The sequence below is a fragment of the Dromaius novaehollandiae genome, chromosome 10, assembly GCF_036370855.1.
Source record: "Dromaius novaehollandiae isolate bDroNov1 chromosome 10, bDroNov1.hap1, whole genome shotgun sequence".
Classification (NCBI taxonomy): domain Eukaryota; kingdom Metazoa; phylum Chordata; class Aves; order Casuariiformes; family Dromaiidae; genus Dromaius; species Dromaius novaehollandiae.
Genome location: NC_088107.1, coordinates 16594176 through 16819853, shown reverse-complemented (window position 1 = coordinate 16819853; position 225678 = coordinate 16594176). Strand labels below are relative to the sequence as shown.

At 41.0% G+C, this 225678-nt stretch overlaps 2 protein-coding genes and 1 long non-coding RNA gene across 4 annotated transcripts; 2 read left to right on the top strand and 1 right to left on the bottom strand.

Annotated features, from left to right (window-relative positions):
* Nucleotides 1-13043: 13043 nt before the first annotated feature.
* Nucleotides 13044-81581, top strand: LOC112991114 (uncharacterized). Its single transcript, XR_010390783.1, has 7 exons — nt 13044-22698; nt 30265-30377; nt 30642-30761; nt 36334-36504; nt 56106-56225; nt 57862-57980; nt 80046-81581. It is a non-coding gene; the product is annotated as an uncharacterized LOC112991114 (long non-coding RNA).
* Nucleotides 42268-71235, bottom strand: AQP9 (aquaporin 9). 2 transcript variants are annotated; one of them, XM_026113386.2, is made up of 7 exons: nt 71097-71235; nt 70684-70812; nt 57341-57467; nt 53825-53962; nt 50669-50787; nt 48807-49024; nt 42268-43187 (listed from the first exon to the last, which is right to left on the bottom strand). In XM_026113386.2, the coding sequence occupies exons 2-7, from the start codon at nt 70783-70785 to the stop codon at nt 43025-43027; spliced, it is 867 nt and encodes a 288-aa protein (XP_025969171.1). In that variant the 5' UTR covers nt 70786-70812; nt 71097-71235; the 3' UTR covers nt 42268-43024. The 2 variants fall into 2 exon arrangements, with proteins under 2 accessions (XP_025969171.1, XP_064373504.1); XM_064517434.1 differs by lacking the exons at nt 42268-43187; nt 71097-71235 and adding an exon at nt 45282-47207 and having other exon boundaries at nt 70684-71089.
* Nucleotides 81582-82261: 680 nt separating the features above from the next.
* Nucleotides 82262-141519, top strand: ALDH1A2 (aldehyde dehydrogenase 1 family member A2). The gene is made up of 14 exons (XM_064517432.1): nt 82262-82328; nt 82956-83286; nt 107784-107888; nt 108094-108234; nt 109802-109931; nt 115759-115820; nt 118581-118709; nt 118842-118955; nt 129310-129412; nt 132272-132456; nt 133172-133336; nt 133772-133929; nt 134758-134832; nt 139088-141519. The coding sequence occupies exons 2-14, from the start codon at nt 83170-83172 to the stop codon at nt 139158-139160; spliced, it is 1557 nt and encodes a 518-aa protein (XP_064373502.1). The 5' UTR covers nt 82262-82328; nt 82956-83169; the 3' UTR covers nt 139161-141519.
* The last annotated feature ends 84159 nt before the right edge of the window (nt 141520-225678 follow it).

The window sequence follows — 225678 nt, the reverse complement described above, 5'->3', positions numbered from 1 at the left end:
TGTGTACGTGTTTTGTTCCAACAAGCCTCTTGGTGCTTGCAGCCTGGAAGAGGCCAAGGCTGGTCCTGAGGCAACCTGGTCCCGGGCGCGGGAGGATCCGGAAGCCCTGCTTCCCCGGAGGAAACAGCTGCCATGCTGGCTTGTCCCGCAGTGCAGTGGAAACCACAGCCAGTGCCCTGGGATGTGCGAGGCAGTGTCTCCCCTAGACTCCTGCATCCTGTCCAAATGCAACCCTCTCCCCTCTTCTACTTGTTCATGGGAACGGTTTAAGGAGTGAAGCTCTACACAGAAAGAGAGAGGTATGTAGAAACACCTTGTCTAGCGTTAAGGTTAAATTGTTGCTATCTGCCATGGGGGCTGGGTAAGCCTGGCCTGGGCTACGGCACTGGAGTGCACTGCAGAATTAACTGTGCTGGTTCAGGTGTGCACTGTGTGGTGTAACCACACCAGCTGGCTCCAGGGAGATGTTCTCCAGACAGGTCAGATGCCTCGAGAGAGGCAGCCTGAGCACTGAGTGTGTGGGGCCCACTCTGAAGGATTCAGCCAAACTCCGGGTAAATCTCACCTCCTTCAGTGCCCAGGTTAAAAGCACAGAGCAGCACAGAAGTACTGGAACACCATGAGCTGATGGAGTATGCCAGTGCCTTCGTGGCACCTCCCACTGCGCATGCAGCCTGAGGAGAGAGGCTTTGGGAATTGGAAGGGAATACACAGAGTTGGGTCACGTTTACTCAGTGCTGTGAATTTTTTGGCAATGTTGTTGCTCATTGTTTAATTCAGGAAGCCAGCTGTGATAGTCCTGCAGTGTTGGCAGTTTTATGTCAGAACCTGTGCCCAGATCAGACTAGACCTGAAAAGGTGACTAAGTGTTTTACATCCTGAGCTGCTCTTTCATGGTGACCCTCTAAAGACAGAGTTCAGAAGCTTGCCTTATAGACAGCTTGTAACTGAAAACACTTTGGACAAAAGCTATGTTTTCACAGTGTGTTTGTGCAGTGCCTGGTGTGATGGATCACACCCTCCAGGAAACACCAGTACATGAGCAGTGGTTAATTGACAATATCAATTCCCCTGTTGTTTTGCATGAAACAGGCTGGATAAACCAGTAGGATTTTGCATTTTTTGTCAGTTCTGTCAGCCAAGGACTGTTCTTGTTTTCCTCTTTCTTGCTTATTTAATTTATATTCTTAGTTCTGGGACACAGTGAAGGATTCAGCCCCTGTCCTCCTCAGAAATGTGAGGAAGAGTATTTTTCAACTGTAATGTATGTTTCAGAAGAGGTCCCTAAATTTAGATGTAACCTATATCATAAATGTGTATATAAAGTCAGAAATGTTTGTTTTGCTGAAGCACACTAACACAGTGCTTCCCAACCTACCCCAGGGGCTTAGAACAATTTACTAAGAGGTTGCAAAAGGTGACTAAGAAAAGCAAGCCTGTTCACAGTCTAGGCCTACATTTGCTATTCATGGGCTTTCACCTCCTCTAGAAAATGAGAAAGGGGAGTAGAAATCAAAAGACTGAAAAACATTGCACTAAACAAAACACTTTCAAAACCTAGCAATGCATTGGATAAATGCTTTACATTATACATTGTTAGGTAAGACACTGCGCTTTATTTGGTTACTTTCTTGATAAGCCATCTTACTTTAATGTATTATATCTAAAATATCACTGTATTACATATTAATATATTTTGATATATATATTTTTTGTGCTGTACTCTCAGAAATCTCATCATGGAAAGAGCTATATGAATGCAAAATATGTTGTCTTTTTGAGCTGAGTTGTACATTATACAATTGCATACTTTGTTATAATTGCAGTAATTACATGGCACGTTGATTAAAAAAAAAGTGTCCTCCAGTCTGTCTGCTCCAGATAGTGAAATTACTATGTGAAATCTTTCAAAAGTTATACTTCAGATACATCAGTTTTTGTTAGTGCAAAAAAGGTAAAAACTAAATTCCATTTTCTCTGAAATGGCAGTCTCCAAATGGCAGAAAACAAATTCCTCAAAATGCTACTGCTATTTTTGCCTGTTCATTTTGTATAATATTTGTGAAGAGGTAAGTTAACATAGAGATTCAAATGAGCCACTTTCCATAATTATTAAAACTCAGGCTTTCAGGCTGAGCATTGAGCAGAACATTTAATTTCACATTTTCCCACCCTTTTTGTTGCAGATATAGGGAAGTCAAATCAAGAAAACAGAATTCCATTATTTTTTTCTATATCACATATCAGTGTACATTTTGAGATGGATTCAGAAATTTTCTGTAATTCCTTTTAGTTAAAAAAAAAAAAAAAACCCTCTGGGTAAAAGCTATTACAAGTGCCCCGAGGGATTCCAGTGAGGTGGTGATAATTTTTTTTCTGAACTAATCTTAGAAAATTTCACAGTAGCAAACATCCTGAACATTTAAAGAGATATTAGAACTTTAAGAATAGTTCTTAAATATTCAGACTAGCATACCCAACACATCTGGCTTTCAAAGGTGCGAGTTCCCAATTTTAATTAGTTAAAATTAATTAAAAGTATTCCCAATTTTAATTGAGTTCTAGTTCATTTTCTTGGAAATTAACCAATTTCAAAATAAGTGGGAGTTAGGCAATAGGGTAATTTCCAGAAGAGTCGCTTTTTGAAGAGCGTTTAAGGTCATGTTTAAGCATACGTCTTTACGTATAGTTCTGTTTTTCTGTTTAGAGTTAAGCAGAGTTAGTCCACCTCTAAGAAGTGGCATAGTTTTCAGATTCTTTTTGATTTAGCTATGGTTTCTTGATATCCTTTTTCCTGTTTCAAGGCTTCGATTGTGCATTCTAATACTTGTTCCCTTGGAGAGGAAAAAAATACATAATGAAAATAAGTCTTTGGAATGACAGGATATATGTATATGGCATTTTAGATTTCATGGCAAAGAGTATCTAGGCTATCGCTGGCAGATCACTACAGCTGTAACATTTAGAGAGCCATTAGTGCTGATATGGAGCATGTCACATATAGCCAGGTATGTATTTGCCAGCTTCAACAGAAATTTCAACTGGGAAGTTTGGACATACCATATTTTGCTTGCACTGGCTTACATTTTGAGCCATGTGTCCCTGTATTTTCCCAATAAATTCTCAGGGGAGCTATTATTCTGGATTCTAGGGGGACAGTTTAATTATAGAAAACAAAGAAATAAAAAGCAGATGAGATGCTGGGAGATGCTGATCCCATTACTTAGAAGAAAAAATTAGCTGGTGTTAAATTAGTCACCTATCAGAATGGATACAAAAATATGAAAACAAAGAATTTAGAAAATAACTTGAAAATAAGGATTTAGACAATATTTTCTTATTCATTCAGTGCATGTGAACTGCTGAGTAAAAGCTGCATAAGCCATTTTACATTAAACCCTTTCCTTAACACTTGCCTTCCTAGTGATAGCTACTAGAAATGAATTACATGGCCCAATTACTATCGACATGATAACAGCTGACTTTGTATAATGTTTCCAGTTTCCTGAAGTACCAAATAAGCAAAATTCAAGTGTAGAATGTCCATGTATACTACCACTTCTAACAGAAAGTGCTTCCCAACAAGGCTGTTTATTCACTGGTGCCTGTGAATAGGAGTGGTGCTTTTCTGTCAAGAAAGCTGTTTCTGGATTTTTGCTCAGGCAAAGTGGATGCATTTAGACTAGTGGGTGCAGAGAAGCAAACCCACTGAAAATCTCACTTTTAATGAGCTGAGCTTGTATCCCAAGGAGCAGTCCCAGCCTGCCCCAGGAGGATGGCACTATAATGCCGTGGGGCGAGATGCAGCAGTGCCCCACTGCATGCTCCTCCTGGGCCGGTGAGCTGGCACCTCTGGGGTGGGCTCACGACGCAGCCTATCCAGACGTTCCAGCTCAGTCGGTGATAGGGAGCTCCAGTCACCTCCTTTTCAAGCAACAATAAAATGCCATTTTGATCCTTTTCTGGAGCAGAGAGATTCATGAGAAGACTAATTTTCAGTCCCAGAAGAAAGTGAATAAAATTCCTTAAAAATATGAGCTGCAGTGGATAGTATGATGTCTTCTGGGAAATAAGTTTCATTTTTCCATTTCTTTCAAGGTTTGTTGTACTGTTTTGAGTGACAGAAACTCAGATCTATAGAAAATTGAACAATTTCAGAAGTGAGTATATTCTTTTCTCTGGGCAGGCACTGTGGTGACTTGAAGGAATACTGATCCTCTTCCTTTGGTGATGGCAAATCAAATGGCCTTTTGAAAGTACCCCAAATAATATCTCTTATTGCATAAGTATTAGGGAATTTTTATGGTTAGCTTTATGGATTATAATTGTATAACAATATTAAGTATAGCCAGTATAAACATTGCATCTTTTAAGCCACTAACTTTAAACCAAAAAAAGCACCCTTTGACACTTCTTGGACTTCGTTCAGTCGGCCTTTGAAGAAACAGAATGTGCTTTCTATATAAATCAGGACCAGACTTAAACACATGGGGCAATTTGCATGCTGAATTTGAAGTTAAGATTAGACATACAAAGGAAATTACAAGAAACTATGGTGAGGTTTTAAAAAAATCAGTACAAAGCTAAAGTTTATTGCCAGTACTGTTCTTGCAGATCAAAGCTATGTTAATGTGGTCTAGGGTTACTTTAATATTTTGCAGCCTCTCACTCCCTTGGTGCGTGTTTTAAGCATGCATATCACTCACTCACTTTTATAATAAAGTAACTTGAAAAAGCCTTCTGCTTTGTATTGGCCTCCTGAGGTAGAAAGTCACAGAGATGTTAAGTCTCAGATTGCTTGCTCCAGCTTCATTATGTTTGATGAAAGAAATATCTTGGTCATATCTCATAATATGGAGTACTTCCTCAATAACCAGATTGCTGTAAGGAAAGACATTTTTTTACCTGGATAATGAAATTTTATCCCAGTTATTTCCCTCGTCTTCTCTGTATGATTCATATAGGAGGTTGGCTAAATACTAATAACTACCGCACGGCATGATGGAAAGCTTTGAAAAGGGATTTTGTCTTTAGGGATGGATGTGTAGAATCTTTACCGTCTTCCTGAAAGATGTACTGCAGGGGTTTTTTACCCTCTGTGCAGGAAGAGGTGTGTGTATATTCTAAATATAATTATGGGTTAGGGTGTAAATGTTAGACTCAGTGAACTTGGTAACTAAGACCAGACCTATCAATTATATCAGTGGGAGGTTATTGCCAAGATCAAACGTAGATTATAGGCCCCAACTAAGTCTGCAGTCATGCAGCTTTGCTGGTGCAGCAGTCTTGATGTGCCACCCTAACAAAGAGCATATTACTAATGTGGATGCAGCACATTCTAGTTTGCTGTGAGTGAAGGATGCGCCTTCACAAAAAAAAATGTTGTCCATATAACTGTCTCTGCACTAGTGCTTTTGTTTATGCAGCTAGTACAGATAGAACGTTTACCAGCTCCAAACCAGAAGCTGCTTAAACACGTAAGATCACAGCTGACCACCAAAGCTATGCTATTAGAAGCTGACCATATAGGCCTGGCCTTCAGTAAATGGACTAATAGGGCTAAGCTGAGCCCTTGCCCTGTACCCTGGTTAAGGGGTTGAGCAGTGACAGGAGGAGCCTCAGGATTTCATATTGCCTGTATGACTGAGAGGGGAGGAATATTTGGCAAAGACCTGTTACCTGCTGTGGAGAGCTACCATCTCTATGTATTTGATCGCCAGAATGTCATTCTGTATTATTCTGTATCCAAAACCAGGTGCAGCCCTGTGCATGGATGTAGGCAACACCAGTAAGGACCCTTAAATAAGAGACCTGGCCTACTTGATCCACTGCTCTCTTTCCTTTTCCAAGGCTCAGGGTCCCCCAATCCTTGTGCATATCTTTCCAGCTATATACCCACAGCTCAAAGTCAGCAGTATCCCTGAAACTCAAGGCTGTATCTTTACTGCATCTTTTATTTTTGTGAGCTAGTTCTTGCCATTCTGAACGAACTTGTTTGGGCTCATATTGTCTTTAAATTGCTATGAGGTATATGTGACCTTTCCCCATGATCTATGCTACAAAATGCTACGAAGAAGGCAAAACATTTGCTCCTCCCATGAAAATTCCTGCTTGATCTCTACAAACACAAGTGACTTAGTGTCTCTCAATGGCATGAACTCCTTGCTAACTATATTGCATACCTGTGGGTTGGTGGGTGAACACCTGCTTCTGTTAGTCGTAAAGGCAAGACAGTAAATGCTTGTATGATCCCTTTGCTTTCCTTCTATTGGCTCTTAATGGACTTTTCCGTAAGACTTTCCATCCCACGTGGGACAGGCGTAGAAACAATGACTCACCTGGGACAAGCCCAGCTCATCCTGGGGAAACCAAAACCCTAGTCAGTTGTCAGGTTGAAACTGCAAAGGACACTTCTTTCTGATCTTTGTTTTGGGAGGCAGGGAGAGAATATAAAAAGAAGCCCCTAGCAGAAGCCTAGCTTGCCCCGAAGCTATTGGAAGGAAAGTTCTTGTTCTTCCTCTTGGGTACAAGACAAGATTATTAGTTTAAAACAAATTAATGCTTTTCAATATATACAGTAAAATACAACTACTCCAGTTTCTTCATTTTTGAAGCACTAGAGCATAGGTTTTATAACAGTGGGGTTGCAAGGCATTGACTGTTGAAGAATTGAGAGATATTGAGTGCAGAATCTTTGTTAGACAAAGAAATAGAAAGTATTGATCAAAAAAGGCTCTGAGGCAAACCAATTAGAGACCCATTGACAGCAAAATGACCTGCTCATCCATCTTTCAAATGAAATGTAAAACTTAGGTGCACATCATTTGTGGCCATTTTAAACGTGAACATTTTTTCTGAAGTCAGAAAGCTTTTAATTTTGGCCAAATTCCGAACTGGATAATCACATTCTGCCTGCTCCTTTCCTAAATTCCAACAGCAGTTTCTTTGGGAAGAAATGCATCCATAGTTTGCTGACCTAAACTGCACTTACACTGCTGTACGCTATTAACTATTGCTGCATTTCAACCCATGGCTGGCTGCATTTCTGTGGTGGAGGAAATGACCTCTGGACAAGCATGTATAGCTTTTCTTTGTTTAAAGTGCTCTGGGAAAAAAGGCACTGTACAGATGAATTCTGTCATAAAAATCATTTGAGCCCCAGAACATGCAGGAGCATATTCAGGAGTTTTAGAGTCACCGAATAGGGGAAACTGTGGGCATTCAGTGATGCAGATCGATGAAGGGAAGAGACTATTTGGGGACAGAAAGTGTTGGCTTATGGCTTTGGAAGCTGGTGACCACTGATTATCATTAAAGGGTATTTTCACCAAGAAGCATTGCAAAATCAGAGAGAAAACTGGGAAGCAAAGGAAGAATGGAGATTTACTGGAAACAAGATGCTCAGTGCTTTGTGAATACCTGTTTCTGTAATGTGAGGCTAGCTAGCAGGTACTGATGAGTTTTATTCATTTTTAGAAGTAAAGGAGAAAGTATTGTGAAGAAGTCTGATAAACTATTCCAGAAATTCAGTACATGGTTTCTTACCATTCTAGATGTTGGACTAAATTATGCTGAAGCTTCTTTTAAAGAGATTTAGACTCTGCCTGAAAGGTGAGGGAAGGCTGAATCATCATAACATATGAGTAAGAGGCTTTTACAGGGTATATCTTCTTACTATACCGTTTACCTAAAGCATCATGCTTGGTTTCCCATGCTCTGGTCATTGTGTAGCACCTGAGCTTCTTGCCTGGTGTGATTTTAAGTTTAGATTCTCAACTGCACAGCCATTCCTAAAAAAGAGAACAGTCTAAACACAAACAGTGAAATGAGTAAGTGATTTCTGTGAAGCTGTTCTAATTGTGGCATGGCCACATGGCGAAAGAGCACTCTGCCTAATCCACAGGATGGTTACACTGGCAACAAGAAACAGTTTTCGAGCCAAAGGCCTCCGCTTTCATTAACCTTCATCTCTGTGTTGTCAGTGGAAGCACTGCCTGATTTTAGCATATAGCCTGAAAGCAGAGACTATGCTGCTGAGCTTGAGAGTTTTGTTTTTGTAGATAACTTGAGTTTAGCAAATACAAAGCAAGGCTGCGCTCAGCTCCCTTCTCCTTCGCTGGGTAGCCACGTTAAGGTCAGGAAAAATCAGGAAACTATTTCCAGCCCCAAAGCTATTGCTGAAATATGTTTTAAAGTGCCTAGAAGTCAGTTTTGTACTTAGCAAAATGGAGATAAGATATGACCTCCAGGGAGTGGTGAGGTCTTGACTCCGTGTTGCAGTTCGGTGGCACGGACAATCCAGGGGGCCTGTGCAGCTCCCTGCTGACTCTGGGTGAGCGGCTCTATCATGCCTGGCCCTGGGAGTTCCACTGATTCGGCCAGGACACAGAAGGGAGACTGTCTGGCTACAAATGTTTAACAGCAGTAATTTTGCGGGGGTTTGAGCTGCCCAGATTCTTTCTACCTCAGTGAATGAGTCTGCCATCTCCAAACTGCAGCTAATGGTTTGAGCAGTAGCTTTTTGACTGTGGATTTGTAAAGCACTGCATAAACCTGTTGGGGAAGTGCAGTATACAGAAAAAAACAAACATGTACAGAGTTTTAAAAATAATACATGCTTTGGTGCTATGATCAGTGTGCTGTTCATGGAGAGCCTGGATAAGACTATTCAGTATTTGCTGTGTGATTGGTACCAGAACTCTAAATCCCAGTAATTTTGCTTTCCTACCATTGAAGCATTTATACTAGAAGTGCTCAGTTCATTAGTTGTCATCTGAAATTATTACTGTGCTTCTATCTGTATATCTGTATAGTGCTACAATATGTTCTTAGTGCTATTAGGAGGTATAGATGCTTTTTGCTTCTCCTTTTTTCTTTTTTATGTAACTGTTGGAAGTACAGTGTTCTTTGCAAATAGGAAAGCATATACTGTCTTTAAAATGTCAAAGTTTGTCATCAAGGCAAAGAACCAAAAATCTGTATCATGCACCTTAATGGTCAAAGGGACTGCTAACCACTGTGGATATGTGACTGGTCTCCTAATCCCTACCAGACCAAAAAATGCATTTGGAGAAATTAGAGTCAGCTCCGAACACTCTGTTATGAGTAAAATGGGTTCATTTTGTAACAGATTTTGTTTGCTATGAATAATTTGACTAGCTTTATTTAATTGGCAGCCACAACATTAACCAATCATATCACATTTCCCACAGGCTCTGAATCATGTTAGAGCCCTTTTGCACTGTTAAATGATTACTAGTTTTCTCATTTTAACATCTGTTTTAGTCAATCTTGCCAAGTATCCATCCATTGATATTAGAACATAATGTTAAATATTTAAAATTACAAAACTGCCTCAGCGTTTCATTCTCTCTCATTTTGGACTTCTTAGTTTGTGTATCATAGAAGGAACTTTGAAAGAAAACACAGAAATCTATTCGTATAAGGAAAATGTAAACACAGTAAGGGCATTATTAAAAAATGTCGACAAAATTACAGATTCCCAAGTTGATTTTCAGTGGCATATAGGCATCTAAATCAGTTAGAAAATTAGCAGTTTTTTACCCAACCAGAAATAAAGAACAGCTTTTTCCTTATTTTCAATAATAGTCCAAGTCATTGATGATAAAGGACATTGGAAATCCTATTAAAATGTGTAAAATTTACATGTCAGAAAACCTCACTCTGAGGTGGTAGATAAGGGGAACTAAACCCTGCAATATTAGAGTCTAAGGATAAGTTTTCAAGTCTTTGACTTGAAGGAGTAGCCCTAGAAATTGAGAGTAGTAGCAGATTTCTAAATCTCTCATATGAATCAAGAATTCTTTTCACAATTTTTCTCGTTCCTAAGTGATAAGGAATCTTATGCCAGATTTTAAGGCCTCATTCTAATCTCTCTGTAACAAAGAAACTCCATAAAGCAACCTCAGTCTGGTCTGACCAGAACTTTGACTACTATCTATTTTTTATTGTATATATAAAAAGTCTGCTTACTCCCCCATGATGATATGTTCCAGCTTGACAGAAGCCTTTTTTTATAAAAATGAAACTTGAAAATAAATATTAATGAAGATTCACTCCTTAGAAGCAGTGAATAGATATCACAAGCTAACATTTCTCAATTTTATGTCCTCTTCAAAAACATTGCTAAATAAGATCATTGTGTAATACGTTCAGTGTGCCAAAATACACATCTACTGTATAAATGACACATATATACACTCCAGCATCCAGGACTGGATGTCAGAATTAGCTTTTTTAACTGTAAAAACAGGGGCCTCTATTGTATGAGCTAAATGCTATTCTCTCTATGAGACAACCATAACATTTTTCTATCCAAATCAAGCAGAACTGGTTCTCTCAAATTATAGCAAACAATCAGAGACACAAGAGAAAGAAAAGATTTAGGACCAAATCCTGGCCATTTTTAAGTCAATGGCTGATCTGTCATTCTCCTAAGAGACCAGTATTTTGCCTATAATGAACAGTTATTTTGGAGCTGGCTTTATAGCAGAGTGAAAGAATACAGAGTCGTGTATGAGGGAGATCAGATTTCCTGTTATGACCAAGAATACATTAGCTGGTGTGCGGATAAAAATGCTTACAGTAGTCTTCTACAAACTGGAGCAGGAAAACAGGTCCATGTAACAAGATTTAAAATTTGAAGGAAATGGAAATAAAAATGAAGTCCTAGCATGTATTTGCTCCTGTACCCGATCAGTTAAATCCCAAAACCACTGCTCAGGGGAAGGTTTGCATGATATAGAGAAGCAATTAGAGTGGGCTGGTTATGTAACATTGGTTGTAACTGGGAATATCTTAAATCTATTTTGCAGGATTTCATGAAGGAATACCCTGAAAAGCATGATTTTGAGGAAATCAATCAACCTAGGTTTAAAACAGAAGGGTTTTACATCATTAATTTTCTTGCTTTCTTCAAGGATACAGTGTCACAGCTGTGGCTGGCATAGATGATACAGGGGATACAACACAGTGCCTGTGGAAACAGAAGAAGAATATTTTGTGCTTTAGTGAGAATAGCACAGTAGGAGAGAAAGCATGTAATGGATAAAAATCTGTCTTTGAACAGGATCCTGAGTGTGATCATTCGAAATGGTACGTTACCTCCAGAATCTGTGTGAGACCTCTTTTGTTTATCACTGTATTTAACTGTATGTGATGGCAATATCAATTTTTAAATAATCAATTGCTTATGAAAGCAAAATCGAAGATAAAGAAATTGCAGAATAGTGCAGCTATCTCCTAGGAGATTTATCTCTTTAAGATGACAGTGGAGCTAAATGATCAATGAAGTTCATTGTAGACAAATTTAAATTAATACTCTGGAGTTTGTATAAATACGTATTGCATGTATTAAGAACATGTTTGCAGTTAAAACTGAACTAGTGGATTTAAAGGATTCCAGCTGCTTCCATCTTGAAAAAACACTTGAACAGCTGTCCCAGGGAATTAGGGAAATTAACCCTGCTGAAGGTTTGAGGGGAAAAAGGTCTTAGCTGAGAGCTATCACAGAGTGAGTTTCCCAGTCCAGGGAAATATTCTGAATATGGTGCTTGGCTAAGACAAGTATCACTGGTCATGTTTGTTTTTCCAGGGAAATTTGCCTTTTGGTTTATGCGAGGGAATCAGTGGGCTTTTAATTGCCGTTCTGGAGTTTCTGCTCTAGCACCGAATGTTCAGCCCTCCAGGCTGCAGGCCTGGCGTACAGCTTTCCCTGCCTCTTACGGTTTCCCTCATACTGAGGATCCAGTCCATGTAAGTCTGCAGAGCAAAGTGCGCTGAAGTCTCAGTCTCTGAAGCACTTCAGAACCACAGCTCTCTGGCAAAGAAAATGTTCACAGCAGGTGAGAAGGAAATAAAATGGGAGGAGGAAGAAAAGACAGAGGAAAAGAAAAGGAGGCTGAAGTGTTACTCTTTCATCTGTAGTTTGTGGGATGAAGGCAGGCCACTGTACTAGTAGACACAGCTCTACCTCTTCCGACTTCATAGAGAGGCAGGAAACTCAGATTTATGTTTTAATTCACATCCCTGGATTTTACTCCCCCCCTGCGCTGCCCCCGTGTGGTCCTAGTTCCAGATCAGAAGCGTAAAAAAGTAGGCTGATGCCAGTTGCATCCAATTTTTGACCGCGGCAGTTGGAGTCTGATTCAGATGCTTAATTCAGGATATTTTCACCAATCCTACCATTTTGGGCGAAAATCTCACACTGAAGAACAGAATCTGGTGGTGTCTGATCAGAACAGTAATTCTTAATTACAGTAATTCACCTCAGCCGCTTGTGCTCTGAGAGCAGGCCTTACTGTGACCCACATATCTGTTTCTTGCCCTATCTTAGCCAATGGCTCTGTGTCTCCTGGTTGCTCCTGTGTGGCTTGTGTGAAGTGAGTTGGTGGTTCCCGCCCTATACACAGGACGTGGGTGTTTGTATCACCGAAATCACTATCTCCAAGCAAATGGCATCATGAGCATAAGGAGGTCTCCGTGAAAGAGAGAGCAGAGAGGTGGAGACTTTGTGGGTGTTTTGCGGGTATTGTGACTGCACCACTTTTTCTCAGATGTGACTCCTACATCTGAATCATCGTGGTGAAGTTAAAAATCCCCTGACTACAGACAGTGCTGAATATGTTTCACTGGCATAGAGAGGAATTTTGGTTTCTAATGCTCGACTCCTCTCACAGCTCTAAACTTACTCGGAGTGTAGTGAAAATTCCCTGAGACTGGCAGGAGCCAACTGTTTATTTTAGCATTTCCTGTTAGTCGCTATAGGGTGTTTTTTGTTTTGTTCCGCCCCGCCCCCCAAACTATGCTTTTGAACAAGGTCTTACTAGAACAAGTTGGAGCCAACTGTGTAGCTGTGTGCAGTGTTAGAAGCTATTTTCCTCTTTTAAAAAGACAGGATTGTCTGACTCACGCCACCCTCTCTTCTTCTTGCCTCATGCTCTTTCCAGTACTGCACCGGATCAGTGCTGAAGGGGGGACCATGCTTCGCAAGGATCCAGGGCTAGCAGTGTCTGCGGTATGTAACTCCAATTACAATGCAACTCTAGTGCATTGCCGCTGGCTTATCCTGAATTTTGCCCTATAAATGTTTCTGCATCAGTGATCTTGCTGGACAGTGTTTTATTTTACCTGCTGCGTTAACTAATAGTAAAATGCAGCATGGAAAGGGCACTTGGCCAGAACTCTGGGTTCTCTTCGCAGCTCAGCTACGGTCATGCTCTGTGTGTTTTGCTGTCTGTCACATGGGAACAGTAACTGAAATTTCCTTGGAAAGTGCTCATAGAGCTACAATGCATTATATAAGAATTAACTGTTATTACTATAGAATTTGGGAGCCAAATTTTGACCTTTCCCTGCATTCATATGTCAGCAAATTGCCATAAGCCTATCTGGAAAAATACTTTAACCAGCTGCCTCTGGCAGAGTGAGAACTGCAGAAAACCTGTCACATCACAGATCTAGGTCTGTTCTTCTACCAGCAAAACATGACAGGAGAGAGCAGACCTAAACAGCAGCAGGGCTTAGCAACCACTTCACACCAGCCCTTCCTAGGAGAGGTGACCTCACGGAAGTTCATTTGTGTGTGATCTGAAGAAAAATCTCAAGAGAAACAATGGATAAAAGAAGCAAGTGTTGTGAGAAACTGAAATATGATGAGGCCTCTTGGGCCATGTGACCTTGCGGGGCTCCTTGAATCCTTCTGTGCTTGTTAGAGTTATGCCCCTTTCCTGCAGTTCAGACACTTCTGTTTGGGCAAACACAAATAGCAACCATGTACTTCTAGTCTGAGGTAGACAACAAAGAAAGCAGCAAGAACAAATGTAACTTTTCCAGAGGAACCACAGTCTGATCCTTAGCAGGCTGTAGCAGGCCTGAGAACAAAATGGCTAATGCCTCTGCTGACAGGCAGGCTTCTTGCAGCTTTACTGGAGGGAGAAAGGCAGGATAATTTTGTGGCAACATACCCAAAGGATAACTTCCTGGTTATTTTTAAGAAAAGGCGAAAGGTGCTGGTGGAATATACAAGAATAATATCCACAGAAATTAGTAATGGAATGTTAAAAAAAAAACAAAAAACCACCCTTTGAGCTGTGAGTCATGATTTCTCGACAGTGCATACATTATAAAATAAAATGCTACCGAACATACCCTGCCTATCAGTATGTAGGGCCTAATTAAACAGTGAATAAATATTTTAACAGTCATAAAAATGAAACTACAATTATTTGAAGATGATCTGATAACAACTGGTTTGTGGAAAGCAGGTTGGATTTTGGCAGCTCCCTCCCAGAAGAATTCCAACCTGGAAAGAATATGATTTGCAAATAGCGATAACCTGTACTTTCTAAATGTATCAGAAAAGAAGGCATCTGAAATACATGTCTGTAAAAAAAAATTTTTTTTCAGCTTTTCTGATTTTCCAGCTCTCCTCCTATTTGTTCTCTCCAATTTTCTGCAAATTTCCTATATCCTGTGCTCAAAACAGTGCTCCCATTGTTGGCCCCCTCTTATACTTGTGCTCCTCACTGTTCCTTATTGTCTGCTCCTTTGCTGAATTATATTCAGATTGCCTTAGGTTGTTCTAACATCCTTGGTCACAGTGATTATCAGCAAACATGAAAGTAGATTAGCAAAGGTTAACAATTAACTGGACACAGAAACATATGGAGAGAGCTGGTAGCTGGATATCTGCCCTGCTCAGCCAAAGAAGGTATTTGGACAGATTCACGAGATTGCCCAGGGCTAAACTATGTAATGAGTAAGAAGTTGTCATTGTAGAAGGTATGATTCATTCATCACTTCTGTACAATAATCTGGTGGCAGGAAGATGAAGATTTTGCCATACGTTTTGGTGTTATCTAGAATTTGCAGATATTTGTGGATTCTTTTTGTTTCTGTTGTAGTTCTTAGCATATGTGCGTAAATGTGTATGTACCTTTATTCCTTATAGACGGCCTTTGTTTTTGCTCCTCTCCTCCCTCCCACAAGCCCTCATCAATGAAAATGATCAGTTCAAATGAAAGAAGTCAATACCAAATATTCATTTTAGACTACTTCTTAGATATACTGGCAAGTTAGATTCCAGTAGATTCACTGTGCATATTAAAATTGTGCTAAAGCCCATCTTCAGTGTATCTGGTTTTGTGCTATAAGGACTTTGCCAGCAAAACTTTTGATTAAACCCACAACAACTGAGCTCTGTTTAACTCTCAGCAATCTGATTTCCATTGTACCGGACTGTTCCTTGGGGTTGTGCCTGGAAATTTTATCATCATTTGGGCCTAAATCAGACACCAGAGTGGAAATAAGAATTCTAAAAGGAGAGAAGAGCGAAGAAAGATTATTATTTTTATGTACAACAGAAGGCATTTAATTTAACTGTGTGCTCAGAGAGGAGAGGGAGCAATTTTAAATCCAACCTTTCAGGATATAGTTTTCGATGTTATTTTAAATTTGGATCATGCTTCAGTGTATTTCTAAGGCAGTCTGTCCCTGGTTCTAAGTGGATGGTAAGTTGCTGGGTCACGTTCTGGTTATGCAGCAGGGAAAGCTCTTCTGATTCTCTGCCCCAGACCTGCAGCAGATTAGCAAGCTGAGGGATGACCTGACTTTCAGCCACTGACTTGTTACAGCCCCTTTTCCTCCTCCCAAAGCCGACTCTGTTGTAGTGTGGGAGATAAGCATCTTACTAACCCATTCTCCACCAGCTAGCTGATCGATTCACAGGACAGAAAATGTCCCAAAACATTTTACGTTTTGTACTATGGGCCAAATTTTGCTCAATTTCCCTGGTGTGAGCCAGAAATGGCTCAGTTACAACAGCATAAATTGGATATGCCCTATTGGTCTCAATGGGATGACTGAATTTGGCCCGATGCTTTAGATCTGTGTTATTAAAACAGTCAGTCTTCTGGCTGCAAGGAGTAATATAAAAAAATTAAAATTCACATATGCTGGGATGCACTCTGGATAACGTTGTAACAGGATAGAGTATGAGGCTTAAACTTGCTTTGTACTACGGTGCTGACAACGTATGTATGGCAGTACTGGAGAAAAAGCAGTTTCCTCATTCTCAGTGTGTTTTGCAACACACTGAGGCATCTGGGCAAGTAGACTCTCAGAACCATGACAGGGCTGAAAAATTTGCCTGAAATGAGGTGTAAAGATGAGTAAAGAATGATTTCCTTGTTTTAGCTTGAAGAAGAAAATATTTTTTTTCAAAAAGCAGGAAGATAGATTAGAAAGGTTTGCATTTAAAGTGAACACTTCCATGTATTTCCAGTTAACAGACAAAAATACATCAAAATTTATGATGAATGATGCATTTGCCTGGTCCTGTTCTCATTATACATACATCTGAAGCGGAACCAATGCCATTTATGAATAATTTAATTAAAATAATGACAAGTATTTTCTAGCATACAAAACTGTAAACATTAATTTAATAAGGCTGAGAATCATGAAATGCAATCTTAATTACTAGAAACCAGAATAATCAGCTGAACTGAGGCAGACAAGACAATTAACTCTTTAGAAATGAGTTTACAGCTGCTAGGGTGGAACTAACACACTAAGGGAGTTGGCACAGTTATTACTTTGAAGTGCACAATGTTTTGGAATAGACCTTAAAAGCAAACTGTGTTCTCTTCGTTCTGCATGTCTTTTAAATATTCTATAGCCCTAGGAATTTGTCCCAGGATTTTTGTCTGTGTTGTCTGCCAGCCCTGAGGCGCAGTAATAATCTCTGAGCCAGCTCTCCTTCCTAATGGCTGAGCTGCGAAGGCTGGAGGAGCCACCGGGTCAGGGCAAGCAGGCATGCCACATGCCTCCCTCCCTAGCTGATAATCAAGGTCTGCCCTATAACAAGGTAGATTTCGTGCATCTTACCCTCTCCTGGGAGGCTGATGCAGAACTTCATTGGTGGTTAGAAACCTTCTCCACATTTCCAGTTATTTTTACTTGGGGACACTTCATACCTTTCTATCTGTTCAGGCTTTTACCTCTCACCCCAGTGTATTTGAAGGCAACATGCATACCTTTTGTATTGTCAGGATAGCAAGGAAATTGCTGGTGCCTCCTCGTGTAAGGTGGACTAACCCTGCCACTGGTAATAAGTTGCAATTTCACTTCAGCTTTCTTTAATATTGGTACCAAAATTGTGCAAAGCTTTCTGTTTGGCAGTAAAGGAGAACCATTTTGAAACTGGGTCATGCCCAGCAAGGGTAAACTTTCAGTTCAGATTCAAAGTCAGAAGTATCAGAAAGCTGAGAATTATCACCTTGTGAATAAAATATATGGAGCTTTTAAACTGTAAATGCTGTGCCTGGCAGCACCTTTGTTACTTTGGAGTAGGCCAAAATGACACAGCCTGCTCTGCAGGTGCCACTGCTTTTTTCACAGTGTGTTCATGTCTCTGCATTTCATGCTCTGGTGCCTCATTTCTGACTCATCATATGAATCGCACAAAAGAAGAACAGGAACTGGTAGCTGAGGCTTCGTGTTTTCCTTTCAGGGTCGCCACATGCTCCCAAGCATTCGCGGTGCTTCTGGTGCGCGCCAAGGGCCCCCTCTCTCCCAGCTCTGTAACTTCAGATGTAGGCAACAGAATTATGAAAACAGCAAAAGTATGATTTTGTGGAGCTCTAACTCTGGTCACCGATGGCAAATGCAGTAGCCAAATTTAGGTGACATTTACACTTTCTAAGTATAGAGTGTGATTTAACTTTTGGGTTTTTTTCTCAATTTGCCACCGTGTTTTGAGATCTCATATTTTGGAATATGGAACAGTTGTCATTATTAAATTCGACAGAAGATTCATCAGCATCCACCAGTTTAGTTTAAAATTTACGATTTAAAATGAGAATGAAATGAAGAGGTCACCACCTGTTGTGGACTAACACTAATAAAACCCGGAGACTAGAAAAATAACCTTAATAAAGCGACATCTAGTGGCCACGGCAAGGCAGGAGTGAAAACCTGAGATTAGTTTGCCCAAGAGCAAAAGACTGGACAGCGTTTGAAGCAAACCTAGATTCACAGAGGGAATATCCACAAGATACAACGAAGAGAAGTTGATCTTTTTTATTCTAGTCTCCTGATTGCTTTGGATGAGCTTTCCGATACATGATTGATTAACTCATACAATGAGCTTTTAGTCTAGGCCTCTTGCCGTACAGATTTACTGCTGCATTAAAACACTGGTGCTTCTTGCTCTCCTCTTCACCATGACAGTGATTTGTTATGTGAACATTCAAGTAGCCAAAATAACTGTGGGGCAAGCTATGGCGATTCGTGTGTTCAGTCACGCTACAACTGAATGTACAGATGAGATATGGTTGCACATAGCTTTTCTTAAACAGGCTCTGTACATCTTTAGCATTTTGTGCTCTGCTTTTGTCTTGGCTGTGCGCTCTCCTTTGGTCCTGGATCATCTTGAACCAGCTAGGTAGATGTCTACCAGAAAAAAAGACTTTGGCCATAACATCTGTTCTTTGCGTCTAAGCCAGTATGGGAGTGAGGAGCTGGAGTGATTTTACTGTGTTGCTTGCTAGGTACCAACTTGTGAGTATACTTTATAGAAAGGACCTCGGGTCACTGGTTCTTGTGATATTTGATGTTGTTGTTATTTGTCAGTTCAAGCCAGTACAGGTGCAGCAGTAAAAACAAATGCTATGTATTTTTTGAGGGGAAAAAAACCTGACCTGGCTTTTTATAAACTCTGCTGTTAGCTGGTGCTTGTCTCTTAGGAAACAGTGTGTCCCTGTAGCACGGGGCAGATCATGTTTTAACATGAGAGGTGGATCCCGTTGTCAGTCAGTGAAATATTAAAATTGTCTTCAGTGGGCAAAGATTTTTGCCCCTAAATTTTTATTCCAGGTTAAAGGCTGACCAGCTCTGTGAATCTAATTTCTCTTAGCACGAGTTTCTCTACCTGCAAACTAGGGACAACACAGGGATAGTTTTTGTTTCAGCATGTCTTTCCAGCAGTGGATCATTAGATCAGTTTTTCAAAAATCATTGTCATCTTCAGATGGAAAATGCTACAAAAGAGCTTGATATTGTCATGCTTTTTAAAAAGGCTCTTGTACTGTCAGGTAAACGAATTGTCCATGCATGGGAGATAGAGAAGCTTGCGTGCTGCTCAGACTTAAGGGAAAGAAAATAAAAACAGGTATCGTTACAGCAGAGTTTAATTTCTTCTTTTTCTCTCAGAAGTGGTGTGTTTGGAAAACTTCGGAAAGGAGATTCCTAATTTCACCAAATCCTGCGTGCACGTACGGTGTTTATTAGCCAACATGTTTCACTTCTTAAAAGTTGACGTACTCGCACTGTGCAGCCTTTTTTCTAAATCGGCATAACCAGAAAGAGCTGTCTTTCTCTGTAACTTCACTAGGACACACTTTGCTGGGAATGGCAGCATGCAGGGGTGAAAGCCTTTAGCGTACTGTGTGCCAGTACCACAGAGCTAGCCTGTGCTTCAGACAGCAACTGTTGCCCAGTGCCAGTTTACGTGAGTTCTCTGGTGATGTATGTTCAGGGCATCGACCAGCAGCAGCAGTCGGGATCGCCCCGTAGCGCTGTCGATTGCCCTCGCTATTGTGGCAGCAGTCTGTAATGACAGTGCTGTTCCCCCACCCAACTGCAGAACGAGAGGGTGCTGCCAGCAGTGGCAAGGCCTTCCATCCTTGTATTCTGCGGAAAACTTTCTCTCCTAGGTTTATTAAAAATTGATATATATTTTTTCATTTTTAATTGCTGGCATAATTTTGCTACTCCTGGCATTTCCTGTGTGTATAAGTTCCCTTACTTTTTTATTTATTTTGTGTTTTAGATTTTCCCAAAAACTAATAGTTTTTTTTACTAAAATTTCAACTTGAGGGAATATAAGTGAGAGTAGAATTTGGGTGGTATGAAGTGATGAATAGTACAGATTTCAACTGTATCAGTAATGTCTGTTGCTGCTTAGTATGGATGTATAGTGTCTTCATTGGAATTTATTGCACTCTGTGTGCATCCCTCAGTCCTGAGTCTCTTAAACAATGGCAACTTAATATTAACAAGTCACATTTGCCAAGGGCACTGAAGTTCATGTGTTGCCAGAAGCAGTTTTATAGAGAAGATGGATATTCCGAGGCGCTTAAATATAATCAACTAGAAATATGACTATAACTTACTAAATTTGCTGTTCATATGTAACAGAACCGTGCTTGTCTCTGGAAATTTTTGGAGATAGTTTCTGTAAGAAAGCAAATGTATTTTTTCATAGAAAGCACAGTATTATTAAACAAGCTGAGGATTGGATCAGGATTTCTAGTGGTTTGCATGGTACCATTTTAAAGAATCAATATTTCTATAATAATCACTAAGCTTTAATACTAATCAGTAAGTTTGAAAATCAGTAAGTTTTAATGTTAGAAAACAGAATTACATTTTTATATATACAGGCAACTGATTTCCTAGTATATCTGATGACACTTCAGAACTGACAGAAGGGACTATGTTTATACAGAATTAATCTATTCTGAACTGCATTATTAAATTCAGACTTTGATCTTAGGCTGAAGTGTTTTGTGCAGCTGTGAATCAATGGGGTTTTGGAGAGAAGACTGTAAGAATCAGGAAGTTTAGGAGGAGGGCAGGAAATGCCCACTTCACAGAAATGGGAACCCAAGCTGCTTTGAGTTTTGTCTTCAATTGTGAGTCCAAAACATACATTGCTTTTCATCTCACCCCGCCTGCCCCAGCTCCTCCTCCTCCCTCTCTCCCTTCATCCAGGATCAGATTATGAACAGAAACAAAGGCTTTGTGTTGGGCCTTCGCGGATGCACCGGTTCCAGTTCTTTAAGAAGTTTTGGCCAGAATTATGCTCCTTGGATTTGGCCTATTGCTTGATACGTTGGAGTGACAATCGTGTCATTTGCTTTTAACTAATGTTACAAAAAATAGGGCAGGGGAACCAGGTTGTAAAGATTACCTACAGAATATGCTGTAGTGGTGGCCTGAGAATAGCCTAAAGCTGGAAAACATAGAGAGAAGTGCCTAGGTTAGTACAGGTGCTTTAAATATCTTTATAAGCCAGAGAGCCAATGAGCACTGTTTTAAGGAGTCTAAGCAGACCTGCAAATTGCCGGCTCTGGAAAACAAAGGCATCTCACTGTCCGCCCTTCACAAGCCTTCACAAACAAGAGGGAGAAGCAATTTATTGCATTCTCTCATTAGACAGATACTCAGTTCCTGGATATAACAGTACTGGGAGTTTTATTGAATCTTGTAGACACCAGCCTGCACTCCCCGTATGTTCAGAATTTTACAGGCTGTTTCCATTAGGAGAAGAAATTGATACTGAAGCCAGATATTTAATTGGTTAAATCCTTTTTTATTTACCAAAAAAATGTAGGCAAAACACTGTTCTCCTGAACACAGCAGGCAGATTCCTTGTTCATGTTTCCAAACCTGCTTTTCCAGACAACACACTGCTGTATAAAGCTTTCTCTGGGATGTTGGTACAAATGATTCTTTTATTCTCTCTCTAATTTTCTGGTTATCTTTAGTTGCATCTCACTCATTAGGGCAAGCAGAGTCTTTTTAGCTGTATAGGACTGCTGACTCCAATTCTTTAAAAGGCCAGTTCATTTCTGCTGTCTTCTGGGACACTGAATTTTCTAGGTGGTGTATATTTTGCACGGGATACTAGTTATTGGTACTAATCATGGGTCTGAAGTACAGCATAATCTCTGCTGCTTGTATAATTAATGCAAGTGTTGTAAAGTTGCTATAAACAGAAAAATGTGCTCATGTTTTTTTTCTTCAGGATGAGTAGGACTGCACATAACAAGTATCCATCCCCTGGCCAAATGGTAAGGTAGAGCATGCTTTACAAAGGGATGAAATAACATCCAGTGGGTTTTAAGGAGGGAGAAGCTGTCTGTAAGAAAAGTTTCAAGACAGTAGTTGTCCCAGCTGTGATTACTCAGCAGGCACAGATTGTTCCATGAATTATTCAGGTTGTTGAGTCAGTCATAAGTCCACTGAAAGACATTAGATTTTAGGTATGCAAATAAGCTGCACACATTTGAATTTATGTTAACTGATACTAAGAGTCAATGTTCAAGTTATTTTCTTAATTTTTGGTGGCATCAGTTCACTCATATGAAAGTTGAACCAGTGGAAGAGAGCAGGGATCCTCTGCAGCCTCTCGCTTTGCACTGTGATGAAGATGGTGTGCACTACAGATGATATACCGCAGACAGGAGCTATGGCTGCAGTACACACAAGTTTCTGTCTAGCAAACTCACGAAGCATGAGTATTTAGCACAGATTAGACCTTTGAGTCTCCAGGCTTCCCAAAAGGCTTACATGGCCCATGCCACTGCTGCTATTGGTATCTGAGCTTGCTGATTGAAAAGCTAGACTGCACCTGCCACAGTCGCAGAGGTATCCAGACGGAGCGGCTGCTGTCGTCTGCCCTTCCTGGACACCCCAGTTTGCCTCACGGAGTGCTTAGCAGTGATGCCGAGAGAGGCACAGGAGGCCCAGCAAATTCACAGTTATCTTAACAGTGTGTTCTCCTCTCCAGGTTATGTCTGTCTTGTAATTCTTTCCCCTGCCCCAGACTTGGAGCAGCGCTGTGTATGAAAAGCCGTCTTCGCGGGGAACAGATTGATGGGCTTCACATCAGTAAGTATTGCTTACTTTCCCTAAAATCATTTCTTGAGGGAGGTCAGATGTTTCCTGTTTAAAAAAAAGAAAGAAACGAGAAATTCTAAATGGTTGAATATTTCTTGTGAGGCAAAATGCAAACAGTACACCTTATTAATGATCACAGTGGCATCATTACTGTGGTGGAAAAGTTAATTTTAGAAATTTTTTTGTTTGAGTTTTCATGACTTTCTAACCAGTGCTGTCTCGGGTGCATTTCAGAGGGGTCATTTTTTTTGCTTGTACTTGCGTTCTCTGAACTGCAGATCAGAGCCCACTTTATAATATGGAATATGCTAACACCACACTACCTGCTGTGTTCTTGTCCAAACCTCTTCTTCTAAAGTGTTCTTTGAACACCTTTTTATTTCATCTTTGCAGCATACACGGTACACTATTTCCCTGAAATAGTGGGCATGCATTTCCCGTTCTGGTGAACATTCTTGCTTCTTTTTCAGACCACCTCTGAAGAGGGGCTCCGTGAGCTATGTAGCCTTGCAAAATTTGAGAAAATCATTACTATGGTGGTCTTATCCCTTCTGGCATCAGGTTTTTATGTTTTGTTTTATTTTTTAAAGCAATACCTGCTGTTCACGATAATCTAGGTTCTACATAAGATGCTTTTCGCTAATTAATTATGGACTGTGAGATTCCCTAGTTAGCTGTTATGAAATGCATTCATCAGGAGTAAAATGGTTACATAATCATCTTAAAGTTTAAGAACAGCAGAATGCATTTCAGTAAGCAGCATTTCAAATAACTGATTCTTTAAAATAAAAATAAAGGCAAGCTGGAGGGTATAGTCATTCCTTTAAAGTAACCTCTCCTGGCAAGTTCTTTTCATCACCATTCAGCTGATTGATACTGTGTGGGAGGAAGGGTTTTATTTAGAAAGGTGCAGCTGAAGGCTCAGTTCACTCACTGTTAGGTGCGTGGATCTCTTACTGAAGTGAACAGAGAGCTGTGCAGGGAGCAGGCTCTCCGAGAAGTGCAGCTGACGTTATTTTCCAGTGCCTACAGAAAACCCTCCGTCTTCCCTCCTCTGTGTGCGTTACAGAACAAACAGGGAGAGCAAACACAAAATACCTTTGACTCTCCAAATAGAGTCAGTACTTGTTTGCCACAGGAGATGGCCTGCTCCAAGTCACCTAGGCAGAAATAAGTAGCACCCAGTCCTTCACAGACCTGCCATCAGCTGCGCTGATTGTCTGTAAAAGGCCATACAATAGCAGATTTTCTTACTCCGTCTGTGTAATTCAAATGAAAAACAAAGACTGGGCAAAGAAAGATGTGAAGGACCAAAACATGGATGATTCAGGGCACTATCTGGACAAAGTGAATGAATAAACTGATTTAGTGTGTGCATGTGCTAATACGCATGGATGCGGGGGGCAAGCTCTCTTTAGTTAAGTTTTAATTTTACGTTGGGAAATCTGTTTCAGGAATCGTAAGCAGTTCCATGTTAGGGACAACTGCTATTCATCTGAAGTATCATGGGAGGCTCACGTATCTTTGCATGGTGTTTTTTTTCATCTCTCACTTTGCTTAATGCAGTGTGCTTTGTAATGAATATGAGTGTTTCCATTGATTTCAGTGGTCTTTAAATCAGGAGCTTGTTGTGTTATCAGACAGGGAGTGAGGATGAGAAGATACATGTTAATATATAACACAAAGTCTGAATTATATGAAAAAGCAAATTGGGTTGGCAGTTATGTAAAACTGTTTTATGATTTTGTTTCTGACTGGGGAAGGGAGAAGAGCCTGGAAAGGAAATGTTTCTTTCTGTGTCCTGGCAATCATGTTCATACACCAAAAATGCTGAACTCTGTAGACATCAGAAAATACCAAGACGTGAACATTCATTCTGTTGTGAGATTATAGATTCGTCAAGTAGATATAAAATCAGAGAATTAAAAAAATTAGGTATCACAGATAATTCAGACACATACATGTTGAAAACTTAAAGCTTTCTCAATATATATTCTGAAGAGAAAAATACCCCGTGCACAAGTGGAGATATTGCCTTGATACTCCATTGACTTATACCACTTTTACACTGGTACAGCTTTAATGCCTTCAGTGGGCTTACTCCTGATTTACCATGTTGTAAACAAGAACAGAATCAGGTCTATATGCTTTTACAGACTTTCACTGATTTTTGATAGGCCTGTGTCTTAGTTGGAGAGCCATAATCTCAGGAAAGTATTAATCAAATGATCTCTATCAAAAGCCCTTCAATTTTTTGAAGATATTTTTCAAAAATCATTTGACGCCTGAGCTGATTTGTGCACTAGGCTTCAGTCTGCTATAGACTAATAGAACTGATCAATAAAGAGCTGAAAATAAAGTTTTATTAGAAATAAAATTGTATTTATTGAAGGCAGTTTTCTTACCTAACTCTGCAAATGCATCAAGAGCCTGTTGATAGTAAAACTTTGCCATGCCATAGTTTTCCAGATGGCTGTCAGCATATGCTAAATTGCAGGGATTTTGTCTCTGGGCTTTTTATCCCTGAGCACCTGAAACAAAGATTAGTGTGAATAACTCTCATGAGTCATATTTACTTAAACAGATTTAAACACCTTCTCATACACTGTATGAACAACTGGCTCCAAGTACATGGCATTAAAAGTATTAGAGCAAGTATTTCTAAAGTATCAGTATTTTATACTTTTATCACATTTTCATTTTTATGTTCTTCATGTATGATATACCCTGAAGGGAAGCTCCAAATGCATATTATATTAGTGGTTGAAAGCAATAACTTACAGTTACTTTAAAATCCGTGCAAAACGTCAGAAGAAAGACTTCTTTGTTAGAATGTGCATGGTGTCACATCTGAATGTTGTTCAGGGGTGGCTGTAGCTGTAGGTTTGATAGCTCATAGGATCTGCAATCTAAAGAAGCTGGCAGGTATCCTTTTAAGATGGATTTAGTGCATAACATGTCTCAACTAACCTAGCTGAGGGGGACAGCAAACTTATGGAGTTGCTGTTTCCACTCCACCATTTGAGCTGCAAGAGCATTTGCAGTATATTCCATAGCAAGGGGCAATGAATACCTCTGTCCTCAGTAGTAAGATTCTGCCTCTACCTTACTTGATTTTGGAGTGTGGAAAATCCAACCTTCAGTTTCCAGCACAGAGCATTGAAAATGATATGCGTGAGTGTTTCAACAGCTTGTGTAGCAGCTGGCAAATGATGTGTAGGAAGGTTTGTTCTCTTTTCCATGTATTTGCTAAATACTTACTGCTCCCCACCTTTTAAATATGAAATACTGAACAATGAAATTTAAAGTAGTAAAAGCTGTTAGGAAAAGTGTGCTTTTATATAATACGTCTCATTTCATTATGCAATGGATACACCTAAAATGCCGAGACAGGACTTCACATTTAATCTTCATTCCCACACTAAACAGTAACTTGGATTGTGTGGGAATCCAAGTGCATTCACTGAAACCAATCACCAGGTATATTTTGAAAAACGTTGGCTGGCCAGCTGTCTATAATTAGCAAAGGAGAATGCATCAGTAGTAATGAAAAAAATAACAAAGATTTGTACAAATCACCTTTAAACCTCTGCAAGTCTACAAAAAATTGTAAGAATTCTGTAGTTGGAACTTTTAACAATTATTTCCTACCATGTGCACTAAACTGGAATGATGAAAACCAGTTGTAGTGTATGGTTTAAATATTTTAGGGCCAGTAAGATATGCAGGTAATGTACTAAAAAGAGGAAAGTACAATCAGAGAAACCACACCTATAAATTAAGTTTATGATTAATTCATTCTATATGGAAATAACTTCCTGAATTTTTCCAGAGGGGAGAGGAAACAATTTCCCTCAATCCCATCATTAAATATATCCTTTAATGGATTATAAATGGATAAAACAGTTGTTTTCATTTCAGAATCTCTCTTGTTAAAAATCTATAGAAATCCATCATTCGTTTAGGAATGCAGTGATTCTAATTAGGGTTATTTTACAAGACATTGAATTTTGAAATTATTCAGTGAAGGTGCTTTCCAATCCTAGAAATCCTAGGTGCTGTCAAGGCCCTGAGTGCACCGATAGCCCTACTAGCCCTGGCGCAGCCTTTCCTGGGCCCTCCCTGCACCCTACCCGGGGGCCTGGAAGCCTGCTTCGGCCCAGCCTGGGGCTGTCAGTCCTGCTAGAACGCAGGAAATGAATTCCTGGAAAGCAGCAGGTGAATTTTTAGAAAGCAATGGGAAAATTCCTGGAAGGCATCAGGGAAACTGGTGGAAAGCAGCAGTGTAATACCTAGAAAGCAGCAGGGGAACTCCTAGAAAGCACTGGGAGAAATCCTTGAAAGCTTTGTGAGAATACCTGGAGAGCTCCTGAAAATTTCCTAGAAAATTTCCAGAGCCTGAAATTCCCAGTAAGGTGCAGAAAAAGTCCTTGGAAGTGTCAGAAAATATCTGGAGTGGCTCAAGATCCAGTCTATAAATCTCCAGAAAATATCTGGATAATATTTTATAGCAATAATATTTTTAAGCATGGTATCTTATGTGTTTGGAAATTTTCTGCTTCTTTCTGGCCTTAGACAGAAATTGTTTTTGTTGTATTGCAAATGTTGCCTCATTCATCATGAGGAACTGTGATTTCACAGTCAGCAGCTTGTGATTTCAGGTGAACTGGAACGGATGAAGTTCTAAGCAAAAAACTTGTCTTGCAAATGTTCTAAATAAATGAAAACCAAGGAAGCAGGTAAAAAGAATACGGGCTCTAAGTGGACTCAGTGAGATCATTTTCCATTCGTACCTATATGTCCAAAAACTCTGCAAGACCTCTGCCCTCCAAAGTCTTGCTGACTGAAATATTTTTTCCTTCTCTCTCATGTGACAGCCTGATCCAGCCGACCAGGCCCCCAACAGCATCCCTGCCAGGCTCTGCTCTTGCTTTTGCTCTTCTGAGTGTGAATTTCAGCAACTTGGTTTCCTTCTGTGTCTGCTTTCCCATTTACTTGGAGCTCACCACCACTGTGGAGCACTGTGAGATATGTCTGTGAAAAGCACCATTTAAATAGTGTCGTTAACTAAATAGAAGGAGACCTTATTCAGGAAGAATTCTATTCACTCTCACAGACTTCATGCCTGCACAGGCCCTGCAGAGCATGGTAATGTGAATGTTTAATAAATACATATTCCTTAGGGAACCTAATAACCAGATTTTCATACCAATGACTGATGAATGCGCCATAGGGCTTGACCTGGCTAAGGGCATTTAAAATATTGGCCATGCTGAATTGTTACAAGCCAACATACAAATCTCTTGGGGCATATTCCATCTACATAGGAAGTTTTCCATTGTAAATTATTTCCCTGCTTTAAGGCACCACACTTTTAATTCAGCCTTTATTGCAAATGCATCTGGTTAGTGTTAAATTAAAACACCCCAGGAAATCTGTACTTTTCAATGTATTTGTTATTTATGTAAATCTTTGGACAGCATCCATTGCTTCAAAATCAAGTTAATTAGAAACATAGAGCACTCCACTGGGATTGTGTTCACGCCAGTTGCTCTGTCTGAGGTCAAGATATTTAAAGCCTGACACTGAGCTGTAAATCTTTATTATTCTTCTAAGACCTTCTCCAGATTTCCACCCTGTGAAATCATCAGATGATAGGTTGAGGGCACAATCTTTTTTGCTGAATCTAGTTCTCTTTCTGAAGATTATTCCTATTGAGCAGCAAAAAATAATTCCTATTATTTGAGGTAGGTGTTTTAAGTCAAACTGACATAAAGTTATGTCTGTGCTTGGTTGGCTTGGGGCTTTGGCCTGCTTTTGACGGGTAGATTTGGAGGTCAGGATCTCTGTGTAATGCTGCGGACACATCTATGCTGATGAGCTCATCTCGGGCCTGGGGGATGTGATGTGCTGAGTGAATGGTAATTCACCGTACAGACCTGCTTCTCTGTGATAGTTCAGTAGCATTTGACACAAGGCTTTGTAGACTGCTCCCATGTTTTGTAATAGGAGAGCTCTCTTTTTCATGGTAATGTTTTCCCTGCTGCAGATTTGTGTAGTTTTGAGAAAGCATTTCTCTGCTTTGCTGAAACACTTAATCTTGACATAATGCAGCCCAACATGTTTGCTGGAAAACAGCACAGCAGCAGCATCAGTAAGTAACCAGGGCTGCAGATGGAGAGAATTTAGGAACTAACACTTAGCTGTGTTTTTTATACTTGGGACGAGTCTATTTAGGTGAAGTAGTTTATCCTACATTTAAATGTTTTCGCCAGCATAGTTGTATTAATTTTAAGCGTAACATTAGCTCCCAACATAGTCAGAAGCTCTAATGTATGTGCATTTTAACCAAAAATAAGAAAAAATATTTTATTTAAAATTTGTGTAAACTCAGTCTTTTGTCATAAAATGGCTTAAGCTCTCCTGGCAAAAGATGTCTCATCGCTTCAGTTGTGTCTCCCCTAGGGGATCTGCCAATATAATTACCGTAGCAGACTGTGTGAGTGAGTACAGGCATTGTGTAATTAATCTCTGTTGAGACTATGGTAGTTACCATGAGATTTTGATCAAATGAAATTCAGATAGAAGAACAAGCCACTGCAAACCCTGGGGGCCAGAGCTGTCCCACTTGTAATGTGCCACTCAACTGGCAGAATTGCTCGAGGATCACAAGATTCTCAAAGACAACCAACACCAAGATCCAAAGTTGGTGTTCATTTCACAAGGTTTCTCCTCAGTGCGCCATGGTGATAACAGTAAGGGTTCTTTGATCGCAGTCATTGCCGTGGCAGTTTGCGGCTGTTAGTTTTCAGGGAAAGGAGCTTTAATGGAAATGGGATATGTTTGCAGAGAAGGGCTTTAGTTCTGTTATGCCGGTTTTGAAATTGATGCATAACTGAGAAGCGCCACTTTCTGGGGTAAGGTAACTAGGATTTGGCCCATAGTTAGTTAATCAAGAATTAAAAATAGCAACAACAAGTAAAAACATGTTTTTGCTGTGTGAACTGAACACAAAAGTTATCTTAGGACAGCCCAGCCCCCAAACTGGGTGCAAAATAGTAGTGTCAATGGGGTGTTCTACCTTGGCCAAGTTATTTCAATAACAGGTGAGGCTAATTAACCCTCTGTCTATATGACTTTGGGACTCCACCAATACCTTTAGCCAGGGGTACATAAAGTGTGGAACTGCCTTCAGAGAACTGGGGAATTCTTAGATAACAAATCCTGACCAGCCATCCCAGGACACAGGCATGCATGTTCAATCACAGTCTCTCACTGTGAGTCTTGAGACTTTTTGCTCTGAATCATGTAGTTATCTCCCTCCCTTTTGACTGTAGCTGCATCTTCAGTTTTCTTTGCTTTTGGATATGCGTGGCTGGCCACCCTAAAAGAGCAGAGGGGAGGTCTCCCGTGTTCACAAAACAACTGCCATATTTGATGAGGGCATCTGTGGTGCCTTGTGTTTCACTGGCTCCCTATGCTCTAACAGCTCTTCCAAAATATTTGACAGCTTTTGAGCTTCGCTTCATCATAAGCAATCAATGTTTTTCTTCACAGATCCCTTCGAGGTGCTCTAGTCCTTGTTGTGGCTTGCCTATCGTGATATGGGCAGCCTCAAGACTGAAGAGATGCATCTGTGTTTTCTTCTCAGACACACTCTCAGACAGAAGGTATGCTTTTTAAAAAATACCCTGTGCCAGGACTGCTTCATTGTTATTTAAAGACTTAGTTCTAGCTTTCGATAAATTTTTTATTTTGCCTCGAACAGACAGTGGTTGTTTGGTGGCCTAGACTTCAGAGGAATTTGTGAGTAGACTAGAGGCCTTCTTTAAAAAAATGAATTCAAACTGTGAAAGGAAATAAATATTTGTATCACCTGTATTTCAAAACTGAATTGCTTAGATTTCCATTACCTAATGTTTGTGCATCTTTAGGTTGAACTAAACTGAAAACTATCATCAGATGATAATCCTGAGGATACTGGGGTTAGATGAATATGGATATTTGAAAGTGACTTGGAAGAGGTTAAATACGGTTTACATATATAATAGGGGGTAAGTAAACTGTCAAGATGTTTTGCAACATTTCTCTGAGAATAAATACACAATATCCTCAGGTCTTTATGAGTTAATGTTTATAGAAAAGATACATTCCATTCAGAATGAATGCTATCTGCCAAGAGGTAGCTGATACACAATGTTTGCCTCTCTGTTTATCATCTCCTAAATCTGAGATTGTTAACAGAAGCGCAGGCAACTCCTTTAAATAAGGAGTTTAGTCAAATAGTTTGACCCAAGTGCTCTAATCTAATGGAGTTTAGTGCTCACAATACTGGCTATTATTGTCAAGTAAACAGGTTAAATATTGGCTGTATAATTTTAGTTGCTATGATTGTAAGTGGGCAACTATTACAGCATGCAAAACAATCTAGTATGAAAGGAATTATAAATAATGTATTAATGTGTGAATCCCTCAGAAAAATTAGTTTTGTTGCAGTAAGTATTGAGCAATGGAGATAAATATTTTTAGGTGTGGCCGCAGAAGATCTGATTCAGAACTCACTGAAACTGGTGGTCTCACTTTCAGTGGGAATAGAGTCCTAAATAAATACACAGCATTAATTTCTATAGCAAATATGAAACTATTCAATGAATCATGACCACAGCTCAAAACTACAACTATCCAGCAGGTTCCAAATAGACATGGAGATTTTTCAGAAACCTAAAAATTCTAATGTGCTCTTCAGATTTGAAGATATCCTCAGTCCATTTGGTATGACTCAATTTTTAGAGCATTTCAAAGTATGTTTTCATTCTCATATATGTACCTCAAACTGCAGATATGTTTAATTTTAATCACAGATATTAGAACTGAGGCAAATTTGTAAGAATATGATTTGTTTTGAATTTTAAGTCTTTTTCTAAAGAGTATACAAAAAATACTTCTGGAACACAAATATGCAGATTGTATTGTAATATTGTTTTCGGCCATCCTGGGAACTCATTAGTTTCTCATTATATCTTTGGTCTAAAAATAATTTTATATGAAGTAATTAAGCAATGAACTTGCTATCTAGTGTCTCATAATAATGTGCTTAAGTATACATAATTCTGTATGGGTAAATAGCACTGTGCAAACATTGCTCTGATTAAAAATCAAAAGTTACAAGAAATTGTGGTCCCACAAGATGAAATGTTATTTTGTAGCGACACAAGGCCATGTACTAACACTGTACATTTTACATAGCTTTCAGAATTACTCTATCCAATTAGCTTATCTCTTCTCATAGTATAATTGACTTGATAAGGTTTCGTTTCATAATGCTTCTAATATGTCAAGTTAGAGAACATACAACCCAAGACATCTCTTCATGTTACCTATGTTTACATAATCTTTCTTTTATTTGGTCTTTGGAAGATGTTTTTTGGCCATGCATTACTGTCTAATCCAGTGATTTTTGTTTGGACTAGATTTTCAACTCTTTGAATTTGCATATGGAAACACCAATGTATATACTGCCTGGAAACAGACAAATTCAATACATTTAGTTCTGTCGAACTTTTTGTCCTGGCTGATGTAGTGTTCATGTTTTCTACCCTACCTCTTCCACACTTAGAAGATTTACCAGAGGTGGCGGGTGGGTGTGTGTGTGTGTGTGTGTGTGTGTGTGTGTGTGTGTGTTAAAAATCTCAAATGATGTATGCCTTTAAATCTGTTATTTTTGAGGCAGAAAAGAGGAAAAGTCATATTTATTATGCTTAAAAATATTTTCTCTTTTAAAAAAATTAACAGGAAAATAATTTATTTTAATTTTGGAGTTTTCTAACAAAAAATTAGAGAATATAATTTTGGATGAAGACCTGGTTTTAAAGCACATTTTGTAGGTCCAAAAATTTTAGCCTAACTGGCATTTCAACAGAGTTATGCTTCCATATGCTTCATTCATGCCAGCATTGAACTACGCAGCCTGTTTGGTACCCTGCAAAGCTGTATTACAGTTTTATATATACACTACTCTAAATTTCGGCACACAGGTGAACATTACACAGAGTTAATAGGAAAATGTTTTTTTTTCAGTGCAAATCTTGAGTAGAGAGTTGTATATAGGACCTAGGTAGCACCTGTAACTTGGGTGCAAAATTCAGAATGTCTTTGCTGTTTGTCCATACTCAGTGCTGATGGTGAAATCTTCCTTGGCATAGCTATGGCTCTTAGCTCTTCTCCACCCTTTTGTGGAGAGCTTGCTTTTGTAGTGTCCAGCACACTGAAGTCACTTTTAGGAGCGATTCTCTTTTTTTGGGGGCAAATTCCTTTCTTTAAATTTTTGGCCCTCCAACACAGCTATAGAGGAAAGAGTTATCCTGTATGAAAATCTGAGATATTGACTAAGGAGTAAATTGTTAGGTCAGATCTTTCCTGACATGAGATATTCCAACCAGCTATTTCAGTAATGGGCACTTTCTTTGCTTTAAAGATTTTTATTAAGGTTCCCAGGAGGCCAAAACTACCGATCAACTTAATGATTAGCTCTCCAGATCACTCTGGAGCATTTAGCTTATGTTACTGTATGGGTCACTTGACTGCAGCCTGGCCCCTTCCCTGCAGCTCAATTAGCTGGCAGCTCTAAGTGTAATGGAAGCTCCTCATTCCCCCACCAACTGTTTGCATACAAAGGTAGCTATTCTTTCCTTCCTTAAAAAACCCTTCAAAACTCATGACACTATTTTTTTTTTTAAGTACAACAAATAACCTAAAAATGGAACTGTAGCTGGAATGTGAGCTACTTAGGATGGATTAGTATGTTTATTAAAAATCTAGTTTTTTTGGATATTCTCGTGAGATACACATGTCCTTTTCGTGATACTCCCCAGAGGTACTAGTCATACTGTCTGACAGCAGCATAGTAATTCAGTCTCATATAAACAATATAATTAAGGGTACTTGGATCCCAGTAATGGGATATACACGTATTAGTCCTGCGCAGATCATCTTTTTCCTCCTCCAGCTATACCACAATTGTTGCATATTGCAATGTGCAAGCGTCTTCTCAGTCTACATGTACGTAAGTTTTGTGCTTTCATTGTTAGATATAAAGAACCACTTTCTGCTTTTATTAACCTGAGCCTAAATGTTGCTCTGTGTAAAAAGGAACCAAAATCTGCCTCTGAAACTCTGTGCGTGAAGTTTGGTGGTCTCAGTTTACTGGAAATGTATTCAGTCATTAAAAAGAAAAAAAAAAAAAAAAAGCCACTGCTCTCAGCACTCATTAGAAGCTATATTATTAGAAGTCTCATCAGAGAGGTACAGGACAGCACAAATGGTGTTGACAAACGTACAATAAAAGTCTATGAGTTCAGGGGTGGGATCACAGCAGGGCAGCCCAGAGAAGCTGCATACTCTATTATCATCTGCAGTGCCCTGGGGTCTCATCAGTGTGCTTGGTGTTGTGCAAACATGTAATGAAAAATGTCTGCCCTCAGCCTTATAGCCTAATCATTGTCCTCCTTTTCTGGGCACAGAAGACATGAGTGATCCAAGTCTGGCACCTTCTGTCTGCGTTACGTTTGCAATATTCAGAAAGAGCCAGCTCCGTTTCATACGCTGCAGCTGACTACAGAAGCCACCTCTGTAAAAACAGTGGGATCATTCGATCTTGGACTTATAAATTAATTTTTAACATGCTTTTAACATTGGAAAAATGTTCTAATTAAGATATTCAAATAAGCAAACAGCTTAATAGAAAAGGTATAGACATGCCTCTGTATCTCAAGACAGATGAGGCTGCTAAATAGTTTTAACCATTAATCTGATCTTGCCACATTCATCACATTTACTGTGTGTAGTTTACATTGAGATATTATATTTCTGTAGCATTTAGGTCACTGTATGTCACAGTCTTCAAAAAATAATATAAATAGTAATGGTAAGAAACAACATCCTTTAAAAATCAGGGTTTTTTAAAAAAACAAGCTTTGTAAGAAAATCCACCAGAGAGTATGAGAATAATTGTTATAACTTACAAGAGCTGTGGCTTTTGATACATAACTACCCAAGAGTATTCCTGGTGGTGTTACTGCGCTGAGGTTCTAAGGAAAACCGGTCTCTTCAAAGTGCTGCCTTCCTCCAGGCACTGCTCTTCGCCAGGGAAATGCCTCCGGCAGCAGCCTTAGCAACTTTTCTTCACCTCTTCTGTATGTAATTGTAACACCCCACGGTCAAAGGTGTTCGGCAGAGGAATCACATGCCTACGGTACCTCCTTAAGCTTCACTGCTGACATCCACAGTGCTATATTTGCTATAAAAGAATGACATTTTTTCTGTGTAGGCTTTTACCTGACCCTGACTACATAAATCATCTTTCGCCACCACTATGCCCCCCATAAGTAGGCAGGCCATCCCCTTCCTCTCCTATCAGTGCCGCTGGGGTATTACCATGGCCCATGTGCTATACTTGGCTGCTGCTAAAGCTGTCCTAGCAAATGAAGGCCCGCTCTGGCAATGAAAACCTTCCCAAAAGCTGCTGAAGCAGGAGGCAGGTTTGTGGGACAAAGCCCCCTAGGATTGAACAGCAGCAGCCCGGGTGCATAAGGGGTTGGTTGCTCCTCCATAGTCAGACACCACTGCAGGGAGTGGGGGCAGCTTCGCTGTAGATACCGAAGCTGAGGAGTAAGCTGATCACCAGAGAGGCTCTGTTTATTACCAGACCAAATAAATGTACATAAGAGAGGACTTCATTTGCATTTATTACAAAAAATATATATAGAAATGTAAAAAAAATCAAACTAGTTGGAACAGAGCTGAACACCTCCAGGAGCATCAACAAAAATGATGACAGATGCAGATGTGCAGATGTTTTTAGCCAGATGCTGAGATGTTACAAATCTATTAGGGAAAATACATTTTTAAAGTAAAGCAAGCTAAATATTTTCAAGCATGGCTGTGTCAGTCATGATACCATTGAAAACACAGGAAAAAAACCCAGAAAGGCTTAGATCACTGGATTCTTTTACAACTCTTGATTTGTTTTTAACTGTACATATTTTCTATTTGGGAATGTAGTAAAATTTCTACATCTGGAAAGATATTTTTCCATGCTCTAAAATTTATTTAATATTTTCAGCGGCATGTATTTGTTTTTACCTTTCAGATTTCCAAAGAAATTATCTACAACCAGATGTGAAAATAAGAATTTTTATGCTAACCTTAAACAACTTCAAAACAGAATCTGGAAGTAAAGCTGATTACTCATTTTTACATCATATCCCATAACACAGAAACTGCAATCAGAGTGTAGTTAACAATTCCGTTTCTCAGAGTTGATCTTGTTTAACAAATACAATCCATGAGGGCCTGAGTGATGTCTCTTGTTCTAGACAAGATTGGGGGAAATCCAAATTGTACGTACTACGTACTGGAAATGCCCCTTAGTGAGATAATTACTATGCTGTCAGATTGCTGGAAGCAACATGTATGATCGAAAGAAAGGGAAAAGAGTGTAATTGCCAGATGAGTTGCTGGAAGCCCAGTTTACTAGTAGTATACGTTTGGAAATTGCATGAAATTGTATGCATTTGGAAATACAAATTGAAATGACCTTGTTTTTTTTTCCTTTGGCTCCTTGAAAAGGGAACGTTGTGGATGGGGCTTGGTGCTCAAAGGCCTGAAAGACCAGTGGCACTCAGTCAAGACAGGAGCTGTCGGGAGAGAGAGCGAACAAGAGGCCTGCTGCCAGTTTTACTAGAAAATTGGATAAAAGATGTGGAAGAAGAAAAGGCTACAGATCTGTTTGCTGGCAGGGTAAGTATTTTTGGTAGATTTTTTTCCTTTGTTTTAAAGCTGTACTGTTCATTATTGTGCTGCTCCGATTTCAAAGAGCCAACTGTGATAGAAAGTGGGATTTCTAATGGCTTTATACTGTAGCTTTTAGCATTTTGTCTTTTTGTGACGGAGCAGATTGAAATGTGTGTGTTCGTATTCATATTTTGTTCAGCCATAATATTTTTAGTTTCTTGGCTCAGAAGCCTTCAAAGTGCCAGCAGTGTTTGCATATACATTACATGTGCAAATGACCTATGTCTTTGGAGCACCTCTCTGTGAGGAGTCTGTAGGTGTCAGGACTGCGTGTTAAGGCTTGGGTCTGCCGTAGCTTTGCTCCCCCAAGGCTCGCTGGAGCAGCCTTTGAGCTTCTTGGTCCCCTGGGACTCCATGGCAGTCTGGCAGCTGGATTGATGCCTCTTGTGTGCTGGTCTTCAGTGCCAGTATCTTCAAAAACATGTGTTGTTTCTATACCCTGAAAAGTATAAGACCACTGGGGATTTACATGTGTATGAAAGAAATTCTTGCTGCACTGAAGCCAAATATGCATTCTTCCTCAGATGCTTTCTTCCTTAGAAGTCAGAATAGGTATGTAAAAGAAGTTTACTGTTGTGCATAGCCATCACTTATCAATGTTCTGAAGATCTGAGACAGCGACACCCGAAATGCTGTCAACTACGGGATGCAGATGAAGGTACAATAATTCTGGTTTTGGTGTTGTGCAGTTTTAATGGAAAGGCCTTTACTGTCTCTTGTGAAGGGTAGGAGCAGGGTTCATAGGCCTGGAAATTCATTCAGGAAAGTTGCCATTGTGCTTTTTTCCCCCTCTCCCACTGAGATTTGCATTCCTTTTTTTCTTACTTTGTTTCATTAATCTGAAAATGTTAAAATATGCAGATTTTGTTCCTTTGCTATGGAAAACAACACTGCAATTTAGTCTTTTGTTGTTAAAAATAATTTATTTTTTCAATCTATTTAAAAGGCATTGACAAAACACCCAACTGTTTAAATTAGCAATGTTTGCTGCTAAGCATGTGCTGCCTCTTCGGCTTCATGTTTGTTATCTGATGCCTTGGTCACACTGCAGAAAGCGTTAGATCTGTTGAATCCCGGGTGCGATTGTTCCTTTTCTTCTGTTTGGATGCCCTGTTAGCAACTGGAAGGCAGGCAAGGTTTCACGAGGAAAAGAGTTGTGCAGTGGAACACAGTACTACTGTTTCTGACAGTGATGAAAGTATCCTTCACCTGTTGCACTACTGTGTGCCTACAGCTGAGGCAGTGTCCTTATTAATGAGTCCAAACTGGTGCTCTTGGGGATATTGAGAATGTTTGAATTTGCATCTAAGACACATGCAAGTTTCCTGATGGGCTAGCGAAAAGATGACCCTCCGGTGGTGTTACTTCATCCTGTTGTCTGTTTATGTCAGTGTTCCCCGGTACAATGCATGCTATTTTCTGAAGTGACCGAACATTTATACCTGCATTTTGGCTGACCTTGGGCCACAAGGGCTTGCTTTGTTTTGCCAGCTTTTGAAGTTTTCTCTCTTCTCTGTCATCCCTTTATTTGCAAGTGCAGCATGTTGCTGCATCCTTAATCCTGATTTCTGGATGGTTGCAGCAATGTTTGGAGTGTGAAAGAAAGCTTGATTCCTAGTAATTTAAAGCTGGGTCCTCACCCCCTAGGCAGGTCTGCCAGGTGACCAGAGAGGGTCCATGCTAGTCTGTCCTCCCCGGGCACGGGGAAGGAGCTACCTGGCTCATCTGACCAGAAAGCTTGATTACCACTGATTTCTTCCCCCTTAGTAACATCCTTTGAAAGAAGTCAAGGGTCAGGAAAGGGGGAAAACCTACATATAACTGTTTACTGTCTAGCTTCCTACTATATAGATTTCTTTAATATTTGATTCAAATATATGAAGAAACACCAATGGCTAAAAATACTTACCTCCTATTTTCCCCTCTGGTGCTGTGCCATTAGATTGTGCATATAAGCAGAAACACATTAACAGTCATAGTACAAGAAGTATAAATGCTTTTTTTAACAAGCTGTAGGTACAGAAAAGTAGATAAAAAAATCTAAACTACTAATGAATATGCATAGAATATTTTTTCCTGGATGATCTTGTGTTATATTTTAATAACGAGGAAAAAAGAAAGAAAAAGGAAGGCTTTAAAAATTGTGCATATTTGAAACAAGTAATCTGTTGTGCAATAACAATTGTACCAAACAAAAAGAGAGCAGCTGTTACTGGAAGTTACAGTTAATTGTTGTATTTTCCAGTGCAAGGTTGTTTGGTGGGAACAGTGTGGAAAAAATGCAAGCAACTGCCAAAAAACAAGCGTGTGAGGTGAAACTTGTATTTGCTCTCATGAGAACTTTCTCACATTCATAAGTAACTGAAAAAAACATGCTGAATTTAAATCTCTGGAGATGTACTGTACTGTATAGAGACAGAGCGCAGAACATGGCGTTGGCTGGAGAAAGAGAGCAGAACATACAAAATCAGACAGACTGCTAGGAAGGTGACGGCCATCAGGGTGGAGGGAGGGTCAAATGTCTACCCCCACTTCAAACTGTTTTTTTTTCTTTTTCAGTTTCCAGAGTATATTTGAGGCTCCTAATCTTCCTCTCTCCCTCCCGCCTCCTTAGAACAGGTTTCCATGCGTCTTTTAAACCAAGTGAGCTAAGCATGTTCCTGATGCAAATCTGTTATCCTCAATGGAGCAGAAGCCAGATAAATTAGCTGGGGGCATTTTGTAAGCACCGTAGGGCAAATTCTGATGTGATATATGCATGCCGTAAAAGCCATTGCTGAAGCAGGACTTGAGTAAAAGGTCCCAGCCAGGTTGCGGCTGTGGTTAGACCTGTGGGAAAGCCGTGGCAGGAGGCTGCCCCAGGCAGGCTGCAGATGGGAACGTGCCGAGGTCGGGGGCGAGGGCTGTCCTGCTCACCGTGGCACGGGCGCCTGGCAGCCCCGCCGCGGCCATCGCCCGCCTGGGCACGGTTCTGTGCTTGGGCGCTGCCCCTGCCCTGCGTCACCTGCCGCAGAGGCTGCCCTCGGGAACTCAGCTTGTTAGTGTGTTCTTGCAGCACGAGGCTATAAAATACTGTAGGTCATAACAGGCAGCTATTTATTTCTTAGTACATTTTTAGGTGCCAGAGGGGAGGGTTTTTTATAAGAATAAAAAGAGGTACTGGAATGCATTTATTAGGGATTGAATGTATTTATTTTGAACTACAAATCATCCAAATCCACAGTGGAAACTACAAGCACAGTTTCTGCTCTATTCAGCCCTTGCTTCTCCAAACACCCCTGCCTAGATTCCCTCCTGTTGTGAATAATTGCACTGGCTTCTGTGAAGCAACACGCAGTAGCCAACCTTTAACCCAGTACTGGTTGCCGTGTCACTGTCCAAATTACTACACTGCTAAGTTTAGCTTTAGGAAACAAACACATTTTCCAAAAAGAGGAAAATAAAAGAAAAAAAGAAAAACAAACCCAACTGAAAGTTGAGCAATGCTCTAAAAAAAGATTCCTTCTCACATTAATATGATCAAGCCCGATTACTATTAATTCATTAACCAGAACATCTTACAACTGGAAAAGCTTTCTCTTGTTGCCAACTGTATTATATTAATTCAATATGAATGCGACCACTGAATATCAGTTGACATTAAAAAAATTTAGTTTATGCAAATTAAAAATACCCTTTTGTTTTGCACAAAACAGATCTTTATGTCTGCTGAACCTTAAGGCAGGAGATTATTATTATTGTTCCCATTGTATTAAAGAGATACTGGTCATGGCCCTGTAGTGAAGACTCAGCTGAGTTTTGTCCCTAAAACAGGAATTCGTTCTTACTGCTATAAATGAAAATTATGTCATATCTGAGGCTGAACTCTGTAACACCTTCTCCCTGAATGAAATTCTGGCTTCAGGGAAGTCAGTATGAACTGCGGTATTAGTACCATGCGCTTTCTAAGAATTTACAAACATATTCAATGATTAATTGAAGTTTAAAAATAAGTTCTTTAAGCAAATACAGAATTGACACAACTTGTTGAGAGCATATATTTTAAATATGGCTGAGATATCACACCAGTGTGTCACTGCTTATGATTTTTATGTTGATAACTTCAGACAAGTAGATAGGATTTATACAGTAACCTAGTGAATAGGAATGGTAGGAGAAGCGAGATTTCATGCTGATTTACAGACAGAACCTGTTCCTATCTGAAGGCTTTTGAGAAAATGTAGCAGAAGCACTTTATACACCTCAGCCAACGCACAAAGACCCACAGCAAGCGTGGACTCGTCACTCAGTGCGCTGTATGAACAAACCGTCCCTTTCTCGTCCCTGACCTGTATTCTGTTTTTCCCAGGCTTTCCATGTTATATTAAAAGAAACGATAGTGAGGTCTATAAAGCCCGCTGGCTATGCTAAGTTCTAGCACAGTAAATGATAACCTGCTTCCACCATTTTGGATAAAACCAGTTACTTCTGGTTAACTGGCTATCTGTCTATTTTTATTTTCTGCACAGACATTTCATGCTAAATGTTGGCTTCAGCGGAAGTGCAAGTGCCTGTCAGAGCAGAGGGCCGCACTCTGGCCGTTCCTATCTGGCTAATGCCCCATCAGGCACACATGGCTGGCAGTCACCTCACAGAGTGATGTAATGCAGCCAGATGTGGATGGGTACAGCTCTATCGCTTTTTAACCTACAGCAGAGAAACAATGAATCAAATTGACATTTTGCACAGGGTTTACATGAACGCTGGGTAACCTACAGTTCTGTAAGTTTCTTCAAAAATGTAATTAAAATCAGAATTATACTTGTCGAGTGTACAGCATCATCTGACCACAACTGCAGCGAGCAAAGCTTTGTCTGACCTGTGAGTCCATCCCTTTTGCTGCCCTGCGTTTGGTGTGGTGTACGTGGGAAGGCGACGAAGGCTTGTGGAGACGGGGACCTGATCTACATAAATGCTGAGGCAGATTCTGTCCATACTATTTTCAAAACCACTTCTGATGAGGTCAAAGCCTCATTGAAGTGCACAGGTCATGACTGGCAACATGAAGAGTTCCTCCCTTCAGGGGAAGATTAGAAAATAGTGTGGAATTCAAGGAAGCAGGACTGTAGGAATCCAAAGGGAATAGGACCCTAAAATGAGTGCATTGAACTGGTGCCTTGAGGTTTTGCCATGAAAATAGCTTGAGAGTGTCACTGAATATGATCTCTGTTTATTTATGATTGCCACCAACAGCCACATACATGTATGTGTGTGTATATATATATATGTATGTGTTTGTATATAGATATAAAGATTACTTGGAATTAACTGCATACATTCAATTTACAGTGATTAAGCAGAAGTAATATCATTTTTCCAAGTTGAAACTTGATCATAATCCTGAAATAGCATCAGTTGAATGTTGAGGAAGTGGCATGTATCCAGCCACTTCTGCCTAGTGCCAGAAGAGCTGTGCTTCAGACTTCTGATGTGGAGCTGGCCTTCCTCGGGGAATTCAGATCTGGGACTAGGTCTGAGACCTGCTTCTAATTTTAATTAGTGCTACCAAAATAAAAATTGCTCCCACAAAGCAGATGAAATTCTCCCTTGTGTAGATCAGCAGCACAAGGCCTCTTAAAAGCTTATACAGCCATAGGCCTTTTGCTGACCTCGGCACAGCATAAGCCTCTGTTGCTGGCCCATCTCCACAGGAATGAATTTTATCCAGACAGCACAGCAGGAGAGGTTTGGGTTAATATTCTGGGTTAGGTTTTTAATATTAGGTTACATAAAGGTCAAGTAGATAGTTTAAAAATAATTGAACATCATTGCTATAAAGAACCAGTGAAGTACAGCTTTGTCTTTTTGGTGTTGATCTCATAACACAGAGGTTACCTTTTGCGATCATACTCTGAACTACTAAATCTCATCACTGATGAGTTGTTTCCTCACTGTTCAGCCAGTGGCTAGATAAATAGCTAGTAAGTTAGTTAAAACTACTTCAGTTGACATTTTGGCAATTCAGGTATTTTTCTTTTAAGCACAAGCCATTTTTAAGTAATGGTTATAAAGAGTGAGAGGTGCTCTTACGCATTAATTCAGCAGTGAACTAATTAACTACCTGTGTATGCAGTTCAGTAACAATATCTCATCCATTTTTAGTTAATTAGGCAACATGATTTAGATCATCTGTGTTGAATTGACAGGTCAGTGTACCATCTCGCTACAGTTTCATCTAGGTGACAACCTAATGTGAAAGCCATATGATAGAACAATTTATCCCCCCGGAAACAGTAACTTAATTCCAGTTTTGAATGTGATCAGCCTATTGTTTCCTGAGAGAGGTCAGTTTTGAACTTGTTTTCTGTGTAGATTTTCTGCTATGAAATGTGCTAATTGAGGCGTACAGTTTTTATAAAATGGTCCAAACAATCATTTGAATAAAAAGAGTAAGACAAACAGAGAAAGAACCAAATTCTTCACTTCTCTACTCCATATTAGTAAGTTCATATTTACCATGTATGTCATTTTCTTCTCCTGGCTGAGTGTCTGGATGATGAATTTCAATAAAAACTATATACATAACAGCTCCAAGTACTCCCCCCAGCATAGGTGCAACTATAGGGACCCACCACCAATTATTTCCAGCCCTGTAAGAAAAAAACAAGAATTATCATTATTTGCTACTCAGGTTAACACCTTACCTTTTATTTGCCAGCTAACAAACACTGGGATGTGGCACTCGCTATACTGTGGACCTTTCTGTTTTTCTCACATTTCTGTAAGTGTGTGATGCCCCTGTCTGTGCTGGCGATACTGTGATTGAAATGCTTCAAAGTAATAACCACCAGGCACGCTCATCTAAGCGCTGTACCTGCCTCTTAGAAAACAAGGCACCTTTACTGCATTTCTGTTTGGGAGCAGGGAATGATTTCTCCCTGGTGAAAAACAGGCTTCATTGACTTACAATGAAATGAACTGGGACATATTTATTGGACAGCAATCTTGAATGATGCTATTGCCAGATGCTCATGAATGGGTTTTCAAGAGTGATTAATGCAAATGTATGTTGCAAGAGTTGGTTATCTCATCTGCATGGATATTTGCAGGTTCAGGACTGCAATAGTATATACTGCATTCCTCTTGACAAGTTTAATAGATTATACTTGATTTGTCTATATTTGCCTTGAGGAATGTAATAAAACACACTCAACTGTTAAGTGGGTTATACTTGGCTAGAGTGGTCAAGATTCAAATTTGATGATGTAGTGTCCTGTATCTGTACTTAAAATGTGGGATCTTTCAGTAAGAGGTAAGTGAACATCACAAGTTTTATACACCTAAAACTTGATCTTTCTTATAATTGTTGTGTTCAGTTAAAAAGCCCACAAGAAGAATATTGGCTCCACTGAAATGTTTACATTCACTTTGCACAATTACTAGAATTTCATTTTAAATCAGTAGACTTATGCAGATTTTTTAAGAAACAAGTCCACTGTTAGAAATTATAAAACCAATATATAACAGCCTCTTTATGCAGGAGGTGTGAGCTTGTAGCAGTGCTCTCCCTTTCCTGGAGGTCCGTATTCAGCTATGCCAGTAAACTGCTGAGCATTGATTTCAGAGCACAGACTCTCTTAACTGTGTTGGTGCATGCAGGTGTTTTGATTTGGTAACATGCTGTATCAATCGAATATGTGAGTCTCCAGTAAAAACCCAGCCGCCTCAATTTCATGCATATTGAAAATGGAGAAGTAACATCATTTTTTCTTCCACAAATACAAAGGACAAATTCATCTGAGAGAGGAACTTAACAGGAAGCTGCTGGGGGGTGGGGGTGGGGGTTACAAAACAATAGCAGAGTAGTTTTTAAACTATATAAATAATTACTCAGCACTCAGTCATATAGATTTATGCAGAAGTGAACTTCTGTTTAAGTCACAGCACGATAGAAGAGTGCTAATTTCACAGTGCCCTATTGATGATTATTTTATTCCTTTGTTCAAAAATGCCATGGGTTTTCTTTTTTTGGGGGGGGTGTGTCTTTGAAATTGTTTAGATTTTGCCAGGAGGATATAAAATAGCTCTTGATATCTTCTACTGAATTTATAGATCCATATGTTGTTCAGTCATGAATGTCTGTTGGGCCCCTGGACTTCTGGAACAAGCATGGACTAGGTTTTATTCTGTTAATCTGCACCGTAAAATCTACACTGGCTATGTGCATGCCTTCCCCGGTGTGTGTGGGCACATGCTGAAGGTGTTTCTTGGCAGGTTTCTGTCTCAGCTTGTTCTCTGAACTGACGTGGGCCTTGCTGGCTCCTGCCTGACCTTCTCCAATCGCGGCCCCTGTGCTTGCCGCAGCTGCTGCCAGCCACGCTTTGCACATTCTCTGCTGAGGCGAGCGGCCTAAAGCCATTGCAGAGGGTGATGCTAAAGCTGCAATGAGATCAGGACAGGGCTGAGTTATGAGCTTCCCCGACTCTCAGTCCTCCTGCACTGAAACAGGAGCGAGCACGCTTTGTGACAAGCTCAGACAGCTTCGTCGCAGTACGCTGACTTCTCTTGCACCCTGGCTTGCAACTCTGTTGCCGAGGAGCAGGAAAGGGCCTGGGGCGCTGGCTTTGTCACCATCAGGTGTTTTTCCTGGCCCTACCACTGAGGCCCTTGGTTCTGCTCGCTGGATTCAGCCAGCCAAAGCTGTGGGGCAAAGGGATGGCAGCCGCCTCTCTTGGGTTGAATTGCACATGGCAGCACAGCCGGGCGAGGGAGCAGGTTGGGGGGCGAAGGCACAGCGGCCGGGCCAGCAGCGCTCTGAGAACTCCAAAAACTTCCAGGAAAATTCAGCTCTGACTATGGCATATAAGCTATATGGGCTGGAAACTTTGGCCCATTACAGACTTTCAAATTCATTTCCCACCTTGCCAACAGCTGCGGGATAGTGAGATTACAACATAATTCAGGCATTTGGAAACATAGACAGTGTCCAGCTGCTGCTTTACCCTTTGGAAAGAATGCAAAACCTTTCAGAAGCTACCTGGCTATACAAATGCCTGTGCAGACGAGACGTGCGTCTCCTGACCGTTTCCAAAGCTCCGCTTACCTTAGCCCCGCTGCCGGCAAGGGGCCCACGGCAGCGGCCACGAGGTGTCAGCGTTACTGCACGGCCGCAGCAGCCGAGGAGGCGCCGGCCGGTGTGGTAACCAGTGCCTTACACCTGGCCTTGCCCCACAGACCTCGTGCCAGCAAAAAAGTGAAAAAGGGACGTACCACAGCCAGAGGGGTGAGCTCTTCGATGGCTAGTCTCAAATCCCAATGTACAGTGTGAATGCGTAGAGCTTTCTCACCTCTGCGCTGCTTTTTCTCATGCTTTGCGATGTTGCTTGCTTGTCAAATCCCCACTTGGGTGTTTGTACCCGACGCTCTGGCTGTTCTCTCGCTACAGCCAAAATTGTGTAAGCCCAAATTTTTCTTAAGCGTATTAAGATATTAAGCATATACTTAAAGAGAGACTTCCGGTTATCTCCATGGTTATAGGACAAAACACTGGAAACCTTTAAAGTCTCAAAAGGCTGCAACTATCTCTAGTGACGGGGAGAGTTGACTTCAGTGACACCTACTCCCCACTCCCTGAGGAGCAGTTTGCAGGAGCTGGCCACAATTGACTAAATATATTATGTGCAGAATGGTGATATCTAGAGGGTGCTACAGAGACAACTTTCCTTTTTCAATTATAATAGGTTAGAACAACTTCAAACAGGAGCCTTAACCAAAATATATCTGATTCCAGTGGCTCAGGAAATCATGCTATCATCTGTCTATACCTAGGCTAGATTCCCAGGGAGACCACTCCTTCAGGTGTCCTTGTGCAACACATAACAACGTCAGCATTGAGAAAACCTCTGCTCAGTTCCCTCCCAGTCCTCGGGGTGACTCCATGGGCCAGTGGTAAAACTTCCCTCCAGCCTGCTGGCAGCTCCCTACCTGAGAACACAGTAAAATCAGATCTTGCAGGGCCTGCAAGCACAAAGAAGAGGTAGAGAAGGGGATTTTCCCACTCTGAACTGATTATCTCTGTGGTTAAAGCATTTGCTTGGGATGAGGGAGTTAAAGAGTCTCATCCTTCTATATCTAATCTGAAGCCAGATCTTGCATCTTTTGGGTGCACAGAGAATATTCTGAAGCGAAGCTTTCCTGGGTCCCTGCCCACGCTGTACACAGCGCTCACATGGGCACAGTGACTTGGAAGCCCTCTGAGATGCTTCCCATCCTCACTCCGATGCTTAATGTCTCTTCAGTATTTCCTACTGCTTGGCCTGGGCAGCGCTGCCCCTGTGTCGCTGAGGAGAGTTCACACTTAGGTCCCAATTCCTGGCTATGCCTTTTACTAGAGAGCTTAAGCAGATGAAACACCCAAAGCTTAGCTGTTCCTCCTGCTGCATCACTTCAGTCTGCCATGCGCACTTAACCCCAGCACCGGCTGCTTCCCAGCGAGGGCCGGGAGGTGCGGTACCCAGCTGCAGTCGTGCAGCCTTTACCCTGGCCTGTAACTGGTCCAAAGCTTCCAGCTGTCTAACAAAGCTCAGGTTTCCTCCTGAAGCCCTACCTGGGTCTGCGCTGGAGGGTGCGGGAGTATTCCTGTCATATCAGTCCCTTGAACTTGGCTGTAGCTGTGGCATAATAAACGAGGGGAGAGAAGAAAATTTCTTCTTCAATTTTTACATTCCTGAGACTGTTTATTCTGGCAATGATCAGAGATCTCATATCTTACTTTTTATGTTCTCACATTTAAATGGCTTAGCATGGTCTTTACAGTGGAGATGTATTTCCCCTCTGTGTATAAATCCCAAAACTAAATTAGGAAGGGCCCATATTGGTACAGACGTAGAGTTTTCTTGTAATTTTTAAAGGGTAGATAAGTATGACATTGTGTTCGGAGAGGAGGGGAGTTCACAACTATTCTGTGACTAGACCATGGTAGTAGAGTCAGGCTTCCAAACTTTTTGGCAACATTATAGCCAACCTTGTAATATATGTGACATTATAACGCATAGCGTTATAATTAACGGTATAGCAAAGAATTATTGATAATTAAGTAGGTATGAGGGAGGAGAATCCTAAGCATGGGTTCTCACTCTGTGCGCTGCTGTTTAAGAAACAGTGTGATCCAACAGTGTAGTGGTCAGAGCTGAGGAGGAGGAAGAGCTGAGAGATAATGGGGCCAGAGGCTGGACCTGCGGACCGAGGCTCATGAAAGCGCTGTTGTAGCCCCAGCTTCCTATCTGGCCTACAGCCTGACTTTGGACTCATTTCCTCTACTCTCTGTGCCTAGTTTCTTAGTTTGAACAAGACAAGCTTTGCTACTGTTCTCCTCTGCAAAGGCACCTGATTTGGTAGATGGAAGACATACTAAATAAATACAGATTATTTGTACTTAGCAAAGTAGTTAAAATGAAATCTATTAACTGGAGCTGTCTAGCAGTCTGTAGTACTTCTGGGGATTCCTACTTGTAAATAACTGGAAAAACAGTTTATATAAAATTAAACCAGAAGATCCACCTCCTGATGACGCATTAGTGTTACTTAGATATCCCAAAGTGGCTCTTACACTGGATATGTGTAAGCTGTGGATTTGATGTGCAACTAATGAGCTGTGCATTAGGCCCGCCAAGAGAGAGAGGTGTGTGCGCCTGTGTGCGTGTGCACACATACGTATGTGCAAGGATTAGAAAGGGTGCTTTGAAATGTGGGAGAATAAAGGAAACTTTCTCTCATTCCCCCGTTCTCTCCCAGGCAGGAAGTCAGGCTTTAGATTGTTGTGTATTTCTGCAATAACTCAGTAGTAGTAATAGGCTGAATGAATCTGATGTGTCTGTGTTTTTTAGAGCAGCCAATAAATATTCCCACCTAACTCTCTCACAATTTCTTTTCTTTTCTTTTTGTTTTTGAAAGCTGCAGTACAAGAGAAGAAAGCACTTTTATATCTTCAGTGACTTCTAAGAACCTCTAATACTTTGGGAAGGGTCTGCTTGAAACAATGATTGATACTAGAGATAATGTGTGTTTGATTTGCCCTAGGAGCAGGAAATCCTTTTTAAAGCCTGGTTCCTAGGGCACATCTGACTTAAAGTGCACAAATAGCTTTTCCTGGTTTGTAAAGAATTATCTATATGTATATTAAGTATGACTTGGTACCATGTTGAATCAGGATCTTACTTTCCTACAAAGCAATTTTAGGCAAGAGCATTTCACTTCATATCCAGACTTACGTGAATACTTCCATTCCCCATCCTGCAACCGCTGTGAAGAGCCTTGGGCCTAGGTCCCTGGCTGGGTTCATGGCACAGCCGCTGTTCATTCCCAAGGAGCAGGTAAGTACAATTATAAGAAGTCCTACTGCAATTGGCTCCAGGCCCTTTGGTACTCCATTATTTTTCGTGTCAAAAATAGCAAATACAGCCAGAAGAAGAACAGCTGTTGACATCACCTGGCCAATGCAAAGAAAAGAAAGTTGAATAAATATGTGCAGATTCCTTCTAATAATGAAAAGAGAGGCCACGACATCTCTGTGAACTGTGGTGGCTTACGGTTGGTATTTAGATTTATCTCACTATACAGAGGAACAAAATTTGGATCCCAGTGTCTCTCTAGTTCACAGTAATGAGAAGTTTTGAGAAAAGGACAAGAAATGTGCTAAGGATATAGCAAAAAAATTCTGCAACAGTCTGGTGTGGAAGAGTGGAGGATTTCAAAGTTAACTCCTGTGTGAGGTCTGATGCTTCCTTTCCACACTTTTTCCTATCAATTTAACAATTTAATTTATTTGATCTTTGGTAGTTCTGCTATGACAATACAATCAGTTACATTGATATAAAGGTGTTTTATGTGACTGTAACTTACTCTGATAGATTATCAGAATAAATATTCATATCTTTATCCAGGTATTGCATAACACAGGACAAGCAGTAAAGTCTGTACATTCAAAACTGAGCAACTAAAAAATTAGGAATTACCTAAACTGAGTTTGCATGTGTAACTGTAATTTGACCTCTGCAAACAGAGCTGATGAGGGAAATTTTCTTGGAATATTTTTCTGATAGAAGTGCTGCTCTGCTTAAATCAAATGCTTTGCAAATGTTATCAATCTTGTTAATAATTAACTAAGGAGAAAAAATAGAAAAAAATTCAGCAATGTCAAAACATTCCATTTTCACATTGATTTTAAAGAAACTGTATATTTACATGTATATGTATATTGGTTTATTTGAAATGACTTTTTTAACTGTTTTTAATTCTGTTTTAAAATACACATGGACAAAATGATCTTATGGAAGGAAAAGTCTTTTGATTGATCCAAAACAAAATTCAGAACTGTCTCTCATACAAAATTTCAAAATACAATTTTTTTTAAGCCAGATTTCACAGTTTTCAAATCCTTTACATAAGGAATTCCTGTGCTTCAGCAAGCCCTAGTTTTTCATAGCTCACTTATGCACTATGTATTTCATGTGTGCCTGAAGAAGGCAGGTAACTGGTTAGAAGTAGACAGGAGATATGAAACTTCATTTTTCACTGTTGGATAAGCACAAGTGCAGAATAAAGATGGGAAATAAGATGGAGTTTTTTTCAGGTTCTCTCAGTCATTGTAAAAATAACAAACACCACAAATTCATTTGCAAAGACAAGATTGGAAAGGAGGCCCATGATAGTAGGAAACTCAGTTGTGTAGTGTGTTAAACTGGCTGCTTAAGCACTATTTAAGGAATAATAGGTCCACAAAATGGGCTGGATTTTGATGTAAATGGATGTAGCTCTGCTGAAGTTAATGGAGAAGCACTGCTTTATGCTGGGAAAAGTCTCACACACATACAGCATTAAAAGTATGTGAAGAGTGCAACAATTAATATGATGAATGTGGAGAGAAAAACTTGAAATTATCTTGCTTGTAAAATATGACTAAAATGTAATCCCTGCATACAGCATTGCATTTTCATTGCTGTTGTACATAGTGATATATGACCAAAATGGTAAGATTCATCATAGCTGTTAAACATCTATGTGTTTTTTATAGCCTGGTTTTATAGTTTTCAGTATATTTTATTTGTGCAATCTAGATAGCAAGTGTACTTACCTGATCTGCAAATCCATTTATGAGGGACAGATACGGAGCTGGGTATGTTGCAAAGATATGTGCTGTTGCGTTAGGTCCTGTGACTTCAAGTGTTCCATTGCTATAATCCATAAAGGCATCTGCAGAAAACAGCCATTACCTGGTTGTGCTCTCTATAAACATTGCATCTTCTAGGACTAGAATATAGTTGATGGTGCGTGCACTCCGCATTCTCCACTGAAAATCATTGTTTTATCTGGGAGCACAGTTAAAAGCTTTGAGGTGATGAGCTAATTCATGCCCTTCTGTCTCATCTCTCCTGCTGTGCACTGAAGTACTTGTTTTATGTATTACAGCTTTCAAAATCGGGCTCCCCCCCCCCCCCAAACATTGGTCCAAAACCAGTGCAAGGGAACGTTATCTGATCTTGAACACATTTGCATTATTCTGTAAGAGGTGCTGTGTTTGGCATGATGCCCTGAGAAATCCACAGCATCCTGACTGTACTGCTGTAAACTTGCGGAATTCCCAGCCACCAGGAATTACTGCTATTTTGTTCGACAGTTGTGCAATGACTTGTTCTGGGAGCGAGCTCTCCTGAGAAAACTCCTCTTCTAAAGGAGTTTGAATTTCTAACTCTGTGTGGGCTTTATATCCAACTGTTATGCCAGTTGTCAAAGATGGGAGGGGAGGCACTAGCCCCCAAAATTGGGTTCTTTTTTAGTATATTCAGAATATATTATAAATAGTATTATAAAACTTCTGTCTCGGAACAATTTGCTACCTTGACAGTCCCTGAAATGTTGGAAACAGGAAGACTCTAAGACCAAGCACTTAAGAATCTGCATGAAGAGAGAAGAAACCTACACCTTTATTTCACTAGTGAATCCAGTGATCAGGTGGTTCATGTGAGTAAAGAAACAGCTCCGTGCCTCCCCTGGAAGTCGTGGTGAGGATGGTTAGCTTCTCCTGAAGGCAAGAGGTAGTGAAGAGGTCATATTTGCCCCCAGTTTTTCTAGTTTCACTTAAGGTCATGACACGGGCTCAGAGAATTTTCTGTAGTTCCCTTTGGTCAGGCTCTCTTGTGTGCAGTGTCACATTATTTTGTTGCATTTAACCATTACAAAAAAAGGATAAGGAAAAGGAAATTTCTCAGTGGTGAATTACTGTATATGCCTTTAAAAAGGCCTCATGTTCAGAAGCCTAAAGTGTACGTTCCCTCACCCTTTCAGGGACATCATTGAAAATGAAAGCACCTAGCTCAAATACGTCTGTATGGGGAGGAGGGGAGTGTTGAGTTCCTGTGTCTGTTTGACTGTCAGTGACTTTTCAGTGGAGTACAGGACATTTTGGAATTGCAAGTAGTAGGAAGGAAAAGTAGAGGAGAAATTTGGGAATTAATAAGAACAAGAGGAGAGCAAAGATAAAGGATATGAGAAAACATGAAAAATGAAAATTCTGCAATCCTGAATTACAGGAGGAAGTAACTGGAGATTAAGACAAGTTCATTGTGGAAACATGCACACAGAAGCACCTGTGGAGCTTCTAAGAGTGTGCCTCCTAGCATATCTCTGTGCCAAGCACCAGTGAATGGCATACACCAGCTCCTTGGAGACCTTTGAGAATGGCAGATGCCATAGGTGGTCATGGGCTTGAAATGCCCTTATTGATCCATTTTTGACACCTCAACACTCATGCACTTCTCCTTTCTCGTCTTCATTCCACATGCCCTGGACGAAAAGATGAAAAAAGAAAGGAAGCCCCTCACAGTTCCAAATGTGAGTTCCGATACAGCACCATCCTCACCCCTGACTTCATCCCAGCTGTCCTGGTAGAACAGAATTCTGGTACAACTCCAAGTGGGAAGGCCCTCTGTTCCCCAGTCCGAACCCTAATTCTGACCTTAACCCTAGCCATAGCCATAGCCGTGTGTGCAGCAGAGGACGGGACTCCTAGCTCCCACTGTGTGATGGGACACAGCCCTGTGCTGGCACTGACCCTCACCCCTGCCTGGCAGGATTCTTGTAAAATTTCAGTTCAGAAGACCCAACCTCTAACTGCAACCCTGCGTTCCCTAACTCTGCTCACAGCCCTGCTTCTACCTTTCACAGAACATAGTGAATCCAACCCCAAACTCCATGTGTGTGTTGACCTGCTGCTGCATGTTGACCACAGCCCTAACCCTAGCTGTCTGGCTTGAGATTCAGGTGGAAACCCTGTTCTGGAAGCTCACAGTTCCCAAACTCTAACCCTAACACTAAGAAAGCCACGAAAACATACCAGAAATGGTTGCCACGCTTCCTAAAGCTTTTTTATAGTCTTGATTACTACTGGTACCAAGCAGCTACCTGGTTTACAGTAGGCATTTTCATTCCAACTTTTTCTATGTGGCCATGAATCCCAGCAGCAATTGTACTGGAGACAAAATCTGGGCTGTCAGTAGCGAGAAGCTTTAGATAAGATAGACTGGGACAACAGAAGCAGAAGTTTGGAGTAAGTGACTGAAGGAACTGATCCAGCTGAGTGGATTCATCAAGACAGGGAGACTTGTGTATGTAAAGTCTGATTTACTAAGTTTTTTCTCCTTGTGGCACACCATATAATAGAAACATGTCTCAGGATAAGAGTAATCTTTTTTTCCCCCTTTTAACATGTGACCCCTCTGCCACTTACCCGAAGTGCATTGCCTCTGAGAGCTATCTCTATAGGGTGGTCTGCAGCTTAGTCAGGAGGGACTTGATCTCATATCCTGTAACCTCGATGAACTACATTGGTGATACTTGCCTACAGGCACTTGGATCAGGTCTTTTTAATGTTTCTAATTTGCTTGGAAGATGAATAGCCCTATATCCTGCCTATTAAGTAATTTAAAATCCTTACTGAGAAATACGTGATCTCAGAGTATCTAATTTCCCATGAATAATTTTTCAGAATTTCAGAACATTTCCTGGAGTATTAGCATTTCAGAAAACTTTTAGGATATTTGGAATGCTTGAGCCTTTTTCCCTTCAAAATCTTTATGTTCCTTCCTTTCTTCTTTATGGCTTTAGCTTCAGTCCTGCCATTAGCTGTGTGTGAACGGAGCCCTCTGCTTGCTTGGCATTCATTGAAAAATTGGGGCCTTAGAGACTGTCTGACCTCTAGTTTGTCCTGTGAGCATGTCTAAGGTGTACTCACCATAATAAATCCCAAAGACAGCCGCTGCTCCAACAAATGCTCCCAGGAATTGTGCTAATATGTAAATTGGTAATTTGGTCCATTTTAATCTTCCAGTCACGCACATGGCTAATGAAACTGCTGGGTTTATGTGACCACCTGAAAGATAAATCACAAAATAACAGTCATATGGATGGCTTGCATACATGGGAATAGGTGAAGTATTTGTAAAAATGTGGGCACTTTTGAGCATGAGACTATGTGCATGGTTTCCTGGAGCTTATTTTGCAACTAAATGCTGAATGCAATTAAATTGAAACAAATTGGATTAAATAAGAAAAAAGAAAAAAGAAAGACAGACAATATCCACCAAGAGCCATCCTGGTGTTTGCAGACTGTGCTATATATCAGATTGCTGTCTTACAGATCATAGATCTATGGATAACTTCACTAGAAAAAGCCTAAAACTGACCTATCAGTTGTGGTGGGAGAGTCCATCATTCTGCAAGAATTCTCTCTCTTCAAGGGCTTTGGCTTTTTATTTGCTTTTAAGGGATGAGTGGGGCACCAGGATACTCATTCAGCTTAGCAAGCATGTAGTAAGATTAAGAACTATCACTGACTTGAGCAAAATCTGGACTGCCCTCAGGGAAAGATGGATTTAAGTCATGTTTATATTCCCCTCTTCAATTTTCAGACTACATAGAAACTCAGTTTTTGTGAACATAAAATAAAATAATGTTAGGGCTGCCCAGCTTCGTGCTGATTGCTGGTGATCTATGCCCAGATGAAATCCAGGAGACAGCAGTGCATAGATCCTAATTACATTTTTTCATCAAGCTCTTAGACCCTCCAGGAAGGTCCTTGATAAGGAAGCTGATGAAGTAGCTGTACCTAATCAGAGAGTTCTATTTCCTGTGTCATTTCCTTCCTTAGTATTTAGGAGTCGTTACACCTAAACTCTGACAAGGAAGAGATTGAAGACGATTCCAGCAGCACTGGAATACATTGTGACAATTTCATTATCAGAATCTAAAATGTATTTATTATTATGGCACATGCTAGTGATTTGACCCAACATCTTTTATTAACATAGAAAAAAGTGTTGAATGCTTTTGGAAAACTTTTTTCTCACAAATATGTAGATAATGCCTAAGAAATACATATTTCTTGTCAAATTAATAGACAGATGAAACAGTACTCCACAGTGAAAATACAGTAAACTTAAGTTTTGCAAGGACATAGCAGATCCATTGCTCAGCTTCCAAGTGAAGTCACATTTCAGCCTGCATGGTTATTAGAGAAAATGATGGCCTTTGTCTTTAATAAAATAACTAAAAGAGGGTGACCTTTGTCTGTCAAAGGATAGTGATGGAGAAAGGGCCTCTATGTACAGTTTCAGTGTTTGCTTGCACTTCAGGTCACTGAGTCATCATCTTATGAAATCCAGGCACCTTTGATACCTAATGAACTGACAAACACAGATAACAAGCTGGATAAAACCTCCTTTGTATCATTTCAAAAACACTGACCTAGTAGCATCAGTCCTGAATTAATTTTGAATTCCTCTCTGTGTTTCAAATTCTTCAGCACAGAGCAAATAGATGGATGGCACCTTATTTAACAGCCCTTCATGGGAATTTTGATAAATTGTTGTCCTGTCTTTTGTTCTTTACTCTGGCTGAAATGAATCATTTTCCTTTCTTTCAACACCTGTTATAGTTTCCCACCTGTATATAATATTGGGTGATTATGATGGCCAAGACAAGTCATAATAATACTAGAAATGTCTGATTAACATCATATCTGGAAAGGGAAAATCTAGTTGAAGGCCATCATCTTGATGCAGGGGAGTTAAAACATTCTTGGTTCTTGTGCCATTAGCAGTGTTCTGATGAAAAATGGGCAGCTTTGGAAAATGTGTTCCCCATTCATCTGTAGTTACAGCAATCACAATCATGACTTTCTCGGAAAGGTTAAGTTTGAAAAAGTGGTTGGAAATTACCTAGGTGTTGAAGAAAATGAGATGGAGGAAAAGTGAGAAAGGGAAATTTCCTAGATAAAAGAACTCAAATTCACCAGCTGTCCAGCCCATATATTTTATGCTACTGTGAGTTTAGAATTTCGTACAGAGCTGATGCAAAATATTTTAGCAGTACTTAACCATGAGACTTCGGGATGCCAAAGAGCCATAGAATTTGCTAGCAAGGCTATATAAGAAGTGGTGTTCTAAAACGTCCACCAGTAATCAAATGTTGGATTGTTACAACCTACTGAAATATCTGTTTCTGTTCTTTCACAGGGAAAATGCTCTGCATGCAGAATTCGTTGTCATGGGAAAAAGCACAGGAAGCACAATACTGCAACCTCTGCAACCACTGTGCCCTGCTGGAATTGAACTCTAATCTTCTATATAATAAAGGTGGATATCCCTTAAAGATCCAAATGTAGGAAACATTAGTGTCTTTCCAGGTTATTTTCATGATACTGCTTTAGAAGATTTTAACTGCCTATGTATAAACGAAGAGTTGCAGTTGAAGGTTGCTCAGATAATAAGAATATACTGCCAAATTAACTTTGCATGGTATTAATGAGCTATTCTAATAAGTTTCAATGGCATTAATAAGACTGCCTCTTTCACAGTACCTTGAGCATTTTCTAAAGTGAACTTAGAAACATCCTCATGTACGCTGTCTTCGTAAAAGGATTTGTACTCTTTGTAAAGGAGAAGACAAATAGCCGCAGTAATTTCTGCTAGAGCAACTAATTATAATGGCCCAGTTATACCTGGAGCTACATACCCAGATGAACTTTACTCTTTTTATGAATGGTCAGAAATTGCTATATGAGAACTGGAGTACAAGTGAACAAACAAAGGGGCAATGACAGTATATTGACAGTGTATCGCAGAATGCATCTCCAGTACTGAATCTTCTTGATTTTTTTGCTGTCTGTAATCTGCTGCTTCTGAGAATAAGCCAGCTGAATTTCTTCTAAAATTTGAGGCAGGGAGCAGACTTGGTATTTTACTGCCTGTCATAGGACAGGGAGAGATGTGACTGTACTCTGTAAGCCTGAACTCTGCTGGTTATACCCATCATTGGGTCTTTCTACCTTCTGTCTAGCTGGCAACCATTTTGGCTGGTGATTGCTGGGTTCTGTAAGCTTTTCCTGGTCACTTTCTTAAATGTGGTTCCTATGCTGTCCAGAATCATTTCTATTGACAGAAATTTTGAAGGCAGCGCCAAGCAGATATCTGGTTTACAAAGACTGATTATCATAAAGGTCAGAGGTCTGCCAAGGGTTACATGCTGTAATTCAGATCAGAATTTGATGGAAGAATTTATTAAACACCAAAAATAGAAGGAAACAAGAAGAACACAAGACTTAGTAGAGGAACTCTGATACAGATACTGCTGTAATGGTGCTGGCTATTACTAGACAGAGAATTGCTTATACCATGAAATGGAAGTAATTTAATGAGGTTTCTTCAAAACTGTGGCAATGAATGCTATACAAGAAAAAAAGGTTGCTTACCAGAAACCCCCCCAGACACATACAGTGCTAGGACGACTGCCACTGCAAATCCAACAGATACTGTCATGGGCCCACCATAGGTTCCTCGGCTGAGGACAGCCTGCCCCACGCACCCACATCCGAGTGCCTGTATTTTAAAAGAAAAAAGTAAAACCATGAGCATATATGTGAAATGTTATTAGTTAGTTTGTAACTCTTGTTGCTGTCCAGATATAGCTGAAAATGTTGTTTAAATGTTGAAAAAATGCTGAGATTTGAAATTGGGGGCATGTGTGCTATTATTGCCTTTACTGCAATGAACATTTGCTCTTCATTTCCCGTGCTCCGTGACCAGGAAGAATGTCTGCTAATGAGGACCTGCAGTATTAATAATCATGTGGTAAATGGGAATCACACTCTCTAAACAGCAAGAAAGTGTTTATGACACTTTCTTTTCTTGCTTTAGAAGTCAGTGAAACATATGCTGCTCCTCATCTCTGCTTGTATTTGATGTACATGGTTCTTGTTTGCTCTCTCCCCAGAAAACACTTTTCAACTACAGTGGTGATACACAGCTCAGAACATGGAGCCCACACAAAATCTCACAGCCTCTGCAACAAATTTCCGCATCTGAAAGTGGAGGTGGAGTTAATACTGTGCGGTAAGTTTCAAATTCCAGATTATTGTTATTATAGTCAATGAAAATATTATTTAAAAAGTCACGAAAGATAGATCAAAAAGCTTTTAATGTCTAATGCTGAAATCTTGGAAAGAGAAAACTCTCTGGAGATTATAGTATGTGTTACTGTTATGCTGTCTTGATATCATATACTGTTCTATCAAAATACGAACTGCTAGACCTTAATATCATTTATTTAAAATGGAGACAACAAAGGAGAAAGAAAGTCGGAACAGCTAGAATGATTCCGAGTAATGCAGCAAGAATCAAGACTTAGGGCAACAGAAGTGAAAATCTAAGAGTTATTATGGACCAAGGGAGAGAGAAGACAAGACAGGGCAAATCCTGGAGAAGTCAGGCAAATAATGTTTGTAGCTTCATAGTTCAAACAGATTAAAAAATAAGTGGTTGCTTATGCTCCTGAGGAATTTATTTTCCCCTTGCTGCCCTCAGCTAGCTTTCTGCCAATGCTGAGAGCAGGGCAGGTTCTAGGAAGAAGAAGAGCTGCTCTGGCAGTGGGGCATGACTGAAGGTCAGGCTCGGACTAGCCTAGCGCTGTTCTAGGGTGAGCCGATAATTGAGAAGTCTCTGGGTGCTTTATTGGCTCTGCAGCTTGAACAATTAACTAAAGTGGGAATATCTGAACAGTTCACATTGGAGTATTCCTAGTGGATTTAAAGTAACTTCCATTTTATGCTGATTCTCTTCAGAGTAAGATTCAGCAAAGCATTTAAATGTGTGCTTAAGATCACCTTTATTCAGCTTTAAAGCTTGTGCTTAGCTTCAAGTATGTGTTTAAGTCCTATTGAAGTCAGTAGGAAAGATTTTCAAAGGCATGAAGGGCCTTTAGTTTAAGATAGGCTAGCTGGTCCATTTCTGCTGGAAATCAATTTCTGTCTTTGAAAAATCTTCTCTTTAAATCTGTGCCTAAGAGTTTTGCTGAGTAAGGATCCAACACTCTATGGAAGATTCCAAACAGTAACTGTAGTCTGAAATTTTTTTTCTTCTTTGCAAGTATAGGTGTATCTAACATGATCTGAATCATAATATTCCTGGGATGTGATTAGGTTTATCTTGAGCGACTTTAGTTTCTTTGATGTTAATACGGATATTTTTTGTCCTCCTCTTCATGGTACACGGCAATCTGATTTTTCTTCTTTCCATAAAATCATTCCATCTTAGCCAATGCAGTTGCTTTTGTCAAGCTCTTTGCTTCACTTCACTATTTTCCCATTACTGTGTGTCACCAGTGACTGTATTGCAGACCTTATTAACTTTGCTTATTTGAATACTTAAAATTTAGTTCTTGTTGAAATACTTAGTTGCAAGGCAGTTCTGTTCAGAGACTATGCAGTGTAACAGGAAAGCCTCTTCTGCCTTAAAAATAGACTGTACCAAAAAGATTTGACAATAGAGGTTTAACAAGTAAATCCTGCTAGAATAGGTGCAATTTAAACAGGCAAAATCATACTTTTGGTTCCATTATTTCCCCAAGGGTTTTAACTAATACAGAAATGTGATTTAAAAACTCTCAGCAAAATTACACTCCTAACCAGCTTGGCAATGCAGGCAAAGTTTCTGGTATAAAAGTACCCTGAGACTGTGTGTCATATACCCAGGTGCAGTTCTTGCCTTGAGGTTCTAGTCATGCAAGGAAACAAAACACTGTACAGTGCCAAAGTATTACAGCTGTCAGGATACGTTACGGGTAGAGTTGTGTTAGCTGTAGTTTAGTGGACTGTATAATTGGAAGCTGCAAGGCGGATGTTCCAAGCAGCAGTCAGCTGCTGTGCAGTGGACGACATATACGTATGCTGTGCGTTTTCTCATTTCTACTAGTATCACATACCTAATAATTAGAATGGTAAGCACAAATGCACATACAGATATTATAAACACGTAACAAAATACATTTTAATTGTTCACAGATGCAATTAGTTGTTTTTTAAACTTCACATGGAGCAATTCTAGTCATCATATATTTATATGTTTAATTAATTTGGGAAGAATGGGTATCCTGGAATTTATAAAGTTTAAGGTTAGAGCACAAGACTAGAGGAGGTGTAAGTAGTGTGCTCTAACCTTCATTTTCCAGACTTCTCAAAGGTGGTAGTAGTCCAGAAATTGCACGAGGCAAGATAGAAAGCTGGTATGGGGCCCTGCACGCACTGGGGCAAGTGCAGTTTGCATTCACAGTTTGCATTTGGGCATGTTGTTAGATCTACAGGTATGCACATGTGTTCCGAAATGGCATAGACAAAATTTAGCAGATTCAAAAAAGAGGCCATTCTTTTGAAAATATTACCCTTTTCTGTAAGGATGGTGAAAAAAGAGAATGGGAATGGGGGAGATGGGTATAGAAGAGGATAAGGGACAGTAACCACATAAAAATTCATGGGAAGAGGGAAGGAATTAACAGAGGGGGGCTGTAGCCTTGCTCCCCTCACCTAAGGAATATCATACAGTAACAACCATGTAGTTCTCTTGCATAATAGCTGCTGCTCTGCCTGTCATAAGGAAACATGCAATTCCAGCTGATGTGTTTTTGTGTTAACCAGTCTTAGAAACTGAATCTGCAAAGAGAAGGCATACAAGAAGGCTTGCACACCGCTGCACTGGCTGCCTGCGTAGTGGATGTTGCTAAATGACTGGCTGCTTATGCACAGTGAATGAGCACTGACTATCTCAGGCACAGTCAGCGCGTGCCCGTTGTGGGGTGAGGGAACTGGGAACTAAACATGAAAATTTGGACCATGCCATGGTAATATTTTCTCCACCTACATTTTAAGAGAGAAAGAATTTTTTTGCTCATACATACTGTAGCTAGCTTGACATAACTGGGATCTACCACCTAATGGAATTACATGAGCAGCAGTTTAAAAACTTGTGATTCTCTGCTTGGCTGAGTTGAGACCAACTACATCATCAAGTTGTAACTGTATGTTCTAAGTTTCTAGGCCAAGCTCAGCCATCAGCTACACCCACACAAGCTCATTGACTGAAGCACGCAGATTCGATGGGAGTTTAATTTAGAGTAGAATATAGTCAAATATCCTTATCTTATGTTTCCAGCTTTTCATCGTCTTAGCAGTTGTCTATAACCTGATCTGCTTACTGAAGTAGTTCCAGTGCTGACTTTTTGTTCACAAAGTAATAAGATTGCTGTCATAAATAACATGTAGTTCATCTGGGTGTAGAATAGCTGTCTGCGCATTCTCTGCCAGAAAAACTTGCTTCATGGACATTAGATCCTTTTCTTTGTTTTGGGTAATAAGGCTAATGTTAGGAAAGGGAAACAACTGGCCTCCTATGAGCATAATGTGCTGTTATTCCCTGACAGCTTGCATGACTTTATCTCTGTCCCACTCATCCGAGAGACTAAAGATTACTGTGCCTCCATCTGTGCTATTTTCAGGATTTTTGTCGATGCACGCAATAGCATTTTTCAATATAAATAGGATTTCCTGCAAGATCCAGATCTAAAATTTTAGAGAATCTATTTTCCTACATAGCCTTGAAAGCCTTAGGAATCTTGAGACACAATGCTTATATAAAAAAGGCCCCTTCTTATCAAACAGATCTAGTGGTAGTGTGTATTCATAGCCATACCCTCTTACTATGACAGTAAAGCCAAATATCCTGCTTTTTAGCAATGTGGAGATAATGATGAGAGTTTTGGTACAGCTTGTACCTCATCAGCTGCCAAGTGGTGTACCACAGATGTCCCTGGGGGCAGAGGATGGCCTCTGTGGTCACACAACTGATGATGCCCTACTAGAAGAAAATAATTAAGCACGAGTTATTTTCTGGAATGAAATCCAGAGCTAGAAATTACAAAAAAATCATATTTTAATTGTAAACTGAACACTTTCAGTCCAGAAACTTTAGAAAAATAGTCTCAAGACTTCTGTTTTAGTCAGTTTTCCGGTCAGTTATTAGTCTGCTCGTCTATTTCAGTCAGTTAAACCCCCACAGTTGATTATGAAAAATCTCCAAGGATCACTCCACCGCTTCAGTGTTGTGCAAGGATGCCTTTGTTGGGGGAAGACGGCAGCCCTGCCCCTTGCCACGCAAGCTCCCACCTGTGTCCTCCCGCTCTTCCCCGACAGGCATTTCCTGCTAGCGAGCGGCTTGTCTGCTCCCCTTTTCAGGCTGGCCGGACCTGCGGTGTTGGCCTGGAGTCTGCGCACGTGCGTACGGTCCGGCGCAGAGCTGCGACGGGGATGCGCTCTGAGGGCAATGCAGTGTGTTAGGCTACAGCTGCTTACTGTGAGAGTCCTTCTGCTGTCCTAAAGTCTCCCCCTCTGCGGGTGCGGAAGCAGAAGGGTATTGCAGGGACACCCCAGGACACACGGGAAAGCCGTGCTGTGCCACCGCTAAGGGAAACCTCTGTGACTTTTCCAAACAGCAGCCAGACTCAGCACAGCTGGTTTAGCCCTGACAAGCAGCGACACTGGAGGAAAGAGTCAGAGTTCTTTGGGGCTTGGGAGAAGTGGCTGCACTTGCCCTTCACTGCAGGTGGGGTCTCTCCAACCAAAAATGCCTGTGAAAACATAGAGGGTTGTTTGTGTTCTTCTTCAGTCTCGCGGGTCGTCCCCCACCTCCCCCTGTTAACGTTTCCAAATACAGTCAGTTTGGGTGTTGCTTATAAAAGTTTTCAGATAAAAGGTTGATTACTAAATTGATGGTGTCCTTCTAAAAGTGTATTAATTTGGGTGTATTTTAGAACACACTTTCATTTCTAATCCCATTATTTGCAAAGCAACTCTGCTTAGAAATTTATCCATTGCATTTTATAATAAGGAATTATATAATGGATTAGAAACTCTTTACATACAGAGCTATATTTTCGCTGTGTTTGTGTATTATCTGTGGCAATGGTCCAGACTGGGCTCCTTAAGCATTCCTGCAACAGGGATAGTAACATATTTGTCATCTTTAGTCAAATCAGATAGTACTTACAATTTTTAACGTGAAATAAAAATATAGCCTAGCAGTCAAGTAATTTTTAAATACTTTAAAACCACATGGCTCTTATTTTATCATTAATTACATATTGGGGGTGGGGTGGGGGTCTGTACATTACAATTTAATCAAAGCTGGAATAATAAAAAATTGCTATATCCGTTCTCCTGATGATCCCCTGGGACTCAAATAATATCCTCTTGGGTTCAAATGGATTTCCCTTTGTTTTTTTTTCAGACTTACTATCTAATAAAATAAGGGTTTGGAATAGAAACTTATCACTTAGGTAATTAAATAGTATAGACATAAGCCCTAAAATGATTGCCATTTTGAAACTGTTTTTTTTTAATGACAGAAAGCATTACTACTTGGAGACATGAATGTAAATTTAATAAGGCTTTGGATGAAATGTGTATATTAAGGCTTTAAAACACATAAAGATGTGGTTCAGATTGCTCTGTGGGAAAAAATACAGTGAAAATATTGAGGTACAGACTATGCTGCGTTATATAAACTGATATATTTTTCTTTGCTTTTGCACATGCAACAGGAGACAAATAAAAGCTTGGAGTCACCTAGTGAGAATGCAAAGGCCTGCATTGTCTCATATTTTATTATGATTAGTATTGCACTCTTCATCCTGAAATGCTAAATATGCTTTTCTGTCCTAAATTATGTAGGACCACTGGCTTGAGCCAATTTCTCAGTGCTATTTGTTTTTATTTCCTTACTGAGTTTCAGAAATTCAGGAGAGAAAAGAAATGAAACATTTCAGATTGAGATGCAAACTTTCAGGAATGAAACATGGCCCGCTACAAAGGGCCTAGGAGGCAAAGACTAGGCAAGGGAAGCAAAGCTTACCTAGTAGCTTCTTGAGGAGAAAAAGAATATATTTAGGTGCTGCTCCCCTCCAAGGTTACTCATTTACTCTTGAGCTGAGACGTGCTTCTGCACTTTGCTTCCTACACCAACTGCAAAGACTAATATCTTTCTAAGCTGTTAAAATATGTTTAATCTCTGTAATGGTGCTTGGGGAATTGTACCATTCAGAGATAGGGCAGGAGCAGGCATTGCAGTTTCTGAGAGGTCTTCTATCTTCTCTTAGGAATATAAGGATAAGTGTGTCTTTTCTCTCCTTTGGGTGCAGGAATTGGAGTGGTTGGATCTTTGCCATGCCATCATGTTGGGAGTGCAGGGTCCCGAGCAGTTAATGAATGCTTCACTGTGTTCTCTTTATAAGCTGGTTTTATTGAAAAATAAGCTATGTTTCTGAGCTGAAAGTTTGCAGGTTTTAGTAAGTTTAGGAATGGATTAGAAGTAACTGAGTCAAGTTTGCGACTACACTAGACCGTGGACTGGAGAGCTCACTACAATTCACTTTCATGCTGTGTGGTTCATCATCTTGAACCGTTGAGATCACAGAGATATAAGCTTACTGTATGGCATGAAGTTCATTTATTATCTTTCATTCTGCACTCCAACTGTTTATGACAGTTTCAAAAAGTTATGTTTTATTACTATTTTTTCAATTTGACCAAACTTTTGAAAGACCAGCCTGTAAATTTGTGTCTGTAAAACTTAAACTCATATTTTGCACTCACAGTTGAATCTCGGAAGGATGCAAGCCTTCTGTGAGGCTAATGGAGAGTGCCAACACTTCAGTTCTACAGATGCAAACTTTCTGGGAAAAAAAAAAAGCATCTACAAAAAAGGTCTTGAAAAATTAAGTTCAGCTTACTTACTGGAACCACTTCATTAAACTGAGAGAGCTGTGTTGGGGCTGATGTTGCAAAGATGAAGATAATTCTCTTTTAAAACCTTCATACGATACAGAACATTTGAGTCACCTAAAAGTTTAAAATGTCATATACTGGAAAAAACAATAACCACAATTTTTGCACTTTGTTTTGTATTGAAGAAAAAAAAGGATTTCCTGTGACTTTTCAGAATTATTTGCAGTAATAAACATTTCAGAGTAAAAGAACATTAGGTAACCTTCCTTTCAGTTCTTTCATACTGCTAACTATTCAGCTGAATTAGCAAGAAAGAATTCAGTGAGATGTAAGTGTTGTCTGGAACAAAAATGTAATTGATTTTGATAATGGTAAAATTATGGAAAGAACAGCAGTGTGTAAGAACACCTCTTTCCACACAGCACAACTGAGGACCTTTGCTACCACTTTGACTTCTGTTTGCAATACTGATTTAAATACAGCTGCAAGAAAGAGGAAGAGCTTGATTCTTACTTGGTTTGCACATCATCAACAGAATCATTAGCAGAATTTCATTTCTTCAAAATACACACGACTGGTATATTTGCAGAAACAGGAAGGACTCTGAGTTTGTGATGACAGTGAAAAAATGAATCTTATTCTCATAAATTAAGCAGTTTTGCTGTAGAAGTGCAAGATTAGATTCTATGACATTACAGTCATAAGCGACTGTTACTATTTACTGTTTGTACTATAGTATTACTGCTACAAACCCCAATATATGGAACACTATGAGATAAGAGCCACTTTTCAGAGTATGGCCATTGCTGAGGCCCATGGTATTTGTTTGTAGCTTTATATAGTATTAAAAAAGGTATTGAATGGCATATCAAAATGTCAGTTATATATTTTAATAACCATTTTATGTAGTTTTGACAAACTTAATTGTCTAACAGCTAATTATACAAGATATTGTACTCCACAAAAGTCAGCTGCTAATGGCAAACCAGGTAGCTGTTAGAGGCTACAGCTGTCTATTTTCTTTTTTATTTTAAACAAAAGTTGCTGAAAGCAATTTCATCCAATACAGAGAAAGAGTCTTCTTTTCACATAGTCAATATTTAGAATAAAATAATTTAAGTCTTCTTTATTTTAAAATTTCTAAGTAGTAATTTTGTATTAAAAGCTAAAGGCTTTTCTCATTTAAGAAGTAAATGATCAAAAGCTGCATCTGCTTTCATGCAATAATTTCATGTAATAAAGATTCCAATGCATGTTTGGGATAATGGATATATATTACTGTACATATTGTAATTAATGTGCACTGAAATGTAAGGCCACAAAAAAGAAAATATGGAAAAGTTGCTTAAATTTTAATCATCCCCTTGACGGAGCAAATCCATGGCATGTCATACTTAAAGATTTTTCAGGCAGGAATAAACTCCCCCAAAAAACAGGAGTGATAACTTCCATAATGAAGTGGTCAGAATACAAAAGCAAGACAAAAAGATTTTGATGAGCACAGGATAAATAGCATTCCTTCTCATTAGTCAGAGTGTTTGCAGTGTGGGATGTCATGCACACAACTCATGCACATGCTCTTTGCTGACTGCAGTATCTATGCATGCACAAATATACTAACATTTGCTTCAATGCGAATTTTGCAAGAGGCTCCCTCTCTCCAGTTGGAGACTAACCTTTGGGACAGGAAAGGTGTCCTCATCGCTAGCTGGCTTTTGTGAAGCTGTTTTATTTGGGTGGGACCATTCATACAGACATGTTCTGTTCTCTGCATGCTGCAACAGTAACAACTGAGGATCATAATGTCTTCATTTGTTCAGACTCAGTCTTAGGCACTTATTTGACTATGCTCTTAGACAGGCTGTTGAATGGAGAAATTTGCGTACATGCTACCTGCTTTTCCTTATATCCTAAATGGTAGTCTGTGCTCTGTTTCAGCAAGGAAATGTACACTGCTCTGGACCCAGGAGATGCTGGCTCCTGTGCAGCTTCTTTCTGGGAAACTGTGTTTAGTAAGAGGTTCTTGAAAGTGAAAATAAAATACAAACTACGTTATGTGAGTGGTAGCTGGTAAAGGAAGCCACATGGCCCATTTGGCTTCTCCTTTGGAACTGTTCCAATTCAGATATACTTAATAGTGTAAGCCAGAGTAAATCCCATTTTGCAGGAGAGCAATGCAGCCAAGTCCCAAAGGGGAAATAGAGAGAGCAACATGATTGAAAGCAGAGGGGCAGTTGGATGGGCGAGTTGCAGACAGACTCACTGAAAAATCACATAAAACATCTATCTGATCCAGCAGGGCTTCTTGGCTCTTTTGTGCTGATACCCAGAGGTTGTCCCCCCCACTCACCCCTAAAAGCCCCAGGAGAAAAGATACTAAACCAGGAGTCATGCCAGAGATCAAAAAGCTCCCTGAGTGCTCTTTCTCACTGGAGGCCTCAGGGCAGCCCCAGCTACCGGAGGCTGAGGCTGTGTCAGGGGCTGGGAGCTGTGTCTGTGCACGGTGTCTCCACCTGCCCTGGTATGAACCTGCTGGCCTTCTCCCACAGGAACCTATTGCACAGGTGTAGGATGGGGGACCAGTCCCAGCAGTTGATTCCAAAAACTCCATGTAAAAATTACATTACCTTGCATCCATTTCAAAGAAAACAAATGTCTCCCTTTTCAACTGTTTGTTGAAAACTTTATAGGTATATATTTTTCTTGTAGATACGTATTCTAAATTCCAAATGGCACAATGAAACTTTGGAGGTTGGGTATTTATCATGTGACAGTACCAAGGCAAATGCAAAAAATGGTGGCAGGAGTTTACAAATGATCTACAAACATAAATATCCAGCATAATGCATGCTCCTCGTTGCCCATGCTGCAAGTATAATTTAGTTGCATTAAAAAGGTATCAGTCCAAGTTTGTTTTATAGAAATCACATAAGAGGTTAAGTGTGACATATTCTAAGCTTGATGGAACTTTATAAAGTGAGTATCATATGTTCAAGACAGTAATCAGAGGCTCAAGGTAACCAAAACCACATGCAATTTGCATATGGTAATGGACTGAAAAATGTGGGTTTTCTGCTGCCCCAGTTCTTGTTCCAGAGTGTAATTAGAGAAGCTGTGCTATGCCTTGGGAAACAATTCAAGGCCTGATACTGAAAAAAATGCTGCTTCCCTGGGAGAATAGGTCTAAGAGTAGCCCAAACGGCAGCTGCCCCAGTGTTCTCCATACAGGTAATAAGAGCAGCTCATCTGTACACCATAGGACCCACTTACACAGCCCGGCACTTCTAGGTTCCTGCAGGTTAGTGTCGCCCACTGAATCCTGAAAGAGCCTGAAACCAGGTGCTTTGACAAGCAGGGAGAATGATGCTGGGTCGGAGGACCAGACTGTGGATGTCAGGGGATTTCTTAGGAGTATCTCTAGTCTGATCCAATAGACGGAATATCCATTAATGGTCAGCTCATTTGGTGTGCTTCTCGAGCTCACCTGCTGCTGTGGTTTCATCTGAAAATAATTAAGTTTGCATGCTCTGAGAGCACACTGCAAGGCAAACCACAGCATAAGTAGGTTTGACCAGGAGATGTTATCTAAACTGCATAGTGAGTGATCTGGTCTCTCAAATCTTTTCAACTTGGCAGGCAGAGCCCTTCACACCCCGAGCTGAAGGCTTGGTTTTTGACTTATGAATGATTAATCTTATGATTTTTACATTTCATTTTCAAAGCTTCCAGTTTGGAAAATAATATTGCAAGACTTGAGGGAACCATCCAAAGATGGTAACTTTAGTACTTAATAGTATGTGGTCCATGATGTTGTTCTCCAGAGAAATAGAAATAAGCGATTTGTGGAATAGGATTACACCTGGCTACCTTCCAGAGGTGCTAGGTTGGTCACAGATTTAGATACCATCAGTTAACTGCTAGAGAGAGAATGTATTGACCAATTTCATTGTTACAGTTATTAGCTGATAACAACTATTACAAAATTTGTGACGCTGAGAAGACACAAATGAGGCTATGGGAAATAAATGGGTTCACATCTGCCCTGCTCCTAGTGCAGGTGCTATCCATAGGTGGTAAAGCCCATCCCAGTGGCATGGAATGGCTTTCAGAGGAGATGGGAATCAGCTGTGCTGTAGGCATGAACTCTTGCCTTGCTTTTACTTTGTAACAGGATTAAGACATAGCGATGGGATGGTGTAAGAAAGCTGTCACTCTTGCATTCATGGTGTCTGTTTTTCAAGGATTTCTGCCTCCAGACTTATAAGCGGGCCCCTTTCATTAGTTCCAATTTAAGTTAAGGGTTTAATATTTATCTGTTCTTAAAAAGAAACTCATTAATAGCTGACAGCCTAAAAGTAATAGCAATAAGTAACAGCAGCAAAGTCCGCTTCTTTACAATTAACTTTGTACTGCAGCTAACATGCAAAGTCTAAATATAAATCGAGGTACCCAAGCAGTTGAAAAGCTGCAGTTTAATCAATGTATGACTCTTTTTAGCTTTAGCCAAGAGAAATTCAGTCAGATTATGAACCACGATTTTGTCGCTTCATTTTCCACTATATTCATACAGGGAATATACAAGAAAATGGACTCTGGGTTTGCATTTCCTTCTAGTCTTGTGCAGCAGCATATTAAGTAATAGCATTTGCTGGTCTAGTCTGCACTTTAATACGTTTTCTTCACTTGCTTAATTGTATTAATGGAAAGAGGAGGAGGATTTTGTGGCTAGGGCAGAGGACTGGAAGTCAGGTGATCTGGGTTATATTCAGAGTTCTGCCACAGGCTTCCTGTGCAGCCTGCTCTAATCAGGTTTGCTAATACATAAAATGAAGGTAATGACATTTCCCCTTCTTACCAGGGTGTTGTGACACTTAATTCATTAATGTTTGTAAAGTGCTGTGTGCTCCTTGCTTCTAAATGTGCTCCTTACTGTAATGTCTTATGGATGATATTAAAGTTGAGAATAATATTACTTTAGTGCCTGTGCTAAAAGTTGGCTGAAGTGTAATAAAGGCCATTATTTTCATGTATTTTATGAGCTACTGGAATCTTTTAGATGACTTACTTGAAATTTAGCTAATAGAGGTATAAAATATACTATGTCAGTACTATGCCTGATTTTTACTTTTTGTGTCCTTTCACTATGATGAAATATTTAGCAATAAGCAAGGCTATCTTATTCAGACTAAGAGGAGGAAGAAAGAGTTTGGCATAAATACTCCAGCTGTTTCACTTCCAGCCCTGTTACAGAGCCAGCTCTCTACCCTGGTAGATCCCCAAACTGTTCTGTGTCCCAGGGCAAAATGCACGGAAAACTTGAGCAAGAAATGAAGTAAAAAATATTTTTAGATAGGAAAATGAGGAGTTGTAGTATTTACCTAAATTGCAACAATGCTGCAGGACTCAGCAAGTGTATAATTTATGTAGTACAGTTAAAAACAAAACAAAAAATACTTCTAAAATCTCTGAAGATTCAGCAATGCAACACCCAGTAAATTCACTAATAGTCACATGCTTAAATCTCGATGTAGCACAGGAAAATAACTCTGCTAAAGTTTACTCTTTCTTAAATGTGGAATACAATATATTGTTTAGAGCAAATGGAAGTTGTGCATAGAAGTGAAAGAAGAATAAAATGCTGAGTTCTTAAAATTAAAAGCAAGAATATTATTAATGTTCATTGTGCACATGTGGATTTTTTAGAATGTGGTAATTCACTAAAATTCTACTCCTCTATAAAATCTAATGTTTATCAGATAATTGTAATATGTAAACCTATCTCTTTTTAATAGCCAGTGATAATTACATCAGGTGAAAAGAAGAATTACAGACTTACCATAAATAGAAGCAATTCATTCCAGGCTATGCAATGTTTGTCAGAGAGTAACCACGCTGCTGATATAGCAAAAGAAAAAGCGTACATGTCCCCTTACAAGCACTGTCCCACATTAAATTAGTAGGAAGGAAGGAAAGCAGCTGACACTTACTATCAATATAAAAGTTCCCAGGAATTCTGAGAGGGCTTCTTTGACCAAGCTGTTCTTCAAGGCAAATTTCTCCTTTAAACTCCTCTTGTTTTTCCGGCTCATTTTTGCTTCCTCTATTGCTCTGGAGCCCTAGTTACAAATACACACAAAATTTGCTCTGTAATCGTCCCTGCTTCAGCTGAACTTTGGCACTTTTACTTATACATTGAAATATGAGATTTCATCCTGTACAGCCAGTGAAATCATCTGACTGCAGGCATTGACAGAACCAATTCAACGTGCCCTAACGATTCATCATGAGTTTTCCATCCTGTGCCTTCTCTGGGTATGCTTCTATTTATACTGGCTAGACAATACCAGTAAGTTCACAATCAGAACTTTTCTTTTTTCCTGCAGAATGGATTAATCATTACCTTTCGTGCTACATTACTTTTTTTTTCTGGAAAAAATGGATAAGATGTCGCCTGTCACCCTGATCAAAAAAGACAAAGAGAGATATTACAAAATAAGGAACAAAAATATGGAACAAAATTTCGCTCTGACCTAACTGGGATTTAAGCCATGCTACTATTGGCTGTTTGAAAACTTTTCAAGGCGAGGTTATGAAAGAGAGGGAATGCTTGTGAGGACACTGTGCTCTAGTCCTGTAAACAAAAGCTCCTATTTTGTCAGTTCGGAGGGATTTCAGTAGCTAAAGAGGAATCATACTTTGGAAGTGTGTTGAATTTGTATATTCATACACAATACTCTTTTTGGACTAAATGTCTTTCTCTCTAGTGACCCGCCCTGTTTACAAAAGAGCAATGAGGCAGAATAAATTAGGAACATTTAATGAAATCTGCTTCGGTCCAGTGGCTGTCTATCGTGCAGTATTGGCAAGTGAGGCACTGAGAATGTGTCTTCAATACGTTTAGCTTTAAAGTGCATAGGTGCTACAAGATGAAGCAGTATAATATTATTTTCCACAGTTCTGAGTAAAAACTGGTGATGCTGAATATGTCCAAGAACTGGGCCTCCTGGAGAAAAATATTACACTCTTAATCTCTTCAGCATCTTGAATGTTTTTAGCAGATGTAATACTGACTTGACTAACATGTTGTCTGGTTCATTTACAAATATTTTCTTTATTTGGCTTGACAGTAAAACCTTGGCTCAGTTCTGGTAGGTTATTTTGTCATGTGTTGTAGATGCTCAGTGACTTGGTTTGTATCTGTCCTAAACCTTTTTCCCCTCAGTGGTAAATACATTTAGGCCTGTAAGTAATGTTGCCTGCTTTGAATGAGATAGAGCCTTACAGGATTGGGCATATGGGCTTCTTCCCTGCTGTCCCATCAGTGCTTGTACTTCCCTCAAGCTAGGGCTCAGTGCAGCTGTAGCCATCTTACCACCACCAATTTCATCCCTTAACCACCCAGTCTCTCCAAACCATCCAGTTTCATCCCTTAATCACTTTTCTGTGTCCTTTTACCCACCTGTCTCTACCTCTGCATTCAAATACACTCCACCATCAGCCTGTGGGGAGCCACAGAGGTGATGACTTATGTGCTAACTGCATCTGTAGCAGTGCTGCATGGAGCCAGGGGAGCAGCTGGGCAGCAGCAGCTACAGACAGTCCTTTGCAGGGATTTAAGCCACAGTGCAGGTCAGCACTTGCACAGAGACAGCCGTGAGCAGCCTCTGGGAAGCCCCTGGAAATAGCTTGTGTATTGCAGTTTGAAAACCTTTACCCTACACACTGCAAAACAAAGATATTATTCAGGACCCAACATATTAAAGTATATGTTTATTATATCTATAAGAGAAGAAGTCTTTCAGAATTGTGTGTACAGTAGAACTGAAGGAGAATCCCGAGGAGACCATTCATTACAGTAAGAATGAGATAAACCACTTCCTCTCTTCCAGGAAAATGAGAAATAAATAAATACATTTATGAAAACAGTTTTTTAGTTCTCTCTCCACAGCAGCTCTTTCTCTTACGCAGATGCAGGCCTTCCTCACAAAGTATTATGCCGATGCCTCTCAGTTTAGTCTCATAACAGGTGTGAAAGTGTTGTCTTCATTTCTCAACTAACAATAGTGCGGTAGCGTCTGTGACACAGTCAGAAACCCCTACTCATTTGTCCAGACTGTGTTGCCTTCCCCATAATGATTTTCTGTTTTTCGGGGTGGATAACCAGGTTCCTGATGCAAGTATGTGCACCTTACATTTGCTTTCTTCAGGTTTTCTTTAATACTCCATAGAACTCACATAATTTAACTCCATTACAACTTAAGAACTGTGATGTTAAGTTAGACTGAAGCTCCTTCATGTGGCTTGACAACCAGATTCCAGCAGAGGCTGGTACAGATGCTCCAAGAAAGAGCAGAAGAACACGGCATACAGGGAATAACTACTCCCTTGGTATATCCTCCCTGCTTTTGGCAACCAGCAGTTTATAGTCAATGCTGCACCTTGAAAAAGGGGGCAATAGAAAAATTGAACTCAGTATATCCTTTCATTGTATTCAGAAAGAAGTTTTAAAGAAATTTCCCAATTCTAACAAATATGTACACGGCATTACAAGAAAGTCAAGTGAAATGTAAAGATAAAAGAAATGTCATGATCGTTTCGACCTTAATTGCTAACCCTTATGATCCATGTTCCCTGTTACTGGCATTTTGTCACATACAATAATTGGACCACCTGGTTGAGCAATGGAAAGAAAATACACTGTGATTACTGTTCTCTACTGGTCTCCTTCCTCTGGTCCCTGCTCCCAGTGTCGTAATGGTAACAATACTGGCAGTGTCACCCATGTAATATCAACTGCTGTGGAGTCTGAGGGAAGTTAAACAGAAGTGCAAGGGAGAATATTAAAAATAAAAAGATATCCTTCAAAAATGGAAGTCATGTATAAGCAAGGAGCGTAAAAGTATATAAACTCTTTCAAATTAAATGTAGAACCACAACAGAGCTGACCAAAGGTTTTAAGGAGCACCTTGCCAAGAATGTAGAAGTAATAATATAAACTTTTTCAAATTCCATCACCAGAGGAGTCCTGCAGGAGAGTAAGTGAAACTATAGAGGATGAAAACATAGAAGAAGCAGTCAAGGTGGGTAATTCCATAGCAGAGAAGCTAAAGCTTTCTTTGCATTGCTAAAGAGTCAAACTTAGGTGGGTTGAGTGTGAGGAACCATCCTAAATGACTTTTCAGTAGGAGACACTTTAAGAGAAATTGGTAAGTTAAACAGTAACTAATTGCTGGAGCCGTGCGGTGTTTCCCCTAAGGGAGTCTAACCTTCAGTTACTGAAGTGCCAGTGGGTCATCTTTTGCTGTACTCAATCCCAACGTCAGCAAAAAGGAACGTAGCAAATGTACCGCTGGTCTCTCAAATAAGGCTCCAAGGGTGACCATGGGAATTACAATGCTGTCAGTGTGACTTCTATGCCAGGAAAATTAATTGCATTGTAGTAAAGGATAAGATCAATAGACACACAGATGAAGCTGGTTTTCTGTAGAACAATCAAAATGGTTTCTGTTACGGGAGGTTATGCCTCACAAATCTGTTGACATTCTTTAAAGACGTCAACAAACATGCTGATATTATTGTTCATGCTTGAATGTGTGATCAGTGTAACCTTAGAACTGAGATCACAAAACCGAGACCCTTGGGACCCTTACCCCAAGGCAGTCTGCACTGAACTATTCCTTCTCTTCACCTGGATTCAAGCAGAGCAAGAATTCATACACTATGTATAACCTAAACCATTTTTTATGAGTAATCTTCATTCCTACAGAAATAGCCAAGTAGAGAATAATACACATAGCTCCCACAGTTTAATTCTCATGGGTAACAGTATATACTGTACTGAATTTTTAATAGTACATTATTCAGAGTATCACATAAATTGTTATTACTGATGTAATAAAACCTAAACCAACACAGCTGGAGAGACCAAGGCTATAAATATATCATATATTTTTTTGTGTTGTAATAATATGGGCCAAATTATTTTCAAGTCTAAATCTGCTGATTTTAATTGAATTAGACAAGGTCTGAATATGTATATTTGCTATAATTCATGTCCCTGTACAAATGCCCTTGTCTAATTTATATTTGTACAGAAAAAATGCTGCATGGTCCTCCTTAAAGGACATTCTCTGTTTTGTGGATTGATTATACTGCTGGGCAACTCAAAAAACATCAGGGAAGATCTGAACACATGGGCAACTCAAAAAATATCAGGGAAGATCTGAACACATTGCAGTGTGTTCAGAATTCTGAGGTATTTGAGTACCTAAAAGAACCCATTTATTTAGTTCTTGTGCTTGCTGATCATCCCTCCATCTCTGCTGTGGTCCCTGGTGGATCAGTGCTATTATATGTCTCACAGGGGCAAACATTTGCAGTGTCAGGGTACTGCACATACAGTGACCTCTTGAGAATGTCTTTGTTCTTTTTTCTCTGTTTCTGTCATCTCAGTGTTTAGATGAAACACTACAGTTCAGATCGTGCATATGAGATCAAAAAGGCATGACATATTTACATCTCAAACTTTTTGCCAGTATCTTTAAGGCCTGATTAAAAGCTCACTGAAGCCCACTACTGCTGACACTGATTTCAGTGAAAATGAAATTGGTCTGTCTCTGGAGCAGGACCCAAAACTTTTCTTCGTTGTTGATTAGCTAGCTGGGCACACCATCAGGGCTCAGTGCATAACTAATACATACATCGTTATATAATTGATGATCGTAAAGTTTATAATTTGTTGTACTGACCTGTCAGTGTAGAATATAGGCTCTGTTGGTTTCTGAGTTGGCTTAATCTCTACAACAGCAGTGCAGCGCTGCGCTGGAACGCGTGCTCTCCCCGGCGCGGTTTGGCACAGATAACTTTCCTCCCTGAAGGGGCTCTGGGACAGGGCTGTCCGTGCTAGCGAAAAGTGAAGGTGTTAGGGTGTGCAGATCTTTTTGTATGCCAGTGTTATCTGCTGCACTAGGCAGGGCTTCCTTTTAAAGGTGCTGGGTGTGGTTCTAGTAGAAGCTTATGGGGTAGGTTACGGTATGGGCAGGTCTGACTTTCTGAATGCCTCTGGAAAAAGACTATTTAAGAATTTTGCTTTTAGAGAACAGATCAGTTTAGTACAGACAAGCACTCTGTTGCAGCCAATTCCCTGTCCTTTTTTTTGTGCGCTTTCCCATTTTGGGAGCAGTTAATGTCCATGAGCAGTAAATGCGAGGGAAGATGTTTGTCAGCGTGGTCTTTTTTTTTAAAAAAAAACCTTTCTCTGTTTCAGAATTCTTTATAAAAATGCCCACAAAATGGAGATCAAAGTTTTAAATTCAGCTCTGCTATTAAAAACAAAAGATTTCTTGGTAAATGTATCCATGCAGCATGAAGAAAACCTCAAAGTGGGCCTTGCAATGATATAAGCCCTATATTTTCTTAATCAGAATGGGATATGTTATCAAAACCTTTTACCTTTCTACAGGGTACCCATGCAAGAGTCACACTGTGACTTATTTCGGCTACTAATATAGCTACAGGGTTCTGAAGAGCAGGAGATCGGAGCTTATCTAGTTAGTAAAAAACATTTAACATGAACACCAAAGATAATGACAGACTTGACTCCATTAACACTTAAAAAAAAAGGCAAAATAGTGCATTTGGCAAACAAACAGATGTAGCTAAACAAGAGAGCAGATTTGTGGTCCTGAACCATTACTACTCTCAGGAAAGCGTCAGTTTTCTGCATCTGACTTGCCAACCTACTTACCTTCAGCTGTCTCCACTCCAGGCAGCCTCCAAGTATGTATTGTTGTCTAGCTACATTTTCACTCTCTGTTACAGAAATATTTGCTACAAGAGATGCTGTTTGTGGTGCTCTGTCCCCTCTCTCCTGATCCATTTGTTTTGAATCTGTGCTCTAAACACTCATCCCTCATCTTCTAGTAGGTGAGGTGCTACTCTGCCTGTTTTTCACTCTTTTAATTCCCTTTCATTCAGAATGGTTCACATTTGAATGTTTAAATCCTCTGTCTTTCCAGAAACATAAGTTTTGCTTCTGGAATTCTTTTTAGATATGAGATACTAACAGTACGGATGAGAAAAATATCTTGGACTTCTGTATAATAATGTTGGATTGTCAGGCCCAATTCCTTTGGCACTTCACGATCAAGACTTTTTAATCGAAAAAGATTCCTCTGAGGTTAGCAGCATATTCTTCATAGGATATACATAGGAGCACACCCAAGCAGCAATCTTTTGTTACTTCCATGCTGTATCCATATTCATTACGGTAATGAATCTATTAATTGAATATGTAAGTTCAGGTAATTAAATATAAGACTTATTTCTTTAGTTTAAAGGGTAATAATAAAAAATTTAAACTTGCAAACTAGATCACACATTTAGTGATGATAAATGTGAACTGGAAAGTGCAATATTCCAATATGAATTAGTTAATTGCATCCGTTCATTAGGTGATACACATTAGCAGAAGGTCAATTCATTTGAGGCTTGATGTGTTTTACAAATAATAAATTCAAACAGGTAAATTGAAGAGAAATTCAAAATAGAAAGGTGAGTTATATATTTAAACTCAGCATAGAGTTCCTACAACCAAGAGCACACTAGCTATAGCTTTGCAGTTAAGAGCCTGCATGCCTTAGAGCAGCGTCGTAGGCGCCGCATGTCGCCATCACACGTGCTGTGCTTTAAAATCTGGGTGCTCTGCTGCGGCGACTGGGGCAAGCAGTCCCCCTGGCTGCATGCAGCGCGGGGACAAACTGACCCGCGTGAGCTGGGACATCTCCAGAGCTGAGGAGCGGCCCCTCGGTCTGGCTCCCCAGCCAGCGCACCCGGCCTCCTGCGCCGCACGTGGTGACAGATTACGTTTAACCCTGCTCTGCACCGGTAAGATCCACCTGGGAAACCGACCCGTTTCTAAAGTGAGCCAAGCGTTAACAGTCTTCCAAACATGTCCTGCTTATCGCTGTCACTGCAACTGAACTATCTGTGGCTTGGTTAAATTCTTCAATCCGAGTTTAAATTTAGGACTGATTTTACTGTAGCAACAATTTACAGTTCTACTGGGTGTAAAATGGCCAGTATCACAGATTAGAAAGCTGACCCATTATACTCCTTTTTGTAAAAAATTTTTCAAGTGAGGTTTCTTCATTGGTCATTTCTGGATTTTCAGTAATAAAAAACCTCTTGATATCAGTATTTATTTTAGAGTTTATGTTAAAAGTAATGTAAAATAAAAGTATATTTTTTCTTATTTCTGTAGAACTTAAAATGTATCCAGAGTCATTCACAAACAATTATTATAAAGATTTGTAGTATTAAGACAATGAATTCATTGGGATATTTGAAGATTTCTGTAATTTTTATAGGATCATCACAGTATTGTGGGTATGGCTTTACAAAAAATACTGCTTATGCATATAGCTATTTTTATCTTACATGTATAAAATATCTTTATCTAGAGTAAGGACCAATACCATTCTGCATGCAGTCCAAGGGCCATAATTCTTAAAAGATTTCGAACAATGAACTGCTTTCAGATGATCAGGCTTAGAGACATTTAGAGAATTGATTCAATTAACCCAGAGGAAAAAAGTGCTACAATGTGTGATTTATATTTGCAGATAAATTAAAATACAAGTATCTCCTGAAGAACATTTGCTGCCATCATGGTCAGTAATGAAAATAGCAGGCAATTAACATGGAACACCTAAGGCTGAAGCTTTTACTCTACATAGCAGAACATCAGGTTCAGATTTCATAAGTGCAAATCTGAGTTTAAAAAGTAACTTAGTGGAAGTTTCTTTTTGGTCCCTATTTTCCCTCCATAAGTGATTTCTAAAGCATGTAAGAAATGGGATGGACATTTATTGAGGCAGAAGGCAAAAGGAGCAGAGGAGTAGGTTCTCTCAATCAATACTGAATTTGTATGAGGAGCCAGAGATATCAGTGTTAAATGGTAGAGGGATAGCTGAGCGAACTATATATAAAAGAGAACTTATGGGTCAGATGGAAATCAATTCAGGGGAGGGTTTTGAAGTTGATCTTGAAATGAATCACTGCAAGTGTCTGGCAGAATGATGTGATTTTGTTCCTTTGTGTGTGTGACAAAGCGCTTAGAAAACGTCTAGAGCTCACCAAAGAGCATGGTGCAAAGGATTTGAAGTTGTAAGAAGATCTTTGCGATTTTGGAGTTAGTGTAGCCCCTGTGCATTTCAGGGGTGTATCAGCATGTGCCCTGCTATGACTGCTCTGTCCAAAATAGGTATTTGGGATACAAATGGTTTTATCCGAGCCTCTAGTTTATGGTGTTCAGGCAATGGGAGCGTAGTAATAATGGGCAGAAAATCACCAGTACTCTGAGCAACCTGTGAATGCCTTAATCACAACTGCACTGTCTTCAACACCAGAGCTCTGTCACTTGCGCCCTCTAAAACTACCAAATGTCCTGTTTCCATCAGATGGTATTTGTGTAAGTGACATCTATGTGCTTGTCTACAAATAATACTAGGCGCTGGCAGTAGGCAGAGAAATTAAAACTTGTAAAGAAAACAAGGATGTTTCTTCAAATGTTATTTTCCATTTGGGTTAATCTAAATATAAAATGAAAACTCTTCAGGAACGAGTTTGATCTTGGCTGTATACCAGCCTAAATTCTAACACTAAAGCAAGAAACAGACTCACTTGGTGGTTCTTCATTTTCCTGACAATCCTTTCTTCACAAAGTGTGAAGACAGTAATATCTTTGTCATTACAACCTGAAACAGGACATACTTGTTTCCTGATTGGAAGTTGCTGTCTAAATAGGAGTTTAATTAAAACCCATTCATGTGAGAAAAAATAAGCCAGTCTGACTTAACTGTCAGTTTATTTAGTATTGTGACTCACCTCACTGCAGGACTGCAATAAGAATAATGGTTTTGCTGCCATACCCAGGTGTTTGGGGACTGCAGAACTCAAGTTGAGTCCTGGATAGTGTTTCTGTTCTTTTTGTTCTCAGTAAATGTTGGACTCACTTTCTTTTGCCAGAAATTAGATCGCTTTACTTCTGTATTCATTGTTATCACCGAGTTACTGTTCTCATGCCCAGAGCAATAGGTGTAGCAATCCCTCCCACAAAGAAATTGCATTAACTATTAAATATTCACCTGTGTGATTTGAAGCCATGACCTTTGCTATCACAAAGTAGCCTGTGTAGTGCTGACTCACTGAACCACCTCATGGAGCTGGGCTCCGTCTGTGCAGAGGAGCATTGTGGACCTGGCTCCTAATTCTGTTTGGCGAAGCTGTTGTACGTGATGAAAACCCACTTGTGATCTGGGCACTGAGGCCTACATCTCTGTCTTTCCAGATGGAGGAGGAGGCAGTGCTGTTGGTGGCTGGCGAGAAGGAGCGAAGGCAGACGTCCCCCAGACGCCCTCTGAGGCCAGCCGTCAACCGGAGAGCCTGCGGCGGGGCAGTGGGCGCGCGTGCTGCCGTTCGCCGCCTGGGGAACGTGCGCGAGGCATAGTTAGCAATTAGTCTAAAGGTGAGTCGGCTCCGACTTCTTTTGCAATTGAAATTGTTTTTAGCTGTAAAAGGAACATAATCCATATGACAAGTAATTGGTGGAGGCTGAAGAAGCCAAGAAATAATTAGAGGCACAGGAGCTTGGTGACAGTATCACAGCTTAAAGCAGCTGCAGATTATGTGGATTTGAACTGTATCTTCAGATGCACTGCAACCTCTTCTCTCCAAAGCCTCCTGAAAACTTTACTGACTCTATTTGAGAATGAACAGTTTCCTCATTCCTCAAGCATGTGTAAATGCAGTCGCTTTTTGAAGGAGCACATCCCCACTCTGATTTATTTTAAGTCAGCTTTTAGAATGTGTCATCCTTGTGATGAAGTGTTAGGTCTGTATTGCCAGTGTGCCATTAAAAAATGAATTTCTGACATTTAAAAGTCTCACTCATCCCAAGTGTCACAATCTGACAGCTCTGCATGTCATATTACAGCACAGTATTATGGATCCATTTCCTCTGTCATGAAAAAAGAAAAGAAATATGAAAAATGAGAGCAAAATCTGCAACCTCCTTTTTCATTATTCATCTGGAAATTCACAGAAATATGCATGTTAGCCCTGAAATGACTTAAACGGCCCTGTACATCTTGTGATGCCTGTCTGTGCAGAAGCAAACTTTGTCCCATGCTCTCGTACAAATCTTAAGAACGTGCCATGTCCATATTGTCAATTGTCTGTGAACTTGTAAAACAAGGAGGAAGGAACATCTATGGAATCAACAAATGGGTATTGTCACAGAATCAAAACATGACCAGATCCTGTTGTTTATTCTTAACTAGGTCAATAAAAAGGTCATGTGAGATATTTCTTCCTACTTTGTTTTTGCCAACTCCGGACAGCCATTCACTTTCCTGCCCTTTCTCTGTTTATCTATCTGCAATGTGATAACTTCAAAACATGACATCTGATCAGCCTCAAAATGCTGGGGTGTTCGCACACCAGTAACAAAAATGGTCTGAGCTTCAGATATATTTTCTGCCTAGAACTTTTGTCCACGCAGAACATGAGGACTTTGGCCAGAAGTGTCTGGTGTCCATCAGCCCAGTCAGAGCACAAGCTGAAGCCATCTGCCGTTTCATCCAGCGAGCTGGGACAGATGTCCAGTGCACATGCGCTGCTTCGTGCATGTTGATGAATTTGACACAGTGAGTAATGGCACCAGGCTGTAGTTGGCTGCTGCCTTTCCCAGGGACCCAGCCACCCCCTGCCCGTTACATGTCATGCCCACCGTTTTCCATGATGTGGCCTCCCAACTATGAAGGTCCTCCGAAAAATAATAGCTGGGAACAGGTGGCTGTTGCCTGAATAAATAGTCTGGCCTTCAGTCCTTGTCCTTTTGCAGAGAACTTTCAAGAAGAGAGAAAGCCCCGGCGGGGCTGCAGAAGCCACACTGGCAGCGAGCGCCTGCTCCTTCTGGTTGCTGCAGCGCTCGTCGCAAAAGGGGAAATAGGTCATGGCGGCAAGGGAGCCCCCGGGGTGGTTGTGGGACCTTGTGAATGGGAGGAGAGGAATGGAGTATCGATCCTTTCCGTGAAGGGAGAAGGGGAAACCCCGGAAACGGAACAGAGGCAAGAACCTCCCTTTCGGGGAGAGACCCTCACACAGGCGGAGGGGACGGGGCGCTCCGAGCCCTGCGGCAGCGCAGGCGCCGAGGGAAGCAAGGCGAGCGACGCGCCCGGCACCGCCGGCCTGCAGGACACGGCGAGCCTTCGCGCCAGGCGGGACCGGCAGCGCCAGTGCTGCTGCGGCGGGGGGAGGCCGCGCCCCTCCGGGCAGCTTCGTGGGGCGCGGCCTGCGCGCGCCGCGGCGGGGCGCTGCGGGGCCGGGGGCGAGGGCGCGAGGCCAGGGCGGCGCGCGGCCCCGCCACGGCGTTGGCCCCCTGCCGGCGGCGCCCGGCGGGGCGGGCGCGGGGCCCGGCCGTGGCAGCGGCGGGCGGCGGCCGGCAGGGGGCAGCAGCCCGACGGGGATGGCGCCGGCGGGGCGGCAGGTAGGGTGGCTGCGGGCCGCGGCGGTGGGAGAGTGTTTTCCCTGCATCCATCACTGTCACCCGCCGAAGCGCAGCCACTTTGATGTAAGTCGCTGCGAAAATAGGAGCGGGGCGGTGTGGGGAGCGGCGGGGCACGGCGAGGATAACCCGGCGGGGCGGGCGGCGCCCCGGGGCAGCGCCTCGCTTGCCCGTGCGCGGGGCGGCTGCAGGGCGGCGGGGCGCGGGGGGCGGCTGCCCCGGGGGACGCGGACGGGGCCGCGGACGCGTGCGGGGCTCCGCGCAGCCCCTGCGGCCTCGCCGCTCGGGGCAGGAGAGCGCGGCGGCGCGTCCCCGGCCGGGGGGTGTGCGGGGGGCCGCGCCGGGCCCCGGCCCCGCGTCGCCGCGGCTCCGCGCCGAGCTCCGCTGCCGCCGCGGCCGGGGAGCTGCCGTGGGCAGCTGCGTCCCCCGGCGGGGCTGGGGCGAGCCCGCCCGGGGTCCCCGCGCCTCCCCTCGGGGCTGCGCGGCCGCTCCGGCGCCCTCCGGTCGGTTCCCGGTCCCCCCCGCGGGCGGGCGGCTGCGGGAGGGCGCCGGGAGCCACCCGGGCGGGGGCTCCGCCGGCTGCCGCGGGGGCCGGGCCGGGCCGGGCCGGGCCGGGGGGGCGCCGCCGCCCGGCCGAGAGGCCGTCGGGGCGCGGCGGCGGCGTGTGAGCGGGCTGTGCTGCTCTCGCCCTAGGTAGGACGGACCTGCCCCCCTGCCTCTGCCCCCATGTCCAATAAGAAGAGACCCGGCGTGACACCTGCCTATATACAGAGGACGGGAGCAGCATCCTCAGCGCCGGCCTTTGGAGGGGGGGGAGGGAAAAAAAAAAGCCCCAAGCACAACACAGCCCCCTCAGGTCAGAGCGGGGGGCTCGCTTGCACTATAAACCCCCCCGGCCCCCCAGACTATGACTTCCAGTAAAATTGAGATGCCAGGGGAGGTGAAGGCAGATCCCGCAGCTCTGATGGCATCTCTGCATCTGCTGCCTTCTCCCGCTCTCAACCTGGAAATCAAATACACCAAGGTAAGTTGTGCTCGTTTGTTCTGGCAGGGGATTCATGGCTTTCCCTCCCGAGGAGGGATTTCGCTTAAAATCAGGTCCAATCTGCCCTAACCAACTGGAGTGCAGAGATAAAAAACTGAATCTGTAATAAAGAAAACAGATTGTTTTAGCCTTGTAATCATCTGAAAAAAACACCGGATAATGGAAAAGCAAATGGGATTTGTTGAGACTAGCTTTGTCGCTTTCCTGCTTTTTAAATGTGTTATTTTCTACAGAGCTGTTGGAGTTTATTTTCGGTGCAAAATCAGTAGTTCCCTAATATGCTTCAATCACTTTTGATATAAATCAGAGGAAGTTACTGTACATACCTGTATTTCTCAATCAGAAAATAAAAATGTTTTCTTTCTTGAATTGCCCTGAGTTCCCAAGGGACTCTTTTACAATTCCTAGAGGACTCTTAATACTACCAGGTTGTTGTTACAGCTCTGGAACAGGTCTCTTTACTAACTTCCTTGATATTTGAATATACCCTTGAACGACATTGTAAGAGGGCATATGTTTTCCGACTAACCTTTAAGACTTATTTTCTTAAAGGGAGGGTTAAGGATCGTCCCATCGGGTCTATGTAGAAAAATCTGCTGGATTTCTGTGGTATATTACAGGACTGAATTGTTTCTGTAGACTAAAATGGTCTTGAAGAACAGTTATTTCTTTGTGAATGCAATTTGAATTTTTAAATTCGTTTTTATGTTTTGAGTCTTTGCATCCTTAGTATCTGTAACTAAGGAATGTTTTCATTTCTGTTGGAGAAGTTTCAAATGTATTGTATGAACAGATTACAACGTGTCAGACTTTGTTTCTAATTACTGAGTAACTTAATAGGAAAATAAAGCACATCAGCACTGGAAAAAGGTGATAACATTTTTATCTACTGGAAATACAACTTCAGGAGCTGTAGAGCTGATAGGAAACTCATTTTGGCCAATGCAGTATAATATTTTCCTCCATATCATCACTTCAAAAGCTTTTCATCTTTTCTCTTTTTTAAGCGGATGCCAAAACTAATTTGTCCTCTAATTTGTTACAGCTATTCCATGTTCTAGAAGATTGTTTCGGAGGAAACTCAACTATTTCAGATTTCATTACATTTTAATGAGAACTGTGATATGCAAATTAAAAGATGCATATGATTTCTTGCATATAATTTATTTGAAGCTAGCTTAAATAAATAAAGTAGGTGGTTATTTGATGTTGTGTGGTATTACACTTTGGGAGCAATGATACTGTGCAAATAGCGCTTGGCATGAATTTTGTTTGGTGCTGTTTTCATTGTAAAATATGTTTCAGGGGTGTTCAGGGGATTGTATTTGCTAGTATCACAGTCAGTTTGCATAGTAAGTGTACCTGTATTTCTCAGTTTTAAAAGTAGAGAAATGATTCTAAAACCTTTAAAAATGTAACACAGTCATTAGCAATCATATTTCCCTATTTGTTAGAATGTAAGCTGGATAGTAACCTTTAATATATCAGAATATATAGTGCCATCATCTCAGAAATGTGAGTTGTCACACATTTGGTACTAATGAAACAAGTAAAAGAAAGTTATTTTATTTCAATATTAAACCAGTAACAACAACAAAATGTTTCTTCTAGACTTGGTTTCGAGATATCAGGTAACTCCTGGCTGCTCTTGAGAGAAATTGGGTTTAGGACAGGTATCGAATATTTTATTTGGCATATCCTCTGTCTCTGTTTTTCTGTCTGTCTCTCTCCTCCCTCCCTTTTCTCTTTCTCTGCAGGAAATACAAGTGATTTATAGATAATTGGAGTCTTCAGTTTGGAGTCTTGTCTTGGGCAGGACTTTTATCCAGGATCTACTTTCCCACCTATTACAAAGAAAAACAATCAAAAATGAAATAATGGATTGTAACTTGATTCTTTCATTTGGGGGAGTGGTCGCTTCATGTCTTAAATGACAAACAACTTCCGTAAACAATAAATAACATCAGATTAAAGCACTTTACCCCCAAAATCCCCCCCCCAAACCTTGTAAAATCAGACATCTGTAAGCATTCCTAGCAGCCTCTCTCCTGCTTGTTAGATGAGAATTTTAAATACACAACCAGGACTCAGAATTCTTGAACTCTTTATTACAGCTGTCTCTCTGAAAGTAAAATCTTAACCATTTGGGAGTTAATTCTTTATGAAAAATAAAGGTTTAATTCTTTATGAAAAATAAAGGTATCTATGGACATTTTTTAAACTAAGTGAAGTAATTTAAAAATATGTTTTGCCAATTAAATTTCATTTCTGGAATTCTAAAATTGGGAAATAGTTAAGATGATTTTGTTAAGATAAAACATACTAAAAGTTCCTGGAATCCCTAAATGAGATTTAGTAAAGATTTTTCATATGTACTGGAAAAAAGTAAATTTATTACTCATTAATCTTTAAAACACCACATTATCCTTGGAAATACTAATTCAAGTAATTCAAGAACATAATTAAAACAAATACTGCCCATGTATTTGTAGTATTTGTGTATTTTGTTATTTAGCAGATTTCATGAAACTTGCATATGAAATATTAAAATATTTACCTGTTCCTCTGGTAAACTTACTAAAATGATCAGAAAATTGTGTATTAAGTCAGTCTAATGTGTACAGCAAATATAGAACAGAGACAATGTAGTTCTTCATTGGTCAGGAAAAAATGTATGTGATTAGTGATGAAAATTTCATCTGTAGTTTTTATTTGAGATGTTCAGCAGTATCTGTCGTGACTTCGCTATTGGGAGTCAGCCTGTGCTTCTTCAAAACCAAGTCATTAGAAATATTTTCCTCATCTTTTTAATACCTCAACATGGCCTCTGTGAAAAATAACTACTTTCAGATGAGCATAAAACATGGTGGATGGGATGTAAAAAAACATATTCTATCCAAACATGAAGATCAGAGTTCAAGCACACTTGCAGAGTTAAGTACTTCTGTGTGGGTGGCAAGTACTAAAACTGCTACACGCAGGATTATATCTCTCTTTTCATTGTGATGATCCTTTAATTCTTTATTTCTTAGCATTAACATTTTGAGAGGAATCGCTTCCACAGAGCAGGGGATCTGCCCGTGTGGAGTCACGTTATTCTGCAGCCCGGTGGCACAGTCCCCCAGACCTGTCGCGAGTGTGCTGGCAGTGCTGTGCCCCCTGCACAAGGGAGCGTGTCAGCAGCAGGGCGTGCGAGGGGGATCGGCCCTCTCCCTGGCAGCAAGTGATGCTTCCAGGAGAGTCAGCCCCGTGCCAGAAGCTCTCCCAGGATGGGCTGCTCAGAAGCGTGCAGTCGGGGAGATAAGCCACGGTAAGAAGCCCAGTAAGGACACGCTCTTCGCCTGTTGTGCAGGGCAAGCACGCTTCAGAGCAGATGGCTGGGAGAACCTGGCAGCTCCTCCGGGAGATCCGTGGGTCCCAGGCTCTACCAGTGCCTCCTTTCTCTCACCCTTATGGGACTCCACTCTCCCCCCAGGACTTGAGGGTCTCCCAGTGTCTGCCAGCAGGCATGGAGGCAATCCAGTGGAACTAACCCTGGGCAGCGTTTTTCTCCCTTAAACTCTAGCTGCCTCCATTCGAGGAGGGAAGGGTGTTTCTGCAGGATGTGGCTATCCTTTCCTTGCTCTGGTGTCATCAAATCTGCTCTATGGAGTATTTTCATAGTGGTTTTAGTAAGTCGCATTGACTTCAAAGGACAGCTTGGGGTACAGAGCAAGCACCCTGGGGTCTGTTCTGTTCCTAGCTTCTGCCAGTGCTTTGTGTTACTGCAAGTGAGCAAACTTGTCCTCAGTTTGCATCATGGTGGGGACACTAATTCAGCTGGATGTTGTAACGTTTCTTTTCTGCTTGCCAATTGATTTTAGTCTGATCGTGAGCATGAGGAAGAGTTAAAGAATTGTGCTCTTTGAGAGCTTTTCATAAGAGGTGCTGTAAAGGGGGAAAGTCACAGTGCTGTGGCAGTGAAGATGTACAGAAATGTTTCTACAGTAATAGCCTGTGAATTGCCTGTGTGAAAAGGTTCACCTCTAGTCTTAAATCGTAGACCAAAACCAGTTCAGTTCCCAAACACAGATCAGGTAAATAGTCAAACTGTCAGCCTGCCCAGCAATGAAACAGAAAATCATATACATCAGTTTGAGTCAAGTGTGGGCAAACTGCTTCTGGGTAAATAAGAACTAACAAAAACATTTGAAACATTTGAAATGCTATTCCCACCTGCCTTTCCCTAATCGGGCTCACTGTTTTAATGTCTTACTTTTGAAGTCAAATTCAGTGACTGATACTTGAGTTGAAGAAATTAGCTAGCCTTTTGGATCAGCTCACTGAGCGCTGTCCAGATGCAAAAGATGGGGCAGAGAAAATTAGAGAGATGGTTGCATGAAAAGAGGGCAAATAGGATAGCTGCTTTTTTTCCTGTGTGGAACATTTCCGCATCTGATGTTGACACTTGATATGTCCCTCTGTATCATCATATATGAAGTTTTAGGGTATATATTGTACTTAGATTTACTTTAGTTTGAATCTGCAGTTTAAACTCTTCTAGTGTGTGCATACGTTGTGGTTAGTATTACAATCCATCAATCCATATAGCAGTAGCAAACTACTTGGGCATTTCTTTCTGATGAATAGCCTGAATATAGGATTCTTTTTGTCCTCCCCAAACCTTTAAGGTCTTCTGCACAAGCCAGATTTACCCAGGTTTTGCATGAGGGATCAAGAAAAAATTGTACTCTTATCCATAACCCAGTCTTCTGCCTTTGCCTATTTCAGTATATCTGCTATAACCATATTTATTTTGAGAGTCTTAGAAATGCAGAAAACTACCATGCTGAAACTGGTACCTACTAGAGAACTGCTGTAGATAACTACTAGATAACAGAGTAGGTAACTACTGTAGTAGTGACTTCCTACCGTGCCCTGGACTGAATACTTTGAGGAGGATGCAAGCTGTTTTAATGCATCAGGCCATACAATACTATATTGCTGGCTAGGGGAAATTTCCTTCTCATTGTCCAGTGCATAAGGTCAGATGATATATTGAAAGATAGAGCTGTGCAACAGATGTTCTTCTCATACTGCAAAAAATGTCAGTGATTCCAATTTCCCAATATAAAAGATGTATATATTTATTTGCGTACCAGTATAGCCAGGAGCTCAGTAGTGATCAGAGCACTTGCTTAAGCTGGAGAAGAGACAAATTCATATCCCTGCTCTGAAGCAAACGGAGTGGGAACTTGAATAAGGGTCTTTACTTTCTGATGGTGGAAGCATCCCAATCTTGAATGCTGTCCAGCAGTGTCTTTGGCCATCCTTCAAGAGAGTCTCTGTCTCCTGTTGGATAATCCACTCACTGTAAATATTTATTATTATTTGAGAGAGAGATCAACTTGATAGCCCGGTGGTTGGGACACGTGGGAAAAGTAGGATCCAGGTCTCTGCTCCAAGAGTACTGAAGGTGCCAGACCAGGCAAGGATTTGATCCAAGATATATAGCTGCCTATATTGACCTTAACTATTGGAGTGTTGAGTTGGGATATGTCTTGAACACACACGTTCCTTCTGACAAAAGTACTCTCTTCTGTTTTCTTCTCCATTCCGTCCCATCCTTCCGAAACTTTTCCCATAGAAGTTAATCAGACCTGGTACATTTCCATATTAAATTTCTGTCTTGATTAATCCATATTTTCTGATTAAAAATTCCCAACAGTTAGTCCAAAAATTCTTGGCAATCTCTAGTCAGGTAGCCGATCTCCCTGGCCATGCAAAGTTGTTCCCCACAGACCTTAATGGGCTCTGCCAGTTTGAAGTTATTTGCTACCATGAACTGCTTTGTTCCTGGGAGCCCCACACAGCAGAGCCATTCTGTCCGGTTCTTTTCTCTTCTTCGCAGTGCGTATTCACAGGTGCCTTCAGTAAGCTGTCTGCAGAAACCACAGCTCATTTGGATCATGCCGGTATCTGTAAGTTAAACCCTTCCTTCCAAACACATTTCTTTGCACTTACTATCTCTGGCGAATATCGTCTACCCTTGAGTTGCCCAAACACCCTTTAACTTCAATCCTAATGAATATTTTTATCTGCAAGCTATGTATCTTACTATTAATGATCTGCAAAAGCAGGTGAACCAAGGTATCGATTGCTAGTCAGAGTAATGAAGGGGCACCTTGCTATTAACCTCTTTCCAGGGAGAATTATCCATTTATTTCCAGTCTTTTTATCTTATCTCTTAACCACTTTTTAATCCATGGCAGGACTTTATCTTTCGCCATATGGTTACTAACTTTCCTTAATAGCCTCTTGCTAAGGACTTTATCATCAAAAACCTTTTTAAAGTCTAAATAAATTATATCCACTGATTCATCTCAGCCCCTCATTTGGCTAACTATCTCCCAAGAAATCTCACAGGTTTACAGAGATAAATGACAAAGATGAGTTCGTTGGTCCATATCATAAATTCCTAATCAGGTCCTGCATAAAGTCACATTTTTTCTTTTATAGTTTTGCAGATATTTTTCTTAAGAATGAACTGTAACATTTTGCCATTTCATTCTGTCCTCTTTTAAACAACAGAACTTTTTATCTGTTTTTTGAAGAGTAGAAGTCAGTCTCTGAAATAAGTAACAAAAAAGTTAAGTATTTTTTTCAGAAAAAAGAATGATTATGTAGGCCAAGGCAACAAATCCACTATTGGAAGCTAAGAAATACGTATCAAACTGTAGTTAAACTGAAAGAAATGAGAGACAAATAATACATTTCTATGGAGACAGCATTACAAGGAAGCTGTGTGAATATAAGATAAACATAAAATGTGTAAAGATTAAAAAATAATCTTCAGAGAATTGCAGTTCTGTGAACTTCTCTGGTAAGGAATCCTCAGACAAGTGCAGGCCTCCCTACTGAAACACAAAAAAAGTAGCATAAATAGATATGCAAAGACTTACGTAGAGAAAGACGAAGTTAGAAAATGATTGTCATCGAAGGACCCAATCATTAATTACTTTTGTGCTTATTAAAATGAACAGAGGAATTCCTGTTCTGACTGTATTCACTTAATTGATTTTTCCCAAAACACAAGTTCCGTATTTCAGAATTAGTCAAAGAATACAAACTTCTACTGACCAATATCTTCTGTTGCTTTTAATAGCAATCTACCTTTGTGACATGAGCGTGACACATCAATTTTAAGTAATGCAGTGTAACTAAGCTTTAAATATAGGAGAATTTCATTACTAAAAATATGATACATGAAGCCACATCAAAGTGTGCTGAAATAGCGTTGCTGAAACAGTCTCCAACTGGCAGAGAAAAGAAAGAAAGGACTTCATTCTTGTTCACATGAAGTCAGTTCCTTTCCCAGAGAGCATAGTGAACTAGACTTTTACCTTATGGCTTGAAACGTAATACATTCCAGCTTTGCTGGACTGAAGTGGGAAAATATTTCAGAGCAGAGAACCATCCACATCAAATTCTGTGACCCAAGTGAAAATGTTGAAGGTCAGTTCAATCTCAGTTGACCTCAGCTGGAGGTTAAAACACAGGGACCGCAGTGACCGCTAGAGTGTATAAAACTGAAACCCGTGAGGGATTCGTAGGCAATCAACTCTAAATTGTATTCAGAACCCAAACGGAAGCTGTGGGGACAGCCGCGGAGAGGCATATGGCAGGTGTTGCACTTACAGAAAGGATGTACTTTGCTAATTTCTGTGTGGATTTCAGATATGCAAAATAAGCTACTTATAAAAATCCATTTGGAAGGTAACAAAGGCATGGAAAGTGTTGCCTGCAAGACCAGGCTGCAGCCCCTTTGCTGAGCTTGGATGAAGAGAGGATGCCAGGCCGCCACTGTCCTCGCGGTCTCTGCTCAGCTAGCAATGATTAAACAAAACCCCTCAGTTCTGACTCTAGTTATCAGTGCTTTTCCTTATGGAAGTTCTCTAAGCACACATATTTACATGCCAAGAGCTTCACTCTAAAGTGAAACTAATTTAGTTCCAAAACAGTGCTATTTACCAGTATTTCAGTACTATGCAGAAGTTGTCAACAGGGAGTGAAGTGTGCCGGCTTCTTTGGAGCTTGGGGCAGATTTTAGGAAGATGGGATGCCATTATCCAAAGCGTTATTTGACTGTCATATAAAAGCTATTATTATCCTCTTGTGAATATATCAGTAAATCTTAAATGCGGCCTTAAGTGAGTACAGCTAGTCAGAACTTCAGGTCTACGTTTCATCTAAAATATGATCTCTCCACCTGGAGGGTCCTTGGAGATCTGTGCTGTGCCTTTATTCCCTCATGGTTCAGCGGGAAAAACACCGCTTAATACATCATCAGCACCACCCTGCCGTACCCTGGCGTTTTTTTTATGCAATTATTGCTGATGCCTCAGCTCGCCTCAGCTTTGAGAGTTGAGAAGAACTGAGGTGCATTGGCATTTGGGATTTTGTGCAGGAGTTTCATTTCTTGCAGGAGCTTCATTTCAGTTTCACATTTGCAGCGTAGCTGGGACTGAAGCACCCTTGTCTTTGATGTGGTTTTGGTGTATAATTGGTATTAGAGCTTTAGTAAAGATGAGTCCCCAGAACAAGTATTTTACCCATCACCTTCCAGAGTACAGACTAGTGGCCCTGCTTTTCTTCCCTTGACCTTACAACTCACATTAATTTTGGCCAGAAATGTCATCTACTTTTGGTATAGCCAAATTAACACTCCCCAAATGAGCAGCCCTTCTGGAAATATCTTCAGTCTCCTTATTTATGTTTTTTGTAGCCAGGTTGTTATGGGAAGCCTGTATGTGTTTATTTACTTAAACTTAGGCTTCTTTTGGTAGTTTTATTTGACTTATCTTTTTGGTAATTTTTTTCTTCAGAATATTTAGTAGCAACTTTTAATTTTCATTTTGTATTTTGCAGCCTTTTAAGATTAGCTCCCTATGTTTTCTCTTGTACCTTCCTGCTTAGCCACCCCGTTTATTGTCTTGCTTCTGCTTCCCATGTTTAGCCTTGGGAATGCAAATCTTCTTTGACTCTTTCACATTCTTAAGCCTCCATGCTGATTCTATGGACTTTAATTTCCTAACTTCAAGCAGGGAGTTTCTAAGTTACTTCCTCTTTAAAAAAAAAAATCCCCTTCTTGAAGTTTAGTATCCTAGAGAGTAGGGCTTCTTCATGTATTTCTCTCCTGCAATGAAGCTGAAATTATTTATGTGATAACCATTTCTCAGGGGTTCAGACACAATTTTTAGTCCTTGACAGGACTAAGTCAAACGTTGTTTAGATTAGGATAGAGAACTGCATGTTCTCTGGACACTATTGCAGTGCAGCTCTCATTGAACTAATAGGAGGTTACTACTGCACCAGTCTTTCTGTTGCCTTCCTGTTGTTTTTCCACTCCAACTTCACCACCACTGTGCTGATCCAGAAATCAGTATTTTGCTCCTGCTATTGTATGTGTACTTCAGGATCTACGCTGGCTCTACACGCATGAGTCTGCCTCTCCCTCCCAAATGTTTCTTTTCGACAGACTATCCATGGGATTCCTCAGACAGACAGACAGACACACACACACACACACACAGAGCTACTCCCCCATCCTTACAGCCTGACTTGTCCTCCCTATGTAGTTTATAGCTAGAGCTTGTGGTATGTCACTGATACTTCTCACCCCCTTATGTTCAAAAATGCTAGGTTTTTTTCTGCCCATGATACAGTCCAGATCACCCATCTTTTACGCTTAGGTTTCTTATGCTGGTTTGTAGGCACTTGTGCTTTTATTTCTTAACCATAAGATGACCTAGATGAAAATTGTGATCTCGTTAGTTGAAAAGACCTATAAAGGCTTTTCAGCTAAATCACTAAAGCACTTCCCAAGGCATGGCGCCTCATTCTCATTTTCCACTCTGCCAGTGTAAAAAGTTCTTGAAATAGAAATCGGATTTAAACTGAATTTAATACTTCTTTACTCTGTCAAAGTGATGTGAAGAGGCATTTAACTGAAAGTTGGATGCATAGGATTTTTTTAAGCAATGACTTCAGTCTGCAATTTGAAATTTAATTGGAGTTTATTCTAAATGTTCTTACATCTGGGCATAAAAGCACTGCCCCGATTCCACTGGGTATTTTCAAAACTTACTAGTATACCGTAACATAACATTTTCTATTTCCTCGTGTGCTTTTTCAATTGTAATAGAAATGGCTTGAGTTTATTTTTGAGTAGTTAGAAGCTAACCAAGAAATTACCACCTGCTGTTCCAGATCAAGGGAGTTATCTTATTTTCTCCTACTTCTTCAGCTGCAACATATGGTTGCAGCAGTCCTGTACTGGTATGCCCTGCGCAAGCCTCAGCAAACACGCACAAGCTTTTTTTCAGTAGATCTGGCTAAGCTTTCACTCCCTTTTCCAACAATGGTGATGCTTTGTTGGTCTTTCTCTTCTTCTCTTAATCACACTTTCCTTACCACAGGTACTTAACAGTCTCTTCTGCCTTTGTGACTTCCGCCAGATGCTGTTGTCCTGAGAGGTGAAGATCAGCCTCTGGTTTCTCACTGGTCCATCTAAAACTGAGATTGGAGGCTGCAACACTACATGCCTTAATTGTGCTGATGATGACCTAGCCTTGGTGGTCCAGCCCTCTGACAGTGATTTTAAAATCCATTTGTTACATTGCTAAAGATGTTTTTAGCTAGCATCACTCCACTGCAAGTGATAATATTCTGCTCCTTCCATCAAAGCTTTTAGAAAGCATTAATTGATTCAGCCTCACTGTAAAGCTGGTGACAAGGCTGCTTCACAGATGGGGAAGTTCAGAGCTGTGGGAGTGTAACCATGACTAACTCAAAGGCAGACAGTAGGTCAGTGTCAGAGTCAGGACCTCTTGCTAAACTAGCCAGACTACTAGAAGAGGAAACCTGTTTTTCTGTACTATTCTGGGAAATGGAAATAGGGATGAATTGCAGAGCCAGTGTTTCTATGTGGATGCATGTGAACAATTATATATGGTACTAATTACACACTTTTCTGTGAACTCAACTGTGTGTGTGTGCACAGTCTGGATGAAAAGAGCCCTTTCTTCATGCGCTTTGCTCTCTTTCCATATCGTTCGGAGCACAGGCTCTGTCTGGTGTTGCCTCTGTTGTTAGTCCCTCGAGTGCTGTCTCAGAGGTGATGTCCTCCTTGCTGCGAGATCAGTCTGCGCAATGAGCTCCAGCGAAGCTGCTCCCCTCTGCGCTTTTCTGTTAGGATGAGGAATGTTTCCGTTGGTGCAATGTGGAGACGACACTGTCAGTCCAGGTTGTTGCCTCTAGTATTGTTTCTGTTCAGACTTTTCGAAGGTTTTGTTTTAGGAAGGCACTTCAACAAAGGCAGAGGGAGAAGGAGGGCCCTGCTCTACAGGTGACAACCATGAGCCTGCTGCAGAACGTGCCCAGCAACCGATGCAGCACCGGGCAGTGTCCCCTTGGGGAAAGGGCCTCGTTAGGTCTCTTCATTAGGCCCCGGGTAGCTCTTCCATGTGGCCCTAACAGAATTGCTGAGTCTCTCATGTCTTTTCTTCTTTCCTTTTAGTGTACGTATTTTGCAAGTTATACTTAGAAATGGATGGAAATGTTAGTCTTTGCTCTGGTTTTATATCAGCCAAGACGGTTGTTTTTAACATTTGAATTCTTCCAGCTGAAACACAAATGTGCTCAGGCTCTTGCTGTCTCACTTCATCCCTCTCCTAGAGGGAGCCTTGGGACAAATCCTCGATAACTGATTTCCTGGTTAGAAGCCTTTACCTGCTTTCCTGGAGTGGTTCCCTGTGACTGGGAACCTTTGTAGTCAGCTCTTCCAGCTGTTTGCCTAAATGGTCTTCGGGGAGACTAAGAGCAGTGAACCTGGAATAACAACGTTTGACTTCAGCTAGGTCCCATGAGAATTTAGTTATTACTTAATGGATTGAATTGGCGACATATCTTATACCAGATAACAGCCAAAGGTTGCATCAAATTAACCTTCACAAATGGCTAGTTATTGATATAGTCCTTAAAGAAAGCTGGGCATTGGACAACATGTGTTAGCTGTAATTAATATTGCTTTTCATGCCTTTACATGCTGATAGTATTTGTACTGTCTGGGTGAAAAATTTCTCAGATTAAAGTCTTGATGGTGGTTTTAGCCATTTAGTGATCATGTGTCACTGTGTTCGCTACACTGAGCATAAATCCTGTCCTGTAAACAGCAGGGAGACTGACGAGGTTTGCCGACATTCTGCTATCATTGCAAGGGGATCCAGCAGTGAAAAACGGGAGTCAGGTAGAAAGAGGAAGAGAAACATGAATTTTAAAGGAAGTGGAAGAAGTCTCAGAATTACATGTATAAACATTTGTTTTTAAGGAAGGCTTTTTATTGACAGGACTTATAGCCTGCTTGGCTTATTTAAGGAAATTTCTGCATAGTTAGGTTTTGTTTTTGCCTTAGTCCATGTTTTTAATGCTGCATGTTTGGCAAAAGATGAGGGTCATGTTTTTAATTTACACACTCAAAGTTATTGGTCTGCTTCTATTTAAAGGTAAATAGAAGAGCTCATTTTTCATGCAGGCCTATGTTTCTATAAGGAAAAGCTCACCAATCATATATAAAAATGTTAAACTCTATTAAATATTGGCGTTATTTTGCTATACCCCAAAGTGTTTTATTTGCTTGGGGCTGTAATCAGCTCTTGCAACAACACTTCACATCCAGTTTTAGTCTTAGCACCACAGTGTACTTTGGGGTGTAAATTTGCTAGGTGTCCAGGCACAGCAGGATACTCGGACAGCTTAAGCCCAGTTCCCGCCAGTCTGTCTTTCAGATAATAGAAAGTCGAATGGCCTGTTCCAATTTTGTATATGCAAAATCAATGGCTAATCAACAGAAAGAACTAGAGGAGAGAGCAGAACTGAACCCCGAGGCAAAGGGGTTTAGCTAGAAGTTTATTTTTTCCAGAATTAAATAAATGAAGATTTCTCAAGCCTCCTGATTGAAAAGAATAGTTCCCACTTCCAACCTGAGGTAGGGATTTTGCTGTGGTAGTGAATAAGAGGAGGGATGTCGTGCTCCTTAGCATCTTCTTGAAGAGCAAAAAGGTTTGTAAATTAGACTTCTGGGAATTGTTATCTCACAGCTTCTTCCAGCAAACACAACAATTTGTTTTAAAGGCTTTCATCAAAGATGTCATAAGTGGTAATCCTGATGTTGTAAGTGGGTACTTCATGTGTTTTAACTTAATGCTGATGATGCAAAGCTATTCTCCCCCAAAGCCCATTAAGAACATCCAATTTTCTGGTAGACTAACACTCCTGCTTACTATCGTAGAGATAAGTGACTGTTTAACCAGGATAATACGGAATAGTTTTGTGGCCAAGGCTGCAAAACTGAGCACCATCTGGTCTTTGTGAAAGTTTAGACTTTAAGTGCAAACTTTACAAGATGGATCTTTCTTTCCTAGGAGTAGTGTGAAACTATATGTACACAGGTACCTATGGTCACTTGCGATCACTTTAATGAATGTACTAGTGAATATCATTATTTGTGATACGTATTAATAATCATGGTTTAGGTAGAAGGGACAGTGCAAACCTTTTATGCAACCTAAATAAACAAACTGATAAACATTCAGTTTGATTTCACACAGCCCCGAAGTGTAGACAGTTAGAACAGTTTATCCAAGGTAATGCTGCTCAGGCTGTTGGCTTTTTTATATATGACTTTATTTTACTTTTTGTAGAATCTGTATGTGTGAAATGACATGAAAGCAAATGTCACTGGGCAACATTTAGCAAAATGTTCTAACAGAAATATTTGAAAATATTCAGATGCTAGCAAAGTAGAAGTGAAGGCAAACTTCCCAGGAGCTTGGGGCTGCTCACTTGGGTCTAATACAGAGTTAGCACTTTGCAGGTCAGTGGCTCTGCTATTTGTCTCTGACCTAACAGATCTGGAGTTCTTCACATCAAAACCAAGTCTTGCTGAGCTGAGATCAAACGTGTTAAGGTAAGGATCTCGCCAGTGATTTATCGTGCTAGGGAGGGTGATCAGGCCATAAGGGGCCACTGCAAATGAAGTTGACATTCCAGCAATTTCTCATGTGTAGTTATAAAGTAACTTTCTCAGATGGAGTTTTTAAACTTGTCCACTGTATTTTTCTGTGTCGCCTATAGTAGTTGTGATCCAGTAGGAGTATGTATTTATGCAGCACAGCTAATTTGTAAGTGACAACTTGTTCTTTAGTGAGCACAATATTTTAAATGGCAAATAGTTATCTAAAAGTGACCTGCTACAATCTTTTAAATGGCAGAACACGTCTCCCATGTAGAAATAAATAAATCACCCTTTTTTGGTTATACATAATGAATACACATGACCTGCAATGCACAAACTAGGCACAACACAGGAAAACTACACAGATTAATATTAGACTTGTTTGTACAAACCCCTCCTCATTCCCACAGCCTTAAATGAGAGCTTGTCGCAGGGTTTCCAGGATCAAGTTCTTAATAGCCACAACTTCATTAAAGCCCAGTGACAGCTCAGAATTGATTCTGTAAACAAATACTCCCTCCCCTCCACTCCTGACTTAATGGATTTTTAGAAATCTTTCATTATTCCATTTCTAAGTTGCAGCAAATGCAATCCAGCAGATGGTCGTGCTCCGTAAAGACGCTGCCACCCTTACCCAGACCGTTCCACGACGGCATTTCATCGTTACCGGTGGAAATCCAGAGCACGCTTCATTTTTAGCACCCTGGCTTCAGCAGCAATGGACTCTGATGCAGTGCAGAGCAAGGCGGCGAATGTTTTTCTCCGGCAATTAATGAGCCCCACAAGTGAAAGGATGACTGACGTTTAGGAACTTAGTTTCTTAGGAATACATGAAATATTACTTGGGCTATGGGAAAGTGTTATTGCTCCTGTATTGTGCTACTAACAGCAGAGAAATTTCATTAATTGAAAAAGTAGAAATTACTTTGGGGAAAGCCTCTGTGTGCTGTAAATAAAGGTTTTTTTTCCACAGATTGTAATAAGATAGCCAAAACAAATGAAATGTTTGTGATGGGTACGGTGTAGCAAATAACACCATCTGAATTTTTTCTCTTTGGATTAATTTTCTTGAAGAACCAGCAGCAAAATAATCCCTTTAATGAGACTAAATTGAAATAACGGATGCTACATCAGCATGTGGCACAGTGAGAAACTAAAATAGAAAAGGGTATAATCACCGCTTGGCAGCCTGAGTTTTGTGCAGGAAATACTCGTGGAAAAAAAAACCCAAGTAAAGTAAGCATGCTACTGCATGTTGTTAAGACTTATTTAATCTCCTCAACTAATTACTCAAACCTCCTAAAACTCAAAATCATACAAACAAAAACGTTTAGATAAGCTGGGAGTTTTTTCAAATGGGTGCCCCCTGCAGCTTAGAAAATAAACATGACAGGTTTCCCCGTCTGATGTGCTGCCATTTGCAAGAGAACAGACCTGACTCCCAGAAAGGCCGAAGACTAATTAAGACAGGAAGATAGGCAGGTCAAACATTTGGTGTGAGGGATTTGGGACAGAGGGGAGAAAAATCATGTTGCATTCCACTTTCACAGCCGCCTGACAGGAGGCTTCGAGCCCTTCCTCTGATGCTCACAGGAGCCGGATCCCCCCCGGTCTCCCCTCCGGCCGTTCCCCAGCGCGTCCGGGCTGCGAGCTGCCCCGGCAGGGGCTGGGCCGGGGGCGGCGCGGGGGGCTCGGCGGCGCTCCCCGGGACACGGCCGCTCCGGGGCGATGCAGCTCCCCCGCGCGGGTCTTGCCCTGCGGGAGTGCGTCTCTCTCCAGTGACCCATGGGGACCGCAGAGACCCGCTTCCCCTTCGCACACCTCCCTCAGCTGCTGGATGGTGCGAATCCTCCTCCAGCTTTACGTCTGCCACGCCGCAGCGTGGTTGCATTTGCACAAGCCGAGATGTCACCAGGAGCTTGATGTAGTCACCTCTTTTAAATACTTGGCTTCTGATCCAAACTCTGCTGATGTCAGGGCTGGTTTTGATTTCGGTAGGCTTGGCTCAGGCCTCGCTGCTTGGAAGTTATGTCCTGAAAAGCTAAATACTCCAGTCTTCTCATCCAGACACGCACCCTTGGCACATGACCCAGGCTGCGTAAGCATCATTCGACCAGGTTTCAAGGTACTGCTGCACTGACGGGGAAACCGGACTCGCTGCTTTCACTTCTTGTGCACTTCCGGACCATTGCTGCTTTTTTGATCCTCCTGCCGTAGTATGTTTGTAAATGTTTAAAGTTCGCCAGCCCTTTCAGTACACTCTGAATTTTAGGCTCTAGATTTTTTTAAAGTGAAACTTCAACCTTGAGTTTTTGAAGGAAACCCCCTTTTATGGCAGAGCTTGTCTGAAGGCCGGGACGTTACCCTCCCTGCTCTTTGGTCCAAATGAGAGTTGAAAAAATCATCTCACGCAGCTTTAGAAAAGACGTCTTCTTCCTTTCCAAATCTTTTTTTTTTTTGGGGGGGGGGGAGAAGGGGGCAGGGAGAGGGAAGGAGCCAGAATGAACTAAAATGTTAACAAAACAGCCAAAGAAGAAGAAGAAAAAGCAACATGTTCTGGTTTTGTTTGACCCTCATAGATGCTGGAGCTGGTGTCAGTCCCCAGTGAAGGAAGTTTATCTCCCAGTGCAGCCATCCCCCTGGCTCTGGCTTCTGCCACAGCCACCTCTCCATCCCCTGGGGCCCAGTCCAGCTCCCACTGAAACCAGTTGGTTTCCTACCAACTTTGTGGAGATGGGATTGGACCTCTAGCAGCTGAAAAGCCGCTCTGTCCACAGGTGCTTGCTTGCTGGGATTAAACTGAGCGCACACTTTACTGCCAGTCTTCTTACGCCAGCTCCAGCCCTGCCGCGTTTGAAGGGGATCTCCCCGCAAGAGCCAGAGCCTGGGAACTCTGCCGCGGCGACGCTGCGCTCTGGTGACCAGGCTGGACACGATGCCCGCGTGTGTTCGGGTGCGCGAGCCGGACAGCCGGCTGCCACTGACGTAGCTGTGGTGCCGGCAAGCGAGGCGGGGGGCGGCGCTGGCCGAGGAGGGCTCAGGCGCTGCCTGCCGCCAGGCGCGGGCCGTGCGCTGCGCACGTTTGGGGCGGCCGGGGGAAAGGCCCGTTGCTCGCGGTTCGTGGAGCGCCGGCAAAGAGCGCTGCGCTCTTACTGCTCACCTGACCAATCCCCCGTCTAAATGTAAGATCAAATGGTGTCGCTGATCAGTCACTGACCAGTCAGTCTGCTGGCGGTGGCTTTTGCTTTCATAACGCCTGCTTATAAACCGGGGTCCGCTGAGTCCGGAGCCAGCTGTCGGTTCCCGGTCAGTCCCAGGAGCGCCCCACACCACTCAGGCGCGCATGTGAGAGAGCTGTTGTATCAGGGCAGCCATAAAAGTGAAGGAAAACAAAGCCTGAGAAAATAAACAAGCTGCACCTCTGATTGGCAATCCCTTCTACTTCATTGCCTTGCAATTGTACTAATCATTAGGACTCTTGAAATGTTTCCAAAGCAGAGGAAATGAAGTTGCTGAGATGGGAAAGGATATGAAATTTCCTGACCAGACTAAGGCACAGGTGCCCGGTATCTGTGATGTTATGAAATATTTACCAAGGGAAATGATGCTGCCGGATTTTTTGCGTGCCTCTAAAATTGTTGTCCCCCACCACAAAAAAAGTGTCATTATGTGTTTCTTAATGCCTCCAGCTATGAGAAGATGCAGAGGGCTGAACAGCTGTGAATCTTGTATAAAGTACTTTGGCATCTGATGCCCCCTCCCCCATCCTCGCAGATTTAACGTCAAAGGCTCTCTAAGGAGAAAGCCACATATGAAAAAAGGATCACTTTGATGGAATGAAACTGTAACCAGCTACTAAATCAATTGAGTTAGGAAATTCCCATTCTTTCCTCCATTCATCCAGAACCATGTCTCCTGTGGGAAGCCATTATTATTTGGATGTTAAAATCCTCTTCCTGTACCAAAAAAACATTTCTGGAGCTGCAAAAGTACAAAACCACTGTTTATTAAATCCATGGGAAAATAATTCCACCTCCAAAGAGCTGAAGGCGAGGCCGCTGCCTGGCCGCCGGCTGAGGCGCTGCCCCGTGCAGCTGGGGCGGCTGCAGAAGCCGCCGGTGACATCACCGCGAAGCCAGCGCGGCTGAGGACTGCAGCCCAGCATTTCACTCGCACATCATTTCAGAGCAGTTTCAAGAAAGGAAATGAAAAGTTACATTGTTGCCACCTGTGTTGATTGCTCTTCTGAATTAAAACAACCCAATTCTTCTTTCGGTATATTTTTAGAGAAGACATTAAAAAAAAAGAGGCGGTGAGCGTGCACGAATCCCCAGTGAATTTAAAAATCGGTTCTGCTTTCCAAATCCAGGGCTCGCCCCTGGGTAGATATCAGAGGGAATTCGTGGTGCAACAAAACCAAATCTCACTTGACCGAGAGCTGCAAAGGAGGTAGTAGTTCTGTGCTGCATTTTAATTAATTACTTTTATGTTTATTTATACACACAAGCACAAAGATGGTTGTTTCATACTTCCTCAGTAGTAAATAGTTCTGAAAACAGAACATCCTGTCTGTTTTCTCTCTGCTCTAAATTTTGTTATTATTGCATTGCACATTAGATTGTTCAGCTTGGTTTTGTAGACATCCCTTTCTGTCTGAATCACTCATATTTTAGAAATTAATTACCTGTATGGTTTGAAATGAACATTAAGCTGCTAATTATTAGCAAGCCAACTGGGACAGATGGCTACATAAGCAAGATATTGTAATTGTTTATTTGCCAAGCTTAATTTGCTTTGCTTTAAGTGAAAAACATTTACTCTTGGCTCGATTTCAAAACTGATAAGCATCCAAAAATGCTATTGAACTGTGTTTTTCTGAATTCAGGTCTTATGTAAAATGTAATATATGATTTCCTTCCAACTGCACAGCGGCAGAGTCTCAAAGTAATTTGAATTTTTACAAGATAACTTTGGAATGTTTTTTGTCCTCTTCATACTGCTCAGTACACGATAGTATCCCAAAGGGGCTGAACAGCCATGTGCCCTATATGATGGGCCAAATTGCTTCCTTCATTAGTCATGGGGAACACTCAAGGAGGTCAACAGTGGCTGTACTTATTTAACCAAGGGCAGAAACTGAACCTGGAGATTAAGTGATTGCTCACGCCAAAATGGGGGAGCCGTTATCTTGCAAAACTAGATGTCGGAAGGTCTGTGACGAGCGCAAGAGGTTGTTGGCAGTACCATGGGGGCAGTGCCTGTAGTTTTAGGAAAATGGCATGCCTTTACCATCTTTCATTTGGAAAGGAAGAGAAATTCTCGCCGGACCCTCTGGATGCGGTCTCAGGAGGCTGGAGGCAGTGCCTGGGCGTACTCCCACGGGCAGCCAGGAGCCGCAGCTGCACCTCTGGCCCCGCGAGGCGCCTGCCCGCTGGACACGGCCCGGCCCAGCCCCAGCCCCCGTCGGCGCCTCCGCTGCTGCCCTGCGCTGCCTGTGGCCCTGGGCTGCGTCGCGCTGAGCAAATGGTGCTGGGTGCCCTCCTCAAACCACTGCACACCAGCTGAGAGCAGAGTCCTCGCTTACGTTGATTGTTTTTCCAGTTGGGTTTGTTGCTGGCCAAGTTACTGTACTGACAGGGACCACAGTAAAACAGGAAGGTTCACGTTTTCTCTTACTGGTCTGACATTACTGCAGTTATCGACCCCACTGGGAGTAAATGGCAAACTAAATGTGCACGGTGTTCCAAAATTTTTCAAGTGTTCCCTTCTTCCCTTTCCATTTTGGCACAGTTTTGTTGATAGCACCCAACAGGCCAGATTATTTAACTACTCACAATACCGCATAGCAAATACATGACATACTATATACTTTTTCTTTTCCCTATTGCAAACCACAAAAGGTAACGCTAGGACTCAAACAAAAACAAATTACCTCAGAAACTCCTGGAAAACTCAAGTGGTTAATCAGTTACCTTTTATTTACATATATATGCTTAATGCTGAATTAAGTTGTAAAAACCAAAGGCTGATTTATAGCCTCAGTCAGCCTTAATTAACATTGATTCCAGGGGAATAGTAAATGTGAATAGCCTTCACAATTGAGGTTGAACAATGAACTCACTGGGTGTTGTCCAATTTGTAGCATGATTTACATGGAAGCGAGCCCTTCTTTTTTCTAGGGTTATCCTTTTTTCATCTGGTGTTTAGGATGGGTTATATATAATCCATAGATAGGAACACTTGCTGTCAAATATTCTCCCTGATTTAGAGTTAGCCTTTACAATGGTCACTATAAATAAGGGAGGAAAAAAACCCAATTTGAGGCTTTGCAGGGATTCCTTGTTCTTGCAATGTGTCATCGCTTGTCCATTTCATGGCATTTTTACGAAGTGGCCATAATGAAAGTCAGATTAAATGTACAGGATATATACATTTAATCAACAGCCATTGGAGTCAGTAGTGCTGGAAGAGTTATAAAAGCCCCTGTGAATGCAAATTTATTGCAAAAGAATCTGAGTCTTGGTGGTAGGAATATCTGCTGAATGGTACTACCTGACACAGAACACCTAAAACTTTCAAAAGTGAGTTATTTAAGTGTAAGGTTTTGCTTGTAAAGCCGCCAGCTGCTAGATTTCAAGACTTGAAACTGTTCCAAAACATGGGACTAGGTACTTTATATGTGCACTAGAGTAAATACTCTGATTTTACTGCCAATTTAAATGTGCTCAGTTTACAGTAATGAGCTTGTATAGGCAATACCTTGTTTATAGAAAGTGGAACAGGAAGAAACTAACATTAACCATTAACAGTAGCAATTTCTCTTGCCTTCAGCTCCAACTTTATGCCAAATAGATCTTTCCCATGTCCTATCTGAAATATTTGCTATTACTGTTCTTTTTCTAAACACTGTGGGATAAACGGAGCACTCAATAAAATCATACACCTTATAGTTCTAGTCAACTTGCACTGCAACCCTCTTTTGTAATTCCAGGGCACTACTTCTTATGCCTGTGCTGAAATGTATTTTAAGAACATGCACGTGTCCTGGCAAATTTGATGATAATTGTTCATCCCAGCATAATGTAGTTAACATTTTTTTAAATCTCTTTAACAACAACAACAGAAAATGCTGTTGCCTCCACTTCTCAGGTTCTTTTATTCAACCAAAATGTTTTATTCTTTCAAGACAGAGATCACACAGGGAACCTATGTGTTTATGTACATACTGTAACCTTAAACAAACATCCTTACATCTCCTTTGGCCATCTGCTCTTGAACAGGCAAGCTCTTCTCCCTGCCCTCCCGCCCTCCCCGGTGCAGCCCCACACTGTGAGCACGGAGCGCGCTCCACTGCAGTCAATGGAAAGGACACCAGAAAATCCTTATACCCAGGCCAGAGACCTCAGGGTTTCTTTGTTTCAGCTGCAGACAGTCCAAAAAGTGACAGACACCAGAAGATTTCTGCTTATGTTAGTCACTAGAGATGATGCTGATGATTCTTTGCTTTTATTATTTTTTGCTGGTTAGCTCCAGAATGTCCTAACGGGGACCACTACCTCATTTTATGAAGCAGCGTAAGCAGAGCACAGGCAGACACAGCCCATGGTCTGAGAAGTTTACAGTCCAAGTACACAGACAGGTTCAAGCTAAATACAGCATGCAAAGAAAGCGACGGATAGGAAATGATGTGTTGAGTTTGGTTACTTTAGAAAGCTAAAACAAAAAAACAAAAAAAAGTAAGGAAAAGATGGACACCGAAAGGGGCGGAAGGGCACAGCCCAGCAAAGGCTGAGGCCAGAGGCGGGGGTGACGAGGGCCCGCGCCGAGGCGCTGCAGCGGGCAGGCCAGCAGCAGGGAGGAAGCGCCACCAAAGCAGCCGTGGGCAGTGCCCGGCTCCTTGGCCAGCCTGCTGCCCTGCGCAGAGCTGCGCGGGTGCCAGGCCACGGACCAGCTCTGCCCGCGGGAGCAGCCTGTAACTCTCCAGCTCCCTGCCCCCGAGCAGGAGGCTGCGGCTTGGGATGCCATCCCTTGCTGAGCCCAGGGGAGGGCCAGAGACTGAGCCGGGGCTCAAGTGCCCTCTGCTTTGCGACCCTGCCGCCAGGACACATCCCCCACCTCGGTGCGATTCCTGCGTCACCGTTCACAGGTACTTAGTTATTATCTCAGCCCAGTTCCTGGAGCCCTGAAAGCTGAGGTCCAAACACAGCCGTAAAAGCAAAAGCCCACGTAGCCCTGTGTTGGTTTCTGTGCACGGTTCAGTATGTCTTTAGGGTCTTTTTCAGACAGACACAGGCTCGTCCTGCCCATGTCCTGAGCCAGCCGGACCTGAGTCAGCTCTGAGCCAGCACCCAGGGCACTGCAGGTAGTGTGGCACTGAGCCCGAGCTAATAAGCCCTGTTGAGATGAACACAGCTATGTGGTTTCCAGTCGGCATAGAAAATAGGTTGAGTGAGCTAATGCCTGGCAACAGCAAACTCTATGGACACATCTTCACCTTAAAGTGCAAATATCAGTGTGCAATCTCTTTAATTTCTTTAAAACGCATGGCCATCCCAGTGCCCTCACCATGTTCTTTTCTTTTACAGAAGTTGAAGTTTTGGTGATCCTCTTTACTTACACACAAGCTTTTGAGGGTGATGCTTTTTTTGTCTTCAGACAAGTTATAAATGTTTAAGTTATAATATTCAAGTTATAAATTATTTAGTTAGCGGGCTGGTGCTGCTGGCCTCATTGTACTGATCCAACCCTAGAAAAAGCAGCAACAGATCTATAATCATACATACTATTCTTTGAATAGAAAAGACAGCTATTAAATTCCGTTCATTTCCACATGAAAAGCAAGTAATTTTTGGCTACGTCTGTCCTGGTTTTGCCACATCATGTTTTTCTCTAAAGAAAATGAATTAAAAAAAGAACCAACAATCTGACACCATCTCAGCGTAGTCCTCACGTGCAAACTCTCTTCCATTGTCTCCCTGTGTTCTCATGGCTGACCTGAGCCGCGTATCAGTGTAAAGGTAACAACTTCTGTATTGCCTGGCAGCAAGCGACTAGAGAGTGCAAGATTAGAGAGGCGACAGAGTGCATTTTTGGACAAGGGTGTGATGTTTAGGCTGCCTAATCAGTGGGACAGACTTTCGTCCCAGCAGATACGGTGGTTCTCTGAGTAAACCGGGCCAGTATTAAATATGTCATTGATTCCCGTTATGTAGTCCTGATCTAAAAAGACTGGCTAATTCCCGCTACCTGAGTGTCTTTGAGGGGAACTGAGACCCCTTACCCCTTCAAAGGGTCGCTCGGCATTCTGCTCAGCCACAGCTGTAGGGCCTGTGTGGGGTATGGGGCTTTCTTTGCTTTAAGCAGAGAAAGGTCCCTGTCTCTATAAAAACAACTTAACCCATCTTGCAAAAAGGCCAGTAAACTTTCCTTCTATCTAGGGGTGAACTCCTGGCCCCAATCAAGTCAGTGGTAAAATTCCCATTGATTTCAGTGAGGCCAGGATTTCCCCCTAAGCATTTAAAGTTGTATTTCACGGAATACAATAAAAGAACATTGATACATGAACTCCAAGGAACCCATATGGTGTCTGCCCTTTTTGAATGCTTTCATCCTTTGTCTTAAAAAGATTTCAAGGACAGAAAGAGTCTGAATACCAGAAAAACCTTTCACTCAGTTGTTTTCCTAGAATGACTTATTTCTTATATTTGCTAATAAATAACTGCATCCCGTTCTTGAGAGTCACTCAGTAGAAAATTTAACTTACATGTGTGTAGCTACCAGGAAAAATCTACTTTAAATAAACTCATTTGTCATTACCTCTCTCAAGACAGCTGCTGTCAACACCATTAAAATTCAAATTTGATTTGCCCATGACAATTAAAAGGATGTCAACACTGAGAGAATTTAACAATTTCCATTGTTCCAAGCAGATAAGCAAGCTAATTCTGTTCTGCAAGCCTCCAGTGTATCCATAATCAACTGACTGTGTATTGAAAAACTGTGATGTTAGAGATTATTCAGCCTTGACTGGGCTATATCAGTGACCAAATGTTTACTTACTGAGATGGGTATTGAATGATTAGTCCAAACCCTTGTCTTGACTCCAGCAGTTTCAAGGTTTTTGCTCTGGTATCGTTATTTCTTTCTTTAGTTTGTTACAGTGCTTGAATCAAATTTGACTGTTAACCAAATTATTGAGAGTCTAATGCTGCTCCTATAGTGACACTGCCACAGAACACAGAAAGACATCAGGGGCTGACCCTGAACTCCTGAAGTCTGTAATTTTCAGTCACACATAAATTAGTTTCACCTTTTTTTGTATTAGAATCTGCAACCTTTCCCAGGAGTTTGTTGCTATATACATTACTGTGTGTTTCTGCAGAAGGATTGAGAAGTTTTACAATGTTTTTTCTTCCTTTTCTAGATTTTTATCAATAATGAGTGGCAAAATTCTGAAAGTGGGAGAATATTCCCAGTATATAACCCAGCAACAGGAGAGCAGATCTGTGAGATCCAGGAAGCTGACAAGGTAACGCATCCTGTGAATGGTTAGAAATGTACAAATAGATCAAAAGCAACAATTCCAGAATACTACTGTTGGACAATTCTTGTATTAATTCCAGTTCCAATACCCATCCTGTGACTAAGAGGTTGTACAACAAGCAATTTCATAAGCCTGGTAATGTTTTATTATTATTTACCTCAATGCTTTGTTTTTTCTTTCTCCTTGACAGGTTGATACAGATAAAGCAGTGAGAGCCGCTCGCCTTGCTTTTTCTCTAGGTTCAGTCTGGAGGAGAATGGATGCATCAGAAAGAGGCCATCTTTTGGACAAGTTAGCAGACTTAGTCGAAAGAGACAGGGCAATTCTTGCTGTAAGTAGCGCATGAAAATCAATGTCAGTTTTACATTTTGAGAGCAAATGAGTTTGTAAATGTTGTAACATGAACAATATTTGAAAACTAAACTAGGTTGATGGCTAAGATGGCTGACTGTCTGTTCAAGAACTGACCCAAAGCTCATCAAAGTCAACAACAATTCCAATTGACTCAAATGAAGCTTACCTTGGACATGAGACAAGTAAAGAGGTGTGCATTGGTGTGCACATGTGTATGCCCCTTATGAGCACTTGTAACTTTTCTGAAATAAAAAATGGAAGAGTCTATGAAGTAACTGGTGCAGATACTAATGAAATGACAGGTGAAATGCTTACTGATACTCAACTGGTAACATAAATTCTGGGTATTATGCTATTTGGCTCAAGTATGAAGCATCTAAGCGGTGGCATTGTTAATGTTGTTTTCCGCATGTCAAGTGCTTTGGACTAAGCTGGTGAACATCTTAATTCTAGCTTTGTCAACACTTAAATCATCTTAGCACCAGTGTATACTGTAAAATCGCCACAGGGAGAAGGAAGTGCACAGCAAATCAAGTTTACTCTGCCTGTCATTAGATTTGTATTTCTAGAGCCAAGTTCTTTACTGAATTGCACCGCAGGCAATGCCGTTAATTGCTCCTGGGGATGTAAGTCAGTGCAGAATTAGGCCTCCATTCTTCTCTGTAGCAATTCATTCGATGGTTAGCATATATTCCTGTGTTACACATTGGTGTACTTTGCCCATTCTTAATGATTTCTATTAGACAGCTATTGAGAGTTAAGCCACTCAGCATCTTAGGACGCTTTATTGGATTCTTTTCACTAAATGATCTTAGGAATTCTTAAGAGAATAGCTTATAAGGTACTTTAAAAATAGGAATATTAACTTAAAAATAAGGACATTAGCTTGTTAATTTATGAGCTTCCCTAGAGGAAAGTTTGTTTATTTGATGGCAATAAATAAACTGGCTGTACATTATAGATATCTCAGACCTCAGCAGGAGTCTTGGCAGCCATATAGAGAAATTTTTATATTCACATCAATTATATGAAGAGGGATATGTCCATTCTTCTCTTTATGGATTCAGATCATTAATATGGGGTTACAAGGAGCCCCTTCTCAGCTGTTATCATTAACATAACAGAACCTACTTTGACAGGCATTTTTATCTTGGCTCCTGATTAAAGCAATTTCGCATTTATATATCTGGACCAAACACAGTGGCTATTAGGTCCAAAATACACACATGCGCGTGCGCGCGTGCACAAACACCCCCCCCCACACACACACACACTCTTAAAATCATAGTCATTCCAGAAGGTTCAAAGGAACTAGATTTTTTTTGAGGAAAAGCCTCTGTGGTCACAATTACAAAAAGAAGTAACAAAGAGGATCAGACAGTTGTTCTGAACCTTCTGGATTAAGACTGTGCCAAGAAGTATATGGTTTGGTCTTCATTAAAAGTCTGTCATGACTGCAGAGCTGTTGTACTGTGAATACTGAAATGCAATAGTCTAAAAATGTTACTTTGCTTATATGTCTCAATTTTTTTCTTGTCCTCTAGACTATGGAATCATTGAACAGTGGCAAACCTTTCCTGCAAGCCTTCTATGTAGATCTTCAAGGAGTAATAAAAACCTTGAGATATTATGCTGGTTGGGCAGACAAAATCCATGGAATGACTATTCCTGTAGGTAAGAGAAATTAAAGAACATGTGTGCACACAAACCTTCTGATGGCCAATTGGATTAACAGATTACAGAGTAATTTTTTCTTGTCAAAGTGGAACTCAAAGTGGACTTACCGGTGTATAATATGCTGCTGAAGACAATGTTTAAAGGTCAGCAAGGGCTGGATTAGATGATCTGCCATTGTTCTTGGGGACCCTATCTGCATCCAAAGAGTGTTTTGGTTCTTCTCCATGTGTCCATTTGAGAGGGAGTTAGCTCAATATCTGTAATGAAATGGATGTGGTATAAGCCTGACAAAGACTTCAGAACACATGACAACAGAGTGCTGCCTTTTTAAGAAAATAGTGTGCTTCTTACAAATACATCTATCTCGTTTATATGTATCTTCTTACTGCCCATCCAAATCATTTCACTTGGGAGTCACACTGGATCCAAATTCACTTATGCCTCAATAGAGTTTGTAATGTTATTATAGAGAGCTGTATGTAGATATCAGATATATTTTATGTTATAATTGCTTCTTCAAACCATTCAGTGGGATCAGTTTTGTTATATGTATGAGAGAAAGAAATCTATATGAGTGCCAGGAAATAAGTTATTCTGCTCTTATATTTTGGTAAAGAGATTAGAAAAGAAAATATCTCTACCACCATTTTTATTCAACAAGTCTCTTCCTCCTGCCCCTCCCTCACAGCTGTTTAACAAATGCAGGCAGCATTTTTGATTGTTAACATCTTCATTTGCAATCTGGACTAAATGTACCAACTGCTATAATTATGCAAAATGGCACAACATAGCAAAGAATCATTTTACACAGGTGCAGTCACTAAGATAAATGTACTCATCTTTTACCTACATAATATTAAATCTTTTGAAAGACGGTAAGGAAGAACAACATTTACTCCATACTTTTCAGCTTCATGGTTGCACAAGCATGTTTATCACACATTACTGACGGAGACCAGGAAGGCACACTCACAAGTAAATGCATTTTGCTGTTGTCCTTGTACAGTAGGTACTTTCACAGTGGCCACATATTTCCATAAAATTACCTAATGTATCATCTCTATCTGCAGTACACTAGTTTTCCTCTGCAGTAAGTACTGCAAAGCACAAGACTATCAAAGTTAGGTAAGCTGACAAGTTGAAAATGTGGCTCCCTATTTTCAAGAGGAAAAACAGATCATTAACTCTTACCTCAGCATTATTTATCATGGTGTTTCAGCCTGTTAAAAGTGCAGTGTGTAACGGACTGATGTTTATCATCACTAGTGTATTTTCACCAAAGAAATGACAATATTAATATATCAGCTGTACACTCTCTTGTAAGGACTTACGAAGATTTCCACAGCCATTTAGGCTGAGATTCATAAATCCTCCTTTTGCTGCTTGCACTTCACATTTAAACAAGCAAAAGTGCAGAGCACACCATAAATTCATATATTCAGCAAATTTCCTGTTCCCTAATCCCTTTCTCCCTGGTCAGTGAATGCCTCCTTCTCACGCCGCAGGAACACAGAAGTTACATCGGTCACCAAAAGGCAATGCCAGCTTAAGGAGAATAAACATTCTCTGCTTTTTCTTGTCCTCAAAAAGAGTGATGCAGATGAGAACCCCGAATTTTTCAGTGAAGTGGGCTATGCTGGGGGAGAGGAAGCCACATTTCCAGTAGGTCTTCTTAAATATGAACTTCAATGCTGACACAGTTATCAGTACTGTACAATCTTAAGTCTATTCACAGGTTTTTAGGGTATGAATTAGTTCTTCCTCTTGGTTTAATACATCACTTTTTTCCTCTAGTTTCACACCGTAAATCTGTCATTCTCATAGAGCTATCTTAGAGCAAAGCCAGTGTTAAACAGTGGTTCTCTTTACATTCACTTACCATCAGCTTGGCAAAGGAAACCAAACAAGACAACAAAAACAAAATAAAAAACTATTAAATCTCTTTTTCTGGTCAGTGTGCTAATAAATCTGAAACATCTCAATCTTTCATCTACTTCTGCTGAGGGTTTCTTTTCCTCTAAAATAACAGTGGGCAAGTGATAGACACATGGAGGACAGAAGAAGAACAGTGTTTTTCAGTCACATTCCTTTTGGTCCCAGAGCTGCTAGGACCTTCAGACTGTCCTTTGCTTGCTCCCATTTATAAAGCCTTTATGATTTAAATTAAAACAGAATGAGGCTACAATGGAAGCCATTAAACTAACAAATTAAATGCAGGCAGAAATGTATCTCTAAATTCAATATATGATATGACACAACTTAAAGAACGAACACTGCTATACTCACCCACTTGTTTGTTGTGTGCTTCTGTATGAGACATTTGACTATCTTATGATTTTTATGCAAATTAAATATCTGGGCCATAGATTCCTGATGGAAATCTGAGCAAACACATCTGTGGAAGGTATTGCTGTCCCAAAGTGAGATCCCTGGATAAACAGGGCTTTCTTTCTAATTAAGAAATAAAAATCTTTGGGCCAGGTGCTAAGCAGCTGCAAATTGACCCAGCTCTATTAATATCAGTGAGTGCAGAAGAATGCCAATTTACATCAGCTGAGGATATTAAAAAAAAAAAAACTTTTAAAATAAATTTTTAGCTTGCATGTGGGATCAGACTGACAGAGTCATCTCAGTCTCCTGCTGGCTGCCAGCTACTAGAAGGATAAGAGTAACAAACGTCAGCAATAACATCTTAGAATAACAGTGTTATTATCATGAGTTGTATGCACTAAACTTAAAACTCTAAGAAGTTAACAAGTTGCCTAATTAATTTCTGAGCACAGGGAGCTTTCTATGCTCATTGTTCAATAAAAGTGATTAACTTTATCAAACTTCAGTTATTTTGCCATGGTTACAACGTGTTTTACAGTATGGACAAGATGGCTCTTACATGTACCTTTGGCTTGTCCAGAGTCATCTGAAGCATCTGAATAACTTGAAGTCATGTGTGTTCCCAAAGATGTTATTAGAAAGCAACCTCAAAAGTCCCATCTTAATAAGGTCTGTGGATGATGAACTTTGGAAGTAGATGTTAAAAGAGGCAACTGTCTAGGGTCTAATAGAAGAAAGCGGGACAAGCTGAACGAGAGGGATTGCTCTGAGGAAAGAACGCTGCCTCAATGCAGCAGAATAAACCACCAGTTCTCTGACTTGGCAACCATGTTCAGGTTATCTGTAACTTCACGTTAGGAAGCACAGAGACATGTGGTAATGATTATAGAGTGACAATCTAAAGTCAGATGGTGCTAACATAACTGTGTTACTGTTATGTTGTCACCATCTTTCTGGCTGAGCATCCACCTCTCACAGTAATACCAAGTACAAGCTGGTATTTTTAGCTGACTCTTCTGTGTGCTTCTTGAGTATTTGTACAGTTTTTTCCATATATACTTCTCCATAGTTTTACTTCTACTTTACTTCTCTCTGGTCTGATGACTCGTAGTATTGTCTGTGAACCACTGCTAGCATCTGTGAAAGATAACCTAGAAAAGCTGATCATTTGAATTGTGGAACAAATATTCTCACCTCCACTGGGAAGCTGTTAAGAATCCACATATTGAAAAGATGCAAAAACATTTTGCCAGTGCAGAACAAACTGACAGATCAACCATTTTCTTCCCCCTTTTCCTGATGTGAAACTGTCTCCCCCCTCCCCTTTATTTTCTCTGTTCTGTCCCTTTCCTTGGCTACAGCCTATTGTTACCTTTCTCATAATTATTCTATTTCTGGCACCCAGCTGATGTATTAGCTGCTCTAGCTCAAGTTTCTCCTGAACAAAGCCTGTGAAATAGATGTACAGAAATAGGTAGACCTGAAAATAAGTTATTTCTAATCAAATCCAAGTTGAAGCCTTTACTTAAACCCAGGAAACTTTATGGATTAACCCATTTATTGTTACCAGATGTATGGTACAGTACATTGCTGCAGGTTCCCAAAATGTACTCTCTGTTGTGATGTTAGGACTTTCCCTAAAATTGAACAAGGCTGGCTGCAGCTCCAGACTGAACGGGGTAGAGGCCCCACGGCTGCTTGGGTGCTCTCACACCACGTGAGGGAAAAGCACATGCCCTGCATTAGACAGTGAGAAGGGGAGCAAGAAACCTGTGATCTCTTCTCCTCTTATTCCCTGCCTCCCTCTGACCATTTTCTATCCTGGTGAAGGCTCTCCTGTGATTGATCCCAGGTAACCTTCTCACCATCTCACGCATACTTAGTTGAAATGATTTTCTAAATAAAGAGATTCACATTTGTCTACATGACCAGCACTACAGGCCCAGGTGCACATCGAGCTTATGCCTTTACTATAACCATTCCCTCCTTTTTAGCCACACTAAAAACCATCTGATCTGAATTCAGAGATTGTTTGAGCCTAGGCTAGCTTAGACAACTAAAAACCTCAGCTTAGGTACAAAAGTGCTTTAACTCTACTTTGACAGAAGATGCAGGCCAAGCATACTAACAACGCTTAGCAGACAAATAGCCATTGCCACAGCCAGTGCCCGCACAGAACACAGCCTTTTCCTGCTCCTTACCGACGGGGAAGAAACCTGCCTCACAGCACAGCACCTATAACCTCAGCCTGCCGCCAGGGCCCAGCAAGTGCTGCGGGAGCGACACTCCTGCCACTTCGGGGGAAGAGCAGGAATTTGGTCAGCCCTGTGCCAGTCGCTTCCAGCCGCGGTGCAAAGCGCGCCAGCGCAGAGCCCACCGCTCTGAGCAGGCCAGGCCACGTGAAAGGTTTCCGCAGACCACAGGCCTGACCCCGACTCACGGAGCTCTTTATTTCATGGCCTGACTCTGGCTGCCCTGGGCTCAACAGTGCTTTAGTTAAGGAATCCAGATGTGGCATAGAACTCACTATAAAAAAATGACACCTTTCACCTCTGGGTTTTTTTTTTTTTTTTTTTTTGCCATTTTGATTCTTCAAGATCTTAAAATTAACTACCAGATCAGAGAGTTAATTAATTCCCTCAAGCCTTGTACCATCCTCAGCTCCTGTTCGTGGGTGTATGATCTGCTTTTCCTGTATCTGTATTGTTAGGATCTTTATTAGCCCATATTCCTATGCCTCTCTGTCAAAAGCCTAGTGAGAATATTCCATATTTTCCAAGTGTCCAGTTACTCTGTCCCTTCATTTATTTCTCCAACCTCTACCTGCCCAATATGTTCTTGAAAACTTCTCTTATCCTCTGTTGTCTTGTTTTCCAGCAGCATCCAGCTTTTTTCTGTCAGCTTAAACTGACTGCCTATTTAGCTTGAGGCTATTTCTGATATAGGCCTTGTTTTACAAGTCAGGTATCAGAGCAGTGCGAGGTGATGGCCCTGTATTCTCCTTTGCACATCAGTGACAGGCTTCCCATCTTCATTCCGCACCTACAGATTTGTACATATTATTCCATCATAATATACCTATATTACTCTGTTTCCCCAATTCTGCTTGTATATATACTTTCCTCTTGCTGTGTTCTAGGCATTCCTTTCAGGAAATTGCTTTTGTGGAAGGAAATTGCTCTTCCCTCAGCCTGCAATCAGCTTCCTTGCTACTGTCCTTTTTTGTGCCATACAGCTTGTCCTCTTTCCCAAGGAACAAAGCAGGTTGCTTTCTGACGGGATGCCTGTTTCCTTTGTTCTACTGAAAGAACAATTAGGTTGCTCGTGAACCTAGGTTTCCCATGCTGGCTCATGAAAAAACATTTCCATGAGTTCTTTATTTCTTTTACTGCCATCAAAGGCTGATCCTTAGAGCTTTTTCCTCCCCTCTATTTTTTTTTTTGTTCTGCCAAGTCAAACTGCACTTGAGAGTAACCATGCTCATCTGTTTCAGATGGAGATTATTTTACGTTTACAAGACATGAACCCATCGGAGTGTGTGGACAGATCATCCCTGTGAGTATCTCTACTAGCGCCTTCTATTTATTTTCATTTGAACCAGCTCTCTTTAAAGACACATAAAACATGGTCCTCAGCTATGTGTGTTTTCCATTACGAAAAAAGCTGAGCTCATATTGTTGACATATCTTTAACAGCCTCCCTGCAAATGCTTATTTGAACATGCTAATAGGGTTTAGGCTCTGTTATTAGGAGTTAAATTCTCAAGTCATAGAATTCTCATGATTAAAACAAGCAAAGCAAAACACAGTGTTAATATGCTGTCACTGGTTATGGATGTTCACACAACTTATGGAAAATTGATGCTTTGCTGTGGCAGTCTTTTTATTTATTTAGTTTTTACTGTGATTTAACAGGCTCCTCAGTTTCTGGGAGAATGTGATGCATTTTAATTCTATTCTTTCCTGCTATTTCTTCAACAAGGCTGGAGGAAAAGAAGAAACTCCAGGAGACATATCATTACAATTAACATTGTGTAGCTAATGAAAGACATGAAATGTTTGTTTTATTTGTTGTGAGAGAGAAACACAACATTTCATCAAATCTAATACTCCCCTACACCCCAATATACACCCTTAAGACACTCTTGCTGAGCACTGCATGGGAATTACACTGAAAAAGCTGACTTTTTGAGAAGTCCTAGTTAACTAGTTTGGGCAGAAATTTCAATGGGAAGCTCACATATAGCTATTAAAATATTGTGTGGAAGCTTTTTTCCTTGACAAAACACTGGGGAACTAATCAAGACATTCTCTGAAATTTTTGTTGATGTTATTGTTTATTTTGCTCATGCTAACCACAAAACCACTGAAGAGCAACACACAGCAATTCCAGTAAAGGAGAAGCAGCCAGACAAGATTACTTTAACAATGTTAAGCCCTTTTTTCCCTATTTATATTTATTATTATTTCATTTCTTTGCTAAGGGGTGGCTATTATGTTTGGCACTCTGCAGAGACTCGGAGAACCATGCATAGGAACTCATAGTCTGTGGTTACACTCGTCCTGCAAACACCTACACACTCGTCTAACTTCACTCATGAGTGATCCTTATGAATGAATGATTTCACACATCTTTCCCTTTTGTTCAGTAAAGCACATGGATGAGCATTTGCAAAATGACAGCCTCGACATCTAACCCCAGAGTTGCTGGGTGTCTCTCAGGATTGTCTTGTTGATCTTGCCTGATAGATCTAGTGAAGGAACTTTGCCAAGGGCTCAAGATCATGGCAAAAGCAGAATTTATTTAATTCAGATTTGTAAAATAAGATCATTATCTGGTGTACCCTGCCTCTACCATAGCTGTTCATTCTTCCCTCAAGTTTGTCCTCTAAAATTTCACCATGGCTGTCACACACATCTATTCTAACACTCCTGATAATCTGTTGTACATTTCCTCCGCAGCTACCACAGTACAGCCCCAGGGCCACTGCGCGCACTTAGCCATTACACTAGCAAATATGTTACTACAAAGAAAAAGAAAAGTAAACAGTCAGCCTAACTCTAAAGTGTTCATCCTCTTTCACATCCTAGCTCCCACCAAAACTGACTCTCTGTAGCAGCTTTGTAGCATAAACGGGGCCACATACTGCCCTATAAAACTCTTCAGAGCTCTCCTTGCAATAGGCATTATAAGTGGAGGCTGTCAGCACACTGTTGGCCCAATAGCTCCCCTCCCAGGTTTATATATTGGAGATGGAATTAAAACATCACTTTGTCTCCAGAGTTTATAAACAACTGAGAGAGTAAAAAATTGGGTGTTCAGTGAAGGAAAGACAGTTGTGTATTTTTTCAAGCTAGCCAGGGGCTAGAGAGATGTCCATGAGAGTGGCAGCTGATATGCATCAGGCAGTAACATGTTTTGGCCAGTGGCTGACTCTTTGTGACTGATATTTTTTCTTTTCTTTCCAAACAAGATTATTATATGCATTTATGAGACTGACTCTGCAAACACAGTTATTTTATTCCTCTGGCATTTCCAGTGAAATCAGTGGTACTATCCACTTAAGCTATTAGGATCAGGCCTTGGTGCAGAAAGCCAAATGCTTGCTATGGTTACTGTTATCTTGACCAACGACTTTGTACATCAAATTAATATAATTCACCACATTTTCTGCTGTAGTTAAGTTGAAATTAATGGTGATGCACAATTTTACATCAGCAGAGTTTATCTCAACTTGTTTTTACTGTTCTTTTAATCTTACATATAAATTGCATGGCTAGAAGTTTTTGAGAAAATAAAAGATATTAATGAAATGTCTTGACCTAGCATAGACATTTAGGGAAGGGTATTTTATTGTAATCCCATCAATTAGTGATGATATAATTTGTGTATAGATCTTATGCGTTATTCAATGATTGGAAATTTATATCTAAAACTGCTTTAGCATGAGCAAACAGTTCTTTTCAAATGTACCAAAAGCAAGAACTATTTGTCAAGTGGGGAATAAAGTGCCAATTGCAAAACAGTAAATGAAATTAAAAGTTGCAACTAAAAAAATTAACGGATAACATAAGATTCTTTTATGAAGGCTGCGGGCGGGGGTTGTAGTTCTTTAAACAGAAAAGAAAGAACTAAAAGGTCACCATTGTCGCTTTCTTAATGGGGGTAATTAAAAAAAAAAATCCTTGCTTTGTGCTGGGAAAGATTTATGTTGAGGATCAGCCTGAGAAATAAGTGAAGTAGCAGCTTGACATCTTGAAAACAAAACACCACTGCAATATTTTTCCATCTATCAACTTTTATTTTTTCCTACAGTGGAACTTCCCCCTGCTGATGTTTGCATGGAAGATTGCTCCAGCTCTGTGCTGTGGCAATACAGTAGTTATTAAACCAGCAGAACAAACACCACTCAGCGCTCTCTATATGGGAGCCCTCATCAAGGAGGTAAGAATAATTGACAGGAATAATGTCTCTGTCTCTCCTTGTGGGGAAGGAACTACCAGCACATGTCTGGTTTAACAAGCTCAGTCAGTTTTCATAAATCATGCCTCCCTTCATTCATTCCTATTTTGACAGGCTGGCTTTCCACCAGGAGTTGTCAATATTTTGCCAGGATTTGGTCCAATTGTTGGTACAGCAATAGCATCTCATGTTGGCATTGATAAAATTGCTTTCACTGGATCCACTGAGGTAAGAGCATTCTCAGATATGTTACTGTAAAATGTGAATAAATACTTAGTGAGCTAGAGTTAAGCTCTTGTGTTACATTCCTTACTGTCACTGAGTAAAAGAGCTACATCTAAATAACAGTGGCCTGTCCTTCCCAGCTAAGCTTATGTACTGCAGTACTTCCAAAGCAGAAATGGCCCTTTTCCTCCAGCCCCTGCTGTGCCCGGCACCTCAGCACAGGAGATAGGCTTGGAAAAATATTGCTGGGATTTCCTGTGGGCTCATGAGGATATGAATCACATACAAGAAGGCAGAACATCCAGTGTATATGACAGCATATATAAATTCTGCTTTAGCATCCATTATTTGTGTATCCTGGCATACTTGGGGGAAAAGGGAAGAGGAGAGGGGCAAATATACTTAAGCTTTGCTGCTGTACGGAAATATATTGAGGAGAAGGAGGTCTAAAAAGGAAGAAGGAGTGTAGGGGAGGAAGGGGGTTGTCCAAGGTGTCTGTTCCCAAAATGAAGGAAAGATGCTGGCCAGAAGAGGACGGGAACCAGTTGTCTCCTGGATGCCAAAAATGTCTTGCTATGACTCCGTGACACAAATGCTACAGAAGAGGTTAAGCTTGAAGAGAAAGGCAGTAATCTACAGAAAGAGAGCCAAATCTCTCAGAACTCAGACCATGCCTTGCTCTCAAATACATGCAAAGCTGGCTGTTATCAGGGTTGGGGTGGGGATGATAGAGGGACTACAGACTGATGTCACAGGAGAAGGGGCCTTATCTCATCGTCTGAAGGCAGACAGAAAGGAATCTCAGTGGGAGTTTCAGGGCTGGTTATATTTAGAGAGTGCTAAAAACAGGCGCTTTTCGATTCAAAATCTGACAAGCTATTGTATGGAGGGAGCTAAACTCCAGGGATCCGGTTTCTCTTTGATATGTGTGACTCCCACTCATGGCAGTGGGAGACTGTATGCATCCCAGGCATACTGCACTTCACAGTGAGTCAGTCAAATTTGCTCTTCGTGTGAGTTGCTAAATTCACTGAGCAAGCAGCTCTACTAGATATGTGTGGGTAACTCCCTTGTGTGCCCAGGGATTGCAGGGACCAGCTAAATTATTTCAAATAAATGATTTTTTTGGAATTATACCTGTAATGAAGTTTGGCTATCACAATACATGCACCTAAATCATCAGTAAAATGTAGCTGCAGTTATATGCCTAATCTGCACATGCAGATATCTTCACACCCAGTTATCCTGCAGTTACTATATGCAACTGCATATGAATTTTCATGGCAATTTTTGATTATATACACAGGTTATATACTAAGTAATGGCAACAATTTCAGATTACTCTAAGGAATTACATCTAGTCATTATATCTCCTGTAATGAATTTATATTAGGATCCTGGAATACTGAAAATCTTAATATGAGCTGATAACCCCCCATAAATTAAGTTGAAACAATTGTTTTCATAAAGATATGTGGTCTCTGTTTAAGATAAATATTCTATTATACAGGATGTTGCATTGTTTGGAGGAGGAAAAATACAGATGGGTTAGGTTTCAAAGTTGTCTTTTGTAGCCAAAATAAATTTTTATTGTAGTTCCAGACAGCTTTAGTTTTAATAGGCGTTTAAACTCAAAAGCTGTGGGTTTTATACTAACTCAGTGCCTACCTTTAAAAGCCTTACTAATAGGAAGTGAAAAGCATTACAGAGATGAAAAAGCTCTTCTCTAAGAACCTAAAGCAAGAACAGATGGAACATTTTAATGCAGAGTTAGTGTAAACTATTCCATATTGTTTCTGATTTCCTGTAACACTGAATTTTTGTAACAGCAAGTCAACATTGTAACATTTTAAACACAATGCTGTGGTATCAGCTGTACTATAGAGTGTTTGACTTCTCAGAAACAGTTTTCAATTTTTAATGAAATAATAATAGAAATATTTTGTCTCTCTGGTCTTGTCTGCATGTCAACTGTACACTCCAGTGATGTGGATTTCCAACAGCCATCAGCTATAACTTCCATTCCCCCATTTCTTCCAGGTGCTGGTTAAGGCAGTTAGTATTTTTAGCCTGAGCAAGTTATCAGTACAAAAGCAGAGATCTTCAAGTTTAAGTGCCTGTAGCATAGGTGTTTCTTAAGTTTCCACCATTAAAAGTTCTTTTGGAAAAAATATAAATTGTTTACCTTACAAGTATATATATACTTAGCCCTTATGAAACTCCCCATCTGCCTGTAAAAATCACAACTGGTTATTATTGTCTCTTTCCTGCACAGTTTTTTAGAGGTAGAAAACAAGTTGCTCTTCCTACAAATAATTTCAATTATAATGTTTTACAAAATTTGTAGAATCCAGTCCACAGACAAAAGAAAGGAGAACAAGAAGGCCAAGTTCATGACCTTGACTCCATAGAGCGTGACAGTCAGGCCAAAGATCCATCTAGCCTAGTACCTTATCTTCAACAATGACCAGTAACAGATGCTTATAGAAGAACAGAGCATGTGTAGAGTGATCCTTTCCCTGCTATAGCGTCACAGCTTCTGGTAATCGGCAATTTAAAGACTTCCTGAGCCTGAAGTTGCATGTGGACAACTGTATTTAATAGCCACCAATGGCCCTGTCATCCATGATTTTGCCTAATCCGTCTTGAAGCCACTGATTGCTGTGAGGCCTCAAGCCCATGCCTATACAAGGACAACAAATAAATAACTCCTAATTTATGATACTGACATCTAATTTATTCAAGCTCCAATTCAGGAAAATGCTGGTTCACAACTATGCCTGTTCCAGACAATACTTACGCAATACTGAGCTTTAAATATATCCTTAAATTTTCCTCTGGAGAGGGGTTTTACCTGAACTGAGAGTATAAATTCCACATTCTATTTTCCAGTGATAAGCTGAGTAAGCTAACGTCATCCCAACTGAAAGAGCAGTAAAAGAAAAGAAAAACTTTGCCTCAGTAAATAACTGTAGCTGTCACTGACAAAAAAATCAACAGAAGATACACTAACTCCAGTGGAGCTAAAACACTTAGAAACCCCTGCTGATTACCAAATTTGCCTGGCAACCCCCCTCCCCCCCAGCTGACAACTTGCTTTCTTCTGCAAAGCAGGAAAAAGAAGAATATATGCATATTAATGACACAAAAAAGGCATCGAAGCAGACCCACTTAAGGGAGAGTTACATCTTCTCCCACTGACAGGCCATCAGCACATCCCTTCCCTCACACCCATAATGCTCTGTGCAAGTTGAGGGAGAGGCCTGACTCATCGGGAGAGACTAGAACTGCACAGAACTGTGCATGACATAAAACTGCTGTTCTCCATCCCTGCTGTCAGTGGATTGAGTAATGCACAGAGTGGAAGAAACAGGCTAACCAGCTGCACAGCACATCAGTTACTGGCCTGTGCATTCTCCTCATCTGCTCCCTTGCTAGGTATGTCTTCACATTATTGAGCAAGGAACCAAAAGTCTCATAGATTTGGAACTGTCTGTGCAATACAGTTTTTATTTCCACCATGGACGGGAGCCATTTGCTTCTAAGGGGATCAACAAGCCTAACAAGTGGGAAGAAGAAAAGCCATGCAGAATTTGCATATGACATCATATGTCCTACGGCTCAGACAGCTTGTGAACCAGCCAATTACAGATAGGGTGGTGGCTCAGTTTGCGCTATTTCTTTTCTGTTTCTCGCGTTTTCTAACACTCTCAAAATTGTTTTAAGTACCACGTATTTGCTAGATTGCCTCCAAGTAATGTGTGGCATATCATAATCTAGATAGACCTCTTCTTTTGTGGTACCATCACTGATCGATTTCACTTCTCTCTTTCCTTCTGACCCCCTCTGTTTATGGTCAGCTCATGCACATTAAAACAGTAGCCTTCTAACTCTTTCATACCTTAGACCACTTCTTATGAAATGCCTTTCCATGGATCAGCTTCTCTCCCGGTCTCCTAGTGCATGGCTGTCATGGCTGACTCCTCCCTCTGCGGCTCCTTTGGGAAGCTTCTGCAGACACCCGTGGGCTGTGAATTTCACTTTGAAAACTGTCGCACTTTAAGAGAGAAAATCATACAGAGTACATGAGCAAGCCATAAAATATTGTGTCTCCACAGATTTCAACAGCTTTCTTGGCTTCTGTGCTTGCTTTGGTTCATACTCCTCAGCAGCTCGTTTAGTATGGGATTTTTAACAAAAGTGTTTATTTTTACTGTATTGCTTTTAGTGAACCAGAGCTAATCCATGATCCTCCTTAATTGGGGCAATCTTCTCTCGGGCCTTTTTCTCACATCTTCCACAATCAGATGAAACTGAAACTGCCAAAAATAATCTTTTTGCAGCAAATCTGACCACATCAGCACTTGTTCCTATCCGTCCTACTTTCCCTTTAAAAATCATAATCAATTTAAAATCTCATTACTTCTTTCTGTATTTCTCCATGGTCCTTCTGGTCCCTAGTTGCAGGGTGAAACTTGTTCACCAAGGACTCAGGAAGTGCTTCTGTAAAACTCAGCTCTCTCTCTCTCTCTCTCTCTCATACTCTCCTAGTTGCTCCTTATAACCTTTCTCCATTTTTCTGTACCTCTCTTTGCCCCAGCTTCCTCACTGTTCCAGGTATTCCTCTCTATTTGAATTCCCTTTAAAAACGTGGTTCTTTCCTAGGACTTACAAGCAACAATGTAATTAAAACAGAATTCAGTTATTTATATTTCTTAGCTTAAGAAAAGATCAAAAATCTGGATGTCTGGTTTACCCAAGTGGCTGCTGTTGGTCTACAGAGTTCAGCAGTACAGGAGATGCTATACAAGTCTCTTCTCTTCCCCTACAGTTAAATGAACAGTGGACATAATTTATTTCCAAGAGAAGGTCTGATAACGGGACAATTATTTACACATATCAGAAAGGCAGAGAGGTTCTTCTTCATCTTCCTGTTACCTTCTTATTTTCTGAAAGAACTACTCCTATGTAGCCTCCAAATAGCAGAGAAAAACAGCAAGTAGAAACGGCTTTACTCTTCCTATGCCTTTATTTCCACACAAGACTGTGGTCTCAGTGGCACAACCGCTCTGAGCTGTCTGGTTGTGCTCCACTTGAACTGGAAGTGGGTACCCATAGGGTACAGGTGTATGTGGAATAGTTGGGTACACTCTGTTTTGGGCTTCAAATTAGAGATGATGATAGAGAGCAACAAGCTGTGGATTTAAAAATGTGTGCATTTAAAACACTTTCTGAATTAAAAATTGCTTTTGCTTATTGCAAAAGTTTAATGAATTCTATTAACTTCCATTCAAAAACAAATGTGTTACCTCCAAATCAGAGTGGCTTACAACTCTTTCCGGTTGTTAAATGTTCTCAAGATGAGAATCATAGATAGCACACAAAACGTTTGAAGCACTAGCCAACACGAAATGTATCCTAAGTGACTGGTTTCCATTTTGTTCAAACTAAGACCCATTAAACGCCAGACATAAAAGATAGGATTCAGGTCTATGTTCATGCAGTTCTGTATAGTAAACCAACTAAATATTCAATAAATTGTTTTGGATGCCTGTGTAAACAAAAGGTCTATAAACAACTTCAATAAAACCCAACAAAGCAGCCTGCATTTTGCTTGGCAGAATGTTTTCTTTATGCACTTAGATTAACAAACCATGATCTCATCGTTAGTCAACAAGATACTAGAGAGACCATCAAAGCAAACTACAGGAGAGTCAAGATTGATTCATGCCAAACAAATGTTTGTAGCTAACAGCTGTATTACCACTGATTCTAATTTACTCAGCAGGATTCTCCTTTCATTTCCGAAATGTCACAAGGCATGATGTAGACAGCATGTCTACCTACTGCACAAGTAATGAGTTGTGTCAGCTCTCTTGGACCATGCAATCTTGGGCTGATTTTGGACATCATGAAGAATTACGTACTGGCATTTTGACTTTTAACAACAGTCCTAAAGGTGATCTGTTCTGCTTTAAGTCTGTTAGCTAACCATGATACAGAAATGCTCTGTTCAAAATAGGATTTAGGGAGGCTACATTATCATTCATTCTTGCTTCTGCTGAACTTTTTTGATCACGTCTTAGACAATTTGTGCTCTCGGAATGAAAAGTCATTCTTTTCCTTTTCCTTCATAGTGTTTTTGGTAGAATTTAGGGAGTTGTCCTTGGACAACTGTTTTTCTTCTTTGCCAACAAAAGCTACATGTCACAGGGATTCCTGAAACTAAAAACAAATGGTGTGGTGTATCAGCCTGTCAGAGCTAACAAGAGTTTAGCCATGGACTTCCATGGTGCCAGGATTTTAACCAGCATACAGATAAGCCATTTATAGCTAAGGATTCTCGCCATCATTTCTGTTTGGGATTTCCATTTTATTTACGCAACACTATTCACAGTGCTCTTTTCAGGGCTTCTCCTCACTCAGGGCACTGCACAGCCAAAGAAAGCTGGATCACGCAATGCCCTTCTTTACGACAATATTTCAATATTCATTAATCTTTGCTGGATCTGGGGAAACACCCTGAACATGCCACATGGTCCTGAAATGTTTCTCAGAAAGATTGTGCATACAACCTGAAATTACCAAAAAAAAAAAAAAAAAAATCACACGGACTAAGCAGCAGAATGGGCTTGAAGGTTTTGCCAAAACACTGACATTTTATACCTCAAGAGCTAGGGAGATAAAATTGTGTAATTCCAGGAATCATTGCATTTTGTATCTGATCATACCATCTGCCCAAAACTTTATCCATCTCTTGTAACGTAATACACTTACTGTTCTTCAGATACTCTCCTAATATCCCAAGCAAGGTGTAATAGTGAAGATGGACAGTCCAGTTACTCAGAACACCTAAATAACCGAAGATGAATCTCTCCTCTGTCAGTTTTTGCACTGTTCATAGAAGCTTTTAATCTACATAGCTTTTCTGTGCACTCAGTCTTATCTCTGCAGTCTTGTCTATGGCAGTGTGCAAGGAGAATCATCTGCTCTCCAGCTAAACTGCTGTTCCCCTTGATTCTGGTGTTCCCTAGTGGCTTGCTCTGTATCTGTGATTAAAGGAGGCTCAGGGCAGAGGAGAACCTGGACACCCTGATGGAGCCAAAGAGGAAGTAGCACAGTTTGCAGGTTTGCTTTTGACTTCTGAGTTTTCCAGTGCTTTAACAATAAAAGACAAAACCACTTGTACTTTTTGAAACACACATTTCCATCTGAAATCAGGAAATGAAGAGAGTACGAAAGGCAATAGACTTTCTTGAATTTCTGCACAGATATATTTAAAAAAAGACTGCATGAACCTCCTCTCGAGAAAGACATTGAACTTTCAAACACAGAAGGCACAAACAAATAGCAATCAAATGTTGTATATCATGATACGCTCTCAGTTCCTAACATCATACAGCTCACAGTCCAGGAACAGACCCTTCCAGGACTCTACTTCAAGTAGCTTTTTTTGCACATGGATGCCGCAGAATGCTTCTTTAATCTTTGTTGTTGTTGTTGTTCTGAATAACAAATTGTTTTCTTTGAGATGGGCCAAATTACATCTGCCTCACTCTCCATGCAGCTGAAAAAGGTTATAGCACTTCACAAGTTATCCAGGGATACTCCTGATATCAATCTTGAAGCCTATTCAAAACAAGGATGGGGAGTCAGGGTTTTCTGTGCCAACATTCCTGCTGAATAATCAGCCCAGCTCCATTATCTGTGGGGGAGTCCTCTCTTCCAGCGTTCCCTTGCAAGGCTGCGCTGCCTGTTGGGAGCTCACAGATAGAGCTGAGAGACGCCACAGGAAGCATGTACTAAAAGACCATACAGATTGGAACGCTATCACTTATCCTTTTCATGCTGTCGTTCTCCATAAAGAGAGAGTCAGTTACAAAAGGCTGCTTTTGTCACTAAATAATCACAGCTCTGGTGCCCTCCCCAAGACTTTTCCTGAACCTGTAAGTGCACAGGGCACAACAGGAGCACAGTGAACAATAATGCTGAGCAGCATGAGCCCCACCAACCTGATGTCTGCACTGATTTCTGATGGAAACGACACAGTGAAGCTGTCTGTTAAGTTTATGCTAGGAAACTTGACAACAACCTCCATGTACTAACAGCACTCTGGACAACACTTTTCCAAACTAAGGCCATTGTCTCCAAGCCTTTTGGATTTCAATATTTGCGATACACATAATATTTGGACTTGCATATTTCCAATCACTTGTTTTTATAGAATTCTTTAAAACCTTTATTTACATGGACAAAACAACTTTGACATTAAAGTGATGAAATGGAAGGGAGAGAGATGGTGGGCTGGACACATTGCTCTGGCTTCCTTGGTATACCCTGCTCTTTGGGGGGTTTTGAGAGGAAATAGAGGATTGTTCTTTGAAAGAGGGAAGCTCAAGGCAATGAGGGTGTGAATGGCATTGGCTGGCACTGGCTATAAACACAGCACTCTGGTTTTCAGTGTAAATTTTCAGCATGGTTTGAGAGGTTGGAATTTCCAAATGACATGTTCGATGTATGTGGTGGGGGTGGAGGGCAGAAAGGGTGCTTCTTTTTCATGTTCATGTCTGGCTGTCAGTCAAACACAGCAATAAAATCAGCTCCAATTAAGGGGGATATGCAAGGAATTTCATGATAATGTCAACACTCCATTCCATCAATACAGGGGTGAAGAAAAGAAGCTAATGTTAATTTCTTTTTTTAAAAAAAAACAACCTCAGTCACACTTGGTAGTTGCAACACCACATAGACAGTTAATCAGAAAGGTACATGAAGTGGTTGACAATTCCTTCATTATCCTGTGGGCTTTTAGCTTTGTTTTTTCTGTGGGGGCCCTGGTTTCTGTTTCATTTGCTTTCTGATTACTCCAGTGCTGTGTTAACTTTCTCCAGCAGACTACCTTCAGTTCTGTAAGAAGCTGAGCTTCTCTTCCATTAACCCCTTACTGCTGGGAATCTCTCTCACCTGACGCTAGGAAGAGAAACAGAAAACTGAGAAATCCCAACAGCCAGAGCCCAGAGTACTAGGTGGAGATTGAAGTCTAGTTGTTGACAGAATTTTGAAGACAAAACCCTCATTCCTAGTGAATATAGCATGAGAGCTTGAGTTCTGGTCAGCATCTCACTCACATGTCACTTGGCATCTAACTTTCTGTGAGACCTTAAAACATGTTCCATTTAAAAAAAAATGCATATGAATATCCTCAAGCTTCTCAATATTCAAAAGATAATTTTAATCCTGTGCTTTACTGTATGGGGGCCTAAATCTATCTCTTATTACTTCCTTAGCTACAAAACTGGGCATAATTATACTGCAACAGTACAAAATCTGATCTATTTTGGATTCATTGTTCCAGGGAGGAGAGAATCTCCAGGGAGCATAGCTGTCTCTCCAACTGTACTGGGTACAGGAAACATGTCATGTATGTAGCTGTCGAACTGCTACTCCATTTAACCAATCCTTGTGTTCCTTGGTCAGACTGGCTGCTCTGATTTCCTCTTAGGGCTGCATTCTGCTCCAGCTGACCCCACAATCTACAAAGACATTTTAGAGGCACCTTTGACCTCCTCGACCCATATTAAGATCATCTGTGGTGCTGTTGAGGGTTAGATCCGGGATGGTGCATTTGTAACTTCCTGCTCTTTTTGGTATTCTGCTGTACACTGCTAATCCTGCAGGGAAGGCTGATGATTCTGTCAGAATTTGATATATGTTGGATTATGATTTCACTGTTAAAATTACTTAAATTTTTGGACACTGAAAACTGAATTTTGAGAACAGAGGCACTCCTACAAACTGGTTTGGCTAGCAGTTTAGAAACTGTAAGTACTAAGAGTGAAATAAATCCTAATAGCAGTGCTCATTTGGGGTAACTAAAACCTGGACTGCGTAAAGAAGTGTGATTGTAGTTATTACTGATGGATAGTAATAAGTACATGCTTAGTGCATACTCAAATATCAGATCTATTTTCTTCCACATGAAACTGAAAATTATGTAACCAAACTTCTTGATAACAGTACGGAAACCTTGTGCACATGCCGGTAATCTGGATGGAAGTAATTCTAGTTACGCCAATTTCAGATTTTTAACTCATCCCTCCTATAGCACCAGCGCCAAGTCATTTTAGCATAGATACCACGGGATGAAAGATACAAACACTTCTCTTTGTGCCAGGTGTTGTTCCCTCTACAATTCTAGAAGAAAACCTGGAAAGCTGTCCACTGCTGATGTGAATCTGTTTGGACTGAAGAACCTGCTGGATTATTTAAAGCACTGTTCCAGTGATGTCCAGCACTGGCTGTTAAAGTGAACTGTATGACTACATTGCCTGTAAAATGCGTCTCCATTTCCTTTCAGGTTGGAAAGCTGATCCAAGAAGCAGCTGGAAGGAGTAATTTGAAGAGAGTTACGCTGGAGCTGGGTGGGAAAAGCCCAAACATTATTTTTGCAGATGCTGATTGTAAGTCAGTACTTCCGCATTTTCCTTAAAAACACATGTGTGTGTTGTCATTTTAGGGCATATCTTTCATTCAAAGTGAAATGGACAAATATAGCTGTATCTACTCACACTTGTGATATTACAGAAACAGCCGGGGGGGGGTGATTTTTTTTTTTTTTTAAAGACAACACTTGTATCCAGAGATTCACAGTGAACAACAAAACAGAGAAACAGTTATAATCAAGCATATATATCTGATGTTAGTCAAAATCATGGTCCTATACATATTTGTAGTCCTAAACTCTGCAGCAAGGTACTCTAGCACTTTAGATCTGGAAATTCTGTGATAGCAGATTCGCAGCAAGTATAAAAAAGAAGGGCTTAATTTAAATCATTTGAATGGTAATCTAGTCACTGCATTATTACTTTGTTAAGCTGTTCTGATAGTAGCTACAAAAGGATATTATTCCATTTTTTAAATTTTCACAAATGAAGAATTGTGTATTGAAGTATCCTCATTGCCATTGTCAGCAGGGAGCTGAAGACTTTGGCAGCCGGATGATGTGCAGCTGGGATTTTTGGCATCTGGGAAGGTACAGGACAGCAGTTTAGGATAGGATAAAAACACAAACTGGAAGTTTCTGCTTAAATGATCAGTAATGAAATAGTTAACAATGTTGATATTTAAATTGTCAGCATGAGGTTTTGACATTAACACCTCATTAAGATGAATGGGACAGTTCACACCTTGCTTTGAGCTATTGTTTCAGGCTGTGTGCAGGCACACTGTACACACCGCATTTTCTGAAAACTTTGTAACCCAAAGGATTAGAAATTTAAGGATTTTATTTTAATTTAAAAGGGAAAAGTGCATGGAAGAATGATTCTGAATAGCATAAATTACAAGAGTTGGTTACAATCATATGTTCATTTAAAAACTTACCAGTGACATCTAAAAGACTAGGAGAAAGGTTGAGAACTTTCAGCAATGGAAGGCTTTTCTACATAGGAAAGTTTTACCATGTTGGGGTCTAAATTACAGCTGTAGTCTTTCCTGTTAGCTAAAAAAGGCTCCTGGTTAACTGGAGCCAGGTGCAGATGTTTCAGCCCTCTACTCCAATTACTTATCTGCATCTCTCACCAGAAATCACCCTGCTCTCAGATGTCCCTAACCTACTCATCATATGTATCTGAACACCTTTTGTACAGCAATGTGTGCCAGGGCCAGGTCTGCATTATGGCCTTCCACAGGGGAAGGACAAATACTGCTTAACTGCTGTACAGAACTATAGGCTGAGAACCTGGGGAGAAGCCACAGGCCACAGAGGAATAACAGGACAAGGAGAGGGAGCAAAGCCTTCTTCAGGGCAGTTCCACACTGTATCGTACTAACAATCCCTGGCCTGCCCATAATTACAACCACCAGCTCTTGACCTGAGATTCAGACTTCAAAGCTATGACTATTTAAGAAGTGCAGATAATTTGCTCACCATTCCAAAGGAGCAGTTTGTTCTGTTTGAGGAACACTGTGTGCCAAAAGTTAGCAGAAAGCATGCTAACAGCAGCACACTGTTGAAAGTATAGTGTACCAAAAAGCCAGAGAAGAATGGTTAGAGCCCTTCATGGTGCAAAACTGTTCAGAAAAGAGGAAGAAACATCAGTTGATCAGTTCTATCCACTGCTGCTTTCAAACTCTGTGGAGCTGCCTTGGGAAAATTTGAATGTGGTCCAGGGAACACCCTACATAATTTTTTTCAAGATCATGCTGAAGGCAGAATAGGACATTTTTGTTAGATGAAGTTGTCTAGGATGTGCTGAAAGTAAAGCACTGTTGTTTTGTTTATTCCATAAATAATTATATTTAAGCAATGTTCCAAAGTGCTACAGCTGATAACAGAGGTATTGCAGTGCTGCAGGCCATCACTTTATAATGATAAATTCAGTATCATACAGCCCAAATTCTTCTCTAGTCAGCTATTATACCCAAGGGGAGAATCTAGCGCTCAATGTCTAAATATGGCTGGATTTTCCTCTCCTGCTTAAGTACTGGATGTGCTGGTTGTACCTCCAGGGAAGTTGGAAAGGAAATCATTTATTGTTTGTTCCATAATTGAACTATATTTTTAAGGCCTCACCTGGCCACCCGTAAAGGCCAGGAAGATGTTTCTGTCTTGCAGAAAAATCACCTGGCTTTCTGTGAAGGGTGTGTTTTGCCATTATCAAAGTTAAATTCTCTCAGGTACTTGGTTGGTTGTAATCCTCCTCATGGCAGGATTAAAACAACTGCAAACTTGGGATAAGAGACAAATTTTCCCCTTCCCTACCATCCCCAGTCAGCCAGGCTTCTGTAGTGTGGGGCACCATTCACTTCCTAGGGTCCTCTTAGAGTTTAGTTTATAAATTACATGTTGAGGGGACATAAGGCATTGGTGAAGTTGTTCTCAAATGGCCTACTTCTACAGATTAGGCAGTATTTTGTGACTTTTGTCATGAGATGGCATGTGGGATGTATTATCTATGGACCCTTCTTTACCTAGACAGTGCCTGAAGTTCCGAGTGGTCCCCTGCAATCTGGTGTTTCTGAAACAATTGTAATACTTTTAATATTATTCTAGTATAGCTGTGCCCAGGCTAGCCTAAATGGGGAAAAAATCAACTTCAGACACTAAAAAACTCCATATTTTCACAGGGATTATGACACAAAATGAAATGAATCTTCTTCCTTTATTACCTAACACAATCATGTTTTTTTCAAACCAAATCCACTACTTCTGCTTTGACATTTTGGGCATGTGACACCATGTAATACACATGACGCTGGCGCAACAGCAGATGTGTCTGTGATGTCTCACAGCAGCTTATGCTGTCTTCGTTTTGTAGTGGACTATGCTGTGGAACAAGCTCACCAGGGTGTCTTCTTCAATCAAGGTCAATGCTGCACTGCAGGCTCCCGGATTTATGTGGAAGAATCAATCTATGAGGAGTTTGTTAGAAGAAGTGTAGAACGTGCAAAGAGGAGAGTAGTAGGGAGTCCTTTTGATCCAACTACAGAACAAGGTCCACAGGTAAAGAAATGGGGCTTCAGCTCTACAGCCCAGATGGTGCCTGGAGGCATTTAAACTATAGTAGGACCGAGGTCTTTCAATACATATTCGATGCGATCTGGAGTAGCTGACATGACAAATGTCTGAAAGATTAAAATTCTAAAGGAACTAGATTATCTGTGCAGCACAGAGGTGTTTCTTGTTTAGTTAAAACCCTCATCTTAAATATTAGAAAGTTTGCCTCACAGCTTTAACAGCAAGATTCTGGCCTTCGGTCCCCAACATGCAGCTACAAACTGTACAGTGCTACCATTCATAGGAGAGAAGCTTGCAAAAGTCTCTTCCTAGGCATTTATTTTCAAGAACCGTCTACAACCATAACTGTAAACCCCTAGAGAGACGTGAGTTCTAAGCAAAAGCCTGGCTTATATAATTTTTAAAAAGTGAACATGGTTCATCAGGACAAAAAATAATGCCCTTCTTTCTTTGTACTTACAAGCCAGATTCCTTAGCAAGGATGTAGGTCTAGCCGCATCCATAAGGGGACACATTTTTAAGAAGATGGAGCCCTCGATTACAGTCAGCAGCCATTTGTAGATCTTTGGCATCTCCAGCTCAAGCAGTAGTGAATATAAGCATGAGTCTACTCACTGGGAGATAACTTGCCTAAAAACTTATTCTGTTTTGATAGTCAAGTACCTGATCTGCAGGTAAAATTGCTTCTTCTCTCTTTCAGATTGATAAAAAGCAATACAACAAAATCTTGGAACTGATTCAAAGTGGCATTACTGAAGGAGCAAAACTCGAATGTGGGGGTAAAGGTCTAGGAAGAAAAGGCTTCTTTATTGAACCTACAGTATTTTCCAACGTAACAGATGACATGCGGATTGCAAAGGAGGAGGTATTCACACACATGGGCAAGATCATTTTAGAATGTCCTAAGCACAATTCTGTTTCTTTTCTTTATTTTCTGAGACAAAAGCTTTCAAGTGAAAATTACCACTATAAAAAAGAGACTAGAATCTCTTCAGAACTCCTTCTGCATAAAGCCACTTAGAGCATTGGTTTGGGTAAAGACGCTCAATTTTTTTCATTGACTATAAAGCCTCAGACCTCAAAGAAGAGATAAGGGAGGAAATGTATGAGTTCCACTGGGACAACTGCTTTGGGAAATTCATACAGTTTTACAGAGAGCTATTACCACTAATACATGTTGCTGTGGGAATTTCTGAAGAGTAAAACAGGAGAAGGGAGACAGCTAAAAAGCAGTATAAATTAGGAATAAAATGTCTCTGAGTGGTCTGTTTTATAAATTAATGATTAATCTTTCTTGCAGATTTTTGGGCCTGTTCAAGAAATACTGAGATTTAAAACCATGGATGAAGTTATAGAGAGAGCCAACAATTCTGATTTTGGGCTGGTAGCTGCTGTCTTTACAAACGACATAAACAAGGCCCTGACAGTCTCTTCAGCAATGCAGGCTGGGACAGTCTGGTAAGGCTGAAGTTATCACACTCCTGCTCTTGGAGATAGAGTTTGACTCATAATCATTATCTCACCTCAGTTTTGCACCTTTGTCTCAAAAGCGTTTATCTAGGCCATCCTGAAAGTGAATCATTGAGATACTGAGCAGCTGTAAGGGGGGTGTTGTCACTCTGCTCACTGTGGGTAAATGCTGCTGTCTGCAGACTTGCTGAAAAGTGGAAAGTGCCTTTTTTTCTGTTTGCAGGGCAGCCACACTGCTGAAGGGCACTGCTGAAAACAAACACTCTAGGGTATAAATGACCCTTTCTGTGGAGCAGAGGAATCCCATAAGGTTTCTACTGCTGGCACAAAGACTCGTGCACTTTCTATAAAACCAGCATCAGGAACCAAGGGGAGATCTGTTCTCTCTAGCCCCTGGGAGTAGGCAATGCCACTTCTAAAGTTTGATAGCTTACAATTTGATATGTCAAGCCTGGATAAACTAAAAATCCAAGAGAAATCAGGTGGAAAAAGGACAAATTCAAATCTAATAGCTCTGTGTTACAACCTGGCATTGAGGTTTGTCAGCAAATTAATAGTTCATTTACTGAAGTTGCATCCAAATGTTCGGTGTGCTCCTCCAAGTCTTCATAGGCCAGATCCTGTTCTCTTTTTGAACGAGGAATAGAATGTTGCTGTTGCAACATAAATCCCTCATTTTTTTTTTTAACAAATGACAAGTTTGTTATTACAAAGAGCTAAACAGTATCCTTAGCTCTACAAGTTTCAGTCTCTCCCAGAGTCTTCCAAATGCCTTTCTGACAGCACAATCAGACTTGCCGCCTTTTCCTTTTACAGGATAAATTGCTACAATGCCTTAAATGCCCAAAGTCCTTTTGGAGGATTCAAAATGTCTGGCAATGGGAGAGAGATGTAAGTATTATGTTGTTATCTTCTAAACGTTTTTCAGCTGTACAACTCAATAAACATTAGTGAATCTTTCCACATGAATTCCATCTAGGAATACTCCCATCTGATGATTAGGGCACAGTATAAGATGACTGGTAGTTATTGCCAGTGGTATATGGCAAGATAATTTTTTTCCTTTCCTTTTTTTTTTTTTTTTATTTTGACACAGCAAAATAAATTCTTGGCACTATCTTCTTATTCTGAAACTGAAAATTTCTGAGCATTTTGCCACACTGTAACTTGTGTTCCAAGAGAGTTTTCCTTAGCTGTATTAACCACTGCTTTTCCAGAAAGATTCACTTTTTGTTATTTGTTGCTGTTTGCTTTGGATAGTTTGGTGTACTTGTTTTAGAGTTGTTTTGCCATATATTTGCCTCTCTCACTGAAACTTTGTATTTTTTCCTTTCTTTACTTTTTGCTACATTTATTAGTATAGGTCCATCTGAACTTGATTAAAATGTTATCTTTCTCTTCCAGATTTAAAAACAATTTTAAATGAAATCAGGCCTAGACAAGAATAGACAACTGTTTACACCCCTTTAAAAAATCACCTTCCATTACAAAGCTTTCTGTCTTTTCTTATTCCATTTAGAAGTAAGTGCCAAATATTTTGAGATGGAGCTCCACCCTCAAATGCTTTCCATGTACCTAGCTTAAACTCTTACTAGTTTTTAATTCTCACTACCATCACAGGAAGTTTAGCAATTCCATCAGCCCCAAACTGGTCATGCATTTCTTAATATATATATAAAGGATTCAATTAATTTCTGTGCAGGAGGCATATGTGCCAGTTATATCCCACCTAAACTTTCAAAATAGCTTATGGCTAATAGCAAACTCAGCAGTAAACTAAAATAAGGTCAAACTCTTTAAAACTTTAAATATGTTGAATTATACAACTTGATCTATAAAATGAGCTCTATGTAGTCTGAAATATTTTCTCTCATTAGGGAGTACTTTGAATAACACATTCATACTATTCTTCACATTCATGAGTTATGAGGTGATCTCACACTGGCATAAATATGTCAGCTCATCTAACTCTTATCATTGTGAAAATATTCTAGAACTACTAAGCTCAATAGAGCACATGAGTAACTTGACACCCAAGAGTGACCCTATTGACTTCAGGGAGGTTAACTGTGCAAGCAAAATATTCACATATTGATATCATAGAGTTTTCCAAAGGGGGAGGAAACAGGCAGCCCCCCAGCTCTCATGGAAAAATCTATGGGAGTTGTATACTTGATTTCCATCTACAGTTTTGAAAATCCTTATTGAAAACAATAAATGATGTGAATAGAAATGATATCCCTCATGCAGAGATGCCTGAAAACCTACTCCTGAGTAATTATTCTATTCATGTAAGAACCTCTTGATCAGATAACCTATCAAGGCTTCTAATTCTTCCTCCCCCTGCCCCATTTATTATTTGCATAGCTTATTAAAACGTCAAGGTTTCTTAGTAGATTCCTGTTTTTAGAGGATACATTTTACAGCATGAATCATGTTAAGGCAGAATTAAAGAACAAAAAACAAGAACATAACATGGCCATATATATGTGCATCTTTGCTAAGCTAACACTATGTTACAGACAGGTCATAATTGTGCCACTGTGATGTTTGTGCTAGCACTGTATTAGCTGGGATTTGATTTGTTCCTGCATTTAAATTCCCATTTTTTTAAATTCATGGGAAAAAAATGAACATAGACAGTTGAAATCTGCCACAGTCATTTTATACTGCCACAAAACTTCTGTACACAATGCAAGATTCTTGTTTACCTTAAGGCTACTTAAAACATTCTTGTATTCCTAAAGGCATATTAAAAGGAGTGATTTCTTTACATTTTTTTAAAGCTCCTTCTATGACTTGAGTGGTATAAAACTGAACTCCTGTAACTAAAAATCAGGTGACTCATCCTATATGGCCACATATAACCTTTTATATTAGGTATAGTCTCTCAAAATTCTGGTCTCAGTCCAAATATCTTCAAGGAACGGAGGTTCCATTCTACTTTACCGCTATCCTTTACTGTCATGGGAATCATTGTTGTCTGGATAGCTCTGAGCTCAGCAGTGCATAGCTGCATTCCCAAAAGAAGTTAAAACAGGAGAAAGGCTTGGAGCTATAATTCTTTCTCTTATCTTCTTTTTCTGTTGGCCTGAGAGAGGGAGGAGAGTCATCATTTCTTTTCAGAGAGCAATTTATTCCCTTTCCCTCACACCTACACAAGTAAGGGATGGCGTCACACAAACTTGACCCATGGGCTCCTCCCTCTCATGGATGCAACCCTTGTTCTCACCCTGGTACTGAACTGCAATCCAAGAAGACCCAAAGTGGCCATGAAACAGGATGTTATTGCTCCCTACTTCCCTGTATTAGGCTATGGGGACAACCTAGCCCTTTGTTTGAATGTGCACTGACTCATCTGCTCTGAATGCCTGGAATAACCCATCTTCCTATTCAGCAACAGCAACTGTTTAACTTTTGAAAAATACTTGCTTTAGAATTCCTCGCAGTTGTCTGCTTCCAAAGTTTCAGCCAGAAAACCAATCCATAAGGCCCTGAAGCCTTGAGTTGAAAAAATAGACAATAAATTTGTCTAGTTTTGTTTGCCAGACCAAGACAAGACACAAACTGGCAGCTGGAACATGCATAAAAGCACTAGATTCTCTGTTGGCTAGGTTATCTATTGATTCACAAAAATATGTCCAACTGGTGTCTGGAGCCAAGTTGCAGCGCTACCGAATCAAGCAGAAACTTTCATGCAGAGAGACTTATTAGTGTTCATTCTTGGGCTCCATGCAACTCCTGATGGCAGCTGAGCCATAGGGAATGGTTCTGTGGCTTCAGCTGAGTCTGACAAATAGCTCAATATTTTGGTCATTCTGTTGGAGACAAAACTAGGACTTTCCACTGAAAGTTGGAGTTGTGGTGGTCCAAATCACCAGGCACCTTTCACATGCTGAAAAATCTTTACTAGTATATTTTCTTGCATGTATTTAGGCTCTGGTAAATCATAAAATTCCTACTGAAACATCAGTCTGGGTGAGTGAAGTATCAACCTGTATATCAAGTGTCAGGCTTACCAAGCCAACAGGCATGTCAGAAAGTTTTCAAAACTGCAGGTAGTGTGAAATGGGAATTGCATGTGTTTTAGGGGTGGGGATAACATTTTAACTAAGAATGCTTAAGCATCCTTATATGAGTTCAGGCAGAAGAGACCTTCCACTTACAGGCTTGAATTGTACATGTTTTGAGGTGGGGATGTTTTTCGCTTTATGCACACAGCAGACAGCTTAGAACTCAACAACTTGACTAGAACACACTTAATCCCTCACTCAAAACATACATAGGGAAATGCAAACACCTACACTCTAGGGAAGAAAGGCGTGCTCCCAAGGAGCCAAGTCCACTCTAAACCTCAGCAGAGTTGCCTAGGAGATGAGCCAGGCCAGAGAAGACTGCAGTAAAGTCTACGCAGCATTCACAAACACCCATTTCTTAAGCATCATCTATCCCAAGCAGAACATGTGTCCTACAGTGCTAGGTGTCAGATCACTGGGACCTAGTAAGTGGCTAGCTTCAATAGTTTACAGGATCCGGTGTAATATGCTGTGCCAGGACAAAAACAGGTTTTCTAGTTAACTAGTGGAAATCCGAGCAGGTTGAACTCTGTTTCATAGTAAGTGGAAATGCTGATTCCTGCTGCTGGACATTTTGACAGGGTAAAAAGAGCAATGGGTTAGGAATCATGATCAACTTCATCCAGGGTCGTGAGTAGTTTGCTTACCACAGTATTCAGGTTGGAGCTCCTCTCTCCTGAGTGGAAATATAAGCAGTAATTTTATTGGGCAGTAGTGCAGGTCTTGTTGTTTGGACATTTGCAGGATCTGGAAAGGTCAGAGGACATCACTTCACTTGGAATAGTTCCGCTGAGGGACAGTGAGTGCTACTGGGTTTAATGTGGTTCTGTATTTCCTTATCAAATGCTAGAGCCATCTGTTGTTCTTCTGACCTACACTGCAACTTCATATTCAGGTTTTTTGAAAGATGGCATGAATGGAAATCTTGTATAAAGTAACAGTACAGCAGGAAATCCATGACTAGAAATTTTAGTCTATATCTTAACTTTTTCAAGGAATCACTTCATGGATTTTGCTCAGTAAGGAATTAATAATTGGCGTAAGCTGACAATTGCAATTTGTTTTTTTAGGGGTGAATGTGGATTGAGAGAATATTCTGAAGTTAAAACTGTGACAATAAAGATCCCTCAGAAGAATTCGTAAAATGATGAAAGACAAGGTTGTGTGGAAGAGCACGTCATGCCACCCTCTCTATTCCTTATGGGGACCAGCACTCAGGAATAAAAAGTGTTACACAATATATATTTAAGAAATTAAGTTGCAACATATATATCAGGCACATAATCGCATAAGTAATGCAAACCAACTCTGCATGCTTTCATAAAACTCTTTATGTCTTTAGTAAACAAACCATAGAAACCATACAAACAAGAGATAAAGTTGCTATTGGGCATCATTTAATAATGGTTCTACCTGTAAAACTATTAAATGCAAATGCATGCACACACACATTTATCTCTTCATTAAATAAACAGAATAAGTCTTACTGCTTTCAAGTTGCCTTTTCAAGGCCTGCCTTGTGCTGACATTCTTGTTTCATACAGGGCTTCACAAGCTGAATTTTACCCCAAACGCTAGCAGTGAGCAACATAACCAAGTACCATTGTTATTCTTAAAATCAAAAGAAAAAAAAAAATTGTGAACTGTAACCAGCCAGAAATTGGTATATTGGTATATTGGCAACTTTTCAATTAGCACACTCGCATAAAGAGGTCAAACTGGGGCAGGAACTAAATCATTGTATGCATAATGAAATCCAAATACTTACTGGTGAGATTTGGCTTTCAGACTCACAGCTTTTAGGTTTCCAAACTTATTTTAATAATTATTTTATGCCTTGCTTATTATAAGCAAAAATCCTCCCTTAAAAGACTTAAAGAGACTTAAAAAGTTTTACCTGCCTGCAAAAAGAGCATGGCCAGGCAGGGTGGAAGGGTGCTAAGGAGAACAGGAACAGATCTGAAGGCTTCACAGAGTATTTCAGCTTTCACTGCTCACCTAGTTTTGTTGTTGTTATTACTGTTGTTGTTCTCACTTTTTTTTTCCTTTTTAAAGAAGCATAGGCACACACAGACTGTGTAACTTTGTCTGCCAGTAAACTGTCCATGATTACAGCACGTTTCCACTTTTACCAGTGGGAAATTGTTACGTATTCATTACACAAGGAAGTATCCAGCAAAAACCCACCTGACAAGCAAGTTAGCTTGACTTTATTTGCTTATCAAATGATGGCTTGCCATCCTCACCATGCTTGTGAGCCTGAGCTGAGTTTACCTGCTGGTACTATATCTTCTCAATGATGTCTGCTCTTTTATTGACCCAGCACAAAAATAAGAGCGAGCTCTTTTAAGAGTCAGATGTTTAAAATCACTGTCACACCATTCCCTGCTGCCTACAGAAGCTCTTCTGAATTGCAGCTAACAAACTAAACATCATCTTCTCTTTCTTCTTTCCAGCTGCAGAATTCACTGAATCCTCAGACTTTTTAAAAAAGGTTTTGCTTTAACTTAGAATTAAGAAAATTTATTTTAAAAGTATAGTAGATCAGATGATTTACTGTAGCTACATTATGTGGAGTGCAAGAACAAAATTATAGACTCATATGTAACAGTTTTCCTAGCTGCAGACTCTATACTACAAACCATTGAAAACTCCAGACCTGATTCGGCAAGTGATTTCTGCACGTTCTTAACTTTCTTTACCCTCTGAGGAATTTCTCTTAGCCCTTAAGTTAAGTGTGTCCTTAAATATATTGCTGAATCAGGGCAAGATTATGCAGCACTTTGCAGTGTTGTGGCCCTCCAGTCAACATTTTGTATTGATAACTCATGTCAGTCTGTGTGTGTGTTTTTAAAGCAATATGTATACATGATGTTATTCAGAAATCATAGTACATTCACAGACATAGAGATGAGTCAAAATATTCCTGAGTTGTTAAATGCGAATGCCATATACTCCTACTGTAGTGTATGTCAGAGTTAAAAAAAAGAAAAAGAAAAACAAAAAATACAGCAAATAAGAAATTAGTTATCTTTTTAACTGCAATATAATCTGTGAAAAAGGAGATTTTCTTTCCTCCTATTTACTTAAAAACAAAACTTTCTGTGCTAGCATCATTTACACTGTGTACTCTTTTGTATTCTTTTTGTGTGTTTTGTATGTCTGTGTGTTATTCCCAGTACTTTCAGGTAAATAATATAGAGTTGCCATTTTTTTTTCAATCTTTTCACTGCAGCTCCATTTGATGTACATGGACTTGTGAAATCCTTTTTTAATGTACCATCTGCATGGATCCAACAAAACATTTTTCCAGTCCCTGCAGCTTTTTGTTACAGTTTTTAATCATGTATATAGTTATATGTTATTAAAAAAGTAAAAGGATATTTTCTATGAAGTTTTTTCCATTAAAAAGGTTTAGAGAAAGACTTTACAGACTGTGAGACTCCTTTGTTGTTGACAGAGCTATAAAAATATTAAAAAAAATATTTTCTTAGCAAAAAAATCTGTTCTCACAGTAGCTTTATTTTCATTCGCAAAAGTGAATGAAGTAAAAGGCCAATTACATTTTCTGGAATATTATTGCAGCTGTATGAAAAACACTTGCGAATTGCAGATCTAGGTCATAGCCAAAGTTCATCCTCACCCTCATGGTCATAAAGTTTAGCTATTGGGGAAGGTCTGAAATCATCAGACCCAGTGGGGCACCCTTGCAAACTGCTGCATCACAGCTTGAATTTTGGACAACGTTTTAAAAAAATGTGATGCTTTTTCTTTCTCCAGTAGATGAGTCACAGAGATGATTAAATTAACAAGCAGATCATTTATGGAGTGCTATTCCACTTGTCTTTAATTTCAAAATCCTAAAAAGGGGGAAAAGGACAGACTGAACGTTAATTTGACAGTCAGTAAAATTCACATGGCCAGGTACTATACAACTCCCCCTCAGGCAATCCCTTAATTTCAAGGTTACTTTCATTGCCAGGAATAGCATTCCTCTTCTGAAATGTGGCCTGTTTAGATAGTGTAAAACAGCTACTCAGTAATAACACTGAGCTACTTCATTGTAGGGCAAGCACTGGTTATACCTCAGCGTCACAGCACAATGCTATTGATTCAATCAATGCTCTTCAGGCAATCACTGTACATAAAGTAACTTGGCTAAAGCAGATGGGATGAAAGAGAACCACAGTTAAGAGTAGCAGTGAAACTGAATTCTAAAAAAGGAGTACCTCTCCTGAAAGCCTGGCCTATCAGGAACATAGAAAGCAGGGTTCCATTTCTGCTCGTCTTATCCAGTGGCACGGACGACCCTTCTTCATTGGGGCCCTGGGAGCGGACAATAAGCACTTTCCGCAGTCGCCCTGTCTCTCTGACCTGTTTGCAACCTGTTTCACCACCTCAAGCAGTCACATATGCACAACCAATGGAATGCTTTTTTAAAAACAAAATAAAGGAAGAAAGGTTGTTCTAGAACCCACGGAAAACAAGGGAGTGTTGTCATCTAAGGAAATAAGCAAAATCCAGTCCATATTAACCAAGCAGTCTGTGGACCTCCAGGCAAATGAGAGTAAATGTATCAATAAATGGGTATGTAGGTGTAATAAAATGGAAATAATTGTGTATTTCTTCTGGAAAAGGATGTGAACAAAGGCAAAAAGAATTTCAGTTTTGTGGCCTTCACACAAAGCTATGATGTTGACAATACTTGGGTAGCACTGACGCATTTATTGGTGCCTATTACAAAGAATGATCTCTGCCTTCCTCCCCACAGAGGCCAGGATGGAAAAGCTTGCCTGGCATATGCAGAGGCAGTGTGTTACGGGGCTCTCTTATTCCTCAGTTCTGTCCTGGAAAAGGCAGAACTTGTAATAACACATGGAGTTCAGGGCACCAGTTTGGCTAGAGAGGAAGTCAAAGGCAAGCAATACACTGTGCTGTTGCTTATGGCTCTCTGCATGGTTACACCTAGAGCTCTGGAGAACTACATTTACAAGCACCTTACACTTGCATCCGCACATCTCCATGTACTGCATGCTAAGTCTATCAACACAGGAAGTGATTTTTCTCACAACAACTTTATACTGCAATGACTGATGTTCACAGTGCTGTACGACTCACGCTGTCTCTACCAAGAAGCAGGAAAAGCCTCTGTGGCTATTAGGTGCCATCAGCATTTCCACTGAATCCAAATAGAGCTCTCTGAGCACATTAGACTACAGCTGCATACAACACATCTTTCTGCCTTGTTAAACACAGAGTTGATTAATTCTATCCTGCACCCTCAGTGTCCACTGACAGCACATGGGTGTCAGGGAAAGCTTTTCTAGGTGCCCCATGTTCTCCGATAACGTTCCGATTGGTGTGAGGAGGCTGAATGCTGTCTGCTGTAAGGGAGACATGCTGGCCAGCCATCCATGAGGAGAAAACGCAGGTAATACTGGCACTTTTTAGATACTGTTTTGAACATACACAGACGAAGTGAAACTAGCGGCAAGCTAGATTCAGACTACAAAGAATAAGAAAAGTGTCTGGAAACCTTTGAAATGAAGTAGGGGACTTTGGCACTTTTGAAGTTTGGGCCGTTTATAAGGTTGGATTAGGCTGATGTGAGAGTAGTGGTGTAATTTCATGTGACTAAAGTGTGACTAGAATATGCTACCACTGGGGTTTGGGTGCCTGTTTCCTCTTCCACATAGTACAATGAGGAGTGCTGGGATGCTGGTTTTAATAAGCACTTGCCTCATTTTTTAGAGGACTAGAACTTACACACTGGAATTCAAGGTTAACACAAGCTACGTACTATTACGTCCGGCTGCAGTGCAAGTTCAGCCATTTTAGAGGTCAAGAGCAGGTTAAGCAGTCTGTGTAGCCACGGCTGCTGTACTGGGGTAGTGCTTAGTGCCACGTGGTTGGCTAAGGTAGAGGCCTAGACGCTGCGACACTCATGACTGAGAATCTGTCCCAAAGAACTGTCAGGGAACAGAAGCAAAAAGATAACTTGCCTCTTGGTACAAATGGGATAGGTCACCCAAGCTGTTGCATAATGTCTCTAATCCCCTTAGATCACTGTTAAAGGGAGAGAAAAAACACACCTGCATGCTGATGATTCGTAAGAATAAGAATGCGCTAAGTCTCAAACAGTTCAGCCAGCTGAGCTCAAGTCCTGAATCCTCACCAAAAGTCAACCTCATTCCCCTAGCACAGGTTACTGGAGAGCCCAGCTGCACCGCAAAGATCACAACTACCTTTTTCTGATATCTACAGATTTAAATCCCTCAAACCACTAGTGAAAGGAAGGACTGCACCCATGATCTACCACTTCCCTGTGGCAAGCATTCGCACTGTTATTTTTCATGGGTTTATAGGAAGAATTTCATCTAACAGTAAATAGAGGCTGCCCTGCACTATGCACAGTACAGGCATCTCTGGCTGAGCCTGCAACGCTCCAGGGAACGCTTTTTCCTCCCAATTTCAGGTGACTTTTATAAACACTTTATGGAGGGCCCTTGCCATCAGCTGTAATGCCTGGAAGCCTCCAATGCCCAGGAAAGGTCTCTGAGACAATCCAGTTTAAGGATCAGTGAAGTCTGCATTGCTGATACAGTCCCCAGTGAATTACCATAGCCAATCCTCATATTGTCATCTAACCCTAGCATGTATCACCTAATCCTGCAACTCTGGGCTCTTTTCAAGGTGTTTTTGTCTGCTTGATGTCTGTCTCCTGCTGGAACTGCTAAATAAACCTGGATTGTGCAACCACAACAGAAATACACTGTAAGAAAAGCTCAATCTGCAGAGTTTGCCAAGGAGGCTGTGCACACAGCGTGCTGAAGTAACCCAAAAGGGTGCTCGTGAAATGTTTGTGCTGCTGGCAGGCAGCACACTGCCAGGACAGATCTCACATGCATTTGCACATCAAATGAAGCTGCACTGGTCTGAGAGCATGGGAAAGGCCTGTCTTGAACGGCATGTGTCCTACTTCCTAAACATGTATATTTTACACTTTACACTTGGTTATTGGCCAGATTGAAAGTACCGCAAGTTCCCCGAAGCTTGTCGTTTTGCCTTTGAAGTGGAACTGTTTGGATAATGTTTCCTTTGGCAATTTATCTATGTAACAAAGCAGAAACCTAGCTGCATTGGCCTCTCAACAGTCCACTGCCAGTTTTTGTCCAAGTATTCAGGCATTTGTGTATTATACTCACACACACATAAACACACAAAAATTGATCATTTTTAATGACCTTGCTTGACTACTCTATTTTCCCTGTATGGCTCCTCATGACGAGGTTGATGTAATTTGTGCTAATAGAAACTCATTTCATTTGTGGACTTTTCCCCTGTAAAGGTGTTCTTTCTAAAGATGCATGGTCAAGTTCCTATTTCCTACAGCAGCTGAATTAGCAAGGAATGCGTGTGCAGCTCACTGCCCCTGAAGAACAAAAAGAGAATGTGTCTGCACTGGCTAAAGGGCTCCAGCTCACAGTCCACTGGTTTTCTCAGCCTCTCCTGAGAGCACAGAATGGGATGTGGAGCAGGATGTCTTGTGATACTTCTGCTGTTTCCCTGCTTTCTATCAGTCCAAAACCTCTCCCACAATCTTTGCCATTCTACGTCCAATTTAAAGCACGGTCAGTGTCTGGAAAAAGAGGCCTCCTCTTCTCTTTTAATTTTGACCCTCACAAACACAAAAGTTTTTGGGAAGGACCCTGCATAGGAAGCTCCTCCTCACCCCTCCAAGAACTTGCAGATTAGGGACAAAGGCTTGTCCCCTTGTATCTGCTGGCCCTGACGCTGGCCAGAAGGCCCAGCTGCCCAGTCACCGTATGGCTCGCACATGGAACTGGCCAGTGAGATGCCCCCTCCTCAGGCTATAGTGCTGTGGGTGTTAACCAGATGGCCTTTATTCAAATGCAAGCATTCTAAGTGCATATTCTCTTTTAAATACAACCAGGTCACGAAAGTAAGGAGAAAAACATACTGTTTCCACAGAAAAGTACATTTGTAAGAGTTACCAACCTGTGGTTCCTGAGTGGCCTGAAGCTCTTAAGCAGTACAAGGTAAGCTCCTGTGCCAGCCTGTTACACGGCAGCAGGACTGCCTCACTGCAGGATGCCGTGTCCCATGCAGGGGAGGAGGTGAGCCTAGAGAGGCTGCTGAGAGCGCTGTGCCCCTGCTGCCCTGGCAGGAAACTGGAGCAGCAAACACCCTCCTGACACTCAGTCCCGTGTTGCCCTGCTGTGCATATCTTGCACCTTAGGCCACAGGAAGCCATTGCCAGAGGGCTACAAGGGACTGTTAAGCTGGCCGGGCCAGTCATCACATCAACATATAATAGAATCATCTGCTCCCAGGACTGAAATGGCAGCAAAAGCTACAGCAATTCCTGCTCCATCCATGCTGCATTGCTGGCTCTCCAGCAGTCTTCCCCTTGCTAAATTTGCCTTCCAATGATACATTGCATCTGCCAAACATTTATGGGAAAAAAACACCCAGGAAATGTCACTGGTACAACAGATTTTTCCATGAGTTTCCTTAGAAAATTCTGTACATTTGACCTTTTCCATAGTTCCTGCTGGATTCCCTTGTGTGAACCCCTCTGATGCTACCAGTTCAGATTGCCCTGCTGGGAAAATGGCAGTAGATCCCAGCTCCTCCATCCTTTGCACAAAGACTCCGAAGCACGTTCTTATCTCCTGCATCTGTAGCAACTTTATCACCAAGGCTCTGGGCCAAATGTTTTAAGTTAATTTCTTGTTCCATTACAATAGACATCAAAAAATATGATGACTAAATCACCACAAATTATGTTTCTCAGTGTTTCAAATCACCTTACAGCTCTTTCCAATAAAAATGCCAAACCTGTTCTCTTCCCTGTGGTGAGCTGCACATGTATTATACAAGGGCTGGCGCCCAGCTCTGTTAAAAGACAGGGCTGCTGGTTGTTTCCATTTTAAAAACACATAGAACATCCTGAGCTCTCTCTCAGGGTTTTGGCATTGAGGCTCTTTTAACTAACTGTGTTCTTAGGTAGAACAGCAACAAATGGCTCAATGGTTTGTTTTTACAATGTCCACTCTGGGAAGACTAATTACCAGCTAGCCTTCTAGCATGCAGTTTCAAACATTTAGGGCCTCATTCTTTTACAGGCAAAATTCATACTAGGAACTGTAGAATCTGTCTGGGTGGGGGCATTTTACTGAAAGTTTCTAAAAGCTTTACAATTACGGACCAAGAGATTTCATGGTGCTTCTAGAATTCTGAAAAAGCAAATAGGAAAAATAGACATTTTTTTCTCTGTATTGTTATTTGCCTGCTGGTGAGCATAATAGTCACCAAAACAAAGTCACTGCAAACGCTTAGCTGTTTTGCACACACAGCTTTTGTGCATTAGTTGTGAAAGCCATGTTCAGCAGCAAGAACCACTGCACAGAACAGTGCAGAGTGGTAAGCCACTAGCAGATTCTGCCTGACAGAGGAAAACAAACTGATGGGCTGCTTCTGATCTGTCTTCTTTTAATACAAAGTTTCAGGACAATCGATTTTCCTTACTCATTCCTCTCCCTAATGTACTTCTCTCATGTTAAGTTTTCCTCTTGTAGTAAATGGTGCCTGCCTAGAGGTCCTGACTCAGCAAAGTACTGAAGCATATGTGTAACTTTATTGTACATATAGTCTCTGCTAGCATTTTCCAGCTTTGACATTATACGCTGGGCAGGCTTGACAGCAGCTGTGTTCCCGGGTAACGTGGACTGCAGAGCCGAGCCAACAAACATAACTGACTTTCAGGACATAGTCACAGTGGCCAGTGTTCAGTAAGTTAGAACTAGTCTTATCTGCTGCAGCCTATATTAATGAACTGGAAATGACCAGTTCAACTTGCCTTTTTTCCAGTTACAGATATCAGGCTTTATAGCAAATAATTTTGTAATCTATTCTTATCACGAAATAAAGCAGCAGCAAAGGTACTATATATTCACAACTCATTGTTCAGACATGCTTTATTTAAAAATAAACAGTCACAGACACTTGCTAGGTTCCCATTCACAGTCCAGTCTTTCCCTGTTTTGAAGGGTATTTAAAGCTCTGGAAGACACCTCCCACTGCAGTCACAGGCAAATTAGTAGCTGAACAACTGCAGACACTGCTGATTCAGAGACAAAAACCTGATCAACCAGGATGAAATTTACTGAAGGGAAGGCGACATGGGAGTGGCTGGCTTCAATGGGCTTCGCCTGCCCCTGCCTTCCTTAGCACACCTCCTACAGCACTGGTCATGCACTTGGTCAGAAGTCTGCACAGCAGCTCCTCTACATCCTCCTGTGGCTCATGGCTGCCCTGTAAGTCACATTAATTTTTAGAAGTCTTGATGGAAAGGTTCCTCCATGTATAAGAAATCAAGTTACATGAACCTCACACACACAAGAGCCAAATTTCCCAAATCCAGACAGTTCTGATCAACAGATTTGGGTTCAGCTGCTTGCTTAGGTCATGGACACTCATGAAATTCAGATCTGGAAAGAAATTTTTCTTCTCTTCAGGGGGTGCAGATATGGACATTTCCTAAGGAATATGTTCATAATGCAAATAGGCTTTGGATGGTCTACAAAACAAACTTATAAGCGCGGAAGAAGTCAGCGTTACAATGTAAGTGTCCATTTTAAAACAGTTCTAATGAAACAAAGTTATTTCAGCTGCAACAGCCTGCAGGGATGACAATATTTGCTTTCTTTTGCATCATCTTTGTCAATGCTCCATTTGCATTGTGGCACAAAAAAAGAAAAAGAGGTTAATTGATCACCTGTTTGTATGCAATCCATCAAAACCATGGCCCCACAGTCCTCTGCAGACACTACAGAGATAGTGATAGAGCCTTGAAGGTCTGACAAGTAAACTGAAAAGCCAGAAAAAAAGACAGTAACTACTATTCACATTTTTTAGACAAGATGCTGCCTGAGAGAAACAAATTAAACAACTCATCCCAAGACTACAGGGGAAAATCTGCAGCAAAGGCTGAAACCAAGCACAGATCTCCTCCCAGTTCAATGCTCTACTACTTAGTACTATCCTTTTTCCCAGCCCGTGTTTCTTGCATATAAACACTGTAATTATCCTATTTAAGGAAAAAATAATACTTACAATCACATACACAGAGAACTGATGAGAGTCCTACAGATTTAGCAATTCTGTTTGCCTAAAGGTGTGTGGGAACAGAATGATAGTATTTTTCACTTCTGACAAAATGCACTGGAGAAAGCCCTGGAAATTTTTTGGAACTACTGATATTAAGGGCCTTAAGCAGGGGGTCTGATTTCGTTTGTTACAAATAGCCACACCAGCCATTTATTTCTACATATCAATCCCTTGCTTTCCTCTCCTCTCCCCATTCCTGCATTTGCCCACTCCAACAACGAGGTGAGCTTGCACAGGACCTAAGCACTGTCAGTCCCTTCTGAGTTCACTGGGAACAGACAAGGTTCAGCACCTCTGAAAACCTCGGCTTTAACTCAAGGAAGCAATTCAGTATTTAGGCACCAGTTAGTGGCTGGCTGCACTTGACATCAAGTTGTAGTTAGCTGTCCAGAAACTTTTGAAAAGCTAGGTCTAGAGATGGGCCTAACTTGAGGTTTCTATATTTACAGATGTCCAATCTAGATGTTTAGGCACCCATTATAACCAATGGAGGTCCAACCAATATAATCAGTGGTGTTCAAGATAGGGCTCTAGGTAAAGAGGAACTGTTCTCAAGACTCTGCTGACCCTGTTGACTGGACCTCTACAGGCTGCAACCAGAGCTTAGACACATAGATCAGATATCAAAACCGTCAGCATAAACATTTCAACTTAGAGGTTGATTCATCTTGCCCAGGTTCCTAACTTAGGAATCTTATTTGAAAATTGTATCCTTACCTAGATTAATTGAAATTATATTAAATGTTTAATTTTTTTAATTCAGTAGACATTCATTTTCAGTTCTGAACAACCACCATCCTAAATGCTAATGATTTTGTAAATATATCAGATGACTAATGATGATACGTTTTTCCTAAACTCTTGCCACTTACTCTCTTTGGTTCCTTATTCACTTAAGCACTCACATAGTGCAATTTATGTCTGCCTGTATGCTATCTTCCTTCCTCTTTTATCACTAGTCTCAACAACTCTTTCGCTGTCTAACACTGAGCAAACTGCATATAGTCACACTAGCTGCTTGTTCCTGCTCTTAGCTCCTGGTATTTTCCTTTTACAGTGCAACTGTGTGTGTAGCACCTGATACCTTCTAGGATGATCCAGCTGCCTTCACAACTACAATAATATGCTTGAGCCAGTGCAAACAACTGATGCAATGCAAGCTGTGTTCTTCCTGAGGGTGGAGAGCATCCCCAGCCAGGCTCTCAACTTCTTTTTTCCCCAAGGAGAGCAAATTGCAAGGTCACTCTTGAACCCTTACTTCTCATGAGGTGGCCACAGTCCACCCTGCAGAGCTAAGAGGGAAGAAAATTAACCTCTGAACTATCTTTATTCATATACTGAGTGTATGAACTAGCAAACAAAGCAATATAAAGGACCAACTGATTGCAGCCTTATTTGCAAGGATTAAAAGATTCTCCTAAATAATCTGAAAAGGTACATAGCTAACAATGACTTAATGTAGCTTTATTTGGAAGCTTAAATTAGATGGTAGTATATCAATATATGACTTGTGTAATTTCCAAATGCATGAGCCTTAATTACTCTTTTATTGTTTCTACAGGAGTTGCTGGTGATTCCCACCCAAATCTATCATTCAAAATTTGTTTTAACTGGAAGTGAAATAACACCCTCTAAACAGATTATAACTTCTATAATTTTTCTCTTTAAAGCCTAGTGGAAATGGAGACCACTAGAAGATATGAATTAGTCTAAAAAGGATTTGACAGGATTAGTACTATAACAATTTTTTAAGTACTTATTAATCAGGTTTCTTTACATGACCATCACTGCGTGACCACCTAATATCGACATTTGTCATTCTGATTTATATAAATCACATTTTTTCATTATCACTATCTTCTTTAAGCAGCCAAAATATGTATCTCTGAGTTGGCCACTAATAGGATTTGGGCTTTTCATATTGTTTCAAAAAAGTGAGGATTTTAATAATACATTACACAAATTCGAGTTGATGCATATTTCAAACATGTAACTAGGCATGAACAGAAAAGCATTTAGAAGGCAGCAAACAAGTCAGATACGTTAAGAAATACTTCAAATTTTTACAAAAGGTTGAATATCGCTGAACTTTGATTAAGGCTTAATATCCAAGTATATCTCTTTTCCTGTTCATTCCTCTGTTTCATTCACATTCCGAATCTATTTCGTTGTTCAGTGCATCAAATAATGATTTGTTATCATCCTGTCAGTCCAGCTGGCTCTGGTTAGAGATCTGTTCTTGCGACAGTCCAACCTGTTCTCCATACCAAAGAATGATGATAAGCAACCAGACTTCTTAAAGCCCAGAGCAATGCTGTTTCTGATTCTTTCAGACATCGCTTGGCCATAAGATAAAACAAAACACTTTAAATACCAGCTTGTAATTAAATCAAGGTCACCTAATCACCTAATGATCTAAAGAAACTCACAAACCTCATCATCCTTTGCCTTAAATGCGTACACACAAATGTAAAGAATTTCCAAACCAGAATACATGGCTGCGCATGGAAGTAGATATGAGAATACACAGAGGACAGACGCTGGTTATTCTGCACTCCTGGAAGGCTCTCAGACTGTACATGGCCTGCAATAGTCTGCAGGGAGCCTTTTATACCACCAACAAAACATAGCTGCTGCTATTGCTGCTACAAGATTTCATAGCATCATCCAAAGCAAACAGCATCTGCAGCGTTACAAAGAGCCATTCTTGGGGCATCTTGGACAGGATTGGACTGAAATTCTGCAGCTACAATACACAATATTAATAACACCACATTTTCTTGCACAGTGTAGCATGACCTACTTAAACTTTAGTCTCAACATGTTTTAATTCCTATAGATGCTATGGAATGACATGGACAAAAGCCAAGTGTCAGACCCTCTGGTAGGTGACGTCTGTGGTCCCAAAGATGCGTTCCACAACAAAGACGGATGTAACATTAAAGAAAACATGTGATGTTGGTAAGAATAAAAAAAATAAAAAAACACTTGGTGGGGGAGAGAAGAAATGACAAGAAAAGACATGACTTCAATTTTTTTTGAGCAGGACAGAACAAATGTTTGACTGAAAAGCTTCAGGTCCAGCTGGGAGAAGGCCAAGACTAATTTAACCTTTGGTCAAATGGTTGGGAGTTAGCTAGTTTCCTTTTTCCTCTTACATCACTCCCAGAGATTTCGACAAAAATAATATGGCCCCGATTACATGACATTACAGGCTCTCAAAATGCACTAGGGAGGATAGTGTTGAAACCCCTTGGAGGCAAATTAATCCCAGCAAAGCAACAGCTGTAAGATTGCTACAAACAGGGAAAACAACCACAATGTTTGCATCGTGCACTTATATGAGTCTAATATAACTTATTAAGGGGATTAGACTAATGGCATTTTTTGTAACAGGTTGGATTGCCTTGTGTCATCATTAAAATATCAGTTACCAGGTTGTGTGTAGTCACCGTTAAGAAGTTTAACCACTCGGCACATGCTTTTAAAAAGCTAAAGCAGACCCAGGTATAAGATGATTTATCGTGCTATCAGGAAACCTACGCAGTCAGAGAACGTGCTCTGCGGGTACCTAAAAAGCGCTGGAAGGGCTCGCCCTTGCCGTGCCGCCCGCCGGGCCAGCCCCGGTGCCAGCCCCGGCCCCCGCGCCTGCCCCACCGACGGGTACCCGGGGCTAGCGCAGAGAGCTGCTGCCCCGCTCGCGCTGGCAGGAGGAGAACACAGAGGTCCCTGCTGGAAGAAATACCCCTCTCCCGTCCCCTGCTTTGCGGTTGCGCCATGCACCTGTACGGTACCGCGCACACACTGCTCTCCTCCGCTATGAAACCACCTGGCTGCAGCCAAGGCGCTTATTTTGGAAGGAAAGGCGCTGAGCTGAAGGCGGACCCTGGTTAAGCCCCTGCCCCACAACCACCCCCGCGGGTGCCCCGCGCTCCCCTCGCCCACGCCGGCACCCAGGCCTCCCTCCGCCACGCTGCTCCGGGCTCCCGACCCACCTCCGCAGAGCGGCGCAGCCGTCTCCCGGGGGGGCCAGACCGCACGGAAGGACAAGCCGGGCAGCCGCGGGGGCGGTGGTGGGGCAGGAGCTTGCACCGAGGTCTGCTTTTGGCTTCAGCTTGGGCTCAGGCGGCAGAGCCTTCTGGAGCATTCCAGAACCTTCCGGAACCTGCCAGGACGCCCTGCTCCTGTTCCTGCGGGGAACAGCTGCAGCGCCCCGGCTCGCTGAGAAAATACGCTCACGTGGAGGAGTATTTGTAGGGGCTTTGTATTGCTGCCTTGAGAACAGGCGCTGATTATTTCTTATTTTCCATCAGACGTGGTTTACATTTCATTTCTGCTTTCCAAATACTTCTTAATTCTTTAATACATCACTTCAAAGCATTAGGAAGAGTGGAGATGTTTATGGTAACTAAGAATTATAAGAACGACACATTCATTTCTAAGAACTGCTTTTAAATATAGTAAGCTTAATGTTACCAGATGCACTTTAACACTGTTGTTATTTCTAATGCTTCATTTAATAGATCACAGCTAATAATGTCATGAATATTATGTAATAATAAATAGTATACCATGAATATCACTGTGAAGCTTAATTTTTTTTACATACCATTGGGGTGTAAAAACATGCTTTCTTTAACAATTTTAATGGAAAGACTAAAATAAAATGTGCAAATACGAGAACAAGGAACTAATAAAAGCAGTGAAAGCTTGCACAGCATATCAGAAGTTCGGCACTGCACACAACCTCAACACCTGCAGGTGCAGACACCTTCACCTGTGCGGTTCTTGCGTCAGGTTCGGGCGGCACTGCTGTCCACCCGAGGTCTGACACGTCGTGTCAGAGACCATCGTTTTCACCCGTGGGCTCAGGGAAGCTTCCTAAAATCCTCCATTTTCAGTATCCTCCGCTGTGCTGGAGCGGGAGGCTACCCACACGCTCGCCCCTCTCGCCAAGCTGTGGAGGAGACCACCGGCAGCCCATCTTGTCCGCTGCTGCATGGTTTGCAGCCACACGTGCTTGCGCAGAAAGTCCCGGTGCTGGTCTACTGGGAAATCAAAGAAGTGGGGGCTGCTTCCACACCACACGCGGTTCAACATGTGCAGCAAGCGCGCAGGTGTCTGGCGTGCGCAGTGGGAACGGGGCTCTGGCAGTCAGGTGCTGCCGAGGACCATCGCCTACGGACAGGCAGGGGATTTCGAGAGGACTGGTGAGGGAGCCAGTCGGAGGGGACGTGGAGTTTACAGGAGGTCAGATAAGCAATTACGTGTGTTCTTGTGGAGAGCAGAGCTGTCACTTCTTAGGAGATGCAAAGTATGTCTCAAAGACAAGGGTCTCCACTGCTATGCAAGGCATGCTTTGATGTTATTCCTCTGAATGATCTTTTAAGATCTGCTGAATTGGAAAGGCATCTCTACATGTGGTGGAAGAAACAGTACGAAGATCTGTTGAGTAACGGGGTCATAATAGAGCACTTTTCCTGAAATTTAATTGTTCTGCAGGTATGCAAAAGATATACAAGTCTGCTGGGAAATAAATGGGGTTTTGCAAGGATCATTCCAAACCTAGGAAGCAAGAATGCTCTTACTTCATGGATGCCTTATTAACTCTATATATTTTCATGTGATTTCTAAAGAAAGTTTACAGTCTATTTAAAGTGTACGGTTTGTGCCAGGAAAAAAAAAAAGACAAGAAATATAAATAGAATAGTATCATGTTTTCCTTATTGTGCTATGAGAAATACTACAGAGTATGCCTCACAGAACCATATATAGATATACATACATATATATACACACACATACACACGCACACCCCTTGCATCTTTTTTGTGCTACATTTAAAAAGCTGTAGTCTCAAGTGAGCACTGAGTAAATGAACAAACTCATGTAAATGTGGCCCACAGTGCAAGAGTTACAGCTTCATTCCCTGAAACTGACCCTAGTACCACGCTACCGCACAGGGCATGATCTCGGCCCTCCCTCACCATCTCAACAAAGCAGCACCATTTGATCAGCAGCACTCCAGAACGGCGAGCAAAGAGATGCGCCGGTTCTAGCAGAAGGTAAAGGAATGCAGGATGGTAGCACGAAGACTGCTAAGCTGGCCTGCACTAACACTGCTCTGAAAACTCAGTGTTTTCAAACAGGGCATTAGAATATACACTGTCCTGCCAATTCACATGCAAAAACAGTAACGTGAATAAAAACAGGCATCAGTCACCCATGGCTTTCATGCCAAAAAAGTCAGCACATGGATAAATTCTGATAAATGAATCCTTCTTCATGAAGGAAGGCCAGTGTGTGGCTGAGAGCTGAGTCACAGAAGCTTTAGAGAGGTATCCATGGAAAGCAGCAGCTCCCACATGTTCAGCCCCACAGGGAGCCCTGCAGCCCCCATCGGCTGACCCACGTGGAATTCGGCAGGGGCGGGAAGCCCAGCCTCGCCAGAAGAAAGGCGCTGTGATTAGCTTTGGTCTGCTTGCATGCTTCTCCTCTAACTTCAGAGAGAAATATCCAGTTTGGTACTGCATACCGAAATGTGGTACTGGCCACTTCTAACGTGTTGCTGAACCCAGCAGCATAACACGCTGCTAAGCCAGTTCTTTGGCCTAAGGAAAAATGGAGTAATTTGGGGAAAGTTGCTTTTTAAAAATATTAGGACCACACTTTTCTAGCAATTGCATGAAGAAACTCTTAGTGTGGTTTAGCGGGTAGACTGATAAGGGGAAACTAATCAACCTACTCAATTTAGAGGAGCAAACAGATTAGAATTTGTGATGCTGTTGTATTTTTGCCTTATTAATGATAGCAAAATAGAAAAAAATCTCTTCATACGACTAACCAGTCAAGATCTGTTATGTGAAGGAAGGGGGAGATAGCTCAGTTTGCTCTCCTGAGATCATCCAGTAGTCTCTGCTGTAAAAGCCTATTTGTACAATCCTATTTTTAATAGACTACTCTAAAAACTGAAAAAAAACTGTTTATAAAGATCAGTATGCAACCTCACTGCATACACATACAAACACATGTATACGCAGGCATTATTGAAAGATACATTATTACTTAACATCTGAATATGTAGAGCCATGCTGATAGGCAGACTCCTCAAATGCCTTCCATTTCATGGTACACTTTTATGGTGGGAAGCTACTGCAATCAGAAACGAAGAATAATGAAACTGAGGTCACCAAGCTATTTACACTGGTGGGCGGATCCCATCGCATTCCTGCATGATTGGATTGTTTTGATGACCCTCATTTTGGGATTCTGTCACACATTACATCTGATATTTGGATTTTGGTAAGTTGAAAGGGACACTGGGAGGTTTGTTTGGTTACCGTTACCAGTGAGTTAAGAGAAGGTTAAAATGCCCGTCCCTGTTGAAGCCAATGGCACAATTCCCAGTGACTTCAGGAAGTTTCCGAACTCCCTGCCCCAAAGCGCTAACAGTGCAAACTGAAGAAGGAGCCCTGCAGATACCAGGCTAACCAGGGACAAAGAAACGGCCAGAGAAATGTGATGAAATTATTCAGGGGGGGAAGGAAAAGAAATAGTCAAGAGCATACAAGTACCTTTAAAATACAAGCTTGATTTTTAATTTTGCTGTTGAAAGGGAACTACAGAATTACTGCCTTAAAGATATTTGTTTAGAGCTGGGAACTGATAGTCCACTGCTACATAAACTAATAAAAGAAAAGGAGCACAAAAACCCTCATTCAGACCATCAGCAGAAATCTCATACTCCTGAGATGAGCCTTCCCTCTGTTTTTAGACCATTACTGTAAAGCTGTTAACCTTACAGACACTGTACCACAATCTGGCCAGCAGGAATTAAAAGCACAATCCGCAGTGATTGGAAAAAACAGACCAGTGACACATTGGCAACAAGGATGTGTAAATATGGCTGTGAATAATATGGCTCTGGTCCTAGTGCAGAAGCTAAGGGCTTCATTACATTTAATTACTTCCGGCTTTAAATCAAGGCCTGCTTCAAAATGAGGGTGGCTTCTATTAAACTAAACTACTTTCCCCTCAAGCTTGTATGGAAAAGTACAGTACCGAAGGAAGACAGTTTCTATTACAAGCAGCATGGTAAAGGTGCCGCTGCCAATCTAGAGATGGCTTGTAACTGGGAACAGCTCATAAATATGGTATCTGTCTTTAATACTTTCTGAGGGAAGAGTTTTCGTATTTGGCTCCGTTCCTTTCTGCAGCTCACTGTGCCACACTGAACTGTTATATAACAACCTTTCCCAGTGCAGAAGTTACACACAGGAGCACACTGACTCTTTTTCCTGCGGGTTTCCCCCCTCACAGGGTGGGTTTAGGGAGCGACTGTGTGATATTCAGCAAAAGGAGACTTCCTAGAAACAGAGGTGCGGGCAGGTTTGCATGACTGCATGTTTGAACATAGATTTCAAACATAAACACATTAAGTGGCGGAAGAAACCCTCTCCCACAAAGGTCACAACACTTATATCCTGGACCTACCCAGATGACAGGCCCAATTAGTACTGATTAAAAAAGGCAATAAGAAGAAAAACATCAGCAACAGCCCTCAATAAAATGATCTGCTGTGGGATACACCAGATTCCTAGTAGACAGGCTGAAATGAAAATAAAAGATGGGTTACTCAAATCCAACCAAATAGGAACTGAACAAGAATTTACCCAAATCTTCTGACAGGTTTTTTTAATCCCTGTTGTGTTTCTGGCTCTCACTCACATTCAGCATCTGCTCTCTATCCTTGATCACTACCCGAATATTTGTTCCATGCACTTAATTTCATTCTCTTTTATTTTACAGCCTGCATGGTTCATTCTTTTATGTGCCCTCACTTTTTCTCAGCTTTTCATCTCTTTTTTCTGGTCTTTTTTCTGACTCTTGGCTTTATTGTTTCTCTCTCTCCCTTTTTTTGCCTTAGCCTCTACAGCCCTAAATTTCCCTTCCCTATTTCCCTGTTGCCCTCCTGTCACCATTTGTTTTCTATCACCCTGCTTTTCTGCTGGCTGATGCTGGAAATATTTCAGGAATTTCTAATTCACAGCACCATGAGAACTGTTATCTTCGCATTTTCACTAGTGAAAGTGCTCTCCGCGCGGTGAGGCCGGCGACGGAGCAAGCCCGGGACGCAGAGGCTGGGGATGGACTCTTCCCGAGCCCGCTGTGCCTCCGGAGTGGTACGCTCCAGTGCGGAATGTGCGAGAGGAAGCCGGGTCCGTGGGGAGCGCGCGGGCTGGGGGCAGGGAAGGCGTATTGAGAAACCTCAAATTCCACACAATAGAAAAGAGCACAGGAGAAACAGAAATGCAAGAGAAAAGCAGGATGAAGGACCAGCTGGAGGAGAGTGCAGAGAGGACAGGAAAAAAAAATACACCCACTGCCACCACACCCTAGTCTTTGAGTGTTTCTTCCATGCAGGTGCAGATGAGCAGCAGTACCAGCCCTTGCAAATATTCACTTGCTCTGTGTAGTAATAATAAGAAAACCTCAGACCTCCTTCTATCCATTAGTTCGTTCCTTGAGCAGGGTTAGGGGTCACCTTTAAATCAACAACAGCAAGTGAAAGGCAATTACATGGAATAAAAAATGGTCAGTTACAGAAAGAGCTGGCCAAGGCATGGACCACTGGTGGCATGTCATTGTAGCATTGCAATATGCCAACCCAAAGTCACCACAGACATCAAAATAAATCAGTGGATGAGTGACTGTCTTCCAGTATCTCGAGATGTCTCAGGAGAGGAACATCAAAGGTTAAACCACCTAGTTTGTTATTGCTTCTGCTGCTCCTGCTATTGTTATTTGTATTCTGATATCACCAAGAGGCCTCAACCAAGATTGAGGCCATTCTGTTAGGCACAAGATAAATATGCACAGGAAGAGAAAGTTCCTGTTTTAAAAACTTAAAGCTTAATAGATAAGATGAGCAAGAAGTTGAGGAAAAACAGAGATAAAGAGAAGTGAAATGACTCAAACTGAGCCACACAGCAGGTCAGTGAGAGAGCTCCTATCCCATGTTTTCTAGCTGCTATGAATTGAATAGGAAGAAACCAGGAATATTATGTATATTACTACATTTATTGTTTAGAAATGTAAGAATTCCTTTAGCTTTTCTATCCAAATTTATGGAAGCCTCTTCTGTATATGCAGATAAAAGTTAATCCATGTTCACTGTATGCTAGATTGGTCTTTCACATGCTCACCACACTGTCTCACCATGATAAATACACATTACCATTTACAGATCACATGTAGATGGTCATGAGATCAGCATATGTTCACCTAATACAGGATATCTTCCATTAGTCTAATTCTTTTCCTTTTTACTTTCAGTTTCTGCACTGGCTTTAATTAAGCTCACACAGTCTCATGAGCTGCCAGAACTGTCAAGCTTTTAGAGAAAAGGTGACCTTGATCATCAGGTAGGATTCCCATAGCTCCGTCAGTTCTTGAGGTGATCTCTGCTTCAGCTTCACATTCTCCAAAAGTCACTGTAAACAGTTTGCTAACATACCACCTTCAAGTGCATACAAGTTTGTTAACTCATTATAGGTCTTCCAGGTGGTCCTGTGCACAAAAAGCTGATTTATGTCTGGAGACACACTATTAACCGCTTTCCAGTACAGATGCAAAAAAGTTATGCAGCTGAAATTCAAACAGCACTGACATTCAAGCTACTGGCTGGTAAAGGCAAGCTGCATGTCTATACAACACAACAGCAGTCATTGTGCCAAACAACAGTGAGACAACCTAATACTCAAAACCAGTATTTTAATATGTTTGAAAACATTTTACTGAAGAGCTACAACCTGTTAATGTAAGATATATCAGAGATGTCCCTAACTGCTAAGTGCAGATTACAGACACATCAGGATGAGGCTCAAGGAGGAAAGATTGCCTATAACCACCATCTACCTTTTCCAGAACTTCAAGAACTTCAGATCTTAAAAAACTGCAGAAACAGCCAAGTGTTATTCCAGTAACAGCAACCTCTCCCAAGATTTCAGGATGGATGTATTGCTGGTAAAGTTGAAAGAGATTCACAAGGTAAATAAGCATAAGGTTTGTTCTTACTGGGTCGATGGGACACAGTGGTACCATATTTAAGAGATGGTTTTCCACTGAAGTGGCATTGCTAAAAGCGTTGAAAAACCTTTCAGTGATTCACTACTGTAAGACAACTTTTCTCCCCTAAATAAGAGAGAAGGGTAAGCAAGAACATTTTTGTAATGATTACCTTTCCCTGCTAAAAAAGCTTTTCTTTCTCAAGATCACAGAGAAGCATCCCTGAACTGACAGGCTGACAGTGCCAGTCACCTGCTCCTGCAAGAACCATGTGAGCTCCGGGGGAAAGACTTACCACCATGGCAGAGAACCCATAAGACTTTGTCCTCATGCATTTCCCCTGAAGTCCTATTAACAATGAATGACTGACAGGTACTGCAGCTCGGTTCCTTTTGTAATCTATTTTAATTGTTTGTCAACATTGATTGACTCCTGTCTGCAAAGCTTAAAGCGAAGTAGTAAGTTTTCATGTTATCATGAAAGTCATTGAAATATTTAAGATGGCCAATTGGAACGGAAACAAGATGTTACAAAACTGTGACACCGAGAAGGAGGAGAGTTTTCTGAAAACCATGACAGAAACAAGCAAAGGGTGATAACCATTAAGCACTGGTGGCCTTGGGACATAAAAAATAGAGAGGGAAAGGAGAGGAAAGGAGTCAGATGTGACTCAATCTGCACGAGCACAAAAATACTTCATTACTTTCTAAGCTTTCAAAAAAATGTACCAACCCTGTTGTAAATATCAGAATGGAAGAGCTTCTTCAGAGAGCCTTCAGAATATGCCTTAGCTAAAGCAGACATGAACAGACTAGACAGATGGAAACTTGCAGAAAAGTATCTGGGATACAAGTCAGCCATGTCATGCTGTTGCAAAAGAAGTAAATACTATAAAAAAGTGCAGAAACGGAGGCACAAGGAAAAAGACCTGGGACATATAATCTACAGAGCACTTGCCAACCTTTGCCAGAGTATGACAGTCACTTTTGGGCACTTCATTTCAGAAAGCTGTAGACCAGTTGGAGACAGTGAAGAGAAGATAATGAGGCTGACCAGTGATCTTGAAAGCAAGATCATGGAAAGACTGAATGAATTAGAGAAATATAGAAGAAGGAAAACACTCTAGAAAATGATAAAGGTGTTAGGAATGGTAACAACCTCTGAATATGTGAAAGGCTATAGAAAAAGGATTGGAAGAATTTGATTTCCATAAACTTAAATTGGGGCAAGGGAAATTCAGATTAGGCATTAGAAAAATCTTTATAATATTAAGATATGATATCATAAGATGCATATAGATGACCTGAAACACTGTGGGGTCTTTATCACTGGACATCTTTAAGAAGAGTTAAAGAAATGCCTATTGGGAATGACCAAGCTAGAGTGGATCACTCTTTAGAGCAAGCAGATAGACTAGATACTTTTTCAGCATTATGATTTTTCCACACTTTTCATTGTAATTGCTCAGTCACCCGGTATGTCTTAAACAGAACTCCCTTCATTGGATAGAGGAACGATACTAGAGTTCTGGTAAAACTCATATTCAAATTCAATAGTTGCCAGAGGTTCAAATTACAGAGTGGGTTTAGAGGAGTAAAAAAGATAAATTATTTACATGTTTTGAACAATAATCTGTAGTCTTAAAGAAAGAAAATCAATTCAGCAGCCAAGGTCAGATTACATTTGGGGGTGTCCATCAACCTTTTCTCATACTAAGAAATCATAAGGATAATTTTCTGTACAACTGATACAGGCTTGAAATAGTGAGGCCACCTTCACATTAGCTCAAGTATTATCTCTTTTCATTTTGCCTGATACTTTGGCTCTTAGCTGTTTCTGTGGAGGAGAGAGGGGAAAAGGCTCTTCCCACAAGGATTATGAGTGAAAAACAAGAAAAAGAGGTTGACAGGATTTTTAAACTAATGCTCTTGATTATATGTAGAGTTAGGTTCAAAACATTATCTTCCTTGCTCAACATGTCAATCTGTATGACATCTGTAACAAAAATATAGTCAGACCTATGCATATTGCATTTCAGAAAAGTCATTTTCTTAAAACATCTGTTTGGAAGTGTTAAGGTCCTGCTGAAAAACCTCACACAGATGTGGGCAGCATGCCATATTCTGAACAACAATAGAATCTCCAAACATCCTCCCAGGACATCCTTAAATAAAATTCCCCAAAAAAGAATGAAATCAAAGGCTTTTAACCAAAATTTTGTTCATGGTACCATATCTGCACTAAGGTCCTGGATCCAGCTACATGGAAGACCAAGTCAGCTGTCACTTTCTGGCAGTGCCATGTCTTGCACTGTTATGTTTAGTTCTGGTAACATAGTCCCACAGTATGTTTTCTATTATGCCATGTTTACTAATCCCTGTCACATTGCGTAAAGAGGGAGAAGAAAAGGGAAAAAAAAATCAAAGTCAGAGCAGCGTGTTTTTGTTTTTTCTTCCCTTTTTGCCATTACTGTACCCTGTCTGTGCTGAATATTTGCCAGGATTCTCCACCCAACTTTACCGCTCTCAATTCCCCGCCCCCCCCTTTTCTGAACACCTCTCTTGGGGTTCTTATTCCATTGTTTCTTTCAAATTGCATTTTCTTCTCCCTTTTTCTCTCTAGCCGTCTTTTCTTTTACCCCTTTTTTCCACAGTTCCTCTCACCACTGCAGGAAAGAAAAAAGAGAATGAAATGAACTGCATTTTAACAATCAGAATACCAGTGAAACAATGCTCTTGAGATCCCATCTGTTGCCAACACATCTCCCAAGAAAGCAAATGATGGGCATTCCTGGCTAAATAAAGAGAATTTCCCACACCCATTAAAGATCTACACAGCAAAGACTGTTGCTTAAGTATTTACTTTTTATGGCATACAAGAAAACTACCTGGAATTGTAAATACCAATGACATATTGTTCACATCTCTACCAAACATGTGGTCAGTGGCCATATGGATAACTTCTGGGTGTGAAATGTCCTTTCTCTTTTTTACAGTGCTGCAATATCCTTGTGCCAGAAGCTTTTTTAAAAGTTTAATTGCATAATTTTACCTCCAGCGGATGAAATTAAATTCTATTTACAAACAAAACCCACATCCCCTCCTACCCCCAAAATCTACCCATTCAAATTGTGATTCAGTTCTTACATCTATTCCAACTAAGAGCTCCTATTTTTTTAATTCATTCAAACTTTCTCTGATTAGGATTCCAGGATTCTTGATCTAAAACAGCACATACATGCACACCATTCGCATCCTCAATCTAATTCACAAGGAACAGCAATAATTTAGAATATGATTGCCCTGGATTTCTAGGGTGGTCTCATCAAAAGCATCATTTCTAATGTAACACTTCTCCTCTTAAAGTTATATAGTTTACTAAGGAATGAAATGGGAACATAGTGAAGCTACAGCAGAGCACTTTTAGAGTGCCATCTCTCATTAATTTGATAACGAACTTTTCCATTAAAAAAGGAGATGAGAGAGACTTTTTAGAGACATTTTGAAAGTTCTCAATAATATTGCTGGGGAGCTGCCTTGACAGCCATGCTGTTACAGCTTCAGGTCTGCACTCTAAGAGAAATGCAACTTCCATATGCTTAAGCAAAATGTTCCTCACCAGCATATCTCCAAAACCAAGTTGTTTTGTATTCCTTTTTTCATTACAGCCATATTCCAGGTGTTGCCTCATAACAATAGGTGATACTGTGAAAATACTGAAGCTTCAGAAATGTAAAGCCAAGAGAAAAATCCTGAGACAAAGATGGAAAGAAAATTACGTAAATGAGTTTGGCTTTACTTGTGTCAATGCTGAAAAACCTTTTGAAAATGAATGGAAATCCACAATATATAAAGAGAAAGAAAATGAGGAAAAGGTTGTAAAGGAGATGAATATGTAAGACTACAAGAATAGAGAACAGACCTCTTAGCAGAACTGAGGAAAACAGGGAGAAAAAAGAAGATGTCCATACAGAAGGCTGGAATGATCTCAAGACAGTTTGAAAACCAAGCAATGCTATTTTTGAAGCAGCTTATAAGTTCGATGGGGAGTCATCTGAGTTGTCTGAGGACGTGGGAGATGTGGTTATGCTTTCCTGTATATAAGAGGATCTAGCCAGCACTGCTCTGCACCTACTAGATTCTGAAGTGGAAGCACGGAAAGCCACATGGAAAGGAACTGCGTTAGCAAAGGTGGAAGACGCAAAAGTAACCATGGATGAGAATTTTGGCTAAAGCAAGTCTGAACATCGGCATAGGTGTTGAGTGTGGTGGAGGTGATGACAGATGCCGAAGTCCCAGGAGGAATTCATTCTGCCTTCAAAGAGTAGGCCAAATTTATAGGCAGTGGAAGTAACCAGGACATTCAAGCAGAGAAGGGAGATAGATGAAATGGACTTACATTGAAGAAGTTGCCGTTTTCAAGAGATATTTAGCTGAAGAAATTAACCGACAGATATTTATCAAAGGCGCTGGTTAAGATTTACAGCTGAACCTGATTAGGATGAAAATAGCATCACTGACAACCTAAAGCACAGTTCATAGGCAAGGGTAATGCCTTTTATTACCTATAACCGACGTAGACATAATTGATATAACTGAAAAATAAACAGATACTTTTTTAAGCACAGAAGCCTCCCCTTCACATCCAATACAAATACGACACAACCCGTGTTTTGGAATAAGAATGAAGGTAAGATGTCCAATAGACAGAAGGCAGTGGAAAAGCCAGAGGCCTAGACAATATAAAGGTATGTATCTTAGCAGAGAGCGCTATCATTGGATACAGAGGAAGAAGGGGAGACAGATGTCTGGATGATATACCTAAAACCTTGTAACGAGGAAGACAGCTGAAACAGTTCAGAAGGGTGAACACATCTGAAAGCAGAATATATGCACTCTCTATAGTATACTATAGACAGATACATTACCTATGACTAGCATTATCTTCAGCATAAGACAACCTATAATTGAAAATTACTGAGGAAAAGACAAGATCTATGCCATACTATAAATACTGTATCTACTCAGCCTGAGCATGGACCTCTCTGGAAACTGAGGATTTGATCCTTCCATTCAAAAAAATGGTGTTTCCAAAGAACATTCTCCCCTGCAGTGACACAATATCACAGGTTATTGCAGATTTGATCATCTAGTGACTTTCCGTGCTTCTAGTGTCTTTGGAAATAAGCAATATAAAACCTAGCTTCTGCCTACATATAATATGCTGTTTTTACTAATCCATTAGTCAGCAAATGCACAGTTGTACTGCACAAACTGTTTGTGCCTTTTCTGAGTATGGTTAATAAGAACACACAGAAGTAAAAGATCTGAGTTTCCTAGTATGAGGAGAAAACAGGGAAAGCACGTCAGGAGGAAATGGTCACACCTGTTTAGCAATGCCTGACTGATGAAATGGCGTGAACATGTTCATAAGCAAATCAAAACGCCTGAAGGATTTCACATCGCAGTCATATTTCTGCTTCCTTGTCCATGCTGGCAAAGTAACAGTCTCTCACATTTCCAAAATACCACCATAAAGAGGCAGGAAGCACATGCAGCAGGTACAGCTTCATACTCCTTCCCAGCCAGAATTTGTTAAACTACTTTTGCCTTTTCCCTTCTCCATTCCATGTCCCCTTCCACACATTTATCTCATGGTCCGTCCCTTGATCTGACCATGGTTGTGGAGTGGATTCCTACCTCTGTGCACATGCAGGTAGTCAGCACCATATGCAAACCAGGCAGAGTGGACATTTTTCTACTGTTACTTGGGCGGGGAGGGCAAGGAATTGGTTTTATAAACAACTTTGAAGGATTATAAATAGTGCCTGTTTCTGTTGTGTGTGACAACTCAAGTCAGTAAGAATCAGTCGGTCTTATGCCTCTCATCTTTCCTCTTTGTGAGATAAAGAAATCCACAACCAATTTGCTACTTGAAAAAAAGAAAAGAACAGAAAGAGCACTTTCCTCTCCCTGATGATGAGGACTGCATTCACAGCCTTTAGTCTTTAGCGACAGTGATTATTAATACTCCCTCAGTTATGCTTGATGAAGATGATGATGTAATTAACATAAAGATCTATTATGTTTTATTGATATTAGGTGTATGTTGATTATAAATGGGACAGGATGTATTTACTTGAGCTTCACTCTTCGAGGAAGGTTGTGAAATCGGAGTCCAATCCTGCACTGAGAATAAAACCTGCACCTTTTATAATTGTAATAGTATCCAGATGTTCCTCTGTAACATGGATGCAGGTGGTGAAAGCAGTAAACTGGTATGGAGCACATGTGCTCTTAGCACAGGTGGGACTTGCTCCCACTGCTACAGTGAGTTCTGCACTCCCTGATGTAACAAAAGAAGATGATATAGAGTGTTGTTAAAAAATGATGCAAAAGATGTAAAAAGCTGTTTCAGTTTTGGTGGCATGCCTTGATTGGTAGAATTTTAGAGCATCTAGCAAGCAAAACAAAGCAGGCTTTTTTTTTTTTTTTTTTTTTTTTTTTTAAGTGAAACTACAAAAATCCATAGAGGTCAGATAACTCAAGGTGCTGATAAAAAGCTACGAGCAACTGAGCACGCTCTGGTAGAGAAACCCTAAAGGGTGCTGTACTTCATATCTGTTGGATGTGCATAATGTGCATCAGCTGCAGAGGTTATTTCTGCCCCATGCCACCACATAATCGCTACCACTGCGTTTTGACTGTATATTAATATCCTAGCTGACACTTCAGAATTATGCTCTTCTTTACTACCTAGTGCAGTGGATTAGGGAAGACTGATTCGCCTTTGTCAGCAAGCTGGGCCAACCAGCCTGATTCCTATTAACTTTTCAGACTGCATCTAAATAAATCTAATACATCTTCATTGTAGGGTAAAACAGCCTCTTTTTGAAATTTCACGTAAAGGCTGAACGTTACTTGCACTATAAAGGATGTTGTTTGTCTGTCATTTGTAACACATATTTCCAGAACACTTGCAACCAGTCAGGGCCAAGCTGCACTAGGTGCCGAACCAGTGCAGAGTAACGCATACCCCAGAAGAACATACACTGAAAGACAGTCAACTGGATACAAAGAGACAGGACGTACCTTACGTGGAAACCGAGAATATAATCACTTCCTCGACAGCACCCCTGCAGGCTACTCGCTGGCATGTTTTCTGTAGCCATACAAGCAAGGAAAAATATTAAAGAGGGTGTGAAGGCAAAGGGATGAGATAGTGTTGTGGACTTCTGTGCAGTGTCTACCAAGTACAAGAGGCAATGTCACAGTTTATTCAACGATGATGTTATTAGGGATCTACTATAGACAGAATTTGATCTCTGGATACAGAAAGGAAATGCTGGGAGAGACTGTGAAAGAGAGATTTATTTGAGAGGGTTAAAGTAGGAACCTGTTGAGGGAAGTCCTGGTTTACACAGAGGATAAGAAATGAGCCCCAAAACAGCACTTAAAATGGCTCTGAATAGCGCAAGACTGTAAGTGTCAGAACAAGGGAAGAAAACATCACATAATAAGTTAGCATGGTACATCAGTACAGTGGCCTTGGCTCTCAAAACCCTCCCAATAACTTCCAATAGTTTGGTCACCACTGCACAGATTTATGTTGGGTTAGTTTTCATTGTCTCCAAGTCATTATTTATAGTGGATGCTCAGAAACACCACTCAAAGTACGTAGGTGCTTTACAGCCAAACAATAAAGCATGGTTCCTATCCCAGAGAGCTCACAGTCTAGACAAAAACATCTCTGCTATTCCTAATCATATCAACCTGAATCTGGCTGCTCACATTTGGAGCCCAGATGAGAACAGGATTCCTGAGGCATACTCCAAGACTACTTCCCCTCCGTGAGTTAAGCAGTCAAGTTATAAACCACACCATGATGGGCTTGGCAATTAAGCATTCTCTAGCTCATCTAAAGAGATTGCTGTGGTAACAATTTCTATACCAGCTCTATTGTTGGTCTCATTTCTTCTACCCTCCTCCTTTATTTAGCAACAGTCATTATTTATCTTCTTTTTAACCGTACAAGGTGGTTATCCTGATAGCAGCAGATGCATGTGGTCTAAGAATATTGCTATATAAGGAAAACGTTATGACTATGATCTGTCTGAATCAAAAAGATAAAGATGCCACATAGTTAAATTGGGTTATTAATTCCCTGTATGAATGACAAGCTTTATGATGACCTGCTGAGAAAAGTAACAGTGAGACCTAATTAAGCAACCTCTAAACAAGTACTCTGGAGGAGAATCACAAGACAGCGGTCCTCTTCCAGACCCCAGTTGCACAAGTGTTTTGTCACTGGTAAGAGCTAATAGCTTGAAGGCTGTAAAGGAGTATCTGTACAATGGCTGCAGCACATTGCGGCCATATCTGAGTTAGCATGAATACCAGTAACCGGCCTAAAGGCAGCTGGCTTAGAGCCTTCCGACTTGGGCCCTGTATTAAGATTCATTCTGCCAAAAGATGAAGGAAACTATCCGGGGCAGAAGCACAGTTACCATTGACTGCCGCAACAGCAGTCATTTCACAGGAAAATCAGGAGAGATAATGAGGAATACTGTGTGTATTTGAAAGAGCCCATTGCATGGGCTGGTCTGATGGTGATTATGAACTTGGATAGAAACAGTTTCACTAAGAGTTTGGACAAAAGACAAGGTACTTCTGAAAAGGAGTCAAAATCCTGAGGTTACAACTCATCCAAAGAACAGGTGGAAGAAAACTTTTTTGTATCTTCATGTTTGAAAGACCATCATCTTACCTTTTCCACTGTACTCACCTTTGCTATGAGTAGAAAGCACATTTCATGTAATCAAAGTTCTTGTGCATTTCCATAATAAGCTATCTCATCACAGTGAGAAAGAGGACTAAGTGTCACAATTTAAAGTATTAGCCACAAAATATCCTTATAGTTTCAACCCTTGCCGACCAGCAGCAGCAGTCAGCCTCACAAGAGGAAGGCCTGTGCAGATGTGAAGAGCAATTTTTTAAAAAATATGTTATGTGGCAAAAATGGCTGCTGTAGTGAATTAACAAGGTTTTCTTTCCTATTTTCAGATTAAGAGGGGTAATAGATAAGGAAAACAGTCTGGAGACGCAGAAAAGGGAGACAATCCAAGAAGGAAAAAACAACTGGGAAAAGAGAACATTTGCTCTGCTTTGATATCTGTGGATGGACAGAACCGCGTAGAACTACGTTAAGTATTATTAAGGAAGGGAGAAGAGGAAATGATTGTTTGGTAGAAGACTCCCACTTGTTCTAAGCATCAGCAAATTCACCTTTCCAAAAGAATCACTCACTGAAGAAGGTAAGGACATTTTCTGCATGTAGTTTTATAGGTAGGATAGTAGATACAGCCTAGATACGATACATCACATACCACTCAAGAAAACTGATACTGAAGATTCAACTTACTGATGTGCAATAACATGCATTTTGAAATAGCAAGAGCAATGCAGTGAGTGCAAGCATATAAGCAGCACTGCTGCTTTGTAAAAACAAGGACAGCCAAATCTCACATGATTTAGTTAACATGAACCAACTACGACATATGAAAACTCACTGAAATTCTAGCCCAGAAAACCAGTTTCTAGTAGCATAAGTATGTAGGTCCTAATTGTGTGAAAGACCACAGCTAACACCTCGCTAGTCATGTTTTGGTATTTTCACCTATAAGGCAGCCACAGAGGGTAGAAGCACATGAAAATCCTAGGATAAAAATTATCTGTCTTAATAAAGATCCAAGACTACAATACAGGTTTAGTTTACCTTGGAACAATGAACTGTTACAGTGCAAACCATGAAGCAGTTTGGTTGAAGAATGCTAGGAATCAGAGTTGGCAATAATGATATTAAGTCAAATAGACTTTTTTTTTTAATGCCATAATCATACATAAGACACATTTACTTCCTTCCTTCATGGCTAGATATGACATCTGTCACAATGCAATCTGTTTATTTTAAAACTTCATTATAAATACCCTCCAAATCCCCCCCCTTTTTTTAAACTAAAGCTACAACTAAGCAGTGTAGATCTGTTTTTCTGCTCTCAATAGGACCTCAGCAATAAGAACAATTCACCTCCTATTCCACTAATTTTCTGAATCCAAGTTTCAGCTCAGTGCAAATGTGAACATTTACAATATGAGGGAAAATGACAGAACAATGATAGTGCAACTTAACCTGGGCTGATGCCAAAGGGAAATTATAGCATTTCTTACCCTTGTTACCACACTGACATTGACTACCTGCCTAAAATAAGCACCAAAGGCAGAGCACGCAGAGCACTGAGTCTGCTATTTCTATGCAGACTAAGAAAAAATCATCTGGAGGATGTGAAATGTGCAGGAATTTTATGAGCTCAAGTATTGCCTCATTTCACATATGTATTCCAGAATGTTTTTGTTATGTTAATACTTTATAGCCAAAGCTTTGGGCACTATCTGCTGCCTTCTGTGGAGGACAATGGTTTTGCATCATTGCACCTGCTGTAAATTTTGCTTTTGTTGTTTGGGGGTAAGGGACTGTCTTTAACACTTAATTGGCTCCATGTCAACAATACCCAATGAAATCTTGGGGAAATGTAAGAAGGACACTAAGCAAAGATCGTGGTGAAAGTGGAGAATACCTAAAGGGATGCTGCTCGGTCATATGCGCTTCCTCCAATTGTTCCACCTCTGGCTCTTTAGCGTTGCCACCTATCTCTCTCCTTATTATTTATCTTTCACATGGGCTTTTTTCAGTTACAGCTGGAGTTCCTCCCCATAAAAGGTACATTACTACAGCAGAAATGCCAAACTCCTGCTCTCTTCTGACCAATGTTCATTTTGTAGAAATTGCTAGAGTTTCAAGCTCTGTGCTCTGGATTACGCATGGCTGGGAGATGAGGGAGTGAGGGGGAAAACCACCCTAGTTTATTGTTTAATTCGTATACATACAGGAACCTAGGGAAACAATTAAAATGGCCTGAATTATGGTCTGTAAGAGCTGATACCCGCTGTGCCATATGCAGTTATTACTGAGTAAAGGCCACACTCACAGAGACAAGCAACTGCTTCAGTATTCTTCAACATTCTTCAATATTATAAGAATGGCTGACATAGGGGGCAATATTTGTCAATATATCTTTATTTAAGTAATTTACACCAGGGATATATTTGGTCAAAAGTGAATTAGCATGATTTCTGAGGACTCGTTAGAGCAACTTCTGAAATAACAACCCTTTCTCACAGGTAATTACTTTATATCAAACTGAAATGTAATTGAGAGTAGAGCTTCTCTCAGGAGAGCTCAGATTCTAAAGCAGTCAAATCATGAATAATCAAATTCCTTCTTTACTGCAATGTACATGGTGTTTTAATTTAAGCTGAGGAAGAATAAATGTTTTAATGTGGACCACATTATACCATTTTATGCTTATATCATTTGATGCTTCTATGATTCTGATAAAAGAAAGTACTGTGATATTACTGAGGAGCTCAATGCTACTAAGCCTTTCAGAGAAATATCAGTGGGTGTTAAAGACAGCTGGGTTTCTATTCCCTTGTTTCCCAGCCAATCTGGTCTTGCTAAGAAACTGGACCTCTCTCTGGGGCTTCTCCCCTGTAGTGCCACGGAGGACACTGGACGGCTCCTTTGCCTCCGGAGGGGCACGAACCGCAGAGCGCCTCCCTCCCTGCCATCAGCTGCCCTCCCGCCAGCACCACCTTGTCCCACCCTGAGCCTTCGGCAGGACGCGGGTGCCCAGTATCAGCAGAAGTCCACTCCCCACCTCTGCCGCCTTCCCATCGCCGGAGCGGGGAGACCGCCAAAGGCCAGGGGAGGGAGATGGCAGAGACGCAGTGGGGCTTGGCTTTGCTGAGCAGGGCCAAGCTGGGTGCTGCACAAGCTTGCACCCACCTAGGCACAAAACGGAGATCACAGACTCAGCACCTAATAACTACAATTTTTGTTTGGTACTGCTTATATTCACAATCACTATGTTGTCATATTACATCAGCCTGTTGCAGCCATTATTTCTGTACTAACAGTTAAAAGATAATGCTAATGATTTGCTGCTCAGAGAAACTGTTTACCTGAAGGTGCCACCGGCATGGAGCACCCCACTTCTGAAGCAGGAGAGAAGTCAGGCTGAAATGTTTGCATTTCTAGTGTATTCGAATTTCCACTGTCTGCTTTCAAGCAGTATTTTGTGCACTGTATTAGAGAGTGAAAAGAATTCTGCAGACAGTGCCTCCCTAAGCTAAATACTTTTATTTGCTTTGAAAATAAAAACACTGGTTTATTTCATTCAGTATTTTATTTTCTAAAACACTGTTTTCTATCGCAATGTACACATTTCCTGAAGGATGAAAGGGGAGAGGGCCCTGTCCCAGTTCTCAGAGCATAATAGAAAAAGCTTGGAAAGTATTGCTGAGTTTTTTTCTCTCTCTCAAATCAGCAACATTTCCTGTAACCAAACCCTCTTTAGGAACTTTATTTTTATTATGACCAGAACTGATCTCGCACTACTTGCTTTCTCTCCTAATAAACTGCCACCTCTCCTGTTAGTCTCAGCTTCTCACTTCTCCCTGGTAGTTTTAATTCCACATGTATCATAAGCACATCTTCCTCTCTTGGCTTCAGTCTCACCAGCTACCTTCCCTACCATCCACTCGCACAGCTGACAGGCCATTGCATCAGGCTAGGGTTCAACAAGTTCACTTTCCTCAGAGCCAAAGATATCTTCCCTGGCAAACAATGATCTCCATGGCAAACAGGTAGAACTACAGAGAAATCTTTTGCAAAACACTTCTGAAGAAAAATCTCATTCAAATAAGATTTTATTAAAAAAAAATATATAACAAACCTGGCATAGCCAAGCAGACCTCTACTCCAGAGCCCTACTTCTGGACAAGTCTCAGGTTGTTGTTCTCCTGTTCTCCTGTCATAGCTATTACTCGTGAAGGAAAAGTACCAATTTCTTTCTAGTTTTAATAGGAAATTGTTTACTTCATCTTTTCTTTATAAGCCTACAGCTAAAAAAAAAAAAAAAAAGCCAGAGCTGGCTTTACCCTTCTAATGGTTGCATATTTCAAAATACCATCCATTTATTGCCCATCTCCTGTCTTACAACACTGAACACTGAAGGCAGAGATGATTTTTGCTTGTTTGTTTTGTAGCCAAGCACAGAATTTCATTTAAGATCCACTTCATGGAACTTTTCACCTAAACAGGGCATCTAAAATCTATTTTAAGGGTAAGTTCCATTTCCAGAGAGCACCTTAGCATGCATGTAAACTGTATTATACGTAAGGTTAAGGTGCTCCTATTAAACAACAAGGTGCTTTCTTGGAAGGGGGCTAAAATTGTTAGGCATAACAGGATTGTAGCTCTAATACATTTTCATTATCTAGAGGCCTAATTCACTACTACTTATTTCGTTATGATCACGTTCAAAAGCAGCGTTACAGCTTTTATATAAAGGATCTGAGGATACTTATTAGATCCAGAAATAGTGCATCCTAGAAATTTCTGTAAAGAGTACGTTTGCTGCAGCACAAGTGATAAAGCTGTTACCAACAGCCAAGTTTCCTTCCAGCTTTTCATTTCTGAGTAATTTCTGCAATGAAGAGTGAAGTGTAATAGACATGAAGGAATGTGGCAATCCATTTGTTTTATTTCTATGAAATTATTGCTGATTGCAGGTTTGGAGGATGTGTGGGTGAAGTTTGCTGATTTATTTCAGTTTGGTCAGGAATGCTTTTTTAGAACACCTTTAACCTTTTTCTTCCAAACAGTTAATTTGGGTCACTACTTTTGCACTGAAGCTTTGATTGTTAGAGGAAATACTTCTGCATACTTTTGCTCTGCTGTAAGAGAGGCAATATGTTGTGGGCCATATGCCAACAGATTTTAACCACAAACTAAGGGAAAGGAGACAGATTAGATTGTGGTGGTCTTATAATCAGAGTTTCTTAGTATTCTTTTCTTGCTAAGAGCAAGTATTCACCACTGAAGTGGCTCTATGACATGCAGATGGTGTATCCATAGTAATAGGGCAAACTATACCCTCTCAGCTGCATTCCTCTGCTCTCTGATAAGCGTTCTATAATAATTTTATCATAAAAGAACTACTTAAAGATGTCCAGTCAAATAATATACTTTTAGCTCCTCAATGAGTTCTGAACTTATTTTTCAGCTGTCTGCATGTAAAAATCTGTTCAACAGAGGGAGATATTAAACAAAGACTTGGAGGTATACGAGGACGAGGAAAAGCCTAGCTTCCTTTCGAGCTCTTACAGACACTATTTCCTTTTAAAAGCTGGTGGACAAGGAACAAAGGGAAGCAACATCTATTGGTCACACCATGTATCTGCCTGCCAGCGCAGGTTTGTCTCTGGTAGCAAACTTTCCAGTTGCTTGGGCAATCGAGCTTTAACCACCTACAACAAATAGATCTTCCACCAGCTCTCTAGGGAGACTATTCAACAGCTTAATAAATCTCAGTGATATTTTCCTGATACTCCTGTAAAAGTTTTCCCCATCTTAAAGTCTTCCCTTTCCGGGGAGCAAAAAATAGCTGTGTGCTCTCAGGCTGTGCACTCTTTTATTCCAACTCCATCCCTTCCTCCTCAACGGCTGCTGTTCCCAGAGCAGGAGCAGTTGATGCAGCGACTCACCCACTTTGCGTCCCGGCTTGCCCAGACCCGAGTGGGTGTGAAGGCCTTGGTCTGGTCAAGACATGCTAACGCAGTGGGCATGCCCGCGGGCTGCGAAGGAAGAGTGCGCTGTACTCCTCATCGGTGGGAACCCAGATACATCGGAGACTACCCAGAAGCACAGTTTTTGTGCTACAACAGCTGGAAGGGGACATTCCTCTCCCATGTTGTGACATTGGAAGCAGTCAAGTTTTGCAATATGTTTCTGTCATATTCCAGCTTTATCTGAAACATGAACATGTAAGTGAAAATACAGTCTGTGTCAGACTGCTGCAGTCAAGAGGGCAAAATAAGTTACTTTTAGGAAATGCAATGAACAGATAGATCATGAACCCACAAAGCCACCAATATATCTTTAGGTACAGAGAGTGTTAGCAATCCCTCACTTTCATTTTATTGACTAACAGCTAAAACTTCTTAAAGGGATGTTGCTTGTTTCCAATTTTTTTAAACATATTTACATCAGATTTATGGAGACTTGATTTTCTAATTTTTAATTGCTTAGAGCATCTTAAATGAACGCACAGGAGCAGCAGCAGCACACTCAAGACTAAATAACTTGCCATGTAAGTGCTGAGTGTGCCAGATGTTTGTTGAGAAGGTCTCCCAAAAAGCTCTTGCTCCTTCCTAGCGATGCCACTGCAGTGAGGAACTGGTGCAGTTTATATCCATAGTCCCAAAGCCATGTTAGCACAGAGCTGAGCCCAAGCTAAGAAGCTCCCGATTAAGTCAGAAACTGATTTGCAGCACAGCATACCGAGCGTTTTTCCTCAGATTGCATCATGTGTTCAGTGCCTTTGCTGTGGCAGAAACTGGAATTTGTTCCTCAGCAATCAGTCTCAGGAACTCGCAGAAGGAACCGCTCTCTCCTGGGGAACAACGGGCAACCGAGTGGGCACCCACAGGACAGTTCAGCCTCTGCTTCGTGTGCCCCAACACACGGCTGCACGACTGCGGGTACAGCCTGCTGGGGAGGCGAGGGGGAAAGGGGGAGCTAGCAAGACAACTTAATCAGCTTCCCACATTAGAAACTTAAATTGTGAGCTGAGGGTTGTTTTTATGTGAAAATTAGCCCCATAATGCTGGGATATGAAAAAGGATGGTTGGAGAGCTTTGTGCTACAAATTCAGTCATTTCCTACCCACTTCATAAACTCAAGAATTACATCAGGAGCAGAAGCTAAAAGCATTGGCAGTTTCTTGCCCCACTTGAAGGGGCCTGAAGGATGAACTTCTGAAGTATTAACTTTCTTTTCTCCAATTGCTTCGATTCCAGACACCCTCATTTGATGATACAAATATATATATAATACAGATGGTGTACAGATGTATATACAAGTACATATAATACAGATGAGTATAGATGTAACTCAACATGAAAAAAAACTGTCTCAAACTAACGAGCACGGCAACTAATCAGGTTACAGTCTCCTCAAGAGGTACTACCACCACTGCTGCAGTCAGGCTGGCTTCAAGTACATGAAATTCAAATCAGCACCCCGGATCTCACACTCAGAGGGCTCCACACAAACCAGCTTTCCTCATGATGAGACACTGCTCCACATGTAGCTTTCACCATGGTGTCCTCACTCACCTCTCTGGACAGCATAGGAAAGGAGGTATGATGGAAAGCCATTTTATCAATGATTAAAGTGGTATTGTGGTCAGCTTTTAAAATGATAGAGGATAAATTTGAATAGCTACAGACTAGGAAGCCTTTCTTCCATACTGAAAAAGTTATTTGGAACTGTAAGAAAGGACAGAATGGTACACATAGGTAAAACCAATACAATGATTATACAAGTAAACAAAAGCCAGTTTGGTGTTACTCAAACTAAAAACTTCTCACAACTCTACGAAAGTGTCTCTTCAAGACACTCCGCTATCACAGAAAAAGGAAGATTTTTTTGTTAAAAGAAAGCAAGTAAAAGGTGGAGTTTAAATGGCCATTTTGCACCAAAAGTTACAGCTGAACTTGGTCCAAAACAGCTGGGACTAGTACACTTCAACATATTCCAAGTTATGCAGAAAATGGGGAGAATGGTAAGAGGACACAGTCTACAGATGGCACAGAATTCTTCAGGATAAGTAAAACTAAAGATAACTAGAAAGAATTAAAAAAGAGTTCAGGACATCTCATGACACTGAACAACTGAGCAATAAAATAGCAGAAGAAATGCAGTGCTGGTAAGTGCAAGGAAATGCAGAAAAGTTAAAAACAATCCTAATTACACAACCTAATCAACAGGAGCTATATTAGCTGTTACCACTCAGTAAAGAGATCTCACAGTCACTCTTTTTCAAGACCAGGTCACAGCAATTCAATGCTCAGTAAGAATTAAAGAAAATAGATTGGTAAGAATTATCAGCAACATAATCGAGAACAAACCAGAAAGTATCATTATACCTCAGAAAGGATTAGGCGTGCAGCCTAAACAGACAGTGTTGAGAACATGCCATCTACCTGTTGACTGGTGAGACAGATTACGGTAGAAACATGTATGAATTTATTCTTATGAAGATATCAGATTATGAAGGAAAGAAATTTGTCTGTACTGATGGAGACTACTCTGTTGGCAAAATTGTACCTGTGATTGCTGTGATTGCTCTACGCTTTGTCCTTCTAGGCACAATGCCATAGCTTGCTGGAAACAAAAGACTCCTGGTAAAGTATTCTGTATCATCACTTTTACCCCAAATGAGAGCTACTACATAAATATGTAGGTTTGTTGAGGCATTTGCAGCAAGAGGTGATTGTGAAAAAAAGTAATTCAGTAGTAAAGAGGGGTAGTAGATTCATTTTGCTATTTTCCAAAACATAATAAATTCAATCTTTGTTTCAGTGCAAAAGGGAAGCACATTTGCACTGACCATTCTTGTTTGATCACCTTTACTGAAGTGTGGTGGAGGCACTGGGGAGTGTCAATGGGAACAGGCTTTTCTTCAGTCATCAAGGTTTTGCATCTCCTGCCCCCAAAGCAAAGATATAGATATATTTTCAGCTCCTTGCTCTATCACATCCACAGATAATTTTTTCCCCTTGACAAAGTTCTCACTATTGCCGTGGACAAATGGTGCTTTCCAAAACTCCTCAGAACATCACCTAAGTGACTGTATTTTGCTATCAGTGTTTAGCATATTGATTAACTTGTTTTTAGATAAAAGCTGTGAAGGAGAAGATGCTTCTCTCCTCTGTTCCTCAGCAGGGAACTCAGCAGTTTCTCATCACCTCCAGACTACACGCTGAATAGAGGTGTGGGGCCAAGTTGTCTGCAAATACCAACAGCTGTGCTTGGTGTAGCCAGCAGCCCAAGCACATGTCATCTCAGCACTGCTCTCTGCTTATGTTATTTACTGTTAGTGGGATAAACACCAGAAAGAAAAACCCTTATGGGAAAAGTTCTGTACAACACACTAGGAATATTATCCTTTCCACGAGTTCCTGATTCTTCAGCTCTCCTGTAGGAGTTATCACTAATAACACTCCACCCAGAGACTGTTTACCAAAAACAAACAAAACCTACACGGAGAAATGAAGTACAAATTGTCATTCCCTACTACCTCTGTAGGTTTTAAAGAATAATTTTTATATAAATAAATAAATTTTACTCCTTCCCTACTCTAAAAGAAGTAGAAGATCCAGGATTCAGAATATCATTCAGGGAAAACAATTTTAAATTTCATTTCTCATTTTGGCTATAGACATATTCTTGTTTTCCAATCTTTACCATAGTTACAGTTCTGGTGAACCCCTCCTCAAGAGTTTTTGAAGGATTAGGTAAGCTGAAAGCCTTACGAATAGGACTCCCAGCATTTCACATTCTTCAGCATCAAACACTGTCAGCATTTAGAAATCTTTACTCAAGTGTAACATAAAACCCACAAAATTATATTTCTTTGTGAAAAACTGTCCTGCTAGTCACATGCATCTTTGAAACAGTTTGAGTGTCATTTATTAGAGATGTACTGTTTGAAGCCAAAGAGCACATAGGTGTTCAGACAACCACTACTGCATTTCCAGATTGCTAGGGAACACTTTCTGAAAGGACAGAATTGCATGGCGTCTATGCAAGGCATGATCGCAGTCTATGGTAGTGTGCCAAGACCAGCTTTCATCCAACAAGTTTGGTGTGAAAGCAGTGAAACGATGAGAGGACCGACTGTCAGCCTGATACTAGGTGAGGGCCCAGAGCATTATGGGGGCTTATTCAGGCCTGGCACAAGTTTTGCTGGAGCTTCAGTTCATGCTATGACAGACTGCATCTTGTTGGGAAAGACTGCAGTGGCAGGGGAGGACATACCAGAAAATGAATTACAGTAGCTGCTATAGATCACTCCGCCGTGAAAGCTCTCCTGCTGCCAGGAGCATTCCTTGCAGCTTTAGTGCAAGGGACGGAGCGTTTCAGACCCAACTCTTCAGCCCCTTCCTGGTACACTGAGACACAGCAGTGCACACTCTAATTGGATTATAAGTAGTAAAGCAACAAAGCAAACACAAGTTGGCTCCCCCAATTCAAAGCTTGGTGTTTGTTTCATAAGAGGATGTAAAACCAGAAGCACAATGTGTTCTCTTTAAAAGCTAGGATACAGCTGAGCAGCACTTTCTGTCAAATTCAGGCACCATGGGAACGAGGCCATGAAGCATGGGATGCGTATCCATATGGTCAAACACTTTCATTTCTCCTCATGAAAGAGGTGATCTTTTTCTTTATTCCAATGACATAATGAAGAATAGTTGTAATCTGAGTTGACAACTTTTCTTCAGCTTCATGCTGAAGAAAGTTAACATCTTAGAAGAAATGCAGGCATAGTCATGTCCTCAGCAAGGACATGAAAGAACATCACCAAAGAACCAGAAGTTCACTAGCTAAACACATGGTTCAGAAGCTGACCATTTGCTTGCAAGCTTATGTAACATTTGTTTAAATTCCCATGCTACTGAGATGATTAACAAATAGTTTATTCACCTTGTTTTTCCCATGTCCTAAAAGCTCAGGCAATAAATAATCCTTTACAAAAGGTTAAAGAAACCCCCCCCCACACACACACACACAAAAGAAAAACAAACAAAAAAAACCAAACTCATAGAAGTCTGTTGAATGTTGGCATTCAGTGACTGTTAATTTGAGAGGCCTCGTGTCACAGCGAGGCATGCTATTTTGAGTATAGTTGCTTAAAAGGTATATGCCCAGGAAGAGCCATTTTGGAAACTAGCCCACGTCATTTTTCTTTAGCTCTTGACAACCACTTTCATACTGAAAATTCAGAAAATGGACCCCATACGCTCAATCCCAAGTCTTGTCAAGCAACATATGAACATATGAACAAATACACAACACATCATCATGCAACACAGCAAAAAAAGTTAAAAACTGAATGTACTGGGTCTTTTGCTGGTAGCCTAATACTTGCTTAATCCAAATAAGCGCTTTGAAACTCACTCTGATGTGCTATTGTTTCCCTTTACTACTTCGTAATCATACAACATGAATACTTCTGGAGTGTAGAGATGAACAATGGAATCTGTAGGCTAAAGATTTTTTCTCGTTTGCCCATTAAACTACTAGCACTCTAATGTAATAGAAGTTGTCTATTACTACTGCACTTTTCAGATAAAAAGGAAGCCATGTAAACTGCAGACAGCATGTGCAATTCAAGCTGCTACAGGCGGAACAGCAGTGCTTACCTGTCCTGTATCTGAATTTTGGTTGTAAACTTGCACCTGGTTGGATTCTGTCCATATATGTACTACGTGCTTTTTATGAAACTTTTGTTTTTCTTTTGAACTCTCTGTATGATCCAACTCAGATCTATCCGCACATAAAAATTCTCATGCTCTTAATCAGAGGCTGTAGCAGGAGCTTTGTACTATGAGCAGGTTTTACCTGCATCGGTATTTGTGGAAAGCACGCTGCTGCTGGATGAGGCAGTGTTCTGCTAAACCACAACAACCTTTAATCAAAAATATCATGAGAAAAAGGCTTGCAAATCAAACTGTTGTTTTCCTTGGCAATTTAAAAGGCTTGTAACTGGAATGTATGGATTATCTTCAGGCATTTCAAATATACTGCAAAGCAACAGCAGTGAAACTCCTTCAATGCTAGAGATGTTCTGATGAAATTTTTGTACTTACAGGTCAAGTTTTCAACCATGAACACTGAAATAGAGTTGGAATCTTAGGAAAAGCTCATTAAAAGTCTTCTGAAAAGTCAGGAACCCTCAATGATACTTTAATATAGCCCCTCAAGAACTGAAGCACAGGAAGCCATAACCACTTTGTAAGGCCTGATCACAAGTTATCCTCACTGACAGGAAACGGTGAGAGAACACACAATTACTGGAGCCACTCACTCAACTCACTTGGAGTGTGGAAAGGTTTTAAAAGATGTACATAAACACGAGTTTAAGAACTAGTCAAAAAAATGTAAGTAGTACTTCAAATGGATTTTGAATTTTTCAAAGTAATTTTGACAAAGCAAATTGTTTTGCATTTACTTATAATCGATCAAAAACTGTTTCAAAAATTGTTCTGGAATTTATTATACTCTTATTTCTCTCTTTCTCTTGTATCTTTTGAGAAAAGGAAGAGAAAAGGTGGGGAGGACAGAGTGTGGCAAATGCTTTGATCTGTTGGTTTTGACTTTACCAAAGAGAAAAATCCACATAGAATACAATCAAAAAAAAGAAAGAGGGAGAGAGATGTGTATACGCACACTTGTCCCAACAGCTACAGTTTATATATAGTTATTTGAGGACGGAAAATTTCTACTCAAAATACTTGTACTTCTTCAAACCTTAGAGATTTAGATAGGCTATCTGGATAATCATCCCATGTGATGAATTCATTTATCTTTCTATAGACTGAACCGTCATACGTAGTAGTTAAAAATTAGAGTTCTGCCGGGGCCTCATTGATCCCACAGGTAGTGTAGTTGGAGTGTAGTAATTTGTGAAGGCAACAGCATGGGGTCTGGCTAGCATCACATCCAGCTCACCATGAATTGCCAGTCCGTGCAAGCAGGTACCCGTCTGCACCTGGCTCGGTGGGGCAGCTGTCAGAACAGACTAACCCCAGACCCAAACATCTGATCCTTTCTGCCACCCTTTCCTTATGCAATTTACCTTCCAAACATATATAGGATTTAGCTGTAACTCTTGCTATCTTGGGTACAAACATACAACTTTAATATTTCTTCAGAAATTATTAGTCCCAAAATGATGCATATTGATGTCTCACTTCCTGTTAGGATTAGAAAGTAAATAAAGCATTTTTACCACTTGTGGCCTATGTCATGAGACATGAGACCTGAGCATTGCTATGTTATTACAAGGGGAAACGATATGTTGAGTACTATTTAGACACAGCAAATCTTTCCATAGGAAAGCTCCTCATAAGACTTCAAGCATTTGAACTGTCCCAGCAGCACTGCTGTGTCTGCCACGAGTTTTTTTGTTTAGGACCAACTCTGCAAAATATTTTATCAAGTGCCACGAGAAAATAACTTTAAGCTTACTTTTCTATTAAAAATTTCAACCTGATTCTGCAAACTCTTCCTCAGGTAAATACAAGACAGAACAGATTCCGGACACTTCTATCTTCAATAGAGATATACTTGTGAACAAAGGATTCAGATCCTTTATTAAAGGCATCTGAATAAATATATAGTACTTGTGGTCTCTAATACTGACGTTTCCTCTGTATTTCCTTCAAGAAAAAAAGAAAAAGGAGAGGAAAAAGAGACATGAAGGACAGAGGCTTCTCTTTCACAGGGTTGATAGATTATCAGAGGACAGGTCTGGTTGTTGGGAAGAAACTGCAGAACCCAGCTCACGCATTACTGTCTAAGCCATTTGTTTTGTTAACTATCTGTGAATGTTGCAAAGCGATAATCTCGCTGAGGTACACAGATTCACAGCCTTCTTGAATAAACACTGTACTTCCCCACCTTGAACTTCTAAAGACCCAGTTCAAAAGAAAAAGCCAAGTTCATTTTCATAAACTGAAACAGGCAGTAATTAACAATCCTCAGTTAAACAGAAAGGAGGTTGATCCCCACTTGTCCATTTACTTGTCAATATAACCAAGCAACTAAATCATTGAACTGGTGTGTCCCTACAGTAATGCTAAATTTGAAACTCCACATTAAACTAGAAGTTATGTCTTTAAATGGCACACAGGGTAAAACACATTCCACCATCCCCATTAATATTTTCCAAAATGCTACTCAAAAAAAGGAAAAAGATTTCTATGTACCAAAGCAGCTAAGTATCATAGAGTTATTACAGTGGAAAATACAACTGGTAAGTTCAGTATTCTGTTGAGCCTTTCAGAGATTTGGTCATTTTAGGCAGCACTGTAGGTCATTTACTAAGTCAGACAGCAGAGATTTCCGCTTGTAACTAACTGTTGAAAAAGCAACAGCATTACATTCTTGCACCTTCAAATCTGAGCCCAAAGGAAGCAGTGCTTGTATCAAGTTCTCCATCTTCCTAACAGTAGACTACTGGGAACTAGGATAATTTATAAATTCTTTGTTTTGTAAGTAACCCAGGTTCTCTCATGTGTTTGCCCAAGAGTAAACACAAAATAGTCCCAAAGTACTTTTTTCAGAGGTCTGAACTCCCTGACATCAAAAGGTGTGCACAAAGGCTCACATTTCTTCCAGTCAACATAGGTATCTTCCAAGCTGCAACAGTAATGTTGTTGTACCGATGGTGAGCAAGGCAGTGCCTGCAGAACGCAGAGGTCCCTGTTACCAGATAAAATGATAGTTAGGAAGGACAGTGAACATTTCAAGTATGTATGTCATTCTTCAGCATCTGGGTGCCCAAAAGACTTTTTCTTTCCCCCCCAACTCTGTCATTTGATGTAATATTGATGCGACTTGCCTCAGCAATATTTTTCAGCTGAGTACCAGTGGAACTAAATATCCTTTTCATCTACAGAAAGGATGACTCAGAAACTTGCAGTCTTAGTGTGTCTAAGGCATCTCTGAAGTAAGAAAGTTATCACTTCTCAGTAAAGATTGTGTTATTTAGGTTCCTTATCTCTCAGAAGTGCTGCAGTTCTAATAGCTATGTTTTCCATTTGATTAATCCTTTGTTTCATTTCTCCATTTTTGCATGTATCTTAAAGTTGCTTTTGTGTTATATTTTTGTGTCTTCTTAGCATGAGCGGCATTCATCAAGGAGCCCTTCAAGAAGTAGAACCCTAGACCATAGTATTTCTTGCTGCTCTCTGGAAGGAAATACCACTGCAGAAACACAGTTTTAACATTGAGAATGTTAGTTCTTTACTCAGAGGGCCTTGAAAGGCATTTTATATCTCATCTTACAGATGTGATGAACAGGATGAGAGTTCAAGGGTGCAAAAAGTCAACCTGAGTGTTGCTACTCCAGTGCCAAGAGATACAGAAGCCAGCAGTCCTGGTCTTTCTGCAGCTGATTCAAGCAAAGCTGTTACTGGTCCCAGCTGCCTCCCAGCTATTGAAGATCATAGCCCTCTCAGATCTGCTGCCATCACAGCTCCAGCAATTGCTTCCTAATCTAGCTCAGTCAAAATGACTTGGTTAGCTTAAACACTCTAAAAATACCTACATATGTATGTACCTGTCAGCTAGCTTACCCAAGTAGTTACCCTAGCAGATTTGTAGGGAGTGGAGTGGGAGAAGGAACCGAAGGGAGCCCCTGGGCAGTAACCTGTTCACCCTGCAAAGCTGCAGTCAGAACAGAATGTGCGACTTTATTGTATCTTCATGTTATGGTTCCCCAGACAATAGAGAGCATTGTTTCCTTTGTCCGCAGAAACAGTGGCATGGATAACTCCACGCGAAAAAGTTATTTGCAGAAGCTGCTTGACAGTATTGTATTAATCTGTCAGAGTTGGAGATAACAATTAAATTGTGGCACCAACAGAAAAGCAAATAAAAGCACAATGAGTGCATGCAATGTATATCATTAAGAAAGTGGATATGACAAACCAGCTAAGAGAAGGTCAAATTGTAATAGGTACCAAAGGACACCAGGAGGATTGCAGTGGGGATTCTCCAGAGGATGGAGCGGGCACGAAACCAACAGCAGCTGCCAATCCCCTGGGAGCAGGACTGACTGCCAGGCCACAAAGCTGGCACATGCCCAGGGAGCAAAGGAGAAGCCCTTCTAACCAGAGTGTTCGTCACAGGAACATTTTGGTCAATGCCACTGGTGTCTGAATTCCTGGACTACAGGGAAGGAGCTGAGAGGAGCAAAAATTGCAAAACCTGAACAGGTTAAAAAAAACAAAAAACAAAAAACAAAGAACTGAGGAATAATTTAGGGAGCAGTTCTAAATTCTTTTCAGTGCAACAGCTCAACAAGCACCGAAGAGCCTACATCACTGGTACTGCGTAAACGACATCAGCCAGCAACGCGGCAAGCGATGCCAGCAGCTGATCTAGAAAGGGGCAGTGCTGTCATTCTGCCAAGATATTTGTTTCTGCAGTTATGACTAGAAGTTTGCAGTAACCCTTCATAAAGTCTCTCTGTGCAGCCACCACAGGGCAGTAAAACCTTAAACCCCAAATGCCTGCTGGGCACCCATTTTATCGGGGACCTGCTGGGGGAGTGCCGGAGGGGGTCAGACAGCCAAAGGGTCTTTATGGGATCAGCCTGGGCAGCACAACCCACAGCAGCCTGGAGCGTAAGGGGAACCAGCGCTCCAGGACAACGCTCCCTGCCACCAGCCAGCCCCCGGCTGACTGCAAAGCGCACAGAGGAGACTGCCTCGAGCCATTTTTTGCTGTTCTCACTGGTCATCTGCCTTGAAAAGTACCAATTTTTTTTTCCTCTTTTAAATTAAGAGCAAAGTACAGCAGCACAATTGAGTTAGAAACAACTTTTGGCTTATTGCATGACTCCATCCATGCAAGCCCTCTGCAGGATATTGAGTTACACAATACCCTCCACCACCAACAAAAAAACTAACTTACAGGCATTACATCATCTGAACAGACCCAAAGGCAACAGCGCTGTTACCCAACAACTTCAGACAGCTGATTAACCACATTTCGTAGGGTGTCAACTACACCCCACCCTGCTTGTTCATAACCGCACCGCTGACAGCGGGAGCCCCTCGCCCCCCGCACACGCACCGCCCGTTCACACGCCGATGCCACCGCCAGCGCCGTGCGCTTCACTCGCCACAAACTCAGCGAGCAGTGCTTAAAAATCCTCAGGAAATAAATAAAACAAACAAGTCCAGCAACATAATGGCACGTCCGGGCTTGTTACGAGGTGGAATAGTGAAATAATTTTAAGTTGTTTCACGTGATATCACTTGCCTGGGGGAACAGAGGGCTTTAGGAAGAGCAGTGAAGGGGACTGTACGGCACTGCCTTCAGGGAGGGGGACATTCACCCTTGACAGCGCCACTTTAAGGTTCAAGGACTGTACTACGTAGAGGGCCGTTTTTAAAAAAATCCCCCTACTTGTTCTATTCTGTTTCCTTCACATTCTTTGCACAACTTTTAGGTACCTTTCATCATTATGTATATTAGCAGTTGTGAGGAATTTAAAGTGATCTTCTCAGCTCGACACAGAACTGATAATGCATACTTTCCTTGTAACCTCTCCTTTCCACATGCCTGCTGGAAATTGTTTTTCATTGTTCATAAATCCAAGGACTGTTTACACTGGAATACAGGAAAAGCTAGAGGAGAATGCTGGTGTGTAAACCGTGGTGGCTTTTTTTGGCTTTTGCTGTGAAGTGATAAATGATTCTTGGTCCCCCATGGGTTAGAGGGCACCAAACTTCAAATAACTACAACATCCGATAACAAAGTTTTTCTCCATCATTTGCAATCAAAACACCAAGAACACAGCCCTCTGGACCTCTCATCCTTCATGTTCAATTGTAAATCCTGATTAAATAGCTTGCAGGTGTCAGGATTAGAGTATATTCATTGGGAGCCTAAACATAGCACCAGCTGGGTTCCTCATTTGCCAGTTGTAGTTGCTTCTTTGTTTTGAAACTGTTGACAGTACAACTAAAAATATTCCTTTGGGTAGAGACAGAGTTAAATAACAAGCAGGATGAGTAAGAGAACAGCTGTAGATATTTTTCTGTGTTTAACATACCTGCCTTGTTGATTTATAGTAAGTCCTCCATATAATGTACATTCTGTGTAATCCAAAACATTTAACCTTTGGAGCTAGGGCCGTGATAAAGCTATCAAACACAGGAAAGGGTCTTGACAAGCCCCGTATTACCAACCTTTTTCTCAAACGAAAAGTGAAATATAGTTTCGCCTCACTTTTTGTATACAACAAGCAGTATTATGCCTTATCAGTTGCTACCAACTAAACTATATGCCAGACATCTACATAAACAGCAGCATGGAGATGGAGAAGAAAGGACATAATTTTGGCAGGTTCTCAGTATCTTACTCTGGCAAACGTCCTATTGGTTTGGGCACGGCTTCCTTGCAGGGATGAGGATTTCAATCCTTTCAAAAACAGAACCACAGCAAGTAACAGCTCAAAAAACAGAGGCCATTTTCACAATCTGCCTTCTGCACAAAAGCGAGCACTATCTGCCAGTACTCAGGATCATCAGTTTAAGCTCAAATCCCGTTATTATGGTTTTGTCAGCAAAGCAACATATCACCGTAGTGCACGGTACTCTACTCCCAGTACTGTTTTCTCAAGATGTCATACCAAGGTTGCAACTCATTTTTATCATTAAAGAATTTCTATTGCTTTTTGCTATTTTGTCCAAATCCATGTTCTCTTTGGGTTCTAATCTGGAATTAAATTCTGGCTACTTCAAATTCCCTGAAGTTTCCAAATAGTTATTCATTTTATTATTATCATTTAGTTATTCATTCCTGTCCTAAACTCAAGAGTTTAGGACACCTTACTGTGTTATAATCCCAAAGGCCACTTCCTTTCAGTGGCAGTGAATCGAGTTATACAGAATAGATGAAAAGAAAGATGTATACAAAAGACATGACTCCTTTTGCTATAAAGGAGTAGAGGGAAAAAAAATCTGAGAAATTTAACAGTCTTTTTTATTACCCTCCACTGAAGAAAAAAATTTGGAGGGTTTCAGATAATCAGTCCAAGATAAGCTTAAACAAAATATTGACTACGTTACACATCTGTATTTATGATGAGGGAAGATCATGAGTAGACATGGGCCAAATGGTCCCAAAGCAATTTGCACAGTAGTGAGGCACTCACCTCGCTCATGACTAATTGAACTCACTTTTCCCAACATCGGTTCTCTGGAGAAATTCAGAGTACACTGCAGGGTCTATCTTTAATCCTGATATTTTAACAAGTTGACTTGCAATGCTGCTAGAGTTTTAAAGGCAAGTTCTTCCCAGTAAATAATATAACGAGAAAATATCAGGACTTAAGAGGATGCCATAGGGTTAATGCCAGGTTTTATAAGACTTCAAAATGGATTTTACCCAGTTCACATGTCAGGAGGCACAGCACGGAATCAATTTACAGCAGGAGCCAAAGATCACAAATTTTAGGGGAGCCTGGGGACTGATTCCCCCAATCGGTGCCGTGGGGTGCACAGATGAAAGAGCAAACTTGTTTTTTTTCTTTAATGGTGACAGTGTATTCTGAAATTACGCACAGCAGGCAGGAGAAACCTGCCTAGATTTCAAAAGATACTGCAGGTTTGTGTGCTAAGCACACATTTAAGGTCCTAGTTAATGTGCTAGCCTTTCACCTCTGGAGGCCTAAGCTCAGATTTATCTAAGGTAAAAGTGAAGGAGAATTTGGGAGTTCTATCTTCTTAACCCTTATCAGCCATTAGTCCACATCACAGAAGCAAAAACCAGTTATCAAACTTTGGATCAAACTCTGCTGACTTTTACTGTTCTGAAGTAAACCTGGTTTAATTCATCTGAATATTAATATAGTTCTGGGTTTCCACTGATGTAAACTGGACTTTCTGTATGAAAAGCCAAATTCTGCTTTTGTTTATATCACTGGAAACCTAGAACTGTACCAGTATTCATATGAATCAGGCAGAGAAATTAAGTGCAAGAGACGAGAGAACATTCAGGCACCTACCCAGACTGGAAAGCATACTGTGCGCAGGTCCAAAATATTTGCTCAGAACTTGCTTGGAAGATGCCGCGTCCTCTGGTTTGCTCGTCATACAGAAATATTGTATGAGTATACCTTCTAAAATGCATGCATCAATTTGCCCTTTACTAATGCTGTTCAGGACAGAATTAGAGTTCAAGATGTGCCAGGCAATTTCAAACACACTGAGGTAATCCATCTCCTGAAAACGTAGAAAACTACAAATAAGATAATATTAAAAAAAAAAATTGTAGCTATTTGCCTCGAGGCCGTCCTGACAGAGGGGTAGTCTGGCATCCTCCCATTGCAGAAATGAGTTCTTAAAACAGGGAAAAGAATGCTCAAAAGACCTATTAGATTACCCAGATCTGTCACTTTTAGGGTTCCTATAGGACTGCTCTTAAATAATGGAACTTCCTAGTGTTTTCTTTATATCATTTCAGAATTTTAAAGCAATGAAGCACTCACTATTTCTGCAGCCCAGTTCCTCTCACTTTTAAGAATTTTCTTCCCCATGCATTCGTTTCAAATTTACCTTTTCCTCATTTTCATTTCATGCATGTGAGGCAAGTACATTATGTGAAATATTTCCTTTCTAGCTCTACCAATTACAAACCCAAATTATACTCAACTCTTTGTTTATTTCTACGCCAATTATTATGTATAAGATCTATGTTTCAAGAATTTGGCCTGCACAGGTTGTATCTATTCCGTGGCAGGGTGTTACTTGGTACTTTTAAACGGAAGAGTCATTTCTCTTGAAGCCTGCTCTGGGGATAATGATGCTATCCTTAGCCTTATGTGCAATAGAAAGCTCTGCCACAGTCTTGCACATAGAGTTTTCTTTGTCACATCTACCAGCTGTGCTTCCAGATCTTTCAACTGAAGCACCTACACTTAGCCTTTAGGCTGACCAATCTGTACCATATATTAGGGCTCAGTGAACCTTTATTCCACTTGGTACTCAATAGAGTAACGTACAGTACTGTGTTTATCTCCTTACTGATAAAGGTGAGGTTATGTACAAATCCACTGATCCTATGTATAAATTCAGTCCTTTACAAAGTCATCTTGAAATCTTCACCATCTTCTCTGGCTACAGTATGTCTATTATTTTCTACTAGTAAGGCCAGTTTTAGTTTGTTGGAAGCTAACAATTTTTCTATTAGTATGCTTCCTACAGATAGATGTAATTTCTTGTAAGATATGATGTTCTTGAGAGGATGTATGGGTTTTGTTTGTTTGTTTTAAAACACAAGGCAATCTTAGCCAATTTATTCCCCCCCTCCTTTTTTTTTTTTTTTTTAATAAGGAATACAACCACCACATTATCTCTGCTTCACTGGCATTTACATATGAAAATTCACTTTCTTCTCTGTGCATCTGACTGCAGTTTCCTTCCAAAAGGATTTTTCAAGTTCTTGAAAAAAAACACCTTTTTACACTTCACTTTAAAATCTTCACTGTCTCCCAAGTGGCAGAAGCAGCTGTGCATTATTTTTGTTTAAAAATGTCTAAATAGCTTTGCTTAAGCTAATCTGAAGAAAAAAAAAATCCAAGTTTCCCCTGTAACCATTACTTAAGTCCCTCTTAAATTTAACATCAAACCGCACATGCGTAAGGAGCCCAAAAATACATCCATTATATTATTTCCACCTTGGTAGCAGAAATATTTTCTAGGAGGACATTAAAAATCACTCCTTCAGCCCACTCAGAAATGCTCCTCTTTGCCATGAAAGAGCTTTGAGTAAGCTTTGTTAATGAGCAACCTACGAAGCCTTCAGCAGGTTGAGAAATTGTCATTATAATCATTTTTATAACCACCAAGCCAAGAACTCACCTTCTATATTCCCTAAAGTCTCCCTTCCCCGTACTCGCTCTTTGCAAGTTCATTCAGTAATGACGGGTGCGCGGGAGCCCAGCATACGCAGCCGTTTCAGTGCTGCACACTAAGACTTCTGAGATGAACACACGTGTCTGAAGTTTGGCAGTTGTTCCTGTTGCATGTATTGAACAGTATGTTGCCTGTACTTCAAATGACAAACTGGTTTCGGAAACAGGTTTAACACAACATGAATAGCGATGAAAAGGGCCACTTCTGGAAGGCATGTCCTACCCTTCTCACACACCTCATCATGCACACGGAAAAATATGTCAAAGCAGAATAATTAGACGTCAGAACGGAGCCATTTGGGCCCAATAAGTTATACTAACAGGAAAGATGGGTCAAACAATCCCATGCAAAGAAGAAAAAAAGAAAATCAGACCATGTGCAAAATATGACATATTACAATCCGGCACAGTAGACAAGCCTCTAAGGCACATAAACAAATACAGTAGACTGCAAGACTGAACACAAAATGATAAGCTACACCTTTGCACCGGGAGAGGCAGTCACAAAATACTTACTCTGCTAAAAATTTTCTTCTGGTTCATTGCCTTTGCTTTAGAAAATGGAAACAAGAAAGAATAAAAGACTATATATACACACACCCATATTGGTTCTTTTGAGATCTTCAAGTTTTTTCTAAACCAGCCGGGCGAGTGAGGCGAGATGGACAGAGGGCAACAGCTCCTGCGCAACAGCTTGCCAGAGAGCAGAGAAGCGAGCCATGCCGCAGAGCAAGCCTTCCGCACCGAACGTACACACAACACGAGCTTTCTCTTCAGGGGTACCCTGTAGGTATGAACAGCCAAACGCTTTGAATGTCTTCTCATATGATCAAACACAATGGACATGCTCACTCACTGACACAAAGCTGAAGGGAATGTGTATGCAAGAGGTCCACTTTGTAGCCAGAGTAAAATGAAGCTTTTTTTCAGTGTTGTTCTATGTCTACACATGAACAAACATTTCCCCAAACAGCAGCGTCTTCACTCTGCTCTAGTTCAATAACTGAAGATAGAAATTATATGAAAAACAAGAGTATATTTTATTTTAATTGGTGTTTAAACTCTGTTTTCTTATTGCCTTCAATGTATTACATAGTCTTTCCAGGAAAGACAATCTGATCTGTTCGTAGTGAACTGCATGCATATAGTGCGCGTGCGTGTGTAAACAGAGATAAAAAAGCCTGCATGTCCTACATAAGCAATTGGATAAACAAATCATTTGCTGATTTAACGTTTAGATTTCATCATTACAATATTGTCAATGCCCTGAAAATCATTTCAGACAGCATAAGTATGATGGATAGTCCAGAGTCCACAGAGTTGACTGGATTTTATTTGTCAAGAATGACTTGGAATAAATCTTGATCTTAGAGGCTAGAACAATGGTGCTACAAGATAAATTATGGGACATCCTTCAACTCAGGCAATTCCTACTTTAAAGGAGACTCGCTTAGCTTCTAACAAACAGATTATTCTGATTCAAGGCCACCCCAAGCAAAGCATAAAGACATTTATTTAAATTTAAACACTTGAGTGGGCTTCATGGATTGCTAATCAACCTGTTGCCCTGTTCTATTATTCATTCAGAAAATGCATCCATTTTTTGTCTCAGATGATATTCAACACCTCCTGTGACAGCATTTTAGCTCTACCACAGGCAGATGTTAAATTTGCATAAGACACCTAGCAATACGTACCCCGCATTCCAGGTCTCACAGTTTGCACCTCACTTCTTCACTTTCACTCTTATATCCAAAACCACAACAGAGTTGTTTGCTGGACTTGAACTATGCTAGCAGAAAATGGCATCAAAGGATGCACTGTCAAAAAAAATCAAAAGTGGCCCGAGAAGTGATATTGGCTGTAACTGTTGCGTTGGCACTGATTCGTCATGCCAGATAAAGCAAGAAAGAGGGAATCAGTTTCTCATGGTGAATAGCATTCAAAGCTCAAAATGAATTTCAATAAGTATCTAAAAAGCTAATAGAAATTCCAATTTGTACATTTTAGAAAGTATTTAGCATGACCCAAATCTATAGTTTCATACCAACAAAAATACTGCTTTACATAAAAATGACGACTTTCCAGCATACATCTTCGCTGAGCACATGAATTACACAAACTTTCATTGCAAAGTCAAATAAGTTTGAGATCAAGACATACCCACTGAAACTAATACAGCTCTCCTGGTGACACGTGTCCATTTCTACAGGTTTTTGCCTTAAATGGGCAAATTCTTCCTAAACAATACAGGTAACAATTATGTTGTAGGCGAGCTGCTGCAGTATGTTCTACAAATGCAGATTCTGTCTTCCTAACTGTTTCCTGGAATATGAGGGAACTTCTGAAAATTCTTTGTAGTCATAAAAAATAACCCTCTCATACAATTGCCAGTATTTAAATCAACAAGATCTAATGATGTTTCACAGAACTTTATGCCTGATCTACCATTAAGCATTTTCAAATATGATGGCTAATTTTACTCTGTGTAATAGAAAACTCTTTCATGTAGCATAATTTAAAATGACCACATTTTTCAGCAAATTAAACGACATGTTGTCAATGAAATTTAAGCAACCTCAGGAGTACCATAGAGGTTTGGCTAAATAATGATCAGATGAAAAATTAGTTGGTTAAGTCTTACCAAGGATGTCCACACATGAGAGTTAAGTCTGCACTAGAACACTGCATAAACATATACTTCTTGGGTTCTTTTTTTTCCCTCCTTTTTTCAAGTGAATGTTTTTCATTTGGAGATTATATCATGAACAGATGTAGGATAATGTTAATAGTCCCTTCTGGAAACATTAATCACAAGGTTTTACTTATTATTTGGTGTAATCATTTAAAAGTTAAAGCATTTCCAGAACTGTCACCATTGAAATATTCCTTTTGCTTACAGCTAAATTACAAAACAGTAATTTATTTTACAGTCCCAGCATCTTGTTAAGGCATATATAAGATAAAAAATGGCAGACAATGTCCTGTTCTCATGGTAACAATGTAGACTGACAACTGTAAGCCTATTTCTACTCTCAGAAGGGGACTGAAAACCCAACTCTACCAAGCTGTTTCAATGTTTGAGCAAGTTTTAAGTATTTCCCCCTCAAAAAAAGAAAATTTTGTCACATTGACAAAAGAACTCACGTCAGCATGATACTAACTTGATGCTTTCAGAGGTGGATTGTCCATTCCCAGCTCACTGAGCAAACATTAAGCAGAACCAAAATAAGTGAAGGCCAGCGCCTTGTTACCAAAGAGACTTCAGCTTCTCTCCCACATATATCCCAATATGCAGATGGTGCAGGTGAAGTGGTCTGCCACTGCTTCAAAATACTTGTTAATGCACGTGCAGAAATGTGCCACTAACTATATTCAAAAGACTAAGAAAGCAATACAAACAAGCCCATATCCTTCCACTTGCAAGCAATGACCTTACAGTCGCTTCATTGTCCTGGAACTCAGGAACGCCACATTCTTTTTCCAGTTCAAGATTCACTATGTGTCACCCTGGACAGGTTCAGCAAAGTCCTTACAAGCACATTTGGATCTAGGCTATTGAAGAAAATATGTAAGACCTTGAAGTGCCGATAAAATGTAATCTAACGAGGCAGCACAGTCTCAACATCTCCAAAATCAGTCTCCATTCACATTTCACCATGTTGAAAGTTATTAACTGCTTCCCATGAGACTTAAACGTTTTTAAGCAAGCAGATAAGACAAAGACTATTCATTTGTTTAAACAGTACCATATTTGTCAGCATTTAGATGCCAAGAACTTTTGCTATAACATCCTCCATCACCTCTTCCCTTTTCAAATATACAAGATGAACATCAAATAAACTCCTCCAGGAGTTACCTGTCTCTCTGCACTTGCTCTAGAATAGAGACAGCTTCAACTAAGTAGCAAGTTTTTAGGCTATTCAGGGAATGTGAAATGAATCCTGAAGTCTATTCAATTATTCTCACATCTTTAGTTCTGAAATTTCAGCCTTTACCTGACTTAATCTAGCTCCACTAACTGGTCCTGCTGGATCTTGTCTTGTCACCTCTGCAGAAGAAAAGCAGTGTGTAAAGTAAAACTGGAACTACTTTTGTTGCTATGTTTAGCAAAAAAGACCACATCTTCCAGTCTGTACAGAAAAATGGCTTAAGCCTGTTCCTTGGCAAACTAATTCTCTATTTAGTTTCCACAGTGTAATTTTCAAAATGTACATGCGAAAATGCAAGCACGTGCACTAAGGATTATTTTGACACATGGTATCCATCATTTGGATTTACTAATTTTCCAAAATAAACTGTTTTGTCAGTTTCCGTGTGCATGTGAATTTTTGAGTAAAGGCAATGTGTAATGCTACGAGACACATTCATGTGCTGACCTTCACAAAACCAGAATTGTTAGTAAAGCTGAGGTGGTGGGAAGTGCTCCACTTTCATTTTGGCCACAAGACTGAAACACCCATAGCTGAAGAGAGAAACTGGCTGCCACTAGCTTGTGGCCTAATTCTACTACCTTACACGAGTGATCTGACTGCGAAGCTGGTGTTAATGAAGCTATTCACCCAACGAAGGGTCTGTAGGATCAGATCCTTTCTGAAAACTTGTCTGTGTACGACATGCACAAACCAGGCCTACGCAAATAGCGGTAACTGCAGTTTACTTCCAAATCTAATTCCAGAGGCTCTGTGTTCCTTTAGTTTGGCACAAGTTTGTAGAAATCACACAGACTCACAGAGCCAAGTTCTGTATATTCCTTCTCATTCCTAGAGTCAGAGCTTAAATCCTACTTTTATGCAGTATACCCTACTACTTCTCATTCACAAGGTATTTGCATATGTTGGGTTTACTGAAACACCAAATCTGATCAGTTTTTTTTTTTTTTTTAATAGTTCTAGCATATTTCCAGGTAAATTAAAAAAAATACACTGGATTTCAATGTATTTAGAAATCAAAATTGCACCCTTTACATATAGCCACCCAGTGGTTATGGGACCTGCTGATGTTTCAACCATGCTAAAGAAGAGTTACCAATGCAAGCAATTCAAAGCTGCAGTGTGCTCCCTACCAGTCTGCAGAACAACACAACTACAGTTCTTGCCTTCGCTTGAATCTTCCTTCTGAAATGTGTTTAAACCACCACATGTTTTTCCAAAAGAATTCACACAAGGTCACTAAATATGCATTTTACTTATACTAAATCATGGCTCACCTGTATTTTACCCAGCAGCTTTTTCAGCGCTCATGCACACAATTTTCAAATGACCTCTATTTGAAAGAGCTCACAACGCAGCTTTCTAGGGCTGCCAAATCTACCTTCTAAATACATTGAATTAGTACTAACTTTTCTTCAGTTTAGGCTGATCTCATATGCAGAGGAAGTTTGCATAATCACACTATCTACCCTTCTTTCCAGCTCAACAGGCATAATCCCGAGACCTGTTTTTACTATGGCAAACCCTGAAAGCACCAGACTCATTCCTTCTCTTTCCACCAAAGGCAGGGAGATGCTTCAAAGAAGCCACAGCAGTCACCATCTCCAAAGCACGAGAAAAAAGCAAACCTGTGTTGTCAGGACTCTGTTCCCCAGACTCACCTTAACCTGCAGTTCCTGTGTCAGATACAGCCCAAGTCCTGTCCTCCTACTCCTTGAGGCAGGGAAACCTAGTTTTGCCTACACTGCTGAAAAGCCTTCACTTAGCAGTAGGTAATACTGGTATCCCTCCATGAATTACATTACGGAGGTAAAGCTCTTGTTTGTAGACTCTTCTTCCCTTCCACTTTCCCACAGCTGCAGGTGTCCAGTATGGCCAAAGCACTCAGAGAGTCTGAAAACACATTTTGTTCATCTCAGTTCGTGGGTACCCAGCTCTGGACAACGTCGTCACAACTGTCAAGGACCTTCACCAATTTAAGTCCACAATTAGAGAATACTCCTGAAAACAAAGTTAGAGACAAAATACTAACACTGAACAGCTTTTAACTAAGACACTCTGACTGGACTAAGTGAAACCCTCCTGCTGTCCTTGTGGCATGGCCTGCAGCTGCACTCCTCATCCTCTTTAGCAACTGCTGTGGCTGCATGAACCGGGCAGTGCACAGCAGTCACTACTGGAGACCTGCATTAAGCCAGTACATCACTGCAGCTTGCAACTCCAGTTCAGAGGGTGCAAAGGAATAAGCAGTGGAATACACATTTTTTATTTCTGTATAAAGATCCACATATTCCAATAATACAGACATAAAATTAATAGAACTTGTCTCCGTTTTGAAGCACTGCTTCTGCCTCAAAGAGTACCAAGTAAAAGCACTTCTATAACTGGAAATAATTTATCTTATCACAAGCATCTGCATACAGAAATAATGAAATGCTCCTTAAGCAGTATAATCAGGCTTTGTAGCAGAAGAGAGTCCATTCTGGAAGGGCACAGGGCTTCCCATCCACTGAGCCCCAGAGCGTGGCTGCCACCGTGACATCTGACTTTGTGCCTATAGTATTACATGACACAGTAATGGGGGTCAGTGTTTGCAGTTTGCAGTTTCTGGCAGAATCCCCAAAGTAATTTTCAGTTAAAAGGTTAGATGCTGGTACTTGTCAAATGTGAAGACATACAGTGCTGTAACGATATGAAATAGCTTCCTTACAATTAAATTAATTTCATCAGCTATTTAAGTAGGGGTTGCAAATATTATGCCTTTGAGTAACTTGACCAAATACCTACATGAAGTGCAATCATTTTCTGTCACTACTGTGTCCCACAGTGGAATACAAGCCTGGCCTTCAAGTCCTTTCAACTGAACAATTTAAATACATGTAGGTCCAACACCCATTGAATATTTTTGTTTCCATTAATAACCTGTTTCCGTTAAATTAGCAAAAAATGACATTTTTATTTCTACTGGTAGTATCTTTTTTTCCCCTGAATATGTAAACTAGCCACAAATGAAGAAACAGTGATGCCTCCAGATAATCACACAAAGATCGTCAATTTTGATTTAAAAAGGCAGTACTGAATAAATTAACCCCCCTCCAGGTTAACTTTCCTCTAATCACACAGTCAGTTAGCAGAATTAATCTGCTTTCATAGGGTCACAGAAAAATGCTTGGGAAATGGGACACACCTGAAACGATACATAACCTGTGGGAATTCAAGGCTCTGTCCTGCCTCCAGAAAACTCACTAACAAGACCTTCATAGCCTTCAGATGGACCAGCAAGACTTTCCTAAGCTTCTTTGGACTGAACAGTCACTCTTGCAAGCACTCAGTTTCCAGGTGTCTCAGTTTCCTCAGGTGTAAAGGGACACTAATGATGCTTACCCTAATTTGAAATGCACTTAGACATCTGTCAATGGAAAATATTTCATAATGACTGTTTTTGATTTATTTCATTTTCAAATCTTATAAGTAAAAGAACACTCTCAAATGCTGCTCATATTACATATCAAGATCTCAGTGCACAGATCCAATCCCTGGATCACTGTTTGAACTGTTGTGGGATTTTAAAAACTATGTGATTAAAGCTTTGATTCAGCAAAGTCTTACGAATGCACTGAGTGTAAGCGATGGGATTACTCTTGTATTTAAAATTGAGCATGTGCAAGACTTATATGTTTAAATGCAGAAGTTCAGTTTGACCGCAAGAAACATACTGCGTACAGAAACAAAACAAGAGTAAATCTTAATTTCTCGGTGCAGATGTAGGTGACAACCCCCCACTCCTAGCCTTATAACTTGTCCTCCATTCATCAGCCAGTATGTTTATTTTTGCTATATGTGATGTGACTAGCAGAACTTAGGCAATGAAAACTTTTTAATCAAGTGAAGATCTTTGGAAGAAAAAAACCCAAAGACCTGCTCCACTTTTTAGAGTGCAAGGTCAAGAGTTATATACACACATTTAGAACCCAGTTTCATTTACTTAAGTTTGTAACCAAGAAAAGAAAACATTTCTTCATACAACCTGTGAAACCCACTGACACAAAAAGTTACTGAAATAAATAACATTACAGTATTGTAATGTTACAATACCAGAAACAAAACAAGATAAGTATATTACCTTTAATAATATATGTACTTATGCAGGTATATGTCATCTTAAGCTGCAGGATAAGATCTCACAGCCCGCATGAGTAAATCAGAGAGCAGTTACTTCTGTTTGATACACAGCATTTCTCTTACCTCCAGATAAAGCCCTGCAGAAATGTGCTTTTATGCTCTCACCTATCAGCGAAGCTACAAGGTTTTCAACCAGCATACGTGCCAGTCCTGTGTTTCAGCACCTACCAGAAGCAAAGATTCAGAAATTAGTCTCCTGCTACCAGGAGTTGTCTCTCAACACCCACACTATAAGATCTGAATGCAATAAAAACCAGTAACTGAAATACATACATTGCTATTGAGTAAGAGAGCCTGAAAGGCTCCAGAGATTTTTGAAGGATTAACTCAGCTCCCCTCAATTTTATCAGCTCCAGTGAAGGGCATAAGGAGGAAGGCACGTAGCTGTCCTCTGCCCATTGCAGAAGCAAGCCCCGAGGCTGCAGCCAGTGCTGCCTTCACCAAGCACTTCCCCAGAGACAGGGCCTCCTCGCAGCCCTCAGCTCTTGCCTTTCACTCCTGGGAAAGGCCCTGGGGCCTCACAGGATATACGGGCCTGGCTTTAAAGCACCAGCAGCCTTTATTAGTGGTGGGAATGGGTTACTCCTACACTCCAAGGAATGAATAAGAAACTGGGGAGAAAAGACAAGCCGTGTATTTGTTTCTGAGCTGTGGTTTGTTTTCCTTGTTTATTTCTCTTCGTTCTTCCTCCTTCCAGCCAGAGGTGGAACAGGCTGATTGCTTTCCTGCTTTCCAGGCTTGCATAAAGAAATATAGCTGGTTTATATGAGGCATGGGGGAAGGAAAGAAGGAAGCACAGAGCAGCAGAAGAGATGATACCTGAAAGTTACAGGAGACAAGGCAGTGACGCTACGCCAGGGAGCCCCGAGCAGACACACGCTCTTTGTAACACGCAAAGAGGAAGCCAGAGCTCTGGTAGCCTTTTCCATTCTGTCTCTATTAACCCCTACATATATGCAAGACCACTTTTTCCTTTTTTAGGCAAAACCAAAAATCACAACTGGGTTTCTTTCCCCATCCCAGTAAATTTGCCCTGTGCACGGCCCCTGCTACACAGCCACAAGGCCAGCTGTGGCCCAAAAGCACCTCCGGGATGACGATGGGGGCCAGCTGTGGGCAGGCGTTTCAGTGCTGGCCCTGTGAAGCACCCTCCCTCGCCTTGCTGCAATCAGCTTGGCACCTGGGGGTGACTGTAATGTCCATCAAACAGAGTCACCTGCATTGCTCACAGATACAAGGAGCTGTACCCAGCTTACCTGTGAGTGAGGTTGTATTGGTACAGACGTTCATACCCCGAAGGTCAGCCGTTCTGTGGTGACTGCCTACGTGCGTGCTCTTACCCCCCACTAAATGGGATAAATGGGAGACAACGTGGCCTCCTCGCTTCTCCCTGTGACTGCGTCGTGAGGTTCCTCGTACGGCAGGATGAGGGCGGTCGTGAAGGCGCGCTGTGTTCCCCCTTCCTTCGTACCGCAGGAGTAACTCGTTTCCATACGTATGTCTAGCTGTGAGCACGTGAAGTACACCAGCAGCAGCCAAACTGAAGGTAAAGGCTTATATTTCTGTATATTGTTTTATGAGACCGTTCCAAAAGAGGAGAGACCACCACCACGGTCAGGAGAAAAAGCTGGGAGAAAAGGAAGGAAGGAAGCAGGAGAAAACAGGGGAGAGTGGAAAAAGATGAACTCCTGTGCTCTGCAGGAATCAGGAGCTCGGGTCTGATGGAAGAGCAAGGGAGCGAGAGAGAGACCTAATGAACAGGCAGAGACAGCTGAAGTTTAGGAAAGGAAAGGTAGTTTAACAACAGTATTTAACTAGACTGAAAATGAGATAGGCAGGCCAAAAGAGGGAAAAGGTTCAAGTACAGATATCCTTTGGGCTTAGTAAAAATGTTGTGGGTTAGATTTAGAGCTTTTGGATTAAAATATTTTTATCAGAGTTATGAGCAGAGTCAGCATCTCAGTTTATAAGGAAATTTCCATTCAGGAACTTCATAACTGCGGCTTTCACTACCAACCAAGAGGAGAAGATGGCACAGTGGGCGGAAGGGCTGGTTACTGCGCACAGGTATGAACTGTGGGGTGCGAGAGCGCTCGAAGAGCACTACGGCCACGCTTTGTTTTAAACCAACAGCCAAGAAACCACAGCTGATGCTGAAGTTGCATTCAAAATGACGACGTTCTTGATGGCCTTCCCTCATCATAAAACTATGGCACTAGAAAAGGATTTTTACGAGCTATTCTGCCAACTCCTTTTTTATCAAGCAGTTCATAATAACCTTGTTATTCCCATGTTTCAGACAGATAGCTACAGTTTTTTCAACAAGATAAAGTCAACTTCCATTAATTTTAAAATATGTTTTAACTAGAGCCAGCTTTATCAAACTCTCATTCTATTTCCATACATACAGGTTTCACTCACCTATATTGACAGATTCGCATAGTTTAGTTTCATATTCAGTCAATCTTGATTCCTTCTGGGAAGCCTAAACAGCTGTATATTCAGCTCCCTGGGTTTATTCTGTCAACAACTTTGCTATTTATTTTTACTTCCTCTGTTGTAAAGTCCATTTTCCAGAGATTTGCCATTCAGTCAATTTTACCATTACCTTTAAGCACCAAAAGCAACAGATACTATTCAGCATGAGAGAGGATGAAATATTGCCTTAGAGAAGTCAGCAATGTCGTGGGTTAACTCAGCATGAGAAATGACATAGGTTCAGGTCTTTGCATCTCTAAGAAGAAATAGTAGACTTAGTGAATGTATGGAGAGAGCAGCTAAAGCGACCAGTGGTATGCAGCAGCCGACTCCTCAGGAGAGACCCAAAAGACTAGCATTTATCAGTCTGGAGGGATCAAGGGAGAATACAATCAGGAATCCCCAAATGAGGAAGGAGGTGTGAAAAATGAATGCAGACCTTTCATTCACAAAAATCCTGCAATTTTAGGGCTATTAAGAAGCACTCAATGAACAAATAAGACAGCGAACTTCAGGAATGTGCTGCCGCAGGAGCTGGCAAAGACAGGCTATATCAGAAGGCTCAGAAAAGGATTAGACAAATTCATGGGCAACAGGCCCATAAATGAATATAGGATGGAACGGGTAGGCTGTACACACCGATATCGCTAATACAACAACGGCAGATGCTGGGGAGCGTGAGGAGAAAGCAGCTAGGCTCACCGGCACTCCCTACGCAGGGTCTCCTATTGCAACTGTTGGAGCCAGAGTACTAAGCTGGACTGACCCAGTAAGGCATTTCTTATCTTTCTGTTTGGATGGACTTATGAAAACAGTCACTTTCTTTAACTATTTATTACGGAAATGTTAGCCGACACGTATACCAAAAAGATCAAGATAGTCACACGCAAGTCAAATTATTTGTGAAAGCACGCAGCCAAAGCAGGACGCTAGAGGAGAGAGGTGTGTGGAGATGTCAGAATGCATTAACCTCTCTTGTGTACAGATTAGGCAAAGGGTGGCATTGCTGTGTATAGTTTTGAAGATGTGACCAACAGTGTTACCTTGTATTTATCTGCAGGTACAGTGCACTGGTATATATATAAAAAGTTTTTCACAATTCACTAATTTCCAACTGCAGACATCATACAAAAGAGAAGCCTCACATTTAAAACTATTTCTGTGTCAAGCCAGTATGCAAACTTTGAGACTGGGGGTTCAACAAGTCTTTAGAAAGACATAACATTCAGAAAAACATCACTGTCCTTCCTGCAAGTAATTAGCTTAGCAAGTTCCCTGAACAAAAGCCCTTCTTTCAAGAGAAGTCCTCCCAAAACCACAAGGAGCATGGAAATATATCTTAAGTAATGCATCCTAAAATTTTCAGGTTATATTACAAACACAGCTGCGCAAACGTTAGCATACAAAAAAAAGAATTTTAGCCAATTAGCACGCGCATCACCATTTGAAAACCCCTTTGCTGTCATTTTCTGTTTCAGTCAGAAGAACTTAAGTTTCAATTGTAACTATTCCAGGATATTTATTTTATGGTAATCCACTTTTCAAAAGTTTGAATCTACTTTACTTTCATTGAAATAGATGTTTCTAAAATGAAACATCTGGCTAAAAGAATAAGAGTTTTGGCATTGTTGGGCTTTGAATATCTTACATATATGAACCTATGGTGACATGCACATCAAAAGTAGAAAAATTAAGGAGAAAAGCTGTCATAGGCTTAATCCAATGCCAGCAAGACAATTGTTTTTCTTCTGAAATAGGATTATTACAGCAGCTTTCAAAGGATTTCTAAGGTACAATTCATCTTGACCAGAGAACATAAAACACTGATTGACGCCTATATAAATTCCCGCACAGCATATTTATTTTCATATACTGCTGCATTTTGTTGTTATGAATGGGCAATATTTATGAAAGATCCCTCCCTGAATACTACATCATTCTGATTAGACCAGGAATACGATGAAAATTTTGTCAACAAGATTTTGGCTGTGCATATGTTAAGACAGTCCTTTTAACAAGAACAAAGTTATTCTGGTTTCAAGATGCCTTCCTTCTTTGGATGCTCAGAGTGGGAAGTACATGAGGAAGGATTTTAGCAAAGGTGTTTTTGAGAAAATCATAGATACAAATTAAACTGTAAATGTGAAATGTTTTCTTTATCAGCAGGTAAAAATGCATAGAGCATCTAAATGCATTTTGTGGAATAATAGTGTCATTTGTGATGTTAATTGGTGCAAAATGAGTGTTATCAAAAAAATGGTGAGAGAGTATGTGAAAATCTGGAATAAAAGTTGGCATGAAATCCCAGTCCATGAAATCTGGAATAGAAGTTGGCACTGTGAAGCAGTTCTAATTCTGTACACTGATTTACTAGTCTTTCAGAGGGGTGATCATAGAGGCCCTTTAAAGCAGCTTCAGTGCCTTCACTTTCAGAACTATAAGGATTTGTAAAACTTTATGGCCTTCTAGAAAATACAGTTTTCCCTACAGCATCAAGGTGTGATCTATTGCAGTGAAAATATCTGAAGGCACTACAGATTCTCATGTTTAACCACTGAATCAAAACCAAAACATCATGTAGTTTCTACACACTCCTTAAAACACTGCTATCCAAGTGTTAACAAAAGCAGAGTGTCTTAGGATCAAACAAGAAATGATGAAGCTCCGCTATAGGACTAGAAAAAATCTTCTAAGTCATAGCATCAGCTTCTTCCACAAGAAAGCATACTGTATAATTCCTTTAATAAACTGATTCAGCTCTGTAATAAAACCAGTTATTTTTTCTTAGTCCCATTATGCTTATTGCAGAACCTGGCTCTTCTGTTAGCTTGAAATCTAAATTCCAGCTCAGATTTCCTCAAGGCCAGTTTATATTGATTTGTTTGTGTTGCAGGGTTGTCTTTTAAATAGCACTACTTTTCTGGTATTTTCTCCCATGGATAAATTTATAAGTCCCATCTTCTCAGATTTCATTTCATTTTGCTAGGCTAAATAAACCATGCTGCTTTAGTTTCTTCTTGCAGATATGCTTATCATTCCCATGATCCTGGTAACTATTCTTTGGACTTGTTGCCAACATGGAAAACCAGAGCTGTACATGGTATTCAGAAAAAGTTTTATCGTGCCTTGTCCAGCATGAATACTTTCCTGTTTCAATGGGGAATATTTGGTCAATCTTGAAGCCCATTTGCCCTTCTGTGCCTGGACCATGTAGCTGGCTACTACTTATCCTGTGATCACCTAATATACTCAGGTCTGTCCCTTCCTCTGTTGTTTCCAAACAATGAGCTCCCAGTTTATATCAAAAATTGTAAGTAATCCCAAAGTGCCTGACCTTGCACTTTGTTCCATTAACTTTCAGCCTGTTTCTATTACTCCAACCTAGAAGTCATCCATTTCTTCCTGTAAGATATTCCTGCCCTTGCTGCATTAGCAAGGGCTCCCAACTGTATGTCATCATCAAATTTCATCAACATTCTGCTGCTTTTTATGCCAAGGTCATTAATAAAAATATAAAACATACCCAGTCCCCAGATTGATCATCAAGGAACTTCATTAGTAACCTTCCTTCCTGCCCAGTACTTCCCCTTTCAACAGACCCCACTCTAGTCCCTGCTCTAGCCAGTGCCTTCCCCACCGCTCCCGTGCAGATCCCCACCTCTTACAGCTTAGCAAGGAACTCCCTGTTGCTTCCTACCAAATGCTCTGCTGCAGAACACCTAGAATGGATTAACTTTCTCTTCACAAGCTGTTATTTTAACAGAAGTACCTATTTAATAGGTTATGATTTAACTTTGCCAAGTCCATCTTACATGTTATCTAACTTTTCTCTCATCCCCACTTTAATTATATTTTCCCTTTAGCACTTGTTCTCAAGCCTCGTGAGCACAGTAGATCCAATGCGGGAGGGTGCGTGGCCTGGCACACCAGTTCCCGTCCTTGGTGCGAGCCTGCTGTGGTTTGCTTCCTCCAGCTGCTCAGTAAGTACTAGGAAAGTCCAGAATTGTAACCAGAAGAATAATTTTAAATAATGTTTCTTCCTGTTTGTTTTTCTGCCAATAGATTGGAAGACAAAGTGTATTACACAGAGATTGCTCAATATTTGGTAATCCTAGAGCATTTGTTTGAGGGAGATCTCTATCTTCAGAAGAAAAAGGCAACACAGATATGAAAAAGCTTCTGCACAAGGGGAAACTAAATAAAATAGCCCTTTCAGTTTGGAAGAAGGATAACGTGGAGGAAATACGGTAGAATTCAATAAAATCAGAAATGCTATGAAGAAGTTGAACAGGGAAGGACTAGTCATTCTTTCTTGCAGTAAAAGAACAAAGTAGGGATTCCACATAAAATGATGTAAAACTAACAAAAAGGAAGTATTTGTTGATAGGTGGAAGTCAGAAGTAAGAAAGGCTTACGAAAGGGATTTGATCAGTTCATGAAAGTCAGGCATGTCCGTGTCCATTAAAAACAATAACCCAGCTCAAGATATTCTTAAGTTGCCAGTTTCCAAAACGGAGAGGGTCTTTGTCTGTCCTTATAAGAATTGGCCACTGTTGGCACTTTGTTAAATGGATATTTGATCTGACAAAGTACTGCTCTCTGTAAAGCATGATTGACTGGGACACCAAATACAGCTAATCCATTTAATGATCTCCAATTATATTATTCATGTCACTAAACACAACTCTTCATCAATACATAGGAAATATCCCTTAGAAATTAATGGAACATATTTCCTTACCCTATTCATCCACCCACACAAAATTCCACAAGACTGTACAGTCCTGTTTTATCATGCTTCTCAACAATTTACTCAGCTCTCTGCTGAACTGAACTTGGTCCCACATCCCCCTTACACAGCACAGAAAGTATTTCTTCCTTTTAACTTTTGCATTATTCAAAATTGTGTGATAACAAAAATAACTAGTCATGTATTGAAAAAGATGAAGATCATTTTTACAGGAAACCTTAGCACTTCGCCTTAGTCTAGGGAAGCATCTCATGTCCAATACAAACTCTTTTTGACAGTATACCTGTAAGATCCAACACGCTCTAGAGAGTTTCAACTCAGCCAAAAACATGTTTCCTGCTGAAGCATAAGACAAAGTCACAGCCCCCAGAAGGAGGTTGTGGGTGGAAAAGAGATGGGGGCTGAATCATTTTTCTCCCAAAATCAATGAATTGTTTTGGCTTCTTCTTTGCTGAGGTCATTTTGTGTCTGTGTAGATAATAATAAATAAATACATTGTAATCACTGTGGATTTATGAGGCAACTGAAGCTATTTGGGCTCTTGCTGAAAGTAAGGCTGGGAAAATAAGCTGGCAATTATTTTGATGTGTCACATGCCCAACTAAAACAAGTTTAAATATAATTTTCCTTATTCATGTATACTTTAAAGTAAAAAAAAAAAAGAAAAAGAAAAAAGAAAAAGAACCAGCCACAGCTGGCATTAAACCCATGCTGTGTGGGCAGCTATATAATGTGCCCACTTTGCAGACTTCCGAAGGAGCACTCATTATAACACTGACAAAGCAAATCTTACCCCAGCTGACTCATACACACCCTTGGCAACAAGCTCTCTTCCTGCTTATTTTTCTGTCATAAATTAGTGTTCCAGATCCTACACCACCAGCTACACCCTGCTGATTTTGTATCATGCTTACGAACACAATACAATCATTACAGGGTTTCTCCAGATGAGCCACCACAGAGAAAAACCTCACATTTTGTTTTGTTTTTCCTAAAAGGAAAAGTTCTCGGTGTGGCATCTTAATTTGGAGATCTACTGACTGGTGTGGCCAGCTGTCTCTACCTCTAAGATGCCAGCTGCTTCCTCCGCAGGTGTTAAACTTCTTTTGAGCTTTGAAGAGCTTCCATAGGAAAAGGCAAGTTTCAAAATATTAGGAAATAATATCATGATATTTCCAGAACTGGACTGTATAGATCAGTTCACCCAGGCATGTTATCTGTATGAAACCTGTGATCTGCTGAAATTATTTTCCAGCTCTGATTAAAATAAGTGTTGTGTTACCCCTAGCACCGCCCTTCCCACCACAAGAGCAGACTGCGGCAAGCTACTAATGGTCCTGGGCAACCTGTTCCAGCCGACCCTGCTTGAGCAGGGGGGTTGGACCAGATGATCTCCAAAGGCACCTTCTGACCTCAGCTGCTCTGGGTGATGCTGTGCGTTTCAGCACTGAGCTCCCACTCACCGGCAGCTTTGGCATACAGAAGGACACAGGGAACTGTACTGGGGCTTGTACCAACAAGCTACACAAGAAATACATAGCTCAGACTTTCTCACACTATTTTATTGCCAGCTTTTTGCCATTTTGACTGTAGATTTATTTCATTAGACTTGCATGAAAAAGGCATAGTAGGTTACTTTGCCATTTTTGAGTTCTCCAGAGGACTATAGATCTCTTCCTGGTATCTAAACCTTGCAGAGACAAGAGACAAGGAGTGAGACACAAGGAAACCCAGCCATTTCAGTTATCAATACATAGCTTTTTAAGTGGCCAAAGAATTGAATTAGCCCTGGCCCAAAGCACGCATTACTAAAAACAGCCAGATCTTTCACATACAGTGAAAATAAAGCTTTGGCTGGCTCAGTAGGAAAACTCAACAAATAGAACAAACAGGATAAAACCTTTTGTAACAATATTGGCAGCCTCTCAGGACTCCACATTCAAAGCTGACAAAAAGATACTCTTAAGAGAATATCATCTTTTTGCCTTCCATACAGAGGGTGACAATTCTCTAAGGAGCTGCATGAACAAGGCCTGAAAATTAATCTCTGTTTTCTTGTTGAACATGGCATTTCTCTGTTGCCTAGTGTTACAATCAGAGGTGCCAGTTTAATTAATTGAAAGTACTTTAAATTACCTTAGTAACATTACTGAATATGAACTATCACAGCTGCTACCTTAGGCCTGCAGTCTGAATGGGAGTGAGGATCTGAGCCTTAGTGCCTAGAGAGGGAACAAGACCAGGAGTCCTTGCTCAAAATATTGCCCAAGCTTGAGTGCACTGAACCAGGTTAAGATGGCAGCATAGCAAAGGGGAAGAGAAGTGTATACAGACTAACAGAGTGAGCAGCATGAGACCACTTACAATCATGTTAGTTCTAAATTTACGTATTTAATTTTCATGGGTAAGGTAGGATGTTATTACCAGAAGACCAACTAGCCAGAGTGAAAAGGGGTGGCCTTGAATTTCCTGTCCTTGCCAGGAGGACTATAAGTACATATTTGCCCACATAAGATTTTGCAAGGTTTTAAGAGCCAGGAACAATATGCTGCACAAAATGGGTTATGCTGTGAAGTTCCAGCTTCCCTGAAGTCCACAGCAAAATTCCCATTGACTCAAGCAGAGCCAGGACTTCCTATCCATTCCCAAGAGGTCAGCTGTGCTGAGAATTGTGAGCTGTGTGCATTGCAAAGAGAGAGTATCACCAGCTCTTCAGCTTGCACTCACTCTTCTTGTGATCGTTTTTGCATGTGGTGGTTTTAGCTTTGCATGCTTTACAGATCAAGAAGCCACCACAGCATTCTGGTTTTGTTTTATTTATTTCACTCAGTAATGAGGCATACGTAGTTGCTGTTTTCAAACCAAAAGTGCTGTAGGGGTGGAAATTAGATAAAACCTCATAATTCATCTGGTTTCCCACCCCTACCACCTAACTCTCTTTGTAATTACCCATTTGTTGCAGCTCAGTTACTAAAACCCTTCCCTGCTCCAAAAGAGCTTGCAACCTTGCTTCCTTCAGCTTCAGTTACGTTATCAAAAGAGCTTAAACTGTTCTTGCCTTGCAGATGCATGTAAGGAATCTGAAGACAAACCTATATTCGGATGAATTGCTGTCCCCATAAGGACAGTAGTTGACCATGTAAAGGCATCACAGCTCCTTCGCAGGAGTGCTTCTGACAGATGCCACCATCAGACCCCTCAGCCTGCACAGCCACACAGCAAAGAGACAGAGGCTAAGACGATCTGCATGAGCGGATAGTGCCTGAGTGGGAAGTTTAGCAGGTTTGGTTTGCAAAGGTTCTTGTGAACTTTTCCTTCAATTTTTCCATGTACGTCTTTTTGCACCCCCTGAATTTCGCTTTGAGTTTCAGGTTTGAACAAGAATGTTGAAAGCTCAAACTGAAACTCACCTGAAACCATCAAGTTTCACTTGCAAAACCGTCAGTGGCCTCCAAGGCACTTGAAAGGTGCAGATTAAGGAATTGAAGTGAAACTCACAACAGGCAGGTTTGGATCTTCGTTTAGAGCAAAACCAGAAAGTAGGCAAGTTTTGTGCGGTTCTGTAAGAAACATTACATGCAGCAGTTCTCTGGCTTACTCTTGGTGTATGTGGAGAAATGTGCTCTCTGCACTCGTCTAAAAGGTTGCAATCCTCTAATACGCCAGATTATTTTTTCTTTAAAACCTCTGTTTAATATCTCTCCTCCTTATTCTCCCTGGAGCAGAAACAGCACCTAGACCTTTGGGCAATAAACTTTTATAACCGATTCCCCAGAAAGCCCCCCTCCTATTTTAGGACTTAAGGGGCTCCTTGCTCATGGTTACGCACTGTCTGTCATTATCTCCAAAGAGTAAAATGCCAAGGGTGGCCTTCAGCTGTCAGCTCTGCCCCTCCAAACAGGCTGTTACAGGATGTCTCATTCAGCATTCGCGGCCACAGGAGAGGGGAGATTCTTTCGTTCAGAGCAGGGAATAGCCTCCGCAGCTGCAGAACGCAGGAGGCCCAGGGAACGTCCTAAGGCCGGCAGCTGTGGAAGCAAATTTTGGCTGCATTGGTCCATTATTGTTGATGCACATAAGGCACGAAAATCAGATTCAGGAAATAGTACACATGCGGAAAGACTCACAGTCTTAATTTTCATATTTAGTTATGCAACTGTGTAATAGCTAGACCTTGCTTTGATGTTATACTCAATATTGTTGGTGTTAATAAAAACTTATGCTGACCTTTGCAATGAAATCATATTTAAAGGAAAACTCAGGCCTGTCACCTCTCTGCTCAACTAAACCAGTCCACTAGTGCAGTAAGCATGTCTCAAAAACGTTGTCACAAGCGCAAAGTTAAACAAAGTTAAACATCTCTTCTTTCATGCTGTGTTATGTATGAAATTTGAAAAATTCAGATTTTGCTCTCACTGTGCTTCAAGCACCAGTGACTTACCATGCAAAACCACCCACCAGAATGGCTGTATGCCCAACCCCATAGCAAACATCCATCTTCCAGTAGCTTTCTTGGAGAACAAGGTGACAACAACGGACCCCAACGCTGATGTTCAGTGCCACTCTTTTATAGTACTGCTGGCTCTGTCATGATTCACAGCTCCGGAGAGATTTGCTGGCACTCTGCTGCTGAATTGCTTGAATTTTCTTGTAAACTCTGGGCTAACTCATATAGCTGATTTGCACCTTGATTTCAACCCCTATAACAGAGGTGATTATCATCTAACTTCACACAGATGTGTGTTTAGCTCATGGCCCTCTCATACTCTCAAACATAAATTCAGAACATTATTAGCAATGGACGTAACCCCTGAAAGGCCTAGGCAGACGTCTTCCCCAACACTTCAGGCAACAGTAGACATGATTTTTCCACTTCTTTCCAGTTTCAGTCTGAGGTGAAGCAGCAAAGGCTGCCCCTCCAGACCTAAGCAAAAGCAGCAGCATATTCATACCCCGCCGAGCCAGCCGACAACTAATAAACAGAAACTTGCTCAACAGCTGAATGACAGAGGCATAAACAGACTCATTCAGCAAGGAGAGCCAAAGAGGGAGCCAGAGAGAGCCAAATCCACCAGCTTCCTCCTGCTGGCTACGCAAGGAAGAAAGGAGCTTCTACCAATGGGGGCAGAAGAGGAGGATTATACTCCTGTCATTTGGTTTCATTCCCAAATGGCTGTTAAAAGTTGCCTCTAGCAAACTTTGCTCCTCATTGCTGCTGCCTCATCACCACGGGGCCATGTCCCCAGTGGTCAGCTTGGCAGACTGCTGCTCTCGTCTGCCTCATCCACCCAGGCTGAGATAGAGACACTGATGGGCCCATGTGGGGGACCCAAACCCCATTGGCTCCCCCCGGTTTTAGGCTCATGCCTAGAACTGGTAATTATGCCTTTGGCAGCACACGCTTGCCAGAGAGCATCTCCCAGCCCATGTCTGTGGGGGTATGAGAAAAGTGCAGCTGAGAAAAGGATTGATATCAAATGTGTCAGTCAACACGCAGCAGAGGATCGAAGACCATTTGAGAAGTACAGGAACAGAGGATAGAGAGACAGGAGAGGTCACTATTAAGGACAGGACACCAGAAGGAACAGAACATGAGAAAAGACAGAATTTGGGGGACAAGAATGTAAAGAGAACGCTATGGCATGGTGGTTCCCAAGCTGCGACTTGAAGGCAAAGCACTGCGGTGTTGCTTGTGACACAGGAAATGAAAGTGCTCTAAGTGGACATGGACAGCTAACCACAGGCACTTGCGTAGATGGAGTACATGGTAGCCTTGGCAGCTGAAAAGAACTGAGCTCAGCATAGGGCAGCTCTTTGTCTCCCTTAGCTAGAGGTTAAAATTACTCCGATTCCACCCCAAAAAATCGTCTGAGGCTGCATCTCTGGTTAGTGGAGTTTGCCATTGAAGCTGACCAACTCTAGCTAGCTACAGCATGCGGGCACACTGTGTGGCCAGTGAAGCCGAAACGGACACAGCCCATTTCCCTGCAGACAAGGGAACACCACACAAAACGTCCCCAGCGCAGCCCGCCCTGAACGGGCCTCCAGCCTTTAGTGCTGCTCGTTCTGGTTCTCTCGCCAATGAGATGGTGGCAGGCACATGGAGAGACGTTCACTGCTGCTTCTTGGGCTGATCCTGTTTCTGAGGGCACAGTCTCAACCTCCAAAAGTGCAAATCTGTCATGATATACTGTGTAGTTCATGAGTACCCAATATATTACAAGAAGTTAAAGATTCCTGCTGGAGATCAGATGAGGGAAGAGACCTTCCTATGAGAATCAGAAGAAAATGAAATTTCTCCTTCTCTAATGAAATAAAAACTGGAATATTTATTCTCTGGTCCCCATTTCATATACAAGACAATTTTGAAATATTTCTGCTCATTTTATAAATGTGAAGCAAAATGAAATGCTACTTGTACACCCAGAAATAACCACCCCCCTTTTTCCCTGCCATACACACACACAATTCTATTAAAAAACTTCCTTCCACATCCTTCCTTTGTGGTTGTGAACTCCTCTGGGGCAAACACAACTCCCAGGAGAGTCAACAGAACACTTACCATTGCCTTCGGTGAGAATATGACTGTGCCCCTTTCTTATAGCAGGCAGAGAGTTAATCGAACAGAGTTGAAGATGTATTGTAGGAGACAGGAGTAAATCAAATTATATGAAAACATTCCCACAGTTTTGATTTACTTCACAGAAAGAAGCAAAATATTAGACATCTTATATTACTTCACATTTGCCTGGAGGGCAAATGTGAGGTAAATGTTCAGAATATTCTAAAAATGCAGCAATAAGCCCTTTCCACTAAGTTCTGTATGATTTCTGCATTACTGAGAATATAATATTTTTCTAAAATGCTGAGTAGCAGTCTGTAATCCTGTCTCAGAGGCCAACAGATTCCACTGGTTTAGATCTGCTATTCCTTTACAAAACTGAAATAGGAAAATTAATTAAAATTGTAAACAGAAGTACTCCTTCAAAGCCATAACCTGGGCATGTTTGTAGCGTTGCTGACATCTACTGAGGGAAAGCAAAATTGCACATCTTAGCAAAGGAAGGTTTTAGCAAAGAGGGGAGAGTTGGCCCTTATTTGTTGTTTTCTCATTTTGGTTTATATTCACAATATTCACATTTGCCTATATATTCATTTATTACTTTTCCTGAATCAATACTCAGTTGACTCATCTAAGGTCAGTGGGTCAAGAGAGATGTTATTGTGAAGACTTAACAGGGTATATAAGGGACAGACAAGAGACAGATGTATTCCTTCTATAAATCCTGCAGATTCGTCCCTATACTTCCAAGAGTCTGAATGCCTGGACTGACATGCAGCATCAGGAATATCAGGACACACATCTAGTTTGTACTCACTGCACATAAAGCCCTCGAACTGTGGCAGCTGAAGACAAAAGCCCATATACTACAAAATATTGAATTTAGGAAACTGCTGCACAACTCATTGAAATTTTAGATAACATTTGTTTCTTAAGGAAATGGGTAATTTGGCTAAGATATGGAAGGAATAAAAATATCACCATGAAGAGAATGGTAATCAAAACAACAATTCAGAAAGACACATTCTGATGCATATCTGTTTGCTCATGATGACACATGGCAGTCATACCCTTCAGGCTGTTCAAGAAAAAAAATTGCTGGGATCTTGTGTATTACATAGCATATTCTTTATCTGGGCTGAACAAAGAAGAATCCATAGCCATCCTTATAGCTAGAAAACAATAATCACTACTACAGAGCTCATGCCTACGGATTTCATTCTGCAAAGATAACAGCAAAAGGCTGTGCATCTCAATTTGAGTAATAGCAAAACTCAATTATGAAAAACAAAAAGCAACATCATATAAAATTCTAATAGAGTTGGAATGAATCCAGGGCGATAATGATTGTGAGTGGATTTATTGTTTCTCCACTTCCGGGCAAATTTCTCACCACCTAACTTGCTCTGAATTTACAGGTTTATAAGTAAAAATGAATTTGACCAATAAATATTTGTAGAATAGAGCAACACTATCAATAAAGCAACTTAATTTGCTTTTTGTAATATATAAATATCCACAGTCAAAATTGTATTATTACATTATAAGACTTGGTCTGGTCTGTACTGAAGTTAGTATGAAATGCCCCTTTTACCTTGGCAGGGTCAGGACTTCAGACAGTGTCTGCACAGGCTTTTCACAGTTGTTCCTTCAGATTCTGAAATGGATATAAACATAAAATAGGATCTTTGGCTCATATATCTGATGAATAAAATATCCTCTATAGTCATTCTTGGCCACACAGGGCTAAACCCCAGCCTTTTTATGTGTGTAGGCCTAGTGGGAACACTGCAGCGCAGTGTTGAAAACCATCTCCCAGTTGCTCTCTAGTTGAAGGTACCTCATTTCAGCCTATGTTCCAGGTATTACCTGGAAGTTTTTTTGGTACATAAAGCTTGGCTTCTGAACATACCCTGACATGCCACAGTTTTGTGAGGGCTCTGCAGCTCAGCATTTACTCCTGACACGGGGGCCCACCGGGATTTGTGCAGTCATCGCTTGTGCCTGATCCAGCACGTGCTCTCATTGCCCACGGGAGGCTCCACACAGCAGAGCCCAGAAGCAGTGGCAGCCCCGTCTTTCTTTCCGGAGTAGGAAAAGGTGGATTATACAGCTCGTCCACCACAACCACCCTTCAAACTGGGACTGGCACCTCACCTTTCCCATCCATCTGTATCTAGCCCAGACACCCAGGCCCACGTTCGCCCTCTCTCTCAGGCTTGCATATCTTGAGAACAGTTTCTGCAGGAGAGGACAAGCAGGGAGCCCTGGGGCTGATGAACTCTTCAGGCATGTACAAGAAACAGGCTTGACTCTCTGCAATGAAGGGGTTTAATTCCAGCTGAATTCTACCATCACCTATCTATTGGCCCACAAGATTTCAGAGAAATGACAGTCACCTAACCTCTGAAAAGGTAACCCAGGAAGCTTGTCTCCTGTCAGGAACCACCCTGCACATCCAGTGTACATGGAGCTACTTCCCGACGGGCTTCCTCTTCTGCTTCCCATCTTGTGTGACCTGGACCTTGCATGGCTCTTCCAGAGGGGACTTCTCGCACACCGCATGACATGTGCCTTCTGCTCTGTGGTCAGACCTCCACAAACGGCAAAGCACAGAGCTCAGCGCTGCAACATCCAAGGCTCTGAAAATCTCCTGGTGAAATGCCATTTATGTGGTCATATCAATCCCCTTTAAATGGGCATTTAGGAGGGCTTAAGTACCTAGTGAAGCAAAATCCCACAGCCTGGCATGTGGACAGACTTCCATCCGAGCGCTGTATTTAAAAACGCACAGGTCAGAAATCAAGGGGAAGGAGCAAATAAATCTGAACAACTGTTCCCAAACAGAAATCATTTCCTTATTCTACTCTAAGCCTATTTCTGATTACCTAAAAAGACTGTTGAAACATTTGGCTTTCTAGAAACAACTTGGTTCCAGAGATGAGTCTCTGAAAAGGCTCCTTCTAGCTTGCACTCATTGAAAACCAAGGCACTCAGATTAATATCTACATTTTGGCAATTCTAATAACAAAGACTGCCAAAAGTATGTTGTCTATCAAATGTACATGGAAGAAAGATGTTAGAATATTAAGAACAGATGTCACAGATAGCTTCGAAAAAACTCATGCTCCCTAGGTACTCTGCAAGGCAACATGTACAAAAGCTCATGAAAGACCAAATTAATATATTTAGTCCAAACACTTCCAAATGCTTTGTATGTATGTAAACTTACTTATAAAATATGTATGTTTAAAGATTTGAAAAAGGAGGATGGTGTCATAATCTGACAATGGCCTTATATATTAAAATTCAGAGCTCTAACAATTCAGTAATATATTAAAAATTACTTTTTATAATCTCTTATTTAAACCACTATGCCCTGTTTCAGACAAAGCGTGCAAGATTTTCCAGGTAGTGAGTATTCATTTCTTTACATTTTGATTATTATTCTACTGGCAAAGGAATTTTATAAAAATCTTCCTATTAAAAGAGTATCTACACAATTTACTGAGAGCAATCATTGAGTAAAAACAGCTTATTATCTAAAACTAAAAGATTTTGTTACCAAAAACTAAAAGATCACTTAGAAGACCTAAAGATCTTGAGAGCTCATTTGAGCAGGTACCGAAGGTGCCTTCATCCTCTGCTCGCGTTATCCTCAGTATTGACAATTCTGAACAGTAAAAATTAAACCAGCTTCCAAATAGAAAATCATGAGGATTAGCTTTTGTTTCTTTGTTTTTTGAAGTAGCAAGCACTGGATTCTTTTTAATTGATAAAGGGGTTTTTTCCACCTCTAGAGCTGACATTTCCAGAATTCAGGTATGGAAAAAACCCCTTTCCAGCTTGAACGCGGGTGCGCGTTAACCTGGAGCCCATGTTCCAGAGGCAGAAGCCCAGCTGTCCGACATCCAAGCGGCTGGGCCGGACTCAGGTACCTGCTGTTGTGGATGATACCACAGCAACCTAGTAACGCAATACTAAAACACGGTAACGTAGTAATAATAGTAGCAACAACAGTGATATTTTCTGCTCTTGGAAGTTTTAAAAACACTGCTTATTTCTTCTTACCAGGTAACGCCGACGGGGTGAAGCAGGGCAGTACCAATGCCTGTGCCCCGCTAAGCGGGGGCGGCCGCAGGCCGGTGCGTCGCGGACACGGCCGCCATCGGCCGTCGCGACCCAGCAGCCGCCCCCCACCCCCGGGGAACGCGCGTCGCTTCCCCGGCTGCGCCGGTTTCCCCAGGAAGGGTACCAGCGCCCACGGCGCCTTCTGCTCGCTTCCCGCGCGCAGCGAGGGGACGCGGACCCGCGGCGCGGGACTCACCTCAGGGCGGCGGGTGCTGCCGTTACCCCGGCGCGAGGTGCTGCCAGGCGGGCCGGGCGCGCTGCGGCCTCCGTCGCCCATGTGGTGAATGTCTTCGGACCCCGGGGGCCCCGGCCCCGTCCTCCCTGGCCGATCTCCAGACCAATGCTGCCGGCTGGGCAGAGGACGATATCTGCAGGCCACGGCCCGTGTAAAGTTTCTCCTCAGCTGTCGCTGAGCGGCTGCCCCGGCGCAGGGGAGGCCCGGCCGCCCCATCCCCACCGGGCAACGGCCACGGCCCCCTCACAGGGACAGGCCCCCCACCAGCCCCGGCCCCCGGCACGATCTCTGTCGCGCCAGGCTTTCTGGGCCCTCAAAAACCCGGGGGGAAAGCCCCGGGCTGGGATCCAGGGCACCGCACGGCTACTGGAGCCCTGGCCTCTGGGACGTGACGGGGGCGACTCCCCCTTTCTCCCTTTCCCTTGCTTTTAAGCTGTCTGAGGAGGTCTGATATTTAATTAAAGAATCATGAAAAAACTAGATATTTAACTACATGATTACATTTGATATTCTAGCTTAGCAGAGCATCGTAATCTCGCAGAAAAGGTTTTCACATTGGTTTTAAGCTGTTACCCAGAAATCGCAAACAAGCTGGTCGTGGTCTTCTACCCAGGGAACAGAAGTAGCGTCGGGCAGCGTCACGTACACCTGTATTTTTCCAGTAAAAATATCAAGAGACATTAAAAAGCCCTTTGAAGCAATATTCAAAACATATCTTTGTTGTTTAGTGACGCGAGGGTATGGCTCCATAGCATGAGGTAGGTCACGAGCAGGGTTTCGTTAACGCAGGCGGCATGCGGCGCTAACGAGGTCGCCTTGCCCCCAGCCCCCGGGGGTCACCCAGCTTTCCGGGGTGCTGCTCAGCACCCAGCCCCGGCCCCAGCCAAACCCCACCAGCACACGAAACGAGCGGCTACGCTGGCACAAACTGACCCCAGCCGTTCATATTCACTCCAGCTGTTTGGAAAGACAGCTTTCTCCATGCCAGATTGGGTATCGCCTGCCCTTCCGCACCTGGCACAGGCGTAATATCCCGACTGAATTAGCACCGCTGGGCGATGCAATACTACACAGGACCAGTGCGACGAGCAGCGGAGCCACAACCGGGGCAAAACCGCCCCGGTGCGGTGGCGGGCTGCGAAGCGGGGAGTTCACCCCTCAGCAGTGGCCTGGTTCTCCACCGCTAGACACGGCCACGTGGTCCCCGATCAAAGCCCATGTGCAATGTATTTAAATGCCATCTGATCCAGGGCAGCTCCGTGACATACACCACTCCTACAAACATCATCTTATATTACTACCGCGAACATCCAACTCGCTGCAGCGGCCAGGCAGCGCAGTACGGACTTCATATCAAGTTGCATGATAAAGTGTAACCCGACTCTCACGTCTCCTGCAGTCCCAGCGGTGAAGCTATTTAGTTGGACATCAATTTAGCAGGGAACATAAGTTGAAGTGTGACCTAGTTTTAAGGATGTGTCACACTCCCCCTTCCTGATACACAGCTGGAAAAGGTGTCTGAGCCATGAGCCCGGCCTGTGCACACCTGGAGCATGGAGCCTCACCCGGCAGGGCGAGCAGCGGACCTTCCCTGGAGCGGCTGCCTCCTAAACCGTGACAGAGACCTAGGGATCACACGCGCACAGATCCGATAGACGTGACGCAGGCCGAAACGCAAATTGCTGCTCCCTCCAGACCTATGAAACCGCATCTCATCTCCCTGTTTTCAAAGGGTAGGAAACATGCAGTTCGGGTGACAGTCTCTCACAGATCCTTCGCTGATGCCAAATCCACTGGCCAAAGCAGAGTCGGATCTCTCTCCAGCACAAACCAAGAGGCAGAGCTCCATTTCTGTGGAAGGGGAGTATGCTGCCTCATCAGAGGATCCTAATGGGTAAAATCTGAAATGCTGCTTTGTAGGTTCCCTTTATGCCAAAAGCCAAACACAATTCATAACTCTGAGCAGCTACTAGTGAGATAGAGAACAGAGCTCCTCTGACCATACAGCTAATACATCTCCTCTGTTTTCTCTGTTTTGTGGGAGGACTGTGATATCCTAATAATAATATATGCTGCTTTCTGTGATTGTAAAGAAAAAAAAAAAAAAAAAACAAGGTAGTATTTACAAAGGGGCAAATTGTAGTTTTACCTTGTCATAAAATATTTACTTTTTAAATATTAAAACTTAAATATTTACTATCAAATATCTTTTCTTCATCTTGCTTTTTTAAAACTTTCACTGCAGATAAAGTACAACAGTACAAAAGTCAGCTTCTAATATATGTATTTAAATGTTTGTTATCTTTGGATCTCTACAAAACCTTACATATCACTTTGGAAGTAAAAATACCCAAATACAGGAAAGACATAACATTGAAAATGTGTATATGTCAAGCATCTCAATAGTCTCTAAGTACAAACCCATAAACTGCTCACTTCCTCTCTATCCCATGATGGTTTGAGTCAAAAGAAGGGTCAAGGCACACTGTTTTGAGTGTTTTTGCCTATACACAAATAAACTACAAAAAGAATGCCTCAGTAGAATTTCTATCTGACTAAAAATAATTTGAAGTGAATTTTATTACTCTTTTCTATCTGCAATTTTCGTTCTTCTTGGGAAGAAGTAATTAATGTTGGAACAGGGCACAGCTGATAGGTGAGGAAATTACCCAGACTGCCCCATCCCTTCAGCAAGATCAAAAAGCAAAACTGGAGGAGGTAACCCGAACTGCCAATGTGTTCCAGATCCAAGATCCGATGAGCAATTTCCATTAAATTCCATGGGAGTTAAGGCAGCCAAACCAGACCCTCAGGTTTTAATCACAGATAGAACTGAAAACAGTGGCTGCCTCGAAAGATAGGAGCATGCTGCAATTACGGCACGGGGCAGCACATGAAACAACAATAGCACAGACCCGACAATTCATTTGCTTTGTCACTACAGAGCTGTTTTCTGCAATCAGTATTTTGTCCAATGGAGTTTTAAGCACCCCCAGATGAGATCTCACCACCTTCCCATAGGAGATCAGTCAACAGGTAACTCCTCTGTTACAAGAATTTTTGCTTAATAGTCACAATTTACATCTGCCTCTTAGTTTCATCCATTCAACTTTATTCCTTGTCTTTCCTCAGACACATTACTAAATGAGTAATAATCCTCTAAATAATTTGTCTTCCTCCTCTGCGCTCCTACAATAATGAATAGATTAGATTGTCTGAACTGTAACACTACAAGTTTCTGGTGCATAGTTCTAGCAATAAGGAATCAGGTATTCTAATAAATACAAGGTTATAAGTAGGAGAAATGAATTACCAAGCTAAAGATCAATGAGCAAGAGGTGAAACTGCCAAAGAGATGCTCTTATTAGATTATCAGACTCAAGGCTAATATATAGCTTTCACTGTGCTTCCTTATCCATCATTTTTATTGTATGAAGAAACAGTTACAAAGCACAGATTGCCCTTTTTTTTAATTAACATGGAAGTTTTAGACAGGCTCAGATCGGGGTAACCAGGATAGATGGTATTTTTTTCCAAACATGAAAGCAGAAAACATATTTTATCGATCTGAGAGAACTGTAATAGTACTGAACAAATTCCCAGAGTCTATACAATACTCTTGTCTAAATGCAGCTGCCTAATCTGACTGCCTAGGATTTACCCAGAAACGACAACATGTCGGGGAGTAGCTCTGCCGTGAGCCGACCATGTGCCCTGGCAGCAATGGGGCCAACAGCATCGGTGCTGTGCACGCAGGGGCAGGGCCAGGCCATCAAGGGGAGTCATTACTCCTCTTTGCTCAGCACTTCTTTGACTTTGTCTAGAATACTGCATCCAGCTTTGGGCCCTCAAAGCAAGAGGGAATTTGCTAAACTGTACCGAGTTCAGTGCAGGGCCACCAAGCCACTGGACTGGGCCTGGAGCACAGGCCTGGTGAGGAGAGGCTGAGGGCACACGGCTTGCTCAGCCTGGAGAAGGGGACCCAGCAGCAGAACCCCAGCGCCTACGAAGAGCTCATCGAGAAGACAGAGCCAGGCATAACTTGAAACAACAGAGGTTCAGACTGGGTAGAAGAAAAAGCTTTCTCCCCCAGAGGCCAGTCAAGCATGGGAACGGACACCCAGAGAGGTTGTGCTGTCTCCACTCTTGGAGGTTTTCAAGACTGGGCTGGATAAAACCCTCAGCAACCTTCTCTGGCCTCACAGCTAACCCTGCTCTGAGCAGGGATTAGACTAGAGCCCTCCTCAGCTTCCTTCCACCCCAAATTCACCTATGAGCCTAAACCAGACTCAGACTCACTAACCTCAACAGTTAGTACAGGAGGGACTTTCCAAATTGCATGCAAACACCACTCTGCCTCTTCTAGCTTGTAAAGGGATGATGACACAGAGGTCAGGCTAAACCAGTTGTTCCCTAAAACTTTCTTAACCTGTTGTGTAGCATAACTCAACCATTGGTTTAACAATGCTGGCAGCCAGTCTACACTAGTGCTTCTACTAGCGACAGCCCAGGCAGGAAGCTGTAGGGACTGTGCCGATGCTGCCAGCCTCAGCTGCGGGGAAGCATAAATTAAGCTGAAAGTGGCACTGAAGATTACTCCTAAATCGTCCTTGCAAGAATCCCTCAGCTTGTCCAGGTTCCCCGGCAACAAAGATACAGATTGTGTCAAAATAAGAAAAGAACACTCATGAAAATAGTCATCTTAATGTGTAATAGCTCTGTAACCTCAGATTCATTACTCCTGAAAAAAGTCATGTTGCAGTTATATTCCACACTAGAGGCTTTGCTAAGGCATATAAAGTTGCACAGAAACACAGAGTGCATTTACTAGCCATTCCCTCGTCACAGCTGTGTTATCAGGACCACATCTGGATTGCAACTAGTGTTTCAGTCTTTTAGCCTTATTGTTATCTCCTTTAAATACTTCAGTACCTCTAAACATCTCTTAACTGTCTGTAAAGGATACCATGTTCTTAGCAGTATCACATGCTCCAACATAAAAAAAGATAAGGAAGAAAATCTTTAGAACTTTTGAGAATAACTTTTAAAAACTATTATTTGTAATCTTCTTTTCAGCACAGTTTAAGCAGTTTCCATAGCTGGAATGAATTACAGCGCACTGCCAGGATTTCCAGCAAAGGCCCTTCAACCCCAGGAGAAGTTCAGTTGCATTCTGCTTTAATGGCTCTTGGCAAGCTTGCACTATTGTTTTTGTACAAACAGAAGTAAGTTTGATATAAATAAAAAATGGAACTTTATGTGAATGAAGCAAACATCAAATTCCTTAATCTTCAAAAGAAATTCTATCCCTGAATAATTAACTATGATATATTTATAAAACTAGAATAATTGAAAACAGGATTCTAAGCTGATTCATGTAGACTGCGCTGAAATATTTATTATTGCAAGTCCAGAAGATCTGTCTGGATTTTGTCACTGGAAATGTCTAAACTCAGTGTCCAGATGTTTATTTAAGTTGCTCCCACATAGTTCTAATGTCAATTACCAGAGGTTATCAGAGAGCATCACTGTGTATCTTCCTTGACTAATATTCTCATTTCTTCTGCATCTTTGATGTTTTCTTTCATTAAAATTCCTGGCTCACAGCCACAAAAATCTGCTGTGCAGGCAAAAAACTGGTCTGCAGACATGACATATGATGATGCCTTATGTCTGTGCAAGGATAATATTTATCATCAGCTATCATTTAAGCAGTACTATAATGAGTACAATGCCAATTTAAAGCAGCTCAGAGAAATACATGTGAAACCAAGGAATGAGAACTTCTAACAGATATGAAATAACTTGGGTCAGTGAAGAAAATATTACTACATTTAGTGAAGATTTCGTGAATCTGTATGTTGTTTTTTCTCCAAGAGAAAGCAGGGGGGAAGCCAACAACAAAGTAATTTCACACGTAATTACAAATGGAATTGAGGGATCTGCAACTCTGGAAACCACAATTACACTGAGACTTTTATAGTAGCCAGGAGACAACACAGGACACTCATAACAGTGACTTAAACAGAACGAGCTTCTCACACAGTCTGCAAAAACTTTACTATATCCAAATGCAAATAATTGGCTAACGCAGCTCATTTATATATACCTCTTGCCCAAAATTAGCTGGTTCATTTGGTTTATATGCAAATTCTGGAAGAGGTATTTTTAAAGATTTGCAAGACAACAGCAAAAAATCAATGTCAATTCACTACAAATGGAAGTATGGATATAAGATGGTTGAGGAAAATGGTCCTGATAACACTTCATGTTTTCGTATTAGTACCCAAATACACCAGATTCCTCTCTTGATGAGCAACGTTACTCATTTTAGTTCCAATCAATCATTAAGAGTTAAGACACCCGGGGACTTGAATGGCTAATGCTCTAAACGACTTGGAAATCTAAATCTCATCAATTATGTAATTTACTTCTCACCTCTCACTGCCAGTTTGGGAAAGATGTATCCAGCTACCAGATATTGCCCTGACAGCAGAGCATTCAGCCTTCTTGGAAGTCGTTCTCCCTTACCGAGGTCTTCTACAAATGGTGTCATGGCACCTCCAGCTTCAGTTGCGCTTCCGTGTGCCCAGTGAAATATCCCACAGCTTCTTGCAGAATGGCAAGTTTTGTCACAGACAAACCATTGCAGTACAGACGGCATTCAAAACTTGCATTCCCTGTGACAGCAAACACGGCAGTGTAGACAATAGCTCCAATTCAGAGCATGTGATCTCCTGTGCCCATCTATGATAACCAGAGCTGGGGTAATCCCACCACTGTCTGACTGGTCTTTGAGTAAATTAAACATATATGTTACTAGCATCCAGTAACAACTGAGAATGCATTTTTCAAAAAAGAGAACAGAAGAAAAGTATGGGCAGAAGTTTTGCAACTAAAATTTCTATTCAGCAGAAGTTTACAAAGAATATCTCCTACCACGTGCTCAGCTTTAGAGATTCAGCCAAACCTTGGGCTGCAGCTACTTGCCACACTACACCATTGCCTTGATCTAATAAGCAACTATGTCAATACCAGCTGTGTGGATAGGAGGATGAAATATGAACATGTTCATTAAGTATCATGACCCCACTGATCTCCCTCATGAGATCAGTGGAGATGTGTCAATCCGCACACGATGCAATTATGGTGCCCAGTATCAAATCTGAAAGGAAAGCACTGAGGGCGTCATGTGGTACAAATTCGTATGAATTTCCCCTGTAAGAAGTCTCTCTTATACTTTATGCCAGAGGACATACTTGCTCATATTTGAATGACCAAAAAATGAAATACTTATTTCAATGATTCTGGTAAGTTCAAAATAAATTTGCCTCCCATACACATTTCACTGTGCTTGTTTGTGTCATCTCCTCATTCAGTGACTGGTTCACAACTCGTATTCACTTGCACATGGAGCTTAAACAAAACACAGAACCAGTATTCCAGTTCACAGCACAGCAGAAGTGTGAGAAGAAAACACAATCACTAGCCTACTGAAAAAAATTACCACAGCAAAATAAATGTTGATTTCAAACAAGCTAGCTTTTCTACTTCCCTTTCCCTCCCAGATCGTGGGAGTTCACAGCCCAAACCCAAACATCAGGAAGCCAGGAAATCTCAGTAGTAATCCCCACACATACCACCCTAACAGCAGCGGCCTTGCAAGAAAATGTGAACCACAAACTCCAAAAAAAGCACAGCTCAGTTCCCACCTCCCTGGAACAAGACCACGCTGTGCAAGTCCCACTTCCCCAAACCTTTGTCCTTACAAGACTTTTTGGGGAAATTATAGTTCCTTCCTATACTGCTCAGAGAAAGAAAGAAGGCTGGAAAAGCTCAGAAAGGCCACCTTCTATCACAGCAGAGTTCCCAGGGTAAGGCATAGCATCTTCCAATGCAGGACTCCCATTCCCAGTCCCTTTAATGCCATTTATTTGACACGAAAGGCCAAGAATTCACTGCACTTCCCCCGGCCCAAGGAAGGGCTCTCCTTACAGGCGCTACCTTGCTCGAGGCAGATCCTGAGCTAGGTGCAGCTCACACTGGGCCAAAAACATTCTGAACAGGATTCCACCAAGATCACTTCCACTGGCAAGAACCAGCAGAGCAACACAACTGAGATGACAACCAGCCTCCTGGATCCAGAGAATTTTCACTGCAGTGGAGGTGCAGAAATTGAGCAGCTAGACCTATACCTACAGCTCAGGCTAGTCAGGTCTTACCTCCTCCCCAGGCCTGCGGAAGGCTGCCGGCTTGCGGTGCTTCTGCGACATGAAAACCGTCTGCGAGTCCCACGCAGCAACCCCATTACTGCCCACGGGCTGTCCACGGAGTAAACCCAGCTTTTTTCACGGCTTTCCACGCAAGTTCAGTCACTCACCTGTAGTGCCTTTAACCGACTCCTGAGGGAGCAGCCCTGTGGCAGGTTCACAAATTGCACAGCATAGAG

Bases quoted from the DNA above. Each gene is read 5' to 3' on its own strand.
- AQP9 (XM_026113386.2), bottom strand. From the start codon at position 70,785: ATGAGCCGGAAAAACAAGAGGAGTTTAAAGGAGAAATTTGCCTTGAAG. The intron at 53,963-57,340 runs GTAAGCAACCTT...TTTATCTTTCAG, and splicing joins TGTGTCTGGGGGGGTTTCTG to GTGGTCACATAAACCCAGCA. The intron at 49,025-50,668 runs GTAAGTACACTT...TGCATTGGCCAG, and splicing joins TAAATGGATTTGCAGATCAG to GTGATGTCAACAGCTGTTCT.
- ALDH1A2 (XM_064517432.1), top strand. From the start codon at position 83,170: ATGACTTCCAGTAAAATTGAGATGCCAGGGGAGGTGAAGGCAGATCCC. The intron at 83,287-107,783 runs GTAAGTTGTGCT...TTCCTTTTCTAG, and splicing joins TGGAAATCAAATACACCAAG to ATTTTTATCAATAATGAGTG. The intron at 115,821-118,580 runs GTGAGTATCTCT...TTTTTCCTACAG, and splicing joins TGTGTGGACAGATCATCCCT to TGGAACTTCCCCCTGCTGAT.